Genomic DNA, 288,358 nt, shown 5'->3' with positions numbered 1-288,358 from the left:
TGAAACCTGAATATGTAAAGATCCAGATCAGTAGTAAGGGTGTAAAAGTTATTCAACTTGTTTCATGCAAATATCAGCCTGTCATTGCTTTCTTAATTGAAGTGGCAAAAAGATGTGTCTGACAGCATGCTCCATCTGCACCAAATAGTCCTTTATTCATCCATTTCATCAGATATCTATGCAAATTCCCCTTGGAAGTACTAATTGCCCCAAAAACAACCACCTTCCTGAGAATAGTTTACAAGTTAGTTCCACTGAGTTTCAAAGCCCTTTGCCACTTTATACTGTTATTCCTATTGACATGGACACTGTTTTTGGTAAAGAAAGAAGGAGATATTATCACCCAAGATGAAAGGTGCTGTGTTCCACTGCCCTCAAGGAAACAGACTGGGGTTATTGCGAGACTGAAATACAGCAGTGGTTTGCTGATTACTTCAGCAATGAAGTCATTAAATACATAATAATGGAAAGCCAGCTCGATTTGCCAAAGGGAAATTATGTTTGATTAAAGATTGAATTTTTGATTAGGTAGCAGAGATGGTTGATGAAAGGAATGCAATAGATGTTGTTTACATGGATTTTCAGAAGGCCCACACAAAAGACTGGTTAGCAAAGTTGAAGCAAATGGAATTAAAGGGTCAATAGCAGGTTGGATAAGAAATAAGCTTAAAGGCAGAAAGCAGAGAGGTGTTTCTCTGACTTGAGAATCATGGTTTTCCCCAGAGTTCAGTGCAGGGATCAATGCATTTCTGATTTGTTAATGATTTAGACATGCATGTGCAAAGTAAAATTTACAAATTTGCAGATGACCCACAGCTTGGAAATGACAAGTAATGAGGATAGTGATAGATTGCAAAAGATCATGGATATGCAGGCTGCATCAGCAGACGTAGCAGCTGAAATTTAATTCAGCGAAATGACACACTTTGGTGGAAAGAGCAATAAGCCACAATGGAGCTTAATTGATACAAAGTCAAAGTTGAGTTTATTGTCACATGCACAAGTACATGTATGCACAGGTACATGTGCAATGAAAAATTTGCTTGCAGCAGCATCACAGGCACATAGCATCATACACCAGAAAAACATAAATTAAATATAAATTGTACAGAATTTTTACAAGAAAGAATACAAGTAGAACAAAAAAAAACAAAGTCCATTTTAGTGCTAAGTGACGAAAGTGGTCATAGTGTTGCTAAACTGCAATGATTAAGGTTTTGCCGGTTGGTTCAAGAACTGAATGGTTGAAGGGGAGTAGCTGTTCTTGAACTCAGTGGTGTGAGACTTCAGTCTTCTATATCTCCTGACTAATGGTAGCTGCAAAAAGATGCATGGTCCAGATGGTGGGGCTCTTTGATGATGGATGTTGCCTTCTTGAGGCGGCACCTCCTGTAGATACTACTGATGGTGGGGAGGGATGTGCCCGTGAGGTATTGGGCAGAGTCCACTGCTAAGGTTCTAAAAGGTGTAGTGGACCTGGGTGTACATGTGCACAACTCCTTGAAACTGGCACGATATGTTGAGAGAGTGGTTAGAATAAGATGCTGGGATTTATAAAAGGAAGCATGGAGTATTATGGTCAAAGGTACAGAGGTTATTTTGAACCTGCATAAAACAATGGTCAGGCCACAGCTAGAGTATTCCACTTAATACTGGTCACCAGTTGAGGAACGATGAATGCTGACAAGAGGATGCAGGAAAGGTTGAAAAGGATGACTCCAGTGATGAAAGATTTCGGTTACAACATTAGGCTGGAGAAGTCAGGGTTGCTTCCTTGAGAACAAAGGAGGTTTGATGGAGTGTAGCAGTTAGTGTAACGCTATTACAGCGCCAGCGACCTGTGTTCAATTCCGGCCACTGTCTGTAAGGAGTTTATACATTCTCCCTGTGTCTGCGTGGATTTCCTCCGGGTGCTCCGGTCTCTTCCCACATTCCAAAGGTGTACAGATTAGGAAGTTATGGGCATGCTATGTTGGTGCCGGAAGCGTGGTGGCACTTGCGGGCTGCCCCCAGAACACTATGCAAAAAGATGCATTTCACAGAGTGCTTTGATGTACATGTGACTAATAAAGATATCTCATCTTAGAAGGTATATAAGATCATGGCTGTATTAGTGCGTGTAAATAGAGATCCCTTAAGCAAATGTTTCAAAGGACAGAGAATTTAGACAAAAGATACCAGGTGGATTTGTAGAAAAACTCGTTTACACTGCGTGTGGTTCTGATCTGGAACTAACTTCCTATTGGTGTGGTGGCATAGAGGCAATTAGGGATTTTCAATGGGGAAGTTGATATGAGAATTTGAAAAGAAAATCACAAATTTTGTTATCCGGGCAGTAGGTCCTGTTTTTTTTTAACTGATTACATTTTCAGAGATATAGGAAACAGAAGTGTTGTGCTGCACAATAGAATTCTTAGACCATGTGTTTAAGCTCAGTAAGTCAAGATATTCCACTTAGGTGCACTCTATACTGTCTGCTGCTCTGTTTAGGACATCTAAGTAAACTTTCATTGTAAATATCTATAATATGTCCATTTTTCCAGAGTAGCCTTTAAGTCCTACCAGGGTTAACATGTTTTTTTTTAAGATTATACTGTAATAAAGCAATGGGTCCCAAGCAAATGATGCACTTTGCTGAGTTCGATGGCAGTCAAGGTATAAATGTGATGCACTTAGTCATTTCCAAATTTATATTATTTATCATATCAGTGTATTAGTCGTCATGTGAATTGATAGTATTTTCCATAATTGTCTAAATTATAAAACAATAGGTTCCAATTACAATTTATTTCAAGCTATCTTTTGAAGGAGTGATATTGAGAATCGCTTCCTGAATAAGTCCTCTTGAAGAAGCTTGAATCAAGCATGCAATATTTTGAGAAATTCAATAATTATGTCAACACTTCCAACTGACACTTTTAGAATTAATTGACTCCTGAAAAAATAAAGCCATCTTTGACACATTCACATTCATTACAGGGAAGAAATCTATTCAGCGGAATAAGTGATGCGACAGCTGAGTGACCAGAAAAGGCAATACGAGTTTGATCCAAAACAATAATTTTGGAAGGACACATATCTATATTTATGTAAGAGCCTTTTAGGTCCTTTTATGGATATCGCAAAGTTTTTTATAGCCAATGCAACAGTTTCAAAATGTAATCATTGGTGTAACATTGAAATTTAGCATATATTATTGACATAGCCATAAGATTTGAAAAACTGGAGTGTTACAGATTAACTAGAGAGTTGAGGCACAGTAAGCTTATTAGTTAGCTTATTGAGAAGTGGCAAATATAACATAGCCCATAATAAATGATAAACATTTATCAGCCTCAGATTGGACAGACAGTTGATAGAGTAAAAACCTAATCTCTATAATCTCTCTCTCTCTCTCTCTCTTTCTCTCTCTCAGACAAACACTTGAAATCTTTAGGCAGAAGAGACTGCAGATGCTGGAATCTGGAGCAACAACCAATCTGCTGGAGAAACTCAGAGATGTCAGTGTAAAGAAGAGAAGGAGAGTGATGGGACAGGAGCCTGACGTGATTGGTGGACTGAGGAGGAGCAATAGGTGACGAGCAGGTTGCACCAGGTGGGGAGGAGGTGGGGCAGGGGGTTATGGAGTTGGGATACAGTGACAGAGGTATGATAGATGGAGGCAGTCAAAGAGGAAAGAAAAGAGGCAGATTGAATGAGGTGGGAGGACGGGGGGGGGGGGTTGGGGGGGTGAAGGTTAGAGGCAGCTGATGGAGGATGATAGGCAGAAACACCACGGGCTACCAGTGCAGGAATATGAGAAGTAAAGTAGATGATAATGTGAACCACTAGGGGAGAGGTGAATGGCAGATGGAAACAGAACCAGATTTGGGGGGGGTGTGAGAGGGGAACCTGTGGGTGAACTGTGTGTGTGTAGTGGTGGATGGAACAAGGAGGGGGATGCTGATGGGTGATGGGGGTGTAGGGGGGGGAGTGGGAAAGAGAACAAAAATGGGCAGATCAGAGGAGGTTCGGAAGGAGAGAGAGAGGGTATGGGGAAGGGGGACAAAATACTGGAGTGGAGGGTTACTTAAAACTGGAAAACTCAATGTTCATTCCATTGGATTGTAAACTACCCAGGAGGAATGTGAGGTGTTGTTCCTTTAGTTTGGTTTGTGTCTCAGCCTGGTAATGGAGAAGATTGAGGATGGACAGGTCAGTGTGGGCATAGGAAGGGGAATTGAAATGGCATGAAACTGGGAGGCCGGGATGGCCACTGAGGACAGAGCATTGACGCTCTGCAAACCAGTCGCCCAGTCTATGCTGGGGCTCACCAAATGCAGGAGATAAGGTTGGAGGACGTGCACATGAACCTTTGCTTCACCTGGAGTCTTGAAGACTTTATAAGAGGAGATTGGAGAGGCTGGGTTTATTCTCCCTGAAACATAGAAGGCTGAGGGCTGACCTTATCGAGGTTTATAAAACTATGAAGAGGATAGATGGTCAGAATCTTTTTCTCAGGGCAGGGGAGTCTAGGAAAAGACGGAACAGGTTTAAAGTGAGAGGGGAAAAATTTAAAGGCGATCTGGGGGTGAGCTTTTCACACAAAGGGTGGCGAATGTCTGGAATGAGCTGCCAGAAGTAGCGATAGAAGCCAAGACAATTATAATATTTAAAAGGTGTTTGGATAGGCATTTGGATGGGAAAACATACAGGGATGGATACAGACCTAATACAGGCAAATGATATCAGCATAGGTAGGCATCACAGTTGACATGGACGAGATGGGCTAAAAGGGCCCATTTCGGTGCTGTCAATTCTATGATTTTAGATTCTATGATTCAGATCAGTCTTCATGCATTGTTGACAACAATTGGTTCTTCTCAGTTGTCTTCTTGTGCTAATTAATGCTACAAAAAGCTCTTCTCTTTTCTTAATTTCTCTATCGAGAGACCTCACCCTACTTACCATGTTTTGAAGTGAGCACGATCTTTGTATCTAACAGTAGCGGTTAGCGTAACGCTATTACAGTGCCAGTGATCCGGGTTCAATTCTGGTTGCTGTCTGTAAGGAGTTTGTACGTTCTCCCCGTGAATGCATGGGTTTCCTCCGGGTGCTCTGGTTTCCTCCCACATTCCAAAGACGTAAGGGTTAGGAAGTTGTGGGCATGCTATGTTGACGCTGGAAGCGTGGCGACACTTGTGGCCTGCCCCCAGACCATTCTATGTAAAGATGCAGTTCACTGTGTGTATTGATGTACATGTGACTAATAAAGAAATCTTAATGTAATTAGACCACCCAATCAAATATCCAGTTAAAAATAGACACATCTTCTGGACTCCTCCTTCCCCAGATACCCAACATATGAAATAATCATTATCTTTTGCAAGATGCAAGATTTTTCTCTATAACCCTGCATCTTCACTATTGTTAGAAAATCTATATTATGGTACTTTATTAAAAAGCTTTTTGAAAGTCGATGCAAATAAGTTACAATCCCTTCCTCAATCGTCTCTGTTAATTTGCCTCAGAACTCAACCAAGTTAGTCAATTATGAACCTAAAAGCAAAAATTACAGATGTTGGAAATCCAAAACAATAACAGAAAATGCTGGAACTATGCAGCAGGTCAGGCAGCATTTGTGAAGAAGAAGGAGAACAAAGTTAACATTTCAAGTTGAAAAGCTTTCATCAAAACAATTTATGATTTGCCCTTAATAATTTGTTTCTGGTTTTCATTTAATAACCTCAATTTTCCAAGTGCTAATTTATGTTGTTCCAGATTAATGGCTCTGAAGTTCCCCACCACTGCTGCCAGCCTGGTCAGGCTATAGTTGAGAGTTCATTTCTTTCCTCTCTTTCGGAAAGGTCTGGAAGATATATAAGATCTTCACAATTTCCACTTTTATATCCCTCAACTACCTGAGCTGCATCCACTGCCCCCCATTTTAGTCCATCTTTTTTAACATTCTTGATTGGATCCAAATTCTCCTCTTCTTCCTCTTTTCAGTTCTAATCAAGAGTTATCTCTTTCTGTAGTGCCTGTAATGTTCCATGATCCAAATCAAATAGAATCTGTCTTTTAATCCCAAAGTTCATCACTCATTTCGAATAATGTAATTGTATCCTTGATCAATATAGCCATATCTACTTTTTTTATACTTATCTTTTTGAAATACATTGAAGCCAGGAACATTTAGTGCCCGTTCCTCTGCTTGTTTGCGTGTTACTGTGATCATGTCATATTCCCACATGGTTCTTCGTGTCTGCAGCTCAGCAGCCTTATTGACCAGCCTCCTTGCAATTATGTACTGTTTGTGCCCTCCAAACCCAATTTAATTCATCTAATTCCTCCTATTTCTAACCTCCCCTTTCTCTAATGTGGTTTCACTGTCCCAGGCCCCTGTGCACATTTCTCTCCTCTTATAGCTCAGTTCCATAATTCAATTTGGAAATGATTGATCTTTGAAGAATGAGGGGTCAAAACTATTACTGAAGCCAAAATTACACTAATATAAGCTTGATCTGTAAGTGCTCAAAATAACTCAGAGAAGCCTTCGAAAGGTTTGAGGCTCAACCGTTTTTATTGTTTCTGCATTTCACTGTTTTTGTTCTTAGTTATTCCTCTTGTTAATAACCTTGGAGTAGCTCTTGAGTAAACCAATCCTTTGGTGGTTTATGGTGTCTACTAAAAACTTACTATATTCTACTGACATAAAGCATTATATTTTAGCAATGGTTATGTTCCTAGACTAGGGCAGCACAGTGGCACAACTACTGGAGCTGTTGTCTCAAAGCTCTGGTGATCCAGGTTCAATCCAGACCTCGGGCACTGTCTGTGTGGAATTTGCACACTTTCTTTCTTTCTTTTTCAATCTTTTTATTAGTTTTCAAATTAATACAGATTAATATATAGCATCAATGTTTGTACATGTAATACAAAGAGATCTGGATAATAATCATGGCATAGATAATCATAAAGACCAATAAGATATAAAAAGATCTGTAGATCCAACGATCTCTTAGTAAATGAATATAATGTAAAAGAAAGGAAAGAAAAAGATTTATTATATAAATTAAAAAAAGAAAGAGGAAAAAAACCCAAATCAATAAGAAAAATTGTAAACAATATAAACTAAACAAAAAAAAACAAACAACAAAAAAGAAGAGAAAAAAACTGGGCTAAAATTTCTCAGTAGAAACAGAGCAATATTATGTCATCAACTCCGTTCCTCTAAGTTCGAAAGTTATTAAAAGGGGATCTACATCATGTGAAAATATTGAACAAATGGACTCCAAATATCTTCAAATTTAAGCGAAGGATCGACAGTACCACTCCTAATTTTTTCCAAGTTTAAACATGATATAGTTTGAGGGAACCATTGAAAAGTAGTAGGGGGTATTGGATCCTTCCATTTAAGCAAAATGGATTGTCTGGTCATTAATGTAACAAAAGCAATCATATGGTTAGCAGAAGCAGATAAATGGCCAGACTCTATCCTTGGTAATCTAACAATTGCAGTGATAGGGTGAGGTTGTAAATCAATCTTCAATGCAATTAAAATAATGTTAACAATGTCTTTCCAATATTTTTCCAAAAGAGGACAGGATCAAAACATATGTGTCAAAGAAGCCACATTCGATTTACATCTATCACATATAGGATTTATATGGTTATAAAAACGAGCTAGCTTATCTTTGGACATATGGGTCCTGTGAACTACCTTAAACTGTATCGACGAGTGTCTGGCACACATTGAAGATGTATTAACTAAATGAAGAATTTTCTTCCAAATCTCTGTAGGTAAAGATGTCTGGAGTTCACTTTCCCATTCATTCTTAATTTTGTCCAGTGATTCTGGATATATTTTCATAATTAAATCATAGATTATTGCTATCAAGCCTTTCTGATAAGGATTAAGACCTAAAATTTTTTCCGTAGTTTCAGTTTTGTAAGGTGTCGGAAAAGAGGGTATAGTAGCTTTTAAAAAATTTGTAATCTGCAAATATCGAAAAAAGTGTGATCTAGGCAAATTGTATTTGTTAGACAATTGTTCAAAAGATGAAAAACAGTTATCAATGAGTAGATCACACATTTTCTTTCTGACCCCATAAGTTTCCTCTGGATGCTCCAGTTTCCTCCCGTAGACAAATGGGTTGGTAGGTTAGTTTGCCACTGTAAATTGTTCCTAGTGCATAGCTGAGTGTGGTTGTTGCAGGATCTGGGGAAAGTTGATGGAAATATGGGAAGAATAAAATTGGATGAGTATAAATGGGTGCTTGATGGTGAGCTGAAGAGCCTGTTTTGGTGACTATAAAGCCATGGTAGTGTCGCGGTTAGTGTAAAGCTATTACAGCACCAGCGACCCGGGTTCAGTTCCGGCCGCTGTCTGTAAGGAGTTTGTACGCTCTCCCTGTGTCTGCATGGGTTTCCTCTGGGTGCTCCAGTTTCCTCCCACATTCCATAGACATACGGGTTAGGAAGTTGTGGGCATGCTATGATGGCGCCAGAAACGTGGCAACACCTGTGGGCTGCCCCCAGAGCACTCTACACAAAAGATGCATTTCATTGTGTGTTTCGATGTACATGTGACTAATCATCTTATCTTGTCATAATGACTCTATAACTATGATTCTATAACTATGATTCTATAACTCATAACCCAGAAAGCTAGACTAAAGTCTTGGAGACATGAGTTCCCCATACAGATGGGGAAATTAACTTCATTTAATAGAATGAACCTAGATTACAAAGAGACATCCATGTAATGTAAAGAAACCCATTTGGTTCACTAATGTCCATGGAAATCTATTGTCCATATCTGTCTATGACACCAAACCCACAACCATAATGTTGATTCCTAACATCCTCTGAAATGATCTGCTCAGTTCAGAGGCAATTAAGGATGGACAATAAGTGTTTTTCTTGGCAGAAACAACCAGATCATGTGAGTGAATTAAAAAATGGAATGTTGTGTGTTTGCTTTCTCTTGAGTGACAGCCCTTATAGTAAACATTTATTAAACTAAATATATTTCATTCTTTAAACTAAATTGCCGTAAGATTTATCTGAAAGAACGACCTAGAAGGTAAATTCTCCCCAGAAATTCGTTAGGACCTTCTGGTAGAAAGCACAACTTAATGCATAAAATCATGTAGCAGATATATTAGACTCAGTGAGGCTTGAAATGGCAGGGTTACTACGCTGAAGATGCAAACAAAGTGCAAGTGAACTTCAGAATTTATTGCATTGCTGCACCAATTGCATTCAGTCAGAAAGCTTGACTAAATATAATGTCAGTCGTTACTGCCCTTGCTTTGCCCAGTGATCCATTTTATTCTCTGTGGTGTCAGAGACAATCATAGTCAGGGCAAGTGATCTGGTGCAAACACAACAACCATAACAAACTATAAATTTATACCCTTGCATGTTCAATGTGCCTTACATCACAAGCATTGCAATTCTGGTATTCTACATAAAAAAATCTCTTGCCATGGCAAATATGAATGCTTCATTACATTGAGACTACTATTAAGAAGACCATGCCAAAATACTAATGAAACTGGATTGCACCTAGTATTATTGCATGATTTTTGCTTAACTTTAAAATGGTTAATGTAGCATGTTTGTTCTGCCTGCTAATGCAATGCTCTAAACTTGTGTTTAGGGCCATTATCTTCTGTCTTTATCCATATTGTGCAACTGCTCTATAGAAAATTGTCTCTGTATTGCTCTTTTCAGCTGAGGGATATTCAAAAAATGTTTTTTAAGAACTAAATTGGAAATTTTTCAGTTAGAGGATAAATAATTAAATAATAAATTTGAACAGACTAGCATGTTTCTGGAACAAGCAAGTTACTTATACATTTCATTCCTTTTGTACAGGATGCATCAACATTCATGTTGGCTAACTCAGAGGATTTAAATTTAGGATTTAGATTGTTTCATTCTAGATATTGAACTTTCTTTTAACCAGCTAGATTATTTCTTTCCAATTAAATTTGTCGATAACATTCAAAATTATAAATTGATTAATTTTGCTATTCAAACAAAGATTGCAAAAGTTTCCATAGATCCATCCTAAGTTTTACTTGGGCAAGGGTAGCTCAGGCTTTCCTGTAACTAGTCAACAACTTTGTCGATTGTTAATTTGACTTGCCCACTTAATTGTCAACTGAGTAGCTATTTACCAATCAGACTGAAGGATTGCAAATCCAAATGTTATTTAGGTTAAAATGGTGAATTCAAAATCAAATGGAAGTCTCAATGGAACAAAACAATATTCTGATAAAGAACCCCTCATCGCCAACCCTGTGGAACCACTTCCACACAATGTATACAAACAGCAAAAATCAAGCTGCTGGAGAAACTTGGCTGGTCAGGCGGCATCTGTGGAAGGAAAGGGACAGTTGACATTATGGGTCGAGACCCTTCATCTAGACCAGTATATATGCAGCTTCAATCCAGATACAAACTGGTTAAGGAAGATATAGCCATGTTTTATAGGGATGGAAATTCAAGTCAAATCGTAGTTGCAAGTGCAGCAAAGAAAGTCAAACAGTGGAGCATATCATCAAACAATTCTGCTCTCTCCCCTGATCTTGCCAGGGCATGTGGCCCACTTTCACACAGCTACAACCTGTCGCAAAGCCTGGACATAAGTTGGTACCATGGTCAAAAATGACTGCAGAGGAAGTGTCCTGGACATGGCAGCGGGCAATGCATTGGCCATGACCATATGTAGCATCTGAAGATGTCTGATGTCACACTTGAACCTGAAGAGTAAAACACCCTGCATGCATTGCAGATGAACAATCGGTACAACCTGAAGCAGGCCTGAGAAAAGAAACACCAAAGCTAATTGCTTCAATAAGCAGAAATCCCTTTGGCTTCAAATATAGATTGGATAATAAATAACCTGGGATGTCCAGTCACTGGAGATGTTATCAGTTGATTGTTTGGAATCTTTTGCCATCTGGTGGAAAGGTTCTGCTATCACATGCAGAGTTCAACATGCTTTTGTTTTTAGCTTCAGTCAAATCACATGTTTAATCATGAATCCAATGAATAAAATTGGTAAAAAAAATTGTTTCTTTTGCAATTAAAATTTTACCACAATATTACATATGAGCCCAGAATAAAATAGCACATCAGTTCAAGAAAATTAATCATGAAAATGAGCTTGATAAACCATTTTTCATTGGAAGAGATGTGTGTCAATTTGAGTGAATGGTCACTTATTATTGATGTACTGTATATAAATATATAGATAACATAGATTTACATCTGAAGTTCTGTATCAAAATTTGTTGCTGATATGAAAGCAGGCATTTGGTATGTGTCTATAAAAAGATTCTGTAAGGATGAAGGTGGACCAATGGACTCAGCATTAGCAATTCAATACAAAATAATGGGATAGATTGTCAGCTTAACCCTGGCTGTAAGATCTAACTTCCTAAAGTGGTTTAGATAATTCTCTTATGTGCAAGACTAGATTTTAATGCATAAGGATCATTTTGGGTTTGATACTGAGTTATTGAATACAAGACCAAAGATGTAATGATAGAATTATACAAAATATTTTGTAGGGCACTCTAAGATTGTAATGTGCAACCATGGATACAGAAAGAACATAGATTCAAAGATTTGTGGAGTTATACAGCATGGAAACTGGCCCTTCAGCCCAACTTGTCCACGCCAACCAAAATGCCTATCATTAAAATCATAGAGAGGGTACAGTGCAGATTCAGTCAGATTTTTCCATAAATGAAAAGAACGTGCTTTGACCCATACAGTTTTGAGGAGTATGCCTAAGATTTCAAATGATGGGAAGTTTGATAGAGAGAAGTCACTCTGTTGTAATGAGTAGATCAATGGCCTAAGGTTGTAGATTTAATATCATTGGGAAAGGAGCTGGAGGGAGATGACATGATTCTGTTTTCATTCAAAGACTTGTTGGAATTTGAAGAAGCTGGTTCTATAAATAATCTTAAAAGTTCATTGGAAAAGTCATTGAGAATGTGAAACTTACAGGTTTAAGGACAGAAAGCTGGAGTGAGGGAGTAAGCATGATGACTCTTTCAAAGCACCAATACAGTCAGAACAGGTCAAATGGCCTTTTCCTGAGCTGACAGTTTCCACAATTTTAAGAGAGCAATTGACATTGGAGTAAAGAAACCAGCAGGGAGAGTTAATTGTGGGGTTTTAAAATTGAAATCTTACATAGGGAATGTAGAAATTGTTTTTCATTCAATTGAAAATTCAGGGAAGAGAGACTGTCAATTGTTAGGAGAGAATTACTTTATACATAGAGATTCTCCAACCAGGATCACCTTGACTGGTGCTGCAACTTTACTGCATCTTTTAATAGAAAGGTAGATAAATAATAAAAGCAGAGGGCAATGAAAAAACAATGAGCAGGGAGCAGGGCAGCAGGTTTAGAGTTAGACATTGCAACATAAAAGAAGTATGGGCAAAATGACCCTTCTATGCACTCCTTCCAGTTTTTATTTTTTTACATTGCCAACCTCCAAGAATATATAGAAGTACTTTTTTCTTGAAATTGGGTCCTTTATTGCCCATTTTTCATGTGCAAATTGTGATCAAAAGTTATTAAATCTGAAATAGATCGCATCAGTGATAATTTGACTGAAATTGTGCCATTGATGAAACTGGTCCAGGCATTTCTGTGTGGCAGTCACCTTACTGTAGCTGACATTTTTCTGGCTTGGTCATACACCTAATGTCATCAGAGGTCACCCAGCACATGATTCCTCTACACCTGGCAGAAAATGGAACTTCCGAGTGCTACTATGACCTTTGTTGAACACTCACAGTACAATTAGGAGTATGTTCCATTAATATATTGCAACTGTGCCCATTTGAAGACTCACTCTGCAGATAGTGGGAGGACTCATTGTGTCACTTCAGATTTGACTGCAGGCTGCTCGAAGACTTTCCAAAGTTCACACTGTGCGCTTAAACAGACAGGGGGTGTTTTTTTTTCAATATTTACTTGCTGAGATGCTCATTCTGAGGATGCCTCAGTGGGTACACCATTGGCAGCACTTTGTTGGCATCCTTCCTCGCTGAGATATGGCAGGATCTGAAATAACGCCAGCAGATGCCACCTCAATGTCAACTATCTCTGTTATTTGCCCCAGATGAGGATGAATTTTAACACTGGAGATGTGATCAGAATTAATTATAATGGGAAAAAATCAAATAATACAAATGTCGAAAATCATCACACAGTCTTCTTGTAATAGAGGAAATACAGTGAAGGTTCACCCGACTGATTCCCCTCAGGAGAGGATTGTCCTGTGAGGGGAGATTAAACAGGGATTGCACTCTTCAGTTTAGAAGAATGAGAGGTGATCTCATTGAACCACACAAAAATCTTTCGGGGCTTGACAGTGTTGATGTTTCCCCCAGCTGTGGTGTCAAGAACCAGTGGTCAGAACCTCAAGCTAAAGGTATGGCCATTTCAGAGTGGATGAGAAGACATTTTTTTTCACCTAGAGTAGTGAATCTTTGAAATTCTTTACACTAGATGAAGGCTGCTTCCTTTCTTCATGAGTCCACCCAAATGTTCTTGGTAACCCACAGATCTTCTTTCCCTAGGCCCCAGACTGTTGCCCAAGGACAATTGAAAGAGCAGCCTGGAACTCAGTGGGTCAAGCAGCATCTGTGGAGGCAAAGGAATAGTCATAGATTCATAGAGATACAACCCTGAAACAGGCCCTTCAGTGCACCAAGTCTGCACCAATCGTCAAGCACCCACCAATCCTACCCTGACCTATTTCATCCTCCCCACATTCCCAATTTCCCTCAATTTCTACTGCTCACCTACTCACTAGGGGCAAGCTACAGTATCCAATTAAGCCACCAACCCAGATGTTTTTGCAGAGGAAGCTAGAGGACTTTGCAGAGGAAGTGAGAGGACTAGAATATAAAAGCAAGGATGTAATGCTGAGGTTTTATAGGGCATTGGACAGACCACATCTGGAGTATTGTGAGCAATTTTGGGCCCATATCTAAGGAAGGATGTGCTAGTGTTGGAGATGGTCCAGAGGAGGTTAACGAGAATGATCTCAGGGATGAAAAGTTTAACGCATAAGGAGCATTTGAAGGCTCTGGGCCTGTACTTGCTGGAGTTCAGAAGGATAAGGGGGGATTTCATTGAAATCTACTGAATATTGAAAGGTCTGGATAGAGTGGACATGGAGAGGATGTTTCCAGTAGTGGGAGAGTCTAAGACCAGAGGGCACAGCCTCAGAATAAAAGGATTTCCCTTTAGAATGGAGATGAGGAGGAATTTCTTTAGCTAGAGAGTGGTGAATCTGTGGAATTCATTGCCGCAGACAGCTGTGGAGGCCAAGTCACTGGGTATATTTAAAATGAAGGTTGATAGGTTCTTGATTAGTAAGGTTATCATAGGTTACAGGGAGAAGGTAGGAGAATGGGGTTGAGAGGGAAAAATAAATCAGCCATGATCAAATGACAGAGCAGACTTGATGGGCCAAATGGCTTAATTCTGCTCCTGTACCTTATGGTCTTATAGGAAGCTGGAGCACCTGGAGGAAAGCAATGTAGTCACAGGGAGAATGTGCAAATTCCACACAGACAACACTGGAGGTCAGGATTGAACCCATATCACTGGAGCTGTGAGACAGCAGCTCTACCAGCTATGCCACAGTGCCATCTTGTCTTTACCTGCTGCTTCATCCTGTTCTGGGGAAGGGGAAGCTTGGCCTATCATGTCACTCTGTAAAGTGAAAACGAAAGATAAGTGTACTTGTAAGCCATAGCAAGATAACTTCCTGTTGACGTAGTAGCACAGATGGTAATAAGGATGTTAACTGGTGATCAAATCAGAGGGGATGTAAACATTATCAGAGATAGTACCTGGCAGAATGTGTATCTTGAAGTGGTTTGTGGAGTGCTGACCCCTTTGTCCCTGAGGCATAGGATGTCTCTTCAATATGGGTCAGGTGGTGCATAAGCGATAGTGCAGATGGCCCTCCTATTCCTTAGTGTCTGTTTAAATAGAGATAAAAGGGCACTGAGTAACCTTTTCATTGTCCTACATTTAGAGGCTTAACTTTGTGGTTGGCGGGGAGGAGGGTGCAGGGTGGGAGGTATAGGGAGCTGTCAGTCAGTGGTGGGATGAGGTTGGGGTGTTATAACAAAGGATGAGATGTGTGGGAAATAAGGATGGAGGACACATATGAATTTGCATGTGTGTGTGTGCATGTGTGTGTGTGTGCGTGTGTGTGTATGTGTGAGTGCGGGCATCTGTGTGTGTGGGTGTGCATGTGTATATATGCATGTGTGTGTGTGAGTGCATGCATCTGTGTGTGTGTGTGAGTACGTGTATCTATGTGTGTGTGTGTGTGTGTGTGTGTCTATATGAGTAAGAGCAAGAGTGAAAGAGCGGTCTGCTTGTTAGTCCAGAGCTTGTGTTCAGCCTGTATTCATTGAGACAGCCCCCTGCCAGGTTGGGCCAGGCTGAAATGTTGAAAGCCCTAAGAAGATCACACCAGGATTAACCTTCAACAAACCACATTTTGCAAGGACAGGTTGTCACTGATTTCCCAACAATGGAAGATCTGCCAGTATATTTTTAAAGACAAGATTTTTTTGTGTGTTTTTAACTGATGCTTTGCAGGATGATATCATTAGATTTACAATGAAGTGAAAAGAGGAGGATTAGAGCTTGGGTCACAAAACTAAAAGCTTTGTCATTTAATATTCTTTGATTAATAACAGCCTTGCTATCATCGAGTCAGAGTTATACAGCATGGAAACAGGCCCTTATGCCAAACTCGTCAATGCTGACCAAGTTGCATACCTGAGCTAGTCCCGTTTGCCTGCATTTGGCCCATATCCCTCTGAATCATTCCCATCCATGTACCTGTCCAAATGTCTTTTAAATGTTGTAATTTTACCTGCCTCCACCACCTCCCCTCGCTGCTCAATTGCAAGTTCCTGTCTAATGCCACCAAACTTACCCTTGCCCCAATTTGGACTCTAACTTGTGAACCAGTGCTATTTTTTTCCATAACTATTCTAAAACTAATAGAATTATGATCACTGGTCCCAAAGTGCTCCCCCAATGATACTTCAGTCACTTGCCCTGCCTCATTTCTCAATAGGAGATCCAATGTTGCCCCTCTCTAGTAGAGCCATCTGGTATTGGTATTGGTTTATTATTGTCATTAGTACTGAGGTACAGTGAAAAACTTGTCTTGCATACCAATCGTACAGGTCAATTCATTACACAGCGCAGTTACATTGAGTTAGTACAGAGTGCATTGATGTAGTACAGGTGAAAACAATAACAGTACAGAGTAAAGTGTCACAGCTACATTGAAAGTGCAGTGCAATAAGGTGCAAGGTCACAACAAGGTCGATCGTGAGGTCATAGTCCATCTCATCATATAAGGGAACTGTTCAAAAGTCTTATCACGGTGCGGTAGAAGCTGTCCTTAAGTCTGGTGGTACGTGCCGTCAGGCTCCTGTATCTTCTACCTGATGGAAGAGGAGAGAAGAGAGAATGACCTAGGTGGATGGGGTCTTTGATTATGTTGTCTGCTTCACCAAGACAGTGAGAGGTAAAGACAGAGTCCAAGGAGGGAAGGCTGGTGTCCATGACGGGCTGGGCTGTGTCCACAACTCTCTGCAGCTTCTTGCGGTCCTGGGCAGAGCAGTTGCCATACCAAGCTGTGATGCATCCAGATAGGATGCTTTCTGTGGTGCATCGATAAAAGTTGGTGAGTGTCAAAGGGGACAAACCAAATTTCTTTAGCCTCCTGAGGAAGTAGAGGCACTGGTGAGCTTTCTTGGCCGTGGCATCTATGTGATTTGACCAGGACAGGCTGTTGATGATGTTTACTCCCAGGAACTTGAAGCTTTCAAGCCTCTCAACCTCAGCACCATTGATGTATTGCTTGAGAAAACTTTCCTGGACACACTTAACAAATTCCACTCCATCCAAGCCCTGAGCACTATGGCAGACCCAGTCAATATTAGGAAGTTAAAATCACTTGCTATTACAATCTTATTATTCTTAAAGCTATCTGCAATCTCCCTAGATATTTGTTCCTCTAATTCGCACGGACTATTGGGGTGCCTATAGTACAATCCCATCAAATTGATCACCCACTTCTGATTTCTGAATGCCACCCATTAGCCCTCACTAGCTTCCCCAGGAATATCCTCTCTAAGTACTGCCACGATATTCTCCCTAATCAAAAAAACAACTCCCCCTCCTTTCTTGCCCCACCTCTAAAACACCTGTAGTATTTGTACCTCGGGATATTGAGCTACCAGTCCTGCCCGTCCCTCAACCATATTTCTATAATAGCTATGATATCTCAGTCCCATGTACCTATCAGAGTTCATCTGCCTTACCTGTCAGCCTTCTTGCATTAAAATAGATGCCGTTTAGCCTATATATAATATGCCACTAAATATAATAGTGAAATAAATATAACCTTTGTGTATAGCATCTGGAAGGTACCAGTACAAATTATAGAACAACATATTTACATTAAAGTTTAATTTATGATGGTTTCAACTTTTTTAAACACTAACAGGGATTTATGAATGTAATCCTCAAACACTACATGCATCTTAATAATATTATATACCTGTTTTCTTTCTGGTGACAATGAAGCATGGAATTGGTAAGGCGATTCTCAAAACTGTGCGTAAAGCTGTGGTCATTCAATGATAATTAAAATTAAACTTAATTAAATCCTTTTTTAGAGGTGAAGTAAAGGGTCCTCAGGATGACAACTGATAAAGTAATAGGACAGTATACCAAAAAGGAAGACACTTGGATATATTCACTGTTTTTAATCTTCAAACATCCCAAAGAGCTTTACAGCCAATGATGTACAAGCACTGTTATAATAGAGAACTTTGCACATTGCAAACTCCGATAATCAGCAAACCAGATGCAATGTTCCACACCACATTATCAGTTCTGATCACTACACTATAGAAAGGACGTTGTGGCGCTAGAAAGAGTACAGAAGAGGTTCACCAAGATTTTGTCTGGAATGGAGGGTTTTCGTTACAAGGAGAGATTGAATAGGCTGGATTTGTTCTCACTGGAGTGAAGGAGGCTGAGGGGTAACCTTATAGAGATTTACAGAATTATGAGGGGCATAGGTAGGGTAGGGGAGTCTAAAACTAGCGGACATAGGTTTAAGGTGAGAGGAGTAATATTTAAAGGAGATCTGTGGGGCAGGTTTCTGACATAGAGGGTGGTTGGTATATGGAACAAGCTGTTAGAGAGGATGGTAGAGGCAGATACAATCATAGCAATTAAAAAGCATTTGGACAGATACATGAACAAGAAAGGAATAGAAGGATGTGGGCCAAATACAGAAACAGGATTAATGTAGATAGGCATCTCAGTTGGCATGAATGAGTTGAGCTGAAGGGCCTGTTTCCATGTTGTACCACTCTATGACTCCATAACTCTAATGTAATAACTAAAAGATAATCTCTTTTGGTGGTAGAGGAAAATAAATAAATAAATAATGGGTGAGACACTGAAATAAACTCCCCTGGTCTTTTTCAAACTACTTAAAGGATCTTTTACTTTCATCTTGCAAGATCTTGGGAGTTTAATATCACATTTAGACAAGACAGCAGAATCCACTCCAGGTCTTCCAAGCTTACCTCCCAGTCCAGGGGAATCCAATCCAGGTCTTCCAAGTCTGTTCACTGGCAATCACTTACCTACCAGTCCAGGTGAATCCGGTCCAGGTCTTCAAAGTCTAGCAAGGAGAAGATACTTACCATCCAGTCCAGGGTAATCCGCTCCAGGTCATACAGGACTGATCCTAAACAATAACTCACCTGGTGGCTCCACTTCAAGAACGAAGAGTCACCGCCGCGCATCTCGGAAATGTGGCAATAGGGCTGGGCTGCAGACGAGGCTGAAGCAATGTGGTTACAAGACCCCCCCCTCCCCAGCATACTACTAGCTAACGTCCAGTCCATTGAGAACAAAGGTGATGAATTAAGGGCAAGACTGACCTACCAAAGAGAACTGAGGGACTGTTGTGTACTATGCCTCACTGAAACGTGGCTCACACCTGCCTCACCTGACTCTGCTATTCAACCTGACGGCTTCTCAATTCATCAAATGGACCGTACAGAGTCCTCAGGCAAAGTTAAAGGCGGAGGGATCTGCTTCTTAATCAATAACTCGTGGTGCTCAGACGTGATGGTCCTGGTGAGCTCCTGCTCACCCAGCCTGGAATATCTAACAGTGAATTGTCGACCATTCTATCTGCCAAGGGAGTTCACTTCAGCTATCCTGATGGCGGTCTACATCCCACCACAGACGGACATGAAGCCTGCACTCAATGAGCTATACTCCGTGGTCAACAACCTTGAGACAGGATACCCTGAGGCCCTCTTCATCGTCGCAGGGGACTTCAATCAGGCCAACCTCAAGAGTATGTTACCAAAATACTATCAGCACATCTCCTGCCCCACCAGGGGCGCCAACACCCTTGACAACTGCTGTACAACCATCAAAGATGCCTTCCGAGCCACCCCTCATCCTCACTTTGGGAAATCAGACCACCAGGCTGTGCTCCTTCTCCCTGCATACAAACAGAAACTGAAACGGGAGGATCCGGTAGGGAGAGTTGTGCAGTGCTGGTCTGAGGAAGCAGATGAGCTCCTACGTGACCGCTTTGAGACAGTGGACTGGTCCATGTTCAAAGACTCAGCTGCCAGCCTTGATGAGTATATCACCACCATCACAGACTTTATCAGCAAGTGTGTGGAGGACTGTGTACCAAAGAAGACAATACGGGTGTTCCCAAACAGGAAACCATGGATGAACTGGGAGATCCACTCCCTACTGAAGGCGAGGACTGCTGCACACAAATCTGGTGATCTTGATCTGTACAAGAAATCGAGGTCTAACCTTTGAAAAGCTATCAGGGTTGCCAAGAGGCAATACCAACTCAAAACAGAATCCCTGACCAGCCGCCAGTTATGGCAGGGCTTACATGCCTTAACAGGCTACAAGACAAAGTCGGGCTGCATAGCTAACAACAGCACATCCCTTCCTGATGTACTTAACACATTCTATGCGCATTTTGAACAAAGGGGAAGTGGATTGTCACCATCCACCCTGACAGCCACCAGCGCAGCTGAACCTGTGATCACAGTGGAGGACGTAAGATCAGTCTTCCGGAGAGTCAACACAAGGAAAGCACTTGGCCCAGATGGTGTCCTGGGCCGCGTGCTCAGATCTTGTGCTGACCAGCTGGCAGAAGTATTTGCGGACATATTCAACCTCTCCCTGCTTCAATCTCAGGTTCCCTCCTGTTTTAAGGGACCACTATCATCCCGGTACCAAAGAAAAGCAAGGTAACATGCCTCAATGACTACCAACCAGTGGCTCTGACATCCACCATCATGAAGTGCTTTGAGAGGTTGGTCATGGCACGCATCAACTCCACCCTACCAGACAACCTGGACCCATTGAAATTCGCCTATCAGTGAAACAGGTCTACAGTGGATGCCATCTCCCTGGTTCTACACTCAGCTCTGGAGCATCTGGACAGTAAAGACACCTATGTTAGATTATTGTTTATTGACTACAGCTCTGCCTTCAATACAATAATTCCAAGCAAGCTTGTCACCAAACTCCGAGACCTAGGACTCAACACCTCCCTCTGTAACTGGATCCTTGACTTTCTAACAAACAGACCGCAATCAGTGAGGATAGGCAGCAATACCTCCGGCACAATTATTCTCAACACTGGTGCCCCACAAGACTGCGTCCTCAGCCCTCTACTCTACTGCCTATGCACTCACGACTGGGTGGTCAGATTCTGCTCTAACTCCATCTTCAAGTTTGCAGATGATACCTCCGTTGTAGGCCGTATCTCCAACAGCGATGAGTCGGAGTACAGGAAGGAGATAGAGAGCTTGGTGGAATGGTGTCATGACAACAACCTTTCCCTCAATGTCAACAAAACTAAAGAGCTGGTCATTGACTTCAGGAAAGGGGGCAGTGTACATGCACCTGTCTACATCAATGGTGCTGAGGTCGAGAGGGTTGAGAGCTTCAAGTTCCTGGGAGTGAACTTCACGAACAGCCTGTCCTGGTCAAATCCCGTGGATGCCACAGCCAAGAAAGCTCACCAGCACCTCTGCTTCCTCAGGAGGCTAAAGAAATTTGGTTTGTCCCCTTTGACTCTCACCAACTTTTACCGATGCACCACAGAAAGCATTCTATCTGGATGTAACATGGCTTGGTACGGCAACTGCTCTGCCCAGGACCACAAGAAGCTGCAGAGAGTTGTGGACACAGCCCAGTGCATCACAGACACCAGCCTTCCCTCCTTGGACTCTGTCTTTACCTCTCGTTGTCTTGGTGTAGCAGACAGCATAATCAAAGACCCCACCCACCCAGGACATTCTCTCTTCTCTCCTCTTCCTTCGAGTAGAAGATACAGGTGCCTGAGAGCACGGACCACCAGACTTAAGGACAGCTTCTACCCCACTGTGATAAGATTATTGAACAGTTCCCTTATACAATGAGATGGACTATGACCTCATGATCTACCTTGTTGTGACCTTGCACCTTATTGCACTGCACTTTCTCTGTAGCTGTGACACTTTACTCTGTACTGTTACTGTTTTTACCTGTACTACATCAACACACTTTGATTAACTCAATGTAACTGCACTGTGTAATGAATTGACCCGTACGATCTGTTTGTAAGACAAGCTTTTCACTGTACCTCGGTACAAGTGACAATAATAAACCAATACCAATACCTATACATTTGAAAAATGACACTTCTAACAATGCACTGAAATGTCAGCCTCAGATTCTCGTGTTCAAGTGTCAGATATTGAACTTAAGCCCATAGCTTTCTGGCTCAGATACAAGAAACTGAGTCACAGATGACAGGATTAAACTGGATTTGGAACTGGAAGGTAAGGTGTCTTCTGATAATATTCTAAGTAGGACTGACATAAGCTATCTCAAGCTTCCTACACTGTTCGATCAAAAAAAAAATTTGATTGTATGAGAAAATACACAGGTACCCTCAACTTTTTCAGTATATCTCCATTCTAAATATAAACCCCCTTACTTAGTGTAAATATTTATTCAATGTAGAGAAGTTATTCTTTGCCCTATTCATTGTTGTATTTGTTTCTCAGGCATGTACTAGTTGACTTATTGCACTAAAAGCTAATTGTATTCTTACGAGCAATTGATTTTTTTATTCACCTGTAATGATTCAGCCATTCAATGAAACGTGATTCTAATAAAGCCTTTGCTGCACTCAGAGATTGAATGTGATGTTTATACATTAAAACTGCTTCACTGGAACAGAAATAGCGCAATAGAGGCCCAGAATTGCAAGTAGTTATATCAAGTTTGGAATTAAATGAAAATTAATGGTGCTCATCTCCATTTGATGTATGTGTGTTCTGAACTGACATTGACAAACACACCAGCACAATTTTTTTGCTGTAATTTGCGATCCCTTTATATTTCTTAATGGTGTTGCTTATAAACACGTGGTCAGGCAATTTGATTGTTAATTTCCCTGCAAGAAACTCATTGTTTTCAGCTTTTCTCCTCCTGCCAAACCCAATTCTGACTTAACAGAGTTAAACTTACTGAGCGTGAACGTAAATTCAAACTATAGATTCTAACTCTGGTCTCCTGCCTCAAGGCCCAATCACAAACCCGTCACAATCCATTTAGAAAAGAATTGGTGAAGCAGGCTGATTTTTGTGCATATATTTAGCTCTGCCAAGAAAGCATGCAAGAGTTTAGTTTGCAGCAAGAGAGCCAAGAAAACTAGCAGATAAACATTCAGGCCAAGGTAAATTTAACATGTAGAAAAGCCTTTGAAAATTGGGACCTTTTTAAAATCATAATTCTTTAAAACTGCAATTTTTCAGCATGTACTTTCAATGCTACAGTCCTTCTTTCACATGTAGAGCAATGATTGTATACACTAGGGGAATATATCTGAATAATCTGAAACTGAATAAATTAGTTAAATCTGCCTCACCAGACAGTAATCCAATTGAGAGGATTAGATTACAAATAATGAATGTGCACCCAAGCGGACTCCTAAAAGCTGCTGGCAGTCATAATTATAAAATATTTACCTGCTTAATCATCTTTCTATCTTGTCTTCAGGAGTAGGACGGGTCTCAGTTACAATAATCTTTGCTTCACGGAATATGACAGTGGAGTAGGAGGCCATTTATCCTCTCTTGCCAATACCGACTAGTGAATTGGTTCCATTTCTCCACAGACCTCTGCATGTTTCTCCCCATGAAGCATGTATCCAATCATCATTTGAAAGTTATTATTGAATCTATTTTTACCACCTTTTCAGGCTGTGAATTCCAGATCATAAAATATGTTGTGTTTAAACATATCTCTTCCTAGTTCTTAAACCTGTGTCTTTTGGTTACCAACACTCCTGCCATTGCTTCTCTTCACTTACCTATCAACTCTTCACCTACCTATGGCCTCTTAATTAACTCTCCCCTTTGCCTCCTCTGGTTGAAGGAGATCATCGCCAGCTTTTTCATCTTCCCCCAATACACCACAAGGATGCTACCCAATCAATCACTTCTGTAAGCATTGTCACATCTTTGAGAATTGAGCCTGCATCTGTGGAGCGAGAAACAAAGTTAACAGGCTGGATTTTAATCTGGTCCATCGAATTCAAAGTGAGTGGACAAAGTTAAAACCTTGAAGTTGATATTGCACTGGGAAGATAATTCCAACCCGTGCAATTCATTCCAGCCCATTACACTGCCTCTGGGTAACCTCACTGCGAGAGGCAGATTGTCCATTCATTACACTAACTGGTGTTTTAACTGTATTGGAACAGCTAGAAGCACAGCTAGTTCTGCAATGTGCCTTTCAGTACTACAGCCAGGATGATGTCTGGCCTCATTTCCTTTGCTTATCTAGTGTTCTCAGCTGTTTTGTCTTTCACATGAGTTGGCTGAAGACTGGCACCTGCAACGTGCTGATCTTAGGAAGAAGCTGAGGTGGATCATCTATTTGTATACCTGGCTGAACATGGCTGCAAATGCTTTAGTCTCATCTTGAGCATTCTCCTGCTGGGTCTAGCCATCACTGAGGATGGGGTTGTTCTCAGAGCTTTATCCTCCTGTTAGCTGTTTAATTATCCACAGCTTCTAAATGTAGCAGGAGTGGAAAGGATTAATTTGATTAGTTAATTGTGGGTTTACTTAGCTCTGTCTATTCCATGCTGCTTTGTCTCTTTACCACACATATTGTTCTGTGCTGCAACTTCATCAATTGAAACATCACAGTGTTGATCCCCAGGTATGAACACAATGGTAGAATAAGACATATATGGGGCCATGAGGAGACATAGTGTTGTGGTATAGGCTGATAGGCATGACAGTATTAGTAAAACTGACTACCGCACAGTTCCTGTGGAGACAAAGTAAAAGACACCCTCTATTGTGTTACATGGCAGTTCAATCCAATTAAATGAGACAGACTAAGATCAGCTCTAGCAGTTCAAAACTTAGCATCCATGAGGCACTGTGGAATAGATGCATACGTATATGGTGTGGACAAAGTCAAGTAGGTTGACACCTTATGTTGGTTTACTTTACCTACCGCTGACCTGGACTGGAAGCTCTGTCCTTCAGGACTCAGCCAACTTGGTCAGTGGTGGTTCAACCAAGTTACACTTGGTGATGGACGTTGAAGTCCCCCACCCATAGTACATTATGTACCCTTGCTACTTTCAGTGCTTCTTCCAAGTTTTTTTCAGTTTGGAGGCTCACTGATTCATTAGCTGAGTGAGGATGATGGGTGGTAATGAGGAAAACAATTCTTTGCCCATATGTAAAAAAGATGCAATGAGACTTCGTGGGGTCCAAAAGTAATACTGAAGACTCCTAAACTTAGTCCTTCCTGCCTTTATACCAATGTGCTTCCACTTCTCATACCTCTATCCTGCTGGTGGGACAGGACATCCTCAAGTATTGTGGTGAAGGCACATAATCTGCAAGATATGATTCCGTAAATATCACCATGTCAGGCAGTTGCTTGACTAGTCCGTGGATCAGTGCTCCAATCCAGATGCCTATCCCCAACTATTTGTAAGGAGGACTTTGCAATGTTGACTGGGCAGAGAGTGTCAGGTCTGAATTCAGTGCCTAGGTCGGTATCAAGGGTTCTGCCTGGTTTTATCCTTTTTCTGTCTTAATGCAGCAATTGTGATACAACTACATGGCTTTGTGCAGATGGTTCAAATGGGAATTAAGAGTCAGATACCTTGCTACAAGTCTGGGCTCTATGCGCAGATTTATTTCCTTGAAAGACATTAGTGAACCAGATGTGTTTTTAAAACAATGCAAGAGTTTCATGGTCACCATTACAAGACTACTATCTTCATAACTTATTTTTAAATTCCAATTTACTTAAATGAAATTTAAATTCCACAAGCTTTCATGTAAGGATTGGAACTTGCATCTCTGAATTGTGAATTAAGTCTTTGCAGTTATAGCCTTGGAGGTTACAACTGCAATAACTTAACTACATCAACACCACACTATGGACAGCTCTCTGCTGTTGTGAGTGGTCTATTGGTCAGTATCTTGCTAAATTGCCCATTCACCTCTAACTTTCCCTTTGCCAGTGATTGCTCCAGTGAATCAGCATCCGTGTTCAGTTGAGCAGAGCCTGGAGAAGATTGCCCAAGACTCCTGCCACTGACACAGATTATTCACAGTTTACCCTGCCATCATTTTCTGCTCATGTTCACTTGTGAGTCATCAGGCAAAAACCCAATTATCTGTCTGAGTGGATTCACTGAAGTGTGAGTAACTCCGCAGTGCCTTGCTGCACCTCCTGTAATGATGCATCCTCAGAAGGAATGAGGTTCTTTGAAGTATGCATCTCCAGTGACACTTACTGTATGTGAGAAAACCCCGGAAGACAAAAGAAACAGATAGGAATTAGTCATGGTGAAGTCACAATCTTGGCAATCATCCTACTCAGTTTTCTCATTGTTGAATCATTGATAAAATAAAGAGTGCATATACATGTGAGGTCGAGTGTTATCTTCAAATTCCTTGTCTTTCCATCTCCAACTGAGGGAGGCGCTTATACCACATGGTCATGGCATTCTCCTCTGCACATGTGAGCTGAACTCTTTGTGCTCTCATCTTAAATTCTGTCCCTCTTAATTGCTTTTTGCATATTTACAAGGATCAAGAAAGCAGACCTGTGAGTAAAGTTCAGTTGTTCACCTGCTGGGTGGACTGTAAACAGTGGGATTGATTATGGTAGAGGCAGTACATTTCATGAAGAGGAACCACAATGGAAAGACCGATGGAATAGTGAGGATGGACTCAGAAAGGAAAATCCACTTAAGGTTGTATAGAGGTGAGGAGTGAGGTGATGTGTGCACTTGTCAAGAGATAATGTCAAAAGGGAGAGGCATTTAAACTACTGGATGGAGGAGAATCGGAAAATGTGTTCTTTCTTTGCCCTATGTAGAATTAGAGAGGATGCACGCCACGGAAACAGGACTTTCAGCCCAAGCAGTCCATGCTGGTGTTTATGCTTCACTTAAGCCTCCTCCTGTTTTCGCCTATCAAAATCTATCTATTCGTTTCTCCTTTATCTGCTTGTCTAGCCTCTCCATAAAGCTATTCACTTCAGTCACTCTCTGTGCGAGCAAGTTCCATATTTTTACCACTCTGGGTAAAGAAGTTTCTTCTAAATTTCCAATTGGATTTCATGCTGACTATCTTTTAACAATGGACTCTTGTTTGCTCTTCTCTACAAGTGAAAACATTCTCTCCACATCCATTCCTTTTGTAGTTTTAATTGAGTCAAATCTCAGCCTTCTTTTTTCAAGAGTATTAGTCTGTCCTTCCTTTAATTAACAGAGCCTCACATTTACAGTGTAAACCCTGTAAACTTCCTCTGGACTCTCTCCTATGCTGCCTCCATATCCTTTCTCTAGTATGGACATTAAACCTGCATCCAGTACAACAGGGTTGTCATAGTGGGGGACTTCAACTTCCCTGGTATTGATTGGAACGTCTTTAATACAAGAAGCTTAGATGGGGCTGGATTTCTTCAGTGCATCCAAGAGAAGTTCTTGAAACAATATGTGGAGAGTCCAACTGGAGGAGAGCACATACTGGAGCTAGTTTTGGGAAATGTGCCAGGCCAGGTGACAGACCTGATAGTGGGTGAACATTGTGGGAATAGTGACCACAACTCATTATGTTTTAAGATAGTTATGAGTAAGGATAAAATTAGATCTTGCGGAAAGGTACTAAATTGGGGGAGGGAAAATTACAGACGGAATAAGGCAGGAGCCAAGGGTCGTTGATTGGGAGCAACTGCTGTCGGACAAGTCCATGTCTGACATGTGGGAGTTGTTTAAAGACCAGCTGAGCAGAGCTCAGGATTGGCATGTTCTGGTAAGGAGTAAGGGTAAGGTAAAGGAACCTTGGATAATGCAAGAGGTTCTAAATTTAGTCAGGAAGTGAAAGGAAGCATACATAAGGTTTAGGAAGCTAAAATCAGACTGGGCCCTTGTGGAATATAAAGACAGCAGGAAAGTGCTCAAGCAGGCAATTAGGAAGGCCAAAAGGAGCCATGAAATGTCCTTGGTGAGCAGGGTCAAGGAGAATCCCAAGGCATTTTATATGTCCCCTCAAGATAAAGGAAGGAATTTGTGCTTGGAGTCAGAGTAAGGGGCTGAAGTGCTAAATGAGTACTATGCGTCGGTATTTATCAAGGAGAAGGATTTGGAAGATAGTGAAAACAGAGTGGGGCAGGCTAATTTGCTGGGACATTTTGAGATTAAGGAGGAGATAGTGCAGGTCTTCTGAGAAGTATTAAGATAGATAAGTCCCCAGGAACTGATGGCATATATACCAGAATATTGAAAGAAACAAGTGAGGAGATTGCTGGGGCTTGGACAAAGATCTTTGTGTCCTCACTAGCAAAAGGTGAGGTCCCAGAGGCCTACAGAGTAGCAAATGTTGTGCCTTTGTTCAAGAAGGGAAATAGGGATAATCTAGGTAACTATAGGCCACTGAGCCTCACGTCAATGGTCGGGAAGCTATTGGAGAGGATACTTAGGGATAGGATTTATGCACATTTGGAAAGGCATAGCCTACTCAGGGACAGTCAGCATGGCTTTGTGCGAGGCAGGTCATTCCTTCCAAACTTGATTGAGTTTTTTGAGGAGGTGACAAAGGAACTTGATGAGGGTAAGGCAGTGGCCGTTATCTACATGGACTTTAGTAAGGCATTTGATAAGGTCCCTCATGGTAGGTTGATTCAGAAGATAAAGATGTGTGGGATCCAGGGTGAATTGCAAGTTTCGATTCAGAACTGGTTTGCCCAGAGACGACAGAGAGTAGGGGTGGAAGGCTATTATTTTGGCTGGAGGTCTGTGATCATTGGCAAGGATTGGTGCTGGAACCTCTATTGTTTGTGATGTATATCAATGATTCGGATGAAAATGTAGATGGGTGGATTAGTTAGTTTGAGGATGACGCCAACATTGATGGAGTTGTTGACAGTGTGCAGGACTATCAAAGAATACAGTGGGATATAGAACAGTTATAGATATTGCAGAGAAGTGGCAGATGGAGTTTAATCTGGGCAAGTGTAATGTGCTTCACTTTGGGAGACCCCTTAACAGCATTGAAGTACAGAGGGATCTTGGGGTCCAATTCATAGTTCACTGGAAGGGCTACACAAGTGGATAAGGTGGTAAACAAGGCGTATGGCATGGTTGCCTTCACTGGTGGGGGTGTTAGGTATAAGAGTAAGGAAGGCATGGTAGTGTAGCGGTTAGCATAATGCTATTACAGCGCCAGTGACCTGGGTTCAATTCCGGCCACTGTCTGTAAGGAGTTTGTATGTTCTCCCCGTGTCTGTGTGGGTTTCCTACGGGTGCTCCGGTTTCCTCCCATATTCCAAAGACATACGGGTTAGGAAGTTAAGGGTATGCTATGTTAGCGCCGGAAGCGTGGCGACACTTGCAAGCTGCCCTCTGAACACTCTACGCAAAGATGCATTTCACTGTGTGTTTCAATGCATGTGTGACTAATAAAGAAATCTTATCTTATGTGATGCTGCAGCAAAATAAAACTTCAGACAGACCGCATTTGGAGTATTGTGTGTAGTTCTGTTTGCCCCTTTATAGGAAGGATGTGGATTCTGTGGAGAGGGTGTAGACGAGGTTTATCAGGATGCTGTTTGGATTAGAGAATATGAGCTACAAGGAAAGGTTGGACAAACTTGGGTTGTTCTCCCTCGAGCGTAGAAGGCTGAGGGGAGACCTGATAGAGGTTTTTGAAATTATGAGAGGCATAAATAGGGTAGACAGTCAGAATCTTTTCCCCAGGGTAGAAATGTCAAACACCAAAGGTTAGAGGGGGGAAGTTCAAAGGCCATGTGAGGGGAAAGTTTTTTTACACAGAGAGTGGTAGTTGCCTGGAATGGGTTACCAGGGGTAGTGGTGGAATCAGGCAGTTTGATGGAGTTTAAGCAGCCTTTAGATAGACAGATGAATATGAAGGGAATGGAGGGATATCGATGACACACAGGAAGAGGACATTTAGCATCAAGGTCGGCACAACATCATGGGCCAAGTGGCCTGTCCAGTGCTGTACTGTTCTGTGTTCTATGTACTCCAAGTGTGGTCTAACCAAGGTTCAATGCAGTTTTAGCAAAACTTTCCTGTTTTCCACTTTTGTCAATCTAGTAATATTACCTGCAGCATTATTTGATTTTTTTATGCCCTGGCTAACCTATGGTGCAACTTTTAGTGATTAGTATATTTATATACTGGGACCCTTTTTTCTCAACCTTACCTAGACTCACACTGTCCAAGTAATAATTATTTTTCTGAGCAAAATTTACAACCTCACACTTACCTATGTTAAGCATCATTTGTAAACTACTTGCTCATTCTGCAAGGTTATTAATGTCCAAAACAAGACATTAGTGCAGAAAAAGTCCCCATAATCAGAGACGTCCATAGTGGTGCTGGAGGTAGTCAGTAGTGTTCCATTGCAGAGATAGGATTAGGGTGCAGATTGGTTCAAGAAACTGATGGTTGTAAGAAAGTAACTGTTCCAGAACTTGATGATGTGGGACTTCAGGATTCAGTACCTCCTACCCGATAATAACAGCAGGAAGAGGGCATGACCTGGATGTTGGGGATCCTTGATGATAGATGCTGCTTCTTGAGGCAGCACCTCCTGTAGACATTGTCAGTTGTGGGGTCGGGGGGGTTGGGGGGGGCTGCGCCCATGATGGACCAGGCATGTCCACTGCTCTCTGCAGCCTCTTGCATTCCTGTGCATTTGCTGTACCAGGCCATGAAGCAACCAATCAGGATACTTCCAACAGTGCACCTGTAAAAGTTTGTCTGTGTCTTTGGTGACATGCCAAATCTCCTTAAGCATCTAAGAGAGCCGAGGTGCTGGTGCACTTTCTTTATGATTGTATCTATGTGCTGGAGCCAGGACAGGTCATCTGAGATGTTAACACCCAGGAGTTTAAAGCTGCTGACCATCTCCACCTCTGACCCACCAATGAGAACTAACATGTGGTCTCCTGACTTCCCCTTTCTGAAGTTTAGCTAATCAAAAGCCTGCGTAAGATGTTAACTTGGTTCCTTCACTATACAAAATTCTTATTGGAGACACAAAAGACTGCAGATGCTGGAATCTGGAGCAAGAAACGACTTGCTGGAGGATCTAGTCTGGATGAAGGGTCTCAACACGAAACATCAACTGTCCACTTCCCTCCACAGATGCTATCTGACCCACTGAGTTCCTCCAGCAGCTTGTTTTTTGCACAAAATTCTTATCGTTCAGGCAGGAGAAGGAAGTAAGGATTGATAATTATTTGGTAGAAAAATGGTTCACATCAGATCTCACATCCAAACTCATGTCTGGGACATTTCTGCACAACAACTCTCAGCAGGGAGCAGTTATGATGAGAAAGAACCAATACTTTTACCAAACAGATACTTGAAATTTTGACATAAATGCTCTGGCTGTTCCATTTAATTGGAGGAATCAGGGTAAGGAATACCCAAGAGTAGATGTGCAAGTTCTGTAAGCTTCATACACAATGATAGGCAGGATCTTCGACTGAAAAGCCATAGGTCCACTTAACTGAGCAGAAACTCAGGACTCCCAAGCTTAGGTTGAAACCCAGCCTTGTATCAATCACAGCATATGGAGTCCACTGGGACAACACGGATTCCCAAAGATTACCAGGCACAAGCTGGGAAATCTGTCCACTGAAACTGCATCAGTTCGAACCAGCAGGACAACTGAAATCAATGGGAAGAAGTGCTGCCCATACAATGGTAATTAGCTAATTTCCCCTTTACTGGTCACCACACTGTAGGAAAGATGTGATAGCACTGGAGAAGGTGTAGAGGAGATTTACCAGGATGCAACATGGGATGGAGCATTTCAGTCATGAGGAGAGACTGGAGAAGCTAGGCCTGTTCTCCCTGGAGTGGAGGAGATTAAGGGTGGCATGACTGATAGGGTAGACTGCAGGAAACATTTCCCCATATCAGAGGTGAATAAAACTGGAGGACTTAGATTTAGAGTAAGGAGTAAGAGATCTAGAGGGGATCTGAGGGGGGACCTTTTTCACCCAGAGAGAGGTGAGTATTTGAAATACAATGCCTGAATGAGTGGTGGAAGCAGAGTTGCTGATAACATTTAAGAAGTGTCTAGATGAACACTTGAATCATGAAGTCATAAAGATTATGGGCTATTTGCGGGAAAATGGGATTAATACAGATAGATACCCACTGGTTGGCATGAATGTGATGGGCCAAATGGTCTGTTTCCATGCTGTATGATTCAATGACGGTAGATATGTAATTTAGTTAATATAAATGCACTTAATTGTTTTAAATATGCATATATTAATAGATTCATAGTGTTATACAGCACAAAAATAGCCCCTTCAGCCCAACTCAATCATGCTGACCAATATGCCTATCTAAGTTAATCCCATTTGCCTGTGTTTGTCTCTCTAAACATTTCTTATCCATATACCTGTTCAAATGTCTTTTAAACATTGTAATTGTACCCACCTCTATCACTTCTTCTGGCATCTCGTTCCACATACCCACCACCTTGTGTGTAAAAAGTTGCCCCTCAGGTCCTTTTTAAATCTTTCTCTTCTCACCTTAACCCTATGTCCTCTAGTTTTAGACTCCCCTACTCTGGGAAAAAGAATGTGACCATTCATCCTATCTATGATTTTATATACTTCTATAAGGTCAGCCCTCAGCCTCCTACACTCCAGGGAAAAAGTCCCAGCTTAACCAGCCTCTCCTTATAACTCAAATCCTCCAGTCCCAGCAATATCCTTGTGAATCTTTTCTGCACCCTTTCCAGCTTTAAGACACCTTTCTTATAGCTAGATGGCCAGAACTTCGCACAATACTCCAAGTGTGGTCTCACCAACATCTTGTGCAGTGGTAACATGATGTCCAGACTCTTGTACTTAATGCCCTGACTGATGAAGGATAGCATGCCAAATACCTTCTTCACCAACCTTCCAACCTGTGTTGCCACTTTCAGGGAACGATGTACTTGTACCCCTTGTTCTTTCTGTTCTACAATATTGGCCAATTACTGTGTGAGTCCTGCGCTGGTTTAACTTACCAAATTGCAACACCTCGCAATCGTCTGAGTAAAATTCCATCTACCATTCCTTGGTCCACTTCCTCAGTTGATCTATAGCCTGTTGTAATCTTAGATAAACTTCTTCATTGTCCACTATACCACCAATTTTGGTGTCATTCCCAAACATATTAACCATACCAACTGCACTCTCATCCAAATTGAGATTTAGATGATGAACAGCAGTGGACCCAGCACTGGTCCCTGTGGAACACCACTGATCACAGGCCTCCAACCTGAAAAACAACCCTCCACTCCCAACCTCTGGCTCCTTCCACCAAACCAATTTTGGATCCAGTTGACTAGATCAGCCTGATTGATATGGTATATGGAGGCATATTTTGCCTGACGGGAAAAATGAAGGAAAAGCATGACTTTAAAAAAAGAAAAGCAAAAAATATTAAGGCTAAGTAGTTGCAACAAATGTATATGGAGATGAAATAAAAATCCATTCACTAAAGAGGAATACAAAATTGCTGAATGCAAAAATGTGAATTTTCCAGATTTATGTTAATTAGAATGTGCCGCAGGAAGGAATCTCCATTGTCATGAAAATAAAACACTGCAGATGTTGCAAAAAATGAAATAAAACAGAAAATGCTGGAAATACTCGACAGGTCAGGGAGCATCAATGGAAAGAGAGCTTTGGGTCATAAATGTTTGATGAAAGTCTAATGAAAGGACATCAACCAGGAATTTTTAGGTTGTGTTGATTGAAGAAGGTAATTTGGCCAGGTCACTAGAACACTGAGACCTCAAATTAGGAAACATGGGAAAATTGTATGTTTTCAACTATTTTACCATCTGAATGTTTGAGTTTACATCCTCTGAGAATTATTACCTCAATCCCTACCTCTGCATTGAGAGCATTTTTGCCCCATGTTATGAACCCTAAGAGTTACCCTAGAGTCCAAGGACTTGTGAAGCATCTGCCACTCATCTATTGTGCAAAAGTATTGCAAATTCTGTGTTTGGGTTATTGAGTGGATTGTCAACTAAGTGGCCTGCTAGCCATATGAAAGGTTCCATGGTATAATATTATTATTTAGACTTCCTGCTACCATTATTACAGCTACAAAAACATAAAATCGCCTTTCATTTTTAGCATTGTCTAAGTACATGATAAATAATGTAAAATACTATTAGAATATAATCCTGTGACTGGCTATTTCAACTTTTAGTACCTTAAAGCCATATACAGGCAGTCTTTTTAAAAGTAATGACCATTTACATTCATATAGTACTTTTATCTTTGTATAATCACTCAAGGGATTTCACTGAGCAAAATAGGGGGATATTAAGATAGAAGGAGCTAATTTTTTAAGGCTTATCTTAAAGAAAGAGAGGTAGAACAGAAAATGAAATATAGGAAGGGAATTCCAGAGCCAGCACTTGGGCAACTGATGAGAAACTGTGGAGCAATAGAAACTGTTTGTACACTTGTGTCCAGAATTGGGGGAGCACAGAGATCTCACATGCTCACTTGAATGCTACAGACAAAGAGAGCAGTGACAATGAGACTTGAAAACAAGGATAAGAATTTTTTAAAGTTTTACTAGAGCTGTTGTCAATGTACATCAGTGAGCACAAGGCTAATGAATGCTCATTATTGAGCTCACAGCTCTTGATGCAAGCTGCAATGCGAACTGTAAATTTGTGGATGCACTCAAGTATACAAAAGTTGTAGAGTTTGAGACTAATCATGAGAGCATAGAAATTGTCAGCCAAGAGATAACAGCAAGTAGCTAAGAGTATCAGCAGCGGGGCAAATGCAGATTTCTTCATTTGATTATATTAGAACCAGCATCTTCATTTCAAACAGATAAATGCAAATGAAACCAAAGGAGCAATTTTAACTTTAACTGAAATTAAAACAATAAATGCTCAGCAAGTCAGGCAGCATCTGAAGAGAGAGACACAGAGCTAATATTTCAGGTCAATGACCTTCCATAAGAACTGGGTGAAGTGAAAAACAAGTCAAGTTTTAAGTAGCAGAGACGGTGGCAAGGGGCAGAGAGAACAGAAGGGATAGAATGGAGACCTAGAGAGATTGAATGGTACATGTAGTAGTTGAGGCAGCTGAAGGAGTTTGGTAAAGGCATACACTGGTATCCCACTTCGAAATACTCCACTGGGCGCCAGTTCATTATAGTGCTCCTGATCCTCTAGTCTGAACACTCACAGGTGCACAACCTCCTGTAGTGGCACAAACCACTGCTCTTCTTTGTTGCTGTGAGTTACTGTGCCAGGAATCTTGCTGCTGAGAACCTGGGATGAATGTCTACCCTCCACTGCCGTTCCTGTGACAATGGACCACACCATGGCTTGGTGTGGAGAGGTTGCCTGTGAGAGCTGGTGTTGGACCTGCTGGGGAAAGCAACACAGCCACTCAACATTAAGGTGTGGAGCTCAGGCCTCTGTGCAACTAGCAAACGAATCAAGGATATTATCAAAACGTCCTTGAAAAAAGTGGAATATCCTTATTGAACATTTGACTCCATGCTTCGTGAGCACACAGAACCCAGCACAAGTGTCAGAAAAAAACATTCCACTTCCCATGATACCCGCCGTCCTTCCTCATCAAGCTACTCCTGCCCCACCCATGACAGAATCTACACGTCGCACATGGGCTTCATTAACCACTTCAGGACGCAGAAAGCCGGAGTGGAAGAAAGTCATCCTCAATCTCAAGGAACAGTCTAAGGGGAAGATGTACTCAAGCATTACAGTGTCAAACAGAGTCAAATTGAATGAATTAAATTAATAAATTTATACATTTATACATAATTAATACATAACCACAATAAACATTTTTATGCAAATACAAATAATCACATTAGAACAGTAGACAAATTAATCACTTGGAAGTATCAATAGCAGATATGTTTGTTAAAGTTCTGGCTCCTAATAGCTGAGTCTTAATGCAAAAAATATTAAAGTAATAAACTTTTAAATTGCCTTCCCTTATGACTGATGCTGTCAAAGTAGATATAATGAAGTAAATAAGCTTCATTTAATTAAGCATTTCAGCACTTGGATGTGGATTTCTGACAGAACATTTTGCCTATACAATAATATGAGAAGGGAACGTCTGTCTGGCTGTCGCTAGTTAAAAGGATGCAGTCTTTCAAATATAAACAAATAGAGTCCATTCAATCATCTGTAAGTCTCTTAAATGATGATCTACTTTGAAATATTTATGGCTTTAAATAAATACCATTGATTTAAATAAATACCAACTGTCAGAAATTATATGAAAAAAAGATCTAAAGTGCACTTCTGCAGAAACCATTCTTATATTGAAAGTTCTGAATTACATAATACTGAAAACTGATGAGCATAATATCAATTCTCTCATATACTAGCACAGCCTCATAGAGCTGTCCAAAATCTTAAACAATCTAATACAAAAAACAAAATATTGTAGCCGGTGGAATTTTGAAACACAAGTAAAAAGTCTGGGAATCCTCAGCAGATCAGGCATCATCTGTGAAGTGAGAAATATTGTTTAAATGTGATGACTTTTCTTTGATGGATGAGGGTGGTTCTGGGTTAGGAATTTCCTCAAGGAAGCCAAGTCAGACCCTGATCAGCAACGCTCTGAGCAATGCAGCAGGTTCAGATCGTAAACCAACACAGAAATGTTTTAAGTGCCAGTGAAGGCATGTGCTGAACTGATTGACAAAGTTGTCAAATAGCTTGAAAACTCAAAAACATTCAAGATCATATAAAACCTATTATAAATTAATCATGCTATTTTTTAAACTAATTTTAAAAACTAGAAAACATTTCAAACAGCTAACTCCATTTAAATCAGTTCAATCAGTTAAATAAAATATAAATTACCTGACCTCTTTTTACCACAGTCTTTATTGAAGTAAGTAGAGTTGATGTAAATCAGTGAGTCAAGCAACATCTGTAGAGGCAAAAGCTACAAGTTGATGTTTCACGTTGAGACCCTATGTCAGACCGAGAGGGAAGAGATAGGTGATAGGTAGTACCAGATGGGGTGGGGATGATAGGCAGATGGCACCAGGTGGGGGAGGAGTGGGTCCAAGGCTGGTAAGTGATTGCTGGAACCAGATGGGAAGAGGATGATGGGCAGATGGCACCAGGTGGGGAACTGGGAGGGGAAGGAGATAGGAAAGCCAAACAAAGGGAGAAGAAAACTAGGTGGACAGTGAATATGATAGCATAGATCACAAGAATACAAGAAAACAGCAACACGAATAGACTACCTGGCACTTCAATATGATAGTGGTTAATCTGCCCCACCCCTCAATTCCTCTGTGCCAGAACCCCAGTGCCCCTAGTGCCTCGATCTTTCAAATATAAACCTCCCTCCACTTTAAGTACTTCTAATGAGCTAGTTCCACATCTCTGGGATAGACAATTTCAGAGATTCACAACTAATGAAAGAAAAACATAGAACCCAGAACATAGAACAATACAGCACAGGAACAAGCCCTTTGACCCCACAATGTCTGTGCCGACTATGATGCCAAATTAAACTAATCCCATCTGCCTGCACATGATCCATATCCCTCCATTCCCCGCATGTTCATGTGCCTGTCTAAATGCCTTTTAAATGCCTCTGTCATATCTGCTTCCACCACCATCCCCGGCAACACATTCCGAGCACCTACCACTCTCTATGTAAAAAACTTACTCTGCACATCTCCCTTAAGCTTTCCCCCTCTCACCTTAAAGCTTTTCCCTGTAGTATTTGACATTTCTACCCTAGGAAAAAGATTCTGACTATCTATCCTATCTATGCCTCTCATAATTTCATAAACCTCTATCAGGTTTCGTCTTGGCCACCGACACTGCAGATAATACAATCCAAGTTTGTCCAACCTCTCTTTATAGTGAATACTCTCTAATCCAGGCAGCATCTTGGTGAACCTCTTCTGCACCCTCTCCAAAACCTCCACATCCTTCCTGTAATGGGGTGATCAGAACAAAGCACAGTATTCCAAATATGGTCTAACCAAAGATTAATGCCAACGCAACATGACTTTCTGACTCTTACTCAATACCCCAACTGGTGAAGGCAAGCATGCCATACACCTTCTTTACCACCCTATCTACTTGTGACATTTCAGCCCACCTTGGTTTAAAATGACCCATCTCTTATTTTGAAACTTTATCCCCCCCATTTAAGATTCTCCCAATAGTGAAAACATCTGAAGATCTACCCTGTCATGTCCCATTAGGATCTTATATGTTTCAACAAGATCACCCCTCATTCTTCTAAAGTATGTATGGATTGTTAAATAAATGCCCAATGAGCATAATAAAGTGAACATCTTTGCAACATTATAAAAAACACACAGGATTCCATATTTTCTCTGTAATTAAAATTATTCACTTATTAAAATTGGAATTGGTTCATTATTGTCACATGTACCGAGGTACAGTGAAAAACTTGTCTTGCATACCGTTCATACAAATCAATTCATTACACGGTGCATTGAGGTAGTACAAGGTAAAACAATAACAGAATGCAGAATAACGTGTCACAACTACAGAGAAGGTGCAGTGCAGGTAGACAATATGGTGCAAGGTCATAATAAGGTGGCTTGTGAGGTCAAATGTCCATCTTATCGTAATAGGAAACCATTCAATAGTCTTATAACAGCGGGATAGAAGCTGTCCTTGAGCCTGGTGGTAGGTGCTTTCAGGCTTTTGTATCTTTTGCCGGATGGGAGAGGGGAGAAGAGAGAATGTCCAGGGTGGGCGGGGTCTTTGATTATGCTGGCTGCTTCAACAAGGCAGTGAGAAATGTAGACCGAGTCCATGGAGGGGAGGCTGGTTTCCATGATGTGCTGGGCTGTGTCCACAACTCTCTGCAGTTTCTTGCTGTCATGGGCAGAGCAGTTGCTATACCAAGCCATAACGTAATCATATAGGATGCTTTGTACGGTGCATCAATGAAAATTGGTAAGGGTCAATGGGGACATGCCAAATTTCTTTAGCCTCCCAAGGAAGTAGAGGTGGCCATGGCATCTACGTAGTTGGACCAGGACAGGCTGTTGGTGATGTTCACTCCTAGGAACTCAAAGCTCTCAACCCTCTTAACCTCAGCACCATTTATGTAGACAGGAGCATGTGCACTGCCCCCTTCCTGAAATCAATGACCAGCTCTTTTGCTTTGCTGACATTTAGGGAAAGGTTGTTATCATGACACATTGTCTCTATCTGCTTCCTGTACTCTGACTCATCATTACTTGAGATACGGACCACTACGGTGGGATCATCTGCAAACTTGTAGATGGAGTTAGAGCAGAGTCTGGCCACACAGCATGAGTGTATAGGGCATAGAGTAGGGGGCTGAGGATGCAGCCTTAGGGGGGCACCAGTGTTGAGAATAATCATGGCGGAGGTGTTGCTGCTTATCCTTACTGTTTGTAGTCTGAGTTGCAAAGGGAGGTGTTGAGTCCCAGGCCTCGAAGTTTGGTAATGAGTTTAAGATAAGATAGATGAGATCTTTATTAGTCTCATGTACATCGAAACACACAGTGAAATGCATCTTTTGCGTGGAGTGTTCTGGGAGCAACCCGTCAGTGTTGCCATGCTTCCGGCATCAACATAACATGCCCACAACTTCCTAAACCTTACGTCTTTGGAATGTGGGAGGAAACCGGAGCACCCGGAGGAAACCCACGCAGACACGTGGAGAACGTACAAACTCCTTACAGACAGCAGCTGGAATTGAACCCGGGTTGCTGGCGCTTTAATAGTGTTGTGATAACCACTACTCTATTGTGCCTGCCCTTGGAAGTTTGCTTGGGTTTCTAGTATCAAAGGCGGAGCTGTAGTCAATAAACAATAGTCAAATGTAGGTGCCTTTACTGTCCAGATGCTCCAGAGATGAGTGTAGGGCCAGGGAGATGGCATGTGCCATAGACCTGTTTATATTTCTCTACTTATTTCTAGTCATATTTCTCTATGTTCAGATACAACATATATTAATGTATTATCTATGTGTTACATAGATAATACATTAATATGTTGTATCTGAACATCATTTCTGCAAAATCTCACTGTTGTCACTTTTTTGTGACTGTTTGTCACCTTTTCTTTACAGAGTCATCAGCTGACATTTATGATTGACTTTACCAATGTAAAGTTATCATATGTTGCACTTTTAATTAGCAAACACTTCCTACGTCCCTGAATTACTTCCTTCAGCACCTGGTACCTCAATTTCAAATGGTATGTGACATGTAAGTGAGGCCAGGCTGCCTAAATCAACCAAGCCTGCCTGTTACTGCTCCTAGACAAGCACAACACAGCTGGGAGTAGTACTCAAGACCTCTAAGTATATTTGCTACACTGGAAGTATGAAATTCAACATCCCCAAAATGGGAGTCAAATTGGCAGAGCAGATGTGAAACAGTTTGCTGTCAGAATCAAACTAGTATATGCATCCAATTCTTCAGTTAAAGAAGCAACATCATTTTAAGCTACCCGGTGGTTGACCTGCACAGCTTAACTCCTGTTGGCTGGAATTTCTCCTGGGCAAGGGAGACATCAGTGCATAATTCAAATTAAATATTTAGAGAGTGTATTTGCAAATAAGTTTATAAATTAATTCCAAGTTGTGTTTGAGTTTCTGGAAGGTTTGAACAAGTGAAGTTTTCCCTCTCTCACCATGTGATACTACACTTGGTGCTTTTAGACTTCTGGAGCTTGTGAGAGGGTCTGTGTTGTCGTCAATGTGGTGTGACACCTGAGTAGTGAGAGGTTACCTCCTGCAAAGGAGCTTGATACTGCTTCATTCTTTATTCAGATTGGCCAAGCACGCAGATTTAGCACTGCTATGAATAGGAAGCTACATCTGAGCAACACATAAGTTGTGATGTAATTGCATTAAAACCAATGGCAGAATATGGTGAAAATATGAAAAATAGAGAGGGACATACACATACGCTGGGCAATGTCTATGGATGCATTTTTGCACAGATGACCTGGTTCATAAAAACATAAAATCTCAAGAAATAGAAGCAGAAGCAGGCCATTCAGCCCCTTGTATCTGCTCTGCTGTTCAATAAAGCCATAGCTGACCTCCTACTGAAGCACCACATTCCTGCACTAACCATACATCTCATGATTCCTTTAATATCCAAAGACCTATCAGTCTCTGTGGTTTGGGCTGTTTTCCAGCATTATCTAATTACCATTATGCAGATATTCCCTAGATTTCCCTGAAACCCAGTTCGTGCATGATTTAATAGTGAATTGCAATTGCATCAGTGGGTGACATTATGTGTCATCCAAAAGAGCTGAAAGAGGCAAATAGGCAACTGTTGGGATAGCTGTAAAATGTACTAATACCTGAAATCTGAAAGAAAAAACTGAAAACATGCCAGGAGTGCACAGCAAGTGATTCTGCACCTGAGGGAGAAATATTTCTCATTAGAATTTTTCTAAACAAAAGGCTATCAAGCAGCAGGAAGATACATTGCTTTTAGAATGAGTCTTCATGAATTTGGGATTATCGCAATGAATACATTTACAGGCATGCTTTCAATGCTCTGCCAAATTGGGACATAATCCTGCCACATCCTGATAACTAATCAAAGAAGTCAGATGATTGAATGTTTAAAATTTGCCCTAGGAGATCCCTGTACCTTTCTCTTTTGTCTAAATAGCCGTAAATCTTGTAATGGTGGAAACTGAAGTAGTTTCATTGGGATTTGGATCTCATATCTTTATTCCCCAGCAGAGTCTTTGCTGCAATAATATCGCACTTCGATGTGCATTTTGTAATATGTCTAGTAGGGAAATGGCCATTGATTCTTGGTTGAAGCAATGAATCTCTCAACACTGAAGGTTGGGTTAAATTGATTTTGTTAAGCGAATAAGTCTTTGATACACAATCTTTTTCACTTCCCTTTGTTAATTTTATTGCATTGAAATTACTCCCAGCTCAGTGAGGCTTTAATATTTAAGGGGGGATTTAGCCTGAAAACATGATATCTCTGTGTTTTATCTGTGATATATTTTTCAAATTGTTGTAAATCTTATCTCCCTGCAACTACACGTGAAAAACTACTTAAAGTGTGCATGTACCTTTCAATTATAGAATTAGTGCAAGGTCCCTTGTTCAGCAAAGGCTTTACTTATTGCTTAGACATAGCCTGAATCCAGAGCTGGAACCCAAATTAACAACAGCCTAATGTGGAGTATGATATTCTGAAAGGAACATAAACTCAAACCTATACTAAACTGTTTACTATGATGCCTATTGAGCTGACTAGCTTAACATTTATGAAGAAATGTATTAAATGTCACTAACTGATGCTGAATGTTACTCTTTAGTGGCTGGAAAATGAAATGACAATGGATGTCTATAAGTAGGGAATCTAAATTTGGAGGAATATATTCTTTGTATTAAATGTTTGGTCATTCAGATCATACTCAGATGTATAGCTAGGAAACAAAAACTTTTATGTTTATAGAGCTTCTTGCATGTAATAGTATCACTATAATATAGGAATTGTAGACCCACAAACAATAATAAAGCTTAATGATACCATGCAAGAGGGAAGAAATCGCCTTCTGTAAAATAATGTTATTGGGTACCTTATGTCAAATTAAAGTATCATTTAACACCTTATCCAAAAGATGCAATACCTAGCTTTGCAGTACTCCTTCCAATAGCATAGATTACTTGCTAATATTTCTGGACTGACACCTCAGCCTTCTGACTCAGAAGTGAGGGTGCTAATATTCAACTGCAGTTCTGACAAAGAATAAAATACTTGGAAAGTATACACAATAAAGGTCACTTGCAACCATACAGTTCCATGTATTGGGACCATGTGGCTGAGCAGCAGGTAGAGTTATAGACTCACAGAACAGACATGGGATGAGAAGGGGGAATGTACTTGAAATTCCAGGCCTGTGGTAACATAAATTTGTCTGGGTGGGTGAGGAACTTGAGGTTGAATGTGGATTCATTATCTCTCCATTTTTTAAAGTAGTTAGTGAGATTCCATTTAGACGGTCAGAAGGTACAGAGTACTTCCCCTACCTGAAAGAGCATCCTGACAGAAATGTTGTTGCATCTTGCAACTCAGAACCAGCAAACAGTGAATTTAAAATAGCTTCCAGAATGACCTGCTTCCACAAAGTACAAGTTAAAATCTTTGCTGCCCTCATGAGCTCAACACGAAGGGATCATTGTTAATGGTATAGCAACCTGCCAGGAATTTCAGGGCTCAGGTGTTTTGCTTTGGGTTAGTCTTTCACCATCCTAAATCCTCACAAGCAGCATGGCCTTAAGGCCATTCACATCTGCAATTCACTGCAGATTGCCAAGGTGACATTGACACCTTGATTTCTCTACTCCCCTCACCCACTTCAGCCTATCCCCTTCTTCTCATTGCAAACCTATCCAGACTTTTACAGATGAGGGTAGTGCTGACATGGTCTAGCAGAGTGACTCTATCTTGCAGAAGTCAAACGCCAGCTCTCAGACACATCCTCATACCCTGGACCATGGCCCCATCAACCAACATCAGGCTATTGTCTCCCAGACTATCACAGATCTCACTTCATCAAGAGATCTTCCCTCCACATTCTCCAATCTGGCAGTGCCTCAACCCCTCCTTGCCCACTTCTACCCCCCTACCCAAGATCCACAAACAGGACTGTCCCAGTAGACCTATTGTTTCAGCCAGCTTTGCCCTATTCTTTTCTTTTAACCAAAGAAACCTTTTCTTTTCCCATTTCTTTTTACCATGACTCAGTACAGTCCCTTCCCACTTACATCCATGACATTTCTGATGCCTTCCATCATTTTGACAGTTTCCAGTTCCCTGGTCCCAATCAGCTCATTGTCACCATGGATATTCAATCCCTTTGCACCTCCCATCCCAGGAAGGTTTGAGGGCCCTCCATTTTTTCCTCAAGTAGAGGCCCAACTAGCTCCCTGCCGACCAACACACTCATTCAATTGGTGGAACTTGCCCTTACAATCAACAGCTTCTCCTTTGATTCCACTCACTTTCTCCAGATTAAAGGTGTAGCTATGGGAATTTGTATGGGCCCCAGCTACACCTGTCTTTTTGTTTGATACGTGGAAGAATCCTTCTTCCGTCTAGAACCATTCCCCAAAGTTTTCTTCCAATAAATTGATTGCTACATGGATGCCAAATCCTGCACCCATACAGACCTTGAACATTTTGTCACTCTTGCTGCCAATTTCCACCTTGCTCTCGTATTTACATGGTCCATCTTTGACAGTTCCCTTCCCTTTCTGCATCTCACTGTCTCTCTCTGAGGAGATAGACTAGCTTTTAATTTTATGGCTAACACGAGGGGGCATAATCTTAAGGTGATTGGAGGAAGATATAAGGGGGTGTCAGAGGTAAGTTTTTTACACAGAGTGTGGTGGGTGTGTGGAACGCATTGCCAGCAGAGGTTGTGGGGGCAGATACATTAGGGACATTTAAGAGACTCTTAGATAGACACATGAATGATAGAAAAATGGAGGGCTATGTGGGAGGGAGGGGTTAGATAGATATTAGAACAGGATAAAATGTTGGCAGAACATTGTGTGCCGAAGGGCCTGTACTGTGCTGTAACGTTCTATGTTCTATGTTCTAACATCTTTCAAAAGCCCACAGACTCCCACAGCTACCTTGACTATATATCCACTCACCTTGCCTTCTGTCAGGACATTATTCTTTTCTCCCAGATTCTTTGCCTCTTTCATATTTGTTCTAATGACGAAGCTTCCACTCTGGTTCCTTTCGAATATCTTTCTTCCTGAAATGCGGCTTCCCCTCTGCCATAGTGGATGGAGTTCTCAACTGCGTTTCCTCTATTTCCTGCAACGTCTGATCTATTTCCTTCCTGTTGCATGCCACTTTAATTCTCAATCCGACTCCCATTCTGACCTGTCTGTCCGTGGCCTTCTCCACTGCTATAATGAGGACCGATCTAAACTAGAAGAACAACATCTTATCTTCCGTCCAGGCACTTGGAACTCTCTGGATTGAATGTTGAATTTTCCAACTTCAGGTAAACTGCTAACTCATCTCGACCCATTATCATGTTTATGTCTCTGGAATGGTCAGGACTCATGCTCCTTACCACTTGATCTATCTTAACCTATCTCCATATCAGCTTTTGTCTTACCTGTTATTCCTCCCCTCACTGCCTTGAAAATTGTAAACCCTCCACTCTCTCCCCAGTTCTGAGGAAGGGTTGCTGACCCGAAACATTGACTGGTTTCTCTTTCCATACATGCTGCTTGATTGGCTCAGTTCTTCCAGCATATCCGTTGTTGTTTGGTCTTAAGGCTAAATGTGGAAGAGACAGACAACAAACGATCTGTGGACGAATGTTATAAACCTCAACTTTTAGGACATCTCCACGTAACTTAAAGGAATGACAGAAAAGAGCCGCACGCACAAACTTCCTTTTGGTTAAAAGGACAGGCTCCAGTTTATGGACAGTCTCTTCTCGAATGCACTCCAGGAAAAGAACCAATTATAAATATATCATCGAGACTCCCACCCACATCAGCCCCTCTCCTGTTTTTAATTTGCTCTGCTTATTAACTTGTGAAAATTGATCTATGAAAATCACTGGCTTGCTTGTAACCACCACGTAAGATTCAGTCCCTGCTTGTGGAGAGGCTGATAAGCCAGACTGACATCTCAGCAGCTAGTTAAGTGGTCCCATCTCATTGCCGTCCGGTCTTATAATGTAGGAGTACATCTGACCAGCAAGAAATTTTCAGACACAGATAATCTTCAGGAGTCTTGTTGTGTTCTGAGAAATCCAAAATATTTTATATAGCTTCTCCAAGATAGAGATGTTCTCTGTATTTACTAGATAATTTGCGGGAGACAAACATTTCACTGTCACAGCTAAAAATAGCACAGGCCTGCTGGTTGGAAACACATTGTTGCTAACTGACATTTTCCAGCCCTGATATCTTTTGTCATATGGTAACTATGCAAGGTTTGGTAACACACAGATATTGCAGCCAACCCTGACAGAGTGTTGCAACCGACCTTCCTTCTGTAATAGTATTGATCGCTTTAGCTGGATTTTCCTGACAAGAAAGTATTTGTGTAGCTGTGGAAACTACCTGTGCAAACTGTGAGTTTGTTAGAATCAGAATCAGAATCAGGCTTATTATCACTGACATATGTCATGAAATTCGTTGTTCTGTGGGAGCAGTACAGTGCAAGACATAAAGACATAAAAATTACTGGAAGTTACAAAAATAAATAAATAGTGCAGAAGAGGAATACTGAGGTACTTTTCATGGGTTCATGGACCATTCAGAAATCTGATGGCGGAGGGGAAGAAGCTGTTCCTGAAATGCTGAGTGTGGGTCTTCAGGCTCCTGTACCTCCTCCCCAATGGTAGTAACATGAAGAGGGCATGTCCCGGGTAGTGAGGTTCCTAAATGATGGATGCCTCCTTCTTGAGGCACCGCCTCTTGAAGATGTCCTCGATGGTGGGGAGGGTTGTGCCCATGATGAGACAAGAGCTAAATTGCTATAGTATTTTGAAAGTCGCCAGCAGTAAAAGCAGCCTGAGGAACACCAAATCTTCTTACATTATTTAACTAGTTGATTTTTTAACTAGACAATTAGCTGCAAAGAATAGAGCATAACCTAGAAGTCACCTGTGGCAACTCTGGATCGACCTTTCTTCAGTAAATAAAGAAATTAAGTCAATCCAAACCATATTTTAATAGCCATCCAAAACATTCAGCAAAACGGTTCATTTGAAAGAGCTTTCCAATTCACAACCATTCTAATTTTTGCTCCAAGTTTCTATCCAGCTCCCATTTGAGAGTTCCTGTTTGAATCTACTTCCACCAGCCATTCCAATATCATCTAACAAATCATAGCATGCTTAGAAAAAAATCTCATTTTCCCTCTGTTTTGTACTTGGGTTTAGCTGAAATCTGTGTCCTGTGGATAGTAACTTTCCTACCCATGGAAACAGATTTGTTTTATTTTCTCCATCAAAATCCTTCCTAATTTTAAACATAGCCCCTCAGCCTTCTCTGTTTCAGATGTAAGTGTCAAACTTCCTGTCAATGCACTTCAAGCATCATATTTCCCTCTGACTCACTTTCAGCAAAACCCGAGAGAAGTAGTAAGGATTACAGCCACATTTATTGCACTTCAAATGTCAAAAACACTACAAAGAAAGGCAGTTGATTTCCACTCTGATAACTTACAGGGAATTATAAAGAATATCATTAGTACAGCAGCCTCTTTTCAGCTGTGGATTGTTGTCATAGAGTCATACATTTATCACAGTTATAGAGCACGGAAACAGGCATTTTGGCCCACCAAATTCACACTGACCATCAAGCATCCATTTACACCAATCTTACACTATTCCCACTTTATTCTTTCCATATTTCCATCAACTGCCCCCCCCCCCCCCGATTCTACCACTCAACTACACACTGGGGACAATGCATAGTGGCCAATTAACCTACTAACCCACATGTGTTTGGGATGCAGGGGTGCCCACAGGAAACCCATGCAATCACCAGGAAAACATGAAAACTCCACTCTGACAGCACCAAACATCAGTACTGAACCAGGCTGCTGGAGCTGTGAGGCAGCAGCTGTACTATCTGTGCCACTGTGATGCCTATTTCAGAATCTTTTGAGCAGATGAGAGACGACATAAAATAATTTTGGGAGATACTTATAGTCATCAAAGTGAATGAGGTTAATGTATATGGAAAATAATTTTGACCATCTGATGCACTTAAAGCAAAATTTGCACAGTTAATCACAGAGTAAAACCCCACTTGTTTTCCCTATCAAATCCACCTACCAATGGTGCCCATTTCTCAGCGAGTAAAGAACACTTATAGTTAGTTAGAAAGCTATTTTACTTCCTCATGGCATCTAACCACTAGAGGGAGTGGAAAATGATTCACAAGTAATGATACATAAAGGATTTCCTCATCTCTTCACCCTGCTTGTGGACAAAAATGTGCATATCTAAAACATGGTTTAAAAAATAAAATGTTACATTCAAACTATATACCTAACATTACGTATTTATGAATTCAATCTACTTGGCAGTTTCCTCAATGTGAACAACCTAGTTCAGTTTGTGCTGGAATGTCGCCAGTAGACAGTAATATCTCCTTTCACAGTGAATCTTCCTTCACTACATCAGCTGCAGCAGCAAGTGTGGAAAATTGCCATCATATAACAATAATGAGCTCTGGCACCATGTTGTTTCTTCATCTTCGCTTGTTTGGAGTATTACGTTCTTGTTTCACCAAATCCTAAATGCATTCTAACCCACCTGACCATCAATAGCTCAGCTGCCCTGCAGTTGCTGCAAAATGTGAAAATGACCCCCTTTCATCATTTTCAATCCATTCTTCACAGTCTGAGTTGCCCTTTCTGCCAACTCATTTGAGGCTGATTGGTATGGAGCTATGCTTACACTCTGAACTCCAGGTGTTCTGAGGAATTCAGCATCTTCGATTGCATCCATTAACCATCACAAGCATTACTGTATAGCCAAGATCATTTTCAGCTTTGAAACGATTGCTGAGATTTAAAAGCATCCATAGGAATTGCTTCTATCCACCTAGAGAATTCATTTACTTGATCATTTTTCCCATTACTGGACCTGTAAAACCCATACGTATCCCCATCTGTTTGTTCAACCAGGGCCAAGGACTGAAAGAAGTTTTTTGTGATGGAGCAGGAACTTAATCAATGCCTAAACAGCAAAAAGAACACATTCCCCATTGAGAGATCAGTTACCAAGGGGCATGGACTTGTTAATTGGTAAAAGAGTTAGGAAGGAATTGAAAGTAAGCAAAAATCACTCAGTGAGGATGGGGGTCTGTGACTCACTTCCTGAAAGAGTGGTAGAAACAGAAAACCTCACCACATTTGGAAGGTACATGGGTGGTGTAATCTGCAGGTCAATAGCCCAAAAACTGGGAAGTGGGATTAACCTAGGATACCTTTTTGGCTGGCATGGTCACAATGAGCTGAATGCCCTCTCTCTGTGTTGTAAACCTCTATGATATTATGATAATCTCCTAACTTCACCACAGGAGCTCCACAGGTCTGGCTGGTGATCTGCTACTGGATGAATTACAGTGCATGCCATGCTGTGTTCACCAGCACAACCTCGCATTATGAATGTTTTGGAATCGGCTACTTTTCGAGTGAGAAATCAAAACTGCAGCTATCCAGCAACCCAAAAGCAAATACACACTTTATGAATAGGATGGAAGAAACAGACATCTGGATGGAACTGAGATTAATTGACTGGAGCTAAACACGATTAATCCTTTGTGGCAGATTTGATAACCTGCTCCTAAAACAGGTCTGTAATAATCCAAGAGGGTGGTGACTGGCCAGCCAGAATAATCAGCCTATTGTTATCCTCAGTTTTTAGCATTACCCCTACATGTCACCATCTCACTACTCAGCCACACAAATCGAATTTAAGAAAGAAGCTTTACAGCAGAGGCAGATGGAGCATTCCCCTAATCAGGCTTCAGGATGGAGGAGAGGAGATAAAGTTAATGAGGAGAAGTTAAATACTGTAATCTCTTCCAATATCAATTGCATTTCTTTGATTATTCATCATCATATTTTCCCATTCACCCATCACCTATATGTACAATCCTATGCAATTCATCTCTTTGCTCACTGACCATAGGAGCAGCCAGTCATTTCAAAATTCTCATTCTTACAATGAATTCCCTCTGTGACATCTACCCTCCTGATCTCTGCAGCCTCCTCCTGAAACACTGAAACCTCCAGTTGTGGCCTTTTCTGAATACCTGATCTTTATTACTTCATCACTGCCATGCATGCCATAAGCTATGTTGGTTCTAAGCTCTGAAAGACCCACCTCTTTGCCCCCCCCTCCTTTAAGGATAACAATAAATCTTGCATCCTCACCTCTCCTAACATGTGGCTCTGTGTTAAATTGTGTTTGATAACGCCTCTGTGAAATGTATGTTTGACACTGCATAAATGCAATTTATTGTTGTATCATTGATGCGTTATTCCACTGTAATAATGCAGGGAGCTGTTCTGGTGATATCTACTGCCACCACGGTTGAAGTGAGTAAGATTGATTTAGCAGAGGTCTGAAAAGTGTATAAAAGGTGAGTGTAACTGTCATCATCACTGACATTGCGAAAATGCTCCTATTGTTAGCCTGATGCTCAAAATCATGTTTGGCTCATCACTGCTGCTATATGGCATCTGTAAACCTCAGTAAACAGTAGTGGTCAATTCAATTAATAAAACAATTGCCATCCTTCCGAGTTATAGTTACATCACAAGCCATCCATTTGGAACATAGCAATAAAATATATTATATATTGCTTTATCATTCATTATGCTGAAGGAATTAGTGAAGAAGGTAAAATGAAGTTTGAAAATATATAAAGATTTCCTTTGTGGCTAGAAGCACAATTAGTGCTGATATATTTAAAAATTTATATAGAATCGATATGAAATATGCAAAAATATGGGCATCAGCAAGGTAAAAGTTGGTGTCGTCCTCTTGAGTCTAGATGGGATTGTGGAGGATGTGATATGGGTATTTAAAATCACGAAAGATAAAGTCAGAGAACTGAACAGTTGATCTATACGTTATCCAGTTGTAATCTTAACTCAGGTTTTTCTCTTTCCACTGCTGAATCTGCTGGGCATTTCGTGCCGAGTTGACCTGGTTTTACATGTTCCTTTACTTGTATTCTCTCTCTTTAACCTATTAATCAGATGGCTTCATCAAAATCTCCTAATCAGGGCAACCCTGCCCTCACCCTAACAGAGTTATTCCCTTTGTGCTATTTATCCCTTCCCACCTTTGCGAAATTCATTTTCTCTCTTTCCTAGTTCTGATGAAGTCTCTTCGACCTGAAACATTACCTCTGTTTCTCTTTCCACGAATGCTGCCTGATCTGCTGAGTGTTTCCAGCATTTTCATTTTATTTTAGTTCAGACTTCCAGCATCTGGATTTTTTTGATAATCTTATATAAGGAGAAACTATTCCCATAGGTTGAATGCTAAAGATCTGGGAACATGGAGTGACAATGTTTAGCAAAAGAACCAAGGGTTCCACATGGTGAATGGTTCAGGTCTGGAATACACTCCCAGGGTGGTAATGGAGGGCAATTCGTTTGGAACATTCAAAAGGGAGCTGGATAAGATTCTGAAAAGAAAGAAGTTTCAGGGAACAAGATGGGAGAGTGGGACTAACTGGATTGCTCTTGCATAGAAGGCACAACAGACTGCAGATGCTGGAATCTGCCAACAACTAATCTGCTGGAGGAGCTCTGTGAAACGTCAACAGTTCTTTTCCTCCCACAGATACTGCATGACCTGATTCCTCCAGCAGATTGTCTGTTACTTTTGCAGAGAGTCAATATGGACTCAACAGACCAAATGGACACCTGTACTGTAACTGTTCTGAGATTCTAGTGAATTATCAGAATCAGATTCGGGTTTATTATCACTGACTTATATGTTGTGAAATTTGTTGTTTTGCAGCAGCAGTACAGTGCAAATGCATAAAATCACTACAAATTACAAAATAAGTAAATAGGGGAAACAAAGGAATAACAAAATAGTGTTCATGGGTTCATGGACCATTCAGAAATCTTATTGCAAGGGGAAGAAGCTGTTCCTAAATTGTTGAGTGTGTATCTTCAAACTCCTGTACTTCCTCCCCAATGGAAGTAACGAGAATAGGGCATGTCCCGGATGGTGAGAGTCCTTAGTGATGGATGCCACCTTCTTGAGGCACCTCCTCTTGAAGACGTCTTCAATGGTGGGGAGAGTTGTGCCCATGATGGAGCTGGCTGAGCCTACAACCCTCTGCAGCCTCTTGTGACCCTGTGCATTTGGAGCCTCCATACCAGAATTATGTAGAAGTCTCAGAACGTGGACATCATTTTTGAGTGTGAAAAGTATCTTAAAACCCAGACGGTTTCTGTCATGATCAAGTTCTTTTATGAATCTGACCAAACTCTCCATGCCTGCTTCTAGAATGACTTCTAGGCTTCAGATATTTAATCCAGAGGCTGTTGCATTCCTTCTTAAATAATTAAAATCAGACTTTCCTTAATTTAAGGAACATCAATAAGCCAGGTACACTGAATGGTTAATACCTTCACCAAAATTATAGCTGAATCAAAATAGGCCTGATACGAATACATTCTCTCTACTTTCAACTGAAAAAATTTTCCATCCGTTTGCAGTTTGTTTTCCAGTATCTCTTGGTGACACCATGGCAACAACACTGACATCCTTGTTTCAAGTTGCACTTTTATATCACACTCTTTCATATCATGTTGAATATGCAATGGGGAATCTCAAATCAGAAATATGTTTCTCTACAATCAGTGTTAACTTAAGGTGGGAATCAGGGGTGCAGGGCCAAAAGTGGTTGTGGGCCCCTCAGTATCTGAGTCATTAGATCAGAGTGATTTTAACCCCTGGGGCCTCCTTTACGTGCTCTGTCTCCAAGTCTGACGCTCTGACACCACTACCAGTGTGTGAGAATCATGTTGGTGGGAGGTATCAGACCCATGCCAGGGACCTGATGTGGTGAAAAAAAGGTCTTGGCTTGGGTGGTGTGGGTATGTGTGTGTGTGTGTGGGGGGGGGGGGGGCTGCTGTTACAATCTTGGAGAGGGCAGGTGGCGTGGTAAGCCCAGGGCAGGTGATGTCCAAGGAGCCACTGAAAATAAGAATAAGTACTTAATAGAAATTATAGAGTCACAGAGAGATACAACGCAGAAACAGGTCCTTCAGCCCGCCAAGTCCACCCTGACCATCAACCACCTATTTACACTAATCCTACATTTTTTTTATTCTCCCCACGTTTCAGTTAATTCTACCCAGACTCCACCACCCACCTACACACTAGGGGCAACTTACAGCAGCCAATAAACCTACCAACCTGCACGCCCTTGGGATGTGAGAGGATACCAGCGTCCAAGGAGGAAGCCCACACAGTCACAGAGAAATTGTGCAAACTCTATACGTACAGCACCCAAAGTCAGTATCGAACCCAGGTCTCTCACACCGTGAGGCAGCAGCTCTACCAGCCGTACAACTGTGCTGCCCAATAGTATTTAGAAATTGTAGGGAATACAACAGATGGATCTTCTGTTGACAATGTGCTCACTGGTGTCAATTTCTGATGATGGGTCCAAATTTGTGCAGTTCTTATTCAGACCCACAGTTAAAATGAAGTGCACACAATGAAGGCATCATTGGAGCTGCTTCGGGCAAATGCATTTTTACTGTATGCTTAAAATTTCTTTCCTCCCAATGGCCTTTTTACCTTTTGTAGAAGTTGAATGGATGGTGGTGAAGGAATCATAAAGAAAGAACCTGCATTCGGACACCACTTTCTCACACCCATGGGATGCCCCAGCAGAGTTCAAAATTTAGTGGAGTGTTTTTGAATACCCCTGAAGCAGAAAAGGCAGCAGATGCTCAGAATTTGAAATGCAGTTACTGTTGCTATGAAGGCAAATGTGGGCATAAAATGGAATTATTTTCATCCTACTCACAGTATGACAAACCATCCACCTGATTGCTGCACAGTCTCACAGTGGCTGGCAGAGTAATTTAAAATACAAGAGAGCATTTACAGAACTCCCGTTGCAATATTTCATGAGGGAGTAGGGAAGGAATATGAGGGAATATTTCATGCATAAGGGAGTAGGGTGGCAAATGTTGTTCCTTTGTTTAAGAAAGGGAGTAGGGATAATCCTGGGAATTACAGACCAGTGAGTCTTACTTCAGTGGTGGGCAAATTACCAGAGAAGATTCTTAGAGACAGGATTTATGGGCATTTAGAGAAGCATAGGCTGATTAGGGACAGTCAGCATGGCTTTGTGAGGGGCAGGTTGTGCCTCACGAGCCTAATTGAATTCTTTGAGGATGTGACAAAGCACATTGATGAAGGTAGAGCAATGGATGTGGTGTACATGGATTTTAGTAAGGCGTTTGATAAGGTTCCTCATGGAGGGCTTATTCAGAAAGTCAGGAGGCATGGGATCCAGGCAAACTTGGCTTTGTGGATTCAGAATTGGCTCACCCATAGAAGACAGAGGGTGGTGGTAGATGGAGCATATATCTGGTCGGTGACCAGTGGTGTTCCGCAGGGATCTGTTCTGGGACCCCTGCTATTTGTGATTTTTATAAATGACTTGGATGAGGATGTGGAAGGGTGGGTTAGTAAGTTTGCTGATGATACAAAGGTTGCTGGTGTTGTGGATAGTATAGAAGGTTGTTGTAGATTACAACAGGATATTGATAGAATGCAAAGCTGGGCTGAGAAGTGGCAGATGGAGTTCAACCTGGATAAGTGTGAAGTGAGACACTTCGGGAGATCGAATTCGAAGGCAGAATACAAGGTTAATGGCAGGACTCTTAGCAGTGTGGAGGAACAGAGGGATCTTGGGGTCCATGTCCATAGATCCTCAAGGTTGCCATGCAGGTTGATAGGGTTGTTAAGAAGGCGTATGGAGTGTTAGCCTTTTTAGTCAGGGTATTCAGTTCAAGAGCCACAAGGTAATGTTGCAGCCCTACAGAACTCTGGTTAGACCACACTTGGAGTATTGTGTTCAGTTCTGGTCGCCTCATTATAGGAAGGATGTGGAAGCTTTAGAGAGGGTGCAGAGGAGATTTACCAGGATGTTGCCTGGATTGGAGAGCATGTCTTATGAGGATAGGTTGAGCGAGCTAGGGCTTTTCTCTTTGGAGAGAAGGAGGATGAGAGGTGACTTTATAGAGGTGTACAAGGTGATAAGAGGAATAGATCAAGTGGACAGTCAGAGACTTTTTCACAGGGCGACAATGGCTAACACGTGGGGACATAATTTTAAGGTGACTGGAGGGAGGTATAAGGGGGATGTCAGGGGTAAGTTTTTTACACGGAGAGTGGTGGGTGCGTGGAACACGCTGCCTACAGAGGTTGTGGGGTCAGATACATTAGGGACATTTAAGAGACTCTTAGATAGACACATGAATGATAGAAAAATAGGGGGCTATGTGGGAGGGAAGGGTTCGATAGATCTTAGAGCAGGATAAAATGTTGGCACATCATTGTGGGCCGAAGGGCCTGTACTGTGATGTACTGTTCTATGTTCTATGTTTTCAGCTGGTACAAGATGGAAAAGGCAAAATCCAGAGATGGACTGCCATTGTTCTTATCTTCCAAGTCAGTAAAGAACCAATTGCACTGCTGTACTCTCTCCTATGAGGATTTCTGTTGAGAAGTATGGCCATTCATTTTATTCAGTTACAGGATATGGGAATCACTGGTAAACCCTGCATCTGATATCCTTTCCTAAATAGGCATATCTGTGCCAGTAACCTGACCATGACCTAAGATAAGGCTTGGGTTATAGAAGTGCTTGGAAATATCACTAACCCATTCTACTTTTCTGTTCCAGCCTCTTTCCGTGGTATCATAGAAATTGTCTACAAACACATATAACTGGTGAATGGGTCAGTATTTTCACCTCCTACTCCCCCCCCCCACCACCCTCCACTGAACAGTAAGTATGATGATCAATTTCAGTGCACTGTTGCAAAGCCCAAAATGAATGGGCTTATTTATATTATCTATGTAGTCATCTGGACAACAGATTCCTTCTCTACTTTGGTAATTATAATTTGCTGTTCCCTACCTTTGCTCCAAGAGACCATATCTTAAACTCATTAACTGAATCCATCAGAATGTCTGTTGCTAAGGAAGAGAAACACAGGGCACTTTGCCTGGCTGCTTACAATACTCCATCCTGGCATTGAAAACACACATTTTCATTGCACTGCTCTTATGCAACCAGGCCATTTATTTCATTCTTGACATATTCTGCCTGTTGCATCACATCATATAAGATGTGATTGCACCAGAGAGGGTACAAAAGAGATTTATGAGGAAGTTTCCAGGACTGGGAAATTGCAGCTATGAAGACAGATTGGATAGGTTAGGGTTATTTTCTTTGGAACAGAGGAGAATAGGGAGGTACTTAATAAAGGTGGATTAAATTGTGAGGGGCCCAGATAGAGTAAGTAGGAAGAACCTCTTTCCCTCAGCAAAGGTACAAACAAAAAACCCAGGGCATATATTTAAAGGAATTGGTACCCAGGGGATGGTAGGGATCTGGAACTAATTGCTTGAAACTGTAAGGGAAGAAATCCTCATCACAATTCAAAGCTTATTAATACTAGCCAGAACATTTCAGATTCAATGTAAATTGAAGTTTTGGGTCAGGACCCTTCAAATGGACTAAAAGAGCAGAGGGGAGAAAGGTTAATAAACAGACTGACAGATAAGCAGTGGAAATGCTCAAATGTGAAGTTCACAGAGCAGCATCGAAGTATATTGTTACAGGGAAGTAGGAAGCATATCAAGAAATAGAGTTTAGCAGATAAATAGATTAAATTGCAGCTTAAACTGAGAAAGGAGGCAGATGATAAAATTAAGAGGTACCAATATTAAGGATAATCATGAAAAATATAGAAACTGTAGCAAAGAAATAAACAAGAAGATTGTCAGGGGTTAAAAAGAATATGAAAAAGATTAGCAATTTATCCCATATGTGACAGATGTAAATCGAATGTGGCTTCTTTGACACATATGTTTTGGTCCCGTCCTCTTTTGGAAAAATATTGGAAAGATATTTTTAACATTATTTCAAATGTATTGAAGATTGATTTACAACCTCATCCTATCACTGCAATTTTTGGTTTACCAAGGATAGAATCTGGCCATTTATCTGCCTCCGCTAACCGTATGATTGCCTTTGGTACACTAATGGCCAAACGATCCATTTTGCTTAAATGGAAGGATCCAATACCCCCTACTACTTTTCAATGGTTCTCTCAAACTATATCATGTTTAAACTTGGAAAAAATTAGGAGTGGTACTGTCGATCCTTCGCTTAAATTTGAGGAAGTTTGGAGCCCATTTATTCAATATTTTCACATGATATAGATCCCCTTATAATAACCTTTCAATTTAGAGGAACGGAGTTGATGACATAACATTGCTCTGTTTCTATTGAGAAATTTTAGTCCAGTTTTTTTTCTGTTTTTTTCAATTTTTTTTTTCTTTAGCTTAGTTTGGTTTGATATATTATTTATAATTTTTCTTATTGTTTTGGGTTTTTTCTTTTTTTTATATTTTATAATAAATCTTTTTCTTTTATATTATATTCATTCACTAACAGATCATTAGATCTACAGATTTTTTTATATTCTATTGTTCTTTATGATTATCCACGTCATGATTGTTCTCTTGATCTCTTTGTATTACATGTATAAACATTGATATATTAATCTGGATTAATTTGAAAACTAATAAAAAGATTGAAAAAGAAAGAAAGATTAGCAATTTATCTAGAGGAATTCTAAGGCCTTTTGTAATCAAATAAAAAATATAGTTGCTGAAGAGGGAGCAAGACCACTCAAGATTGATGAAGGATCAGATGTTGCTATCTTACAAAGTGTTTCCTGCATTTTATATTTCTTCTTTTCACATTTACAGCATCTGCAGATTTTTCATAAACCCACTCAGCATAGATGGTTGCATCTAATTGCATGGATCTTATTTGATCCAGATGTTAGATACATATAGTACTGCCATTATTAGACATTATGCTGGCAGCTGGGAGGATGTTCGAACATACTGACAATACTTTCTTTCCCCCAGTTAGAATTCTCTTGGATCTTTCTAGCCAGAAGATGTGGTAGCTCGATGTAGAAACTAGCTGCAAGGAGACTACCTGGCAGAGTGAGTAGACCCAGAGATAACCGGCTGCCCTCAGAGGAGTAATGCTTAAGGAAATTATACTACAGAAGGCATCAAGAGGTATGGGAAGAGAATGGGAATATGGTATCAAGATAAAAGATCAATAATGGTCCTATTCAACAGCAGAGCAGGCTCAAAGGGCTGAATGGACTCCTCTAACCCCTATTCTTTCAATGTTTCTATGTTTGCATGTTTCTCCAAAGAGGCAGTCACAGATTGGTATGGATCTTTCAACAAGATACAGAGTTCCCAAGTGCTGTAATAACTCTAAAAGCCAGTTCCCCACCACATCCTCAAGTGCAACAAGTCTGGCCTTGTTCATGATACCCACATCCCAGGTATGTATTAATGAAAGCCGAGGCAACCAATATATTAGGCAACCAATGCTCACTCTCCAGTGTCCTTCAGTCAATCCACAGATTCACTGATCTGAGGGGAAACACTCAGGTTTCTGCTGTGTGAAGAAACTCAATGACTTCCATCAAAACAAGCCTAGAGAAAACCCTCGACAGATTATAAATAATGGTATTAATTGGAAACATTGGGATAACTCTTTAGCATTGTGATAGCATGGCTAGGTCAGTGCAAGGAGTGAACCGGTCTGGACAATTACTCTTTGATTTGAATGATGAGTGTTGAGGCAAAGAGTTTAAATTTCAATCTTTTGTTAAAAATGGAAGGAGTTTTGGAGGTAATTTTCAAAATCCCAGAATAACTATCAAGCAGTCCTGCTCTTTTCTCACATCTCACTTCTCTGCTTAAGTTGCACTGTACATTGAGTTCTTGGGTCATTGTTTTGGAGATAATAGCATCTTCTTTTACAAAATAATTTAAAATTATGTTTACCCTTAGAAGCAGTGTGTTAGATGGCCTACTTTGCCCAGTTGATGTTTAGCAGCTTAACAGTGGGTGAGGACAAATTATGCTTGAGGATTTGTTTGTCCAGGCTCCCACTTTGTGCAGCTTTTCTGCTTCATGGCAAGCCCTGGCAAGGTATTAAATGCAAATCAGGGCAATAGATTCTCCAGCAAAATTTATAATCTTTAAACTGAGAGAATGGAGTACATCTCCACTGGACCAGCACTTTTATCATCTGGACACCTGAGGACAATAATGAAGAAAGGAGTTGACCAAGAGAGAATGACTGTCACCTTCTACATTTCTGCACCCAAGGTATGAATTCAGAGGAAATGGGAACCTATACTGCCTCTCAGGAATCCCATGCTCATTTTCTGAGCTGTCCTACATTTAATCTTACCAGTCATCCTGCCACAGTACTTACAGTCGTGCAGGAGCTCCCTCACAATAAAGCAGCCAGCCAGCACCATTTCTGCAAACATCCACAAAGAATTATGACTCATCGACTTTAACAGCAGAGTCAATATAAGCATTAGAGAGATTTAGTCACATCCTGAAGGTGGCAAGAGAAGAAAAGGACCATCTGCAATGCCTAAGATGCTACATTACCCAAACTAGTCATGATGAAATGAGGATGCGTTACAGTATCTAGGACCCACAATTATGTCAAGAAGCAGACCATGTTCAGGATCTGGCTGAGGCCAGCTCATGAGTTTTTTCCAGTGCCCACCAATGAAAAGTTATATAACATTGTTAAATGGGCACAGGACAAAGAACCTTTAAACACTGACCACAATAGTTTAGCTACAATTCTAAACAAGCAATAGAAGGATAAGATGAAGTCAATGTCCCATCTTTTATAAAGGCTACCAACACGATATGTTGCAATGTAACTCAGGAACACCCTAGACATGCACTCTAATCAATATGTAGTGAATGGGGGAAGAATGGATTATTCCATGATTAAGCTGGCACCTGGAGCACATGTAAAATTAAATTTATATTTTGGAGTTTATTTCTCCAGGTATTTTCCTTCGGTATAGTGTCAGGATTGGATACTAGAGTGGAGCAAATTAACAGGGTGAACAAAAAATTTTAATAGACAAGGAACTTTAAATGTATGTTTCTTATACTCAACCAAACATGGAGAAATTTCAAAATAAACATCCCTGTACTTGAATTAAATGGTTGGGCCTTGCCAGGGCAATCTTGGGCCTAGATTATCTACTTTGGCAGAATCAGGGCTCACTTCTGGCATGTCTGATGTAGGCACCCACCCATAAATTCCTACCAGCGACACCACAAGTGGATTATGACCTTAAGGATATGATCACACCATGAACATTTAATGAAAAAGGTTTTTCTCTATCAAAATTGAATAGACAGTGGTGTAAATGATTCAAGAATCATTCCTCTGGATCCCTCCCATTTATAAGCAATATCTTTTTATTGTTGTTGAACATGCTGCATGCACCCTCTTGAATACAGGAGGTTACATGATGTGGTAATTAAATTTTAACAACAGGGCAATTTCTGTCACTGTCATCATAACTGAATTTCACACTGGAGATATTTGGGATGAAGTAAACAACAGGACAAACGTTGTTTCCCCTTAACCAATGAAATTAAGGATTGCAAAACAGAGAGGAAGGATTAAAAAAGATGGTGGTCTGCTAATTTTGCCCACCACTGAGTCTTACTTCAGTGGTGGGCAAATTACTGGAGAAGATTCTTAGAGACAGGATTTATGGGCATTTGGAGAAGCATAGGCTGACTAGGGACAGCCAGCATGGCTTTGTGAGGGGCAGGTTGTGCCTCACGAGCCTAATTGAATTCTTTGAGGATGTGACAAAGCACATTGATGAAGGTAGAGCAATGGATGTGGTGTACATGGATTTTAGTAAGGCATTTGATAAGGTTCCTCATAGAAGGCTCATTCAAAAAATCAGGAGGCATGGGATCCAGGGAAACTTGGCTGTGTGGATTCAGAATTGGCTCACCCATAGAAGACAGAGGGTGGTGGCAAATGGAGCGCATTCTGCCTGGAGGTCGATGACCAGTGGTGTTCCGCAGGGATCTGTTCTGGGACCCCTGCTCTTTGTGATTTTTATAAATGACTTGGATGTGGATGTGGAAGGGTGGGTTAGTAAGTATGCTGATGATACAAAGGTTGGTGGTGTTGTGGATAGTGTAGAAGGTTGCTGTAGGTTACAACAGGATATTGATAGAATGCAGAGCTGGGCTGAAAAGTGGCAGATGGAGTTCAACCCAGGTAAGTGTGAAGTGATACACTTCGGGAGATCGAATTCAAAGGCAGAATACAAGGTTGTTAAGAAGGCGTATGGTTTGTTGGCCTTCATTAGTCGGGGTATTGAGTTCAAGAGACACGAGGTGATGTTGCAGCTCTATAGAACTCTGGTTAGACCACACTTGAGGTATTGTGTTCAGTTCTAGTTTCCTCATTACAGGAAGGATGTGGAGGCTTTGGAGCGGGTGCAGAGGAGATTTACCAGGATGTTGCCTGGATTGGAGAGCATGACTTATGAGGATAGGTTGAGTGAGCTAGAGCTTTTCTCTTTGGAGAGAAGGAGGATGAGAGGTGACTTGATAGAGGTGTACAAGATGATAAGAGGCATAGATCGAGTGGACCGTCAAAGACTTTTTCCCAATGCGACAATGGCTAACATGAGGGGACATAATTTTAAGGTGATTGGAGGGAGGTATAAGGGGGATGTCAGGGGTAAGTTTTTTACACAGAGAGTGGTGGGTGAGTGGAACGCACTCCCAGCAGAGGTTGTGGGGGCAGATACATTGGGAACATTTAAGAGACTCTTAGATAGACACATGAATAATAGAGAAATGGAGGGGCTATGTGGGAAGGAAGGGTTAGATGGATCTCAGAGCAGAATAAAATGTCGACACAACGTTGTGGGATGAAGGGCCTGTACTGTGCTGTAATGTTCTATGTAATTATGGTGTCATCAGTAATGTGATGAAGGGTGTCATTGAGAGTGTTATGAAGTGATATCTGTTCAGAAGTAGCATGGTCACTGACTATCAACTTTGAATTCACCAGGAGTTTTTGGTTCTAAAGATTATTATATTCTTGGCTCAAACACTCTGTGACTCAGCAGACAGACAAGCTGAACCCATAGTTGTGATGGGAGTCACTGTTGGCCAAGTAGAACATCAAGAAGCTGTATAAAATTGAAGTAAAGGGAGATAAGGGTTAAGCACTTGACCAGGTGGATTCTTAGTTAGCACAAAGGAAGATGGCTATTGCTTTTGAGACTCAGTCATCTCACCCTCAGCACATTGCTACAAGAGTTCCTCAGAGCAGTTTCCAAGGCCCAATCGCCTTCAGATGCTTCATTTACTAAGTGTCTTCCATTGTAAAGAGAGAAATGGAATGAGTCCAGCTCCAACGAGACCCAAGATGTTCAACACTGTCCAAGACAATGCAACTTGGTTGACGGCCCCGCATTCCCCATACCAAGCATTCACTCCAATCAACATTGGTGCACCAAGTGAGCTGTGTGCACCATCTTCAGAATGCACTGCAGCAACTTGCCAAGTCATCTTTTGTCAGCATACAATCTTTACTACTTGAAGTTCAGAGGAAACATGTGCCTGGATGTGTCAACTCTTTCCAGTCCCCCGCTACATCACACGTAGCACAACAAGGACAGCAGCACTCAAGAAGGTGGTTCACCATTCTGTTCTCAAGGACAATTATGAACTAGAAATATGTACTAGCTTTGCCATTGAATGCACACACCTTATCAATAAAAAAAGTGGCATTGTGTGAATTCAATGCATTACAGATGACCTCCCCCCCCCCCCCCCCCTAATGTTATGACCATTTGGGAATGGAAATTTGCCCTTAAAGAGTTCACAAATCACAGAAAGTCATTACAGGAAATCACAATATGTACTACTTTCTAGGAACTCAAATCCCCTGCCCCTAACCCGGGGGTCAACTTTATCATGTACTGAAAGTAAACATGAAATTAAAAGAGCAAGAAAAAATAAAAAAATCCAATCAGCAACAATTCATAATTCAAATGCATAAGTCTCCATACTTTTCATTTTATATTTTTCTAGGTAGAGAGGTTGAAGAGAATCATTAACAACCATCCCTAAAGGGGTACCATACTTCCTTACAGTGGCCATTTTGGACTATTGAGTCTTTACCAGCTCACAGAGCCAGCCCGTTTTCAACTAATTTTCCCTATAACCCAATTTCCCCACATTCTTATCAATTCTTCCTTACAAACTAGAGACAACTAACATTGGCCCATTAATCTACCAACCTGCACAACTGAGGGAATGGGAGGAAATCAGAGTACACGGAGGAAACCCACACAGTCATAGGAGAATGTGCAAAACATCACATTCAGCACTGAAGTCAAGTCTGAATCTGTGTTGCTGGAGCTATGAGTCTACCAACTATTCACTAAACAGAAGTTAAAAAACAAAAACAAACACAGATACTGGAAATCAGAAATAAAAACCAGAAAATGCTGGAGATACTCATCAGGTTAGACAGCATCTGTGGAGAGAGAAACAAAGTTATCATTTCAAGTCAATGACCCTTCCTCAGTACTGGAGAAATGAGTAAACAACCATGTTGTAAGTTACACAGCTAGGGAGGGGTGGAGAGAACAAAGTGAACATCTGCAATAAGGTGTCGATGACAATGTTGGGGTTAGTCCTTAGTGAGGAGAGTGCTGCTAGTTCAGGGCAGGGTAGGTTATAATAAGAGTAGTGGAAAATTAGTGTCTCCTCGGCTGTTAATGATGAATAGATCTAGAGGAGGGTAAGAAGTCAAAGGCTGGGAGTAGGAGTTCTAGATAATAAGATTAGTGGGCAATTCATTTATAAGTGCAACAACTTCATGATTATCTCAGGAAGATTCGGGGCAAGATGTAATTTTTGTAAAGTTAATGGTGAGGCAAGGCAAATTAACCAGCAATTTAAGCTGATTTACAATTGCTACAAATTGCTGGCATTGTGTTTGATTATTTTGCACTCCATTAAATCTGGGCCTATAAGTAAGCCCTCTGAGGATCAAACATTTTGTTTAGTTTTGGACAATACAGTCACTAGTATCCTGAACAGTCCCACTTCCACTTATATCCTGCCAGTCATATGCCCACCCATTAGATCACGGCAAGTCACAAGTTTGGGTGGTTTCATGGTGGGAGGGTCAGAGGAGCTAAGTGAAGCCCTGAAATATCTTGTGGAGTCCAAAGAAATACTCCCATTTTGCTTGGACATTCTCAGGAAAGTTTTTCCCACCTTTGTTTTTCTACCAGGCTTTACTGATCAGGTTGTCTGTAGTAACCACTCCACTCAGATTGGTGTTAAAATTCCATATCATATCAAAGGACCTTCATCTGCAGATGCTGCTGAGGTACCCATCTAAATTAGGCAATGATCTCGTTCCCCTATAAAAGTGGCCAAGTTAAGATGGAAAACAGGGATCAAATGGGAACAGAACAAATAGCCTTTGCACAACACCCAAACCGATTTCCAGACACATTACTTAGAGAATAGAGTCATAATGTTGTACCACACAGAAAACTGCCCTTGGCCCACTGTGGCCATGCCCAACTATTCTACCAATCTATGTTAATCCTATTTACTTGTATTTGCTCCATAACCTTCTATAGCTTGGCAATTCAAGTGCAAGGTTGGAAAATGCTCAAAACAAGGTTTACTTCTTCGAATATGCTCCTGTTCCACCATTGCAGGCTCAGTGGAAAAGAGCAGAGGAAAACCTGTTACAGATGGAAACAGGATGGTTGCCAGACTTCTAGCGAAGTGTCAGTGATGGAGTGTGAGCAGCTTTGAGGAATTCCAGCAAAAAAAAAGGATATGTAAACCTTCCAGTGATCCTTTTACTTCTGAACCATTTACTTCTCTATTCATCTCTACATTTCACTAGGTAAATGTTCAGACAGGAGGATCACAAAAATGGGTTAGTGTTTTCTCTGGAGACTTCAAGCAAATATGACACATGCCCCACTGCTCAAAAATTTGCTCCCAGTGAGTTTTTTTTGATGGGTAGCTGAACATACCAGCCAGGAATGTCTCAGGTTTGATCCCCAGTTACATAATTTCAGCCTGGACAGTTAATCTCTACAACACATGGTAACCTCGTGCATGTAAACTGACTAAAGAAAAAGATCTTGCATCAATCAATTCATGAGCAGAGATTTAAATTTGACATTTTTTTTGGAGGGACATATCAAATGCATATTATACACACACATACATACACCCACTCACTCTTAACATCCTTAATGAGTATCAGGGAGGAAGTCCCTTGGTACCTCTTTGCTGTATTTAAAAGACGATGTTACACAACAGGTTCCTGCATGCAGGATGGAGATGAATGCACAGACAATTAGTTGTAGTGATGTTAGTTAAGGGATACATATTCAATAGGACTCTCCTGGTCTTTCTCCAATTATGGCACGTGATACTTTGCAACCACCTGAGCAAGCAAATGCCTTCTTCGAAAGTTAGCACTTTGGGCAGAATAGCTCCGGCTCTGCTCTACATTCAGCTATCAGCTTGTATCATGAGCTCAAGTGTTAGCATTGGAAATCGGCCCCACGGCCTTTTGACTCAGTGCAGAGAGTGCTGCACCCGAGCCAAGGCTAATATACCTTGCAGTCACATAGCATGATGTTACTAAGCTAGGATTCCAAATGTCGCTTGTGGCAAGTTAGATTACACGGCGTTGGGTCAGAAAACTGAAAAAAAAGTTTGCATTTTTCTTATTGCAAACAGCATTGGGCTTTTCTCGGACAAATAAAGGAAGGTTATCGGTTTGGTTTGAATTGCAGTGCAATGGTTATTTTTACAAGCATGTCTTCTATTCCGTTAGATATTTTGTGAAGTTCTCAATCGTAATTATATTTGATGCTGTGGTGTTTCGTCAATTGATTACCAGGCTCCGCACCTTATAAATAGTCTGCAATGAAAGGTGACGTATTGATTGGTTTTAAGGGCTGAAAAAAATACTGCAAGTGAGAATAAAATGTCCCTTATTGGAAATAATCCAATTTTACGCAATCGATAAACACCTGCCATAGGAGCACGGACATCTTGCGGGATGAGTACACCGTTGGGGGTGGGGAATATGACTTTTACCATTCAGAAGCAGATATGATCAGAACTGTTGCAACAGGAAAGAAATTACGGTTCTGTGCGATTGAGGAAAACGCGGCGACCCGTCAATACACGGCGTCTAGCTCCCGCACCCACACTTCCCTTCCCTTGGGTTGACAGAGGGCAGGACATCCCATTGAGCTGATGAATTTCATCGATTCAGACGGCTCGGTCCAAAAATATGCCCCGCAAATGAACTTTTAGGACATGCTGTTTGAAGCGGCGTGCCGATTCCAGGCTGCTTGTGTGTATGTTCAACCAGATGTTGAAGGCGCTGGGAAACATCAGTCCAGTGCACTGAAGACCCGGAGTGCTGGCAGAGAGACAGGGAAAGAGGAGGAGGAGGAGGAGGGGACACTTCGCTGGTCTCCCAGTCAAGGGTTGGAGCGGAACACGTTACATTCATTTATTTCAGGCTCGATTCGGCGGCGGGGACAGCGTTTACTCCACTGAGGCGGTGGATGTAAAATGTGCGGGCAAATCGGTCCTTTTAAATGGATGAGCCGCTTTAATGAGCCATTGGATGCGGAGACCTGCCTGGCGTATCCTGCAAGTGTATTGGAGCCATAGCTGCCGTGCCTTCTGAAGTGTGGAATATACGGAAATTATACAACATCTAAAAAGGGGGTTGTGCTTTTCAAAAAAAAAAATTGCCAACACCAGTACTCCGTCAGTCAGACTCTATCATTCACGATCATGCTGTATTTCCAAATGGTTATAATGGCTGGGACCGTCATGTTGGCATATTACTTCGAATACACTGACACTTTCAATGTCCATATCCAGGGATTTTTCTGCCATGACGGAACTTACACCAAGCCCTACCCGGGACCCGATGAAGCCAGTGCCATCCCGCCAGTTCTCCTCTATTCTCTCGTCGCTGGGGTCCCCCCTGTGATGGTAAGTTTGCAACATGTCTTGGAATGGAAGATCGAGGGCGCCGCGGAACATATATATTTAGGTTTCGCCCTGTTCCCTCGCCTCCACTGACCCTCAGCTGTGCTCTCTGTGTGCCGCTCCGTGATATGCAGTTGCTTTTTGTGTTTACGTCAAGTACATGCTGGCTAATTATTGTTCGTCCTGGAGTATAGTCATTGGGCGCCGTTTGGGTAACGAATGAAATCGCCACCACGGTTAACGAAATGTGCTAGTAATTCGCCTAAATCCCCGGGAAACTATCCCAACATTTTTTGCTTTTGCACGGGGTCTCCGACACAGTTAACGCTCGTGGATGAAACAGCCGATGTGTGCGCGGTCCCGAAGGTTAACAACTCGTGATGTCTTCAAGAAGACCGATCAGTTTGCTGAGACTGGTCCCCTTCAGTGAAGCGGGTCTTCCCCGGGAGTTGTGAATGGATGGGGCTGACACGGTCTCGTGTTTCAAATTAAAAGCCAGGGCGCTGACATTAATTCACCGGAGCAGAACTGCAGTGGAACATTAGAGCAAGCCCAGCGCACACTCAGACACCCGGGGGGAGGGGGTGTCATTAAATAAAACGGGCAACCGGGGAGGGAAATGGCAGTGGGGCTCTCTTCGTGAACCTGGCGGAACTCCACACTTATTGCTGCTAACCGGGTGGGGTTTTTTGAATATATTTCGACCTGTCACTTTTAAAGAGTGAGCGGCCAAGGGACGAATTATTGCAGGTAGAGGCGGGGATTGCGAGGTTTCGAGGCGTTGACTTGGTTCATATTCTCCTCACTGGCCCGTACCAGTTCAAATGTAGTGCAGGATCCAGCTAACGAAGCCGCTTTTCGTTACTGCTGCCAGTCATAAACCTCGGGGGATGTAGTATTGTGGGGTAATGTTTGGGTTACAGACGGTGGTGGGAGTGTTGGGAAGCGAGTAAGAGTGGAAAGTGGTCCCCATTGGATCTTGTAAGATGAGTATTATAAATATACACAAAATGCCACAATTATTGACCTAGCTGACAGTAAATCATCTTCTAGTTATCAATTTGAACGAGGTCTAACGGGCAGATGATAAAGGGAGGGAGAAATGCCAACCAAACAACCGATAGATCTGTTTATATCCATTTTTATACACTGAATGAACTGCTTTTTTGGCATAATATATACCTACAATACCTACTTGCACATTTGAAAGGAGGCGAATCATGCTTATTCTGAGAATTGTTAGAAGGTATCTTGTGTATAAATCACAATACAATCTTTTTGCAACCACTTTTATTTAGAGGTCATTTTTATCACATACAGAGATTAATATTAGAGTTACAAAGATATGGCAGAGCAATTTATGTCACATGATATAGTTAAGTTGCAGTATTTAAATTGGTATGAACATGATAAACTTGTAAGATTTGAGGTGATCCTTTATTCTGATAACCTTATGAAAAGGGAAGTGAAAGTTAGTTGCTCTTTTTGAGGAAGACATAATCCTAAATAGATAAATGTATCCTTATTTGGTGAACAGTTTTGGCCAAGACAGAGTCAACTTTCAGGAGTGCAAGAAAATTAATTGACATTATGATTTGGGAACCTAGGAGAATTTCTGCCAAGAACCCATAGGGAATGAAATAAAAGAATTGATTTTTAGATTAAAAATTGAGCCAGTAAAATACTCATGGGCAAGAAATTAGAATGCATTCTATCTGTCTACAGGCAAAACCCAGGCAGAAAAAGAGCAAATTTAACAGTGTACAGCCCATGACCAATCAATCAGTGAGTACATGCTGGTAAATTTGATAGACATTTTTTATATACCTAAGTCCAGGCACCAGCTTATTGCATTTGGGAGTAAGGGGCCTAACCATGGAAATAAGTCATAAATCCCCTTGGGCAGATTCCACCATTCTAATAGATTGTGGATCTGTACCTCCATTCACATTAGTAGCTTTGAACCATATTGCTTTTATGTTTTAAAATTAACAGTAATTGCCTATTGTCTTGAGAATTTCTGTTGACTTTGTCCTTTGGGGAGAGGGTTCCAGATCTCTTCCACCCATTGTGTGTATGCATGTTTATGGATTTCTCTCCTAAATGATCAAGGACAATTTTTAAGACTATGGCTCCTTTTCTGGAATTCAGTCACGTGAGGATATTTGTTTCTCTGTATCTACTTAATTAATTCCTGCTATCATTTTAAATGTTTCAGTTGGATTATCCCTCAAACTTCCAAGTGCAAACTCATGCAATTTTCCCTCATATTTTAACACTTTAAACCCTTTTACAATCATGATAAAGCTACATCGTATCCATTCACAGTGCAATATAATGATTTACCAAGTTCAATGCCCAAAACTAAACAGATGGAGCTAGACAAAGGCACATTATATATGAAATATGCCCAAGGGGATTTATGGCTTACTTCCATGGTTAAGCCCCTTACTCCCAAATGCAATAAACTGGTGCCTGGACTCATGTATATAAAAAATGTCTGTCAAATTTACCAGCATGTACTCACTGATATCATTGTTTGTCCCAGCCTCTTTGAGATAAAGGCTAATACCTTTGTTCTATCATTTGGTGATTTATATGAATGGACAACTAAGCCCTTTCCTTCTCCATGTCTTAGTCTCTCATCATTGAATGGATGGCCTGACTTACCTTTCTCAGCTTCCATAGTACATGACCACACGTTTAATCATAGTGAACTCTATTCTTCATATTTCTCCAAGTCTCTCTGACTTTCTTTGTTCCTTTGCAATTTCAAAACCTCATTCACACAACTTACTGTGGCTCTTAATTTAGTGTTAACAGCAAAATTGAATACACAAATCTCTATCCCTTCATACAAGTAATTAAAATATCTGGTGAGAAATTAATGTCATAACATAGATTCAATGGGAATATTACTTATCATATCCCATCAATAACTGTACCTACATTGATATAGTGCCTCTAACATCGCAAAGAGAAAGTAAGTAAAAGTAAAGCAGCTATCTTGCAGAGCTATGGGGTTAGAATAGATGACAGTGACATTTGGTGTTAATTTTTATATTTCTTGCAATTGCTTTCATGCTCCCTTTTTGCCTGGCTTACTGCTTTTCTTGTATTAGTCTATTTAAAGCCCTGCAATAATTTTCTCTTTACACTTCCTTGTATTTGAGTCGAATGGGTTTTTTTTGTACAGCAAGTTTGAAAGAGCTGGGATACTTCCAGGTCTCCACAGCGTTCATGACCAACCCCACCCCCATCCTGCCATTAGCACTCCAGCCACTGTCCTATTGTGTTGAGTTGCTGTTGACAAGTTAACTAGCTGAAGATCTTCTATTTTGAAATCACACACTGCTTATGGATGATTAATAGGCCATAGAGAGTAACATGCAAATAATGTTAATAATACTCAAGGCTCACTTTCTGGTTTCCTTCAGGCTGCATAGCCTGCTGTATATATGTTGTTAGGAGGAAAGAGGTTCTAAGAACTTTCTCCCATGATTTTTTGGTGTTCTGTTTAGCCTGTCAATTCGTAAAAAGGAAACATTTCTTTCAATAGACCTAAATTAGTCTTGATGGAATGTGATACTGATGGCAATTGGCTGGATTTACACCTGACATCAATAAGGATGGTTGAGATTTTGGCAACCAACCATCTCAGGCAAAGATAGTACTGGTATGGTTCCTCAAGGCAGTGCCTTCGGACTAACCTTCAACTGTTTTATTAATATCCCATCCCCTATCCTAAGTTCAGAAGTGAAGCTGTTCATTGCATAGTGTTCAGCTCAAATAATAAAGCATGCAATGCATACATATAAAAAAAAGACAACATTCAGCCAGAAAGTGGATACTTGCCATCTTCTCACCATACAAATACCCATCAATGGCTGTCTCCAGTAAGATATGGTCAGAATAACCACCCTTGATATTCAATGGCATAACCACATTGCTAACTCAGTAGTGGTTTCAATTGACCAGAAAATCATTTAGATAAGATACTAAATACCTCAGCATCTGTGCAGGTTGGAGAACACCTATTCTACAGAGTGTGGCTCACCTCATGGCTCCTTAAAGCTTTTACAACTCTTGGGCATGTCAAGAGTTAAATGGTATACTTTCTGGTGGACATAGTTCATATTACCTCCTGTCAATTTCTAAGGATGGATTAAACACTGAAGGTAAGTTAGATTTTTAATTATTGACCGTATATGCTAGGGCACTAATCGAGCCAATCCAGCCCAGTTCTCAATCGGAAGTCAATCCTAAAGAAGGTATGCAGATAGTTTATACTTTTTCCCCATACCACCCATTTTTAATCATAAAGATGTGACATAACACCAGTTGTCTGAAGAAAGTAATCCATTCAGAGTTATCCAACTTTTTACATTACTATAATACTATATTACTGGGCCAGTCTCTGCTACAAGCAATAAGAGATCCTATCTCTCTTCATATACTCATATTTTGCTTCTCTCATTACTTTTACCCTCTATTTTGACTATTCCAATGATAATTCCCTCTCCATCTGACTATTTTTCCTAACCAACCACATTGAAATCATGTGGTTGTTTCATTTAAGATTCCTGTTCTCTCAATCCAGGAATTACATGTACACCAGCTGCTTTCAATCCTGCTATTAGGCCTGATCTTCCTCAAGCTGTGAGATTTTACAGAGATATCTTGGGTTTGAAAATCAGCCTCACTCCCTATATATAGAGAGAAGTGCCACTGCCTTTGTCCTTTTCACACACCATGTACAAATTTACTTAAGTTGTTAACCTACTATAGTGCACTCTATCATTTACTGAGCACATGCTTTAATGAGTGCAGTTGCAACAACACTTAAGCAGCTGAATACCAGTTTAGGAAAAGCAGTCCACTTAATTAGTGGCATATTCATTGTTGTGGGACCACATTCACCATATGGACTTTAGTGCCACAAGCAGAAGATCCATCTCCATACTCTCAAGGGCAACTGGTGATGGATAATTTTTGATAGCTTTGTTGGGGATGTGTACAACTAGAGTATGAATGGCCAAATTCATCAACTATTGGTATGATTTTCTTTTTTAGCAATTTCTTTTGACAACCAAAAGAATATGTGATGATAAGTCACAATATTATCAAATTAAAATGAAAATTGTCTTGGTCGGAATGTGATGAATACATTATTGCTAGAGTGATATTCTATCTTCACAGTTCCCAATCAGACTTTAGTGTGTCATTTGAAATGAGCTCTGATGCATTATATTGTTTCCAACTGCTGCATTTTCCCTCATACATGAAGTATTAATCCTTTCACTACTACCATTAGATTCTCCCAGTAGAATAAATATAAGTAATATTTATATCATTTGAACAAGAATCTAGAATATACATTAAATTGAATATTATTTAAAATATGCTCATGGTAAATATTTGTGCTGAATTTTTATTTGCTGGTATTATTCAAGATACTAGTTTATGTAATGTTGATTACAAGATCAATGTTGACTACAAATTACAAGATTCTTAAAAATAGCACAATAAAATTGATGGTATCCCATATGTCATGGGTGAAATCATCCATTTTACACATGATATAGTTTGTTGATTAGGAAAGCTCTTCAGCCATGATCTTAAAATGATTTGCTTCTCAGTATTTTGGTTGTGATTATATTTAAATGCTTAGCATTTAAACTGTTCATGAATTTTATTTAAAAATACTTGTTGAACATTTTTTGAATTATAACTTTTTTTTAACTATTTAAGAAAAAAACATTATATAATGGTAAACATGTTTTGTTTTCCCTGGGTAACAAAAGATTTGTGGTACTTTCTACATTGAGAATGCTTGCCTTTTAATTAGGTAAAGAAAAGCAGCAAGAGAAAATAATTTTTTTTGTAAAATGCCAGAACAGGGTAGCTGTGTTGGTATGCTGATGCTGACTAATCGGTTGCTTGTTACTAGCCAACCAGAAATCTTGTTTGTCAAATGAATTGTAGGTAGTCCCAAATTGTTGCATAATTACTTAACTACATGTAGATAATAAAACTGAAGGTTTTACATAAGCAACATGGAAAGAATATTTATACAAGACCGCTTTATACAAAAGTTGATGCAATTAACAATGTTCTATCCAGCCATTTTAAGAAAGACTGGATTTTCCTATTAGCAAAAAAAAATGCCCTATGATGGCCAGAAGTTGTAATTCCTTCCTATTTAACTCTTTGAGTAACCAGGTCTGTTACTTGCCAATGCCGAAATGTTGTATAAAACTTATTCAGATGAATTGGATTTATGACTAATACTATGGCATTTTAGTAAATATTTTTGTGATGATGTAATCAAATGGCTCAGTCCTAATCCTTATTTATTTCAATATTTTGCAAATGTCAGTCTAAGACCCAGCCTCTAGAGCAGCATTATCATTACAGTATCCCAAAGAGCAGCTGATTTTATTATCAGTTTGAAAAATAAACCATGCCTGACAAATGTTACATTCAAACATAAATGTACAGGCTAAAGATAATGAGTGTTTTATTAGAAAAGGCCCAGCAAATTTTTTTAGCATTTAAATATCCATAAAATTGCATTATATCCATACAATGTTGAGCCAACTTGCATAATAGTGAAGCAGCAGCTGCTGTTATTAGCTATAGTCAAAAAATCTTTTGCAGCATTATTCAGCTGATTGTCATAGTCTTACAAACTGGAGAAGGGGTTGTGATGATAACATTTGGTTCTTGAGCTTATGGATAACAACAAAAGCTGTTATTCATAATGGAAGGAAATGTCCCATTGTACTTCTAAGAGAATGATCAGACAATACTTAGCAAGCTTTCATGCATCTTTTATCCTAGCCCAGGGTTTTTTCCATTTCTGTTGATCAAATGGCACATCTTTTATTTACCTACTACTTTTTAAAAAGTTCACAATGGTATACATTTCCAGTTACATTTTTCAAAGAGAATTTTATATATTCACGTGTGATAAAATGAGTGGCTTTCTGAACAGTGAGGCAACAGGAATTTATGAGAAGCAGAAGTGGAAAGAAGCACTAAGTACTTTATACCAAAGGGAAACCAATAAATATCTAATTAATGAGTTTAATTATTAATATATGAAGAGGTTTTATTTAAGCAAAAAGATGGGACAGCTGAGACCTGTTGTCAAAATTCCTTACCATGTAGAAACTTAAGGAAGCATAATGAGTCCTGAATAAATACATGGGCAGGGGAAGACTTAATTCATTCAAATCTAGCCTAAAATAATAATCCCTGATGCACACTAGGGAGCACAAGGAAAATAGAGCAAAATATATCAATGTGTGGCTAGAGAACTGGCACAAGACTGAAAGTGTCATATTTTTGGAAGATTAGGACCAACTTGAAAATACTCCAATTCTAGAACTAAGGGTCCTTTTCCAGTTGGGCAGACTAAATGAGTTGCAAATCCACAGAACTGGAATCAATGTATGGGAGAGTGTTTAAACTGACTGGCAGAACCTGATTTTAAAAACAAATCAAGTTTGATTAGTTCAGTCAACCTCTTGATAAAGGAGTGGAGAGGAGGAAAGTTGCGTGGTTGATGTGTATATGACTTATCCCTGGATTCCTCCCACTAGGGATAATAGGATGAGACTGGTGAAAAGAGTGAATGTTTCAGGTTCCTCTGGGATTAAGACCAGTTCAAGAAAAGGGGGAGTTTAAATTGGACCAGTCCATTTTAGTGCAAAGTGGTCATAGTGTTGCTAAACTGTAGTGATTTGGGTTTTGGCAGTTGATTCAAGAACTGAATGGTTGAAGGGAAGTAACTGTTCTTGAACCTGGTGGTGTGGGACTTCAGGCTTCTGTCTGATGGTAGCTGCAAAAAGATGGCATGGCCCAGATGGTGGGGATCTTCGATGATAGATACTGCCTTCTTGACGCAGTACCTCCTGTAGATACTACCCATGGTTGGGAGGGATGTGCCTGTATTGAGTAGAATCCACTACTCCCCGCAGCTTCTTGCATTCTTTGCATTCAAGTTGCCATACCAGACCATGATGCAACCAGTCAGGATACTTTCAACAGTACATCTTTAGAAGTTTGTTAGAGTGTTCAGTGACAAGTCAAACCTCCTTAAATTCCTAAGGAAAGCACGCCAGCATCTTTACTTTCTTATGATTGCATCTATGTGCTGGGCCCAGGACAGGTCATCTGATATGCAAATGCCCAGGAATTCAAAGCTGCTGACTCTCCACCGCCAATGTACACTGGCACATGTTCACTCTCCTTCCACTTCCTGAAATACAAAGAGCCCATGTGTGTGGGTGTAGCCATTTGTAACTCACAAGCATGGTAAGTAAATAATGCCATATGGGTCTATGATATAGAGGTAGTATAAGAAATTGTGATCAACAACTATTCAGAATTTAATATTGCAGGCTATCAGGAACAAAGAATGAAGTAGTGAAGTAGGAATATTGATACAAGAAACTATTGAAACACAGCAGAGTGATGATAATAGTTGAGTCTATTATTTAGAAATAAGGGACAGTGGACAAGCTATTACACTACTGGGAATACAATATAGCTGAGCAAATATGTGAAGGAGGTGCAAGGACTGCAGAGTAAAGGCATTCCTCAATTTACAAACATCCTCTTTGTATTCTGGTGCTTTAATGTCTTTGAGGTACATGTCCTTAACTTGCAAATCTATTTTTAACTATATTGAATAGTGCACCACTCTCCACCCATTGGAATACAATGTACCAAAGTATCCATAATGCATTTCACCCAGACCTTCTGGTTTATGAAATTTAGCTCAATGAAAGTTTTCCAGCAATCTATCCCTTTTGTAAATTGAGATTACAACCTAAAATGGACTGAGGTTGTGGATAATGCAAAAGGAAAAGTGGAGAAATCCTTCTTGAAATGTGTACAAGAGAGCGTACTCAGTCATTGTGGATCCAGGGCAATGAAGAAAGAAATGTGCAGGATTTGGTCCTGGAGAATGAAATGGACCAACTTGAAAATTTTTTTTGAAAGAGTATTTATTACTATAATCACCATGTCATCATGGTTAGATTAATTATGGAAAGGGACAAGGTCCAATCATGTTTTCCTTTGGATTCCATGTGTCTTAACCTTCTGGACTAGACTACCATGCGGGATTTGTCAAATGCCTTACTAAAGTCCATGTAGACAATGTCTATCATGTCTTCATCAATTTTCTTGGTTACCTCCTTAAAAAAATTTCACTCAAGTTCATGAGACAGGATTTCCCCTTCATAAAGCCATGCTGACTTTCCCTGGTCAATCTTTGCCTTTCCAAATGTACATAAATCCTATCCCGTCGGACTTTTACCAATAGTTTTCTTAGCACTTGCGTAAGGCTCAATGGCCTGTAGCTACCTCCGCTGCATTAGCTATACTCCAGTCTTCTGGCACCTCACATGGCTAACAAGGATGAAAAAAATCTGTCAGGCCCCCACCTATATGCTCCCTTACCTTCCATAGAAATCTGGGATAGATCTCATCTAGACCAGGGGATTTATCAATCTTTGTGTGTCCCAAGATATCGCACTCCTCCTTCTTAATGCCTGATCTGTTCCAGACTATCCACGTATCCCTCCCTGAACCCACTATCTTCCATGTCCTTCTCTGTAAATGCATTTGAGAAATATTCATTTAGGACCTCTCCTGTGACATCTGGCTTCACACATAGATTACCCTTTTGGTCCCTAGGGGGACCCATCCTCTCCCTGGCTACCTTCTTGCTCCTGATATCTTCCAGAATTTCTTGCTATTCTCCTTAATCTTACTTGCCAGGAATATTTCCTGGCCCCTTTTGGTCCTCCTAATTCTTTCTTAAGTTCTCTCCTACACACTCTGTATTCTTTGAGACTTCAACTCTAGTTGCCTATACTCGCCATATGCTCTTTCTTCAGATCAAAGCCTCAATATCCTTTGTCATTCAAGTTTCCCTAATTGCTCTCTTTGTCCTTCACCCTTACTACAACATATTGGCACTGGATTCTTGCTAACTCTTTTAAAAAGACTTCCAGATGTCAGCTGTTTTATAGGCAAGTATCTGCTCCCAATTTACTTTTGCTATGTCCTCTTTTATGCCATTGAAATCAGCCTTCCGCCCTCCTTTATTCCCCCCCCCCCCCTGCTATTTAGGACCTCATTTTGAGAACCAGCCCTTATCACTTTCTCAACTACCTTGAAACTTAAGGAATTATGGTTGTCGTTCCTAAAGTGTTCTACCACTTGCACAGTTTCACTTACAAAGACAAGGTTGGGTATAGCCCCCTCTCCTGTAGGACTCGACATATTGTCCCAAAAAACTTTCTTGGACTCGCTTATCAAATTCCACCCCATTTAAGCCCTTTATATTAAGGCAATCCCTCCAGAAGTCTTCACTATAGAAGATGAGTTTGCCAATGTAGCAGTAAAGAAAGAGCCTAGACTGAATTTGCATAGGACAAAAATAGATAAATTACTTGGAAATTGGCAGAAGAATCTGCATGAGATTTATCCTAGGTTATTCGGGAAAGTAAGAGTGGAAATTGCATGGACTCTGACCATGACTTTCTAATTGTCCTTGGATTATGTTCTGTTTAGGGCTTCAAAGATCAATCTGTCTAACATCAGTGGTGGGAGATTATTGAAGGTGACATTCTGGGACAAAGTGTTTTGCCACTTGAAAAAGCATGGGCGGATAAATTAAAGTCAGCACAGATCACTTAAAGGCAAATCACGATGGGCAAACTTGTCATGTTGTTTGAAGTAACAGAGAGGAGAAATGAAGGCAGTGTGCCTAACATGTTTATGTGAACCTTAAAACAGAGTTTGATGATGTGATGTAATATAAGCATGTTAGAGAAACAAACTAAACCTACGTTACGGTAAGCAAGGAGTAGAGATGAAATGTTTTTTTCCTGACAGCACTGCTTAAAAGGGTGGAAGAATAAGATTCAGTAGTAAAATTCCAAAGAGGAAAATTTGGATATGCAATTAAAGAAAAGTATTACAGGGCTACACAAGTGGAAGAGATGCTGATATGACTTTTCTTTTACAAACTCACATTACCTCAAAGAGCATTTGGCCAATGACATGCCTCTTAAAATATAAGCACTGTTGTAACATAGAACACAGAGCAGCCAAGTTCTGCAAAATATGCTTTCACAAACATTGAAGGGTCATTCACAAGTGTATTTTAAAATATTACATTTGGAAAGGCAAGAGTTGATCAGAGATGATCAACATGGCCTTGTGCAGGAGAAATCCTGTCTCACTAATTTGATTGAGTATTTTTAGGAGATAACTTAGAAGGATGATGAAGGTTGACGTTGTTGAAAGGTCCCACGTATTAGGCTGATCCAGAAAGTTAAGGTACATGGGATCCAAAATTGGCTTGCTGATGGGAGGCAGAGGGTAGTGGTGGTAAGGTACTTTTCTGATTGGAAGTCTGTGACCAGTGATGTACTGCAGGGATCATTGCTGGGATCCTTGTTGTTTGTAATTGTATGTTAACGACTTGGATGTGCATGTAGGAGATATTACCAGTAAGTTTGTGAATGATACGAAAGTTGCTGGTGTTGTGGATAGTGAGGAAGATTGTCTAAGGCTATAGAAGGATATGGATCAGATGGACTGTTGGCAGACAGAATTTAATCCCTACAAATGTAAGGTGATGCATTTTGGGAAGTCAGACAGGGGTAGGACATGTACAGTGAATGATCGGGCACTAAGGAATATTGATGCTCACAGGGACCTTGGGGCTCTAGTCCATTGTTCCTTGAAAGTGGCAACAATAGGGTGATGAACGCATGTGATATGTTTACCTTCATAGGTCAGGGCATAGAATGTAAAAGCAGGGACATTATGTTGCAACTTTACAAAACACTGGTTAGATCACACTTGGAGTATTAAGATAAGATACCTTTATTAGTCATGTGTACATCGAAACAAACAGTGAAATACACTTTTGCATATTGTGTTCTGGGGGTAGCCCACAAGTGTCGCCACGCTTCCGGTGACAACATAGCATGCCCACAACTTCCTAACCTGTACGTCTTTTTGGAATGTGGGAAGAAACCGGAGCACCCGGAGGAAACCCATGCAGACATGGGGAGAACATACAAACTCCTTACAGTGGTCGGAATTGAACCCAGGTCACTGACGCTGTAGTAGTGTTACGCTAACTGCTACACTACCGTGCCTGCAGTTCTGATCGCCACACTATAGGAAGAATGGGGTTGTACTGGAGATATTGTAGATGAGATTCACCAGGATTTTGTCTGTGTTGGAGGACTTTAGTTAGGGGGTGAGATTGGATAGCCTGGACTTGTTTTTCCTGGAGTGAAGAAGGCTGAGAGGTGACCTGATAGAAGTGTATAAACCTTAAAAGGCATAGACAGGGTAGATAGTTGGAATCTTTTTCCCATAGTATCAAAAGTAAGAATGTGTAGGTTTAAGGAGAGAGGAAACTGTTTTAAAGGGGATATGAGGGGCAAGTTCTTTTTTAACTTGAGGTTCATTCATATCTGGAACTCGCTGCCAGAGGAGGTGGTGGAGACAAATACAATCACTGTTTAAGAAGCATTTAGACAAGTACTCAAGTAGGCATGGCATAGAAGGCCACAGAGCTAGTGCAGGCTAATAGGATTGGTGTAGATGGGCAAAGAGGTCATCAGGGATTTGGTGAACCAAGGGGCCTGTTCCTGTACTGTATGAATCCAATGCAAGTATACCAAGTCGATCAGAAATTCATCCTTAATCGCTGCCTTCACCCATTGCATGCATTGAAAAATGAGCCCTCCTCATCCATCTGTTTTGCTAATGAGATCTTGGGGATGGATCACTTTTTGTCTGGTGCCTCCCCTTTGACTTTGCCACCATGACTGACCTTACGAGGCTGCTGGACATAGTGTCATTGATGCTGCGTAAGCCTCCCCACATCAAAGTTATGATCTGGAGAGAAGATTGATTAATGTAATGTCATGCTTTCCTCCACAAGTCATCACTTTTCATTCTCATGTAGAGGATTCACTTGCACTTTATGTGCACCCAAAATATCCTTGTGGTGATGTAGCAGTACAGATGGTCATGAGGGTGCCTACTGCAGATCAGATTAAAGGGAATGTGACAAACAAAGGAAGCATTGTATTGATCGCATCTGCCTCCTGTATGTGTGTGTCTTGATATGTGTGTTGTTGCTGTCTGGCTACTACAGAGAGAGTCTTTAAGAGCTAACGTCCTTTTGAGATTGCTGCACAGCAAGGTGCCAGCAGCTCCAGTCAATTGAGGCTGGTCCAATAGGGAAAACACAGGCAGAACCCCTTTATCCCACCTTTCTGCATGTAAAACACCATGAGATTGTCTCAAATAGGTTTGGTTTGGTTTATTATTGTCACTTGTACTGAGATACAGTGAAAAACTTGTGTTGCATACCAATTGTACAGGTCAATTCATCACACAGTGCAGTTACATTGGGTTAGTACAGAGTGCATTGATGTAGTACAGGTAAAAACAATAACAATACAGAGTAAAGTGTCACAGCTACAGAGAAAGTGCAGTGCAATAAGGTCCCAGGTCACAAGGTAGATAGTGAGGTCATAGTCCATCTCATTGTGTAAGGGAAGCGTTCAATAGTCTTATCACAGTGGGGTAGAAGCTGTCCTTAAGCCTGGTGGTACGTGCCCTCAGGCTCCTGTATCTTCTACCTGATGGAAGAGGAGAGAAGAGAGAATGTCCCAGGTGGGTGGGATCTTTGATTATGACCAATTAGGGCCTTTGACCAATTTCTCAATTATTTGAGCAAGACCAGTTGAATGCTAGATACAATGATGTTTTAGTACACCAAGTGTAGGTGAGATTCAATTTCTGGGCAATAGATTAATTTTGAAAGCAATGAAACACAAGAGGAACACAATGGAGACTTGTGCGAACACATTTTGTACATCACATTTTTTGATACAGACATGTTAGATGGTGCGAATAATCACAGTAAATTATATTGATTATCCGTGCAGATTATGCACATTAACATTTCAAAATCTAGTGTTTTGTTTTTCCTTGTTCATCTAAAGATGATCCTTCTGTATAATTCCTGTTTCTATTTTATTTTAATTTGTTTATCATTTGAGGTCAATGACTTTATATCTGAATGGTTCTGATGCAATATCAGTGCCCTGAAGCATTAATTTAACTTCTTTATAAATAGATACTGCTGAGAAAATACAGTATTTTTTAAATTCAGAATTCCAGTATCTGCAATATTTTAGTTTTGAGTCATTTTATCAGTGTTTACTGTTTTGTCTGTTACTTCCTCAAACCTCAGATCCTGTAGATTCCACCATTCATTTCATTCACAAATATATTAGACCAAATAATGCTGACTAATAGCTGAGGGCTCTGACACCTTTCAGCCATTCAAACGTCAGCACGTTTCAGACTTCCATATGTGAAATAGAGGTTTGAGGCAAGCTAGAGGTCAGGTACTGATGCTGATTCTATTGAAGGGGACCCTTGAACTCCCAGCAGAAATGAGCTTTCATTATTTATTTAAGATAGCACTCATAATTTTAATTGATTTTTAGTGTATCTTTGTGTTTTGTACCTTAATAAATTTTAAGAACTTATGGAAAAATAACATTTTTAACATATTCTGGGTATTACAGAATGTTTGAGAATGTTGGAGATGTTCTCAAATATTTAAAGGCTCTGGCAGTGCTGGCTTTAAAGGATCCTGGGCAAGGCCCTCCTGGCAGTCAAAGCTGTCCTTTCAGTCTGGCTTAAGAAGTGTTCAGTATTCAGAAGCTTGCATGAGGAGCCATGTAGAACAAGTAGCATGGTCAATGATTTTCAGGCACCAGAAGATCAACCCAGGTATGTTTCTAATATATCAGAATCAGGTTTATTATTACTGACATATGTCGTGAAATGTGTTGTTTTGTGGCAGCAGTACAGTGCAAGACATAAACATTACTATAAGGTACAAAAAAATAGTGCAAAAGAGGAATAGCGAGGCAGTGGTCATGGATTGTTCAGAAATCTGATGGCGGAGGGGAAGAAGCTGTTCCTAAAATGTTGAGTGTGTGTCTTCAGGCTCTTGTACCTCCTCCCCAATGGCAGTAATGAGAAGAGGGCATGCCCTGGATGGTGAGGGTCCTTATTGATGTATGCAATCTTGAGCCACCGTCTCTTGAAGATGTCCTTGATGGTGGGGAGGGTTGTACCTGTGATGGAGCTGGCTGAGTCTACAACCCTTTGCAGTCTTTTGCGATCCTGCTCATTGGAGCCTCCATACCAGGCGGTGATGCAACCAGTCAAAATGCTTTTTAACTATTTTACATTTTTCAATCAATGTGTTTTTAAATGAGTCTGTTTATCAGAGCCACATCACTTTCCATGCCATGGCATTTCATGTATTTACCTAAATACTTAAATGTTGTCAGAGTACCAGCCTTTACCATGCTCTCAGGCAGTGCGTTCCAGATATTATTTACTCTTTGAGTGAAAAGAGATTCTTTCCAAGTCCTTTCTAAATCTCATACTCCTTACATTCCCCTGAGCAGAGGGTGCAGGTGTAAAGGTTTCTCACTATCTTGATGTGGAAACACTCATCAGATCAGGCAGCATCTGTAGAAACAGAAACAGTTAATGTTTCAGGTTAAAGATTCTTCTCAATACCATGAGCATCTTTTTGACTTCTCTATGCAGCAACAGGGAAATCGTATTTGCTTTTATAGCCACATAAGCACCTGTCTATTCCCCTCACTATCAAGTCACTTATTGCCCTTGGACTTCTGCTCCTGCAGTACGCCACCAACCCCCCCCCCCCCCCACCCCAACCTCGACCCTTGCCAGTGCAGCTGAACCACCCACAGTGCCACAATCTTGGCACAGATTGCATTTCTCAGAGGAACATTCACCCCCACCATTTCCCAACACGAAAAAATTGGCATAGATTAAGATGCACTCTGAAGCTTTCCTGATGACCTGCTTGCCTCCCTTCCTCTGCCTGATGGCCACCCCTTCCCTCTCTGGCTGCATCTCCCTAACCCATGGGGTGATCCCCTCTTAAGAACGTGCAAAACTTTCAACCTCATGGATATACTGTAGTGTCACCAGCTGATGCTCAAATTCTGAAACTCAGTACTCAAGCTGGCCAAACTAGAGGCACCTTCGGCAAATGCAGTTATCCTGATTGCAAGGAGCACTAAAAAATTTCCACATGCTGCAGGTTGTTCCATACATACTTGTAATTTTAAAAAATAGCCCCTTGAAATGTAATACAAGTGGAAAGGAATTACCTTTTAAAATAAGCTCCTAATCACCCCCACTTAGTTAATGAATACTAATCATGCAAGGGATCTTAATTCACTCCAAATACTGCTTACCATAATTTAAAATCTTTATCTATGTCTAATGAGTTGCAGTAGTAAAACCAGTAGAAATATCCATCTAATTACCAAGCTGAGCCTGCATGATTTTTCACCTCAGTGGGTCTCTGTGTCCACACTGTATTTGAACTATGTTAAAATATTATTTCTCAACCTCCCATTTTAAACACCCAAACAACTGACTTCATTTGATCTCAGTCTGAAATGTGCGCTCCCCTCGCTGCTGCTGACTGCAGGTCTTGCTGCAGCCTCCCACTCACTTCATGCACCGGTTGTTGTCTCCTGCACTCTTGCAGGATTTGCCTAGTCACTTTGGTGTCCAAAAATCTTTTGCTGTCAGCTTGAATATATCCACAGCCACCAGAGGTAGAATTCCAAAGATTTACACCCCTCTGCATGAAGACATTTCTACTTCATCATCTTAAAAGACTGACCACTTAACCTTGCCCAAGACTTTCCACCCATATGAAACTACCTCCCAGCACCCATCATGTCATTTCCTCTCAGAATCTTGTAATGGTTTTTCTATTTTTTTCTATTGATTTATTTTTCAATATGCAGGTCATTAGCAAGGCCAGCATTTATTGCCTAGGCCTAGTTGCCCTTGAGAAGGTGATGGTGAGTGACTTGGAATTGTTGCAATCTTGGTGAAGGTGCTCTCACAATATTATGTAGGGCATTCCAGGATTTAGATCCAGTGATGAAGAAGGTTCAGCAAAATGTTTCCAAAGAGGATAGTGTGAGACTTAGCAGGGAACCTGCAGGTGTACCAATGCCTTAGCCACACCTTCAAACAGCAGGTTTTATGAGTAAATACCATTTCACATGTCAATGAATTTGGTAGCAGCTTGTGCTAAACCCTGTTATTCTGTGAATTTGAACTGTATCCCGGAGGAACTGTGCTGAGATTACCTGAATTCATTCAGAGTGGATCGTTAGACCCGGCCAAGATGATTTCTAACCAGGCAAGATACATAAATCTCTTTCCAGTGATTGAAGGCAGGATGATTATAAATTTAATTTGAAGAGACTTAGGAAAGGGAGTAAGAGAAGTTGACTCAAGAAAGGCAAGATTTTAATTCCTCCTACCTCTCGTAATGACACAAAGATGCCATTTGGCCCATCATGTCCATGCCTTCCTAGGAGAGCAATCCCATTTGAGCCATTCCTCTTCTTGTTTCCCTGCATGCCTACAACTTGTTCTCCCCTGCAGATGGGCATTAACTCCCCGTTGATTTTTTTTGTTGTTATTGAGCCACATTAAGGGTAAAATTAAGGCAACCAATTAACCTACCAGCACATCTAAGGGATGTGGGAAGAAACCCACATATCGCAGAGAGATGGTGCAAACACCACATCGACAACACGCAAAGTCAGGATTGAACCCGGAATCCTGGACCTGTTTTTTAAGATGAAAGTAAGGCGGGCAGTTTAGCTTGGAACTATTATTCATGTGGAGAATAAGCATTAATTCAGATCTGTTGGTCAAGGCAACTGTTGTAATTTCTATGTCACTTCATGTAATATTCAGTTCCATCCATCAAGTTTTACCCAAAGGTAAACTAACCCAATGCACCACACTGTACAGTCTTCAATTATTTCACATGAATGAAGTGCTTCAAACCATAAACTATGATTTCCAGCAGCAAACACATTTCCAAATTAGATGAAAACAATATCTGATGCTTCAGGAAATGTATATACAAAAGTCCTGCTCAAAGCTAGCAAAATAATTTGTGCCTTTAAATTTTATTACCCTATTTAAATAGAAAAACAAAATATGCATATTATGCATGAATTTGCAAAATTCCCCCAAGATATTTAACAATGTAGGAGATAGCAATGTAAAGTGTATAGCTTTGCATGGTTTTTGAGACTCGTTCTTCTTGTGTACCCTCAATGGACACCACTGGAAAAATAGACCTTTGATAAAATATGATTTGACATTTAGCGATTTGTCTGAAAATTTATGAATATAAAAGTTAAAGGTCTAAGAGGAACAACTAGAGCAATGCTTCAGACTAGGTACCTGAACCCAAGGCATGGCAATGCAAATTAGGTGTTAAAACTGGATACACTATGGCGCAGGGGAGAGTTGTTGAGATCAGGATCTAACAGATGCACAAATTCAACTTCAATAATGAATCAGATCTTCCACTTCAAAGCTAAGCACTTAACTAAGTAGAAGCTTGGGATTCCCAAGCACAGACCTTCCACGATGGTTTATTCCCAATCCCCAGATACTACGCCATGCTGATGCTCTCCTATGAGAGAATAGCTGGGGCAGTAGAGTTCCATGGCTTTCCCTGCATTCAGTCTAGGAGGCAAGTACTGCAGCCCCTTGAAATAGTTAGAGAGATGCAACACAGAAACAGGCCTTTCAACCTAGTAAGTCTGTGCTGGCCATCAGCTATCCATTAACACTAATCCTACGTTAATCCCAATTTTTATTCTCCCCACGTTATCATATTGTCATGAACTAATCTCCAGCCCCACTTCCACACCCCAACACCCCCAATAGTGACCACACGTGGGGCAATTTAAATTGGCCAATCCGCTTGTCTTGGGGGCATGGGAGGAAACCAAGGACCCAGAGGAAACCAAAACCCATGCACTCACGGGGAAAGTATGCAAACTCCACATAGACAGCACCCGAGGTCAGGATTGAACCTGGGTCTTCACTGCCCTGAGGCAGCGGGTCTATTAGCTGCACCACTGATCTCTGGAGGTAACTGCTGTTGATATCAAGGCAACATTTGATAGACTGTGGCCTCAAGCAGCCCTGACTATACTGGAGTCAATGGGAATTGGGCAAAAATCCCTCCACTGGTTGGAATTGTACCTAGCACAAAGGAAAGATGGTTGTGGTGGTTGGAGGTCAATCATCTCAGCCACAGGACATCTCTGCAGGAATTCCTCTGGATAATGTCCTCGGCTTAATCACCTTCAGCTGCTTCATCGAGGCCAGAAATAGGGATGATTACTGATTGCACAATGTTCAGCATCGTTCATGACTCCTCAGATAATGAAGCAACCCACATTCAAATGTAGCAAGATCTGGACAATATCCAGGCCTGGGCTAATAGGTGGCAAAGAATATTTGTGCCACATAAGTGCCAGACATTGATAATATCCAACAAGAGAAAATCCAGCTATCACTCCCTGACATTCAATGGCATTACCATCATTAAAACCCCACGATCAATATCCTGGGGGTTGCCATTGACCACAAACAGAATTGGAGTAACCATGTACATAATGTCGCTACACAAGCAGGTCAGACGCTAGGAATCCTGCAGCCAGTAACTTGCCTCTTAGCTCCCTAAAGCCCACTATCTACGAGGTTCAAGTTAGGAGTGTGACTCTCCACTTACTGGATAAGTGCAGCTTCAACAACGCTTAAGAAGCTCGACACCATACAGGACATAACAGTCCACTTGATGGATACCCCATCCATAACTATTCACTTGCACCACCACTAATACGCAGTAGCAACAAGATGCACTGCAGTAACGTACCAAGACTCCTTAGACAGCACCTTCCAAACCCATGACCTTTACCGGCTAGAAGGACAAGGGCAGCAAAAGCATGGGAATGCCACCACCTAGAAGTTTCCCTCCAAGCCACTCACCTGACTTGGAAATGTATCACGGTTCCTTCATTGCTTGGTCAAATTCCTGCAACTCCCTCACAGTGTTGTGGGTAAACCCACACCTCAAGAACTGCAGTGGTTCAAGAAGGCAGCTCAACGTCACATTCTCAAAGGCAACTATGGACGGGAAATTAAATGCTGGCTCAATCTACGAAGCCCGCATCCCTTGAATGAATAATATTTTTTTTAAAAAAAACAGTGCCACCCTGGGAATCAATGGGCAGAAAGAGTTGCTGGTTGACCTTTAGTTGAGTTTAAATGTATTTAAGTTGTTTAATATTAATATTAAGTGCATTCTTCAGTGATTTATTTTGTAACATTTTTACATCTTATTTTAATTGTTCCTCATCCAGTTTTAATATTTGAGAATGCCTTTGGTTTCCAAAAACATTTAATTTCAGTGACAGCTTTGACACCTGTGAATCTGGGCACAGGTCCTAACCTACTGTCAATGCCCTTTGGAAGCACAGCTGCCCGCTACTAATTAGAACCCATGCACTTCACTGGGTTGCTACGATCAGCTAGGAGCCAGCCTCCCAGTGGAAGATGAATGCCACTGAACTGCTGAAAGGGGAGAGTGAACAAGCAGAAGTTCTGGTCCACGTTAGAACCATAGTACCATAGAACCATACAGCACAAAACAGGCCCTTCGGCCCACCATGTTGTGCCGTCCATCAAACCACCCTCACACTACCTAACCCCTTCCTCCCGCATATCCCCCCATCCCACACTCCTCCATATGCCTATCCAACAAGCTCTTGAACCTGTTCAATGTATCTGCCTGCACCACCACCCCAGGCAGTGCATTCCATGCACCAACCACTCTCTGGGTGAAAAACCTCCCCCTGACATCTCCCCTGAACCTCCCACCCATAACCTTAAAGCCATTGGTGCCCTGGGAAGGAGGCGCTGACTGTCTACTCTATCTATTCCTCTCAGTATTTTATATACCTCTATCATGTCTCCTCTCATCCTCCTCCTTTCCAGTGAATAAAGCCCTAGCACCTTAAGCCTCTCCTCATATTCAATACTCTCTAATCCAGGCAGCATCCTGGTAAATCTCCTCTGCACCCTCTCCAATGCCTCCACATCCTTCCTATAATGAGGTGACCAGAACTGAACACAGTACTCTAAGTGTGGCCTAACTAGAGTTTTGTAAAGCTGCATCATCACCTCGCGGCTCTTAAACTCAATCCCGCGATTTATGAAAGCCAACATCCCATTGGCCTTCTTAACTGCTCTTTCCACCTGTGAGGCAACTTTCAATGAACTGTGAATATGAACCCCCAGATCCCTCTGCTCCTCCACACTGCCAAGTACCTTGCCATTCACCCAGTACTCTGCCCTGGAGTTTGTCCTTCCAAAGTGTATCACCTCACACTTCTCCGGATTGAACTCCAACTTGTCAGCCCAGCTCTGCATCCTATCAATATCCCTCTGTAAGCTCCGACAGCCCTCCACACTATCCACAACACCGCCTATCTTAGTGTTGTCCGCAAACTTACTAACCCAGCCCTCCACCCCCTCATCTAAGTCATCTATAAATATCACAAAAAGTAGACATCCCAGACCCGATCCCTGCGGGACACCACTAGTCACTGCCTTCCAATCCGAGGGCACTCCTTCCACCACAACCCTCTGCTTTCTACATGCAAGCCAATTCCTAATCCACACAGCCAAGCTTCCTTGGATCCCTTGGCCTCTGACCTTCTGAGGAAGCCTACCATGAGGAACCTTATCAAATGCCTTACTAAAATCCATGTAAACCACATCCACCACATTGCCCTCATCAATCTTCCTGGTCACCTCCTCAAAGAACTCTATCAGGCTTGTGAGGCAAGATCTTCCCTTCACAAAGCCATGCTGGCTGTCCCTAATCAGTCCATGATTCTCTAGGTGTTCATAAATCCTATCCCTTAGAATCCTTTCTAACAGCTTACCCACCACAAACGTGAGACTCACCAGTCTATAATTCCCTGGCCTATCCCTATTACCTTTTTTGAACAAGGGGACAACATTCGCAACCCTCCAATCCTCTGGCACCATCCCCGTGGACAACGAGGACTCAAAGATCCTTACCAGATGAGGTTTTGGTACCATATTTTAGTACCAAAAATATGGGTGAAAACGGGATGAGGGCCTGTGAGCAGTTGTTAAGGGACTAGGAAAGAGATTAAGAGGTAGACCTCAAAGATAGTAATCTCGGGACTACTCCCAGTTTCACATCCTGACAAGTGGAGAAATTTGAGGATGGATCAAATGAATACAGTAGGTGGCTGGAAAGACGCTGCAGTATTTTGTCCTTGGGACTATTTCTGGTGCAGGTGATACCAAAGCAAATCGGACACATTACATTTCAGTAGGACTGCACTCCACATCCTCATAAGGGGGGTTTACTGTGCCTTTTAAGGAAAATTTAAGCTAGCTTGGCAGAGATATGAGCACCTTGGAGTGACCAGGAAAAAGAGTAGCAAAGCAAGAAGCAGAAATTGACAAAGCAGCAAGTGATTAAAGAGGTTGAAGTAATAAAAGGGGCTTGTAATATTGACAGAAATAGTAGTAGGTCTGAGGATTGGTAGCATTTTAGAACTGGAAAAGGAGGACCAAGAACAATTTTTTTTAAAAAGGAAAGATAGAAGCCAGTTTACTCTCATGTTCTGTGGCAATGTAAAAAAGATTAGTGAGGACAAATATGGGTTCCTTATAGAAAGACAGGGCAAGTTATAATGGAGAATAGGACAATGGTATTGAAGTAATACTTTCTGTGTGACTTCATGGGGGAAAGAGTCAAAAAAATTTGCCTAGATTTCTAGAGAACGAAGTATCAAGTGGGAATGAGGAACACGTGGAAATTAGTGATGCTATTGAAAAGATCCCACGCAGGAGGTTGATCAACAAGGTTCAAGCACATGGAATTAGGAGGAAGGTAATGGGATGAACAGAAAGTTGGTTAACAGATAGAAAGTAATGAGAGGGAATAAATGGGACTTTCTCAGTGTGTCATTGCTATGAGTAGTAGAATAATCAACAATTTGGTTAATGGGAGCCAATTGTCATAATTCCAAGTTTGCTGATGACACAAAACGAGATGGCTTTGTGAGTAGGGAGGAGGATGTGAAGAGGCTAAGTGAGTGGGTGAGAATATGGCAGTTGGAATGCAATGCAGAAAAAAGTGGGAAGTCATCCACTTTGGTACCCAAAACAGAAAAGCAGAGTATGTTTAATGGTGGGAGATGCCTGTTGAAAGGGGTTTGTGTATTGGTTTATTATTGTCACTGGTACTGAGGTACAGTGGAAAAACTTGTCTTGCATACCGTTAATACAGATCAACTCATTACACAGTACTTTGAGGTAGTACAGGGTAAAAACAATAACAGAATACAGAGTAAAGTGTCACAACTACAGAGGAAGTGCAGTGCAGGTAGACAATAAGATCCAAGGTCATAACAAGGTAGATTGTGAGGTCAAGAGTCCATCTCATCGAATTAGGGAACCATTCAATAGTCTTATCACAGTGGGATAGAAGCTGTCCTTGAGCCTGGTGGTATGTGCCCTCAGGATCCTGTATCTTCTGTCTGATGGGAGAGGGGAGAAGAGAGAATGATCTGGGTGGGCGGGGTCCTTGATTATGCTGGCTGCTTCATCAAGGCAGCGAGAGGTATAGACAGAGTCCATGGAGGGGAGGCTGACTTCTGAGATGTGCTGGGCTGTGTCCACAACTCTCTGCAGTTTCTTGCAGTTGCCATACTTAGCTGTGATGCTTTTTGTGATGCATTGATAAAAGTTGGTGAACGTCAAAAGGGACATGCCAAATTTCTTTAGCCTCCTGAGGAAGTAGAGGTGCTGGTGAGGTTTCTTGACTGTGGCATCTACGTGGTTAGACCAGGACAGACTATTGGTGATGTTCACTCCTAGGAACTTGAAGCTCTCAACCCTCTTGACCTCCTTGTATACAAGTTACTGAAAGGTGCAGCAAGCAATTAACAAGGCAAGTGGTATGTTAGCCCTTATCAGAAGCAGGTAGGAGTACAGGAGTAAAGATCTCTTTCTGCAATTATATAAGGCCTTGGTGAAACCACATCTGGTGTATTGTGAACTGTTTACACCACCTTTCCTTAGAAAAAAGTATATACTTGCTCTGTAGTGAATGCACCAAAGATTTAGCACAGTGGTTCTTGGGATGGCATGTATCAGATTGAGTAGACTATCCTTGTATCATCCAGAGTTTAGAAGAGTGAGAGATGATCTCATTAAAACTTACAAAATGCTTATGGATCTCAACAAGCTGGATGCAGGGAGAATGTTTCCCCCAGCTGAGGAGTCTAGAATATGGGATTGCCATCTCGGACGAATGGGTAGGCCATTAAGGACTGAGATGAGGAAAATTTCTTCATGCGTGTGATAAATCTTTGGAATTGTGTATTCTGGAGTGCTATAGTCACTCAAACATTGAGATCATTCAAAATACAAGTCAATAGATTTCTGAATATTAAGAGAACCAAGGGATATGGAGATAATTCAAGAAGGCGGAGCTGAGGTGGAAGATTATCCATGGAGCACAGAAACGGACCCTTTAACCCAGCTTGTCCATACTGACCACATTGCCAACCTGAGTTAGTCCCATTTGGCCCTTGTCCCTCTAAACCTTGCCTACCCAAGTACCTGTCCAAATGTCTTTTAAGCTCGTTCCACATAGCCACCATCCTCTCTGTGGGAAAACTTGCCCCTCAGGTCCCCTTTAAATTTTTCTCCTTTCACCTTAAATCTATGTCCTCCAGTTTTAGACCCCCTTACCCTTAGGGGGAGTGGGGGGAAGGGAACGACTGACCGTTCACATTATCTATGCCCCTTTTGATTTTGTATGCTAAACACCACTTTCACCATGCTGTCTATTTGATGTATGGTGGACCAGTTTGAAAGACCAGATGGCTACAATTGCTCCTAATTCTTGTATTCTCATCTGAGAAATATCACGGCATAAGGTAAACAACCAGCAATTTTGGAAGGTCAGTGGAAAATCTTCCCGAATGTGATGAACACAATCACACTGGGAAGATGATCGAGGTTGCTTCCCTTGGTGAGTGAATCCAGAACCAGAGGGCACAGTCTCAGGATAGAGGAATTTAAGACACAGATGAGGAGGAATTTCTTCTCCCATGAGGTTATGAATCTTGAAATTCTACTCCAGGAAGCTGTGGATGTGGCATTATTAAATATTCAAGGCTGAGACTACAAGAGAAACCGAGAGTTATTGAGATCAGTCATGAAAATTAGAATTGAGGCCAATGATCAGATCAACTACATTCTTACTAAATGGCAAGGTAGCCTTGAAAGGCTTATGACTTGCTCTTCCTACTGTCTTTTTTAATGTTACACTTGTATTACTCAGAACAAGATGGTTAATGGACAGATTAGACTGACTTAGTTTACACAAAGTGTGGTTGGTGTATAGAAAGCTATGGAGGTTGAAAGTATCAGCGAATGGAAGAGAAAACAATAGGATATTTGGAACAAGGCTCACTGAAGATTATAATGGGTAGACTAGCTTTTTTCTTCATTTTTTTAAAAAAATTGACCTGAAGGAGTCATCCAATCTTTTTGTATTCCTGTTTAGATTGAGTGGGTACTTTTGCAACGATAAGCCAACTGAAACCCAGAAAGTGAAGTGCCTGGGGCTACAAATGGCAAGAACAATCCCACATAACAATGGAAAGATAGTCTTTGGTTTTGTTATATTTATAGTTTTAAAGACTTCAGTGAGTTCACTGGTATTGTTATTATAGTAACAATAAGGATAACTGTTATCACTGGGGGAAAAAGAAGCATATTTGCAAACGACTGTTATGTTAAATAAAACTAGCCCCTAATTCTAATTGAACAGTAGTCTGATAGTGAAACTAAATGCGTATAATGGGTAATATCACTCATGATAAAATTGTCCAGTTGTGAAAGGAAGTCTATAAATATAATAAACAGTAATAAACTCTATAAATGTAACAATGATTGTAAGTTCGGTGGGATCTTTTGAACATAAAAAAATAAGTCTGATCTGTTGCTGTCCAAAATTATTGGCATTCTTAATGTTTTGTAAGCTGCACCTTTGTGGAGCGGAAACGGGAAGTGGTTGATTGCTATTTGCCCAGTATAGATGCTATAAATACTGTGGATTATGATGGATTACAAGGCAAAATACATTGCCCTGGATTTTGTGGTCAGTTGTGAAGGAACACTGCTCTTCATTAACTTAAAGGAAGCCAGTTATACAGGTCCAGTGACCTCTGTGGTGTGGAGTTCCTCATTTCCAGTGTCAGTTGTTGTCAGGAGTTGGTGCTGGCATTAAGTATTACCGTAGGTGCTGGCATTGGTGATCTCATCAAGCTAACTGAGCAATGAAGCTTGTTAAAGAATTCTCACTGATGGCAAGCTGAAAGAGAAAAACAGCCTCAAACAATTTATGAAATAAGCATTGAAACACAAATGTAAGAAAATGCCAGAAATGGAAATGCCATTAGTGCACTTTTCAAAAACAAACAAAAGACCAAACTTTATGTTAAATATCCATTACCTTCTGAAATATTTATCTGAGGGAACTGCAATCCATATATATAAAATTAGTTTGTTAGGTAGTAATTATGTCCCTGTGCACCAATTTTTTAAAATACATATTTTCTTGGTATTTAATGCAAATTGTTCACATATTTCCAGAGCTTTGTTCGGTCTTCTGCTGGAGATGATGTTGGAGAAAAGCTATGAAGTAGTACAGAGCATAGCCTGTACTGGAGCAGGGAGTCATTAACAACCAGCAACCTCTTGATTTTTCTGTTTAACTCTGCCAATATGTACTCCAGAACCCACTCCCAGTTTCCAGTGTAATGGAGGTGAATGCTGACGGTTTTGTCATTTTAATTCCAATATCTGGGCCAAAAAAGATTATCTGCAGAATATTCTGAGAATAAGGAATATTGCATTGGCAAGGTCACCGAGCAAGAGTAGATAAGATTCAGGACAGAAGGTAGCAAATGAAGGAAGAATTGCAGTGAGAAATGAAGCCAGTTTTGGAGGGCACAGAAGGGAAGTCCTAAGTTTGGAATTGTACTATAAAACTGAAAGCTACAAGGTCAGTGAACACTAGTTAACAATTGCAGTGATGCAAAAAGTGTACATTAAATATAGAACTAACTTTCGAGAAACGTGACTCTGTAAACAAAACAATGCTTATATTCTGGTATTCTGTACTGAGCCTTTATTCACACAGCCTTTTTACTAAAGGAGGTACTTAATCATGTCTTGTTTTGATTTACTCCGGTGTTTCATGCATGCAGAAATGTATTGATTCAACTGAAAGGAAAATTAAAAATGGATCTTGATGGAATGGTAAACTCAGAAGTCATAAAGGCAAAACATAAACCAACAGAAGGGGTGATGAACAAAGGAAAATTGTAGATTCAGTTGTGTCCTGGGGATCTTGATTGGGAGTACTGGCTAATACAAAATGATGTAGTGAGTCATTTTGTCCTTGGGTTAACAGGAAACAACGGAATGAAGCAAGTTTGAATTTATGCCAGTTATTCAAATCCTCAGGATACCGTAGAAACTTTTATTACAATATTAGATTCTTTTTCTTGTGGCTCCCAGTCCCCAAACTGCTTCTCTGAAGTCCAGCTTTCTTGCATTCATTTCTCCAGGCACCTTATGTTAATCATCACATTGTTATTACTCCTCCTTCAATTATATGCTTTTCATGGCTCATGTTAAACCATATAGCTGAATTATAGTCATAGAGGATGATTTGTAATCTAATGTACCGGTATCCCAGAGTACTGTAATATCAGTGCTTTGTTATTGGACTAGTCACTGAATGGGCTGATAATGCAAAGAAGTGAGTTCCAATCCCTGAAATTTTATGGCAGTTGAATTTAAATTTAGTAATGGCCTTTCAGTCAGGATTTAATTAAATATCAATAACAATGAAACCACAGGATTTTCATAAAACCTCAATTGGTCATGCAGGCAAATGGAGAGTATTCCATCCACACCAAACTTATTTCGTGTAAATGGAGGGAAACTCAACACTATTGCCAATTCTAGCCTGTCTGTGATTCTAGACCTACAGGAATATGGTTAACTGTCCTCTGATGTAACCCATTTGGTTGCATAGATGAGGAACTGGTCTTTGACAAAGCATAGATCAGCTCAGTCAACCTCTTGTCACCAACATATGAGAAGGTGATAAAATGAAGAGAGCCATACAGACGAGTGAAGCACTGGCCTAAGTCACAGGATCATACCTTTTACTCCTCCATACCAACAGAGGGTATGCCCTGCTTCATAGGTAGGACACCCCCACCATAGTGAAAGTTGTGGAGATATGGCACTGGGAATCTTCAGCATTGAATGCAGATCCCATGAATTCTCATGGTGCCATGTCAAACATGAACGAGGAAATGTGCTGTGGATTTCTACCTGGCCACCCTCACTCAGCTGATAAATTTGCCTTCCTCGTCTCAGCCCTAGCCAAAGCTGTGCCAGTATAGTTGTATGTCGATGCAACATCACAAAATGAAAAGTTACGCCTGTACAAAAAAAAGCTAAACAAATCCAATCCAGCCAATCATAATACCACTCACGAGTACCGACCAGAAAAGTATTGGGCCAGTCACATAAATACTACGGCCACAGGAACAGGCTAAAGCATGGGGTTTCCACTTGAGTAATTGGCCTCCTGATTCCTACAATCTTTCCACCACATACACAAAACAAGTTTGGAATGGATGGAATACTCTCCATTTGCCTGTATAAGAGCAGTGTTACCAACACCTAACAAGCTTAGTGCTATCCAATTATTTTTATTTTAAAAATACAGTTTATTCATAATAAAAAAAGTATACAAAAGAATAAGCACAGTGCAAAACAAATTTTTGCATTCTTACTGTCATATGGTCCAAACATTCAGTAGTATTAACACTTTTTTTTTAAACCAAAACACTATCCAAAATATAGCAGCGCATTTAACTGCCAGTTAACAGTTCAACACCTCCCCAAAGCCTCTTAAACTAAAGGTAACCTCTACGAACCAGAAAGACAAGAATACAGCCAAAGACTATAGGTTCTCCTGGAAGACAAACTCTGACCTGGCCTGAAAGTATACTTTAAGTGTCACTGCATCAGTATTGTAGAACTCTGTCCCTATCACCTCTATGATTAAAACCTTCACCATGAAGGCCACTATGACTTAAGAATGTTGTTCACCATAACCTTCACAAGGACAATTAAGAATAAGTGATAAATGTTGCCCGTGTTAGCAATGCGCATATCTGTAAATGGATCAATGAAAGAAATCCAGGGTTCTGCAAATAAGCCAAGCCTGACACTCAATAAAATGTTTATTGTATTGCTATTGTTTTCGTATGCCAAACTGAGGTAGTAACATTAAATCAACAGCCTGTCACACACAATTTTTCTTTGTAAGGATACAGTTATACAACAACTATGAATATTTCTCAGACTAGGATCCAAATGCTGTTCAGTGAATTTGTTCGTTTTTTTTTTTCTGGATTACAATGGCAGTTTGAAATATTAAGGTTTGTATTAGTGGAGCTGAATAGAATATCTCACTGCTTCCTACTTTTATATTGAAAACGCAGAAGGCTAGTCAACTAAACCAATGCATTGCCAATGTTTTTGCTGCACTTAAACTCTTCCCATCTTCATCTAACCGTAGCAAATTTAATTCTTTATTCCCTTCTTCCTCATATTTTTAACCAATTCCCCTTTAATGTGTCTGGAATTCCTGCTTCAATTAAGCCCTGTGGTAGAAAGTTCAGCACTTTAATTACTCTCTGGATAAAGAAGTTTCTTCCACATTTCCTACTTGATTTTCAATTATCTTGTATTGAAGCACTCAAAATTTTTACACCCTCCCTGTGTCCACTCCAGCAAAATCTTTCATAGTTTTATAAACTTGTTAGGTCACCTCTCAGCCTTCTTCCTTCAAGACAAAAGAGCACCAGGGTCATCTTCCTTTCATGATACCAAAGTGCACAGCTCTGGTATCATTTTTTTAAAATGCTCTATCCAGTAGCTGGACCAAGTGTGGTCTAACCAAGATTCTAGAAACACAGCATAATTTCTCCAAATCCCTCTGAAAATAAACCCAATTGCTTGGTTTGCTTTGACTATGGCCCTGTTGGACTCTACAGCAATCTTAGTGACTCCTGAGTTTGTAATTCCAGGTCACTTTATTTCCCCCCCCCCCAACCCCATCCCATTTAGGTTCCTACTTTCCAATATGTGGCCTACTTCATTATTTTCTTACCAAAATGTAATGTTCACACTTGCACTAATTTCCTGGCAAGTTCCCAGGTATTTCTCCCAGTTAATTTACATCTTTTTGTAATGCATTGCCATCCCTTTTGAGTGATTTGATTATTCCACCCCATCAATTTACAAATTTAGAAACAACAATCTGTGGAGGAACTCAGAGGGTGGAGCAACAACTGTGGGGTGGGGGGGGGGGGAGCGGGGGGAAGAAATCATCAAGACCCTGGTGCTCTTTCCTCCTGATGCAGGGTTTCAACCTGAAACATCAAGAATTCCATCCCCACTTGCCCCACCCCCCCCCACCCCCGATTGCTGCTTGACCTGCTGAGATCCTCTAGCAGATTGTTGCTCCAGATTCCAGAATCTGCAGTCTCTTATGTCTACAACTTTAGAAAGTCGGGTTTTGATTCCTAAATCTAAATTGTAGAACACTGGCCCCAGTGCTGATCCTTGTGAGATACGCTTCCTACATTCTGGTCGGAGATCAATGGATTTTTACATGTGAAGGGATGTTACATTAGTGGAGAGAGGTCGTGCTGGATAGTGGAGCAGTCATCGGAAGCCCGTGCCCTGCTCCTGCTTGTATTTCTTACGTGTTTCATTTCTTCAGCCGCTCTGGATAGCTACCCAAATTCTCTGTTTTCTGTCATGCAGCCAGCTTTACTAACAACAGTGAGAGATGCATTTTGGCACAGTGACCACATAGAGAGAGATTTGCAATTTCAGTCTCTGTGGGATTTATGACAAGCCAATTGTACACATACGTATGACAGGTACACACAACTTAATAGTAAAACTATGTTGTACAGACATCCAACAGATGTATATTCTGGGTTTAAAAATAAAATAAATTACCTAGATGAATCATTGCTGCACTGTCATTGCTGACATGAATAGTCCTGTTTCAGTTGAGCCATAAACTCTTTGATCCTTGGATTTTCCCTTTGTGTATTTCATGCTTCATTAACTGTGCTCATAAAAGGCTTGTAGTTAAACCCTGTTTTCTACACCAGGCTGCAGTTCCTTTTCAAACTGTGATTTCTGCTTTTGATAATACTAAATAAGAATTAGATTTTGGAAGCATGTACTGGGGACACAATAATTAAATTGAGGGATAGTTGGGGGGGGGGGAAGAAAAAATAAGGAAGTGTGACTAATTGGATATTTCTTTGAAGAACTGGCACAGACATGATGGACTGAGTGGCCTCCATGTGCTGAATGATTCTGTGGGGTCTTTCAGTTTCCAACCAATCTGGGTCATGCAGGGAATTAACAAGAATCGTCCAAGCCTAACACATCAAAGCCATTATAAACAGGGATATTACAAATGATAGAATAATTATCCCTTAACTCATCTCATTTTACTATCCACTAATTTTATAATGTGTTTCTTTGCTGCTGGCTATGGTTCCAGGATTGCCAAGTCCACTCTGAATATGGATATTGGGGATCATTTCATTATCTAGGATATTTTACTGATCTCATGTATCATCCAATTGGAAAGCATTCTTAAAACAAAATAGGTGTTTCAGTTAGTCATAATATATATCAGTTTTATCATGAGATGTAGAAATTAATAACTCTAATAAGTTATGGTATGGAAAGTGGGAATAAAAGTTACTGCTAGTTATGATTTCTGAACAATTTTAAAATACTTTTTGCAGTTCAAATTGGCTGCTACATGATGCCACCTGTAAATCCACACTGTCACAAGTACAAATTTGTCAGGTCGTACTTCACAAATTAGAATTTCTGGGGATATATTTAAATAATACAAAATCTTGAGTACTTTGCATTAATGTCTATTTAAATAAATGTAAATCTTTGATCAGATTTAAATTTGTACCATTTGAAATAAAAGGACTTCTATCAATGGAGCTTAATAGCATCTTCCTACTTTTTTGTTGAAAATTTATGACTATTGACTATTAAATTGACTATTCAATTTAACCAATGCATGTCAGCCTTTATGCTGCACGAAAGCTCCTCCCATTCTTCCTCCTCTCACTTTAACAAATTAACCCTTTCTTCCCTTCCACCTCATACTCTTAACAAGCTTCCCATATAATGCATCTGAACTATTTTACTTAAATGAATGCCTTTTCTACACTTTAACCACACTCTGGGTAAACACTGCAGCCACAGTGGACAAAGTGATTATTTTGGTTGGAGGATTTGGCACTAATCCAGCTGGTTGCTTTGCCTGGATGATGCTTTGCCAAGTTTTTAGGTGTTGCTGGATCTTCATTTATCCAGGCAAATGGAGAGCATTTCATTAAACTTGTGCTCTGTTGGTGGTGGGAAGCCTTTGGAGGGTCAGGAAGTGAGTTACTCCACACAGGATACCTAGCCTCTGATGGTCTGTTGTAGCCAAAGTACTCATTATGACTGGATTATTTGAGTTTCTATCATGACACTCTGGATGTTGACAATACCAAAAATGTTCAAAATTCTCATCAGGTTAGGAAATATCTGTGGGGAAAAAGGAAGAGTTAATGTTTCAGCTTAATTACCTTTCAACTCATTCATAAATGGTTGACTTCTTATCCTGTGACTATATCAGCCAGCTTTGGTACTCTCTCAGTAAAGAAAATAGCCTCTCAGCATCTTCCAATTCAACCCCCTCAGAATTTGTTATGTCTCAATGAAATGATTGATCATTTTTCAAAACTTCCATCAATGGACAACCTGAACATCATAGGAATCAATCTAGTGAATTAGCATGGTACCGACACCAAGATGAGTATAAAAGCGAATTAACCTTGTTATTGAAGGTGAAATAAAGAAATCAGTCTTTTCATAAGCCCATTATGGTTTTGAACTTGGCCCTCGGCTTCTGGCAAACAGCACATGAACTAAATTATAGTGATCATTAATGGGCCATAATTCTTAGTCCCGGGTCATCTAGCATTATTTAGTTTTGGCCATGCATGCTTGGGATTTAAAAAAATAGTGAGCATCGCAAATTGCTGAAAGTGGAAGCTGACAATATCACAGTGAAGGAAACTGGATCCCTGAGACTTGAGTGAAAAGGACAAGCAACTCCCTGGCTGCTTTCTTTTTTTAAAAAAAAGTAAAGAGATCTGGATGTACCAGATCTTTAACAAATCAGAATGAATTGTTGCAAAAATAATAATACTATCCACATCAAATAGTCTAAGTTAAAATCTAAATTGAAATCAATGTCCACTAAAGGAGTGGGTCAGGGAGTGTCTGAAGATCATGGGATATTGGGGAAGATTGAGTAGTTAGATCATGAGATTGGAGGAGAGTCAAAGAACAAGCAAGTTGAAGGCAGGATAGAATTGGAGATGATGAAGGGAATCAGGGTAGTTATCAGGAGTGATTAGCCGGGTGTGGAAGGGGGAGAGATGAGATGAACCTGGGAAGGTCAGAAGGCAGGGGAGATTATGAGCAGTGGTGAATGTTTGTAAGTGATAAGTTGTGAATGAAATGGTGGGAATATTTAAAGAGTAGCATAATGAGTCTAAAGAAAACATTTTGCCCCTTGTGGTGCACAAGCAGGGTTATTAATGTGCTTGCCAAGTGGATCCAGATCTATTTGCCCTTCTTAACTTCCAGGTTTCCTAAGGATCTGGAGATTGGCCAATGCGAGTTAAGAATAGAAACTCTATAAAATTAGAAGTATGCAGCCTCCTTAAAAGGTTAGAACAACTGACTCATCTCCCGAGAGCGGATCCATGGCACACCACACTTCCCATCTCCATTTAAAAATCAAAGCAGTGGGTTTGAGATAGATTCATATTCCCAATATTTTTAATTTCCACCTGTCCCTAATATTCCTGTTTTTGATAATTTGCCCTCAAAAGGTTCACTGGGAATTGAGAGACTGGTATTAATGCAACAAGTAAATGCTTCTTCCATGGAGAATGACTTGCCTAAACCATTCAAAGATATTGTAAGTGAATACTCTTGAAGCTGCAAAAGAGTACAAAAATAGATGGAATGATTAAAATTCATCCTCTGTATCCACTATGTGCTCGATGTGGTAGCATATCGGAATTAAACATGGCTTCTAAAATTTCATTCTGTTGTCAATGGAAACTAAACTTCTGAAGCAGAGTTCATTGAACATGCATTGCAAAATTATGCATTTAGTACATACAACAGGATGAGTTTCTAGCTGACTTCCTTTCAACTTGCACAATAGAATTATGGCCTTGAAATATCTAATAGATTAAAGTCCCTTCCTCCATTATTTTAACAAGATGTTAACCTGAGTGTAATAAATGGATTATAGTGGCCAAATCCTTCACTCAATACACACAATGTGGCTACAATCCTTGATAGCACGTATTCACTGATTGATATTTATCCCATTTCAACTATGGATTTAACATCTTTTTATGCCTGCTTGACTTCCCACTTTGCAATGCTTCTAGCCCCAGGCATTGACAGAGTATGACTAGTTGAAGACAAATGTGAATAAAAATGTAGGACAAGATGACTTGTACTGCTCAAGCACTACTTGCACTACTATCTTTACACCATTCTGTTGTTTTGCAATTGTTGCTGTATTTATTGTTGTATATATTATCACCATCTGTAGAGTTTACTCTGTGAGCTTCAGGTGAGCAAAGAATTACTTTGCACCCTGGTGTATATGACAATAAACTAACCTGATCTGTGTGACTGAGAAATGATTTTATTGTGTCTAAGTTACTAACTTTGCAAACTTTTAACAAGCTGATTAAACTTTTACATTTTGAAATCTGCCCTCAAAATACTGTGTGAGGAAGTATTTTTAAAAGAAAACAAAGTTGTCAACTGTTTGAGATAAATATTCATAAAACTATTGATGTTTTTACTTTCATTGGTAATGTTTTGACTGATTTCCCACAAAAGCCTCTTAGACTTTAATGCATCTCTTTACCAAAACTTATAATTAGTCCCTCCTAAAGTATTCATTTATACTTGGCCTTTATTTTGCAATTTTCACATTCATTACTAAGATCAAGTAATTTATTCTTGCACAGTACTAGATCTAAAATAACTCTTCATCAAGTCCTCAACATAATGATCTCAAAATTCATCTTTGACTCCCAGGAATTTATCCTCTGCAATGTTAGTGATAATTTGATTTGCCCAGTCTACATGCAGGTTGAAGTCTGTCATGACTATTGTATTGTACATGCCTCTCAAATTTCCTCATTTATATTGTATCCAATATCATTACATATCAGAGGCCTCCAACAATTCCCAAAAATGTTTCTTCCCTTGCTGCTGTTCAGCTCCACCCATGTTGACTCTAATTCTATATCAAGATCTGCTGAGCTAAAATCAGTTCCAGCTACAGTTAGCAGTGCAAACTCACCTTTTATTTTTGCCTGTCTTTCTTAAATATCAGAAACCCTGAAAATTTGGTTCCCAGTTACTGTATAGCAATTAGATCATGCCTATTTACTAATATGTGTACTGTTCATCATCTTACTGCAGTATCCACTTAGATATAGTGCTCTTAAATCTGGTCTTAACATTTTTTCATACTGACCCTATTTTCTGCCTGCATTTGTTTCTGCTGGAGACCAGACCTGGAGTATTGTGTATTTTGGCCTCCTTGCATAAAGAAGGATAAACTTACTCTGGAGGGAGAGCAATGAAGGTTTACCACGCTGGTTCCTGGGATGGTGTGCATGTCATATGAGCAGAGATTGAGAAAGTTATACCTCTATTCTCAAGAATTTATAAAAATGAGAGAACCTAATTGAGACATACAAAATACTTAGAAGGCTGAGTAGGATTGGGAGGATGTTTCCCTTGGCTAATGAGTCTTAAACCAGGGGTCAGGGTCCAAAAATTAGGACTGAAGTGATGAGGAATTTCTTTACTGCAAGGGTGGTCAATCTTTGTATTTCTCTCCCCCAGAGTACTGTGGAAGGTTAGTCGTTAGTTGCATTCAAAATGGAAATCAATTGGTTTCTGGATATTAAAAGAATACGGGGATATGGGGATAGGGCAGGAAAGTAGTGCTGAAGTAGAAAATTAATGACAATCTTATTGAATGATGGACCAGCTCAAGGGCCAAGTAGTTGAATCCTGCTATTTCTTACCTACTTATTTCTTGCATGTTCGGGTGATGCATTTAAATAACTCCAGCTGTTGTGGTTTGACCTTATCAACAGATTAAGCCAGACACGGTTTTTTGGTTACTGGTATTGCAATATGAGACTAAGAATGCAGTTGTTACTGTCTAAACCTAAAGTGCCCATGAATCAGAATAATGACCTGTGAATGACATCATGGGAAATGTCAATTGCAAATATGGGCAGAGAAATGGCAGAAGGAGTTTAATCTGGGCAAGTGTGAGGTGTTGCACTTTGGGAGATCAAATGTAAAGGGACAGTACAATGTTAATGGCAAAACCCTTAAAGTGTTGATGTACAGAGGGATCTTGGGGTCCAAATTCATAGCTCCCTGAAAGTGGCTGAGCAAGTTGATAGGGTGGTAAAGAAGGCAAATGACACCTTTGCCTTTATTAGTTGAGGCATTGAGTTCAAGAGTCAGGAAGTTGTGTTGCAGCTTTAAAAAAAGTCTGGTTAGGCCGCATCTGCAGCATTGCATTCAGTTCTGGCCCGCCCCATTACAGGAAGGATGTGGAGGCTTTGGAGAGGGTGCAGAAGAAGTTTACCAGGATGCTGCCTGGATTAAAGGATTAGAGGGAATGTGCTATAAGGAGAGGTTGGACAAACTTGGGTTGTTTCCTCTGGAGCAGTGGAGGCTGAGGGAAGACCTGATAAAAGTTTATAATATTGAGAGGCATAGATAGACAGCCAGTATCTTTTTCCCAGGGTCAAGATGTTGAATACTAGAGGGCATGCATTTAAAGTGAGAGGGGGCAAGTTCAAAGGAAATGTGTGGGCACACAGAGTGGTGGGTGCCTGGAATGTGCTGCCAGGGGTGGTATTGGAGGCAAATACAATAGAAGCTTTTAATAAGCTCCTAGGTGCATGAATGTGCAGAGAATGGAGGGATATGGACATTGCATAGGTAGAAGGGATTAGTTAGGTGTTTAATTACTAGTTTAATTGGTTTGGCACAACATTGTGGACTGAAGTGCCTGTTCCTGTGCTGTACAGTTCTATGTTTATGAAACTTCAGTGTTTAGTGCTGCCACACTGTTCTAACACTTCCACAGAAGTGCTGCTGGTGCTGTAAAAATTTATCAGTGATCCTGAGTTAGTCAGAGTTGATAAACAAAGCCTGTATTTATTTTTGATGATGAATCAGGATGTGATCAGGCCAGGCCTCCCTTACTTCATTAGTGCACCTGTCTGGAGGTTTGTACTCTTTATGGATGGTCTTCACATGGTCAATCTGTACCCATCTGCCCACAAATTTGACTTCCGCGAAATGGGCATCAAGGAAATGGAAATCCTCATCTGCAATGTGGGAATCTTGCTGGTTGTGCCTGGTAGTTCAGAACAGAATGGGGGGGCACTGAGCCATTCCCACCCAAGTGTGTCCCTGAATCGCATGTCTTGCTGTGTGTCCAGTAGCTGAGGTGATAGATGCAGCTTCATCAATCACTTGGCTTCATCACTGGTCTTCATGCAGGGAAGAGGGATTTTTTTTAACTTTAAAGCACTTACAAATCAATAAAAATAGTAATATGTTTTAATTTTTTGTTTATTTAAAAAAAATTTGCATCAGTTTTGACAATTATTAATTGAATCTGGATATCAGAAAGATTTAAATTCTGAAAAGAGCATTAGGTTTTGGCAGGAAACAAAGCTGGCCCAAGACTTGCCTTCTCTCAAAGGCTTTCTGAAGGCAGGTGTGCCCGTTGAAGTGTTGCTATTCATGGCGCACATCTCCCAGGCATGGAAAGTCAGTGAGATTGGTCCTCTATGCCCAACCCAAGTATGTGCAAAAGGTTGGAGACCACAGGCAGCAATCCCAGGTGGAGGGCCCAGTTCAGAAAGACTTGTCCCAAGGCATTCCCTCTTTAGACAAGTTGCTCCTCGTTTATGATGACCACTAGTATCTGAACAATGGACCACTATTCATTTACTCTAAATATCACCATTTAATAATAATGACAGCACGAGACCACTTTGACCAAATTTCTGACTAAATTAATTTTGCTGTCTTCAACTACGTATAGGGGACAAAATTACATCAGCTTTTTATTTGTGCAGAAATAAATTAGAATCCATTCTGTCAGTGAAGGATCCATTTTGTATTAAGGTCTTAAGGCTTCAAGCTTGCTCTGTCATTCAGTAAAATCAGCTTGCTACATTATTTGCATAGGCTTGATTCCATCTGCATTCAGAATTCTGGCATGAATATACTCAATCTATGACTGAGCATTGATAGCTTTCTACATTAGAGTATTCCTGAAATTCATAAACATTGAAGTGATGAAATTTCTCCTCAACTCTTCACTGAAGTGTTTGAGAGAGTGTTACACAGAATCCAGCCTTTGTGTCCAGTGGCATCAAGACCTTAGACTGTGGCCTTTCTCCACAAAACCTTTGCAGCAGCTGCATCGAGCTTCAGTGCATCCCTTAGCACGTACTCCTGCAGCCTGCAATGTGCCAGTCAGCAGCATTCACTTATGAATATCTCATTGCACTGAAAGACTAACAAGTTTTGGGCTGACCAGATTGTGTCGTTCACTGAGTTGATGATCTTCCAATCATTGATGTTTGCACTGGGAACAGTCTGTAGATCAGAGAGTCCTTTATTTATGCAGCTGCTCAGGTCAAACATCAACAAGGACCCCTACATCCTTTTCCAGACCATCTTGGCAGAAGGACAGTACACAAAGCAGTGAATGACCATCCTGAGGGGAATATGCATTGGGAGTGAGACTCTAACCACACCGGAAGGGTCTGATGGGGAAGACCCCACTCACTCCGGCCAGGTGAGGTGTTGGTCCTTGGTGAGTTCTAGTGATAAGGCATTCTGCCAAATGGCTTTGACAGTCTACTCAGGGAAAATATCTTTCTCCTCCCCCAGGATATTTCGTGTTCAACACTGCCTGATGGACATGTGCTCAAAAGTCTGTTCCTGCAGAAGCTTTTTACGAAGGACAGGTAGTGCAGTAAGGTCCAACTGAGGAGAATCTTGCATGGCAATGAGGCCAGTTCAGCTTGTTTTACTCATTATAACTTGGAGGAATTAGAAATTCTGCAGCCATCAGAAGGCACATTAAAGCAGGAACCAATGAATGTTCCCAGTGAGGGTCCTCTCCTGCAAAATTTTGTTGTGCAAAAGGTCCAGTGGGGATCTGGTTTGTGCATTGGTGGGGTGGGTTGGTGAAATAGTGTGTGGAAAGAAGTCTTGAGAAGAGCATCTGGAGACTGGCTAAGGAGTGATTGGAAACTCGAATGTCAGGGTCAGGGTATCAGTGGGGGATGAGGATCACCATTGGGTTGGGGTGGATTTGGTGGGCTCAAGGGAGAAGTGCTATGAGGGGCTATACGATTCCCTGAATCCCTGCTGGTGTTGGTCTCCTTTGAGCTCCGCGGAAGCAAGTCTCGCATGCCTTGTGAAGACTGGCTTTTGCAGGAGCGGCTCGTACCATTTACATGGAGAATCCAAAAGAAAACCAGGCACTTTGCAGACTATGCAGCAAGTCCCTTATCACTCTTCATGATGGATTTCCTGGAATATACCTGCATTGTTTAGCTGCACAAATGGGGAACTGTTCAATAAAACCTCTATAACTTGAAACCCAATGAATTCAAGTTTCAGAATTCCACATAGTAACATGTATATAATTGTACTTGAACTATCTCTCTTTGAAGGCCTCCTATTGTTCAATTATTGTTTTGCCTGCTAATTATAGTTTTCAATCCACCTGGGCCGGATCTCTTGTGAAGTTACTGAATTTGCCTTCTTCCAATTAAGTACTTTCAGACTTGATTGCATCTGTCCTTTGCTATACCTATTTTAAGTCTGCTGATATTATGATCACACTTGCCCAAATACCCTCCTGTTAGAATATGTTCCATTTCCCCACTTCATTCCAGATTGCCACACTTTCTTTGCCATACCCACTTCAGTTGGGTCAGAAAGACACATCAGGAAATTTCTCTTCCACATGAATTTCCCCTGATATACACAGTTGCTATTAGTGTCTATATTAAGATTCTCCTTTTCCAAGAGCTGCATATTATTTCCTGGAGTTGTCTGCATTGTGAAAATAAAACAAAATGCAGCTGGCAGCGACTGAACATGCTGCATCTTAAGTGGCTGTACGGGGATGTGATCTGAAGATCAATGCAATGTTTTGGCAGCAAGCCAAGATGAAAGAAGGCTATAACCTCAACTTTTAACTAACAGTTCATATTCAAAATAAGTACTCAGTCTTGATAACCGAAGGGCACCATTTAAATGTAAAGAAGAGGAAGTATTCGTAATGCACGCTGCCCACCTTCAGAAATTGAAAAGCATTTTAGCGCTACGAAGTGGGAGCTTTTTCTGTCATTTGGCCCATTAAGATGCTCATATCCTGAGGGGATGCTAACAAAGTGAAATGCATTGAAAGGACTTGTCTGATGCATGAAGCCCAGTGGATGCTGTTTGGATGAATCAGTGCAACCCACTGGAGATATTCAGTGGTCCTGCAAACAGAAATGCTCACTTGGGTATGGCCTGTTATATCCTTTGCAACTTATCACTATAATAGTACGCAGTGACTTCATCCAGTTGCTTACATTATTGTGGATGGTGACATCTCAATCAAGGGATTAAGTTTTGTTTACATAGAACAGAACAGCCCACAATGTTGTACCTACAGAAAGCTCATATCCCTCCATTTTCCTCTCATTCATGTGCCCATCCAAGCCCCTCTTAAAAGCCTGATTGATAATCCAATCAAGCTGGTAATTGCACAGCAGAGACTTGATGGGCTGAAGAGACTGCTTCCATGCTGTCTGACTCTATATATAAGTATACCAGTGCCAGAGTAGCTCAAAAGACTGTAGGTTCAAGCTCTATCTTGAGCATAATTTAAGCACTAACTCCTCTGCGGTGCTGAAGGTAACCAGGACAGACAAAGGTGCTGGCCTTTCAAATAATCTCTCCACCTGTTGAACAGAGGGACCTAGGAATACGAGTACATGGCTCCCTGAAAGTGGTATCGCAGGTAGACAGGGTGGTGAAGAAGGCTTTTAGCACACCGGCCTTTATCAGTTAGGGCACTGAGTATAGAAGTTGGGATGTTATGTTGTAGTTGTACAAGATGTTAGTGAGTCTGCATTTGGAATATTGTGTTCAGTTTTGGTCACCCTGCTATAGGAAAGATGCCATTAAGCTGAAAAGAGTGCAGAGGAGGTTTATGAAGATGTTGCCGGGACTCAAGGGACTGAGTTATGGAGAGAGGGTGAGCAGGTTGGGACTTTTTTCACCAGAAGGCAGGAAAATGAGGAGTGATCTTATAAAAGGGGTGTATAAAAATTATGAGGGGCATAGATCGGATGAATGCGCACAGTCTTTTTCCCAGGGTTGGGCAATCCAGAACTAGAGGGCATAGGTTTAAGGTGGGAGGGGTGAAATTTAATAGGAATCTGAAGGCAACCTTTTCACCTGGAGAGTGGTCAGTATATGGAATGAGCTGCCAGAGAAAGTGGTTGAGGCAGGTACATTAACAATATTTAAAAAGTATCTGCATAGGAAAGGTTTAGAGGGATGTGGCTCAAAACACATGCAATGGGATTAGTTTATATGAGAATCTTGGTCAGCATGGACCAGTTGGGCCGAAGGGCCTGTTTCCATCTCAACAACTCTATGACCTGAACTATCGACTATCCCTTTGCCTCCACAGATGCTGCTTGACTGTCTGATTTCCTCCGCAGTTTTTTTTTGCTCCAGATTTCAGCATCTATAGTCTTGTGTCTCTATTTTACCATTCCACTGCAAAGTCTCTTCCAAGGAATGCGCACTTTGAAGTTTTCATCTCTTCAGGAGTCTGTGATTTCCTGTCTCACTGCTTCCCCCCTCCATGGTTTCTACCCCCTGCTATTTGACCACGTTCTTGGGTCTCTACCCGAAACATCATCTATCCCTTTGCCTCCACAGAAGCTGGCTTTTGTTTCAAATAATGATTTCCCTTCCTTCTCCATCAACAGGATATTGAAGATCGCACGATACTGTTAGGCTAATATTTCTCTTTCAGCCAGTGTCACATTGACTGGGTGTTAATCATGAAGTTTGTTTGTGGCTGCTTTATCTACCTATACAACATCCATCATGTGAAAAGATTTGTGAAAGTTTAGTGAAGTTTAGATCTGCCAGAGGAGGTAGTGGAAGCAGATACTATTACAACATTTAAAAGGTATTTGTACTTGGATAGGAACAGAGTAGAGGGATACGGACCTAATACGGGCAAATGGGATTAGCCTAGCTAGACATCGTGGTCAGCATGGACAAGCTGAGCTGTAAAGTCCCATTTCTGTACTGTATAATTTCTATGAATCTATGATTATCTAGAACTATAAAAACAGGAGCAGGAAGACTGCACACAATTCTTCAAGATGGCACCAGTACCCAGGATGATTGTGGCTGATCTTCTGTCTTGGCTCCACCTTCTTTCCCTCCTTAATTCCCTCCTCCCTATTCCCAGGATATGAATCAGTCTATTAGCTACTGAATACCTGCAGTCCTCAAGAGGAGAGAACTACACAGCCCTCAGAGTCCAGTTCTCCCTGAATGGTGATGTATAAAAGTTGCTCTCCAAACATTTTCTTCCTCACCTCTCTTCTCTACGCATTCATCTTCTGTTTATATCTCCTCCAGACAGATATAATTTAGCAAGCCCTCACCACCTTCTCTTAGCTAGCACCATCACCATTTGTATCACCCTTTCTCTTGGTCTCACCCTATCACAGATATTCCCTTTGTTCTCTCCATCCCTTCACCTTCTCTGCAATTTACAACATGCTTGTTCTCTAATTTTGCCCAGTTCTGATGGAAGTTCATTGACCAGAAATCTTGTAACTCTCTCTCCACAGATGCTGCTAACCTGTTAAGTATCTCCATCATTTTCTGTTGGCCTTGTAGATCTTATGACTTGTAGGCCTGTACTTCATCAGGTCTGTTCTATTACTATTTTAGGAAGGATCTTCTGGTCATCGTTGTGACCATTCTGCCTGATTCTTGCTTAATGACTTTGGTATACACATTCCAGACTTGGTGGTTCATGGAGTCATACAGCACAGAAACAGGCCCTTTGACCCACTACATCCATGCCAATCTTAACGCCCATCTTTGATGATTCTTTGGCTTTGACCATTTTGAGCCAGTGTGAGACCTCCATTCCAATGATGTGAAAATCAGCTTTTTATTTAATGCATTCTCTTATACATTAGGTGTCACTGGGTTTAGAATTTATGCTTCTAGTATTGAATTTTCTACACCATCTGTCAAATAACCATGAACAGATATTAATAGTTAGTCCCAATGTATGCTCCCGTTGGGTGAAGCTACTTATTCAAAATGAAATTGTTAAAGTTTCCTAAAGATGATGGACAAATAGTGGATGTGGAACAATGCACAACTGTTTTCAAAGAAATAGAATGGATAACATCCCCGTGTTGTAAATTTGTTTTATTCTGTACACCCCTGTCAGAATCAACTGACTATTTCTGGATCCAGTTGTCTATGAAGTGAACTATTTTTAGTTCATTTTCAATCTTAAATCAACTTGCACACTTAATAAATCTTAATTCTTTAATAGCTCTTGTAGTAATTAGGTACCACTGTTGATATTTTCTGTAAACACAACGTATTACAGGCTGTGTATTCAGATGATACATGAGGATATTCCTGACTGCAGACTGGCAGGTAAGTCCTGAGGGAATTTGTTCTTCTCTTGCTCTGAATGTGAACAATGCAACTTCCTGCTCTGTCTTCAAGAATGTAAGAAAAAGAAGCAGGGGTAGACCATTGGTCCCAGCTCCACCATTCAATAAGATCTTGCCCTTGCACCTTATTGTCTGCCTACACTGCACTTTCTCTGTAACTGTAACACTTTATTCTGCACTCGGTTATTGTTTTACCTCAGGACACCGTTGTAATGATCTGTATGAATGGTAGGCAAGACAAGTTTTTCTCTGTACATATGACAATAATAAACCAATTTACCAAATTATCACAATTGATTCTCTTCCCTCACTGCCACTTTCCTGCATGGCCCCATATCCCTTGCTTTCCTTGATAGCTAAAAATGTATTGATCCCCTACCATACCTGGCATTCTCTTCACAATCACAACCTAAATCATGGAGCAGGATGAAGGATAACTTGTAATGTGAGGCTATTTGCCATCTTATCATCACCCAGTGGGATTTTCCACTCCTTTCCATGGATCAACACTGGGCATCCTTTCTCCTCAACATTTGCAAGTGACAACAAGGCTTCAGAGTTCTTGTCATATTTCCATGCCTCTTCATTGTGTTTATAGTTTTTAGTCCTGGAAAGCAAAGTCCTGGCATTCCTCCAGTAAGGAGTGCCTTTTATATGGTCTCCTTCACTTTTAAACCCCACTTACCTTTTTATGTGGTTTCATTCATGACCAAGACCTTACAAGGTTCAGATCTTTCGACCTACATGGAATTCCAGTAGCATCAGGGGCAAGTACAAGTGACTGGCTTGTCACTGAGGACAACACAGCAGAAAGTGCTGCTGCCTCATGGCTCCAGTAACTCAGGTTCAATCCCAACCTCCAGCGCTGCCCGTGTGGAGTTTGCATGTTCTCTCTCCAACCGTGTGGGTTTCCCCGGATGCTCTAGTTTCCTCCCACATCCCAATGACATGCTGTTTAATTGGTTAAGACAATTTACCCCTAATGTTGGTGAATGGTAGGAGAATTGGGGTGGACCACGTGATAAAGAATGGGCTGCAAGGAAATGAGTGGGAGAATGGGATTGGTCTGAGATCAGGCATGGACTCCGTACTGAATGGCCTCCTATGTTGAAAGAAGGTAATTGGTTTATTATTGCCGCATGTACCAAGATACAGTGAAAAGCTTTGTTTTGCATGCCATAATTCCAAACATACTGTAAGTGCATCGAGGTAGTACAAAAGGAAAAACAATAATAGAATGCAGACCCAACAGGGATAGGGTCCCCCTTGTCCTCACATTTCATCCCACCAGCCTACGTATTCAACACATCATTCTCCGCCACTTCCGCTATCTCTAACAGGACCCCACCACCAAGCATATCTTCCTCTCCCCACCCCTTTTCTGCCTTTCGCAGGGACCGCTCTTTCTATGATTCCCTTGTTCACTCCAGCCCCCACCCACCCATCCCACTCCCACCCCAGGAACTTTCCACTGCCCCCACCATAGGTGCAACACCTGCCCCTACATCACCTCCATCCAGAGAACAAAACAGTCCTTTCAGGTGAGACAGAGATTCACCTGCACCTCCCTTAATATCATCTACTGCATTCGGTGCTCCAATTGTGGCCTCCTCTACGTTGGTGAGACCAAACGCAGATTGGGTGACTGTTTCACAGAACACCTGTGCTCTGTCCATAACCGTGACCTGCATCTTTCCCATTGCCAGTCACTTCGACTCCCCTTCCCACACTATCACAGGTATGTCAGTCCTCGGCTTCCTCCACTGCCAGGAGAATTCCAAGCATAAACTGGAGGAACAGCACCTCATTTTCCATCTTGGAACCTTGCAGCCTAACGGCATGAATATTGAATTCTCCCACTTTAAGTAATCCCCACCCCCCTTCCCCCCACCCCCAACCCCCCCCCCCCCCCACCATGCTTCTTTTCTTCCCTTTCCTAGCCTTTTTTTCCTCTTTTCTTATCTTTGACCCATTCCCCGGTGGATCTGCTCTCCCCTCTTCCCCTGTACCTGCCTATCAATATCTCTTACCTGCATCTACCTATCACCACCCTGTACCCACCCCACCTCCCCTCTTTTGTCCACCTATCACTACTCTGCTTTTCCCTCCTATATATTGGGCTTCCCCTTTTCCTATCTTCAGTGCTGAAGAAGGATCGTGACCTGAAACGTTGATTGTCTGCTTTTCTCCACGGCTGCTGTCTGGCCTGCTGAGATCCTTCAGCATCATCATGTTTTTCATCTAGATTACAGCATCTGCAGTCCTTTGTTTCTCTTTCTGCATAATATAGTGTTAACTCAAGAGGTGGACAGGACAGTAACATCCCATGGGCTAGATACTATATGGCCTCTACCATGGGCTGTATCCTGTACACTACTAACAGAGCTGTGGAGAAGATCTGTTTGTGTTGCTGATCTACACATAGGGAGCCTGGATATAGAAATCCCATCCTGTCACATTCTTGCCACAGGGGGAATAACCATCACCAGTATGTGTGAGCACTTGATTATTTTGCAAACTGCATATCGATGAAGTACTGGCAATTTTCCAGTTTTTGCTAATAGTTCTCTTCAGTATTAAGTCATTCAGAATTAGCAGAAAAGATTGTCACATGTACGGGATTTGGATTTCTTAAACTGATAAAGCAATTTTTTTCACAATTAGGAGCTTTCATTAATTGTACAATTTCCTTTTAAAACACCTCAAGAAGATATCAAAACCAGGCTGCCAGCAAAACTCTGGAGGCCAGAAATCAACCATACTTGCAGATTTTAAAATGGAGATTCAGTGAGAAGAATTGATGCCAAAGCTTCTGGGCCCTGAGAATGGGGAATTGCAGTGCCATTAAATACATCACCTCCACAAGGAGAGGACATCATGGGCATTCACAGTTCCCTCTCGCTTCATAGCTTATGCCTTCAACTTATTCCTAAAGTAGCCAGGGAATAATTTGCCTTTAAATAACCGAATAGGTATTCATCAAGACCATCACTCCAATCATTATTTTTACCAAATACCATAGAACATAGAACCATGTGGGAGCATTTTGGTTCCCTGGTTCACCCCCATCACTCATTATTGACTGAAGTTATATCTGAGTATTGGTACTGGTTTATTATTGCAACTTGTACTGAGGTACAATGAAAAACTTATCTTGCATACCGTTCGTACAGATCAATTCGTTACACAGTGCATTGAGGTAGTACAGGGTAAAAACAATAACAGAATACAGAATTAAGTGTCACAGCTACAGGGAAATGCATTCCAGGTAGACAATAAGGTGCAAGTTCATAACAAAGTAGATTGTGAGGTCATGAGTCCATCTCATTATGTAAGGGAACCATTCAATAGTCTTATCACAGTGGGCTAGAAGCTGTCCTTGAGCCTGGTGGTATGTGCCTTCAGGCTCCTGCTTGATGGGAGAGGGGAGAAGAGAGAATGACCCAGGTGGGTGGGGTCTTTGATTATGCTGGCTGCTTCACCAAGGCAGCGAGAGGTATAGACAGAGTCAATGGAGGGGAGACTGGTTTCCATAATGTGCTGGGCTGTGTCCACAACTCTCTGCAGTTTTTTGCGGTTGCAGGCAGAGCAGTTGCCATAACAAGCTGTGATGCATCCAGATAGGACGCTTTCTATGGTGCATCGATAAAAATTGGTGAGTGTCAACGGGGACATGGCAAATTTCTTTAGCCTCCTGAGGAAGTAGAGGTGCTGGTGAGCTTTCTTGGCCATGGCATCTATGTGGTTGGACCAGGACAGGCTATTGGTGATGTTCGCTCCTAGAAACTTGAAGCTCTCAACCCTCTTGACATCAGCACCATTGATGTAGACAGATGCATGTACACTGCGCCCTTTCCTGAAGTCAATGACCTGCTCTTTTGTTTTGCTGACATTGAGGGAAAGGTTTTTGTCATGACACCATGTTACTAAGCTCTCTATCTCCTTCCTGCACTCCGACTCATCGTTATTTGAGATACCGCCTACTACAGCGGTATCATCTGCAAACTTGTAGATGGAGTTAGAGCAGAATCTGGTCAGGCAGTCACGAGTATATAGGGAGTAGAGTAGAGGGCTGAGGACACAGCCTGGTGGGGCACCAGTGTTGAGAATAATCGTGCTGGAGGTGTTGCTGCCTATCCTCACTGATTGCAGTCTGTTGGTCAGAAAGTCAAGGATCCATTTGCAGAGGGAGGTGTTGAGTCCCAGGTCTCGGAGTCTGGTGATGAGATTGCTTGGAATTATAGTACTGAAAGTCGAGCTGTAGTCAATAAACAATGGTCTAATGTAGTTGTCTTTACTATCCAGATGCTTCAGAGATGAGTGTAAGGCCAGGGAGATGGCATCCACTGTAAACCTGTTTCAGCAGTAGGCAAATTGCAGTGGGTCGAGGTTGTCTGGGAGGCTGGGTTTAATGCGTGCCATGACCAACCTCTTGAAGCACTTCTTGATGGTGGATATCAGAGCCACTGGTCAATAGTCTTTAAGGCATGTTACCTTATTTTTCTTAGGTACAGAGATGATAGAGGTCTTCTTAAAACCGGTGGGAACCTCAGATTGAAACAGGGAGAGGTTAAATATGTTGGCAAATACCCCCACCAGCTGATCAGCACAAAATCTGAGCACACAGCCAGGGACACCATCTGAGCCAGATGCTTTCTTTGGATTCACTCACTGGAAGACTGATCTTGCGTCCTCAGTGGTGACCACAGGTTCAGTTGCATTGGAGGCTGTCAGGGCGGGTGGTGACAATCCACTGCCCTTCTGTTCAAAACGTGCATAGAATGCATTAAGCTCATCAGGAAGTGATGCACTGCTGTTGACTAGGCTGCCCAACTCTGTTTTGTAGCCCGTTATAGCATGTAAGTCCTGCCACAACTGATGGCTGGTCTGGGTCTCTATTTTGAACTGGTATTGTCTTTTGGCATTCCTGATAGCTTTACAGAGGTCGTATCTCGATTTCTTGTAAAGGTCAGGGTCACCCGATTGGAATGCAGCAGCCCTTGACTTCAGTAAGGAGTGGATCTCCCGGTTCATCCATGGTTTCCGGTTTAGGAACACCCATATTATCCTCTTTGGTACACAGTCCTCTACACACTTGCTGAAGTATGCTGAAGGATTTGCTTTGCAGAGTACCATTAAAATTTCTGAAATACAGAAGCTCCATATGTAACTGCCATCCTATCATTGTGCTATACGGTCGCTTGATGGTGCATGTTAAATGTTAAGAGGACTGTAAACTTTTATGATAGTTTTTAAAGTGCAAAAAGAACATCACAGTCTTTGCACTCAAATGTGTCCAAACTTTTCCCTTGCAGCACCACAACTGGAAATTTGCACCTCGTAAGGACTATTTGTTGTGTGAAGAAATTCTTCCTGACATTTATTAATGTATGCTCCAGGAATTTGGGCCAATGTTCCAATACTTCCAAGCTGTGTATTTTTGTATAATTTTTATAAGATACTCTTAAAATAAGCTCTTTTTTCCTCTCACTTCACTGCTGAGACCCACCCGATTTGTCTTCTCTTGAAGCTTTTGTTTCAGTATTCCATCTTAGTTCATGCTCGGGGCTATAATTTAGTTTATTTTCTGGAACTTTAACAAGATCTAATTCAATGTTTCTTTCAGCAATTTTGATAACATGAAGTTCGGACACTGCCTACTTTATCTTCCATTATCCAGTCCTGTGCACATATTTCTATTCTATTTTATTTGCCCTTTAACTCACTGATGGATCATATTTCTTTCCTTTCATAGGTTCCTAACTGTTTCCAGAAGCCTGTCACCCTCCTGCACCTTGTTCACCGTGAACAATCTACAAAATGACCAATTAATCTCTTGTGAACAATTTGAATCCAATGTGTTACCATAAATTACTAACAATCAGCCCTGATTCCTAGAGCACTCCACCCAGAAAATTGGTCAATTATTGTCAAATGCACCGAGGTACAGTGAAACACTTTGTTTTGCATGCCATCCATGCAGATCATTTCATTACAATAGTGCATTGAGGTCGTACAAGGGAAAACAATAACAGAATGCAGAATAAAGTGCTGCAGTTACAGAGAAAGTGTAGTGCAGACAGACAATAAGGTACAATGCCATAACAAAGTAAATTGTAAGGTCAAGAGTCCATCGTAGCATACTAGGGGACCGTTCAATAGTCTTATAACAGCGGGATAGATGCTGTCCTTGAACCTGGTGGTACGTGCTTTCAGGCTTTTGTATCTTCTGCCTGATGGGAGGGGGAAGAAGAGAGAATGTCCAGCGTGGGTGGGGTCTTTGATTATGTTGGCTGCTTTATCGAGGCAACGAGAAGTGTAGACAGAGTCCATGGAGGGGAGGCTGGTTTCCGTGATGTGGACAACAGCTCAGCACGACTCTCTGCAGTTTCTTGCTGTCATGGGCAGAGCAGTTGCCATACCAAGCCATGATGCATCCAGATAGGATGCTTTCTATGGTGTATTGATAAAAATTGGTGAAGCTCAGTAATGTGCTGCTTAGATGATCCACTAACTATATTCCCCATCCAGACATCATTCCTCTAACAAGACCCTTTTGCTTCCTTCCTTTTCACAACATTTCTTATTCATTTCAGATTTTATCTTAAATTCTTATGGCTAGAGATTGGATTACGGCCTCTCTTCTTTAGTACATTAAAGTGATACTGTGAACAGCACTTATCTTCTTCTTCGTAGGCAGACCCTTAGGATTGAGGGGCTCTGAAGTGAATGGGGCCAAAGGTAGAAAAGGTAGGCTCTTCCACAGATGAGGCAGGAGTTACCTGAGTGGATGCGAGGACAGGCAGTTTGTGAGGTATGCACTCCATATTCCAACCACACTGGACTACGTTGATTAGACCATCCTTCAAGCATTTTGTTAAAAGAACCCCATTGTGAGCTTTTCCTCCTTGCTGATTGCCACTTGCTGGAGGGTTGTGTCTTTCCCAACCCGATTTTGTAGTTGCCCAGGAGGATCAGCTTGTGACCCTCTGGGATTCTCACCAGGGTTTTTTCAAGGTCAATGTAGAGGTCCTCCTTGGCCTCATTCAAAGTTCCTGGGTTGCAAATATAGGTCTTTGGTGTTCTCTCGGAAGCTGCAGTGACCTGCAATTGTGAGACACTCCACAGATCCGCAGCAGCCGCTTGGAAAGATTCAGTAGCTAAGAAGGTTGAGAGTCAATGTGAGCTTGACCTCCAAGGAAAGAGTAATCCATGAATGGGAGCAGGACCAGAGGTCATCCGGCAGCATTTCGCACACCTCTGCAATGAGATCATGGGTTAGCATAACGCTTTACAGCACCAGTGACCGGAGTTCAATTCCAGCCGCTGTCTGTAAGGAGTTTGTACGTTCTCCCCGTGTCTGCGTGGGTTTCCTCCAGGTGCTCCAGTTTCCTCCCAGTTTCCAAAAGACGTACAGGTTAGAAAATTGTGGGCATGCTATGTTAGCGCCAGAAACGTGGCGACACTTGCGGACTGCTCCCAGAACACGCTACGCAAAAAAGAATGCATTTCACTGTGTGTTTCGATGTACATGTGACTAATAAAGATATCAGAGAGGCCCACATGAGATGTGTTGTCTCTCACTGATGGGCTTGTTTTGGCCACCTGTCCCGAGGTTCCTGAGGGGCCAGACATCACCATAATGACACTTCCAGGAATATATTGTTGCCAATGATGTCACCACTGAGGCATCCAATTATCAGTATTCTGGGCTGCAAATATTGAGCTTGGGTGTTCTCTCTGATGCTACAGTGATCTACAATTGTGAGATACGCACTCAGACCTGCAACTCATCTCTGGAGCATCTGGACAGTAAAGGCACCTACGTTAGGCTATTGTTTATTGACTACAGCTCTGCCTTCAATACTATAATTCCAACCAAACTCATCTCCAGACTCTTTGACCTGGGACTTAGCACCTTCCTCTGCAGCTGGATCGTTGACTTCCTGACCAAGAGACCGCAATCAATTAGGCAGCAACATCTCCGCCACGATAATCCTCAACACTGATGCCCCACAAGGCTGTGTCCTCAGCCCCCTACTTTACTCCCTATACATTCATGACTGCATGGCCAGATTCTGCTCTAATTCCATCTACGAGTTTGAAGATGACATCACCATAACGGGCTAAATCTCAAATAATGATGAATCGGAGTACAGGAAGGAGATAACCTAGTGCCATTGTGCTACAACAACAATCTTTCCCTCAATGTCAGCAAAACAAAAGAGCTGGTCATTGACTACAGAAAGGAAGGGCAGGGCACATGCTATGTTTACATCAAGCATACTGAGGTCAAGAGAGTTGAGATGTCAAGAGAGTTGAGAGGTTCAAGTTCCCAGGAGTGAACATCACCAATAGCCTTTCCTAGTCCAACCATGTAGATGCCATGGCCAAAAAAACATACCAGCGCCTCTACTTCCTCGAGGCTAAAGAAATTTGGCATGTCCCCTTTGAACCTCACCAATATTTACAGATGACCATAGAGAGCATCCTATCCAGATATATCACAGCTTGGTATAGCAAGAAACTGCAGAGAGTTGTGGACACAGCTCAGCACATCACAGACACCAGCCTCCCCTCCATGGACTCTGTCTATACTTCTCACTGCCTCGGTAAAGCAACCAACATAATAAAAGACCCCACCCACCCGGTACATTCCCTCTTCTCCCTCCCCACTCCCATCAGACAGGGGATACAAAAGCCTGAAAGCACGTACCACCAGGCTCAAGGACAGTTTCTATCCTGCTGTTATAAGACCATTGAACAGTCCCCTAGTACAATAAGATGGACTCAACCTCACAATCTACCTCATTATGACTTTGCACCTTATTATCTGCCTGCACTGCACTTTCTCTGTAACTGTAACACTTTATTCTGTATCCTATTATTGTTTTTCCCTTGTTCTACCTCAATGCACTGATGTGATGAAATGATCTGTATGCACAGCATGCAAAACAAAGTTTTTCACTGTACCTTGGTACATGTGACAATAATAAACTAATATACCAGTATCTCAGCAGCTAAATGCTGGAGAAAGTTAGTTTAACCATGCACAGTGTTTGAGCAGACTGCAATCATTTGTGGAGGTGCCCATTCAATTCTTCCAATGTCGACAGTGTCCAAAGCAACAAACTAGTGCAATGTGGTCCAGATTGTATTGTAACTATTCAACCCTGGCTGAAGGTTATGCCCAAAAGCTCTAATTTACATCAGTAAGGGTGGAATAGTGATGACATTAGATGTGTGTCTGATGTGAGGGAAGCAACAGAGGTAATGTGAATAGTGCAAAGAAGGGCCCAGTCCAAATCTCCTCACTGGCATTATTTCACCCAATTTACCAAAGGGTGATTTGTACGTAAAAGAGCCAATCCAATTTCTAGGCATTACTGCTTTAAGCTTTTGGTGAAGATTGGAGTATCTAGGGAGGCAATTAAAGTAAATGTTGTGTGTGAATTTAAAAGTGAGCTGGAAAGGCATTTACTGAGAAAATCAATTGTAGGTTCAGGTAATGAATTAAACTGTGTGCTGTTTTGAACTCTATGCTCTCTTAAAACTCCAGATTCATCACATCATAAGATTTTATTGTTTACGGTAGATGTCACCATACTGAAATATTTAATGAGGTTCTTGTCTCAATCTACACAGAGTGTTATTATAATACAGATAATACTGAAAACTGCTTTTGAGAATTGATTGCATTATTTTACTTGTTTATGGTGCCAGACCAATTAGTCTAAGTTAGATTTGTTATGGATTTAAAATAAGTTTACAATATGAGTTTAATTCCAATCCAGTAACTATAATTCAACATTCTGTTAGTCTAATAAATTCTGTCAGCATTTACAAACCTCATCCACTGCCACTCAGTATCCTGGACTGAATGCCTGGATCTGTCACTTGGATTTGTTAATTTTTTTGAGCATCTTAAATCTCTCTGGAACCACCAGATGGGTGATATCCCCTGAGTTAAGCTGTCTTATTTACTTATGTAAATTAATATTCCTGTGTATTAAACCATAGGACAATACAGCACAATACAGGCCCTTCGGCCCACCATGTTGTGCCGACCTTTAAACCACACCTAAGACTATCTAACCCCTTCGTCCCACATATCCTCCATTTTAAATTCCTCAAAATTTTCTGTGACAGGTGGCTCATCTGACAACATAAAGCCTCTCCAAATCTACAAGATACAGTTCAAAATCACACAAGAATACCAATCACCTGTCTGGATGGGTACACCTACTACAATACTTAAACACTTCTGGAGCAAAACAATCTACTTAATCAGCACCTCATCCACTTACCTCAACATCTAATGCTTCAACACTGGCATATGATGACTGCAGCATACACTATCTTAAAGTTGTATAGCTGCAGTATGCTGAGGTATCTTTTGACAGTGCATTCCAAGCCATCAATGCCCACCACCAAGGTAGATGAGGTCATTAAGTGAAAAGGAACATCATTATCAGCTTCGAGTATTCCTCCAACTCATATCCATTGTGGTCTGGAAATATATCACCACTGTTTCCCTATCCTGGATCCCTACCAAAAGGCCTAAAGGTAAGATCATTCTTGGTATATACACCAAAACAATTAAAGAAGGCAGCTGAGCAGGAATGAACAATATCAATCTCCTGAGAACAAAATAAAGTTGGTATTAAAAGGAATGTTCATCTCAAACTATAATAGATCATCTTTTGAATTTTCAGCATGTTGAAACGTCTCATAGATCTGCTTTTATATTTGAAATGGTGACTTGCTGTCATGTTTCCTTGTGTTCTAATTTACAATATCCTACAATGAGATATAATAAGAATAACCAGTTAATACTTTGTTTCTGCTGATGGAAAATGATGTCTAGTACACCAAGAGAATTTTCTCCCTTTGAATGATGCTGTGGGATCTTCAGAATCCAGCTACCCAGGCAGAAAGAGTATACCAAGAAAAATGTAGCATTTTCACTATTGTTTCAGTGTGTAGGGCAGGTTATTTCTCCAATCCTGTGTAAGATAAGCCAAAGACCTCATGAACCAAAAGAAAGGCCTCTGAAGCCAAGCTGAGTACCCAGGCCAACAGTTGTCTAAATCTGACCTTGCCCATCACTTTAACGTGGTTTGCCATTTGGGTTACTAAATAAGGATCACCCAGACATTAGGAAAGTCTTTCTTTCACTGCTTTGCTAAGTAGATGTCAGATGGGTTCTCCAGTTCTTTAAGTGGAGATTGCCAGGAGAGCTACCAGAGGTCCTTTCCAAGGGTAGTTCACCAACATCACTGATATAAAGTACTTGAAGCTGTTTTTACAATGGTGATCTATGCTATTACCCTTACTGGAGGAAAAAGACTCTCCTTTCTAAAGGAAGCAAAGAAACTTCATGAAAGGGTCATCTAAGATTCTGCATTCTGTTATTGTTTTTCCTTTTCCGCTACCTCTGTACTTGTCTGGAAGTATGGAAAGATCTGTTTGAATGGTATGCAAACAAAAGTTTTCCACTGTATCTCGGTGCATGTGACAATAATAAACCAATTACCAAGACTGCATAATGTGCCAACAAAAACAAAACAAATTAAGCCAGGAGAAATAGTGCAAATATAATCAGTGAGAGGAATTCAATCTAGGGTTCCCGGTTCTGGGTGGATGAATTCCTGAAGTCTTGAATATATAGCCATGTGTCTTCTGCCTGTATGACCTTCTATAGTTTCAGTTTGCAGATGTCATTGTGATCACCTCAAGGTCACAATGTTTTGTTCAAGATGAGTGTCTTCACTTTTTTCCCCCTAAATGTAAACTAATTTTTTTATATATATTCATGTTTGGAATCTGGACAGCTTTGGCATTCATTGCTCTTCCCTAATTGCCCTTAAGATGCTGATGGTGAACCACCTTCTTGAACTGCTGCGGTTCTTCAGGTGAAGGTACTCCCATGTGCTGTAGGGAGTTTCTGGGTTTAGACCCAGTGATGAAGAAGGACCAGTGATATACTTCCAAATCAGGATGGCTTGCCTCTTGGTGGTGGTGTTCCCATATGCCTGCTGCCCTTGTCCTTCATGGTGGTAAAGGTCACAAACTTGGGAGTTGCTGTTGGAATAGCTAAGGCAAGTAACTGCACTGTATTTTGTAGGTAGTGCTAACTGCCGCTACTCTTTAGTGATGGTGAAGGGAATGAATGTCTAGGTTGGTTGAGGAATGCCAATCAAGTGGGCTGCTTTGTTCCGGGTGCAGATGAGTTCAGAAGGGCTGTTGGCACAGCATTCACCCAGCACTTTAATCTCCACGTGGACTGTGTGGAGTCACTTTTACCAATGCTGCCCAGAATGATTGGTGAGTACAAGATCAAATAGGTTTAATCTGTTTTGTTGATTCGCTCACTAAATAGCACAGACTCAGTTTAGTAGCTATGCCCTTCAGGACTCAACAAGGATGTGGTTTTTCTTAGCCACTCGTGGTGATGAACATTGAAAACACCATCCAGAGTATGTTCTGATCCCTTGCTAATTTCAGTACTTCCAATTTTTGATCAACATGGAGGAACACTGATTCATCAGCTGAGAGATGACAGCAGGACAGCAGGTGATAATGGGGAGATTCCCTTTCACATGTCTGATCCCTCCTGCCTTTATGCCACAGTGCCACCACCTCTGGTGTGTCTGTCCTGCGGGTAGGACAAGATGCACCCATGGATTGTGATAGACCTGGGACTCAACACCTCCCTTTGCAGCTGGATTTTTGACTTCCTGACCAACAGACTGCACTCAGTAAAGATAGGCAGCAACACCTCCACCATAATTGTCCTCAACACTGGTGACCTACAAAGTCGTGTCCTCAGCCCCCTACTCTACTCCCTGTACACTCACGACTGCATGTCCAGATTCTGCTTTAACTCCATTTACAAATTTGCAGATGATACCACTGTAGCAGGCCATATCTCAAATAACAATAAGTCAGAGACCAGGAGGGAGATAGTGAGCTTAATGACATGGTGTCGTGACAATAACCTTTCCCTCAATGTCAGTAAAGCAAAAGAGCTGGTCATTGACTTCAGGAAAGGGGCAGTGTACATGCTCCTGTCTACATCAATGGTGCTGAGGTTGAGAGGGTTGAGAGCTTCAAGTTCCTAGGAGTGAACATCACCAATAGCCTCTCCTTGTCCAAACATGACACCACAGCCAAGAAAGCTCACCAGCACCTCTACTTCCTCAGGAGGCTAAAGAAATTTGGCACATCCCCTTTGACCCTCACTAATTTTTATTGAAAGCATCCTATCTGGATGCATCATGGCTTGGTACGGCAACTGCTGTAGCCAAGACTGCAAGAAACTGCAGAGTTGTGGGCATAGCTCAGCACATCATGGAAACTAGTCTCCCCTCCATGGACCCTGTCTACACTTCTCCCTCCCCCAGTAAAGCAGCCAGCATAATCAAAGACCCCACCCACCCCAGATATTCTCTCTTCTCCCTCCTCCCATCGGACAGAAGATACAAAAGCCTAAAAGCACAAATAACCAGGCCGTTATAAGACTATTGAGTGCTTCCCTAATACGTTATGATGGACTCTTGATCTTGCAATCTACCGCATTATGACCTTGCACTTTATTGTCTACCTGCACTGAACTTTCTCTGTAACTGTAACACTTGATTCTGCATTCTGTTATTGTTTTACCTTTGTACTACCTCAATGCACTGTTGTAATGTATTGATCTGTATGAATAGTATGAAAAACAAATTTTTCACTGTACCTTGATACATGTGACAATAATAAACCAATTTACCAAATTAGAGGAGTGCAACATGTTGTCTGCAAAGTATAACTCTGTGAGTACAACTATCTTGAGCTATAGCTTGACTAACCTATGGGACAGCTCTCCCTGTTTAGACACCAGTCCCCAGATGTTTGTGAAGAGGACTTTGCAAGGTCAGCTGGGCTGGGAGCGACTTTGCCAAGTCCAAAATCAGTGTCTAGGTCAATGCAGGTGATCAGTCCAGTTTTATTCCTTCTCTGTTTGACAAAATAGTGGTACTGATGCATATGAGTAGATAGCTAAAGTCCTTCAGAGAGAATTTAAGAGCCAACTGTATGGGGTGGATCTGGAGTCGCACGTAGGTCAGACCAGGTGAGAATGGTGGATCTCCTCCTCTAAAAGGGCTTTGGTGAACCAGATGGATTTTTTTTGACAATCCAGTAGTTTCTCATGGTCATTGTTTCAGAAATTCCAGACGATTAAATGGATTACAATTCCATAGCTGTCTTGGTAGGGTTTGAATGTGGATCTCTGGATTATTCATTCAGACCACTGGATTACTAAACTGGTAATTTAACCAATGTGCCAGCACTTTGTTAATACTTTTGGAACTGATATAACTGCCTTCAGGGAAATTCCTGCATGAAATGAATAGCTAACTAGCTAACTGGATGGTGCAGAATGGAAATTGAGAACTTGGTTTCCTTGGGTCATGAATCAAGTTTATAACACAATTAATTTTCACCTGAGGTGTGGTACCAGCGCCCAGGAGATCAATTATAAATCACCACCTTCTCAAGGGCACTTAAAAATGGACAATAAAAACCTAGAAATAAAAGCAGGAGTGGGTGATGTGTCCCTCAATCCTGCTCCCCTATTTAATGAGATACTGACTGATCCTGTCTACCAATGTTTACCAGTTCTGATACTGCCATCAATCCATCCGTTCAATAAATAAAAATAAATCTTGTGTTGCAGGATACACCAGGAAAATATAATAGCATTTGTAACTTCAATTTAATACAGACCAAAACAAGACACCCGTTTTATATCTTTTATTGCATTAATATGTTTAAAATCATCTTCTCAAACCAAAAGTAGAATCAGAATGGAACCCCAAAGAGGCAGAGGCCATTGGTATTTACCTTTGGACTGGATACCTGCAGTGTACAGGATTTTTTAAATTAACCCCAAGCGTCCTTTGGTTCAAGTCTTTGCAAAACTGGGGGCTCAAGTGTTTCCTGAGCTGGGAGTCCAAAAGTATTATCTCACTCCATTTTCTGCAACAGAATCTCAGAATCGAGATTAAACATATCCATTCTAAATTTCCACTAGAAAATTCACCTGTCAGGTATAGTTGAGGATGTGTGTAGTTATGAACAAGGGACTCCTTTATATAAGACTTCAAAACTTCAAAAAAAAAAGCAGCAGAAAATGGTGAATCATAGCAATAAACACATATCTGGTTAAAGAGTAGATATAATTATGCAGCAGTCTAATCCACCAGCAGACAGATTCTGATGTAATTGCTCTGTGATTAGATTCAATTGGCAATGAATATACAAGTCCCGACAAAAAAAAGTCCAAGGAAACTTGGAGCATATAGGTCATTTATTTAGATGCTAACTAAACCAAATCAAATATGTAATTGATGACAGTGGCATGTGTGTTAGAATTTCCATGTTTTATTTTGCTAATTTTAAAATGCAATAATCTTTTTATTGTTTACAAGATAATCGTGGGAGAAGTGGCTGTGTTTTTACTTCAATCAGCTTCTAAAGAGTTTGGAAATCGCGAGAAGGCAATAATAACTGGAGACTGTTGTTACATCAATCCGCTGGTGCGCAGAACAGTTAGGTTCCTTGGTAAGAGTAATGTTTAAAGTTCTCTGGGAAGAAGCATGCCATTTTCTGAGGCTGGCATTTCTAAATTAGAAATAAAACATATATCTTTGTATTTTGATTGTTGCATTTCTTTCTGTGTTGTGTAAAAGATAATCTTTAAGATGTACAAAAAATATAATTTTCACAAATTAGTAATACTAAACAATAAAATGGGAAAAGCATCTTCATTAATTGTCTGGCTGTGAATTAACTAAAGGTAATGTGTTAAATGTTTCACATATTCTGCTGCAATCAATGAAGGGTTAATTCCAGATCTCTCAATGATGACTATAGTTTTTGAACAGCTTTCTGGCTTGATAGAAAAGACAGGTTGGCTTTTATAGAATTCAGACTACTACAGAGAGCTCGCATTTACTGTATTGCATGGTATTTTTTTACAATGTTCATATTTGTATATTTGGGCTAAAAGAGATAGTGATTGGCTGAAGAGATAATATTGAGTAAATAGTTTTAATTGTTTCTCACTGAAGCAAAATATCAGGTGGGAATCAGTGATAACAATGATTATTGCCAGCTGATAACACAAGGTAGTTTACAAATAGGTGAAAGACATCTTCATGGATTCAACATGAGCCAATTATACAGGTGAAAGCCATTTTATTTCAGAATATTCCTATCATTAATCTACATTGAATACATAGAAGAGTCTCGGCTTGAAACGTTGACTGTTTATCTCCCTCCATGGATGCTGCCTGACCTGCTGAGTTCCTCCAGCACTGTTCGTGTATTGCTTGAGATTCCAGCATCTGCAGAATTTCTTGTGTCTCTTGAATGGTTAATTCTTTGGTCTCTCTCAATCCCAGTTCTATGCTGTATATTGAAAATTGCAATTAATAAATAGCTGCAGCATTCAGTCTGAACATTAAATTAGTGCCAACTTATTTTGAACAATTTGTCTGAAATTCCCTATCCGGCACTTAGTGAGCTGTTAAACCATTTGTTTCAACGAGACTAACTCCTTTGATGAAATACAAAATAAAACATTTCAAATGAAAGTGTTAAGTATTCAAATACTAATATCCAAGGGATGATTTGAAAGTTTTTGTGTTTTTAAATTACCTTAAAAGGTGACTGCATTTTTCTGTATTGTGGATTAGCTTTGTGGAGAATATGCAATTATTTTCTCCTGTTTAAAAAAAAATCCAAACCATTCCCTATTGCATTTATCCTTATCCCTGATCCACAAAAATCCAAATTTACTTGGGTTATAATATGACAGAACTGTAACAGTCTTTAAAACTTAATGATATCAGGAAAGAGCAAAGTGATTTGATACAAAAACAAACTGCTGGAAAACTCAACAGGTAAGGCAGCATCTGTGGAGAGAATTGGACAGTTGATGTTTCGGGCTGAGACCCTTCATCTGGACTCCAGTTTGCTTTTTGCTGCTGATTCTGGCATCTGCATTCTCTTGTATCTCCAAAGTGATTTAATACTTTGAAACAAAACCTTAAAATCAAGTTGTAATGAAAGGCCAGATCAAAAGGTCTAATCAACCTTTAAACTGAGTATATAGTTTGCATTTTGAAACCATGATATGTAGGTGGAGAATATTGCTGATGTAAATATAAGTTCATGCACATTTAAACTAAAAAGGACTTGCAGTTCTATTAAAATACAGTAAAATTTTATTTGAAAACATTGTATATTTGCTGCTTATTATTGCCAAAAGGAATTTCTTTCTGAGGTTGCCCACGTCACCCTATATTGGAATAATAAAAAAATCATTGCACAGTACAATGTTAAAAGGAACTTAAGGTACCCAAAACTCTGGCTTAAGTAACAAATCAAAGAATTTATTTTTACTGTCAGGTGGACCTGACAACTGCTAAGCTCATTAATGATTAATAATGTCACTCTGCATTTTTTTCAATGAATATTGAACACTCTGCAATGGATTTTTACAGCTGTCTCCTTGGTTACTGAATGGGAACTGATAGTCCTCCATAATGAGCATCTCAGCTAAATGAAAATAGCTTTTGGTGTCATAGAATTAGACTATCTGACTCAAATCTAGTCTGTGATCTATATCATGCTCATCAAATCTGAATACACTGTGCTCAAATGTGAACGTAGAGAATCTTGGTGCAACTTCTTAAATCTTGCAAAATTTATCCTCATTCATTCACCAAATCCATTGTAATTCCTTGTGTAGGGATATTCAAATGTAGCCAGTTTTTCCATTTATACAAAGCAACAGCCCCAAATAGTGTCTTTTACCTGACTTCAAACAGTTTCAACATCTTTATTCAGGAGTATTGAATGGATGATCCATGTCCACCTCCTCCTGAGCCCATCATTATTACAGAAGCTTGTGTTCAGACCAAGATACCAAGAAATGGCCAAGTGATTGTACTCTCTATGGGTGACAATGATGTAACTGTTGTAGGCATCAGTTCAGCAAAGTTTTTCCAGCACAATAGCAACACTGGCATCCTGCCGACAAGGTGGAAATCTTTTCACTTGTGTTCTCTCCAAAACAAAAAGGACAAATTTAATCTGGTGAACCACATCCCAAAAACAAACAAAATAAAAAATTACTCTGTATGTAACTGTAGCTTAGCATCTCCCAAAGTGCAGAAGCCTGAATTAAATTGAACTCAGGTTGGTGGGTGTTTATGGGAAGGGGGTAGAATTTAAGTTGGTTGGGGCATTTACGTACTCTCTTCATGCCCCAATATGGTGGACACAATTTTGCCTTGGAAAAATACCTGCTGTTGGCCAGGGAGAGCCACTTTGTAGTTTATCTTCTGATAACCATGGGGAACCTCATCTGATAGTTTAACCACATGACTGAATGTGGGATAAGTGACTTCTCCACTGTACCAAGACCTGATGGGAACAGCAGTTCAAGGAGTACTTGTCCAAGCCCATAAAAAAAACCTTAGGCTCCCCTGGCCTGTATTTTTAATGACCATCAGTATCCACAAGCACTTAACCTGTGCCAGAGTCTGTCCCATTTTATCCCATGTGGCAACATTTAAATTGGGGAATCTGTCAACATCACACTAATAAAGCCAAGCTGTTAGAATTAGCCCAGTGGGTAAGTTATTGGAATCGATCCTCAAGGATGGAGTTATGGAATACCCAGAGGTGCAAGGAAAGATAGGCCCAAGCCAGAATGGTTTTGTGAAGGGAAGATCCTGCCAGACCAAACTATTGGAGTTTTTTGAGGAAATCTCAGGTAGGGTGGATAAGGGAGGGGCTGTGGATGTCATGTATTTAGACTTTCAAAAGGCCTTCAACAAGGTGCTGCACAAGAGGCTGGTTAATAAGATGAGAGCTCATGGGATTTCAGGTAGGATATTGGAATGGGTGGAGCATTGGCTGGTAGGCAGAAAGCAAAGGGTGGGAATAAAGGGATCCTGTTCCAGTTGGCTACTGGTTACTAGTGGTGTTCCGCAGGGGTCGGTGTTGGGGCTGCTTCTTTTTACTTTTGTACATTAATGATTTGAATGATGTAATAAATGGTTTTGTGGCTAAGTTTGCAGATGACACCAAGATAGGTGGAGGAGTAGGGAGTATTGAAGAAATAGGAAGGTTGCAGAGAGACAGTTTAGGAGAATGGGCAAAGAAATGGCAGATGAAATTCAATGTTGAGAAATGTGCCGTTCTACACTTTGGAAAAAGAAATAAATGGGCAGATTATTATCTAGATGGGAAGAAAATTCAAAGTACAGAAGTACAAAGGGACTTGGGGGTACTCGTGCAGGATACCCTAAAGGTTAACCATCAGGTCGGATCGGCAGTAAAGAAAGCGAATGCTATGTTGGCATTCATCTCGAGAGGTATAAAGTATAAAAGTAAGGAAGTGTTGATGAGGCTCCATGGGGCACTGGTGAGGCCTCATTTTTAGTACTGTGCACAGTTTTGGGCCCCTTATCTTAGGAAGGATGTACTGATGTTGGAGAGGGTTCAGAAAAGATTTACGAGGATGATTGCTGGAATGAAAGGGCTTACTTATGATGAGCGTTTGTCGGCTCTTGGACTGTATTCATTGGAGTACAGAAGAATGAGAGGGGACCTCATAGAAACATTTAGAATGTTGAAAGGACTGGACAGAGTAGATGTGGTTAAGCTGTTTTCCCTGGTGGGTGAGTCCAGGACTAGAGGGCACAATCTTAAAATCAGAGGGTACCGGTTTAAAACAGAAATGAGGAGAAATTTCTTTAGCCAGAGGGTAGTGAAATTATGGAATTCTTTGCCACATGCAGCTGTGGAGGCCAAATTACTGGGGGCATTTAAGGAGGAGATTGATAGGTATCTAAGTAGTCAAGGTATCAAGGGATATGGGAATAAGGCCAGAAATTGGAGCTAAATAGGAATAGTATTAGTTTAGCTCATGGAGCAGACTCAATGGGCTAAATGGCCTACTTCTGCTCCTTTGTCTTGTGATCCTGATCTCCAGTCCCAGGTGGGCCAGAGGTTCATTGTGTCACATTCCTGGCCAAGATTTTAAATTGATCTTGTTCCTTCAGAAATTTTTGGAGAATTGCATTTTAGCAATTTATTTATTGTTCAAGAGACATGTCAGTTTATTCCAAGACCTTTCAATAAATGTTCACTTACATTTATCTAATTAATTCCGGCAACCCCTGGTCTTCCCTGGATTGATTCTGACACATTCCAGTCCCACTGTCCAATAGTCCAATTAGTTAATATTGACAGTTCAATCACTCTCCCAAAGGTTGATTCTCTCTTGTAATTTTGAATGATGGTCATGCATTGAAGAATTGACTGACCCTTGACTTGGGTCTATAATCAGTGAGACCAATACCTCTCCCAAATTGTAGATCATTGATTGACAGGAACTGCACTTAGGATGCATTATATAATTTGTCCATACACAATTCACAAAGGCTTCAAATGATATCACCCTAAGATGTGCATCCATTTTTGTTCAAATCCATAACCATCGACTCAGAATTTGGTTTTAGTGTTAAAAGATTAGAAATCTACAAAATTCTCAAAGCATTTCATGGTTGGATGGTGTAAAATCTATGATTATAGAATGGGTGTGAATACATCAAACTTTCAATCTAGAATGCATTCAAGATGGATATGCATCTTCTCGTGGTTTGATTTAATTTGAAATGGATACAACAAAGTGGAAATTGAATTAAAATTTAATTGTCAATATTTCCCTCAGTTCTCTTATGGTTCCATGTTCCCAGTTATCACCATATCCATTCTTTTATTTGCTGTCCCTTCATTTACTCAACAGGTGAAGTATTTGTGCTTGAAACCTTGTTTGCCATTGTCAACAGTGTCACTCTGTGTCACCAGGATGAGACGTTTCTTGGATATCAATGTTAACAAGAAACACACAGTGGTTAATTTTATCCTGGTGCAGTTAGGTGTACAGTTTCATGGAGTACATTCTTCTCATCTCATATTTCATCACTCTAGGGTATAATCCTCCACCATCTTATCTAAGTCAGCATTTTCCATTCATCCATAACTGGAGCACTGCATTCAGGCCAGATTTTATCCTCACCTGGCATCTAGGGTACGCAGAAAGCCTAACTAGCCTAACGGTGTACACATATGTCCAATGTATTATTTCCCCTAGTACCCCAACTATGCTGAGCTAAACCAGTACAGAGCATCTTCCTATTCTGTATCAAACCAGATGGAGTATCAGGGCAGCTTCATGAATAAATTAACAAGTGTCATTTGGAGAAGTGTGCTGTAACAGAGAGCAGTGACAATTTCTGCAGTTTCAGCATTATCATGCATGGTTTAATGACTACATAATAACGCTGAAACTTGGTCCCCATGAATTAGGGAGAAGTATTGAAAATCTACTCTGAACATACATAGAACAGTACAACACAAGAACAGGCCCTTTGGACCACAATGTCCAAATGACCAAACATCTTGTCAATTAAAACCAATCCCACCTGCCTGCATGTGGTCCATATCCCTCCCTTCCCTGCCTGTTCATGTGCCTGTCTAAATGCCTCTTATACATTGTTATCTTATCTGTTTCCACGACTTCCCATGGCAGTTCATTCCAGGCACCCACCACTCTCTCTCTAAAAACAAACTTGCCTCATAAATCGCCCTTTAAACTTTCCCCCTCTTACCTTAAATCTATGCCCTCTAGTATTTGGTATTTCCACCCTGGGAAAAAGACTCTTACTGTCTATCCTATCTATGCCTCCCCTCGGCCTCCGGTGCTCTAGAGAAAACAATCCAAGTTTATCCAACCTCTCCTTATAGCTAACGCTCTCAATTCCAGACAACATCCTGGTGAACCTCTTCTGAACCCTCTCGAAAGCCTCCATATCCTCCCCATAATGGTGTGACCAGTGCTGCACACAATACTCCAAATATGACCAAACTAAGTTTTTTATACAGCTGCAATACGACTTCCCAATTATCATACTCAATGCCCCGACTGATGAAGGCAAGTATGATATACACTTTCTTTACCACCCTATTAACTTGTGTTGCCACTTTTTGAGAGCTATGGACTTGTACCCGAAGATCCCTCTGAATATTAACACTCCTTAGAGTCCTGCTACTTACTGTATGCTTTCCTCATGCATTCGACCTCTCAAAGTGCAACACCTCACACTTCTCTGGATTAAACTCCAAATTAGGTTCTGAGATAGTGAGTGAATCCAAAAGAGCCTCTCACTACCACCTCAGTGCATTTACAAAGCAAAATTAACCATTTAATATTAAAATGAATTCACAATTTTTTCCCTTCTTTATTCACACCTCTAATAAGATAATATTCAAAAAATAAGTAAAAATTCAGAACTAACGAGGGCTTCATTGTTATTCACAACCTGAATGGAAGTATTCACAAAAGGACTTTTCATTTAAAGCTAATTTTCATCCAGCAAATGAAACATAGCTGAGGGTACCAAAAAAATTACCTGAAGCTAATTTAAATCATGTTTGCTGTGGTGATACTTGATTTGAATACCTAATTGAACATAAATAAACATGACTTGTTGTAAACATGAGATCCATACCGTTTGTTTCTGTGTAAAACTGTCCTCTTGGCATCTGCTTTTTTTTTGGAGTTCATCTATTGGGCACTGTTAACATGTTTCCATGGAAATATAAAATCATTTAATTTCTACTGGTTGTTGCTTTGGAGTGAGCTGTGGTTAGATAATGCAGTATTTTGATTGTGACTTGGATAAAATGAGATTTCTTCTGTATTATGTGTGAGATTCATTGTAAAAGTAACATTTTGGCAAAATATACACAGTATATAATTTTGCAAAGCTTGCTGTTAATTCTATACTTCAAAATTCTACATTATTTTTTAGAATGACATTACAAACAAAATCGTATTTTTATCCTCTAATATAGCAACGATAAAAATCGCTCATGGTAACTAAGGGGGGGAATTTTAACCAAACTTGTCTGGTGGGAATCAGCTTAATTAATATCGGGCAGCTTACTTGCACCCAATCACCTTCTTTCCTGAGGTGGCAGGAGTTGACGTTTATTGATTTTAATCTCCTGAGCTAGTGGTCATGCCTAAAGCATGAGGAGACATGGGTCAATGAACGTTTTGTTGTCCACTACTTTACAATCTGGTATGCTCTTGTTACATTCAGAGGGGGTAGCCAGAGGGCAGTGTTGAGGGCAAGGCTGAGCCAAGAGATAGGCGGGGCCAATGGAGGGGCGGTGCTGAGAGAGAGGGTGAACGGCCAGAAGAGCAATGCTGCTGGATGAGCAGTCGAGAGGGGGAAGCTGGGTTGAGTCTTGATGAACTGGCAAATTTGATCGTGTGTTACCTGCCAAGTGACAGAGCTTTTACTGCAGTGAGTTGCCATCCAGTGAAGACCACAGGAGAAGAGGAGTGGGCAGTAGAGATCATTTTAAGGTTTTTTTTTAGTTTCCTGGTAGTAGTAGGAGAGTTGGAACACTGCTACTGGCCCCACACAAATAGCTCAGGCTGAAGGTTCAACCCCTCCCCTCTGTCCTATCCTCACCCTGGCTCCTTTGTGATCTTTGTGGGATGAGCTTGGTGGCCAATCAATGTACAATCTCTGAGCTACATAAATATTGGTATTGGTTTATTATTGTTACTTGTACCAAGGTACAGTGAAAAGCTTGTCTTACAAACCGATTGTACAGGTCAATTCATTACACAGTGCAGTTACATTGAGTTAGTACAGAGTGCATTGAAGTAGTACAGGTAAAAACAATAACAGTATAGAGTAAAGTATCACAGCTACAGAGAAAGTGCAGTGCAATAAGGTGCAAGGTCACAATATATGACAATTCCTGCTGGAAATGGTGTGAAATTGACCACAGAATTCAAATGAGACCTGAGAATTAACATACTCTAACTTCCAGAGCAGTGGATGTGTTGCTACCCTACACTACTTCTTCCAATAAGGCTGGTTCAGAGCTATTTACAGGAAACATTCAGTAGGCCAGGCAGTACCAGTGGATAAAAGAAATAGAGGTGATGTTTCACATTGATGGTCTTTCATCAGAACTGGGAATAGTCAGCAAAAAGGAAAGGTGTATGTTACAGAGAAAGAGAGGGGAGGTGGAGAGAACTGAAGGGTAGGTTCATGGGGAGAATGGGATAGAGCAAGTGATGTGTAGTGTTGGAGCTGGCTAAAAGTGGGCGGTGAGGACTATGAATAATAAAAAGGTATATCTGGAGGAGGTGCAAGTAGGCGGAGATGAATGAAAACCACTAGGAGAAAGAAAAATGTGAGAATCCTGGAAATGTGTGAAAGAAGGCTGAAGATCTGAAATTGTTGAATTCATTGTTGTGCCTGGAAGCGATAATGTGCCTTGTCAGGCAGAGGTATAAGATCCTGCAGGAAGAACAGGGAAGTTCCCTCAATGTACGTGCCAATATTTATACCTCAGCCAACACCTAAAACAGATAACCTGGTAATTCATTTCATTGCTATTTGTGGGTCCTTCATGTGTGGTTTAAAAAAAGCCTGCCACTGTTTTTCCTATAGAAATAGAATGTGTCTGTTGAGCCTGCTGAACTGGGGAAATAGCTTAAAGAATATAACTGTAGATCAGCAGTGGCAGACAGTTAAGGAAATATTTCATAAATATCAATAGAAGTATATTTTAGTGTGGAAGAATTGCTCTAATGAGAAGGATACATATCAGGGCTAAAGAAGTTAAGGATGGTATCAAATTGAAAGATAGAGCATATTGAAGGAAAGAATTGAGTTCTGAACAGGAGTTCCAGACCTGAAACATCTGTTTCTCCTTCCAGAGATGCTGCCTGACTATTGAGTGTTTCCAGCATTTTCTGTTTTTATTTTAGACCAATGGAATGTTGATCTTTATTGCAAGGGGCATAGGATATTAAAGTAGGGAAACTTTAATGCAATTTTAAGGGGTGCAGTTGAGACTTGCCTGCAGTATTGGGTGTAGTTTATGTCTTTGTGTTTAAAGTGCCAGCGATCGGGGTTTGATTCCCGTTGCTGTCTGTAAGGAGTTTGTACGTTCTCCGTGTCTGTGTGGGTTTCCTCCGGGTGCTCCAGTTTCCTCCCACATTCTAAAGATGTACGGGTAGGTTAATTTGGGGTTTAAAATGGGTGGCGCAGACTCATTGGGCCAGAAGGGCCTGTTACCACGCTGTAAATTAAAAGAAAATTAATTTTAAAAAAAAGTTATGCTTGCAATAAAGGCAGTCACTAGATTGTTTGCTGGGGTAAAGGAATTGATGTATTGAAGAAAAAATTGACCAGGTTGGACCTATACACTTTGAAGTTTAGAGGACTGACAGGTGATCTTATTGAAACATAGCAGATTCTAAGGGGGATTGACAAGATGGATGTTAAGAGTGTGTCTCCCCTAGTTGGAGTATCTTGAATGAAGGGGTGTAGGTTTGTGATAAGGGGTCACCAATTTAGATGGAGCTGGGGAGGAATTTCTTCTCTTGGGGGCCATGAATCTTAGGAATTCTCTGCCGCAGGGAGCAGTGTAGGTGGAGTCAATGAAGTTACTCAGAGAGGAGAGTGACAGACATTTAAGCTACCAGGAAGTACAGGGGTATGGACAGTGAGTGAGAAAGTGGTGTTGAGGCCAAGATTGGATCAGTCTTGTTCTTATTGAATGGCAGAGCAGGGTCAAGGGGTTGACTGTCCCGTTCCTGGTCCTGGTTCTTGTATCCCCATGCTCTTATTCAATCAGATCATGGCTGAAATTTAAACAGAAAAACAAAAATGCAGGAAATATTCTTTAGGTCAGGCTGCATCTGTGGGAAGCAGAACTGTCAATATTTCAAGTCGGAGATCCTTCATCAGAACTGAAAAGGAGACAACAAAAGCTTGGAAAGCTGTGGGGAAACCCAGTGTGGGGTGTCTCTGATAGGGTGAAACTGGGGCGACCATGGGGATAGATAAGATAAGATCTTTATTAGTCATATGTACATGGAAACACAGTGAAATGCATCTTTGTGTAGTGTGTTCTGGGGGCAGCCCGCAAGTGTCACAACGCTTCTGGTGCCAACATAGCATGCCCACAACTTCCTAACCCATACGTCTTTGGAATGTGGGAGGAAACCGGAGCACCCAGAGGAAACCCACGCAGTCACGGGGAGAATGTACAAACTCCTTACAGACAGCGGCGGGAATTGAACCTGGGTCGCTGGCACTGTAATAGTGTTACACTAACCGCTACACTACCGTGCCTGCAAGGTTATCTGGCCGGTGAGTGGATGGGAGCAGTCAGAGGGTGAAAACATAGACATAAGAATGTGGAAGTTGCAAAATGCAGAGCAGGAAGACATGTCCGGCAGGTCAGGCTGGGCATGTTGTCTACTCCTAGGGAAAAGAAACGGGGAAGGGGGGATAAAAAAACAAGCTGAGCTAACATCACAGATGAACGACTGATAGAGACCTAGAAATCAAGTTGCCTGAAATTGTAGAATCTAATATGGAGTTAAGAAGGCTGCAACCTACCCAAGTGGAAAATGAGGTGCTGTCCGTTGAGCTTGCCTCTGTCCTCACTGAGACAGGACAGGCGGCCACAGACTGTTAGCTCAGAGTGGGAATGGGATGATGAATCGAAATAGCAAGAAATGGGAAGCTCAGGGTCACACAGGTATTCCACAAAGCAATCACCAAATCTATGTTTGGTTTCTCCCATGTCGAGGAGACCACATGATCTGAATTTGGCCTCAATCTTACTTTCCCACTCGATTTCTGTCCCCCACCACTTTATTCCTTTGTAGTCGAAAAATGTACTTCAGCCTTTATTATATTCAAAGTCTCCTCCTCTTCAGATCTCTAGAATAGAGAATTCCAAAAAGTCATGAATGTCTGAAAGACAAAATTAGTCATCTCTGTCTTATTCCCCAATATCACATTCTGAAACTGTGCCCATTAGTTTACAGTTGTCCCACAAAGAGGAACATCCTCTTAGCATCCATCTTGTCAATCCCCTCAGAATCTCATGTTTCATAAAATCACCTTTTATTTTCCCCAGTGTCCACAACATATGCCTAATCTGCTCAATCATTCCTCATGGGATATCCCTTTTATCCTAGGAATCAAACCAGAGAGCTTTCTCTGCACTTCCAATGCAAATGTATCCCCCTTTATTTAAAGAAACTGTATGTAATATGTCCCATTTCATTCCCCTCTCCACTCCATTCCATTCCCTCTACTATTCTTCACACCAACGTAGATAATCTCTCATTTCCCCACATTGTACTCCATCTGCTAAATTTTTGCCCACTCACTTAACCTATCTATACTAGAAGCCTCTTAAGGAGAGACTGAACCAAATCAAGATATCGGGAGAAGTGAATCAATGGAACCGCATACTTGGGAGAAAAAAATTGTCAGACTGTAATACAAACTGATGATGGGCAATCACCAATTTTCCAGTACCATGGAATGAAAAACTACCTTGCTTTTCACTGTGCATTGTATCCTCCCTGGATCGAACACACCATAAGTACTTTAACTAGTATAGCTATAGATCCCCGTCCCCTAATTCACAGGTGATATCTTTCAGTGAGATGTTCAGTAGTCTCAGGTGGACACATGATCACCTGATACCATCTCAAAGTGGAGAATGGGAATTCACCCTAGTTTTCTGGCCAACATTTATACCTCAAATAACATCACTAGTTTACACCATTTGGTTGTTTGGATGAGACCAGGCTCAGAAGTTCACAGAATCTTTCAACAGTAAATATACAGAGGAATAATGTGTGTGTGTTTTTTTTCCCCATTTCTTTCCAATCATGCTGCTCTCTACAACTTGTAATTCTTATGTTTCTTACAAACCTCTGTCATTGATAATTAATTATGACAGGACAAGCATTATTGTGAACAAAAGAATGCATTTCGTTGAAAACAACAGATGCAACTCTTTCATTCTGACTTTCATTGTTCCACATCTTATATAAAAATTGCTTGGCTAATCAATTTACAATGTAACCATGAAAATAGGTCAAGAGGCACAAATTCATTTGTCCTGTATTTCAACAAATAATCACACCAAGTGTCAGCTGAACTATTCTCTAGCACGTCAAAACTTAAGGCAGTATTCTTCATTGCAAGGACCCATGAGCCAGTGATCATTCCTATTGGCCCCAAGTGTAGCTCTCTGATCAATTGTTTCTATTCCAACTTGTGCACGTGGAGAATCAAGATTCAAATACCACAGATGTTGGAAGTCTGAAATAAAAACAGAAAATATTAGAACGTTTGGCAGATCAGGCAGCATCTGTGGAGAGCGAAAGGGTTAATATTTCAGGCTGAAGACATTTCATCAGAACTGAATTAACAAAGCGTGTTTGACATGAAATTTTAACTGTATTTCCCTTTCCACAGATACTGCCCAACCTGTTGAGTATCTCCAGCATTTTCTGTTTTTATTGTCTGGTTGAAGCTTGACCAGGATTCGGTGATTGGAATGCAGGCAGGATCAGAGTAGCTATGTGGATGGAATGGGGGTGGTGGTGCAAATGGGACATGGCTGGAAAGAGGGCCAAACATGTGAATGGAGTGTAGCCAGGGTCAGGAGCTGGAGAGCAGAGCACGACTGGGAATGTGCAAAGGTGTGCTCAAAGGGAGAGGTGTAAAGGCTGAAGGGAAGATGGGAGGAGGTTAAGGAGTGGGACATAAGGAACAAGAAACCAAGGGAAGGGGTTCAGGAACAGAGAAGACTGTGTGTGAGAGTGAGGAGTCAAGGGGAGAGGAGTGAGATGTGAAGAGGGAATCAATGGACATGTAAGCTATGCCTGAGCACGCATGTGCATGATAGAGAGCACGACGTTTACATGTCGGTGGCTGGAGGCACAATTTTCCTGCTTTATTTTATAAAGGGAATCTCATTTTATTGTACTAGCTATGCAAGCTGCTCTATAAAATTACATCATTAATAAGTAGAAAATAATGTGTTAATTTAGCAGTTAATGTGGCTCTCGCATTGAAGGTTTTTTTTGCCAAATTGGCCCCCGCTTGAAGAACAGTGAAGACCACTGCCTTAAGGCATCCCTATATAAGAGAAGCCAAGAAAACTGTAATCAAATGGGAAAGAGGATATATTTTTTAAAAGATAAACTTTAACAACCTTCTTTAAGTATAATTTTTGGTTTACACTTCTCATGCATGCTAAATCGTATAGATATTAAGGACAAGAGTATTCAACTTGCTTTAAGTATTGTTAAAAATGAAACAGTGTTGTGTAGTTCAGTAAAATCCTGTGCTGAGATATGTGTCACAGTTTGGATAGATTGTAATAATAAAAGGGATGATGATTCAACATAAAAGGATGATAATGAAATGAATAAAGAAACACAAAAAAGGGTCTAGAGGAGCTTGAAATATTACTAGACAGACCATTATCTGAGACTTTTGAATTTACTGTTAGGAAGGTTGTACTGTGTCTAATAGAAAATTGTGATGGTTCTGTTTGAACTTACTTTGGGCTTCATTGGGGACTTGGCCCCCTATGGGTTAGTATGTTGGTGATGATAGATGGGTGAACCAGTTGCAAAAGGGGTCATGTTTGTATGGCAGTAAATTTGGAGAAAATGGAAATCTAAAATAGAATCAGAAGATACTAGAAATACTCAACAGCTAAAGCAGCATATGTGGGGAGCGAAAGTGAGTTAATAAAGTGCACCTTTGATCCGATTTTCATTAACCAAGTTTTTTGAGCTTGTTCGTTCTTATGAGGAAACTGTTCTGCAAAAGTGCTCGAGCATATTTTTAGGTCAATGTAGGAAAAACTTTCCCATGCCTGTGGCAGTGTTGCGCCCTTGCTTGATACACCAGATATAATAAATGGGGAAGTTAAATCTACAACCATGACATTCTTGTCCTTCAACATCTACAAACACAGTTGCACTCAGATCCCTTCCTCACACTCAATTGAATTATACCTCTTTCGCGGCCATTTTCTGTTAGGTCCTCAATTAGAAATTTCAGGCGATACTGTCAAGTTCAGTTTTGTGCCTGTAACTATTATCTTTCACTATTAGTCATAAATTTCCTTAAGCAGAAAAGCCATTGAGCATGTGTGAAGCTCTTCAGTAGGTCAAATTAAACTGTTAGCAACATATTTTGTCACTACATAAATAAGCACATTTCTTTCTGAGAAATACTATTTGCATCTTTGACTGAGAGACACAAATGCAAAGCAGTAGATTGATGAAAATTAACTTCATCCAGAATAACTTTTAAATAGCAAGGATAATTAAGATGAACTTGAGGTGAAAATTGGATTTCATAATTTTATCTGAATTATCTGTTTTGTTTGAAATTTTAGATCAAGAGGATTTCTAATTACTTTTTGCTTTCTTGTTAATAGGGGTTTATGCATTTGGACTTTTTGCTACTGACATTTTTGTAAATGCTGGACAAGTGGTGACAGGAAATCTAGCGCCCCACTTTCTCTCAGTGTGTAAACCCAATTACACAGCCCTGGGATGTCATCATGAATCTGTGCAATTCATCAACAGTGAAGAAGCCTGCACAGGCAACATAGATGCCATAACAAAAGCCAGGAAGACCTTTCCGTCCAAAGAGGCAGCTTTAAGTGTGTAGCAGGCAGTATATTTGGCTGTAAGTACGTTTTTCTTGCATTCTTTTATTCTTCTCACAGCTGCTAACTCTTAAGTAAGTAATTGCAGTTATATTCATCACTTCAAGTGGTCATGAATTGGCCAAAGATGGCTGCATATAGTTCCAAATGTACAGCATAATGAATACCAATGAATGGAAAAAACCATGTAATGAGTTGCACCATGACAATTCTCATAGAATCATAGAATTGTGGAACACAGAAACAGACCCTTTCAACCCACCTTGTCCATGCCAACCATAATGTCCATCTATGTTTAATCCATTTGCCTGCATTAGGTTCATATCTATGCCTTTCCTTTTCCTCTTTAAACATTGTACTGTATCTGCGGCTACCATCTCCTCCCTCTGGGAGCTCGTTCCAGATATTCGCCACCTTCTGTGTGGAAAAACTTACCCTTCAGATTTCCTTTAAACTTCTCCCCTCTCACTTTAAACCTGTGCCCACTAGTTCTCAAACCCCCTGCCCTGGGAAAATGATTCAGACTACTCTGTCTATGCCCCTCATAATTTTATAAGTCTCTTTAAGGTCACCCCTAAACTTCCCACATTCCAGTGAGAACAAATCTAGCCTATCCAATCTCTCCTTATAACTACAACCCTACATTCCAGACAATATTCTGGTAAATCTCTTCTGTACTCTGTCTTTTGCTACCACAACCTTCCTATAGTATGGTGGCCAGAAATGAACACAATACTCTAAGTGTGGTCTAACCAATGTTTTGTACAGTTGCAACATGATGTTGCATCACTTATATTCAATCTCTTGGCCTAGTTCCCTACCCTATCCACCTGTGTTGCCACTTTCAGGAAGCTATGGACTTGTCCCCAAGGTCTCTCAGTACATCAGTGCTCCTAAGGACCCTGCCATTTACTCTGTATGTCCTACCAGACTTGGACTTCCCTAAGTGCATTACCTCACACTTGGCTGGATTAAATTCCATCTGTCACAGGTCGGTCAATCTTTCCAGCTGGTCTATGTCCCACTGTATCCTCAGACAACCTTCTTCAACATGTAGAATCAAAAGGAGATTTTCCCTGTGAGTCAGGTGGCATTTCCTTGACTGTTACTCTTGTCTTACTGCTAAGGTAAGAAACAATGCTAATGACTTGATGACCAACACTGCTGCTTGTGTGTCAGCAATGGTTTATTTGTAGCACACTTCTATTTAGACCGGAAAGTTTGGGGTTCAAGTCCTGCTCCAGAGATTTTCACACAAGGCTTTAGGCTGATCATCCAATGTATTATGAAGTGCTGCCTTTTGGCTAAGAATTTAAGCTAAGGCCCCACCTGCTGTCTCAGCTGCACATGAATGGCCAAGTTGGCATCATTTAGGCGAACGTAAGATTATGTTCAAAACTGAACAGGGTAGTCACTCCTGGAAAACCTGGCCAAAATTAATTCTCTCCGAACATGATTAAAACCAATTATCAGGTTATTATCAAATTGCCCTCTGTGGCAGCTTGCTGTGCGCAAATTGTCCACTATTTTTCGGGTGACTACACTATACTTCAAAAATACCTCCCTGGTTGTAAGATGCTTTGGAAGATCATGAAGAGTCCCATATAAATGCAGGCACTATAATATTAGTGTAGTCATAAGCACAGAATGTGATTCAGACAATTATATTTACAACAAGATGATGATGAGGCACAGAAAATTTACATTCAAAGTAATAAACAAGAATTGTCTCCAAGAAGGAGAGAAGTCAGATAAAGAAGTGGCAAATGTTCAGTTAAATATATTCATATAAAGGTTCACATGTCAATAAATGAATCAAGTGAATTATTTAGAAAAACATACACAATTAACCAATAGATTTAATTATAGGAAACGTTCTGTTCTTAAAGTGTATATGTATACTATCAGAGGCTAACTTTGGGAGGTAGAATCATATGAAAGGTTGTTGTAGAGTTGCACTGGCTCATTCAGAAAAAAACTTAATGATAACAAGCAATAGAGAAACAAACAGGTGAATGAGGGAATATTAAATCGATGCTGAACTCATATGAACATAAGGATTTAAAAACTCCCCCGCGCACCCCCGCCCCCCCAAACCAATCAGACACCAAATGACAAGTCTTGTAGTGGAAGAGAATATGGCTCCCAAATAAGGTGGGTCCCGCTATGATTAATGCCTCATCTAATATTGAGTTTGGGATAACAACATGATAAAGCACAGAAAGAGGTCTTACAGCCCATCATGATTGTGGTGGCTCTTCGAAAGATTTAGTTTCCATCCTCCAGATCGTTCTTCCGAAGCCCTGCAAACCTTTACTCTTCAGATAAATATTCAGTTCCTTTCAGAAGTTTTAGTTGAAATGCAGCCACCACCATTTCAGTTAAGTGTATCGCATTATTCCATACATTGCACATAAACAAAGTCATCTCCCTCTCAATCTTTTTGCCAATTATTCCAAATTCTGTATCCTTTGCTCATGGAAACAGTTTCTCCTTATTCTTCCCTTTAAAAGCACCCACTTAACCCTCACTTGGTCTATTCATGGTGTGGATCCTTGGTCTACTGTTGACTTCCAATGGTTTTCAGGAGATAGTTGCCTCATCTCTCTGGTCTCTGGTATATTGTAGAGTCCTATCAAGTCATATAGCACAGAAATAGGCCCTTCAGCCCATTATGTCCATGTCAGCCATCAAGTGCCAGCACTTGGTCTGTAGCCTTCAATGCATTGGTGATTCAAGCACTCATTTAGAGGCTACTTAAACAATTGTGAGAGTACCTGCTTTCACCACACACTCAGACAGTGTATTCCAGATTCCATCACCTGATTATAAAAGTTCTTCCTTGCATCTCCTCTAAACCTTTTACCCCTTATCTTTGAGACCACTAAGACATCTAATACTTTGTCATTTTCAACACCACTCCTCCTATTACTGAAATGTACGACTACAATGTCCTTAGTGAATGGATGTGAAAAATATTCATTTAAGACCTCATCCACTGGCTCCATTCATAGATTGCCCCTTTGGTCCCTTATGACCTCTACTCCCTGGTTACCCTCTTGCCCTTAATTTACTTTTAAAATGCTTTGGGATTTACATAATTTTGTCTACAAGTCATAATTCATGTCCCCTCTTTGTCCTCCTAATTTCATTTTTAAGTAACCATGCACCATTTTCACTGTTTCTGAAGGATCTCTCCTGTTTTCTGTTATCAATAGCTGCCATTTGCTTCCCTTTTTCCTTTGTCTGTTTCTCGGTATCCCTTTTCCAATTTTAGGTAACCCTTGCCTCTTGTGTTCCTCTCTCTCTATCCTTCCGATCCACCTCCAATCCTCCCATTTTTGTTCCCTTTCCCATATCCCTCCTGCCTGCCACCCCCCCCCCACTCCCCATTCACTCATTTTCATCCCCCTCCCACTCCTGGTTCCATTCATCTACTATCCACATACTTCACCCACCACATCCCGTTCCCCATCTGGTTCCATCTGCCTGTCCTCTTGCTCCTAATGGTTCCCTTTATCGCCTTCCTTGCTTATCAAATTCCAGCACTTGTAGCCTTTGCGTCCTCCTCAGAATTTGTCTACCCTCCTCTCTTTGCATTGTCAGCAAATGTGGCGAGACTACACTTGTTCACTTCATCTAGTTCATTAATATAGATAAACTGTTACGCCTTGCATTGATCCCTGTGGAACCCCACTAGTTATAGTTTGCCAACTGAAAATTATCCATATAGCCCCATTCTCTTCTCTTCATTAGCGAATCCTCTTTCCATGCCCACAACTCCATGAGCGTTTACCTTGTGCAGTAACCTTTTACATGGCATTTGAATAAATACCTTCTAGAAATACAAATATATCTCATGGCTTTATCTTTATACATCCAAAGTTGTCAAATGTAGTTTCCCTTTTATAAAAACATTTTGTTTCAGCTTGATTGTATGACTTTCTGAATATCCAACCACTGCTTCTCAGCATTTTCCCAAAGAGAGATGTCAGGGTAATTGGCCTACAGTTTCCTACTTGCTGCTTCCCTTCTTTCTTGAAAGGACACATTACACACACAGTTTTCCAACCTGTTGGGACCTTTTCAGAATCTATGAACTCTTGGAAGACCATGACCAATAATCCACTACCCCGGCACCACTTCTTTTAAGACCCTAGGATGCCAGCCATTAGTTCTAGGGGACTTGTTAATGTTTAGTCTTTTTAGTTTGCCTGATGCCTTTGCTCGTATGATATTGATCAGTTTGAATTCCTTGCTCCCTTTGCTTCTAGATTTTCATCTATTATTGATTTATTTGGAAATGCATCGTGATTAATGCTTGAAAGGCAGGTGCAAAATATTTGTTCACTTTGACATTTCCTTCCTTCACATTCTTAACTCTTCAGTCTCATTCTCTGAGGAACCAATGCTTACCAAGCTATTCTCTTCCCTTTCCTGCCTTTTTATAGCCGACTCATCTGTTATCTACCTCTTCAGTATTTTTTTTTTCAAACATCATTTACTGGTTTCTGATTTTTTTTTCCTCAATCTCCTGGCCTATCGCTAATTTTTCCAACATAATGTATACTTTCTTTCAATTTGATACCATCCTTAAGTTCCTCAGTCAGCCATGGATGAATCTTCTGAGAGTCTTTGCCTCTGAATGGAATATACCTTGACTGAAAATTATAAAATATCTTTTTAAATACTTGCCACAGTTTATCTACCATTGTACCTTTTAATCTGTTTTCCCAATCCACGAGGGAATTCTGCATTCATACCTTAATCACTGCCTTTATTTAAGACTTTCTTCAGACCAAGATTTTCACTTTCAGACTGAATATAAAGTTCTATTATGTTCTGATCACTTTTCCCCAGATGATGGCTTACATTGAGATAATTAATTAATTCTGATATGGGGACTGAGTGAGGAAATGGATTTGAAACTCAAGACCAAACGCGATCTTATTGAATGGCCTATTTCTGCTATTTTCTATGTTCTTATGAAGATTACAACAGACAGTTCTCAGCAGTACAAGCAACCAGGGATATATTTCTACCATTCTGTATTTTAAGTATTTTTGTTGAAGTACTGTATAGTATTTTCATTTTAACTATTTATGCAACAAATGGCATAAGTAGTCTTTTATCATCTCTGGTTATCAGTTGATCGCCTTGTGTTGAGGACCATGAAATAGACTCTACCTACATATTTTACCTCCTGATTATTCCCATTATTACAACCTCGCTTTTCATGAAAATGACGGGATTAAACAAGACATGCACTTGTACAATCTGCATAGAGTTGACGATGAGCATAAAGGAAGTTTGTCATGGTAGATGTTAAATAAGTTGTAGTTTTCGTTCTATATTTAATGCAACATGTCAGAAATCCATGGTCACATAATCACCTTCACAGTATAATCAGCACCTACATTTAACAAAAATAAAATGTTACTGTAAATCTGAAATAAAAGCATGAATACTGTAAACAAATGCAGGCTGAGCAATGCTTATGGAGAGAGAAATGGAGCTGATGGCCTGGGGAATGCTGTGGTTCCATGCCAAAATGTCAGCATCTACCAAAGCCACCATTATGTAGGACATTGCTGTTTTGGATAGGCGCAGCTTCTCTAAGCAAGTTCATAACAATTGATGTGCAACGATTAGGTACTTCATTATCACATATATCAACAAGAAGCATGGGCAGTGGATTGCTGGAAGCAGTGCATGGCCCAGTCTTTCAAGTCAATCATAGTTCTGATGACCTTTCAGAACCTGACCTACATTCAGTGACCTGACCTTTCTTGCTTCACAGATCTGCCATGTGCAGATTTTTCTCATTCTCTTACAAATGTAAACATGTTTTAAAAAAAACAAGTTAATGTTGTAAAGAGCAGCTGTTTCCTCCATTAAATTTTACTTCCAATTTCTACCAGTGTCTTATTTTGTAAGTCATGGACAGTTGAACTGGGCTTCTTGCATCCCTTGACAAGGAAGAAGGAAAATTAACTTGTAAAGGAAATTGTTCTCATGGCTTTGAATGTTTAACTAAGTTTCTTAATCACTGTAATGTATAAAAAAAATTTAACATTGCAACTTAATTTTCTTTTGTACCTTTTTAGATGTATATCACATGTACTGTGAAGACAACTGGAACAAGACTTGCAAAACCTCTCCTCTGTTTGGGTCTCATGTGTTTGGCATTTCTGACTGGAATAAACAGGGTAGCAGAATATCGAAATCACTGGTCAGATGTTGTGGCAGGATTCATCATAGGAACAGCTGTAGGAGTATTTTTGGTAAGTAAATACTATAACGATAATATAATGTGTCAGGCCAGATAAGATAAAACACTGATCCTCGAGAAAGTTTTCAGATATTCTGCATACATTATTCAAGGCTTCCTATATCAAGGTGTAGACCAATGATACTGTTTTATAACCCATGAAAAATTAAAGAATCTGCAAGTATCAATTTTGCCGAAAAATCTCAATGTTTGTTTATACCATGTGATCCAATTTCATTATAAAAGTAGAAGTAATTGAAAATCAGGGATTGTATGTGCCATGTACAGAGCTTACGATGTTTGTTATGGAGAACCTGGAAATGTACAGTGGTATCGCGTGTATGCCTGGGTGCCACTCTTGAGATTCTCAATGTTGTATGCGCATCCCTCGACAAACATGAGCCATTTATGTAGAAACAGGCTTTTAAAACAGCTGTGAAACTATCTTCTGCATGGCTTAATGGGTTGGCCTGTGCTGGCTCAGGCTGGCACCATGGAACTGCTTTGGGCAGGTACCCTTTAAGGTATATACTTGGTTACTCCCATTTGCCAGACCTATTGCTCCTAGACAACCTTGTGCTACAGATTCTAATCCTCAGCCAAATACTAGGCAACTATTTCTCTATTTGCAACATTTCTGTTTGTTGATTTTCAATAGCTTTACACACTTTTTCCTTGCTCATTCCTTTGCAACAGACTTAAGGATGATAATAACAACAGAATATGAAGTTTCTGAAAGTATGCATTTAGGGGTCAACAGAACATTTTTTTATTCCTATTTTGAGATTTTGGCAAGACCAGCATTTATTACCCATCCCTAAATGCCTTGAACAGAATAACTAGCTTGGCCATTGCTGCAAGAATAACAAAATTTCTCACCTGATATTTCATAGTCATTATTACTTACAGTAGTTTTTTAATTAAGATTTATTAACTGAATTTAAATACCACAGCTGGGATCTGAACTCAGATCTCTGCATTGTCAGTCAGGACCTTGGGGATTACTAGCAAGTTAATTATTGTGCCACCACTGTATCCTGTGACAATTTAAACAGAGACTGTTGCTTAAACTTTTTTGAAGCAGTAAATGTGAAGGTGAAATGTATGGAGCAGAATAGAGAAGATGGAGATCAATGAATGTAATCATTTCATATCAAAAATGACTGACAGTGCACAGGTGATGCTTGGAAACCACCAACTACTGTGAAATATAAAGTGATTCAGTATCACTTAGCTATGTTATGATCTATTTAAAGAATAGATCACATTTGGCTTATTTGGATTTTTTTTTTACATTATTTAGTATTTAGCTTGTGATTTTGTTTATGGATGTAGTGTCTGTAATGGATATTTTGAGAATGAGTATGATGTTAGCTAAACTCATGCTACAGTTGAGGCAGTAAACTACAGGTTAACAAATAAAATTTTATATTGTGATTTTTTTTTGTCAATGCCATAAGCAAGACAAACTAAAAAACTTCATTAATTAAGTTTTATATTCTAGGTTAGAGTGATGTTTCTCTATTTAAATGGTCGATAGTCAATATTCTTTATATATTTCTGACATCCAATTGCTTTAAATGACAATTGAGTTGAATTGTTATGTATATAAAGAGAGGTGAAGTACATAGTGCACAGGTTTCCAATTTATTCCTGAATTGTGACATTTAAAAGTCTGGGTATTTATTCATAATGGTTTTGAGGTGCATTGTACAGCTAACAAAGTAAGTTCAGTCAAAATAAAAATCTGTTTTGAAGAGTAGAAGAAACAGAAATTGCATCAACTTCTCCCAATGGAAGCGGTGTAATTTCTCCAGAGAAAGGCAATGAGTGAAGGATGGTTTCACCCAAATTATCAATGTCAGCATATTCACCTAATTGATTAGCAGAGAAATTCTAAGCACCTCCATTGTGCTTGACTATGGTGGTGTAACTACATGAAGCCTTTACATTTTTGGAGAAAAGGACATTTGAAAATTGAGAGACCTTATATTCATTGTAGAGTTGCAGAAACATTCAAGTGGATGGAGAGAAAGGGAAATAATCAATTGATGGAATGTTGCAATAATTAAAACATTAAGCACTATTCATTTGACTGTTCTGCATCACTAACAGTGCAAAGCTTCATTACTTTTAATAGTACTTTACACAGTTTTATTTTGTTGCCTTGCATTGTGTACCTTTTGGTTAAGTTTATCTTATGGTCCACCTATAGTAAGTTTTAAAATTATATTTTGTTAAATTGGTTAAATGGGTTTATTATTGTCACATGTAACAAGGTAGTGAAAAACTTGTCTTGCATACCAGTCATACAGATCAATTCATTACACGGTGCATTGAGGTAGTACAAGGTAAAATAATAACAGAGTACAGAATAAAGTGTTGCAGTTACAGAGAAAGTGCAGTGCAGGTAGACAATAAGGTGCAAGGCCATAACGAGGTAGATTGTGAGGTCAAGAGTCCATCTCATTGTATAAGGGAACCGTTCAATAGTCTTTAAACAGTGGAATAGAAGCTTGTCCTTGAGCCTGGTTGGTACATGCTTTCAGGTTTTTGTATTTCTGCCCGATGGGAGAGGGGAGAAGACAGAATGTCCGGGCGGATGGGGTCTTTGATTATTCTGGCAACTTTACTGAGTCAGCGAGAAGTATCGACAGAGTCCATGGAGGGAAGGCTGGTTTCCGTGATGTGCTGCGCTGTGTGATGACTCCGGATAGGATGCTTTCTATGGTGCATTGATAAAAATTAGTGAGGGTCAAGGGGACATACCAAACTTTCTTTAGCCTCCTGAGCAAGTTAGGAAAGTGAGTGTTCATCATAAGCCCAATATTTTAATAGCTGTAGCAGGGAAAATAGTAGAGTTTAATCAAGAAACTTATGATGGAAATGAACAGCATTTAGGTGAAGAAATAAACCTAAAATTAGCCAAAGAGACAAATTGTGCTTGACAGCCCTGATAAATTGTTTGAGGGTGTCCAAGATGGGGAAGTTTCAATAGATGTAATTATCTGGACAAGGAAAGTTTATGACAAGGTAACTTGCAGGAGGGCAAAAGATGAACTTGCATCCCTATAGCTCTTTTTACAACCTCAGGACATCCCAAAACACTTTATCGCATGGAGTCAAAGAGAGGACCTAGCACAGAAACAGGCTGTATAGCCCACTGAGTCCACACTGGTCCAAAACCACCCATTCTTATACTAATCTACATTTATCCAATTCTATCACTCACCTAAACACTAGAGGGGATTTGCAGTGGCCAAGTAACCTAGCAACCTGCACATCTTTGGGATGTGAGAGGAAACTGGAGCACCCAAAGGAAACCCACACTGTCACAGGGAGAATGTGCAAACTCCACGCAGACAGTAGGATTGAACTCGATTCTCTGGCACTGTAAGGCAACAGCTCTACTGGCTGCACCACAGTGTCACTTGGTAGCAAACTGAACACTTCTGAAATGTGGGAAGTGGGAAACAGGTACATACCAACTGCAATGTGATAGTAGTCAAACCATGTCTTTTTGGTGATGTTGGCTGAGGAAGAATTGTTATCAAGGACCTATTTCTTCATATGGTGTACAGGCATCACTCCCATCCACCTATGATAATATAGAGGTCTTTGGTCACAACAAAATAATCTTCAGGATTAGATTGAACATAGAATAAAGGGAAAATACTTTAGCAAAATCGGAACCAAGAGTAAATAGAGCCAACTTTCGCTAAATAAAATTAGTGTTAATTAAGGCAAGAGCCTCAAAGTTTAATTAGGGGACTTAGCAGCTTATTTATGGGGAAATCTTCCACTGATTTTTTTTTTTCCACACGAGGTCGTCCATCAGGAGGTCAAAGCTCTTGTCTGTTTCAAGTCATGTTGCTGTTTGAATGAAAAAATCAGGATGCTATGATTGTCAATTTGTGACAGGGCTGATTAGAAATTGTGCTGTGCAATCTGGACCAGTTTTGTTAGTGACACAGCCAAACGAGAAACCAAAAAAGTAGGACTGAAATTATTTTTGTGGTTCCCAGAGGAGCAGATGAACCCCCAATCTGAATTCACCCAGTTACTGCAGGCAACGTTCTCCACTTGATATTGGTGCCTGAATTCATGAGTAAACAATCTGTGAATGACTATTTACATGAATGTTCTATCAATCAAGCTAAAGGTTATTTTTCCTGTAAACAGATTTTTGAAAAATGCTGATTGTTAGCGTTGCGAAACCTAACTCCATGTGCTAATAGTTGCAGACAAGCTGTCACAACAAAGGTCCATTAATCTCACCGTTGGAGTCATTTTTGACCAGAGCAAATTTATCTACACTCCACATCAATAACTTATTTGATTAACTGTCAATTTGTGTGAAGTTAGGATCAGTTGTTTCAGTAAATCCTCCTTCAGGTAAGGAGACCAAAACTGTATCCAGTACTCTGGACATGGTAATAACAAGCCTGTAGAAGTGTAGCAAGACTTCCTTACTTTTGTATCCAATTTTCTTGCAGCAAGGGCCAATATGTCAGTTGGTTTACTAAGTACCCTGCTATGCATGCATATGTACGCTTAGTGATTCACACAAGGACAGTCAAATCTCCCTGAACACCAGCATTTACAAGTTTCTCATATTTAAAAAGTATTTTGTGTATTCTTCTTACCAAAATTTGCTACCCATCTACCTTTTTACCCACTCACCTATCCTATCTATATTCCTTTGCAACCTATTTGCATTCTCCTCACTGCTTACTTTCTATCCAGCTTTGCATCATTAGAAAATTTGGGGACATTACAACTAATGTCCTTATCTAAGTCTTTAACATGGTTTAGTATGGAGATGCAAGTGCCGATCGCTGTGATCATAACCTGTCAACGTGAATATTACGTTCTCCGTTTTCTGTCCATTAATCAATCCTATGTCCATGCAATATCTTATCCCCAATCCCATGGAACCTATTGGTTTATTATTGTCACTTGTTCCGAGAGACAGTGAAAAAGTTGTTTTGCATACCGATTGTACAGATCAATTAATTACACAGTGCAGTTACATTGAGTTAGTACAGAGTGCATTGAGGTAGTGCAGGTAAAAACAAAAACAGTACGAAGTGTCACAGCTACAGAGAAAGTGCAGTGGAGGTAGACAATAAGGTGCAAGGTCACAACAAGGTAGATTATGAGGTCAGAGACCATCTCATCATATAAGGGAACTGCTCAATAGTCTTATCACCATGGGATAGAAGCTGTCCTTATGGTGGTATGTGCCTGATAGGAGAGGGGAGAAGAGAGAATGACCTGGGTGAGTGGGGTCTTTGATTATGCTGGCTGTTTCACCAAGGCAGTGAGAGGTGAAGTCAGAGTCCAAGGAGGGGAGGCTGGTTTCCATGACGCACTGGGCTGTGTCCACAACTCTCTGCGGTTTTTTGCGGTCCTGGGTAGACCAGTTTGCCATATCAAGCTGTAATGCATCCAGATAGGATGCTTTCTATGGTGTATCGATAAAAGTTGGTGAGTGTCAAAGGGGCATACCAAATGTCTTTAACTTCCTGAGAAATTAGAGGCACTGGTGAGCTTTCTTGGCCATGGCATCTACATGATTTGACCAGGACAGGCTATTGGTGATGTTCACTCCCAGGAACTTGAAGCTCTCAACCCTCTCAACCTCAGCACCATTGATGTAGGCAGGTGCATGTACACCGCCCCCTTTCCTGAAGTCAACGACCAGCTCTTTTGTTTTATTGACATTGAGGGAAAGGTTGTTGTTGTGACACCCATGCCACTAAGCTCTCTATCTCCTTCCTGTACCCTGACTCATCATTGTTTGAGATATGGCCTACTATAATGGTATCATCTACAAACTTGTAGATGGAGTTAGAGCAGAATCTGGCTACGCAGTCATGAGTATATAGGGAGTAGAGTAGAGGACTGAGGACACAGCCTTGTGGGGCACCAGTGTTGAGAATAATCGTGCTGGAGGTGTTGCTGCCTATTCTCACTGAATGCAGTCTATTAGTCAGAAAGTCAAGGATCCAGTTACAGAGGGAGGTGTTGAGTCCCAGGTCTCAGAGTTTGGTGATGATTTTGCTTGGAATTATAGTATTGAAGGCAGAGCTGTAATCAATAAAAAATAGTCTAATGTAGGTGTCTTTACCGTCCATATGCTCCAGAGCTGAGTGTAGGGCCAGGGAGATGGCATCTGCTGTCGACCTGTTTCAGTAATAGGCGAATTGCAGTGGGTCAAGATTGTCTGGTAGGCTGGAGTTGATGCATGCCGTGATCAGCCTCTCAAAGCACTTCATGATGGTGGATGTCAGAGCCACTGGTTAGTAGTCATTAAGGCATGTTACCTTGCTTTTCTTTGGTACCGGGATGATAGTGGCCTTCTTAAAACAGGAGGGAACCTGAGATTGAAGCAGGGAAAGATTAAATATGTCTGCAAATACTTCCGCCAGCTGATCAGCACAAGATCTAAGCACACGGCCAGGGACACCATCTGGGCCAGATGCTTTCCTCGTGTTTACTCTCTGGAAGAAACATTACCTTGTGTTACAGCCTTTTATTTGGCATTTAAAAAATATAAGTACACTACTTTCACTAGTTGTCGTTATTGACGCTGCTTGTTATATTCTCAAAGGCTTTCGTAGATTGTTAAACGTGATCTCACTTTCATAAACCATGTTGATTCTGTCATATATCTTATGCTTTTCATACTGCCCTGCTACCATTTCCTTTAATAGTGAACACAGCCCATTCTCAACTACTTGTGTCAGATTTCCTGGGCTTTAGTTCCCTGTTTCTCTTTTCCTCCCTTTTTGAATAACAGTGCTACATTTGCAGTTTTGTAATCTGTTGGAACTGTCCTGGAATCTCAGGCCTCTTGGCAGTCAACAACTTAATTTTTGTCACTGTAGTCACCTCTTTCAGAACATTAGGATGTAAGGCATCAGGTTCAGTGGATTTGTTGGCTTCTAGTCCAATTACTTCCTTTAGTAATTTTTTTTCTTTATTAATGTTAAGTACTTTTAATTCCTCACTCTTATTATCCTGTTAGTTCCATATTATACAGGACAGATAGAAAATCCTTGTTTATTGGATCATCTGTTTGATTTCCCCCATCAAAATTTCTCATTTCCCAGCTTCTAAGGCACCACGCTTTTCTTAATATGTCTCTTCCTTTACAAATATTTGTAGAATCTCTTCCAAACTAGTTTTATACTTATTGTTAATATAGTTTCATACTCACTTTTCTCCCCTCTTTATCAATTTTTTTGGTCATCTCTTGTAATTTTTAAAAGTCCTCCAAATCCTCAGGATTACTCTTCTTCTTTACAACATTATAAGCCTCTTTTAGTCTAATACTGTCCTTAACCTTAGTTAGCAGTGGATTGAATTCTTTTTTTCCGTGGAACCTTTATTTCTTAATGAAATGCAACCTCATTGAGAATTTTCTTCTACTTATTTTAGTTGTATGTTCATTGCTCACCTGTCATCATACATTTTAATCTAATTTCTCAATTTTAGCCATACATTGATGTAATAGGCTTGATTAAGTTTAAGATTCTAGTTCCACAATTAAGAGTCTATCAAACTCAATGTGAAATTCTATCATATTATGATCAATCTTTCCCTTGAGATTAATTATTAATTATTCCTGTCTCATTAGGGCAGGCACAGTAGTGTAGTAGTTAGTGTAATGCCTTACAGCGCCAGCGACCCAGGTTCAAATCCGGCCACTGTCTGTAAGGAGTTTGTACGTTCTCCCTGTGTCTGCGTGGGTTTTCTCCGGGTGCTCCGGTTTCCTCCCACATTCCAAAAGACGTACGGGTTAGGAGGTTGTGGGCATGCTATGTTGGCACCGGAAATGTGGCAACACTTGCAGGATGTCCCCAGAACACTACGCGAAAAGATGTATTTCACTGTGTTTCAATGTACATGTGACTAATAAAGGTATCTTATCTAAAACAAGATTTAAATTAAACTTTTCCCTGACTGGTTCCAACATGTGTTCTATCAAAATGCATTCTGTATTCTCACCCACTATAAAACCCTTCTATTAATTTTTGCATAGACAACATAAATAAACATCCTCCACAATTCTTACATTACCTTGTTACTTCTTGTTTAATACTGTCCAATGGCGTAGTTATTATTACTGCTCCCTTATGCATTATTGTCCTTTGTTTATCTCTGCCCATCCTGATTCTACTTTCTGATCCACTAAGCTTAGTTTACTTCTGTTGACATCGCTTATGTAATCCTATTATTGTGCTGGCCACACTTCCACCTTCTAACTTTCTTTTCCAAACACTTCATACCCTAGAATATTCAAATCATCGGGGAGGAGGTACAGGAGCCTGAAGACCCACACTCAACGATTAGGAACAGCTTCTTCCCCCTCCGCCACCAGATGTCTGAACAGTCCATGAATCCATGGACACTACTTTGTTATTCTTTTTTTTGCACTATTATTTATTTTGTAATTCTATAGTAAATTTTATGTCTTTATACTGCACTGCTGCCACAAAACAACAAATATCATGACATTTCAAATACATTAGGGACATTTAAGAGACTCTTAGATAGCCACATGAATGATCGATAAATGGAGGGCTATGTGGGAGGGAAGGGTTAGATAGATCTTAGAGCAGGATAAAATGTCGGCACGACATTGTGGGCGAAGGGCCTGTACTGTGCTGTGATGGTCTATAAGTCAGTGATAATAAACCTGATTCTGATATTTTGTTTTTAAGTTTGGTCCCCTTGCAACCGTGGAAGCCATTTCTTTCTAATTCTGCCAATGACCTGGATTTATTAAGGGCCAATCTGATAGAATTTTTGATAAGGTTACACTTAGTGTTGATAAGGTAATGCAATATAATGTGGCATAATTAAACTTCCAGAAGATACTTGATAAGGTGACAGGAAATAGGGTTATCAGCATAATTGAGGAACATGGCTAAAAGAGAAATTGATAGTATGGATACAAATGTCACTAAGTAACTGACAACAGAGCATTGTGATGAATGGTTGATTTTTGGACTGAAATAATATTAATGGCATTCGCCAAGGATTAGTGTTAGAGCCATTGCTTTTCTGATCCATATTAGTGACCTGGATTTGGGGATGCATGCCACAATTTCTAAATCGCAGATGATACAAAACTTGGCAATATTGTGAACTGCGAAGAGGGTAGTGTTAAATTACAGCAAGACATAGACAGGCTGGTAGAATGGGCAGACACATGGTACGTGAAGACTAATGCAGAGAACTGTGATATGATGCAAACTGGTCGGGGAAAAAGAGGAAAAACAACATAGAAGGAACCATGGGTATGTGTGCACAAATTATTGAGAATACCAGAACAGGTTGAGAGGGCATTTAATAAAGGATGCACAATTCTAAATTTTGAATAGGGGCATAAAGTATAAAAGCAGGGAAGTTAGGCTGATCCTTTGCAAAACACTGGTCCAACCTCAACTAGAGTATTGTTTTCAGTTCTACTTGCCTCATTATAAAAAGGTTGTGAAGGCATTGGAGAAAAGATTTGCAAGAATGGTTCCTGAGATGAGGAACTACAATCACAAGGATAGATTGGAGAGGCTTAGACTGTTTTCTTTAGGAAGGGAGTGCTGAAGGGAGATGTGATGGAAGATTACAAAATGATGAGGGGCCTGAACAGAGAAGATGCATCCAATTAAGAACATAAGAAATAGGAGCAGGAGTCGGCCATCCGGCCCGTTGAGCCTGCTCCGCCATTCAATAAGATCATGGCTGATCTGGCTGTGGTCTCAGATCCACCTACCTGCCTTTTCCCCATAACCCTTAATTTCTCTACTATGCAAAAATCTATTTAACCGTGTCCTAAATATATTTAATGAGGTAGCCTCTACTGCTTCCCTGGGCAGAGAATTCCACAGATTCACCACTCTCCAGGAAAAGCAGTTTCTCCTCCTCTCTGTCCTAAATCAACTCCCAGAATCTAGAGGCCATGTCACCTAGTTCTAGTCTCACCTACCAGTGGAAACAACTTTCCTGCCTCTATCTTATTATCCCTTTCATAATGTTATATGTTTCTATAGGATCCCCTTTCATTCTTCTGAATTCTAGCAAGTATAGTCCCAGCCGACTCAATCTCTCCTCATAGTCTAACCCCTAGTCCTCGATTCCTCCATCATTGCTTGTGCATGAATTCCAAAAGCTAACCTCATCTCCAGAATCAACCTGTGAACCTCCTCTGTACCGCCAGTAAATCTTTCCTCAAGTAAGGAGACCAGAACTGCATGCAGTACTCCAGGTGCAGCCTCACCAGTACCCTGTACAGTTGCAGCATAACCTCCCTGCTCTTAAATTCAGTCACTTCAGCAATGAAGACCAACATTGCATTTGCCTTCTTGATAACCTGTTGCACCTGAAAACCAACCTTTTGCGATTCATGCACAAGCAATGACGGAGGAGTCACGGACTAGAAGTCACAGATGTAAAATGAAAGCAAACAAATTAAGAGTGAAGTAAAGAAAATCTTTTTTACACAGCATGTAGTTGGAATCTGGAATGTTGCGCCTGTGGATGTGGTAGGGGCATGATCTACCGGGGTGGCTAAGAGATAATTGGATAAATACATGGTGAGCAAAATTTGCTAGTCTAGAGAGAAAGGGCTGAGGCAGGTGGAGCCAATGATCTACTCTGGTAGAGAGCCAGCACAAAAACAGTGGGCTGAATCGCTCTGTGCAGCAACCATTCTATGATTCGGTAATAAATTGAATAACTATGTTATGATTGTTTCTTGCATTGAGATAAATTTCTTCTAATTTTGTCCTTATACAATTTTCTATTGCAATGTTTATAGTTCATATTCCATCTGAACAATACTGAGCTGAAGTTTTCAAGATGCAGACATTTATGACGGATGTGATGTTCTCCCTACCTTCCTCAAACTCTCACATGTTGTAGCGATCACATCACCTGCCTTATCATCCCTAATCAAATCTCGCTTTACATGTTCAATTAATTGAGGTTTCTGTTCAATTGATATTTGGTTTGTTTTAAAATAATTATAAAAGTGACCCCCACGTTACCTGTTGCATTCCTAGAAAGGGGCCCGTATCGCAATCTTTCATAATGCGAAGTTGTGTCGTCTGCACATGCATCATGTAAAAGTGAATTTTATTTCCAGATCTCAAATTCTTGTGTAGCGATTTGTGAATTCTGTGAGAGTAAATTTTTGTTACCCAAATGGCTGTAACCGGAGGGAGGAGAGCGGGTTCACCTGTAGTATCTACTAAAAGTTAATTAGACTATGTTATTTAGATCCACCATTTCATCCATTTATTTTGTAGGCTTAATCAGTTTCAATTTCTGCATTTTTAAAATGCTTTTTGTGATTCACATTCCCAAGAATAAATTTTCCATATTCACTAAATTCTTTAGTTTTTCTTCCAACATTCATCAGGAAAAACATGAAATTTATGATGTTGTGTTGGGATTTCTCTCGGACACTTCTGGGTACACCCGTCCAAATAAAATTACTAATGTTGATCTCCTTCCTTTGCTTTCCAATTGCTTATTATTGACTCATAGCATTTATTTCAGCCTGTAGTCTCTTGTAAGATCTTGTCAAATGATATTTGGTCATCAAGCTTGTCAAGATAGATATCAGAACATTAAGCAATGCTGAATTCTTAAAGGATTCCAGCAAATCTGGTAACACAGTATTTATGAATTAAATTGATGTCTTTATTTGTGTTCTTGAATTTTTTCTTTCATCATAAGTTCCATTGTTCTTCAAATTAACGATCGTCTAATATCTGACATCATATTCCCGGTAAAACATAAGCTGGTTTTCTGTCACCTGGTTCTACTCCTGTGCTTGAAGTACAAATGATTCAGACAAGGCTCCATCTGTTCCATCTTCACTTTCTTTAGGATTTAAGGATCTGTTCCATCTGGACCCTTGTTACCTTGTAATAACAAATTACCTTGTTAATTTTCATGCACTCCAAATTGTGAATGATGATTCCATCTCTGTCAATTTTCCTGGTGACTAAAGTTGCATTTCTTGGCCCACCGTGAATAAAAATATGATTTTTATCATGGATATTACTTTTGTCATGCTCTGCTATTCAAAGGTTTTACTATTTATTTTGGTGCCTTGCCTGTGAAGTATTAGAAGAAAAATATTCTGATCATTTCTTTTGCCAACTTTTAATAAAACAGCTTTTTTTTATATTTTCCAGTCACCTTTTGTTTTGACATTTGATAACTTTTTTTTATTTATTAACAATGTATTGCAGGGCTGTAAAAGACTGTTTGGAAGATTGAATCTTTGCAAACTCTCTTATTCACATTCTCCTATTTCCATTTGCACATTTTAATACTTTTTCTTTCAAATATTCGTTCACTTATTTTCAAAAACTCTTATGGATCCTGGTTCCATTAATACTTCTAGAAGGGTATTACATCTCCTAATAATCCTCTTTGTGTAAAAAGGAAAAAAAAAACTCCTAGGACTAGAAATATATCAATTCAATCCAATCCAATTGAAGGGACTCTCCATGGGGCGGGGGAGGCTCATGGGGCAGGTCATTTATAATTATTTTAAAACAAACTAAATATCAATTAATCAATTAAACATGGGGCAGAACATTGCAGGGAGCTTGCCTATACATACCTCTTGCCTATACATACCTCTGATTCCAGCAATCAGGAGGAAGCATGGAACATCCTTAGATACGGCTGCCTGAAGATATTTGTTTCTGGTATATAATGGCCTGCAAGCCATGATCTTGACCAACAAGCTGTCCCAATCTCAGTGCAGATTGGTCTCAAGCAAGGCTCAGTCATTGCCCCAACACTTTACTCAGTATTTCTCGCTGTGATACTGCCCCTCATCCCCAACAAGCTTTCCACTGGAGTGGAGCTAATCTGCAGAACAGATGGGAAAATGTTTAACCTACACTACCTCTCCTCCAGAACCAAGGACATCGTAGCTCTGTTCTTGACTTGTGATATACCGATCTGTTGGTTGAGAGACCAAGCTGCAGGTTATCATTGACCCTTTCACTGATGCCCACAAGCAAATGGGCACAACTGTCTTCTGGCAAGTTATAGGAGGTGAGGATTGGAATGAGGTTCGATTAATAAGCTCACAGCTGTTTGGGGCAAGGCTCTCATGTTCTACATTGCCTGAGATTCAAGGACTTTCCCTGCAATCTCTTGCTATGCATTGTTAGGGTCAGTATTATGGACTGTGAGGATTGGAGGGGAAGTGTGTTGAGAGTGGATTGGAGGTGTTGGCAGATAATCAGTTGGGAAAATGATTGGAGTGTGGATGTCACTGGGGAGATGATCTGGGGAAGAGGGAAGGGCTTTAGAAGATGATGGAGGGGGAATGCAGGAATGTAATTTAGGGTAGCTGAAGAATGGTCAGTAGGGGTTTGTGGGGGTTATGGTGAAGGATGGGAGATTGAGGAGAGGGTGAGGGCAGCTGAAAAGAAGTTTGGAGAGATCCAAGAGTGTGTAACGATGGGATAGGGAATGGTTGGGGATGGTCACTAAAGCTAAAGGAGGAACTTGCCTTGAGGAAGATGGACTCCCTGAACTTCATGGCAGTGGCTCAGGAAGGTTGGACCCTTTAACATTGTAATTGCTCAACCTTCAGGATTCAAGGCCCATTCTGTTAATGAGCCCATGAGCACGGTTGGGTTTCACACAACTAACATTAATTAAGTATTGCAGGCTGCTTAACATCACCGAGCTATATGGTGGAACTAATTTTGGAAACCATGTAGAATGCAAAATCACTGATATGGACCATGTTTGGCATTAACAACTGGCAGTTACTTTCTCAGCAAAAGAGATTAAATAAGTTAAAACTTTTCCAGTGTACCAATTTTTGCTTAAAGTATATTTCTAATTGGGAAAGAATGCATGTATTTTGAGCTGAAATTAGGTATTCTGAAGCGATTAAGGAGGTGGGCACACATCGTTTCAAGTTCAAGATTCACAGTTTGCTCCATCCAAGCAACATCTCAAGGTTAAGTGTTCGAACCTCCTGTTCTAATTGCATTCATCATATATATTTTGGGTGGCACAGTGGTAACAACAAGTAGAACTGCTGCCTCACAGCTCCAAGGACATGGGTTCAACCCTGAAGAAGCAGCTCTACTTGCTGAGATGCTTTGCCACTCAAAATATCTTCTAGCCTGTGTAGAGTTTGCATGTTCTCCATTTGACTGGATGGAATTCCTCCCACATCCTAAAGATGTGTAGATTGGTAGTTTAGTTGGCCAGTGTAAATTGCCCCTTGTGCATACAGGAGTTGATGGCATTGTGGGGAAAATAGAAATAGGATTAGTGTAAAGCGGTGCTTGATGTCAGCGCAACTTGACTGTTTCTATGCTGTACGACTCTGCTTCTGATTCCTGAGCTGGTTCCCAGTTATGGAGGTGGTGCAATGGTTAATTTGCTAAGCTGGTAACCCAGAAGCCTGGGTTAACGATTGTCTCAGTAGTGATGATTATAGAACTGCAGGTTATCACAAAATGCCTTCAGGGTGGAAACCTACCATACTTGTGTGGTTGAGTCTGAAGTGGGCTTGGGTGACAGTTTCAGGGGCAGGTGAGGATGGTGATAACTACTGGGCTTGCCAATTCCCTTCAGCTACAAGAAAGTTCCAGCAATCAGGAGGAAGCATGGAACATCCTTAGATATGCTGCCTGAAGATATTTGTTTCTGGTACATGATAGCTTGCAAGCCGTGATCTTGACCAACAAGCTGTCCCAATCTCAGTGCAGATTGGTCTCAAGCAAGACTCAGTCATTGCCCCAACACTTTACTCAATATTTCTCGCTGTGATACTGCCCCTCATCCCAACAAGCTTTCCACTGGAGTGGAGCTAATCCGCAGAACAGATGGGAAAATTTTAACCTACACTACCTCTCCTCCAGAACCAAGGTCACCCGAGTTTCTGTCATTGACTTGCGATATACCGATCTGTAGGTTGAGAGACTAAGCTGCAGGTTATCATTGACCCGTTCACTGATGTCCACAAGCAAATGGGCACAACTGTCTTCTGGCAAGTCCTAGGAGGTGAGGATTGGAATGAGCTTTGGTTAATAAGCTCACAGTAACCTTGAGAATTGCTGATGGCTGGGCAGACTGCTCCTTCCCCTGGATCCACTGGAAGATTAAAGTTGGTTCTTGGGTTGCAGCAAACCCACTGAAACCCAAGCCTGCACGTGAAGTCAGCCGGGATTTCAAACAATATACAAGGCCAACCTGGAACCAAACATACTTCACGCATTCTTGGAGGACAGGGCAGAAGCCCTGTAAAATAGGTCTTTTGTACACCACCTTCCCCCCTCAACCTTGTGTTCTACCTGGAAACCAGCTACAATGAAGCCAATTCCAACTACATCTGTATAGTACTTTTAAACTTTCCTGGCCCATTGGTAAACTCTCAACTATGAACACTCTTCTAAATGCCTCAGTGTTAGCCTCCATTTTCTGTCTTCTCTTTATTCTGTTTGTGTATTCATGTCAATGACCTCTGATTTTCTCATTGGCTCTGGGTTTAACTGTAGAACTCAATGAGTGGAAAGGCACTACCGTATGTATCCAATCTCCAAAGGATTGAAATTGCTCTCAACAATAAAAAATGTCATGTACTTCTCATACTTGGCTCACAAAGAGAAGTTAATAGTGGAAAGTTTTAACTCTAACCTGTGTCTATATGCATGTTGATAGTTTAAACCAATGAATTCAAGTACTGCAATTTGTATTATTATCTTTCTTCTCTTATTTTACATGTTAAAAGGTTGCGTGTGTGGTACATAACTTTAAGGAAGACACACTGTAAATGAAAACCTACAGTACCGGCAGTATGACTGATATGTCTTTGATCACCCTACCACGTATGGAAAGTCATTAGGAAAATTAAGTGCAGCACAGGTAAGTTATTAGAATGTGCTTGTTTTCAAATAAAGTAAAACAAGCATTTCTATCTGTTACCTTCTCTGCAATAAGCAAGTTTGCTGTCCAAATAAGAATTGTTTTACGTGTTCTGCTCTTCCAAAATCTATGGGAGTCTTAACCATTTGCAGGTCAGAGAGAGATAAGAAATAGGAGCATAAGTATGCCATGTGTCTCCTGAAGCCTACTCTGCTGATCAATAAAATTGTGACTGACTTGATCATTGACTTTAGCTCCACTTTCCCTTCAGTCCTCTATTACCATTGAATCCACCACCAGCTTTGAATATACCTAATGACATGGCATCCACAGTTCTCTAGGGTAGAGAATTCCAAATATTTACAGTCCTCTTAAAAGAAAAAAATTCCTCCTCATCTCATTCCCACATGAGTGATTCTTTGTCCAGTTGTCCTTCCCTGACTAGCATGAACAGTCTTGCATTAGATGTGGCATCTGTTGTTACTGAAGAAGCTGGAAATGCCTCATCCTTCAAGGGCTTCAGTAATATCAGAGGAAGTTGCTGCCAAAATCTCATGTAGTTCTTGGGATGGAATGGTAACATTACTTTGGAAAAGGACTCTGGCAAAGGATAAAGATTAAGGTTAAAGATTGTTAAAGATTACTAAGTACCATGGAACCAGGAAAGGACCCCAGTTCATCCTCCATTACTGCAATACAAATAGGATCAATACCTTTAGGTCAATAGTTATGAAAGTGGATCTTCATTCACTTTTTTTTAGAGTTAAGGAGAGGCTATTAGAGATCAGAAAGAAGCGGAGGCTTCCATTTAACGTAGCTCTGTTTTGAGTTGATGGGCTCCACTGTACACCTCACCCTCCTGTAATTTTTTCCCCTTCTTCATCACCACCCCACCACCAACTACCTACAACTTACCAGTGCTGTCAGTAAGGCGGGGGGGCATACAATTAGATCCCGTGCCTGAGTGAGCTGATTCTGGACAACTCGCTGCAAATGTTGAGGTTGGCCCCAAGGGACCAATTTGTGTGGTCCTGTTCTGGTGTGTGCAGAATGCATGCCACCCAATCCATGTACAAACCCGCAATACTTTCCCACCTTTCCTTGAGCAAAGAGGAAGAGCTATTCCAGGTAAAATAGAAGACAACAGCTAGAAAGGTTTTGAAAAAGATTCTGTTAAACAATTCCCTTTCCACTGCATTTTGATTATTCTACCAATATTCTTCTCACCTTCTTTACTTCTGCCTTGTATTGACCTGCCCCAATTAAACACTGAAGATGTGAAGATCAATTGCAATAACAAGCACAAAGATTGATTTAACTTTATGTCTACAATTGGTCTCTAAAGTAAAAAGGAAGATGTGCAATTATATAGTAGCATTCACATCCCTTTTATGATGTTCTAAACTATTTTACAACCACAAAAACCATTGGTGAAATAATCTACCACAGCCAATCTACCACAGCAAACTCCAAGATGATCATCACCAGATAATCTCATTTATTTTAGAAACAATGATCTAGAGACACATATTCACCAGAAAACTCATGACATCTCCCTTGCTTTTCTTCAAGAATGATACCGTATGAGCTACTATGCCCAGCTGAGTCAGCATACAAGACTTTGGTTTAAATGTGGCTAGCATGATTCTTGTATAGAGTTGAAATGTCTAATATCAGAGGGCATGCATTTAAGGTGAGAGGGGGGTAAGTTCAAAGGAGATGTGCAGGGCAAGTTTTTTTTTTACACAGAGAGTGGTGGGCGCCTGGAATGTGCTGCCAGGGGTGGTGGTGGAGGCAAATATGATATGGGCGCTTAAGAGGCTCTTAGATAGGCACATGAATGTGCAGGGAATGGAGAGATATGAACATTGTGTAGGAGAAGGGATTAATTTAGTTAAGCATTTAATTGCTCTTTTAATTAGTTTGGAGCAACATCCTGTACTGTACTATTCTATGTTCTGTGTTCTAATATATGACTCAGTTAATAAATGCAGCACAGCCACAAAGATGAATAAAATGTAGCAATGATAGATACATATATTAATGTATAGAGTAGCTCTGATTCCAAATCAGCTGATCATAAACCTATACATTCACACATTTGAAGTGGATATCCTTATAAATGACACCATTAAACCATCAATAAACTCACATTAAAGTCAATGCCCAATTATACAGAAGCCACAATTATGCCTTCTCCTTAAACTGTTGCAATTTTAGTCTGGCAATTCCACAGCAGAACTTCCTATTTGTAAGACAACAGCTTTTTGAATACTTGTGTAACAATGAACAATGACAGCAGCTAGACACCTTCAGAGAATGTTATGGTCAAGTGATATTATTTTGGATCTCATGCAAAGGAGGTAAATTGGCTTCAAATGGAAATTTTTAAAAAGTGTAACATATGTTGCTGTGGTGATGCCCGCACTAGATGATGCGAGTACCCCAGGCACTGATACTCTAGCAGGTACATGGTGGTAGTATGGGCCTTGCATGCACAAATGAAGGCAAGGATGTGATTGCAGAGTAGTCTGAGAAGGTGAGGAAGGAGAGAAGATTAATCAGGAAGATTTAGGGATGGAGAAATGATCACAGAACGAGTGTGTGATTGTGCAGGAGAATCTGAGGGATGACGAGGGTGGTGGTTTGGGTTGAGGAGAGGAACTGAGGAAGAGAGCTGGGGAGGCAATGTGGAGATAGTTGACGTGGAGATGGTTGACATGGAGATGGATGCTGAGAGATGATCAGAGACTGGGCTAAGAAGTTGTTGTGGAAGGGAGACATAGGAGGGCAGTCTGAGGTGCATTTGTTGATAGCTAAGGATGAAAAAGTAAAGACCAATCAAGCTTGAGAAGGATGAACAGTGGAGGTTCCCCACCAAGAGCCCAGATTGTGTTGGGCCTTTGAGTCAAAGCAGAGTTTAACCTTCCTTCAGGAATTACTTAAGTGTTTAAAGACTCACAGACCTTGCATGTGCCATAGAATTCCACATAAGCAACATCAGTGAGGATTAAATACTATTTGATATCAATGCATATGGTCAGATGTCACTGTGCAGTTGTATGCAATACACATGGAGGACCTGAATCAAATGTCTGGAAGTGAGTGTGCATTTAGGTCAGCTTTTTGATAAATTTTATATGTGTGGCACATAAAAAAAAAGTGTGTTATGTGGAAGAAATTCTGACGGTTATGCAATATGTGCAGCTCATCCTCTACAAATATTGGCGACAAGGATGGTGAGGCAGGCAAGCATATCAATAGATGAATGAGTTGGGCTTCAAGCAAGAAAGATTCCGAACAAATCTATTACTTTAAATTCACTTTTCAACATGGGCATTGCAAGTGAGGCATTTGTTGCCTGTACCTGGATGGCCTTCAGAAATGTGGTGGTGGTGTGCCAGAGTGAACTGCTGCAGTTATATCTTTGAAGTGTGCCCATAGTACTGTAACATTACTGAGTTTCTGGATTGTAACTCGCCAACAATGAAGGATGATACTTTTGAAGCTGGAATGAAGTTGGAACTGGGAGCTGATGTCCCTATGCACCTGGTGCCCTGTCCCTTTAAGGTGAACGAGAACAGTGTTTGGGGATGCTGTTGAAATGACTTTGTTGAATTGGGGCAGTGCATCCTATAGCTGATCCGCATGACCTGCTGACGGTGGATGTTTATACCAGTGGATGAGATACTAACCAGTGGGCTGCTTTGCCTTCTCCTTCTGGTTAGTCTGTCCTAACAGCTGCTATCAAACACAAATCTCCAGTCAGTGGCACAATTACATGATGTGTGCATCTAAAAGGTTTCTGCAGTTCCTTAGTTGTGTCAGCAGTGTCTGCTGAGCAACAGTGACATAAAAGCTCCAACAGTACTTGTCTAAAGAATCAACTGTGACAGTATATCATAAAAGATTATGCCCTCATGACAGGAAGACAATTTAACATCCAGCTTTATTGTAGCCTGCAGTTCTTCCTCAGAAGCTCTATATCAAAGACTATCATTTGGATGTTTTTGTTTATCCATACAAAGCACAGAGCCACACAAAGGGAAAGCTTGCATGGGATTTTCTATATATTTTGTGGAAGTAGTAAAATTCTTGTACTGTCTGTATTTCCACTTTTTCTAACAATGTTGAAGGAGACCCTTTGGTCCATTGAGTCTATATTGGCTCTCAGAGCAATCCAACCAGTCCCATTCCCCCACTCATTTCACGGTAACCTAGTTTCTCTCACAGCTCGATCAACTCCCCACTGATTCTTCTACCTCCCACTTAGACTGGGATAGATTTCTTTATTAGTCACATGTACATCGAAACATACAGTGAAATGCATCTTTTGTGTAGAGTGTTCTGAGGGCAGCCTGCAAGTGTCGCCATGCTTTCGGTGCCAACATAACATGCCCACATCTTCCTAACCCGTACGTCTTTGGAATGTGGGAGCAAACCAGAGCACCCAGAGGAAACCCACGCAGACACAGGGAGAACATACAAACTCCTTACAGACACCGGCTCGAATTGAACCCAGGTCACTGGCGTTACGCTAACCGCTACACTACCATGCCTGCCACTACTGTGCCTGGAGTAAGATAGAGTAACCATTTAACCTACCAACCCTGATGTCTTTGGGGCATGGGAGGAAACTGGATCCACGCAGTAACAGGGAAAATGTGTACGCTCCACACAGACAGCACTCAATAAAACATGGGTCACTGTGAGGCAGCAGAACTACCTGATGTGCCTCTGTATTAGGTAGGTAGAAATCACAGAATAATCCAGGATCTCTTGCCTCTGAATCCTGTTAAAGGTAGGAAGAGAAGAAATTACCATTCATCTCTTTGCCCTGAGACAAAACAGGGAAAGATCACAGAGGAGAAATAAACAGCAATTTGAAAAAGTGAAACCTCAAGCAGGCAATGCATAGAGTCAGAGTGATACTAATCATAGAAGAATGGATTAACCTAATAAACAGGTGCACTGGCAGCAGTCAATTCATGTGCTATCCAACAGTGCTCAGTGGTTTCTCTTTATCTCCAGTGCCCTGACAGACTGCAGTAGCTGAACCTACTGGAGAGTGTGTTTCAGTCAGACAGCTGATGCCTGAATGCAAGCATGTTCCTGGATTTACTTTAGAGACTGCTTCACAGGTGCTAGTGGTAGCAATTGTCACTCCCATAGAGCACCTCTACAGCTTTGCCATTTGGAGAACAGAGCTTCTATGTTCACGAAATGGTTGTGCTAACTGCCTCTGGTGCTGATATCTAGCAAGAGGATCTGTCGTTTTACATTTTCCACTCATGCAGAAAAATCCAACTGCTGCACCACAGAGAGATGGAAGAGGGAAAGTGACCTCTGACTTTGGTTATAAAAACACAAAATAGAGAACCATTTTAGGATGATTGGCTTTTGTGTTTTTATTTAGAACAGCAGAAATTTACGTTATAACATTGGAAAGGGGCTTACGTAAGAGGACAAAAACTAACAGGATTTAGAAATGAATGCCTTGACAGAAATTACTGAAAAATTAAAGATACAAAAAGACCACAAGTGCTTGTGAACAATCATATCCACATCACTTGCCTTTGCTGAAGACAAAATGACTGTTGACGTGAAAATGCCATGAGGTATTCTTGCTGTGAAAGTTCCAGTGCTTTGCGAGTGCATAATCTTGGGCTTTTGTTCCTTTTGGTTTTAGACAATTTAATGTCTCCATTAAAATAGCACATGGTAGAGTGCTTTACAAATGAATTCAGCACTCTTCTCTAATATTCCCCAACGGCAACTGACGTACTCTTTTATGTTTTTATTGTTCATTATTTTCAATTAATGACAGATTATTCTTTGACCAGTTGTTTGCACACCTATAACAAATTATGAATAATCAGAATATAAAACGGTGGTTATGTACTGAGTAAATAAGGGTAGAACACTAATGAGTGAATCCTTGGACCATTATTCTGAAGATTTTGATTCCATTGTTCAGTAGTGGAATTAGCTTTCATAAAATATATTAACAATTTCTACAAAATGCAAATATCAAATTTCAGATAAACATGTTAAGTGCACGTTTGTAAACTATCATCATAGTTTTAGATTTATGTGAATATATTGCCAGATCCCTTTATATATGTGTCTTGATAATACAGATACAAGTTTTTTCAAGTTGTCACAAAATAATACTCGGGAATAAATAACCTTTTTTGTACTATAAAATTATACAAGTTTTTAATCAATTAATCCATTCACTTCAAGACTCTCATTCTTGAATAATAATTACTGTACTTGCAAATCCATTCCAGTGATATTAGAAAAGATTGTTCAAGCTAGTTGTAATCACCACAAATTTAAGACTTTGTGACTATCTTTCCATTTTTGATACTGAGTGGATTGCCCAGCCATTGAAAAGCCCACACAATTTTAATTTAATTGAATTTGATGAAATTAAACCCAATGCCTCTTAAAATGAGTGAGCCACATTATCACCCAGGTGATTATCTGAAGTTCATTATTATTTCATGCCAAGTATGTACTCAAGTTCAAGGAAAGAAGCAATTTTCCTCCACCCACGTTGACACCATATTTCCTATCAAAAGGGCAATGAGGCTAATGACGCTCACTGCTATTTTCAGAAGGGCTTTGACAAGGTGCCACATACGAGACTGCTGAAAAAGACAAGTGCCCTTGGTGTTAGAGGCAAGATACTAGCATGGATAGAAGATTGGCTAACTGGCAGAAGTCAGAGTGGGGATAAAAGGGTCTTTTTACAGGATGGCTGTCAGTGACTAATGGAGTTCTGCAGGGGTCAGTGTTGGGACCACAACTTTTCACTTTATATAAATGAGCTGGAAAAGGAACTGATGTCATTGTGGCCAAATTTGCAGGCAATATCAAGGTAGGTGGAGGAACAGGTGGTGTCACAGAGGCAGGGAGTCTGCAGAAGGCCTTAGGCAGGTTGGAAAAAGTGGGCAAAGAAGTGGCAGATAGAATACAGCATAGGGAAGTGTGGGGTTATGCACTTTGGTAGGAAGAATAAAGGTGTAGACAATTTTCTAAATGGGGGAAAAATCCAGAAATCTGAGGTGCAAAGGAACTTGGGAATCCTAGTTCAGGATTCCCTCAAGGTTAACTTGCAGGTTGAGTTGGTAGTAAAGAAGGCAAGTGCAATGTTAGCATTCATTTCGAGACGGCGAGAATATAAAAGTGAGGATGGACTGCTGAGGCATTATAAGGCATTAGTCAGACCGCGTTTAGAATATTGTGAGCAATTTTGAGCCTGTATCTAAGGAAGGATGGGCTGGCCCTGGAGAGGGTCCAGAGGAGGTTCACGAGAATGATCCCAGGAATGAAAGGTTTAACATATGAGATGCGTGTGATATCTTTGGGCCTGTACTCGCTGGAGTTCAGAAGGATGAGGGGGGAATCTCATTGAAACCTACCAGTTACTAAAAGGCTTGAATAGAGTGGATTTGGAGAGGATGTTTCCATTAGGAGGAGAGTCCAGGATCACAGGGCACAGCCTCAGAATTAAGGGAAGTCCCTTTAAAACTGAGATGAGGAGGAATTTCTACAGCCAGAGGGTGGTGAATCTGTAGAATTTGTTGCCACAAAGGGCTGTGGAAGCCAAGTCATTGGGTGTATTTAAGGCAGAAATGTAATAAGTTTAAAAAAAAAATCTGCCATGATTGAATGGCAGAGCAGACTCTATGGGCCAAATGGCCTAATTCTGCTCCTATATCTTATGGTCTAATTATGTGCAAATCAAACAACAACTTTAGTGAAAGAGATTATTGTCAAAACACTGGGGGTCTGCCATTTGCTTCAAAAATGGTACCCTATTGTCTGACTAACCAATGAAATGCATTGAACAGCATGAAGCATCTGGACTTGTGTTACAGATAGGAACTGAACTCGCAACAAGGGTGGATCCTGTCCAATCCCCTTCACCTCTTTTAACCACATGACAGATGCTGATTTGCACTTCCTGGTTTAAATACTGTGCTGATCATGTAAACAGTACCTCTATACCACTGGTAAAGGAGGAGCATATTTTCTTTCCCTATTCACCCTGTCCCCAGCTCCATGTAGAAGGTATTGTGATGTTTGCATCCAGGACTTCCATTGCTGAATCTCATAGAAGGGCAAGGCTAATGTTGAAAGGCAGTTCCTCATTGACTTCATTAATTTCTAGCCTGGAATATTTGTCATTACCATTTTATTCATATGATTGGATACTTGCATTGCCTTGAACAAAATAGGAATTGAGTAACTGTAAGTATTGCCATTAATTCCTATGTAATTAATTTACCAAAAATCATTATGCTATCAGAAATACTGAAAAGCCACAGTGCTCGTTTTGTAAGGATGTCATTTCTCTTTAATACTGTATTAATATAATTATCTGTGTCAGTCATATTTAGCAAATTCCTATAACTTTGGAAGAAAAATTGGCAACAGGCTATAACCTGGCTCCTTTCATAAGCATAAGCGATTAGAATACTTGAATCCTTGCAACTAGGGAATTGTTTTTGTCAATCTAATGTACAAAGAACTGTAAGCAGGCTTTATGCCATAAATTCTACCCAAGTCCACCAACATAATTAAATCAATTTTCAGAAATGGATCATTTCATAGAATAGCTTTCCTTTTGTTCTTGAAAAGAAATACTTGTGATTCTAGGAAAACATTTGTCACACTGAACTTGATGCCAAAGTTATATTTTTGAAGGTATTTTTGTGACTATTTCCAATAATCACTACATTGCTGTGGCAGTAACAATGGGCTGGTTAAAAAAGGGAAGTAGGTTCCAAATATTCCTGGATACAAGGTGTTCAGGAATGATGGGGAAGTGGAACTGCAGTATTGATCAGGGAGAATAGCGCACGGTTGCAGTGAGGATGTCCAAGAACAATTAAGACCAGAATCTATCTGTTCAGAGTTAAGGAACAAAAATGTTGTGATTACACTAGTGGGACAACTCTGGACTGACAAATAGTGAGAAGGATAGGGACGAGCCAATCTGTGGGAAAATTACAGACATGTATAGAAGCCAAAAAGCTTGATAATGGAGACTTCGACTATCCAAAAATAGTCTGGGGGATGCAATGAAATAAGAGGCAAAGTCATGGAGGAGTTTCTAAAATGTATTCATGAAAACTTTCTTGATCAATATATTTCAGGCCCAGTGAGGAAGGTAGTGTTTCTGGTTTGCTTCTGGGAAATGAGACAGGCCAAATGGAACAAGTATCAGTGAGGAAACATCTAGGAAACACTGATTGTGATGTCATAAACTTTGGGATAATTATTGCAAAAAGATATAGATCCCTCCCAAGGTAAAAATACTTGATTGAAGAAGGGTCAATTTCAGTGGGTTGAGAACAGATCTGGCCTGGGTAAATTGGAATCAAAGCTTGGCAGGCAGAACTGTAATTGAACAACTGGAGGCCTTTAATGTGTTTCAGCTACAGCAAGGATGTACAGCAGACGCTTTATAAGGCATTGGTCAGACCACATTTGGAATATTGTGAGCAATTTTGGGCCGCATGTCTAAGGAAGAATGTGCTGGCCCTGGAGAGGGTCCAGAGGAGGATCACAAGGATGATCCCAGGAATGAAAGGTTTAACATATGAGGAGCGTTTGATGTCTTTGGGCCTGTACTCTATGCTCAGGAGAATGAGGGGGGAAATCCTATTGCACAGCCTCAGAATAAAGGGACCTCCCTTTAAAACTGAGATAAGGAGGAATTTCTTCAGCCAGAGGGTGGTGAATTTGTGGAATTCGTTGCTGCAGAGGGCTGTGAAGGCCAAGTCATTGGGTGTATTTAAGGGAGAGTTTGATAGGTTCTTGATTGGTAAGGGGGCTAAGGGTCAGGGGGAGAGGGTGTTTTTTTAAAAAAAAAATCAGCCATGATTGAATGGCAGAACAGTCTTGATGGGCTGAATGGCCTAATTGTGCTCCTATATCTTATGGTCCTATAGTATAGAATATTACCATGAAGGAGGAGGGTAGGGACATTAAAGCCTAAATTCCCTGGATGGCCAAAATAAAACAGAGCAAATGGAAGAAAGAACAATTACAGAAAATTCAGAGGCAAAGCAATAAAAGAAGTAAACACGACAAAGGAGGAGCATGGAAAAAGATGGTAGCAAACATAAAAGGGACTCTAACAGTAATCTAATGGCATGTGAATAGGAAAGGATCCAAAGAGGAGAGATGGGGCTGACCAAAAACCACAAAGGATATTTACTTATGGAGGCAGAGAGCTTGACTGAGATATGAAGTGACAAGAGATTCTGGATAGGATACAAATGGACAGAGTGGGTACGAGAATGGTCAGCAACACTTAAAATGGATAAGCCATCCTAGGTTCTTGATGGAAACAAGGGAAGAAGCTGCAAAAGCCCTGTCCATCATCTTCCCAACATTTATATATTCAGCAGTGGCCCCTGTAGAATGGCAAATTACAAATGTTAGCCCTTTGTTCAAGTAGATATAGGGATAAACCCAATAACTAGAGACCAGGTAGCTTAACCTCAGTGAAAGTTCTAAAAAAAAATGATCAGAGACAGAACAAGCAGACACTTGGATGAGAGAAAGGCAAAGAACATCTAACAGACTTGATAGTTTTCTTTGAAGTAAATGAGGGAAATGTGGTTGAAATAATACAGATGAACTTCCATAAGGCTTTTGATTGGATGTCCATAATGGGTTTGTCACTAAGATTTAAGGCTATGGAATAAATGGGCCTGTAGCAATAATAGATAGAAAATTACATCAGAAACAGTGATATATACTGTTTCTCAGACTGGACAGTACAATGGAGTTCTTTAAAGGCTCCTACTTTCCTTAATATACATTAATGACTTGGAATTCAGTGTACAAGGCACAATTTACATATTTGCAGATGACATAAAACTTGGAAACACAGTGAACTGTGAGGAGGTAGTAATAGACTCCAAAGGTGGGATGGGCAGATAGATGGTAGCTGAACTTAAGTACTCAGAAATATTAGGTGTTACATTCTGATAGGATTAATGATTTAAGCACTATAATCTATAAACATTGCAGGCCAAAAATTGCATCATACTGATGCAAGGTTTCAACCCAAAACTGATTGGCAAAAGTGACTTGAGAAAAGGTTCTTTTACACAGTAAATCAGTAAGTGCGAACTGGATTAGTAAGTGGAAGAAATTTGAAGTCTCTGGGGAGTGAGTAAGGATTTGAGACTAGCTGGATTGCTCTTGCATAGAGCCAGTAAAGACCTAAAAGGCTGAATGGTGTCCTGTGCTGTAATTGATCTGTAGTTCCATGACTTCCTCCTAAGTATTTAAGTGTCAATCAAAAATTGAGGTCATTTGATGGGCTTTCAGTATACCAGACTGAGATTTATAGAGAAATTGACAGATGATAGCGTTACAGGAGCCCAGTGTTAGGAATTTGAATTAAATTGAATTAAATCAACAATGAATTAAGATGATGAATTGCTCTAGTGTACAATCAAAAGATCTCTAGAAATATACAACCTCAAAAAATACTTCACTACTTTATATTTGACCTACTAATATGATCTGAAATCTTGGAACCAATGTTACTTTATGAGAATTAGCCTGGATAATGCAATCATAGGATTTTGGAACCAACCATACCATGCTGACCTTTATGATGTTAAAACCATACTGCTGGTGATTGTAGGGAATGATTAATGTCCCCATAACATTGGTTATCCTGTGTATATTAAACAAATCACCATAAATTTAGACAAAGTATTCAGATGTCAAAGGTTACTGCTAAACCAAAATGAATCATGGTACTTTATGCAGAGCTAATGATTAAATACAGTATGATAATCCTACATGACTTTATAGGAAGGTTCATTGCCACATGGAATTTATTCTTCAACAATGACCTTCAATAATGCTTTCTGTAACATTTGTATTTGGATACCAGCTAGAGTAATATTTGAGCATTTCTGAACTTTGCATCTTTGTCTTCCTGTCTTATTTTGTATCGAGGACTCTGTGTGAGTTGAGATAGAATTAACAAGGCCAATTTTGTTTTCATTTGTTCAACCTTTTTACTTTAAAACAATGAACACTGTGTGGTGAAGTGTTTAAGATGTATATATTTGTTTACTTCTATTTTAATGGCTTACACAAAGGTAAGTTAGAGTTACAATCATTAAAAGGTTCTATAATTCTATAAAGATGATGGTGAATTTGCTGGTTAACTAAATTGGTATGTGTGTTTGAACTGTTCATTTATTGAGAGTTTTAATTCTGAAAATTAACCATTTTTTAAGGTTTTCCAACGCACAATTTTAGTAACGTTGATGACTATCAATTTTTTAATTGACTTATAGTTTAAGCATTGTAACAATATAATTTTTGGTCAACTCCTCCCATTGCCACTTGATTCCTGGGCCTCTGGACATGGAGAGCCCTCTGCTCCTCTCCACAAGAAATCAAATGGTGTGACTGAGAATCAAGGTCCTCATTCCCTTGCCTGCTGTTGGAGCAGCTTGAGTTAACCATTACCTTCCCAAAGTAATGGCTTCTATAAATGGTTGTGTCATTGAACACCTTCCCTTTAAATGTGCAGTTATGACTTCAACTTACATGAAGTGGATTCATCAAGGGATAGGACCTCTTGAAATTACATACTTTGTATGTGCCATGTTGTGTTTAACAACATAACTGACGTTATCTTCACCTTGCAGTCTGGTCACTGTTGTGCATGCAGTACAATCGAATACCTAAGCCACATTCTCCATGCACATTTATTAAGAATGCACAGTGTTGTAACTGTTTGATAAATAACTATGCCAGGTTCTAATGTTGCAGGACATGTAATGAGTTGCTATTAGTTAGACTTACCTTGCACATGTAGGTTCTTATAATAATTTTTTGTGCAGTAGGTTGAATGATAAAAGCAATGAGGAAAACTGGTGCCTGAGGAAATAGTGTGAGAGAACAGGGTAATCAGCTGGATATCTGTTGAAGGATTGTGGAATTTAAGCACAAGGACCAAGAAGGAAGAGCAAATTATAGTGGAAAATTTCAGAATTAAATTAGACATACAGAGAGGAATTGTGTGTATGTGGATTGGGGGAGGGGGTGGAATAGGGATCTAATTAAGAGAGAGAAAAGCATAAAGGAAACAGGGGGGAATAATTTAATATCTGGTATTTTGGAACCTTCAACAACAATTAAAATCTAAAGGAATGAGAACTAGCATTTGCAATAGTTCATTCTCATTGGCAATTAACTTACTCTCATCACATTAATGGATTACTTGTACTTGAAGTAACAAGGCAACTTTCTGTGGTGCCATTAATTGGTATCTGTCAGTCAATACTTTGGCTTCAGGCCATTTAGTCCTTGCCAATTGTGAGACCAACAGCAAATTGCCACTTTAGCAAACCCAATTATGTAGTAGCACAACCCAGACAATGTCTGGATATTGACTTTTAACTGCATGGCTGTTCACTGTTTGATTTTGCTGTACCATTCACACATAAATAACAGGGGATACTGTTACTTTCACTACCATAATGACAGAAAATTTTAGTTCTATTTAATAATCATCAGACTGGCACAGAATATAACATGTTCAGATTGTTAGCAATTTGGGATATGGAAAATGGTAAGAATACTTGTTTACACATTTCAGTGCAGGTTTAAAAGTGATAGGAAAATAGCCTTTTGAGTTCTTCATGCAGTGAAACCAATGTTGTTCAGTCAAATGTAACTGCTACTTGGATCAGAGATTTGTCCCTAGAGAAGACAAAATAAGTCCTGTGATGACATATTTGGTGTCTTATCCTGTTTCTCAGACAAATTTATTGTATTTTAAGTTGCAGTGACCAGACATGGAACCTTGTGATATTCTTTACATTAAAAACAAAGTAAGAGCAAGTTGAAGACAAGGCACCCATGGTACAGCAATAAAAATTGGGGATACACAGGAGACCAGACTGGAGAAGTGCATAGATAATGGTGATGAGTTGAGGGTTTGTGATTGGCTAGGGGGGAGGGGTGGTGTTGGTGGGGGTAAGGAGGTTACCAAGATAAGAAGTTGTTAGGCCATAAATGGATTTTAACATTAGGATGAGCCAATGTGAGTGACTGAGAATGGGTGAACAAGATTTGTTAGGATGTAGGTAGCTGATCTTTGTATGACTTCAAGTGATAGAGGGTGGAATTAGGACTGGGAGTATAAACCAGGAAAATATTGTAATACTCAAGTGCTGAGGGAACAAAGGCTTCAGTATTCGGTAAGATGAGGCATATAGAGCACAACTAACTAGAAACCATGTGCCTAAACCATCTTGAGCACAGCAAGGAAGTTGTAACATCCTCTTCTGAATGATATTTACTTCCAACAATCATTACGGCATTGTCAATGGCCAATAAAAGCACAATGGCACTGAATGTTGACCGTCCAGTGTCTTTTGGGATGTATTGGGTCACATTCAGTGTTAGCCAATTTGTTTTTTTTTTAAACAGGCAAATCAAAGACATCCCAGATCAAATCAAAGAGCCAATGCATTCATTATCTCTATCGGCTGCTTACTAGTAGCACATGGGTCGCTTATTCCTGACCCCCATGCCTGAGCATTGCAATGTGGGAGTCAGGAATGTTGACCTCTCTGCCTTTCCATTCTCCATTCTGCCCCTTGGCTTGTAACTTGGGGGTGGGGGTGGGGGTGGGGGGAGGGGGGACATTTGTATAAAAATTTTCTATGCTAAGTGGAACGGGTACTTATAAATAACAATCAGACATGTCTCGCTGTGTCCAGTAATAACAGCTCAGCTTGTTTCATTTCATTTTTCAGAATCACGTCTTTGCAGAAGTCACATGATCATCAGCTGGGGGTTTGTCCTATTCTTTGGGCATCTTCATATTTACTGTCCAATGATCACATTTGGGATGAAATCCAAGATGCAGTCTCACTTAATAAGACATACACAGAACTGTTATTCCTTCACAAAATTCAAGCGACATTGGTGGTACACAGAACATTTGTAATAAATCAAGCACATGGCACCATTTTAAGGGGCAGAAAGTATATATCTGTCATTTTCTGTATTTGTTTTTCCCTTGCACAGACTAATGTTCTGACTACTTTTGGTTATTGCTAAGTCATGCAACACATAACCTGTTCTAAACTCTAAGGTGCAATTAATGCTTTTTTTAAAAAAAAATTTGCAGGAATCTTTTTGAAAGAAATGCCTATTTTGTATTCATTGTGCTGTAAGAAATAATGAATATTTGTCAAGCAATACCGCATGAAAAGTATTGTGATTTAGAACATTCTCATTATTTTGTCCTTATGTCCAGCAGTAATTTTCTTGATGTTGCAACGTTAAGTGTACACAAGTAACTTAAAGCTGGATGATAATAATAAGGCTTTAATTCTGCAACTGCATTTGGGTTTACTTAAATACAGGATTCAGTATGCAAGATACTGCCTTATTTGACTTTCCATTTTGATAGAAAATATCAGTCTCTCCCTGCCTCAAATATTTAAACATAGGACCGCAAATATAAATCAGATTTTATAGTAAGTAAAATTTTATAAATAATGTAATATAAAATATGTAAAATAAAGATTGTTATGTTATCTGTAACAATTACAAAAGTAACTTGTGGTTTAAATTACATTTTGATTTTAAGAAATTTTGTTGAAATATATCCAACTCCATTGACTGATTAAATATATTTCTGGCATGGTTGTAGCCATTCAATATATAATGATTCAAAGTTAAAGCTTGAGCTCCCCCAATAAGTCAATAGGTACAGAACTGTGCAATGTGCCATTGATTCCAGGTTTGACCCTAGCCCTCACTGAGATAGCAATGTAGGGTGCCACCAGAAGTCTGAAAGGAAGAGGCAAACCAGCAAAACATCCTAACTCCTGCCTGCTAGCCATGGCCCATACAGGACAATATGGACTTTGAGAACAAGGAGGTTTGGGCTCACGTCTGGTGCCTTCACCTCATTAATTTGTCCATTGTCCCCATTGACTACTGACTACCTTAGTAAAGTATAGAAGTTCCAATCATATCAATGGAACTATAACCCAGCATGGAAGAGAAAAAATCAGAATGTGGTTCATCTATTCTTCAATACTGTCCTTTACATCACAGTTTATCTGACTAAGTACAGATTTAAGCTTTATAAAATTATAATTTTAACAAAATACAATAAAAAATACAGAAAGAAGGCAATTACAATGAAATGTAATTAATCAGGATTGGAATAGATTCATACTATGTGTATTCATGTTAGAACTCATTTTAGCTTCATCATCTTCTGTTATTCCTGTATTACGATAGTCAGATCTTTTATTGCAACTTTTTTATTTGCAAATCGTTCATGAGATGGTGATCTTTTAAAGGTTAAACTGGGGGATAGGAACCAGTGAGGACACGAGCATGACAATCAAAGCAGCCCACGCATTAAACAAGGCTTCCTTCCAATAAAATAGCAAGCAAGCCAGGAGTTATTGTGCAGAATAATAAACAAGGAAAAGGTAGTTTTGTAAAAATTTAAATCCCTCTTATATTCTTTGGAAATGCCAGCATTGTGAAGTGTTATACATGTTTCTTGGTTTTAATATTACTGGTACCTGATTCCTAGCATAAGAAATCACTTATAAACACATTATAGAAGTTATATCACTTTTCTTTAAAGGACAGCTGTTAGCAGTTTAATGCATCTTCTTTGTTTTCTGTAAAAACAGAAATAAGGCTTCATTGAGATCTTTGCTCTTCATTCCTTTTGTTCTGTGACCTTCCTTAAAATGGCTACAAATGTAATAGAAATTTAATAATAAAATAAGTCAGCAATGCTGATAATTTACTTATTCATCTAATATGTATATATGGACTAATGTTTAAACATGTAAAACAAATACCTGTGTATCTGGATTGTATATTGATTTTGATCCATTCCCTCGCTCATGGTTTGCAATAATTGAGCTACAGTAATATGGCCTTCAGGTAGTGTCATTTCTGCCATGTTCTGAACTGACTGTACATCTGGTGTATGTGGAGTGCAATGATACATTTTGAAAGAATTATTTTCCTGCAAGATAAAAATGCAATATTTTGATAAATTAAATATAAATCTTCAATATTACCAAGTGTTACAGTACATTCTGCATTCATACACTTCAGCAACAATGTGCATAGCTCCATAGGATCATTACAGCACAGAAGAAGCCCATTCACCCCATCAAGCCCATGCCAGCTCTTTGTAGAGTAATCTATATAGTCCCATTCTGGGGTCTTTCCCCATAGCCCTAATTTTTTTTTTCCTTCAAGTGCCTACCCAATTCCCTTTGATTGATATTTCCAATGTTATGCTGTGGATTAATTTAAATCAACATTTATTTCAACATACATTCAATGGGAATGATATATTTTCCATGTTCCCAAGCTTTTAGAACAGAACAGTTCAGCACAAGAACAGACTCTATGTTATTCAGCCCGCGATGTCTATACAAACCATGATGCCAATCCAAACTAATCCCATCTGTCTACATGTGGTCTCCATCTGTCCGTGTGCCTGTCTAAATGCCTATTAAACATTGCTATCATATCTGCTTCCACCATTTTCCCTGGCAGTACATTCCAGGTACCTATCACTCTCTGAGTAGAAGCCTCACTCTCTGCGTAGAAGCCTACACTGAGTTCAACTAATATAGTTCTATGCTCGACAATCTATACGTGCATACCATTTGTAATATACTATTATTTATTTCTAAAAGGCTATCTTCTTTGGACTTTAAAAAGTTTTAAATTTATCACCCAAGACTAAAATCACAAACATAATACTGAAAAGTAACAAATAATAATCACAATTTCACATCAGTAATTAAAAACATGATGGAAAAATGCTTTATAAACCTTTGATATAAATGAATAAATTGGATTTAAACGTGCATTACTTGCAGGCATTTTGCTTGATTTTGTAACTTTGTTGTCCCCTTATTTCGATGGAGTGATTGTTTGGAAGGATATGGGCGGAAAGCTGGAAGAAGCATTGCTGTAGCCTATTAATAGAAGAAAAAGAAGTGCTACTGTTATAGTAATGTGACACATGATTGTTAAAGCTGGGACACTCAACAATTAGAAGAAAGCCAGCTGTCTGAGCATATATTGTGCAGTAAAAAACATCACACAGTATTCCTTTGTTCTCTTGCTTATGCTGACAAAGAAATGTTCCTGTTTACTCATTTCAAAACGTAAAAATATATGGGAATTTACTATTAAATACACACACCAGGATTCACAAATTAAGATTCTGATCATGACTTTAATCCAACTAGTTATTACAATTCAAATTCTTTGAGTGGAAATTCATCTTTGGTTGCATGTGATAAATGTGCACTAGAGTCGCAGCTGTGTATTGTACTCCAAAAATTTGGAATTTTGGAAACAGAGCACATTGCACAGCCATGAAAATATTGTGAGCTTAGTGTGTGTAATCAAGGAATGATATCTAACCCTTTATAACATATTGGTCAATTTAATTGACCTTGGTGCCCAACTGTGACAATTGATTATATCAGATTTCATTATCAAGCAGAATCTGAGAAATTTTATTGATGTAGTTATAATAGTTATAATATGAATTGATTAATGATACTAAATATATGATAGTTATTTATGTAGCTAAACAATCTATTCTCTCAGAAAAATCCATCTTGGATGCAAAAACAATATAACTTGTTTATCAAATGCAAGATAGAATCTTCAATGTTTGTGCCTTAGAGTAGGACGTTAATGTTCTTATGTACAGTTGGCACTAAGACTTCAAACATGCTTTGAATTGTGGATCATTAAATATCTTCTGCTATGCACTGGAGATAATTAAAGTAGCCTATCCTACTATACAGAATCAACAAATGTTCCAGAACAGAAAAAAGTGTTTCAGCCTATTATACTTGAGCTGGCTTTTTGAAAGACCTAAATAATACAGGCTACCCTAACAGAGGAACAAAAAAAAAAACAAAATTAAGTTAGGCACTTGGTAAGTATCCATCAAAATGATCACATTGCACAAAAAAATTAATAAGAAGTGTTTACCACAGATTTTGCACATCCAAACCCCTGTTGATCCACCTGTGAGATGCATTCTAGTGTTTCCAGGGATGTACCTTTGTCTTCCAGCAGGGTGATTCTAGTCAGTTGATAGTTCTGACGTTTCCCTTGCATTCTTTCTTTGGATAAACTTTGAAAAATGTCACTAGTGTGATTATTTTTGCTACCACTAGGGTATATATTTACACCTTCTCTTGCCATATCAAATGGGCTCTGCAAAGGACACATTGCAAGATATCTCGCTGATAAGCCTGCAAAGTTAGCCAGCTCCTGAGCACTTTTGCTGTTGATTTGCCTGTCCATTGGCCTTGTTGTACGACAGCCATCTTCATATGATTGACCTATAGTACTACATACTGTGGAATCTTCTTCTGTTCTTAATATTCCTGAATCAATATTTCTTTTACACAAGTTTTCTTTAACTTGAAATAGTTCTTCCTTCCAATGAGGTTTCTCTTCACTGCAAATTTCTGAGCATTTGTTTTTATTCTTGATCTTTGAACAGGTGGGTATTTTCCCTTCCGAGTTACATGTAGGAAGTTGGTTTACTGTTGAAGTTTCATTAGCTTTTAAAGGTTGCCTAGAGCACTTGTTGTGACATTGATCGTGGCACTCAGAAATTACTGACCTTGACTCTGTTACTTGCTTCGGATCATTCAATTGATTGTCAGTTAACTGATGGTTTGTCACGGACGGCACATGCTTTCCACATTGATTGCTGGAAGAGGTTGCTTTTTCAATATTACTATTTTGCAGTCCATTCGTATGTTTGGTCACTGGTGTTGCAAGGCTACACTCCCCAGATGATGATTCAGTTGTACTCTCAGAATCAACAGCACATTTGTTCAGATCCTTGACCATAATTTGTTGTGAAGAACATTTACCTTTTTGGTAGCTGAAATGGTCTTCATTCATACAGAACTTTGTTTCTTTACTTGCACCATGTGTAGTATTTAACAAGTGTGATGAAATAATAATTGTGTCCACATCAAGGTCTCTGCATTTGAAGCTTACATCTGCTTGCAGTTGCCAATGACCTGAACAGCAAAGAATTCTTAAATGACAGAGTAATGTTTACTTACATTTAATCAGCGACCTCATAATGGCAAAGTATCTTAAACCAAGGAAAAGTTGATGCCAAACAATATAAGAATTAGGATCAGAAATAGGCCAGTCAGCTCCACCAATCAATATAATCATGGTTAATCCAATTTTTGCCTCAACCACTTTCCTCCACTCTCTCCCCATACCCATCAACTCCCTTTTGGTTCAAACATAAACAGTGTTAGGAGATGCAAGTGAAAACAGAGACTGACAATGCAGAGAGTCAAATGTTGAAGAAAAGGGTTCCAGACTTGGAGATGGAGTCAGCTGAAAGTGGTGTCTGAAGGTGGTGGCCTGAAATGCAGAGCAGCTCATTGTTAAGAGTACCAAAAGAAAAACAAGCCTCAGATCTTCCTTTCAGGCCCAGTGACTATTAACTTCTTTGGCTTCATTTTACACATTGGGTGATATACAGAACTGAAGGAGAAACAGGGATGAATGAGCCAATGGATGCATTTATGAGAAAAATAAAGCAATTATTAATAGATGTGGGTATGTGGGCCCATTTCAGTTTGGCTGAAGGATGAGCAAGACCTTTTGCAAGACAAGATAGGAGCAGAGCATGTTTAAGATGAAATGGATTGAAGCTCAGGAGGAAGCTACAAGGAAAGATATTGGAGAAAGGAGGAAGTCTGAACTCAACAAAAACCTAGGCAAGGGTTGTGAAGGTGATGGGGTCGGGGGTGAGGATGGAGATAATTTGATTCAAAACACAAAATGAGGTCTTTCTTACTAATAAAATTATGTTGGGATTGAAGACCAACTCAAGGTTGAATACTAATACTTGCAAACCATTGTGTTATTGAGTCGTACAACACAGAAACAGGCTCTTTGGCCCAACTGGTCCATGCCCATCCAAGCTAGTCCCATTTGCCTGCATTTGGCCCATATTCCTCCAAACATTTTCTCTCCATGTCTCTATCCAAGAGTCTTTTAAGTGTTGTTATTGTACCTGCCTCAACCATTTCCTCTGGCAACTTGTTCCAGATACACTTCCACCCTCTGCGTAAAGAACTTGCCCCTCAGGTCCCTTTTAAATCTTTCCCCCTCTACCTTAAACCTATACTCTCTAGTTTTTGATTCCCTTTCCTTGGGAAAAAGACCGTGTGCATTCACCCTGTCTATGCCCTTCACGATTTTATACACCTCTATAAGATCACCTGTCAGTCTCCTATGATCCAAGGAATAAAGTCCTAGCCTCCCCAACCACTCCCTATAACTCAAGCCCCCCCAGTCCTGGCAATATTCTCGTAAATGTTCTTTGCACTCTTTCCAGCTTAATGACATCTTTCCCACAACAGGATAACTAAAACTGTACACAATACTCCTGGTGTATCCTCACCAACAACGTGTAGAACTGCAACATAACATCCCAATTCCTAAATTCAATGCCCTGGCTGAAGACAAATGCACCAAATGCCTTCTTCACTACCCTGTCCACCAGGGACGACACTTTCAAGGAACTATGTACTTGTACTCCTAGGTCCCTCTGTTCTGCAACAGTCCCGTTGTTTAGTCTGAGCAAGCAACAAGGAAGAGGATGAAATTATTGATAGAAATAGAACAGGATAATTTTGTTCTTCGCTAGTTCTGAATCATTGTTAACTTGATATCAGTCAAGCTGAATTCCTCATTTACCTTCAACAAAAACCTCTCTTGTGAAAAGTTCTATATTATCATCCCCCACTATATTACTTTAACTTGCCCTTTGGTCACCTGTCCTCTATGGAAAGTGGGAACACCTTGTTAAGGGAACTGTATTACCTCCAGTACCTATCAAACATGTGCTAGTCTTGGCAGTAAGTGTCGTCAGGTGTTCTGACAGGAGGGAATTTGCATCAAAAGCCACTCCTGTCCTTGCCAATAGCCACACAGAAGGCTGATCAGCAAGTGATCAAGATGAGGAATCCTGGCCATTTTCCACTAAGCTAGGTCTCCTACTGACATCCCCTCCTGTACAACTAAACGGGATGAACTGTGAATCAAAACTAGATCCTGCTCAGTCACCATTGTGCACTTACTTATGAAAAAAAATCACTGAGCTCTTGAGGCAAAGAATTACAATTATGAATGACTCCCTGTGGGTTTTGCAAATTACTACTATTCAGAAATATCCTTCTGGCTGTTTTCTGTGATTAGTGAGTTTCACTTGCTGCAGCTGTTTGATTTGTATTTAGAAACGAACAGTCTGGCTCAATTCATTCTCAGGTATCATTTGAAATACCACAGATTTGGTGGAGATTGACTTCCATGTTCCTCGATAGCTTTAATTGTATAATGTTATTTTCATCTTGAAAGACTGAAAATACAAACTATGATTGGGAGGGGGGAGAAATTCTTTAGCGCTTAAAGGTGAGAGAAATTGTGTGTGTGTGTGTGTGTGTGTGTGTGTGTGTGTGTGTGTGTGTGTGACTCATTTCTGCACACTTGCCTCCATTGAAATCATTGCAACTCAATGAGCAGAGGTGAGCACAATATATGGCTGAAATTCATGCTCAAAGCTGAAGGGTCTTCAACCTGAAAATGACTACAAGATGTAGGAGTAGAATTAGGCCATTCAGTCCATCAAGTCTGCTCCACCAGTTAATTGTGGCTGATTTTTTCAACCCCATTGTCCAGCCTTCTCCCCATAATCCTTAACCCCCTTATCAATCAAGAACCTGTCAATCTCTGCCTTAAATAAACCCAGTGACTTGGCCTCCACAGCCCTCTGTGGCAATGAATTTCACAGATTCTGTGAGAGTTTCTCTTTCCACAGATGCCGCTTAACCCACTGAGCTTTTCCAGCTTTTTCTGCTTTTATTCCAGATTCCAAGATCTGCAGTTTTTTGATTATCAGATAACATAGCATACCCAAGGATAGGAAGTAGTTAAGAATTCAGTAAAAATGACTGAAAGATTGATTAAGGGAACAAAAACAGAGTGAGAGTAAATTTGTAAGAAACAAAAGAAGATTGTAAATGCTTCCACGTGAATGTAAATGGAAAAATATTAGTTAAGTGTAGATCCCTTACAGTCAGAAATGTGAGAAATTATAATGAAGAAATGGCAGAGTAATTAAATAAATACTTTGGTTCTGGAAAAGACAAATTACTTCCTGGAAATGCTAAGGAACCAAGAATGTAATGAAAAGGAGAAATTAAAGCAAGTTGGTATTAGTTTTTAAAAAAGTGATATATAAAAAAAATCCTCAGGCCCTGATAATCTGAATCCCAAAGTACTAAATGAGGGAGTCATAGAAATGGTGGATGCATTGGTTGTCATCTTCCAAGATTCTCTGGATTATGGAGCAGTTCCTGAAGAATAGAGGGTGACAAATGTAACCCCACCAATTAAGAATGAAGCAGAGAGAAAATGGGGAACTACAGATTGGTTAACCTAACATCAGTAGTGGGGATTATTGCTAGCATCTAAAAGTACATTCAGAAAATATCAATTTGATCAAAGTCAACATGTGGTTATGAAAAATAAATTGTGTTTGACAAACCTACTGGAGTTTATCGAATCTGTTGCTAGTGGAATAGATAAGGGCCCACTAATGGATGTGGCATACTTGGATTTTCAGAAGGCCTTTAATAACAACCTAAGAGGTTGTATGCAAATCTATAGCACATGGGATTGGGGGGTGACATACAGACATGGACTGAAAGTTGGTTAGCAGGCAGAAAACTGTGTTGGACTCTAGCTATTCTAAATATATACAGTATCAGTGATTTGGAAACCAAATATGATATTTATAAGTTAGCTGATGACATGAAACTGGATAGGATTGAGAGAAGGATGAAAAGAGGCTTTGAGGTGATTAAACAAGTTGAGAGAATGGGCAAATACATGGCAGTTTCAGGATGTCTTAGATAATTATTAAATCAGTCACTCTGGTCTGAAAAGCAGAAAAAGTATTGAATAAATGCTTAGGGAAATTTTGACATCCAAAGATAACTGGGTATTCTTGTACATCAGTCACTGAAACACAGCAAACAAGTGCAGCAAGTGACTAAGGCTCTGAATGGTACATTGGTCTTAATTGCAAGAGAGTCTGAGTACGGGATCAAGGATGCCTTGCTACAATTATACGGGGCCTTGCTGGGTGCTGCTTTGGTGGTCTTATCTAAGAACTGATTTCCCTGCCATTAGAGGGGGTGTGGTAAAAGTTCACCAGACTGATTCCTGGAAAGGTGGGGCTGTCATCAGAGGAGAGGTTGGATCAACTAGGCCTGTATTTATTAGAGTTTAGAAGAATAAGGGAAGTAAATGAAATATATAAAATTCTGACCAGGCTGGATGCATAGAGGACATTTTTCCTGGCTGCAGGGAGAACGTTTTCCCTACCTGCAGAGTGGTTTAGAACCAGAGATCAGTTTCAGGATACAAACATTTAGGATTGAGATGAGGAAAAAGATTCTTCACTCAGAGGATGGTGAACCTGTGGAATTCTCTAACACAGAAGGCTGTGGAGGCCAGGTCACTGATTATATTTAAGAAAGTGATTTTTAGGCAGAAAAAGGCATCAGGGAGCACAGGAGGAGAGCAGGAATATCGCATTGAGTTAGAGGATCTGGCATGGTCGTGTTGAATGGTGGAGCAGGCCAAAAGAGGCTGAATGGCCTATTCCTGCTCCCATTTTTCCATGTTTCTATCTTTCTAAAATCCACAGTGGATTGATTCTCAAATGACTATACGGACACATCTTTCATAATGGTGTACTCACTCCTGTTGCTCATTGATATCAAACATGAGTGGATGGTGAGCTAAAAACAAACTGCTGGAGGAACTCAGCAGGTCAGGCAGCATCTACGGAGGCCAAGGGATGGTCAACATTTCGAGTCGAGACCCTGCATCAACACTAATGCTGCCTGACCTGCTGAGTCCTCCAGCAGATTGTTTCTTGCTCTTGATTACAGCATCTGCAGACTTGTGTATGGATGGTGAGCTATTATTAGTCATTAGACCCTAATTCTAATGATGTTACGTTTAAAAGAAATAACATCTAGGATGAACTTTCCAAGGTCCTCTCCCACTGGCAGGTTCAAGCAAACAGTAGAAAAGCTGTCAATTTTTAAACCACTGACCTTAATCATGGATGATATACACTGCAAGCTGCCTGAAGTAACAGTAGAGTCACAGAATTATACAGTATGGAAACAGGCCCTTTGGCCCAACTCAACTAATGTGCTTTCCTGAACTAGTCCCATTTGGCTGCATTTTTCCCATATCCCTTTAAACCCTTCCTATCCATGAGCATGTCCAAATATCTTTTATACATAAGATTTCTTTATTAGTCACATGTACATTGAAACACACAGTGCGCCTTTTTGCTTAGAGTGTTCTGGGGGCAGCCCGCAAGTGTTGCCACACTTCCGGCGCCGACATAGCATGCCCTCAACTTCCTAACCCTTATGTCTTTGGAACGTGGGAGGAAACCGGAGCACCCAGCGGAAACCCATGCAGACACCGGGAGAACGTACAAACCCCTTACAGACAGCGGCTGGAATTGAACCCAGGTCGCTGGTGTTGTAATAGCGTTACGCTAACTGCTACACTACCATGCCTGCCATTGTAATTGTACCCACCTCTAACACTTCTGCTGGCTGCTCATTCCATATACCAACACCCTCTGTGTGAAAACTCTGCCTCTCAAGTCCCCTCTAAATCTTTCCATTCTCACAGTCAGATATTACATGAAAAAGATGTATGGCATGACCCTTCACTTTTGCCACATCAAATTAGCTCTTCAGTCACATGATTTGGATGTGATTAAGCTAGAAAGGGTGTAGAAAAAATTAATAATTATGTTGGCAGGACTGGCGGGCTTGATTTATTAGGAGAGACTAGATAAGCTGGGACTGTTTACCCTGGAGCAAAGGAGGCTGAGGGGTGACCTTATAGAAGTTTATAAAATCATGAGGGGCATAGATAAGGTCACAAGTCTTTTTCCCGGGGTAGGGAAGTCTAAAACTAGAGGGCATAGGTTTAAGATAAAGTACCATCCATTGTTTAAACTCATACAATGAGTAATCAATAAAAACAAATGTGGTAGAAACTGCTGTACCTCAGCTAAGATCTGTCACTCATTTACATCAGGAAGTGGAGAAGGGCAAATTTAGGTCCTCAGTTTTGCACAAAGCCCATTATCTCCCTCCACCTTTTTATACCAGCTATCTCCCCACTTTCTTTGAGTCCAGATGCAGGGTCTTGACCCAAAACATTGACTGTCCATTTCCCTCCATAGATGCTGCCTGACCCGCTGAGTTCCTCCAGTGTTTTGTGTGTCGCTCCTGAACACATCATGCCAGTGCACGATTCAACAAAGACAACTTACTTGAAATCTTAATCCAGTTTACCACATAGTACACTAATATATGGATGTGCTACAAACATACCAAATGTTTACCAATTAATAAAGTAACAGTAGAAACCCCACTAAAAATTATAACTGAAATTCAACTATTAAACATCATTTCTGCATGAATGTGAATTTATACAGTTTCCCCAAAGATTATTAACTTTAAAAAGTAATTACTTAAACTGACACTTAAATAGACAAGGCATTGAAGGATAGAGTCCTAATGCAGACAAATGGGATTAGTGTAGACAGGCAAAAAGGCTGGCATGGATGTGGTGGACCTGAGGACCCATTTCTGTGCTGTACAACTCTTGTGACTTTCCATGACAGATATGCAAAAAAAACCTCGATCATGAATTTCAGAGGAATGATCCTCATTTTCAATGGATCCTTCATTTTGACATACATAAATACAGTCATGGTAAAAAGATCACAAAAATGTGTGCACTTTTTTAAGGAATCCTTTCCTAATCCATTGTTTCCATAATAGATTGAAAATGAGATAAGGATTATTCTTTTCATAAAGATTTCTTCATTGATCTTACAATTAAATGTGTAATAGAAATTTCATACAGGCAAGATATGGTGGCATGATGAGCAGATTCTAAAGTAATTGCTCAACAAATGAAAGGAAAAAGCACAAGTATTTGTACGTCTCAGAACATTGCACAACTATTAAGGTATTTCTGAAGTATAATGGTCAATAACTCCAGAGCTTAGCTGAATTCTTGAGTTTGTAAATTTCAACTCATCCAATATTGCTGCCTATATTCTGTCCTCTGCCAGGTCCTGCTCACCAATCACTCTTTACTCAGTGATCAGTATTGGCTACTGGTGTTCCAATGCAGCTTGTCTATTTGTTTAGAGTTTTTCTTGGCTACATCTCTAGTGTTCTTTTCAATAGCCGTCCAACCCTTTCTGCTTCCCTGTCCTTACCACCTTTCCTCCCATCAGTGCCACTCTGCCTTAAACCACTTCTCCATATCCATTTCCTTATTGGAGAAACTATATTACATCCACTACCTTAGGCAAGATTTTGCAGACTTCTATTATTTCCTTTGGAGCCCATTTTTGTTTCATTACATTTTGGAAGTACAATGAAGCAAATGTCCTATATAACTGCATGGTTTTTGTAAATAGAGCACACCATGGTGGATCACTTATGCACATTACATTATGTGCTGTACTGCTGCCGTAAAACAACAAATCTCGCATCATCTAAGTCAGAGATATTAAATCTGAATAACTCGCCTTAGTGATTTTAAAGATTAATGTTGGCCAAGAAGCACAAATCATTTGCTTTATTGTAATTGTGTGTTTTTATATAAATTAATACAAACAAAATATGAAAAATGTTTATCTTTAACTATCTTTAATTATCTTTAGTTTAATAAGGAGCTTAGTACAGGTCTGCACTTCCATCAACAACAACCACTCCCTTTATCTTGCCACTATACCATGCAACAATTTCAGCTAAGTCACTTTCTCTGCTTATATCAGAACTGGCCAGTTCTGCTGCAAGGTTATCCATCCGTAATACCTGCTCCATTTTTCTGATTTCTCCAATTTTCTCTGGCACTGCTAGATCTGCTGGGACTTTCTTACATTCTCCTTTTGGTTTCAGTTTTCTGCAACAGCTTTAATCTGTATTTCACAATGTTTATATGACCCAGTGTTTTTCTCTCTCTCTCTCTCTCTCTCTCCAACCAGATGACTTGACAAATCGTGCATCATCATGGCAATCTTGACCTCACACTGTCAGAGATACTTCCTTTATCTCATCCATCCTTCCCCTAGTCTCTGCCACTTAAAACCAACCTGTTCTATTTTTCCTGTTCTGATGAAAGGTCTTCAACCAAAAACAAACTCTGTTTCTCTTACCACAGATGCTGCCCAATCTGCTGAGTATTTCCAGCATTTACTGTTTTTAAGCCTGAAATAATATCTAACTTTTCTGTATCTTGTTTATTTATTTTTCTGGCCAATGCAGGCAAATATGTTCTTTAACTTGGGATCAGCAGAATAAATCAGTTCCCAATACAAAGAACTTATGCTCACAATATGAAAATGATTGGTTGTTCTATTTATTCATGATGCTGCTTTGCTTGCTGTTGGTTCTATTCATCCAGGAATCTTCGAGTTGTGCGTATTATTTTCCACATTGGAACTATATAACCACAGGAAAATGGATCTGCTGTTTTGTAGTTAATCACAGAATTAATCATGTCAGATTTCAAGGAGGCAAACATGCTGGATTGATTGACAGTTGCATACGGAGGCCAGTGTCCAAGCACAGGTGTGCTGTATTTACACTGTAGAATCAGCCTGTGTGCCTTTGCCACCCAGGACTGGAATCCTCCATTCACCTGAATGAGAATTCCCAATCTGGAGATTAGGTAGTAAAAAGTTCAGTTATTTATTTTCCACTTATTTTAAATTCTTAATTATTTGTTTTAACTTTTTTTGATATTTTGAAAGATGTTTCAATAATTTTAAGATTTTTTACTTAAAGCAATTTTGATCAAAGACGTTAAAAAATGTAAAGCCTCATAGATACTGAGGGGAGGTGTGCCTGCTGCCAAAGGCTTCAAGACATTCTGGGGATTGGGGTCTCAGTGGTACACACACTTAGACCCAGCCACCACTGAGGTCCTGCTGTACCTTGTCAGACAGCTGGTGGTTTGGGAAGCCCAAGATGATTGGAGCATTGCATCTGTACAAGGTCAATACTGGCATGGAGGGAGCACAGGGTCAAGTCCAGGTGGCAGACTGTATTGAAAATGAGTTGGCATCCTATTAATCCTTGCCCTGTCCCTGGGATCAGTAATGAAATGGCTGATCCACCAATAATGTTCCTTTATCCAATATGATGTGGATAGCTGGGGTCCAAATGACAGAAACAGCAAATGGCCTGTACAGCTGGATTTTAGCAAATCAAAGCCAAAAGACAATCATTATTGAAAACAAACATTAATCATGATTAAATAGAAAGAGGTATAGTATAAAGTTTCATGTGTAGAACTGAGAAAGAGCAGAAATGAGATTAAGAAAGACAGAATATTGGAAGTAAATAGAATTTTTTTGTTCTTACTATATGGGTTTATTTCATGATAACAAATATTTGTTTTTGTTTCATAGAGTCTAGATTGAAAGATTTTAAAATTGGCTTAGCAATGAATGCAGTTATTTCCCAGGACCCGCCAGCAGTTGAAGACTGAACTGCAAGGAGATTACAATCTGCCTTGCTATTTTACCTGATTAAATAACTCCGCTGGTGATGGTTAGACCTTGGCAATCAATGATTCATAAGACAGGTTTTCAGATTTGGAGTCAAGAACTGATGTAAGATCTTTATGAGATGGTAAAGGAGATTATGCTGAAAGCATGTACAAGATTAACTTTGTCATACATCTAGTTGTTGTGAACCACAGGCAATGCTCATTTTCTTTTACTTATTTTCAGGATCTTGGTATTGCCTAGCATGGTCATACAGCACAGAAACAGGTCCTTCACTCCAACTGGTCCATGTCGATCAAGTTGCCCCATCCAAGATGGTCCCATTTGCCAGTATTTGGTCCATAACCTTCCGAACCTTTCCAATCCATGTACCTATCCAACTGTCTTTTAAAAATTGTTAGAGAAACAAAGGACTGCAGATGCTGGAATCTAGATGAAAAAACACTATGATGCTGGAGGAACTCAGCAGGCCAGGCAGCATCCATGGAGAAAAGCAGGCGATCAACATTTCAGGTCAGGACCCTTCTTCAGGACTGAAGATAGGAAAAGGGGAAGCCCAATATATAGGCGGGAAAAGCAGAGCAGTGATAGGTGGACAAAAGAGCAGAGGTGGGGTGTGTAGTAGGAGAGCACATGGCTGTTACATGACAGTAACAACACTGACCCCTCTGGTCGGAGGACAGCATTGCTCCTCGGAGCGGAAGTGACACCACTGTCAATCAAGGTGTGGCTCCACCCCACCCATCAGGTGTGGGCATAGGGATTGGCCCTGGAGAGCACCTTTGTTCCTGAACCTGCCTGACCATTGACCTGTCTAAATCACCTGGCCAGGCTCCACCCAGCACTATAAAAGAGTGTTGCACTGCCCTGGCCCTTCCTCCTTTGACTGCCCCAGGAGTAGTGAAACCACGCTGCAGAGACCACTGGTAAGAGTCTGCACTACCATGTGGTTTGGGAGTGTCTTAGTCAGATTCCAGGGAGTGTTAGAGCCAATGCTTGTCTAGGTCAAGGTATTCAGGCACTGAAGTATTTATCCCTTGATAAGCTGTACCTTGTTGTGTGTGTGTGTGTGTGTGTGTGTGTGTGTGTGTGTGTGTGTGTGTGTGTGTGTGTGTGTGTGTGTGTGTGTGTGTGTGTGTGTGTGTGTGTGTGTGTATCACATCCTCGTTGTGATTCCCCCTCACATTTGTGGTCTCGTATATGTGTGTGCGTGAGTGTGCATCTGTTCCCATTCATTCTGTCCCCATGTTTGCCTTTGTGATTAAACTACTTTTAAAATCCAAAACCTGTGTCCAGAACCCTCTATCTTTAAGATTCCAAAAGAACCTTTCCACACAACAGGGTGGGCACAAGGTGGTGATAGATAGATGCAAGTAAGAGATGGTGATAGGCATATGTGGGGGAGGAGGGGAGAGCAGATCCACCGGGGGATGGGTCAAAGGTATGGAGAGAAAGGGGGAAAAAAAGTAGAAAAAAAGAGGCTAGGAAAGGGAAGAAGAGAAGAAGCATGGTGAGGGAGGGGGTGGGAATTACTTAAAGTGGGAGAATTCAATGTTCATGCCATTAGGCTGCAAGGTTCCAAGATGGAAAATGAGGTGCTGTTCCTCCAGTTTGCACTTGGAATTCTCCTGGCAGTGGAGGAGGCTGAGGACTGACATATCACTGATGTATGTTTTTCATTTTAAAAGTTGTTATTGTACCTGCCTCAACCACTTCCTCTGGCAGCTCGTTCCATATACAAACCACACTGAGTAAAAAAAAAGTTGCCCAACTTCTTATTAACTCTTTCCCCTCTCACATTAAACCTATGCCTGCTAGTTCTTGATTCCCCAACCCTGGGAGAAAGCCAGAGTGCATTCACCCTATCTATGCCCCTCATGATTTTATACACCTTTATAAGATCATGTCTGTCTCCTACGCTCCAAGGAATAAAGTCCTAGCTTGTCCAACCTCTCCCTAGCTCAGTCCCTCAAGTAAATTTTTTCTGCACTCTTTCCAGTTTAATAACGTCTTTCCTGTAGCAGGGTGACCAAAACAAAACAATATTCCATGTGCGGCCTCACCAGCATCCTTTACAACCACACCATGACCTCCCAACCGTTATACTTAATGCCCTGACTTATGAAGGCCAGCATGCCAAAAGCCTTCTATACCACCCAGTCTACCTGTGACTCCACTTTCAGGGAACCATGTACTTGTACTCCAAGGTCCCTATATTCTCCATCACTCCCCGGGGCCCTGCCAGTCCTGTGGTACTGTGACAGTCCTACCTGAAATTGACTTCCCAAAATCCAACACCTCGCACTTATCCAAATTAAACTCCATTTGCCATTCCTCAGCTGATCGAGATTCCCCTGCAATTTTTGATAACCTTCTTCATTGTCCACTATACCATCTATTTTAGTGTCATCTGCAAACTTACCAACCATGCCTTGTACATTCTTATCCAAATCGTTGATATAGATGACAAACAACAATGGGCCCAGCATCAACCCGAGGCACACCACTAGTCACGGGCCTCTAGTCCAAGAAACAACCTTCCATCATCACCCTCTGCTTTCTACCATCAAGCCAATTGTGTATCCAATTAGTCAGCTGTCCCTGTATTCCATGTGATCTAACCTTCCAGAACAGCCTACCATGTGGAACCTTATCAAAGGCCATACTTAAGTCCATATAAAGCACATATACCACCCTGTCATCATTGACTTTCTTGGTCACGTCATCCAAAAACTCAATCAGGTTTGTAAGACATGATCTCCCATGCACAAAGCCAATGCTGACTACCCTTAATCACCCTGTCTTTCCAGATGTATGTATATCTTACCCCTCAGAATCCTCTCCAGTAACTTATCCACCACAGATGTTAGACTTACTTGTCTATAGTTCCCAGGTTTTTATTTGCTTCTCTTCTTAAATAAAGGCACAACATTCACTACTGTCCAGTCTACCGGTGCCTCACCCATGACTAACAATGATGCAAATATCTCAGCCAGAGATCCTGCAATTTCTTCTGTAATTTCTCCCACAAGGCAAGCATTCAATGCCCATTACTAATTGTCCATGAGAAAGTGGTGATGAGGCACTTTCTAGAACCTCTGCAGTGCTTCTAGTGAAGGCACCACAACAGTGCTGTTGGCGATGGAGTTTCAGGCCTTAGACTCAGCTAAGTTGATGGAACAGCAATATATTTCCAAGTCATGATGGTGTGCAACTCAGAGGGCAAGGTGGTGGCATTTCCATGCATCCGGTGCACTTGTCATTCCAGAAAGTAGAGATTACAGGTTTGGGAGGTCCTATCAGTGTAGTTTGGGTGAGGAGCTGCAGTGCATTTTGTAGATGATACAAACTGTAGCTTCAGTCCATTGGCTTTGGAGGGAATTAATACACACAGTGGTGGTTGGAGTACCAGTTAAGAGGGCTACTTTGTCCTGGATGGAGTCAAGCTTCTTAGGAGTTTTTGAAGCTACATTCATCTGGTAAGTGGAAAGTGCTCCATCGCACTCTGGACGTGCATTGCAGGTGATCAACAGGCAATGAGGTGTAAGGAGATGAGTCACTCACTGCAGGATACTCAGTCTCTGACCTAGTTTTGTGGCCACAACATTTATGTGGCTGGTCTAGTGGAGTTTCCAGTCAATGGAGTCCCCAAGATGTTTATAGTGTTGGACTCTGTTATGTTAATGCCATTGAAGGTTAAGGGTGGGTGGTTAGACTCTCTCATTGAAGGTGGTTATCACCTGACACACCTTCGACATAAACATTACTTGCCACTTAATATCCAGTACTTCAAACCAACATGGGAATTAAAAGACCATTTTAACTAGATTCCAATCAAAAGTTATAATTTTAGTCTTTTAGTTGTCAGATGATTGACTGAAAATGTTATACAATGATGCTAGGAAGCTATAGAAAAATTCAAGCTCCCTGAGCAAATGTAGAGTCATACAGCATGGAAACAGACCCTTCGGCCCAACTTGTCCATGCCCACCAAGATGCCCATCTAAGCCAGACCCATTTGCCTGTGTTTCACACATGTCCGTCCCTCTAAACCTTTCCTATCCATGTACCTGCCCAAATGTCTTTTAAGTGTTGTTATTGTACCTGCTTCAATCACTTCCTCTGGCAGCTCATTCCACATATGTACCACCCTTTGTGTGGAAAAAGTTGCCCCTCAGCTTCCTATTAAATCTGCCCCCTCTCATTTTAACTCTCTGCCTTCGAGTTCTTGATTCCCCAACCCTGGGGAAAAGACTATTTTTTTAGTTCAAGTACTATGACATGAGATTATACTCAAAACACCAAATTCTGACTCACTCTTCACTTTGGTTTAATTTGTATCACCCACTTCTGGTTGAGAAAGTTAAGGATCAGAGTTCCATTATTTATTTCCAGTGATACCATTCAGTTTAGGACGGAAGGAAAGCTGTGTTTTTGGAAGTACCATCCTTGAAATTAAACCCCAAAATCTTCCAATATGCAAAAGGATCAAAATGGGTTAAGCCAATAAGATGACCAAAGTGTAAACCATGTGCACCAGTTGTCATTTTCTGGTGGGAATCTTGTTGCATTCAAATGTCCCATCACAAAAGGAATGGATACATCATTGGTGTTTTTAACAGAAAATGCTGGATATACTCAGATTGCATCTGTGAAGAGAGAGACATAGAGAGTATCAGATTGCTGACTTTCATCAGAACTGAAAATGTAACTTGTGCTTTCAGCAGATGCTGCCTGACCTGCTTAGTATTTCCAGTTTTAAATGAAGATTTTTAGCTTCTGTGGTACTATGATAGCATTTTGTAATCATGTACCAGTGGTACATTTGCAAGCTGCTTCAAGTTCTGGATTCCTGTACTTTGGGGGAAAATTGGCAGGAAAGGGAGGTGGGAGCTGTTGGTGATAGGAGGGGATCACCTCTTGTCAGCGAAAGGAGCAGGTTCAGCCCCTCAAGGAAGCTTCTCTCAGTTGCCAACCTGCCCATCCCCAGGACCGGTGTCCTCTCTTTCCCCACCTCGACACTCCTGTGTTCCCACGTTACATATAATATCACTTCCCATCCTCAATTGCAGACTATCCCTCCCCACACCCCACCGACTCCCCTCATATGTCCTGGTTAGCAGGGAGTGACCAAGGTGCCCAACTTTGGCCTCAAACAAAGATGATATCTCCCAGCCAAGTTTTCCATCTGGCTGACTACAAAAAGCAAATGCAGCTAAAGAAGGGCAATAAGCTGATGATTGTTTAAGTCTATTGGAGCTGGAGTTGTTCTCCTTGGAGCCATGAGGACTGAAAGGTTAAACACAATGGATGAAAAACACGATGATGATGGAGGAACTCAGCAGGCCAGGCAGCATCCATGGAGAAAAGCAAGCAGTCAATGTTTCAAGTCAGGACCCTTCTTCAGGACCTGTTATAAAGCACAGAAACAGGCCCTTTGGCTCACCATGTCCATGCTGAGGATTAAGTACCTATCCATACAAATCCCATTTACCAGCACTTGGTCCATAGCTTTTACTGCCTTTATTGCCCAAGCCTAGTTAGCCTCAGGTGATGTTGATACCCTTCTGAGTGGAAGATGTGACAGAACAGGGAAATAATGTTGCTGGGTAGCTGTGGCCCATCAAGCTGAGAACTCAGCACTGGATGGTGTTGAATTTTCTCAAATGTTACAGATGCAAGCACCCTGGTGAAGGAAAGTGCACACTTGAATTTATAAAGCGTTTTTCACAATGTCAAAACATCCCACAGATACACGAGCAATAGTTGGCTGCATAGCAACCATAGCAACACAAGATTCCAGCACCTCCAAAAAAAAATGCCAGTAGGATCAATGAGTTTTAAATAGCTTGTAATGAACAATAGCATTTTATTTCAGACAATAAGCAGCCTCCATTGTGTGACACTACAGCTAACAAGTGTTTCCTTGGTGCTTATGTAAACTCATTGTGTCAGACAGAGCATGTTTGCAGGCTGTGATTACAGAGAAGCAGAGCTAATACAATCAAGTTTTGTCCAAATGTTGTAGCACAAATGCTATAGAGTTCAGTAAAATGCTATAGTTAAACAGTTTGGTGGTGGGATGGAGTGACATCAGGGACACGTGCCTTGACATGGGTAGGTTGGGTGGAGAGGAGCTGCCCTGCGAGTGCGGTAAGTGGCAGTGGGATCATACTAAAATCAAGTTTTCAAACATGGGGTTGGGATCAAGAGTGGAGACTGCTGGAGGGTGCTAGAAGGATGGATCCCAGTCCAGCAGGGCACTGGGAAGACCAGATTTTTCTGGGAATGCCCACTGATGGTCATTCCCAGACAAATGTGGTCCCAGTTCTCATGCAGTGCTCCAAAAGTACCTGGAGAATGACATTATCCTGTGTGTGACGGAGGCAGAAATCACATTGGGCCACAAAGATAGCAAGCGACTGTAAGTACCTAGTCAAATTTTTGGAGTGACATGAAACAGTCAGCATGAGTTGCACTGCAGAAAAATGAAAAATCAATTTAAAGTGGAAAAAGAAACAAAGATATACTATCAAATATCTGGGCACTGATCCTTTGTTTTGATGGTGTTGGATTGAGGCCAGACAATAAGAATTTTAAACATGGAGATAGGGTCCCTGGCACTTCCCTGAACAAGCAGATAAGGTCTTAATTATATCACTTCTGTAAGGCAGCATCTTTGACAATACAGGCAGCATTGAAATGCCAACCTAAATTGTGCACTCAAGCACAAACTTCAAGCTATTACCACCAAAGAATGCTCCCACTGAACCAGCTACAACCAAGCTGATCAAAACTTATAACTAATGCATTTCCAGGCTCTGTTCATTCACATTATTAACAGTAACACAAAACACTGATTTAAATGTATTGTAAGAAGGTAACTTGGTGGTGGGAACAAAATGGGTGTCATTGGTATTTACTGTGACACAAAAATAAAATAGAAATTTCATTATTTACCATCTTACCTTTATCATCGGTGCCACCTATAACTTCCCAACAAGTAAAAGGAAAATGCATGCTTTCCCATCTGTAAGATAATACAGTACACAAAATAATTGCTGGATAAGGAAATAGAATGCACCTAATGTTTCACCATCATTTAGTTTCCTAGTTACTATAGTGGCCAACCTTAATCCTGCTTACTTTGAAGGAAAATGTAGCCTTAGGCCTTGGGAGTTTCTATACAATTGGTTGCAGCTGAAAATGGAACTAACAAGGCAACATAATTAACTTCATGTGAACTGCTTACTTTGCTAAATCAAGAGGTGCACTTTGCACTGAAATCATTGTGCTGGTGCCAATAAATGGACCATTGGTTAAAGGATGAATGGGTGTTATCTGAAAAGGGTCTTTAAAACTATAGATAGATTGGACAGAATAGATTTGGATAGAATGCTTCTGCTTTTGAGAGAATGCAAAAATAAGAGTTATAAATGCAGGATGGTAAGGAGATGGTTTCTAACTCAGAGAGTGATTAGAATGTGGAACTCAGAATCCCAAGAAAAATTTCAGCCAAAATAGGTTAGATCACAAGGAAAAGGGAATATACCAAAAGGTTAAAATGAGGCAGAGGGAATGGGAATGAACTCAGATGGCATATAAACATGAACACAGGCTACATGGGCTGAATGGCTTCCTTCCCAGCTGTATGTTGTAGGTGATATCGCTATCCTGCCTTCCAGAAGCAGATCAGCAAGAAGTCAAGATTTTACAAAGTCTATTTAAGTTTACTCATACGTACCTTCTAAAATTCCACAAGCCATCTTACCTCAAACAGGCATTTAACTAACTGCTCTGACATTTGAACTCCACGACTGCAAATTGTTTGAATTGTTCCCAAAATCCCTCCAATTTTTAGACCCACTGAGTTATCAGTAAAGACATTTTAAATAATTTTTAAGGAAATTAATTTTCCAGTCAACCTGTTAACCACTTCATGCTTTCATAACATGTTGCCCACACCACTAAGTACTACTCCAGAAAGATGATTATTATTGGTTTATATACCAAGATGCAGTGAAAAGCTTTTGTTTGCGTGCCATCCAGACAGATCACGGCATACATAATTACATTGCGATAGTAAAAATAAAACAGAACATAGAATATAGTATGACTATGACTGTCTTTTTGTATCATATTTGCTGGTGATAGTGGACTTGCTTTGAATTACCATGTACTTACTGAACTATAAACAATACATTACCAATAGATTAAAGACTTTCACTGTTATTCTCAGCGAAATAGACCAGGAGGGGCGCTCACACCCTGTTGGCGATATCCAGGCAAATCAACTTATCAAATGCAATATGCCAACATATCCCCAATAATTAAGCTTTATATTCAATACTTCCATTTCAAATTGAGAAGCAAAATAAATGAATGTCGGCGCTATAAAAAGTCAGCCTATATCCCAAAAGAGTTTGCCAGCCAGAATACTGTGTTTAAACAACCACCCCATCTAATGAGAGTTCAGATCTATCCACCAACTTCCCCGTTACTGCCCACGCCGGCTTTACCTGCCACTTGTTGTCTTCGCATTAACTTGCTGCCGGTTCGCCCTCATTGCCTCCTCTCTTTCCCGGTGCGTTTCCCTGCGGGTGAGATTTCACTGCGGGATTTTCCGTTTGGCAGCGATCAATGTTTCCTGTTTTCTCACCGAATGGTGAATCACAAAAGGTGACGCCGAGAGGTACGTTCCTGCCCTTTCGCTAACCACAAACGCTGATTGACAGGAGCAAGAAGGGATGAGTCCCAACTTCAGGAAGCAGGTTCAGTGTGTTGGAAGCAGGGGCATGCATTTATTTAAATGACAAGTCAAATCAGAGTGATGGGGTATACCTCAATGAGAACATGCACTTGTATTAACCTGGAGCTTTAAGCAGGTTATCAATCCAACTTCCCATTTCTACTGAAATAAAAACATAAAGTTCTGGAACTATCAGGCTGAGAGAAACAGGGTTAACGTTTTGGGTTCACGGCCTCTGACCTGAAGTGGAAGCCGTCATAGTTGGACTTGGTCAAAAGCTGTTCGTTCTTGGCTTGTATTACTCCGATTCTGATTGGTCAGTAACCCGAAACAACACATGGGGACTGACCCTGAAATCTCTCGGGCCACAGGTTCCAGTTGGAATGCAGGGGAACAACACTTCTGGTGATACACACAGAGACTGAGGACGGGAGACCTCAGTTTGCCAAGTCCCTGAAGTCCTGGTAATTCTCACAAATTGCCGGAGAACGGGGATCAAATCCGGACCGTTTCCATATACGCTGAAACCTGTTTTACTCCCACACGTTCTGCTTAACCTTCACACCACTTACAGCGTTTTCGCTCTCTGTTCCTTTTATATTTAATTACTAACAACAGATTTGAAAATATCCAAACTGAATTAAATATGTAAATTAAATTCCAGTTTGCGTTCTTGCACGGATATTATGTGAAAAAATATAAGGAAGGAGCAGTCGAAAGAACTCTGCCCTAGATGTTGACGTGCCCCCAGTCATTGTTTCGAATTTGTATGGATCACCGACCATTTCGCAGGCATGTTTAAACACATATTGGAACTGCTATTGAATGTTTCGTTCCCTCTGTGTGGCCTCACTGAGAGAGGCTCAGGTCATATTGCGCCAGAATTCGAGTTCAAGTTTCATACCATTGCTGGTAAGAATGAAGTAGTCTTAGCAAAGGGAGAGACGTGGCGAATTGCCACAAATTTCTCCACCAGCCTCGCGAAAAAAGGTACTCACTTTTAATTTGCTCGTGGACTGAAAAAAAGTCTAATTTGTAAATAAAACGAATTAAACACGGAGTGGGAATTCGGGTCTTAACATCTTTTCATTAGTAAGATTTAAGTTATTGCAGGGCAGCGTTGAAAGTAAGGCCGGAAAGAAAGTGGTAGAGTCGGTCAGTCCCAAGAGCATTAAACCGGCAACGTTGATGATACAACGGTAGTGGCAAGATATCCAGATGATCTTCAAACCTGCTGCAATATCAGTCAGTTCAGGGGCCTGGAAGACAAAACTAAAATTGTGGATTCTCTTTGAAAGCAGAGGTTTCTAGAATTTTACATTTTAATTTTTTTCTCATTTCTCTGTCCCTCCCCGATTTTACCCTTTCGTTCCCATTATTTCACTTTCTTTAACTAATTTGACTTTAATTCATTCTTCGTCGCAGTGTTTAGAGGTTCTCTGGTGGATCTGTCATTCACTGTGCCCCATTGCCTTGACTCTTCTTGGGCAGTCCCTCCTGCTGGAGAATGGCTTCCCTTGTTAGTTCAGAGGTGGCTAAGGAGGCCAATACAGGAACTGCAGGAGATAACCGACTTGTAAGGGCAGGTGTGTAGTTTGTGTGGTGATGTGTTCCTCCTGCCATTTACTCAGGGCTTCTGAGTTCTCCCAGTGCAAAGCCTTGTTTGTTTCCCAATCCATGGCCTTGTTTCCCAATACCAACCCAAATGCTTCTCAGGAATCGGGGGAATGTTTTTCTTCAGGGATGCTTTGAGCGTGCCTTTGAATCTTTTCCTCTGTCTACCGAGCAATCTTTTCCTATGACTGAGATGTTTCAGGAGTCTAGTGTCAGGCATGCAAACAATAGGGCCTGTCCAACACAGCCAACTGAGTGTAACCAGGGTCTCGATATGGGGGACATTGTCCAGAGCGAGGATATTGACATCCTTCTGGTGAATTTGGAAAAATTTTGCAGGGACAGCGTTGATGATATATTTTTCCAATTCATTCATTGGAAATAATACCTCACAGTTAATGTAACGTTAAGCATTCTTATGGAAATTCACTTATTCACAAAGGATTGCCAACATGTGATCAACTGAAATTTTTAAGACAACAATCAGCAGATATTTTCATTGCAAAAATGTTTTCACATTTTTGGTCAAATATCGGGGGCAATAACTATAATTGATTAGTAAGTCTATTAAGGTATTCAGTAGAGAGATCATAGCACAAAGAATGGCAAGGATTTAGAGAGCGACAAGAGACTGCAGATGTGGAATCTGGAGCAAAAAGCAATCTGCTGGTCTCAATGCAAAATGTTGACTGATTTTCCCCTCCATAGATGCTTCCTGACTCGCCAAGTTCCTCCAGCAGTTTGTTTTTAAGGTAAGGATTTAGAATTCATAACCACAAGAGCTGTTGGAACGGAATACAGGCAGCCCCCAGGTTACAACAACGTTCCATTCCTGAGAATGGTTCATAAGTCAGAAACGGCCGTGATGGGAGAGGGAGCAAGCACAGGAAGAGTGGCCGCCGGCTGCCCTCACTGACTCAATGCATGAGCAAGTCTGTCATTGCTCCCAGTTCTGCTCGGCTTGACCCAGCCCCCAATTGTTGTGGGGGTGGGGGTTGGTGAGAGAAGGCACTTGGAAATGCCCCATTCCTACCAGCAGAAGGTGCCTGCAGCCCCGCAGCAGCTGGCCAATCCTTCCCCATCCATCCCGCTGGTCTCCCAAATGCACGATGTACAGTGTCCATAACTTGGGCATAATAACCTGGGTGGCATGTGGAGTGACTTAGATAAGGGCATGAAGGAGGAAACTTTGGAAACAATTTGGTTCAAGTAGGAGAAAGTCTTGGGAAGTACAAGCAGCCTCACAAGCTGCTGCACTGAATGGCATACTTCTGTGCTATAAATTTCCACGATGCATTTGTTGGGTAAAGGTACCAAGGGATATTGAACAAAGACCATCATCTTCTCCTTTGGGAGACCCTAGAGATCTGAGCGGTGGAAGATGCTGGTGGATAAATTCTTTTAAAATGGCACGGTTGTTGCACACTATCACATGGGCTTGACAGAGTGAAGTCCTGATCAAAGGGCAAGGAGGTCCAAGATGACTGATGACCAGGATCTGCTGACAGATTTAAAACACACACTAACCCATACACACATATAACACAAATGATCTTGTCTGCACTTTTTCCTTAGTTCTCTCCCTCGCAACATCTCATCCTGATCCATTCTTCAGTGTCCACCACCTCTGTCCGCTTTCCTCTAACTGCTGCCCTCAGTCTATCATCTCCCACTCGGCTCCTTTCCTTTGTTTTTAGCACCTTCCCTCTTAACTGCCCTTGGCTCACCCCACTCACCAGATGCTGGTGCTCATTCACTCCAAGAGCACGCTTGCTCACCAGCCACTGCTCTTGTCCTCTTCATAGTTGCTTCCATCCTATCCCACCTCTTGGTCCACAATACCCAAAATAAGTAGCCTGGCCCAGAGCTCTCAGACCTCTCCCACAATACCTTGGGAGAATCTTCAGCCACCTGACCAGCTCTGCACGACATTGGCAGATTGCACGCCTGGTGCTCTGCAAGCGAGTGTGGGTCCTGATACACAATTTCCTGGCTCAAGCAACAAATTCATCCTGTGAGGGTGGAAGCATTTCCTTTGGCCACCACCATTACTCAGCATATACAATAAGCCTGTACTCAGGGGATCTGTCTGTTGAATCATTTTTACATCCATGGGACTTCTGCTGTTTTTAAACTCATTGCGACCCTTTCAAAATAGGTGCATAAAATTGAGAAACAGACCAACCCTGCGTCCTGTTAATGGACGTGCAGGGTCAAAGGGCTGAGAAGCCCCCTTTTCCTATGGAGCAGGTTATTACTTACATTTATGAAGTTCCTTCAATTCATAACTGATTGTTGTATTAAAATGTTGTGGTGTGTCTGGAAGACTGGTGGGATCATCAAAATCTGTCCTGATTAGTAAAGCTCAATTTAAAACTGTTAAAACCAAGTTGCGGCATAAGTTTCTTGCTGTTTCAGGATCTGCTGATGTATTAGAACATAGAACACTACAGCACAGTACAGGCCCTTCTTTGATTTTACCTTCTTAATATATGGGTTTATAATTACCAATGCTTTGGAAATTAAATTCCTAATTTTGACCCTTTTTGTCATGAAAACAATAAATCAGTGGCCCTGACAGAATCTATTTAAGTAATACCATGGTGTTTCAGATTTACTGCTTTGTCTGTCCTCTCATCCAACCAGCGTGCTCACTTATATTAACTCATTTATTCCCTTCCATTTTCACATTTTGCTGGCATTGATATTACAGCCTATGACAACATTTATATATTTTTAATTACATTACAACTCAATGGTTTTGCAACATCTAATATTTCAATGAAATTTCTCTTAAAAACCTAGCAATCAGAAATACTTTTAAACAGCAACATTTATGCCAAATTGGCATTTTTGAATACAAATAGGCTTTTATTCACAATCTTCTGAAACTTTTGAACATCTGGACTTATAGCCTACCTTTATTTCAGGCAACTGCTGACTCACTCACCTAAAATAAGCCTTCAGGATAAATTATGTATAATTACTAACCAATATAATTCATTGCCATCAGTTGATCATGAAAAGCAAATCGACACATAAAAAAGCAAATGAATTGCTCATATAAATTGAGTTTTATATACACAATGATGTGAGAATAAAAGAAAATATTTCTTGCATCACCAAAATGGTGGCTGTTACATACCATAAACATAATTGAAAATTCATCCTTAGTCATGGTGGAATAAAATGTGCCAGATTTGACTGAATGTTGCAAGCCTCAGTACATGCATGAAACTTCCAAGACAACAATAAAAATAAGTTGCCATGGGAACAAAGAACAAAAATCTGCTCCCACATCTGCCATAATGAGTTTGCTAAGGCTTTGGCAACTAATCAAATTCAGCAGAGTTTATGATGATTATTCTTATTAGAAATTACTGTCAAATTTTTGATCCTTATTTAAAAAATGTTTTAATTATATTTGACTTATAACATAAGCTTTCTTTATAGCATCGTCCGGCCATCTCCAGAAGAGGGATAATTTGGCATTAACCGCTGCAACTCTGCATGCCCTATAATTAAGTTGAGAGGATGCTCTGCTTCTCTGAATTACTTCATGTTTTATGACCCCTCCCATCTTTCAAGACCTTTCCTATTTAGCGCCACAATTTCCCAAGCAGGCTTTATGCCTTTGACTTTTCCTTCTTTGACATCCTTTTGCCCACCATTGTCAGCTGTGCTTTTCAGGTATCTGGGTGGCACATTCAGAAAATCCTTTCCTAACCTCCTCTGACTTTCCAGTTTCTATTCCTCCTTTAGTTGTCCCTTTAAAATGTGACTAAATCTTTACCTCTATTTCTTTTCCTTCCATTCATGCTTTTGTAAGGCACTTGCATTTATATTAGACAGCTGGTGAAGCAAGCTGTTTGTGTTCAAGTCAATTATGATTAGGATGTTAAATATCATGCCACAGTTGTATGTCTGAACCTGAGACCAAAATGATTCACAGTGGAAACCATGGGCGATTATAAAAAATACTGCTACTTTGCATTACATCACAATTGGGACAAAAGATAAATTAATCGGCAATAAGCTTTGCAGTAGATTTCACAGTCGATGCACCATAGAAAGCACCCTATCTGGATGCATCATGGCTTGGTATGGCAACTGCTCTGCCCAGGACTGCAAGAAACCGCAGAGAGTTGTGGACACAGCCCAGCGCGTCACAGAAACCAGCCTCCCCTCCTTGGACTCTGTCTTTACCTCTCACTACCTTGGCGAAGCAGCCAGCATAATCAAAGACCCCACCCACCCGGGTCATTCTCTCTTCTCTCCTCTTCCATCAGGTAGAAGAGACAGGAGTCTGAGGGCATGTACCACCAGACTTAAGGACAGCTTCTACCCCACTATGATAAGACTATTGAACGGTTCCCTTATATGATGAGATGGACTCTGACCTCACAATCTACCTTTTTATGACCTTGCACCTTATTGTACTGCACTTTCTCTGCAGCTGTGACACTTTACTCTGTACTGTTACTGTTTTTACCTGTACTACATCAATGCCCTCTGAACTAACTGAATGTAACTGCACTGTGTAATGAATTGACCTATACGATCGGTATGCAAGACAAGTTTTTCACTGTACCTCGGTCCAAGTGACAATAATAAACCAATACCAATCTACACACTGGTACATAATTCTGTATCATTAAAAGGAATTAGAAATCTAAATGGAATGTGTAAACACCTCTCTCCATCACTGTAGAACTGCACTTACCTGTAGACAGGGAACAATTCCATAATGGCTTTTCTTTCCACCCCACATCCTGGAATCTCTCCGTGATCTATGATTGGCTTATTTCTCCTCATCTAAAGTGTCTATAATTGAAAAATTTAAAAAAAACTGCAGATGCTGAAATTCTGAAACAAAAACAGAAATTGAAGGAAAATCTTGGCAGGTCAAAGACAGCATCAGTGGAAAGAGTAACAGTCTGCCAAAGGGCCATGGATCCAAAAGGTTGATTGTTTCTCTTTCCACAGAAGCCGCCTGACCTGCTGAGTTTTTTGGCATTTTCTGTTTTTGTCCGTAGGTGACATCTTTGAAAATGTGTAATCAGGTTTCATATATAATACAGTTTTAACTTTTCACACTCTGTCTCTCACATCAATACCCCCTTTCTGTTGTCAGGTTGCCTCAACTAATATCCATCTTAGATAACCTGCCGTGCAACTTTGGGAAACATTTCAGATAATTAAATCAATCTTAAAACTTCACTAAAAACAGCCAAAGTATTACCCTTCTCTGTGGCAGAGTAACTAATAGCACCAATTAGTTGCTGGACTACATTGGGGTAGCCCAATGATTTAAAATAATTTTTCCTCATGTTTAAAGCCTTCATGGCCTCACCTCTCCTACCACCCCCCACTTCTCCAGACATTGTACCTTCTGAAAAGACCAACCACGACCTAAAATTCCAATTGTCCTTCCTCATTTGTGAGATGCGAGTTATTGTGCTATGCCAACTGATATGACCCAAAATACCTCTGTTCAGTTACCTGGGCCCGAATTTCTGAAAAATGAGGACATCGCAGCAGGCCAGATCCTCAAGTCTCCTCCACCATTTAATGTCATGGCTGATTCCCATGCATCAAGATCAATTTCTTTCTCAATCCCAACTCCTGAAATTCCCAATATGAATATCTCCACTTCTAACTCATCTTTAACATTTTTTAAATCCATTCTTTAACTTGCCCTTCCTATTCTCCTGTTAAATGGCTTAGCGCTTATTTTGTTTCAATTGAACAGAAGATGCACAATTGACTCCTGTCTGAAGGCCTCACCTCTCCTACCACCCGCCACTTCTCCAGACATTGTACCTTCTGAAAAGACCAACCATGACCTAAAATTCCAATCGTTCTTCCTCATTTGTGAGATGTGACAGGACAGGAACCTCCAACCCATTCATCTTAGAAACAATGAGAGCAGACCTTACTGGAATAAGGTAGAAGATGGAATGATAAAGCAATGCTGAGCACCATTTTATGACCATTTAAGACAAGGAAGCATTCATATCATCTGGTTAAAAAAAAGCAAAGAACCAATGTCAGAAGGTCATCACACACAGTGATGAACACATGGAATGCTCTCCTGGATAAAATGTTGGTGATCTAAACTATAGAATTACTCAAGAAGCAACTGAATACCTTGACATGGGATCACAGGTTTGAATTAGAGAATGATCTGGGTGAGACAAAGGCCTCCCTGTGAGTGGAAACATTTCAAAAAGACCAAAAGATCAACCCAAGAAGCATACAACTCTCCCTGGGCCTAATATTAGTTTAAAAGCTGATTTTCTGATTAACACTTTCTGGTTTTCATGTTTTGAAGTAGGAATGGCCACTGATAAATCCATATTCACCAGGCATGTTAGGTGCCACAGCCAGAACTTATATCTTGTTCTGCAATGCACAAATCTCACCATCATGAGGTATTTTCTGCCAAAACACCATTCTGTGAAAATTGTACTTTTTTTTAAATATATAGAAAGTTTTTTTTTTAAGAGCTTGCACAATTTACAAACTATTCTATTCCCAGTACTGGATGCAATTGCTGTGAATGGCCTTTTATTTCCACATAGTGCACGGGTGTGTGGACCTGCCCATCTGGCAATTCAGTCATAGATGGTGTCCCCAAAGTGCAGCAGGAATGTGCAAATAACAAAGAGCATATTCATATTTTAGCACAAGGAATCAATAGCATTCATGAGGCTGGCAAACAATTGCAGAACAACATTAGTCTGGGGAAAAGAGGTTAGATAAAATATTCATTTGGATTCTCTCCAGACTGGCATTGCACAGTAAATCACATCTCACAAATAAAGGGGAAGAACAAGTTGAATTTCAGTATCAGAGTAAGTGAAGTATTATCTTTGTGTACTAAATTTTCTTGGAAGAGATTAACATCTTGTTTTCTTAGGTTCTCAAATCAGGGGAAAATAACTTATGAAACAAGAGGGGCTTTCTTTGGATACAGATTCTATACAATTACAAACCTTGCCCTGCAGTTGGATGTGCAACTGGGTAGAATGCCTGGTAACCAGGGTGACCTGGTGTTGAACCCAGTACCCACAGTCACTTTCATAACCAGAGCAGGCAGAGATATCTGCAGTGATGCAACAAGACTCGATCATTCCATTGCACTAGCAGTATTCACAGCAACACCAGTCCCCCAGGAAAAAGACAGCAGAGGCCAACAGTATCTTTCAAAGTTTTCAGTGAGATCTGAGGAGCAAGTTTTTCCACACAGAGGGTGGTGAATATCAGGAATGAGCTGCCAGAGGAAGTGATAAAGGCAGATACAATTACAACATTTAAAAGTCAATTGGACAGATACTTGGATAAGAAATGTGTGAAGGGACATGGACCTAATGCAGGCAAAAGGTGTAGAGGTATCATGGTCAGCATGGAAATTGGCAGGAAATTGGAAGATTAAATTGGGAACAGATGTTCTCTGGGAAAAGTACAGAAAATATGTGGCAAATATTCAGGGGGTATTTGTGTGGAGTTCTGCATAGACATGTTCGGATGAGACAGGAGAGTCATGAGAGGATACAGGAACCGTGGTGTACAAAGGCTATAATAAATCTAGTCAAAAGGGAAAGAAAGCATACAAAAGGTACAGAGAGCTAGGTAATGTTAGAGATCTGGAAGAGTACAAGGCTAAAAGGAAGGCACTTAAGAAAGAGATTAGGAGAGCCAGAAGGGGACACGAGAAGGCCTTGGCGGGCAGGATTAAGGAAAACCCCAAGGTGTTCTACAAGTATGTGAAGAGTAAGAAGATGAGATGCGAAAGGATAGGGCCTATTAAGTGCAGCAGTGGGAAAGTGTGTATGGATCCAGAAGAAATAGCAGAGGTACTTAATGAATACTTTACGTCAGTATTCACTACGGAAAAGGATCTAGGGGATTGTAGTGGGGACATGCAGCGGCCTGAAAAGCTTGAGCACGTAGATATTAGAAAAGAGGTGGTGCCGAAACTTTTATAAAGCATCAAGTTAGATAAGTCGCCGGGACCGGATAGGATGTACCCCAGGTTGCTGTGGGAGGCGAGGGAGGAGACTGCAGAGCCTCTGACGATGATCTTTGCATCATCGATGGAGACAGGAGAGGTTCTGGAAGATTGGAGGATTGCGGATGTTGTTCCCTTATTCAAGAAAGGGAGTAGGGATAGCCCAGGGAATTATAGACCAGTGAGTCTTACCTCAGTGGTTGGTAAACTGATGGAGAAGATTCTGAGAGACAGAATTTATGAACATTTGGAGAGGTATAACATGATTAGAAATAGTCAGCATGGCTTTGTCAAGGGCAGATCCTGCCTTAGGAGCCTGATTGAATTTTTTGAGGATGTGACTAAGCACTTCGATGAAGGGAGAGTAGATGTAGTATATATGGATTTCAGCAAGGCATTTGATAAGGTACCCCATGCAAGGCTTATGGAGAAGGTGAGGAGACATGGGATCCAAGGGGAGATTGCAGTGTGAACCCAGAACTGGCTGGCCCACAGAAGGCAAAGAGTGGTTGTTGAAGGGTCGCATTCTGAGTGGAGGTCGGTGACCAATGGTGTACCTCAGGGGTCTGTACTGGGACCCTTACTCTTTGTGATTTTTATAAATGACTTGGATGAGGAAGTGGAGGGGTGGGTTAGTAAGTTTGCGGATGACACAAAGGTTGGGGGTGTTGTGGATAGTTTGGAGGGCTGTTAGAGGTTACAGAGGGACATAGATAGGATGCAAAGTTGGGCTGAGAAGTGGCAGATGCAGTTCAACCCAGATAAGTGTGAAGTGGTTCATTTTGGTAGGTCAAATATGTTGGTGGAATATAGTCTTAATGATAGGACTCTTGGCAGTGTGGAGGATCAGACGGATCTTGGGGTCCGAGTCCATAGGATGCTCAAAGCGGCTGTGCAGGTTGACTCTGTGATTAAGGCGACATATGGTGTATTGTCCTTCATCAATCGGCGAATTGAATTTAAGAGTCAAGAGGTATTATTGCAGCCATATAGGTCCCTGGTCAGACCCCACTTGGAGTATCGTGCTCAGTTCTGGTCACCTCACTACAGGAAAGATGTGGAAGCCATAGAGAGGGTACAGAGGAGATTTACAAGGATGCTGCCTGGAATGTGAAACATGCCTTATGAAAGCAGGCTGAGGGAACTCAGCCTTTTCTCCTCGGAGGATGAGGGGTGACCTGATAGAGGCGTATAAGATGATGAGAGGTATTGATCGGGTAGATAGAGGCTTTTCCCCCAGGCTGAAATGGTGGCCACGAGAGGACATAGGTTTAAGGTGCTGGGGAGTAGATATAGAGGAGATGTCAGGGGGCAGTTTTTTTTTTACTCAGAGTGGTGAGTGCATGGAATGGGCTGCTGGAAACAGTGGTGGAGGCAGACACGATAGGGTCTTTCAAGAGACTGTTAGGTAGGTACATGGAGATGAATACAATAGAGGGCTATAGGTAAGCCTAGTAATTTCTAGGGTAGGGACATGTTCGGCACAGCTTTGTAGGCCGAAGGTCCTGAATTGTGCTGTAGTTTTTCTGTTTCTATGGACCAGGTGGGCTGCAAGGACCAGTTTCTGTGCTGCAATTCTACTCTATGAAACAAACGGACATTCCTTTAACATGGAATCAATTTCATATCTGGGTCAGGCTATTTTTAGACCACAAAGAAAAACTTAGTTAATATTACAGATGGATAATCTATGGCAGAAGTGGCCAGTTCTAATACAAGCAGAAAAAGGGAGTTACCTGAGATTGCTGAATGTGATATTGAATCCTGAATTCTGCAATGTTCTCCAAAGAAAAAGGAGATATTGCTCAAGTTTATGTTTGCTCCCATTAGAATAATGGAGGTGACCACAAACAGGTCATTGTGGGATGGAGAATTAATGTAACGAGCTACTGGGTCACACTGTACGCAAGTAACTGATTTGCAGAGTTTTTTTTTCCCCCAGGTCAATGATCCTTCATCAGAACAATCAGTCCTCATGAGGCATTATTAACCTGAAACATTGTTTCTCTCTAGATGCTACCTACACAACATCTCCAACATTAATTTCAGAGTTCTGGTATCTATAGTTCTTTTGCTTATCAGGTATTTGTACAAGCCAAGTACTGAGACATTATGTCCTTCTACAAGAGAAACAAAGGACTGCAAATGCTGGAATCTAGATGAACAACACTATGATGCAGGAGGAACTCAGCAGGCCAGGCAGCACCCATGGAGAAAAGCAGGTGGTCAATGCTTCTTCAGGAAGGGTCCTGATCCAAAATGTTAACCACCTGCTTTTCCCCCCACAGATGCTGCCTGGCCTGCTGGGTTCCTCCAGCATCATAGTGTTTTTCATCTCCTCCTACAAGTTGCAACACGAGTATAATTTTGAAAATTTCCTCAATTATGTTTAATTAGGTCTCTACTTGATCCTTTCATATTGCTGGTGCACTTGAGTTTGAAGTAAAAATTCTGCCATGATATTTTGAGCAGTAGTCTTTATGGAGCAACCCAAGATCTGATCTCTCAAACACATTCAGTGTGAAGTCTTGGACTAGAAATTCGGAAGTACGAGCTTTCCAAATGGCCTATTATTTTTATACTGTGAACATTGTTTTAAATTTATTCTCCGGGGTTCCCCTTCAACACCAAGAACAGAAAATGCAGGAAATACTCAAGAGGTCAGGTAGTCTCTGTGGAGAGAACAAGAGTTAACATTTCAGGTCAATGGCCTATTGTCAGTACTGGAAAAAGTTACAAGTTTTAAGTTACAAAGAGAGGGGAAGAATCAAGAGAGAACATAGGACATGGGGTGGAGATCAGAAGAAATTGAAAGACCACGTGGAGATGGTGGAAGGAGAAAGACAGCAAGAGAAATGTTTGGAGGTGAGGTAAACAGGAGGCAACAAATGAAATCTAGAACATCAGAAGAGAAAATAGAACTGAAAATGTGAGCTACTAGACTGGAATAGCACAATTTGATATTGAGCTCTTAAGGCTGTAATGTGTAATTCTGAAGACTAAGTGCTGTTCCATATACTTATGTTGAGCTCTATTGGCAGGAGTTTTAACATTTCCAAAATCAAGCTGCCTGCACATTCACTAAATGCATGCAATACATTTTAGATCAGATGACTAAGTCATTGAGAGTGGCCACAGGAAAGCAGGAGCATCATGAATATGAAAATTAAGCTCCTGCACTATGCAGCACTTCCATATTAATTCATTAATTATCCACTCGTCATTGATGCCAACACCCAGTAAGAGACTTGTATCTGGTCATCAACCTCTCTGACAGGATGGTTGCCTGTAAGGTGAGATTGTTTACATCAGAAGCCAGCAGCAGTAGTTAGGGAGAGATTGCTGTTGGATGAGTAGTGGTGTGGGGGTGGGAAAGTGAAGAGATAGGAAAAGAGGGGAATTAGCAGATGAGTGGGGATGGGCAAGAGAATGTCAGTGGGAAGGAAGAGGAGCTGGTTATGATGGTACTAGAATATTGTTCAGGGTGAGCATAAAGGATGGGGGAAGCAGCAGACTGATGAGTGTTCGGCTGGTTTACAGGGTTTGTTTCTCAGCCCTGGTGAAAGGGCACTATTTTTCAAGACCACAAACAGTGCTCTAAAGGCATTGGTAGTTCCCACCCTCCTTGCATTCTATCATGTTTCCCCAAACTCTGCAAAACACAGCAGCGAGGAGTTGTTTAAAAAGATGCTCTTGTACTTTGCTGATACTGGGCAAGGCAGTTGAAGTATATTGTTCAGCATCAGGAAAAGTAGAAAGATGCAGCTTTTTTTTGGGGAGAGGAAGACAGAGGCAGTGAAGGAGCAGGGTGTCCTGCATTCGGTGCATGTACAGAAACTATAGTGGATCTGCTTCTCCTAGAAGGTTGTCAGAACTGCCTCAACATAACAATAAAGACCACTTTTCTCCCACTTTAGGCATGAATATTGAGTTCTCCCACCTTAGGTAATCACTGCCCCCGCCCCCCCCCCCCCAACCTTGCTTCTTCTCTTCTTTCCTTTCCTAGCCTCTTTTTTTCTCTACCCTTACCTTTGACCCATCCGCCAGTGGATCTGCTCTTCCCTCCTCCCCCGCACCTGCCTATCACTATCTCTCACCTGTATTACGAACCCGCAACAATAGAAACACTCCGTGTCATGTACAAGTGTTAAAAACTATTTTATTAATAACTACTTATGATAAGAAAAATAAAAGTAAAAATGTTAGAATGTTATAAGTAAAAATGTTAAATCTTAAACATTAACCCCAAAAACTAAACTCTTAGTGTGTGTGTGGCAAATTCCCAAACTCCACATCCAGGAATGGTTCTTAAAGTTCAGTTCAGCAAGCCATAAGGTGAAATGTGATCAAAGGCTTCTTCAACAACCACCGTTGTCTGAAGACAAAATATAGATGTAGAGAGAAAATAGAGAGTAATTACAAAATCTAAATGTTCCACTCTGGAACCCAAATGACACCTGTCTACTCAAACTGTGGCCGTCCACACAAATACCTGTTTCCTTCTACAGGTCAACAACCAAGTGAACTCCACTGCTTAGTTCTGAAGTATCTGCCACCCCGAAAGGCATCCGAGACGTGGCCGTCCACACAAATACCTGTTTCCCTCTACGGGTTAACGACAAAGTGGACTCCACCGGATTACTCCAAAAATCCATACATGGATTGTAGTGACATACAGTTACTGTTTTTCATCCATCGACAGAGACTAGCAGGCTGCTGTCTCTCTCTCCTCTTTCTTCAGACTGACTCCAACTGACTGCTTCAAAAACATCATTACGTCCTTTATCTTCTGTTGATGTAAGCACGCCACACACACACACCACTATGCTCTATCTTAAAGGGACATTCACCAATAGTAACCCAGTTCGTAACACCTGCATTTACTGATCACCACCTTGTGCCCACCCCACCTCTGCTCTTTTGTCCACCTATCACTGCTCTGCTTTTCCCTCCTATATATTGGGCTTCCCCTTTTCCTATCTTCAGTCCTGAACAGAAATGTTGACTGCCTGCTTTTCTCCACAGATGCTGCCTGGCCTGCTGAGTTCCTCCAGCATCATGTTTTTCATTACAATACTGACCACAGACCAGCATCAGGCTAGATGATAGTTCAAAGGCAAAGTTCTGCAAATGCAGAAAATCTGTAAAAAAAAATGCTGGTAAGACTCCACAGGTCAGGCAGAATGTGGATAGAGAAAGAGGCAACATTTCAAGCCTATTAACTTTCAGAATAATCAATTGGACTTTGAGTATGGGCTACATATAGGGGATTTGTCTGATGAAAGATCATTGACCTGGAATTACAATTCTTTCTCCACAGAATCCCAAGTATTTCCAACATTTGTTTTAAACTAGGTCACGTGTTGATCTCAGACTACAAAAAGTAACTTTAATATCAATTTGCAACACCTGACTGTACCAACATAACACATGTCTGGTTGCTGGAACTAGTCTTTGTTGCAATCTATGGCAAATACCTTTTTTTTATAGCAAGAAGACAGAAATCAAACAATACTCCAGGTGTGCCTACAATACAATTAGAATTTCTTTGCCTTAGACCATGCACCCACAAGGGGGCATTATTGAAAGAAACATTTCTTATAAGAACACATCTGCACTTGAAACATAATTTAATGGGAAAAATGGTTTGCATTGTGGAAAAATCAGGATAGAGATGATTATCTAGGAACACAATCCCTTGTAACACGGTACACTGTATTAACTGTGATTCCACATGCTCTAACCTTACTGACTAACCTTCTGTGTGGAAACTTAAGGAAAACCTTACACAAATCTAAATACACCACATCTACAGGTTCCCCATACAGTATCTATCCCATACTCAAAGTCCAATCAATTATTCAAACATGATTTCTCTTCCATAAATCCAGGTTGACTACTCAATTCTACTTTTTCTAAATGCTATCATTACATTCTTAGTTAGATTCCAGCATTAATGCTGGAACTATTCCACTGAAGGCTAGGTAGTGAACTCAGCTTTTTAAAATTAAAAGTTTTGTTGGAGTGACCAGAGAACACACAAAATAATTTTAAAAATTGCTCATAATTCTCAGCAGGTCAGTGTCTTTAGAAAGAAAGTTATTGCTTCATTCAATAAGGTTTTCTTGGAACCTTCCATCTGTTTGGGAGTCAGTGATAGATGACCATAATCTGGAGCACCAAGATACTTTACTTTTAAACGGCCATCTTTGTTTTTTTGTAAGTAAATGCAGTTCCAGTAATTTAACATCAAATCTTCACAAGGAGCAAATAGCTAAATGATTAAACAGGTTGAGAGCAAGGAGAAAAAGTGGCATGAGATTTGCTAAATAAAAATAAGCATAAACCTACCTCTATTTAACAACTGATTTAGAGGACAACATTGCTGCCAGTCTAATATTAGTTTTGTAAAGTTTACATTTAGTGCTCAAACCCAAAAATGAGTCTACAGGTAAGGATCCCACCAACTCAGCTAAGGACACAATACCCCAGAAGTGGTTTCACCAATGCCCTTTAAGTGGCGTCTAACCTCCTTACTTGTATTCAGTTCCATCGCATACTAGCCTTTTGTGAATCATGCTCTGGGACACCTAGGTCTTTCTACATCTGAGTTTTTCCAATCTCTCACTACTTAGACAATACACATATTTTCTTTGCCAAAATGGAGAATTTCCCACATTATACTCTGTGACTGATCACAGTCCACTCTTAACCCAACTATATTACTTGAGAGTTTCCTGATGTCCTCTTCACAATTTACTTTACCTCCTTTTATCATCTAATTTAAAAATCGTTCCTTCAAATCATTTGTCAAAAGATGAGGCCCCAAGCATCAATCTGTGGCACACCACTGGTTATATTTTGCCTAGAAAAAGACCCAATTATGCCCACTGTTTCTTGTGATCATAACTTTAAATCCCAAAGTTCAAGTGAAATCCCCTTTAATCTGTTAGACTCTCTCATTTCCCTTTTGAAGTCAGTACATATAAGTGGCCCAGTCTATGTACAATTTTAAAAACAGAGTGACAAAATATAACAGTGAAATAATTGGGAGCAATGTTTTGACTCCATTATTGTACATCTTTATTTGTCATTTACTATTTCCCTACATTATAAACTATATTCTCAATGTTTACATTTCTGAAAGACGCATTCCACAGAATTAAACACTGCACTTCAATGCAAATCATTAAAATACACTGAGTAATGCACTTTACTTACCTTGTGAATCTTTGAACCCAAATGAACCATTCATGTATCTCACAGGAAAAAGTTAAGTGATGTACACTACTAATTTCATATTTCTACATAAACAAAACCTTGCATTAATTGATGCACAAAGTATCAATTTGACATTGTAGGTTTGCATTTAATATTTTGGAAATCCATTTAAAATATTAAATTTAAATTAAATATCAAAGTTGTTTTGAAGATAATTTTAAAAATCATTTAACTGTCAGCCATAAAAACATTTTGCAATTTAAAATGCCAGTAAGTTTTTGGTGCTTATTTGGGCTGGTATATTTCAACTTAGTACATTTTGTTCTCGCCTATTCCAAAACACTCCAAGAGATTACAGACCAAAATAGTTTCATTTCAAAGAAACAATGGACAAGCATATACATCAAGTCCAAACTTTCATTACAAACTCTGAAGTAATGTTCTTCAAAAGTCTAAATAATACCTTTCTTACCAATGGCTTAATTATGGAGGAGATAATACATTTATCCTCAGATAATGCATATAACCCTTAAAGGCACATTCTGTCACAGATAAAGTGGGGATAAAATACAACAATTTCTTTTAACAAGATCAAATATCTAGCTTCCACAAAAATTATATTTGCATAAAATGTGCACTTTCAAAGTATTATACGTTTGATACAATATACAAAATGAAAATAGAACACTGCAGTTTTTAAATGATATGGTATATAATACCTGTCTTAAAAACATGATCATGAGACAGGAAAATCTAATGTTATCATAAAATAGCATAGTTAAACTTTGATGAATTACAATAGTTAAATCTCATGAGACAAAAGAAAATGATTACTTCTGATTTTAACATGGGATGTTTGTCGTGTTAGGAACCAGATGAACATGCTTGCATGGGGTACCAGCAAGAGGCCAAAACTATTTTAACCCCAGGACATATCACCATATTTGAAATAAAATTGCTGGGTATTGATCGAATAGTCAGTAAGGAATTTTCTGCCTGTATTTTAATTGCTTGCAATGTCAATCTTGCTGCATCCCAGCATGAGTAAAATTGGGCTGTAACAAGATGGCTACAATACTAATTAGAGAACATTACCACATTAAAAAAATTGGGAGCGAAATTGGTCTTTGACATTATTACAAAATAGAGATGTAGATAACAGAAATAGGTAGGGGGAGGTGGGGGAAGAAAAATGGATCAGGTTTAAAATGTCTGCCACTTAGTCCCTGCTTTGGGCTATCAGAGATCAAAATTATCCCATACATAACCCACCAATAGAATAATAATAAACCTCAAAATATAACTTATTGACCTGTTAATTATACTGATACGAAAGCCAGCTACTGGTACCCAAAAATCATCTACTGAAATCCCCAACCAGAGAAAGTATGGAAAAAAATGCATTGTGTGATTGTAATTCTACTAAGACATGATTCACTTAAAGCAGTTAAATTCATTTCAGAAAACATTTTCCATTTTGTGATAATTGATCACAAAAACCATCCATCTGCACAGAGCTAATTTTGCAAAGGCATTAACTGAGCATGACCTGAGGTTTAAGTTTGATAATTTCATTGATCTGCTTAATCTTCGGGCTGCAGAATGTTCAAGTCATCAAAATAATTAAAAATCACAAACTGAGTAACATTCTTGCATTGGAAGGTTAAAAGGATCTAACCAGATCCCAGTATTTTTCTATAAATACACACAGCATTTTTGGTCAGAGAAAGCTGTAAGTGCATGAAACAAAATCCAGCTTTGTTTCTATCCGCTGTTTTTACTATTTTCGTCCATCTTCATCTCAGTCTGTTGCATGGCCAGAAAAGACTCCCATGTAGCTAAACACTAAAAGACAAAACAAAAAATCTTGAGAATTGATAACCACTTAAATACAGCTACTGCTAACCCAAAACAAAAAAAAAATCAAAAAAGCTGGACACACTTTAGGTCCTTCAGAATCTGTGAAGAGATCTGGTAGGCTAACATTTCAAAGAATTATTACCATATCTGAAATGTTATTTTTTTCTTTTCAGACTTGCTGAATCTAACAAGAGTAATCAGTTTTTGAATTGTGAAGTTCAGAGAAAATGGCTTCAAAATAAGGAAAAAAGCTTTTATAGCAAGGTAGCTTTATACACAAAAACTAGTTGATCTCAGAAACAATTACGTATTAAATAATTAGTCTACAGATGTTAAGATAGTCAAGTTGAATGCTTGAACTTCTGAAGAGCAGGGTTAATCTGGCCAACTTTGCTCAAGTAAAGCAGGTCTGCCAACAGAAAACAGAAATTATATCAATGTAATCGAATTTTGATAACATACACATTAAAGTTTACTCAAGATTACTAGTTACTGAAGGCAATTGTTTTCTTCTATAATTTTAGTTGGAGACTAGAGATGATAGATGTGTGCTGTAGGAACAGTACTTGACTAACATTGCACAATTACTATTTTATGGAGTCGTAGGGTCAGATTCGTGCAGTGCAGAAATGGGCCATTCGACCCAAAGTGGCCATGCTGACAATTTTGTCCATCAACACAATTCCCATTATGTCCATATCCTTCAATGCCTTGCCTATTCCAGAGAGGCAGCCTACATGCCTCTTAAGTATATGACTGTATCAGATGCCACCTCCTCCTCTGGCAGTGCTCTCCAGACATCAACCACTCCGTGTAAAATAAATTTTCCCCACAGATCTCTTTTAAAACTCCTTCCTGCCACCTTCAACCTATGCCCTCATTTTCGATATCTGTCCCACAGGAAAAAGATTCTGACCGTCTACCCTGTCTCTCAATATTGTATACTTCCGTCAGGTCAGTCCTTAGCCTCTGACCCCAGGGAAAGCAAGCTCAGCCTATCCAGTCTCTCCCCATATCTAAAAACCTCAAAGTCATGCATCTGGTGAATCTCTGCACTCTCCACAACAACCACACCCTTCCTATAGTATGATGACCAGAGATGCACAAAATACTCTAGGTGTGCCCTTATTACTGTTTTGTAAAGTTGCAACCAAGCAACCCAACCAGTGTTTTGTAAAGTTGCAACCAAACGTTCTAACTTTTGTATTCATGACCTGACCTATGAAGGCAGGTATGCCATATGCCTTATTCACCACTCTAACCAATCTGTGTTGCCACCTTCAGAGAACTATGGACTTAAAATGCAAGTTCTTATGTTCATCAACATTCCTCAGTGCCCTACCATTTACCTTATATGCCCTACCCCCATTTGACTTTGAAAAATAAGTCACCTCGGACTTGTTGGGATTAATCCATCCGCCAATGTTCCACCCAGCTTTCCATCTGAGCTAACATGCTGCTGTAGCCTTGGACAACCTCCCTCACCATCCACAATACCAATTTTTGCATCATCTGCAAACCCACTAATCATACCCCTACATTTGCATCCAAGTCATTAGTGTTTCACAAAGGTCTCAGTACTTATCCATGATACACCACTGGTGACAAATATCCAATGAGAAAAGCCTCAATCTTGATAACTGTTTTTCATCTTTTGAACAATTGTCTAATAAATATAATTTGCCTAGATTATACTTTTTTTTCCATATTTGCAGATTAGAAATTTTTAAAAAACTACTATACCCTCTTTTCCGACACCTTACAAAATTGAAACTACGGAAAAAATTTTAGGTCTTAATCCTTATCAGAAGGGCTTGATAGCAATAATTTATGATTTAATTATGAAAATACGTCTAGAATCATTAGACAAAATTAAGAATGAATCGGAAAGTGAACTCCAGACATCTATACCTGTAGAGACTTGGAAGAAAATTCTTCATTTAGTTAATACATCTTCAATATATGCCAGACACTCGTTGATACAGTTTAAGGTAGTCCACAGGACCCATATGTCCAAAGATAAGTTAGCTCTTTTTTATAACCATATAAATCCTATATGTGATAGACGTAAATCAAATGTGGCTTTGACACATATGTTTTGGTCCTGTCCTCTTTTGGAAAAATATTGGAAAGACATTGTTAACATTATTTCAAACGTATTGAAGATTGCTTTACAACCTCACCCTATCACTGCAATTTTTGGATTACCAAGGATAGAGTCTGGCCATTTATCTGCTTCCACTAACCATATGATTGCTTTTGTTACATTAATGGCCAAATGATCCATTTTGCTTAAATGGAAGGATCTAATACCCCCTACTACTTTTTAATGGTTCTCTCAAACTATATCATGTTTAAACTTGGAAAAAATTAGGAGCGGTACTGTTGATCCTTCGCTTAAATTTGAAGATATTTGGAGTCCATTTATTCAATATTTTCACATGATGTAGATCCCCTTTCAATAACTTTCCAACTTGGAGGAATTTCTACTGAGAAATTTTAGCCCAGTTTTTTTTCTTTTTTTTTGAAATTTTTTTTGTTTAGTTTATATTGTTTACAATTTTTCTTATTGATTTGGGTTTTTCCTAATTTATATAATAAATTTTTCTTTCCTTTCATTTACATTATATTCATTTACTAAGAGATAGCTGGATGTACAGATTTTTTTAAATTTTTTTTGTTCTTTATGATTATCTATGCTATGATTGTTATCCTGATCTTTGTATTACATGTATTAATATTGATGCTATATATCAATCTGTATTAATTTGAAAACTAATAAAAAGATTGAAAAAGAAAGAAAAGCCTCATTCCATCACTACCCTCTGCCTCTTATCACCAAACCAATTTTGGATCCAATTAGCCAGCTCATCTTGGATGCCAGGTGCCTTAACCTTTTGGAACAGCTTACCATATCTATCTTAACATCCAGGTAGACAACACTTATCACCCACCTTCATCAATTGTCTAAGTTACCTCTCCAAAAAACTCAACCGAATCTCAATAAAATCAGTAACTCTCATCTCTCCATATATTTTATCCCTCTTGTTTTCAAAGCAAATTTAACCAATATAAAGATTTTAAAGACAATGGTGCACTAATTTCAGGAAAATGGCAAAGCAACAGAAGTAAGCTTCACCCAATGATCTAGCAAACTTTAAAGGTGAGAACTTCCCACTTTCCAACACCAACTGGTGTTTTACATCATTGTATTGGGAACCCTGGCCTCCAACATCTATATCATCAAGTTGTTGGAAAAGATAATCAAACTGAGTATTCCCACAGGCAACATACACTGAAAAATGAAAAGCACAGTTCCTGACTTTTTAAACATTAGTGTGTTAAATAAAGATTAGAATAAACATGATTACAGTTGAAGTAGAATCATTAAACTAAATGTACTTTACAAAAATAAATAACTCAAATATTTTTAATGTATGAGAAGATTACAGTGCATAAAAAATTAGCTTTAGGAACAGAGATTGTTAATGCAGTAATTATGGTTTATTATTGAAAGCTACCATGACTTCATGCCAAATTTGAAGGATATTTTACAGCAGGTTTGTAAATAGCAAACATTCATTTAAGTTAGTGATTTCTCTTGGACAAGGCTTCAAACAGTGTAGTTTTTTTTTCCCTGTTTTATGATTGCTATTAGGTAAGGTGTTGACTTACTTTATCCCAACTAAGCTGGAGCAAAGGGAAGCAAGAGCAAGATGAGGAGCACCATTATGAAAACTAAATTCACAGCAGAAGGCTACATCTGCCCAGGAAATAACAGGAACAATTTCCAACATATCTGCCTTCTCTAGCTGAAGATCAGTGAAATCTGCCAAATGCTGTAGTCACTACTCCATAGGAAGCCACACCGCCTGAAGACAGAATTGAAAGTGTCAGGCTTCTTCCATGCTGGAGCTGAAAGTACCTAAAATTTGATGTTTTACAATTTGCCTCTGTTGCAATGTAAAGGAGACTGAAGAGAACAAATTGCATCTCATTCTTCGTCGCTACAGAAATGCATGCAGGACAGAATGGTTTGCAGGCTTCCCTAGGGTACAGGATGTCACTGATTACATGCAATGTTTTATACTAAGTGAACATTGCCCAATATTGGAACTGAAAGGGGCTCCACTTTCTCCATGTCCAATGGGTATATGAACACAAGCAGCACAATATGCACACTGTGTTCATCATGGTTGAATACTGACAGCATAAGCTTTGAGGTCAGCATGCACATGATGCAAGCCCCAATTGAAAGTGATTCCTGGTAAGTGATTGCCAAGACTAGTGTGACAGCCGGTAGGAAATGATATCTGAACATGGATTCAGGAACTGTGTGTGATGTCATTAAACATTGTAGCAATGCATCCAGACCCTCAGGTCTGGGCTCCTGGTATTGCCCAGTAGTCATCTGCTTCCACTGCCTTTTCAAAATGTCTGAAGGGCCTCCTCCAGATAATGAATGGGCCTCACTTCCATATCCAATTCTAGATCTCCAGAGCAGTGAAAAAAATTTAACTATTTGTTCTCTCCTATGCTCAGCCATTTTTGTGTCTTTCCCAAGTCAGATTCAGCTCAGAGGCTCAGTTCAGACTGGTTGAGGTAAATGATCTGTTATCATTTTAAACATCACTCCATGAAGAAAAAAAAAACAGATTAAGTAATATACCAATAATATTCACTAATCAAAATTAAAAAGGGTGGCATGTCAAGTTTAAGCTTACTCCAGTAAACAGCCCTTGTTTCAAGTAGGCTAAAAAACTGGTGAAGATAAAGGTGAACTGGCTTCAAATTTCTGTGGGGAAAACTTCGGAACTTAATGAAGCTCATGCTGCCAGGGCAGCCTCAAAAAAAAATACAGTCCACAGTCAATGTTCTAGTCTGTGTATTATTTAATAACCTTAAGCCCAATAAGTGAAGCTTGGTAACAATCCGCTATGGAGAATTGAAAGATTAAAACTTGGCTGTTTTAAGTATATTGACAACCTGATATGCTGGCAGATAATTTTATATCAAGTTAAAAATTATTCTAGGAACTTGTACATGTAATATCAAATTCTAATCATTTCTAGTCATCACCCCTAACATGTGAACTGACCCCAAGTTAGCTTGTGCTGGAACTAGCAGTTACCACTGGTGAAAGTAATACAGAAGAGGAGAGCAGCTGCACAAAACTCTACTCTGTAGGTTTAGTGAAAAGGCATCACTGGTAAATAAATGGCAGATGCTGAATGAATACAAGAAAGGTAACATTAAGTTTATTGTCTATCAAATTGACCATACCTTTTTGAATTTACATTTAAAAATGCAATGGCAATAAGGCTTTTTACTTTGTTGAAAAAAATTCTGTTGACATACATGCAAGTAAATGTGCAACCAGAAATCGACTGAGAATCCTATTTTTGTTTTAATTCAAACTTTTCACGTCTCAGGTTGAATCATAAGAGAGGACATTTTAATCTTATTTATTAGTATAATGCTTAGGATGAGCTTCTTCAATTGTATATTAGATGTAATAGCACCTTTATTAGATCAAGGCAGAAATGCCAGCAACATATGAATAATTCGGTATTGAAGGACAAGTAGTAATTTAAGTATCATTTACAAACATCTTTCATCTAGAAGGCCATACAGATACTAAACAAGGTTATCGGTCCCACATAATGTTTCAAATGACTAAATCAGGGACACTTACATGCATTAGAAGACTTATTTAATGCATCCAGTAGATAATTTTGCAACTTTTCTTACCTCCTCAAAGTAATGAATATTATTTTCAGCCATGTTGCAAAAAGCTGATTTCATGTCACTCCGCATGTTCAAACACCACCTTTTCCAATCTGCTTTCAAATTGCTGTTTGCATATTCTACTTTATCCTCAAGATGGGCAACTTCTGCCTGAAGCTAAAATAAAGTTATTCACATTAAAATGCAATAGCGCTATTTTCATACAATAGCACACCAAAAAAAATTTAAATGTACACATTATTAGAGTAGAATTAAGTCCTTCCACTATCAACTGTCAAGGAAATTACAGCTGAAAGAAACATAGGACAACAAAAATGTACGGATCTAGACAAAATATACAATTTCCAGTCATGTTATAATAACTATTACTCAAAATAATACCTATAACAAAAGAGTTCCAGTGAAGCAATTCAAAACTTAAAATCCAATACCAATTGATGTTTCAGCCTTATGACCACAACTATATCTTAGCAATGCAATAATTAAATCTTCATTATTATAGCCTTACGAAATGATTACAGTTTAAAGTCATTGCATAACTAAGTATCAAGACAAAGTAGTATCTTATTTTTATAATACTTTTCTACTTGGTGTAGAAAATTTGTACAATCAACATTTATTTTGAATGTTTTATTGGGAGCATTTAAAGCATCACAGGTTTTAGCTTTGAAGCACAATCCTTTATTCGCAGAGCAAAGATCAAGTACTGTCCAAGATTTCATCTATTTTGCCACATTCATAGCAAAAGCTTCAACAAACTGGAGTAAATTCTTAAATTCTATCCACCTGTTTGCATTTTATTTGTCTCAGGTAGTGCTGAGTGAAGTTCTACCAGGGTCAAATGTGGGTGGATAGAGGAATAAGGAACCAGCACATTTGCTGTGCCATTGTGCCACCCAATGTGCAGGTTTCCCTATATCCACATCGCAAGCTACATCCTCAAAGATCTCAAATAAACTTGTCAAACTATGTCTTTCATTACACCCATGCTGACAGCTGTATGGTATTATTTCAGAATCAGATAGGCAAACCAAAGAAGAGAGGGGAATACTAACACCTATTTTAGGCCCTCTTCTGACAGTGCACTGCTTGGTAACTTTTCCCAGGTACACTGCAAACACAAGTTGTGAGCATTCCCTCTTCCAGTGAAGCAATCAGAGCAGAAGATTATAGTACTATTCGAGCTGCAATTTTGTAGGCTGGAGAAACCAAATTACATAGCACCAACTGAGTAATCAAGATCTCTCTAGTTTACCTTTTAGGTTCAGATGTTTTCAGAAAATGTAATTGACTCATTTTATTATTAAATAGATCATCACTGTGATGTACAGTCACTGTGCTAAGTAGTTATTTCACCTAAGCAGCAATGGATTTAAAAGAGTCTTTGCGGACATGGAGGTGTGCCTTTTGAGAGACTGATCATTTTAACATCTTAGTAATTCATAGTTAAAATTGCAAACATAAAATTCTAGAAGTGCCCAGTTTGCAAGGTAAAAGGGCATTTCTATCTTCCGTCTGACTAATTTCTACCAGTAGGTGTGTCATTTTGTCAGAGAAATATTTTATTCTAAATTTCAAGCAGACGATCTGAGAAAATAAAAAGCTTCTAATTGCAAATGAGTATTGAAACCATTTTATTTCTCATTGGATAGGAATTACTGCAGTGCATGACATGCGATAGAGAAATTATGACCCATCCCCACTTTTGCACTAACTGCCGCAGTTGCAATGTGGTTATTACATTGGACAGCCCAGCCCAGGCATCTTTTTAGGTTTCTATAACAACATTAAGAACTTAATGCAATTTTGAAATATCTATGGAGCAATCCTGCGCAGCATTTGCTAACTAGTAATTAGTATAAAGTATCTGACCAACAGTTCTAAAATGGAACTGCTGAGGTCAGTTTTTAAAAAGGCTTGCAGATGATTTTTATGGAGTCAAATACAGCATTTAACATTGAGTTCAGTCATTATAAATGTTTCCCCACATTATAACAGTGACTGCAGTTCAAAAAATAACTAGCTGTAAACTGTTTGGTGCTGCTCTGAAGTCACTGTATAAATGCTGGTATCTTTTTACATTTCGAGGTATTGGGCCACAGTTTCCACTGGGTGAAGCACAGGTTCAATTTGTTTCTCTTTCATTGAATGGAAATGGATACATGAATATTTAATCAAGGTTTTTAAATTTGTTAATGCACAAAGAGTCAGCCAAAGGAGATAATGATGTAATACATTTCAAAGTGCCAAACACCAATATTCAAGTAAACAACATGTACAATGAAGAGGTGGAATATCAACAAGTAACTCATCTGCATTTGGTGAGTTCAATCATTCCATCCCATGGGGATACTAAATTCACACCATATGCTTTCCAACTAAAAAAAAGGAAAAAATCTGAGAACAATCACCTATGTTGTCTCCCAGCTATTAATTAAAGCAATGTGTGGCAGAGAGATTCACTTCTGCAACTTCATGTTTGGCAGGAAATCCAACTTTAACAAAAAGGGGAAAAAAGTTATCTAGAGATGTGGCCCTTTTCAAAGGCATGCATGCTGTAATAAATTTATAGACTTTATTTCTCTTATTGAAATCCAATATTTGACATTTTGGTTAGAGTGCCATCTATTGATTGTCTGTAGTAGTTTAAAGTGGTGCTGACTAAAATGTCAATCAGAGAATCCTAAAAGACTAAGTATATTAAGAGCAAAACAGTAACTAGGCAGAGAATAGGTGCCCTTAAGGCTCAACATGATCATCTGTGTGCGGAGCAACAGGAGATGGGAGAGGTCCAAAATGAGTATTTCTCAGTTATTTACCGTGAAGGGAATTCAGGGAAGAGATAGTGAAGCCTTGGAACACATCCACATTACAAAAGAGGTGGTGCTGGCAGCTTTAAAGCACAAAGATGGATAAATGCCTGGGGCCTGACTAAGTATGTCCTAGAGCACAGTGGAAAGCCAGGGAAGAAATTGCCAGGGCGCTGGCAGAGATATACTGTGTCTGTGTGTATCAGCATTAGCCACAGGTGAGGTACCAGAAGACTGCAAGGCAGTTAATGCTATGCCTTTATTTCAGAAGGGGTACAAGAACGAGCCAGGGAACTACAGGCCAGTGAGCCTAACATCAATGGTGGGAAAGTTCCTGGAGGGGACTTTGAGAGACAGGATCTACTTGCATTTGGAAAGGCAAGGACTGATTAGGGATAATCAGCACAGCTTTGTGTGTTTGAAATAATGTCTCAAATTTAACTGAGTTTTTTTTTGAAGATGTGACCAAGAGGATTGATGAGGGCAGTGCATTAGTTGTTGTCAACAGGGACTTTAGCAAGGCCTTTGACAAGGTCCCACATGATAAACTGGTCTGGAAGGTTAGATCACATGGGATCCAGGGTGAGCTAGCCAATTGAATAGAAAATTGGCTTGGTGGTAGTGGAGGGATGTTATTCAGATTGGAGGCCGCAGGGATCGATGCTGGGTCCCCTGTTGTTTGTCATCTATATTAACAATTTGGATGAGAGTGTAGTTGGCATGGTTAGTAAGAATGCAGATTACACCAAAACTGGTGGTATAGAGGACAGGTGAAGATTATTATCTAAGATTACAACAGGATCTAGATCGTCTGGGAAAGTGGGCCAAGGAATGGCAGATGGAATTTAACTTGAACAAGTGCGAAGTGTTGCATTCTGGGAAGTTAAACCAAGGCAGGACTTACAGTAAACAGCAGGGCCTTGGAAAGTATTGTAGAACAGAGAAACCTAGGGATACAAGTACATGAAAGCGACAACACAGGGAGACAGGGTGGTGAAGGCAGCATTTGGCATACTTGTCTTCATCAGTCAGGATAATGAATACAAGAGTTAGGATGTCATGTCACAGCTGTACAAGATGCTGATGAGATTGCACTCGAGTATTGTGGGCAGTTCTGGTCGCTAGGCAGTAGGAAGGATGTCATTAAACTGGAAAGGGTGCAGAAAAGATTCACAAGGATGTTGCCAGGACTGAAGGGCTTGAGTTATAAGGAGAGGCTAGATAGGCTGGGAATATTCCAACCCCCACCTGGAGTGTAGGAGGTTGAGGGGTGACCTTATAGAGGTATATAAAATCATGAGGGGCACAGATAAGGTGGATGGTTGCAGTCTTCTTGCTCCAGGGTAGGGGAGTCTAAAATTAGAGGGCATAGGTTTAAGAGAGGGAAAAGATTTAAAAGTGACCTGAGGGGCAACCTTTTCACGCAGAGGGTGGTCGGTTGTACACTTTGACCAAGAGTAATTCTCTATAGCAAGTACAATGCTGATACTTTACAGTAAAGGAATGTAAGTTAGGTGTAATGCATCTTGCTGTACCTCTTCAATTTCACGGTCAATTTTCTGTTGCTTTTGTTGTTTCATTTCCTCCATGCTCTTACCCAGGAAGGCACCAAATGTAAAGCTTAGATCCGAGTGCTCCAACTGATGAAAGTGGATTTAAATAAACTTTAATCAAAAGATCATATCATGGGACAGATTACAATAATTTACTGACATGCAAATGTACATCATGGATCAAGATTATCCAGCTACTGTATGTGCAGAATATTTCTCAGCTGAAGTAAAAACATTTATTCAGTTGGTCTACATGAAATCAAAATTATGTATTAATGCAAATAATTCAAGCTAATTTCCCAGTCCTAAAACAAAATGACAGAAAATCTGACACTCACCATTTCTCTCTCAGCTTTCCTATTAGCCAAGGCATCAATTCGAGAATCATAATCTGCCTGAATTAGATCCCTTCTCTTCAATACTGACTAGAAAAAAACATGACCGGAAGTCTATTTCGAATTATGAATACCACAAACATTTAACTAGGTTCATAATCTGGTACATAATATATAAGTGCACATTTGAAGTTCAGTGACAATCCACCAAAGGTTAACTATCTGACCTACATAAGTATCCAAGCATTAGCATAATTTAATATCTTGCTGGTGCATCCAGTATCTTCATTACTTTTGGAATCAGCAAAGCTCAGCCGATGTGCTTTGCAAGATTCTTATGATAGTTATATATGCTTTCATTATTAAAATAAAGCTAAAATTGCAAAGTAATGGACGGATGAATGTATCGTAGTTGCAAATTAGATAAAGGAAACAGGCTGCCAAATATAAAGTAATTTTTTTAGAAAGTGGGTTGCAATAAATTATATAGGATATACAACTCAAGGTGGTACAAATAGATTGGAAAAATGCTTTAGCGATATTGTAGATTTAAACATGTGAACTTCACTGATGTAGGCTGGAGTTTAGAGAAACAAATGAAATGAAGTTTACAACCAGTGATCTCTACAAAAGTGAATTTATTCTTACTAGTCAATATTATAAACACATGGAGTGTGCATATTATTTACTGGCCAACATATTAATCTCTCAACCACAGTTCATTTCTATAGAACTGTTACCAAGACTTTAAATTTTTCAAACATTTGATTTATGAATTTGCACTTTAACATTATTGATTCTTTGAGTATGTTGCTTCTATTGCCAAAGCTACATTTTAGTTAAAACAAATATTGTGCTATTTCTGTGCAGTCACTGCACAGAAATATATTGTACTGAAGTCCCACAAATCATTTCACCCAAATTTTACGATTCACAAGTTCTGTTTAAAATGTTTTCTTGGAGTGCATCCTTTTCATAAATCAAGAAATCACAGGAATCACTATATTTCACACACAACTTAAAAATTGTTTAACAAAGCTAAATTTTATTCACATTTCTATCCAGTGCAGATTTAAGGAAAAGAATTGCTTTTTATCATGTTGTAAAAAGTATTAAATTCATTTACCATACTGAAATATTCTTTTAAGTATATTATACAGTGTTCAATGTCGCAACTAATTATTACCCATTAATGCAACTATGCAAAGGCAACATTTGCATGAAAACTTCCATGTAAAGTTTGCTCTCTCATGTTACCATAATTAGGAATCAATACCTACAATCAGCTAATCTTCCTCTAGATGTTTAATAACGAACCAGGACAACCCTGTTTTCTAATAATTTGCACAGATGCACAATTTAAGTATTAGTTAAATTTGTACAGATTAGAACCCATCCATTTCTGCAATTTGCCATTTGCTCTAAAATGTTAAACGTGCTCTAGCTTCAACTTTGACCAAACAAAAAAGTAAACTCACACTGAACTTCTTCACAGCCACAACTTTCCCAGTCAATTTCTGGTATTTAAATTACAAGCTCACCTTCAGAGTTTCAGCAGATAAAACATATTCATGCAAGGCAGGAAGCAGATCCTCTGAGAGGCCCACTGTAAGTCCTTCAGTGGCCTTGCAACAGCTGTCAATGGAACTAGCTATTCCAGTCAGAGGTTCAGCCAGCTCATTTTCAGATCCAGACCACAGAGTATAAACTGGACTATATTCCTTCAAAGCAACTGAATGTTCTTTATATCCCAAGAAAATTAGAAAGTTTTAGTTTAGTTTTGTATTTCATCAGACATGCTTATAATGCACATGCAGAAATAAATATGCATAATCAAAATTACATTGGAATGAAGACTATGAGCAAAAGGCAATTAACTAATAATTCAATTATGATGCTGCAAGAAGCTCAATTATTTTACAACTAAATGTGCCAAGTTGCTATTTGATTGAGGAACCTCTTTTGCCATCTTTCCATACACCTTTGATTATCTGAGCAAGGTTTAAAAACGCGGACAGTCTATTAACATTTCATTGTGAAAATCATTTTTATCTTTAACTCATATTCAAACCATTTCAAGATGGTGTAAGATTGAGTTTTAAATTAAGGGAATGATTATGAAGCAGCCCCCTTTCAGATGGTGACAGATATAATAGAATAAGTTGGGTTGTGATACAATTTTTGAATATCCATAGCTAAAGTTTTTCAGATTTTTATAGCATAATGGGTAAGGGTGAGACTTGAGATTTCTTTTAAGACATTAACATTAAATCAGTGGTTTGTGTGGAATGTCTGGGATTTGACATATTGGTTTGTTCTCACACAGACATACTTTGAAAGAAATCTAACACTTAAATTAAGATTAGATGAAATTATAAAATATCCAGGAGGCCAATAAACACAAGCTTTTTTTTGGGTAATGTTAGATTACAGCAGTGTGAGACAAATGCAATGACTTCAGAAAAACAGCAGACTCAAGACAGAGTAAATTTAATAGGTTAATTTTTTTAATAAAGGGAGGGATATGAATAATAAGGCTGACACTGGCCATCTAACAAAACAGCACTTTTCACAAAACAGTCAAGGAAGTTTCCTTATCCAAATACCTTTCACTTGGGATAACAGTGGCACAGCAAATGGAACTGCTGCTTTACAGCTCCAGAGACTTAGGTTCAACCCTGGCTATGAGAGCTGTGTAGAGCTTGCAAGTTCTCCCATGACTACCTGGGTTTCCTCCACGTGCTCTGCTGTCCTCCCACATCCATAAGACGTGCAGATTGACAGCTTAATTGGCATTTGTAAATTGTGTCTGGTGCATAGGAGAGTAACGTAATTTAGGGGGAGTTAATGGGAATGGGGGAAGAATAAAAGTGGTATTAGTGCAAATGGGAGCTTGGTGGTTGGCAAAGACCATCTGGACTAATCACGCAAAATTTAACACACATGGGAAAATGTTGCCACCAAGATCTACGCAAGTGGTTATTTCCTAATAAGTATTAGCAAGTAAAACTTTTGTGATAAACGAGTACCCTAATTTAATCTCCAAAAGACCAATAAATTGTCATTACTAACCTCTCCATTCCTTTAAAATTCTTTGGTTGATTCTATCCAATCTTCCCATTTTCTGATGGAAAATGTCAACATACTCACACATTGCTGTGAATTCATCAGGCCTATTCTTAACACTCTTAACTGAGCTAGCAACAGCCCGAACTGTTTCTTCCATTTTACTGATGAATGCTGAACCAACTTTCTTATGAGATGCCAGGTCCTGCATTAAAAAAATAATTTCAAGTAGATCAAATAAACCAAAAGGAAATAGTTATATACTACACGCACATGCAGTGTCATTCAATATAGATTTGGTAATGGTGGTAAGGAACTAAATATTGTAATGAAAGCACAGGGACTGAAGAATGTGTACCCAGTTTACCTTGGCATTACTCGTAAAAGAATATGCAAAAGTCATCCAAAGGTGAAGGCACAATCTTGTTAACAAACCAGCAGTCCCCCAGTGAGGAGATGATGTAACCAACTTTAGGTCTACTGCTGATCACTAGTATGCTGTTCAGCACACACCAAACTGATATCCAGCAAAGCACACCCTGATTTACTCATCCTAAATGGCTCCCAGTTTATTCCCCTCATGCATGGAGAAGGATTGCAAACTTGAAGATGAGTAAAGTCTGCCTCTATTCACTAACCACAGCTCATCAGCTAACATCACAACTTGTGGTTGAGGCTGTCATGCCAGGGCACCAAACTGTTCCTTGACACAGACCCACAGTGCACACCTGCCTGGAGTCAACCTGCCAAGTTATCTCTAGGCCCTTTTTTAACCATCTTCAGAGTGAACAAACCCTGCATGCATGCACCCGGCACCTCTGTGGCCTCTCAGCCAAACTAGTCAGTACTTATGGTGCAGACTTAACCATGATAAATTATGGAGTGCCCACTGATTAAATTGAACACTGACCACTTAAGTTGTACCTAATCACAGGGAATGCCATCACTTGGCTCAGAAAAGATGCAAACAAATAGATGGATGACCTGTACCTTATTTTTTCACACCTGACTTCCACCTTTAATACTTTTTAAACAGAGATCTATTTGGAAATGTATCAACATTCCATCATTGTTGGATTCTAAATCCTGGAAGCCACTACCCAACAGTGGTATGGGTATACCTTCTCCAGGAGTGACTACAGTGGTTTAAGAAGGCAGCTCATCACCATTGTCTAAAGGCAGTCAGGGACAGGCAATAAATGCTGACCTTGCCAGCTATGTCCAGATCTCCAAAAAAACATTAATTTTTTTAGATCTGAACATGGCTGGTAAAATTATTTCAGCTGCCATGCAAATCAGAGACTACAACACAAATTAAAGATCACCACCAAAATGACAGAAAAGATTAATATATTTATGTGGATGACAGTAGAGGAGATAAAATGCTTCATAGAAATAGGCTTAAACTAATGATAATTGGACCATGCTATCTCAATCTTTTCTAGCCATTGTTAATTCATTGGTAGTTCTGAAATAATTAAAATATCTATGCATTTCCTTACTGTTGGAAAGTTATAAGTTATTGCAGCTCATTCTGTTTGCTTGACATTAAACAAGGCAGCCAAAATTAAAAGGTATTCTAGCAACTGTAGTTTTCTCGTACATCCAAGGTTAAATTAACTCAGTGGCATTCCAGGAGATAAGATAATTTCAGCTGCTGGCAGATTAGATGACAAAAAAAAAATTGTATACACCAGACTTTCTAGTATGGAAATCAAACAAAAATGGTGCCGAGGAGGAAACATAGACATTGAAAGTGTCACAAATTTGCCGTGACCTGGGTGAAAGGTGTACATCTCCTGTAATTGCTTAACTGAAGGGGTATGGCACAAGGTTAAAAATGGGTATGAAGGTTCACCAGCAGCTAAATTAAGTTATAAAGAGAATCATTTTAGACCATATCTCAGAGGGAAGAGGAGGCAGAAGAAACCATCCTCAAAGGACAAACATTGCAAAGGTCGGAAGTCCAATAGTGGCCACTGAGCCTCTTGCCAAGCTTCAGAATGCTTTTCAGAACAACTCCACTCAGTCTGCAGAGGTGACCCCGAGTTCCCACTCAAATTCTCCATTTCCACTCTGACCTACCTGTCTTCAGCCACCTACATTGTTCCAACAGTGTACAACACAAGCTCAATAAACATCACTTTCTCTCTGAGAACGTCTTGGGTCTCCCAGGATTCAAAACCGGTTTAACAATTTTAGGTTACCCTCTTGTTTTTCCTCTACAGATATGATTGTAGCTTTGTTTCAATTTGTTTGTTTAATCTTCTGCCTTTAACTGCCAACTTTTGTTTTAAAAGAATAAATTGTCACAACTTTGATTTGCACCCTAACTCAGGGGTATTCTCTGTAACCCTCCCCAGTCTACAACTTAAAATAAGTTTGCTTTCTCACTTTTCCAGTTCTGATAAAGGTTCTTTGATCCAAAATATCTACTCTGTTCTGTTTGAACAGCTGTGTGCTGCCAGCATTCTGTTTCCATTTCTAATGTGTTTGTTTTAATACCAGAAAGGTAATATACAAAATGTTATCCTTGTCTCATGCAATTTCATATGGCCTAACAGTATTGCCTGTTGAGTCCAAATTAAGAATCTTAGTACAGTAGCTAGGGTAGAATTCCATGATATATTTGCAGGATAATAAACTACAATGCAATTCATACTATTTTGACCTTGTAGAAGAACTTTGGCCTTAAAATAATGCATTTTGTTTTTACTTCTTCAGATGGCAATTGAGGCATTTGAAAGGATGCAGAGGAAGGACAAAACTAATTTCACTTAGTACATCTTAGTTATCAAGATAGGTCCAAGATTAAGATCTATGCAATTTTGTGGTCATTTGAAATATTATAAAATACAAAAGCATTGGATGATGACCGTGTAGACTATTTCAACTGTATATGAAGGGGAAGCAGAAGTTATATTTGTGGATCAAGTTAGAGGATAGTTCAGAGTTCTAAAGCATTCCTGTACCCAGAGAGGTATGTACGTGGGAAACAGCATACAGATTGTGCAATGAACAACTCCCAAATGTAAAAGGTGGCGGAAACAATTCCTAGGTGTGGTGAAAATCACCTCAGATGAAAGCTGCATAACGTATCACTAAACAGGACTGTCATGATTTTCTGAACTATTTGAGCAGTCATGGGGATCAGAAGAATTTCCAAGTTTTAAAAGCATTTTACTTCCACTGATTTTCTACGTTGTGCTGTTGGTAGAACTGGACATACTAATAATACAAAAACCATGAACGTTTGAGGGAAAGAGGGGGCTGTCACTTAAGAGAAATTCATGAAACTCCAACAAATCTCAAAAACAGACTAACGATTTTTGGAAACAATTGCATTTGACAAGTAATAATTTAGATATTGTTATATGCCAAAAACACACCATGCAGATGTCTTTAATTGCACATTAAATAATTTATAATGGTTCTCCTTACTAAAATCTATGTCCATGAATAAATCTTAAAACACACAGAATATTTCCTATTTTTGCTACCACAATGTATAAATGTGAATAGATTTTACACATGCCTGAACAGTTAGAAATATTTTGAAGTCCTCATTAAAAGACAGTGTAGGATGGTCAGCAATTCTGTTTAAAAATTTATGTAGTGCCTTCCGGCGCGTTTCTATGAAATCTTCATTAAATCGTTCCACCATCCCTCTTATTGCAAATTTCTCTGGCAATGGCTAAGTAGAAAGAAAATTAAAAATGGTTACCTTAGCATAACAGTACCCAATCACAATAAGTTACTACACTATAAGACTTCTATTTTAACACTTAATTTCACACTAATAGAACCACTTAAAATATCGAGACAACAAACCTTGAGCTAAAAAGCACATTCTGTAAATGATTTTAATTTATGGGAATGATTGCTATCTTAATTATAAAAACATTGGGCTGAAATATTTACCACAGAAAAACTTTAAGATTAGTAATTGAACATTTAATTTGTTCAGGTTTTATAATTTCAGTGATTTGAAATCCAATTTCAAATAGCCTACTGACAATCACTGTCAAGGCACAAATGAATGATGGCCACTTTCACCCATTAAACCATCCCCAGCAAATTCTATACCTTGAAAGTGAGAAGACAAAGTTTTCTTAAAATCTACCTGCCACACATGCCAATAGAATTTAATTTTTTATTTATTATAGCAATCATGACCATGAAATGAGCAAAATCCAAGAATAACCAAAGGGTTATGCTTGATTGAAAGGCATAAAAACTGTAGAATTATACTTTTCATAGTTATGAACTTTTATTTGTGATGGATTCCACCACAGCAAGGAGTGCAAATTACACAACTCAAACAGTGAAGCAACTAGAGCAGAAATAAAGTTCATGCTTCACACAATAAACCGACATGCTAAGCACTTTTTCCAACAACAAACCTGCTGGGCATTTCCATTGATGACAACTGGAGTATTAAGCTGGCAACAAATGATTTCTTTCCACTTCAGAATTCCTGCTTGTATTCAAGTATCACTAAAGATTTCAATGCCAAGAAAATAAGAACAGAGCAAATATGCAAAAAACCATACACCTCTGACATAACACAGAACATGGATTAAATCAGAGGTTAGTTACTTTTAAGGACCATGCTCCAAAAACTGCATATCCAGTCAGTAATTTCTATTGTTCCACATTTCTAACACTGAAGACCACAAAAGCTAAATAGACAATTCTATTACTTGATGGAATACTGACATAATAATCCACAAAATAGTCTCGACTTAATTGCTTATTTGTGCTAAAGAAACATGAAGCAATGGCTTTAGTCCAATTCTGCTGCAGAAATAGCAAAATTAATATAACAACCAAGGCTCCATGTAGTTGTGAGCCACATGGGAAGAAATGCTCTGAGATTTTACATGTATTCAACTACTTAGTGTTTTTTGTTGCCACTTCAGTAACTTGTATGTGTAACATCAATTTGTTTACTGCAATTCCCTCTTTCTCCTGCGTCTACTAATAATTACCTGTAACCATGCTATATGTGTGTTCTCTCTCATCCTTTTCTCCATATAACCATTTTCCCAGCACTGGCGGCAATAGTATAAAATAAAGCAGTCATGGAAAGTAGTGGTACATGACAGATGTAGATCAATGTCAACGCTCATTTTCAAACCTAATACAAGTTTGGGCTAAATCCTGGAGTATAGGGATGTATGCAATTATTGCAATCCACAAGATGAAGCAAGCAAAAATGGGGCCAAGTTATTGATTTTAGAAGGGAGAAAGGCAAATGCGTTATGCGAATTAGATGATATGGTTTACCTTTAAAAGAACAAAAGAGATGTGCATACTTCCACAGTCATCTGCCAAAGAATTTGTACAGAGCAAGGTCTGCATTTTTATGGCTGGATTAATCAGATTTGACACCAGAGATTTGGCTTTGGGACATAACCGTAACAAAGCAGTTCCATTGAAAACTTGGAAGAAATGACCTCAAAGATCTGATTGAAGAAACTTGGTTGTTAAATCATCTGATTGTTCTCGTGTGCAAGTATACTGACACTCAACCAGTAAAAACTGAAAATAAGCCAAACCAACATAATATTAAAGAGGAAATGTTTAGGAAATGTCCAGGAAATGTCCCAGAAGTTGTTTAAATATAGACATTAAATACTGCAGAAAAATTCTCAAAAACGATTCACTTACAGGAAGAATCAAAGTAGAATGAGCTTGTTCAAGTTGGCCTTTTAGCCAAAAGAAATCTTGATAACGTCTACGGACCTCGTACTCACTGGAGTCAAATTCACTGCGTGTAGTCTACAAACAAACAGTATTAAATAATACACAGAACATAAGTATAGGTCATCCTGAAGTAGAGAAAATATAAACATTTTACATTGAAACATAATTGCTGGGTGATATAACTGATATCCCACATTTGCTTTTGTTTTAATAGCTGCACCTATTGCACAGGGACAGTAATGGACACATAGATATCATCACAATGCTTATCAAAATGATTAATACCCAAATAATAATGATAAATCAGGAAACTGCATTAAAACTGGTTTAGCTGTAGAACTGTAATGACTCAAACATTTATAATGGATTCTATTTTGTTCATTTTATTTAAATATGATATAAATGACTGGGTTTCTTGTTAATACAGATGATACAAAATTTACTGATGACACCAAATCAATGGGGCAGATGAAGAATAAAATACGATTTAAGGCTGTGGACCAACCATGTTCAGAACCTTAAGAATGGGAAATAAATGTTATCTGTCTCAGAACATGGGCATATTTTGAGAATAAACAGTAGGACTGACATGAGAAATTTCCTAACTTAGAGGGCAGCAAATGCTTGGTATTCTCTACCTTGGGCAGCTGTGGAAACAGTTGTTCCATTCATTCAAAACGGTGATCAATAAATTTCTGGATGTTAAGGGAATCAAGGAATGTGGTGATAGCGGAAGATCAGCCAAAACCTTCATGAATAGAGAAGGCAGCTTGGATAGCCTATTCCTCCTTATGTTCTTGTGTAGGTTGTGCCAATTAGAGATAACAGGTCAGAGCACCCTTTAAAATCAAAAGTCAATTAAGTATGTGTGTGCGCAATTCATGTTGAATTAAAGTTGCACATTGAAATGTAGTAAGCTTGACATCATGATGTAGTAAGCTTGACATCATGATGTAGAAAGTGACATTTCAATGTGGATAGAAGATCAGCTGGCTAACAGGAAACAAAGTAGACATGAATGAGTTTATTTTCTGGTTGACAAGATATAATGAATGATATGTTCAGGTATTAGCAGAACTGAAGGTATGATTTGCTGATGACAAAGTTTGTAGCCTCCTTATGTCTTCACAACTTATTTTCTGACCAAAGAGCTGATGGATAGGTTAAAAGAATGGGCAAACATCTGGCAACTAGCTGAGGGAAATTGTAAAATTGCCCATTTTGGTAGGAAAATGAAAAGACACTATCCAAATGGTGAGAGATTGCAGAGCCTGGAGATGCAACAGGATTTCTGTCCCTACTGCTTAAATTGTAACAGGTTAGTACACAGGTAAAACAATTAGGTAAGCTAATTATATAATCATTTATTGCTAGAGGAATTGAATACAGATGTATTCAATTATACAAGGCACTGGTGAGATTACTGTACATCTGAAATACTGTATATTAGTCTCCCTAGTTAAGAAAAGGGATACCATCTTTGCTGCATCTACCCTATTAAGGCAAAGATTTTCAATGAGACCTCTTCTAATTCTTCTAAACTAAGGAATACAGAACCAGACTACTCAATCTCTCCTCATGCCACGCTGGGACTGATCTAAAGAATCTTCATTACAGCCCCTCTACTGGGAGTACATCCTTTCTTAATTAAGAGACCAAACTGCACAATACTCCAGGTACGATCACACCAAGGACCCATACAGTTGAAGCAAGACTTCTTTACTCCTGTAGTCAAACCCCCTAACAATCTGACAACCAACATGTGCTTAAGTGCTTTATCTTGCAACTAGATTCACTAGGAGGCCAAGTTCATTTCCTTGTTTTCTTTCTGTAAAACAGCATAATAAATATTTTGAAGTAGGATCTCACACCTGCTTCATTATTAAGAACTCTTACATCAGCAGAACTTTCATTTATCAATCTCATATCACTCAATCCTTTCAACATACAAAAATAATAGCGGTTAGCGCGACGCTATTACAGCGCCAGCGATCGGGGTTCAATTCCCATCCTGTCTGTAAGGAGTTTGTATGTTCTCCCTGTGTCTGCATGGGTTTCCTCTGGGTGTTCCGGTTTCCTCCCACATTGCAAAGACATATGGGTAGGTTAACATGAGTTTAAAATAGGCGACGCGGACTCATTGGGCCAGAAGGGGCTGTTACCATTCTGTATAAATAATGTTTTTAAAATTGTCAACAGCTCAATTTACTTAGGCCTCAAGTAGATAAATGCAAAGATACACCAGCCCTTGGGTGTTTTTTTTTCCCCACATGACAGTTCTAAATTGCTGATCCCTTATTTTGGGCCAAAAGCGAACCCCCACCCCACCCCCAACTCTGGGAAACATCATCCCCAAGTCTATCCTGCAAAGCCCAGTAAGTGTTTTAATGATATGACCAGTCTTCCAAACTCCAGAAAGCTTGCTTAACCAGCCTGCTTAATCTTTCCTCCTAGGACAATTGACCACTTCACTCCATCCTAGTAATTAAACTGGTGAACCTTACTGAACTCCTTTTATCACATATATTCCTCCTAATTCCAGATGCAGGCCCTATATCACTATGTTTTACTACAGCCCTTATATAAGCATCTGATTATAAATTGAGTGGAATATGCCTGGTGACATCTGGGAATTTAACATTTCTTCAACAATCTTTCAATTCAAAATAATCAATATAATCTTTAATTTAATACATGTTGTAATTAAGGTACTCAGCACATTCTTCTTGCAGTCTTAGTTACACCAGTAACTAGCTCATCAGCAAAAAAAAAATCACCTTCAGCACTTCCATTCAGTCCACCATTAAGCAAAGAGTGAAATTTGAACTTTCAACCTATATCTGCAAGTTTGATTAGTCAACTCAAACAGTTTCTTGAACAGCTAAAGTCCACTAAGATACTGCCTCACTTTAAATTCCATTACAGACTGACTCATTACCCCAACATCTAGATTAATACCTACTAGATTACCTCATCTTTATCCAGCAAAAAAACTGAACTATGTGCATTTACCCTCATTCTTTTATAATGTGTTCCCACTTTTGATCAAAATTTCTGGTTGGCATCCCCCACCCCAACTTTTTATTTCATCTAGTTTGCCAACTGTTTTAACATTTCTCTCCTATAAATTTAGAGAATATTAATATTAAAATTCCATTGTTTTACTCAGCCAGCTTGCTCAATTAATTCTTATTGCACAAACAGACTAAGAATAATTTCAATTGCAGAATTTCACTTTACAGACAATGTTCTGGGTTGCTCAGGGTAATGTGGCCATACATTCAAATCAGAGGTTTCTCTCCCCATTTTGATATGCATTAAACTAACAAAATCATTTAGGTAAATTAGTTGCATCTGATTTGACGACTCTTTCCCAGACTTAGATTTCAGCATTTGCATTCCACTGCATCTTCTGTGATTTTCAAACTATTTTAATATGTAAATTTTCAATAGCTTTCATGATTCTCAACTGTTTAATGCAGCTAGTTCATGCAGAATATCTACTTTTGAGATATATTCTGCATGAACCAGCTGCATTAAACAGTTGAGAATCCTGAAAGCAACACGGACACCAGCCTCCCCTCCTTGGACTCTGTCTTTACCTCTCGCTGTCTTGGTGAAGCAGCCAGCATAATCAAAGACCCCACCCACCCGGGTCATTCTCTCCTCTTCCATCAGGTAGAAGATACAGGAGCCTGAAGGCACATACCTCCAGACTTAACGACAGCTTCTACCCCACTGTGATAAGACTATTGAATGGTTCCCTCATACGATGAGATGGACTCTGACCTCACGATTTACCTTGTTGTGACCTTGCACCTTATTGCATTGCACTTTCTCTGTAGCTGTGACACTTTACTCTGTACTGTCACTGTTTTTTACCTGTACTACCTCAATGCACTCTGTACTAACAGAATGTAACTGCACTGTGTAATGAATTGATCTGTACGATCGGTATGCAAGACAAGTTTTTCACTGTACCTTGGTACAGGTGACAATAATAAACCAATACTTACTGGTAGCATATTCCCGATTAACCACACTGTTGACATAAAACACATCTCCCCCTACTCTGTCTCCTCTCCCCCCTTCCCCTTGTGCTCTGCTTCTACTATATATTCCATCCTTCACATTTCATCTGTGCCCTTGGTCCACTTTCAACCATCACATGTCACCTGCAATCCTTGTTCTTTACCTCCACCCTAGCAACAAGTTCTCCATGCAATTTCCTCTCAGATTTCTTCCCTAGGCTTCTGCACAGAGTGACTTATATCCTTGGTAATTTCAACTGGCATCAACTTTCTCCAGGATTTGTTTCCTTCCCAAACCTCAGGCTACATATGAACTCTATCCATGTTCATAGCCACCATCCTGACCTCAGCACTTCAACAGGGCTTGCTGTTTTCAATGGAAGGCAATCTCTAATGATGCTGTTCTTCTATACCATCCATATTCACCTCCCCTCTTCAAATAATTACATTTCTTCTAGTCTGCCTCTGGATCTTAAAACACTGCCCACTACTCTTTCAAATTCCCATTTGGAACAAAGTCAGAAAATGTTGGAAACTGGTTCTGATGAGAGGTCATCTATCTGAAACGTTAACTCTATGTACCTTCCCACAGATGCTGCCTGATCTGCTGAGTATTTCTACCACTTTTTTTTTGCTTTTGTTTCAAATTTCCAACTCCTGCATTATTTTGTTCCCCAATTATTTAGATCTGGCTCATTAATTATGTAGCTTCTGCAACAAATAATCAGCTAAATCACCATCTTTCTAATCTCTCGATGCCCAAAGAACATTAAGCGTTGTTTATGCCATTAAAATCCAGTTGCACCTCGTGCAACAAAGCACATTTTCAGGGATTGTGTTTTAGAAACAGTGGATTAGTTTGTAAATACCTCAGTTTCACTGATTTCTGCAAATCTCAAAGTTTACTGCAACAGCACACCCTGCAGAGAAGCAGGAAACCATCAACAGCAACCTAAGACCTGCATTTAGCTCTGCGACTGCATATGCCACAAGTTGCTGTCAGATTTCTTCCACTATAAAAAGACAAGTACCAATAGCCTCAACATCATTGCAAATTGCAGGAAAAGCTCATAATTCAGGAAAGATACATTAACTTTTGTAAGGAATACTTTTCTTCATAATGAATCATAACGAAATCAGAGACCAAAAGGAGCAGTTTTCATTGACTCAATTAGATAAAATTTAAAGTTGCTATTGTTCTGAATCTTTTAGTTAAAAGGGACCTGATGAATTTAATTTGCAAATTGTAAGTGTGTGTAATGGAGAATTATTTAAATTTCTATAAGTCAAAGACATCTAAGATATTCCACTTGACAAGAAAATTTGAAATAGGACTTTAAATTAGAGTATGCATAAAAGTAATAAACTTGTATCAGATTGTAAACTAAATTTAATTATATAGTTTCTAAGAGGCAAAACTAGATACATTAGTGTATTTAGCTGACTATTCCTACTCCATAGCAAAAAGTATGAGCAAGTACACATTATACAAAAATCTCACCTGAAATTTGGTTAGATGAAGTTACATTTCAAAAGTTGGAAAATAAATTGTTTATTTAACTTTTACATTGAACACCACTAATTTTAATTTTAAAATAAGTATCTAAAAGATGGTGCTATAATTTTGAAATAAAATCCCATATTTTAATACAAATTATCCTTTTACTTAAATCTAAATCAATCTTATGATACTATGTAGCTTAAATTTAGTATATCCTGGCATGAACAGTGGAGAGCCAGGGAATCTAAAACGAATCACCTCTAAATTGCTCAATCTTTTAAAGCTATTTTTATGCGGACATTTGAACAGCTTTATGCAAAGATTTAGTAACATACAGATTTTAAACATACAGTATCTGCAAAAGCTTTGTACTTAACTGGCCTATTATACTGGCAAATAGCCTTCAAATATAGCACCTCAAGGACCAACTTGGGTGATAGCAAAAGCATGATAAAACCCTGACTACAGACAATTAGCTCATGAAAATAGCCCAAAACAAACATTACAAAGGATTGAAATCTGATAGAAGAATTCACATTTGGTATAACACCATGGAATATTGAAACACGAGCTGAGCCTTGATTTTGTCATTATTTATCAGGTATCACCTGTCATTCAACATATTGCTCACAAATTATTTACCTGCACCCTCATTACTTTAGAGCAAAATGTTACCATAAGTAAATTGTCAGCTAACAGAATTCAATACTGGAATCACAAACATGAGTAATTAGTTTATCTTTTACCTTTGTAATAATTCTATAAGTAAAAAAGTTTTCAAGTGCCGTGGCATGATGTTCTGGATCATCAACTGTGATAAAAAGATCTCTGTTGTCTGGTTCATCTTCCAAAGTGAGTTGATTAATCATGGAGGAAGGTGAAGTTGGCATGGAGATATTGAAAGAACTGGCATCAGTGAAAGTAGCATCCTGTTGGAAGACAAATCACAACAGTCATTGCTTTTTCAAAAGCCCCCATTGTCATGAAATAGCATAAGCAGCATTTACATGAACCAAGCCATGTGCAGAAGTGTGTATGATCCAGTCTTATCAAATCTTATTCCTAAACATTCATATAACAATTGCCAAAGCATAGTCTAGGTTGTATTCTGAATTTAGTTTTACAATTTGAAATGTTTCCCTTTTTAGCACTTGTTTACCAAGCTTTTAACACAATATGCTCCATTTAAAAAAAACAAGGTTGTTAAATAAGTCGATGAACAATCTATAAAAGATATTAAGTCTCCTAAAACGTCACTTGCAGTAAAATGACAAACCAGCATTTTATTATGGGGTGGATTTTGCTGCAGATTTCCAAGACCAGAACTAATCCTGCATTCTTTAACTCAGGATATTTCTGACCACAATTTTGTTTTTAAGCATGCAGTGATATCACCAAGAAAAGCAAGCCAATCAATAGGAATAAATAGCAAAAAGGTTTAGGGATGAATTAAATGTAAAAATACGATCCAGAAAAAAAAAAGCTTTAAAAATACATTTTAAAATCTCCTGTAAAATTTGCCAGGAACTTAATTTTCAGTCCCACAATTTTAATATATATGCTGGTAACTATTCTAAATACCTGCGATTCAGTGCAGACAAGTATAACTTTACAAAATTCAAGGTATGCCTGTGAAGAGTTACACAGTGAAATGCCATTATGACAAGACCAATAGCAAAGAGGTAAAACTCAATGATATTGTTTCATGGTGCAAGTTATTACATCACTAACAGTTGACAATGTCTTTATTGTTCAGACATCAAATTCTGCTCCCGAAGGAGCTCATGATAAACTATAACCATCTTACAGTGACACCTCCATCTCAACATTCTTCCAACTATATGATCTCTGCTCCCTTCTACATAGATCTTTCATTCCACTGTGAAAATCATGTACTAAAAAGAATCTGCCCTTTCAAGTATACTTGGAACAAGTGTCCCTCCCTCAACATAACACAATGACTTCTAGTAATTTATAGGAAAGCTGAACACAAACTGTCAGTTATGTCACTACAATAATGACTACATTTCAAGAGTAGTTCAACTGTAAAGTGTCTTGAGATAATTTGGTTAAAAACGTGAAAAGAATTATAAATGCAATATGTTTGCTCCTTCTTCAATCACTTAGAAGCCATAAGATGGAGGAATCCTACCCACATCCTACTAGAATACCAGTTTTACCGACCTCTGCAGAACACTACCATTGGTCAAGGTTTTAACAGTACAAGTCAATTGAATGATTAAATAAAATACATTTTCTTGCAGTATAGTAGTTTTGAAATTCTTGGTTTGTTTTATTACCCATCTTATTCCTAACCCAATTTTTCATTGACTTATTATAACATATGACCAATGCTATACTGGTTCATCCCTGATAAGTTTGCTTTTGCAAGGGCACAAAACTCTTAAGTTTCGATTTCAACATAATTTATATTTGTAATATTAGAAATTTCAGAAAATCACCTCACTAAATATTTGGATGTACATGCATCACTAGCATAGTCGAGAAAAAGATAGACATATGGCAGTTGAGTTTAGGAAGAGTCCACATCAGTGAAAAAAAAATCCAACTTGGTTACCTAAAAGTCTCATGTCTCAAGGAGTCCCAGGTTTTATTCACCCAACATGTACTGAATTGCAGTGAATCTGCGAACTTTCAGAGCTTATAATAAAATAGGAATTCTCAAAGAACGATAAAGCAAACATCAGATTTACCAGTCCTCAACAACATTCTTCTGCTTAAAGTGTGCATCTTGCTGGGATAAATATCTCAACTTATATTACGAGCCAGGTTGCTATTTGGCGAATGTCCCTTTAAGGCACCTGGACAGTAGAGTAGTAGTGTGTGCATGGTGTTATCTACAGAGCAAGAGTGACTGACTGCTGGTCTCTGTATCGATGGATGAAGAACAATAGCTGTGTCTGTCACTACAATCCATGTATGGATTTTTGGAGCAATCAAGTGGAGTCCACTTTGTCGTTAACCTGTACTGGAAAGCAGGTATTTCTGTGGGCAGCCATGTATCGAATGCCTTCAGGGTGGCAGATACTTCGGAACAAAGCAATGGAGATCTTCGGTGATTAAGGTGTTGTCTGGGTTCCATCGTGGAACATGTGGATTTCGTAAATTCTCTTCACATTCTCTCTACATATTCTCTCCAGTCAACAGTGGTTTTGCAAAAGCCTTTGCTCACATTTCACCTTATGACTTGCTAAACTGAACTTTGAGAACTATTCCTAGACTTGGGGTTTGGAAATTTGCCACACACACTTAAGAGTTTAGTTTTGGGGTTAATGTTTAATATCTAACGTCTTTACTTTTCTTATTATTACAAGTAGTTATTAATAAAATAGTTTCTAACACTTATACATGACTCAGTGTTTCTATTGTTGCTGGTATGTAACACTTATAAATGGTTGCATCTGGCAAGTTTCATTACAAAAAGATGGCTCAACACAAGAAAATTCTCATTTCTGAAATCCATGCAGCAAAGTAATATTTTTTTTGATATCATGAATCAACCTTCACAGTTCTCTTTGCAGCACAGAAAATCCAAACATTTCATCATGTCAATAGATAATTCAACAAAACATGGAGTACAGAATTTACCCCTAAAGTCTTATAGCAAGGAAATAGACCCTTTGGCCCACTACATCCATTCTAACCAAGTATTTATCTATACTAATCCCATTTACTGCACTTGGTTCTCAGTCTACTATGTCTTGGCAAATCAACTGCTCATCCAGATGTTTCCTAAATGTTGAGAGAATACCTGCCTTCATCACCCTCTCAGGCAGCACATACCAGATTGCAACCATTCTCTGGTTGAAAAGATTCTCAGATTCCCTCTACACACACTTCACCATAAACCTATGCCCTCTGGTCTTAGACAACTCTACCATGGGGAAAGTCTTTTACGACACATCTTGATCAGGCCACCCCTCAGCCTGCTTTGTTCCAAGGAAAACAAACACAGCCTATCCTGTCTCTCCATATAATTGAAACATCCCATCCCAGGCAGAATCCCTAGTAGGATTATTTCCATACTAGCTCAAAGAACTTCCTGGATATATTATAAAAATTCCACCCAGTCTCATTCTTTCACAATGACTATTAAATATAGAAGTTAAAATTCCCCTACTACTATAAACCTATTTGTTTTGAACCTCTCTGCAAGTTGCCTGCTTCTCCATCGCCTGCTGACTTTGGAGACCTGTATTATAATCCAGGCTAAGCAATCGCTCCCATTTCTAAACTCTATCCACGTGGCCTCATTTGAAGAACCTTCAAAGATATCATCGATCATATTGATTGTATATTGAAAAGATTGTTACATTGATTCTTGGCATTTCTGAATCCAGTGCTTTTGGAATTCTGCAGAGAACCTCTAGAATGTCTTTAGAACCATAGAGAACCAAAGAACACTACAGCACAGAAAACAGGCCATTTGGCCCTTCTAGTCTGTGCCAAAACTTTATTCCGCTTCTTTTGGGGGGGGGGGGGGGGGGGGAATAAGAACTTGTCAGGATAATGTGTGAAAGTAATGCTAATGTTGATTCAGTGCTGCCTGTGTCTCATCAATCAATAATGTAATGCCCTCTCCTCTTTTACATCCCCCAACATTATGCCTGGAACTTCTATACCCTGAAATACTAGGTTGCCAGTCCTCAGGCAAAATGTCTTCAGTTATTTTCAACTATGGATATGCATTTGCATTGTCTGTAACTCCTATTTTAAAGTATGACTTCTGTATCAGTTGTCATCTCTGCAAATATCAAGACATGACTCAAAGCAAAGGCCAAACTTTATCCAACTCAAACTAGAATCCTCAGACAAGCTCCTCACAGTGTGTACCATTTTACAATAGAACATTGTGTGCAAGGGTGGCTCTCAATTTTATCCCCCCCCCCCCCCCCCGAAGTTTTCTGACATGCAAATTACCATTCATTTCTGCTAATGATTTTTTAATCAAATTCTATGTAATACTGTTGCCCAACTCTTGCAGCAGCTATCATTCAAATAATGGGATTGAACCTTTGCAAATTAAGCAGGTAATCCAGGAGGACAAATGAAAGATTTCAGTCATCTGTTCTTGAGGTTAGGAATAAGTAATTTGTACATTACAGAACTTGGCTAGGAAGGCCAAGCACAGGAATCAAGTTGAAGCTCTAAAGCTTTCCACTCTGAATTTCTTGGCAAGCTTATCAGCTTCAAACGCAAGATTTTCTGAGCTATGATTAAACACAGGCAGTACTGAATCAACACTAGCATTACTTTCACACATTCTCCTGTTCAAGTTCTTATTCCCCCCCACCCCCCCCCCAAGACCTTCAAGAGGTTCTTTGCAGAATTCCAAAAACACTAGATTCACAAATGCCAGGAATCAATGTAACAATCTTTTCAATATGCAATCAATATGCTATTCTTTCAAGCTAGTAAAAATATCCACCTTTAAATGCAGCAACAGATCACAGCTTTTTTTTTAAATCTAGGGCAACCAGAAAAGTTAACTGTTTCTTTTACCACAGGTGCTGTCTGACATGCTCAGAGCTTCCAGCATTTCCACTTTTATTTGTTTTTTTTACACTTCCCACCCCCCGCCCAACCATCTTCTTTGAATCTATCCTGGCACCTCTCTGTACTCTAGAAAATAGAGGTCCAGGCTACTTAGTAATTTCACATACAAAGATCTGCCATTCCAGGAACCAATCTGGTGAACCTTTGCTGCACTCCCTCCACATGCATACTTGTTTAAAAGATGAGACCAAAATTGAATGTAAATCACCAGGTATGGTCTCACTGATGTCCTAAACAATTGCAGTAGGGCATTTTCTAATTGTACTCAAATTCTCTTTCAATAAAGGCCCCCTACCATTTTCCTTCCTAACTGCATGCTGCACTACCATTTAAAAAAAATCCAACATTTCTGTTGAAACTCACATTTTCAACACTACTCCATCTGCCATGACACCACCCATTCACTTACTTTGCTTATATAACCGAACTCTTGACAACTCATTATCACTTACAATCCCACTCACTTTCATGTCAACAGCAAATCTGGAAATGTTATATTTGATATAGAATGCATACATTAAGGGCCCAAACACTGATCTCAGTGGTGCCCTACTACTCACAATCTGCCAGCCTGAAGAGCTATTTATTCCCAGTGTTTTGTACCTGTTAACCAATTCACAAACCTTACAAGTATATTACCCCAATTCCATGTGCCCTAAACTTTTCACCAACCTCCTGTGTACATCCTCAAAGTCCAATTGATTAGTCAGAAACCCATGTTGACTCTGCTTAATCAAATTATTTTCTGAGTATTGTGATGGTATATTCTTTTATCAATCAGCATGTTTGTAATTACCAATGCAAGACTAACAGGTAGCCCCCTGTTAAATCTCTCCCTCGTTTCTTAAATTGTGGAGATATATTTGCTACCCTCTAGATAGCAGGGACCATTCCTGAATCCATAGAATTCTATAAAGGTGATAACCAGAGCATCCATTATCGTCACAGCCACATCTTTCAAAACTCTGGGATACAGATAAGAAGCCCTTGCCATTTATCAGTTTTCAGAATCATTAATTCATCTAGTATTTTATTATTATTAAATGCTTTTCTCTTTTCATCTGCTGTGGGCCCTTGCTTCTCCAGTACTTCCCAGAGCTATGTGCGTACTTAATTCCTCAATCATTTCCTTCTTCCTCATTATAAATTCTCCCATCTTTCTCTGTGTCCACACTGCTAGCTGTTTACTTTTTTTGTTAAAAAAACTAATTTTAGAAGCTCTCGCACTTTTTATTAAATGCTTTTCACTACTTATTTTTTAAAAACTGACCCCTTGTTCCAGATTCTCCTGGAACAGGAAATATTCTCTCAACATTCTCCTGTGGAAAACCCTCAGCTCCTTACAGGTTTCAAACAAGCCCTGTCTCACTCATCTAAACTCCAGCAGAAACAAGTATAGCCTGCCTAACTTTCTCCTCATAAGACAACTCACTCATTCTAAATATTAGTCTAAAGGCTTCTATGAACAGCTTCCAATGCATCAACATCCTTCCTTAAATAAAGTGACCAATGCACAGCACTCCACATATGATCACACCAATGCTTTATAACTGAAACACAACCTCCATATTTTTATACTTAATTCCCCTAGCAAGATTCAGTTAGCTTTCCTCATTACATGCTGTACCTGCAGACTAGCCATTTGCAAACTATACACCAAGACACCCTGATGCATCTGCATCTCAGAGCTTTGCTATCTCTCACCACTTAGATAATATGCCAACAACCATATTGATGTCATCCCTTATTAAAGTGCTACCCATTTCATTTTACTTTTGCCTGTCTTTCCTAATTTTTTGTCCCCAGCAGATCCATAGATCCCACTTGCTCCAGAAACAGCACAGTCACATAAATCTAAAGCCTTCCCTCTTGCACCATCTTCCCAGCCACATATTCATGTGCTCCATCCTATGTTCTGTAATTATCTGTACAAGGCTTTGGGAACAATCCTGACATCACAACTTTTAAGGTTATCTTCTTCATTCCCCAAAATCTGCCTGCAAGACCTCATTCTAACTATGATATAGTTAACAATGTGGATAATAACTTCTGGTTCTTCACTCACTCCCTCAAGGATATTATTCAGTGACAACCTTGACCCTGATACTAGGGAGGCAATATACCATCCTGCAGTCATATCTGCAACCAGATGAATGCTTCCTGGAGATGTGGCTACTTAAGAGTCATACAGCATGGAAACAGGCCCTTTGGCCCAACTTGTCAGCACCTTTATGAGCCAGTCCCATTTGCCTGCATTTGGCTCATATTCCTCTAAACATACCTCTCTTATCCACGAACCTGTCCAAATATCTTTTAACCATTGTAAATGTACCCACCTCTACCACTTCCTGTGGCAGGTCATTCCAAATACCAACCTGCCCCTCGGGTCCACTATAAGTTTCGATACAGGGTCTCAATCCGAAACATCGACAATTCTTTACATTCGCTACTTGCTAAGTTCCCCCAATTTTTTTTTCCCCTCCAGGTTCCAGCATCTGCATTCTCATGTCCCACCTTAAATCTTTCCCCTCTCACCTTAAAACTATCCCCTCTAGTTTTAGACTCCCCAACCCTGGGAAACGACTGACCAACCACCTTGTTGGTCACCCTGATGATTTTATAAATCTCCACAAGGTCTCCCCTCAGCCTCCTTCACTCCAGGGAAAAGAGTCCCAGCCTATCCAGTCACTCCATATAATTCAACCCCTCCCGTCCCAGCAACAATCTTGTGAATATTTCCTGCATCCTCTCTAGCTTAAATTATATCTGTCCTATAGTATGATGACCAGAGCTGCACAAAATATTCCAGGTGCGGTCTCAACATGTTGTACAGCTATAATATGACGTCTCAACTTTTGTACTTAATGTCTCATCCAAACACCACTTCCACCACTGTCTTACTGCATAGCTAATTTCAGGCAACTATGTACTTTTACCCCTTAGCCTTTGTTCCACAATACTCCCCAGGGCTGTGTCATAGTATATTTCGTGCCCTGGCTTAACTTCCCAGAATGTTTCACTTATGAGTTAAATTCCATTTGCCATTTTCTAGCCCACTTTCCCAGTTGATCTAGATCTTGTTGTAACCTTAGAAGTTCACCACACCACCAATTTTGGTGTCATCCACAAATTTACTAATTATGCCACCTGTATTTTCATCCAAGTCATTAATATATATAACAAAATTAACCCAGCACTGATCCCTGCAGCACCCCACTAGTCACAGGATTCCAGTCTGAAAAACAACCCCTCACTACCATCCTCTCCTTCCAACGAGCCAACCTTGTATCCAATTAGCTAGCTCACCCCGCATCCCATATGATCTAGCCTTCTGGGCCAGCCTACAATGCAAGACCTTGTCAAAAGCCTTGCTAAAGTCGATGTAAACACGTCGACCACCGTGCCCTCTCCAATTCTCGTGGTCACCTCTTCAAAATAAAACATTTGTGCGACAGTATTTCCCACACACAAAGCCATGCCAACCATCCCTAATCATTCTTTGCTTTTCCAAAAAAAATACATCATGTCACTCAGAATCCCTTCCCTGGAAATGTCCATGACTTTCTACGTGACAGTGGATGCACATTCAACTCAGCTACCCCACCATACTTCACTTTTATCGATAATTTATGAAGTAGAAAAGTCAGAAAATACTCACCAGTTCTTGACAGCTACTCGCATTGCACTAGCATCATTTTTGAAGTGTGATGTCACAATTTTAAACAAATGCTACTGTTGAGTCACTCCTGTTAACACCACTCACCATAACATCACCTCCTCCATCTTACTGAAATTCTCCTACTCATCAATCTCCATACACAGAGTATACTCAGCAGGCTATTGTACTGTAGGAGACCAATTTTATACACCCAAGCACCAGTGAGTCACCTGACTAATTAACTAGTAACCAAAAGCAACATGTTCCAACCCACCCCAACTTGCTTACCAATGCAAAAAAAAGCTGAAAGTTACATCTTAGCTCTGTAGCTTTAAAGACAAATTTACTAGATTTAATACATTTTAAACAAATAAACTCATTCTTTTACTCAAGGGGTGCACTCACTTTAAGGACTGTGCACTCAGATGAACCGCTGTACTCAAATCACTGGTGGTAATTCACAATAGCAATCTCAAAACTAAATCTTGGTTGAGACAACAGTCAAGAATTACTTTCTCAGGACCCTAGATAATAGGATGGGAAAAGTATCCAGGATATTTCATAACAATATTCCAATGACTTTGAACAGGACATTGGTAAGAGGCAGGTTTTCAAAGAGGCTGTTCTGAGGAAAGGTGGAAGCTGCAGAATTTTGAGAGGAAATTCCAAAGTGAGACCCAAACAACTGAGTGACCAGAAACCAATGGTAAGTTCAAGTCTAGGAACTGCATGGACATTTGGAAGGTTGGGGGGTTATAGAGGAAAGGGGACAAAATTGTACAGTTTAAAGACTGTTTTTCCAAAAAAAATTGGGCTTCATTATTTCAAAAGCAATAATAGCTGAAGACTTCCCAGTCTTAACCTACAATAACAGATGACTGAAATCTTATTTGTCCTCCTGACTCACATCTGGATTACATGCTTAATACACGAAGACTCAATCTCACTATTAAGAGATAACTGTCACAACAGTTTAGCAACAGAATTGGATAGAATTTGATTAAAAGTCATTAGCAAATGAATATGACTAACTTGTCAGAGAACTTGGTTAAGGAAAAATTTGAAAATGAAAAAGGATTATAAATATCACATTATGTCAGGGAATTGGATTGAAATCTTGTTTTAAACAGAATGAATTGATGGGTTAAGTAATTTGTTCTGCATTTGTTTTCCATTTTGCAAAAGCAGCTTTAATTTTCTTCACTAACAAAGATGTGCATTGTGGCTGAAAATTAGTGCAAGAACTCAATTTGTAACAGAGACACAATGGCGACCAGAATTTCTTAATCAGTAATGATACTTTCAAGAACCTCAAGGCTTCTGGTTCCATGTAGAGATAGAAGAGTGCTAATATAAGCCTATTTTCTGTGAATGCACTGGAAGGCACGTAAAATTCTAGTTAAAACAAGAAAAATTGCAGGAATGGCCAAGTGGACACCAAGATAGTAAATCAAGAGCTTGGTTGGGCCACATTTGGCCATAATCACAAAATTGGAAAAGGTATCACAATGACTAATCAAATAACAGTTTAATTTTGGTCATACAGAATGATACTTTCCAGTCAGCACCCCAGACTCCATCACCATCTAACTAACTCAACTAACAGGTTAAAAGCCAATAAATTCCCTGGATCCGATGGTTTGCATTCCAGGATTTTAAAGGGGGCACCTGAAGAGATGGTGGATGAGATGATTGTTAGCTAGCAAATTTCCCTGAATTCCAAAATAGTTCCCAAAAGATTGGAAAACTGTAAATGAATGCCACTATTGGAGGTAAATATAAACCTGGAAACTATAGAAGAACTGGCCTAACATGTAATTGGGAAAATGCTGGAAACCATTCCTAAAGGTGTTATAGCTGGAAAGAGCCCAAATACATAGTGTCCTAGTGAGACTGCACCTGGAATGTGTGTACAAATCTGCTCTCCCTAATACATTTGCAATGAAGGAAGTTTAGTGAAAGTTCAAATTCATCACTAATTGTTGGTTTGTCATACAAGGAGAAATTAAGCAGTTTGGGCCTACACACTCAAAGAATAACAGATTACAGAGAAGCACAAAAATTAAAGTAGATATAACAGAGGACTAATTATCCTAATACAAACAGAGTTATAGCAGGACATTTCAAAAATCATGCAATCAAGCAGCATCAAGACGACTTTATGAAAGGGAAACCGTACTTGACACATTTACTAGAATTCTTTGGGGTGATAATAAACAGCATAGATAAAGGGCTACCAGCAGATGTAATGTAATTGGATTTCCAGAAGACATTCCATAAATTGTCACATGATGGGTTACTGTACATAAGGGTGATTGGGGATCATATATTGTCACAGATATTGGCTGACAAAACAGTAAAAGATTGGGATAAATGGGTCATTTTCAGATCAGCAATCACTAACCAGTGGGATGCCACAAGGATCAGCTCTAGGGTCTCAAGTATTTACAGCTTAGATTAATTACTTGGTTTAAAGGGCCATGTAAACTGTTGCCAGATTTGCTGATGTTCAGATAGGTGGGTTAGCTTTTTGTGAGGAACATAAAATAAAAAGGTGCAAAGGAATATAAATAGATTAAGTGAATGGTCAATAAGTTGATAGACTAAGTGTAAAATGAGAGGTTATCCATTTTGGAAGGAAGAATGAAAGTAGAAAATATTTAAATGGTGCAGTACAAAGATAAATGTGGGTCCCAATAAATGAAACAAGAGACTGACATGCAGGCAAAGCAAATATTTAGGCCTTTAATGCAAAGGGAATGAAGCACAAAAATAAGGAAGTTTTGCCACATCTCTTCATGGACCGCGAGACACCACACTTGAATTAGTGCGCAGTGTGGTCTCCATATTTAAAGAATATACTTGCATTGAAGGTAGTACACAGAAGACTTAGCAGGGATGAAGGGGTATGAAGAGAGGTTGAAAAGGGCCTAAATTCAGTTTGAATTATCGAAACATACAAGATTCTCAGGGGTGAATGCAGAGAGAATGAAATTCAATAGTTTCAGAATAAGGTGTCACATATTTATGATAGATGAATGAAAATGTCTTCCCTCAAAGGTTTATGACCCTTTGGAATTCTCTATTAAAAAATGCTGCAAGTGCATAGTCACTGTATATATTCAAGGCACAGATGAACAGACAAATGAACTGCAAGATAGTCAAGAAGTATGGGAAAAGACTGAGAAATTGTTGCTATAATCAAAATTGAATCAACTGCGATCTTATTGAATAGTAGAGCAACTCAAGACAGTGTCCTTTTTCAAAAAAGATGAGTTCTTGTTACCACAGTCAAAAACTAAAATTTAAGTTCAAAGGAATCACAACGAAAATTACACTTGCAGTTAGTTCAAGCACAAAGGAAAATGCCAATCATCTCAAGCCCAGAACAACATTGCAGAAGTTCCTCACAGCATCTGAAACTCAGCTATCTCTGGGTAATTCATCAATACCTTTCCTCTAATACAGATCAAAGTGAGGAAGCTTACTGATGACTGCAGTGGTCAGTTCCATTCAGAATCTCTCATTTAACAAAGCAACCTATGCCAGCATGCTGCAAGACCCTGCCAATATTCAGGTTTAGGCTTATATGTGGCAAACAGCATTCAGTGTCAGGCAATAACTATTAGCAACGAGATAATCTAACCACTTTCCCTTGAGATTCAATGACCCCCATCATCAAAATACAGGGGCCAGAACTAGACCAGTTACATAACTGCAATATTTACAAGAACAAATTAGCGTAAAGGTATTTTGTGGCTAATAACTCACCCCATTCCCCCCATTCCAAGCCTTTCAAGGCAGGTCCAACTATATTCAAGCAGTGCAACACCACCCAGATTAAAGCAGTTCACTTGAACGACAGCCTTTTGTCACCCTATCAAAATATTCACTTCCTCCATTTCTAATGCACTGTGCTGACTGTAGGTACAGTCAAGACCTTGCACTGAACCAACTTGCAAATACTTCTTTGACGACATTTTCCAAACCTACAACTATTACACACTAGGACAAGGGCAAAATACGCAAAAGCACCATTAATTTCATGCACAGATCTGGAAAGCTATTTGCATTCCTTGATTATCACTGAATCAACATTTTGAACATGCTGCAGTGGACGTGTAAAAATTGCACCAGTTCAAAAGTGACTCATCACCTCCCTCATGTAAAATTAAGGATGGCCTCCCATCAATGACCACATTCCATTAAAGAATTAACAAAAGTGCATTTTCAGCTAAATGGTCTGTTGCAAGTGAAAGTACATCAAAAGGTCTGTAGCTACTCCTGGTAGTCTAGTGACACAGATGTTAGTACTGCTGCATCTGCAAAATCACTGAGCGTTCAGGAGCGAGCCATTTAACTGCATCTAATATACCTGCAGTAGTCTTCTTCACTTGGTAAGAATGATTAATTTTTCACTAAAACTCTTTCACTGATGCCCCACAAGGCTGCGTCCTCAGCCCTCTACTCTACTTCCTATATATTCATGACTGCGTGGCCAGATTCTGCTCCAACTCCATCTACAAGTTTGCAGATGATACCACCGTAGTAGGCCGTATCTCAAATAATGATGAGTCGGAGTACAGGAAGGAGACAGAGAACTTAGTGACATGGTGACATGACAACAACCTTTCCCTCAATGTCAGCAAAACAAACAAGCTGGTCACTGACTTCAGGAAAGGGGGCGGTGTACATGCACCTGTCTACATCAATGGTGCTGAGATCGAGAGGGCTGAGAGCTTCAAGTTCCTAGGAGTGAACATCACCAATGACCTGTCCTGGTCCAACCACATAGACGCCGTGGCCAAGAAAGCTCACCAGCACCTCTGCTTCCTTAGGAGGCTAAAGAAACTTGGCATGTCTCCATTGCCACTCACCAAATTTTATCAATGCACTACAGAAATCATCCTATCTAGATGCATCACAGCATGGTATGGCAACTGGTCTGCCCAGAATTGCAAGAAACTGCAGAGTTGTAGACTCAGCCCAGTGCATCACTGAAACCAGCCTCCCCTCCATGGACTCTGTCTATACCTCTCACTGCATTGGTGAAGCAGCCAACATAATCAAAGACCCCACCCACTCAAGTCACTCTCTTCTCCCCATTCGCATCAGGCAGAAGATACAGGAGCCTGAGGGCAAATACCACCAGGCTCAAGGACAGCTTTTATCCCACAGTGATAAGACTATTGAACCATTCCCTTATACGATGAGATGGACTCTTGACCTCACAATCTACCTTGTTTGACCTTGCACCTTATTGTCTACCTGCAATGCACTTCCCGGTAGCTGTGACACTTTATTCTGTACTCTATTATTGTTTTTACCCTGTACTACCTCAATGCACTGTGTAATGAATTGATCCATACAAACGGTATAGAAGACAAGTTTTTCACTGTACCTCACTACAAGTGACAATAACAAACCAATACCAATAAGGAATTGTTGCTAATGATAATTAACACTCTCAGTGCTTAAAGCTGTGTATTGTCATGAGTTCTGGAGAGTGAGGTGGGTGAAGTGCACCAAGTTTGGGTAGGGGAACATTAAGATGACCTTAAATCATATGAAGATTAGCTCTAGAAAAGAAGAAAATGGGATTAATAATGGATGGGAGCCCACTGGTTGGCATGTATGTGGTGGGCAAATGGCCTATTTCCATGCTGAATGATTCTGACTCTAAAAGGATTGAGATGGAGAGAAAAGAAGATCTAGAGATATCATAGTGCTACAAAAAGATCAGTAGATCAAGTCTGAACCATGAAATCATTCAGCACAGCAAAATCTGAATACTTGTTTTACAAAGCTAGCAACATAACTCAAAACTAAAAAAAATCAAATGAAAATTAAAACAATCAGGGAAACAACTGGGTTGAACAGCTCTTACAAAGGGCCAGCACTTGTACAATGGTTGAATGGTCACTTTCTGTATAAATTATGTAGAAAATAAACATCTACAGCTTGACTCAAAAGTTGTATAAATTAAATAGAGTAAAAAAAAAATCACTGCTGGGAAATAAATTAAAAAGAGAAATACAGGGAAAAAGGAGAAGTTACTCTTAAGGGATACACCAAAACTTGAGAGTTAAAAGGAAACAACAGCAGTGATTAAAAAAACCTCAGATAAAAGCAGCAAACTGCTGAGTGCCACATTTCACATCTCTGCACAATCAATTCCAGCTTTGTAAATTTTGGAGCAAGCAGTTATTTAATGGACTTTAAAGCTGAAGTGGACACAGTAAGATTTGCTGTTACATTGAACAGCAGGAACTTTTCCCTTACTTATCTGCTTTTGATTTTCTCCTGCTCTCCCTAATAGGTCAGTTTGCCTTGGCAACAATTTTATCGATGAATCAGACCTTCACACTTTCTAGCTCCCTTCCAAACTATAAATAATTTATACTGATATTTAGACTTGGGTGAGTGCTGCACTGTTGGATGTACCATATACTGGATAAAATGCAAATCCAAGCTCAAAATGAAACATTACTGTCTGTATCTTAACCTCAGCAAATTCCACTCAAGGTGCAATTCTACACTTAATGGTCAATGTTGGTTCCTGATCTGGAAGGTTAAACTTGTTTTCAGCTACCTTACTGGCTTCACATCTCTGAAACATTCTCCAGCCATACAACCCTCTGAAATTATTCTCCAACTCTGCTTCTTGCATACCCTCAACTTGCATTGCTCTACCGATAGGTTTGTTTTCACCTGTTTCTCCCAACACTGCCTCCTCAAACCTACCTCTCTTACCAAGCTCCCTTGTCTCCTTGCTCAAGGATTCTGTGAAACATTTGGGAAACTTAACCATGCAAAAAGATTTAAGGTAGTTTGTTCTTTTCCCCCTCTACATTTTGGAGTTTTCAACCTGGTGATGTATTATAATGTTACTAGTTGTCTGACAATTCTAGTATTGATTCCAGCCAGGAACGTGTTCCATACAGCACAATTAAAATTTCAGTTCAAAGAAACTGCAAATGCAGTTTGCTCACGATTAAAATCTCAATGTGAGCATTAAGAAGGGGCCATCTACAATTGTACAATCATAACATTTACAATACAGAAGGCAGCCACTCTCACCAGTGTCAGAGGCGGTCAAAAAAATAAGCTATCCAAACTAATCCTTCCTTCCTGCACTTCATCTGCAGCCCTCCAAGTTTTGTACCATCAAATTCACATCCAAACAATTAAGAACACAAGTAGTACATTGGTTACTAAAGGATTTGAGAACAGGAATATAAAAGGATTGTCCAAATCTGTAGAGTCCTGATGAGACCGTACCTGGAATGTGTGCACAGATCTGATCTCTCTAACTCAGGATATACCTGCGATAAAGGAAGTGCAGCAAAAGTTCACCATATTAATTTCTAATGGCAGGTTTGTCACACAAGGAGACATCAAGCAAAACGGGCCTACACTTTCTAGTTTAGAAGAATGAGAGATTGTAGAGACGCACAAAAACTATAGGGTAGATATAACAGGAGTCTTAATGTAAAGTGGGAAGATAAGTGCTTTCGGCTGAGGAGATGGAGATTCGAAAATGTACCCTGGATAATTTTCTAGAGAAATATATTTATGTCCAATGAGGAAAGAAGCATGACTGGATCTGATTTCAAGGAACATTGGGTCAAGTGGTCCAAATTCTAAAAGAGAACATTTAAGAAATAGTGATCGCAACATAATATTCAGAAGCAGAAAATGCTGGAAACGCTTAGCATATCACACTGCATTTCCGCAAATAAAGAGAATTATGAGTGACACAAAGAAAAACTTTTTTTTAATGCAGCCTGGTTGGAACCTGCACGTGTCTGAATATGTGGAGGAGGCAGCTTCTATTGTAGCCACCAAGAGGGGATTGGACAACTACAGGATGAAGAAAACTTCGCAAATATATGGAGAAAAGGCTTGGGGAAGTGAGTGGATGGTGGAACTAATGAGTTGCACAGGAAGACAGAAGGTATAGACACAATGAGCTGAACAGTCAGCCTCTGTGCTGTCATTGAGGTGATCTCATAAAATTCTTAAAATATTTTCATGTTTCAATAAGGATAGTTTCAGGGTTGATGCTTCCCCTGGTTGAGGAGTTTAGAACCAGAGGTCACAATACAGAGTCGACCAATTATAGTAGTGTCAAGATGAAACTTCTTCACTTGGAGAATCATGAATCTCTGGTGTGTGAGGAGTCTCAGTATTTTCAAGAGAGATCAATAAATTTTTGGATATCAAAGGAATCAAGGCACTCATTAGAGTAGTATGATCTTGTTAACAGCACCTGCTTGTATGTTATATTCTTGACTTATAGTGGCATGCAAAAGTTTGGGCACCCCGGTCAAAATTTCTGTTGTGAATAGCTAAGCAAGTAAAAGATGACCTGATTTCCAAAAGGTATAAAGTTAAAGATGACACATTTCTTTAATATTTTAAGCAAGGTTACTTTTCTATTTCCATCTTTTACAGTTTCAAAATAACAAAAAAGGAAAAGGGCCCAAAACAAAAGTTTAGGCACCCTGCATGGTCAGTACTTAGTAACACCCCCTTTGGCAAGTAGCACAGCTTGTCAATGCTTTCTGCAGCCAACTAAGGGTCTTTCAATTCTTGTTTGGGGGATTTTCACCCATTCTTCCTTGCAAAAGGCTTCTAGTACTGAGAGATTCTTGGGCTGTCTTGCATGCACTGCTCTTTTGATGTCTATCCACAGATTTTGATGATGTTTAGGTCTGGGGACTGAGGGCCATGGCAAAACCTTCAGTTTGTGCCTCTTGAGGTAGTCCATTGTGGATTTTGAGGTGTGTTTAGGATCGTTATCCTGTTGTAGAAGCCATACTCTTTTCATCTTCAGCTGTTTTACAGACTGTGTGATGTTTGCTTCCAGAATTTGCTGGTATTTAATTGAATTCATTCTTCCCTCTAGCAGTGAAATGTCCCCCATGCCACTGGCTGCAACACAAGCCCAAAGCATTAACAACTGGAGAGGTGTTCTTTTCATGAAATTCTGCACCCTTTTTTCTCCAAACATACCTTTACTCATTGCAGCCAAAAAGTTCTATATTAACTTCATCAGTTCATAGGACTTGTTTCCAAAATGCATCAGGCTTGGTTAGATGTTCCTTTGCAAACTTCTGACACTGAATTTTGTGGTGTGGTCGCAGGAAAGGTTTTCTTCTGATGACTCTTCCAGGATTCGTGCAGGTGTCGCTGCACAGTAGAACAGTGCACCACCACTCCAGAGTCTGCTAAATCTTCCTGAAGGTCTTTTGCAGTCAAATGGGGGTTTTGATTTGCCTTTCTAGCAATCCTACGAGCAGTTCTATTGTAACGTTTTCTTGGTCTTTCAGACCTCAACTTGACCTCCACTGTTCCTGTTAACTGCCATTTCTTAATTACATTACGAACTGAGGAAACAGCTACCTGAAAACGCTTTGTTACCTTCTTATAGCCTTCCCCTGCTTTGTGGGCATCATTTATTTTAATTTTCAGAGTGCTAGGCAGCTGCTTAGAGGAGCCCATGGTTGCTGATTGTTGGGACAAGGTTTGAGGAGTCAGGGTATTTATAAAACTTTGAAATTTGCATCACCTGGCCTTTCCTAACAATGATTGTGAACAAGCCATAGCCCTAACAAGAAGGTCTGAGACCTTAGTAAAAGTTATGAGAGCTCAAATCTCTTGGGATGCCCAAACTTTTGCATGGCATTCCTTTCCTTTTTTCACTCTAAAATTGTACAAAACAGAAATAATACACTAATCTTGCTTAAAATGTTGAAAAGAATGTTTCATCTTTAACTTTCTAACTTTGGAGATCAGTTCATCTTCTACTCACTTAACTACTCATAGTAACAGAAATTTTGACCGGGGTGCCCAAACTTTTGCATGCCACTGTAAATAGAGTACAAGCGGAGGATCTAACTGGGCCTCTCAATTTTGTACATTTAAGTTTTCCCTCAGCCACATGTTTGAAAAATAAAGATTACCCAATCTTTCCTTGTGTTTACAATTTTCCAATACTGCAGTATCCTCAAAATTCCCTCAGCAACTAGTGCAAACACATTTTTTGTGGACCATGATGACCCGAACTCCGGAGTCCAAACATTTAAGGATCACAGCAAGGTGAACATTACATCCACTGGTCAGTGATGAGCCCAAGCTTATGGTATATGAAAAAGGGGAATTTAGCTAATGAACTTTTGCAGATAAATTATCTGCCAAAGATGTAAGGAGTGAATTGTTTGAAATAAATATAGAGGGTAGTTTTAATAAATATAGTGAGAATTGGGTGGCTGCTATACAGAATTAAAAGCCTGATGACCCAATTGAGCCTGAAGGGACATGACCATGTTCTGGTCAGGCCTCGCATGAAAAAAAATAAGAATTCAGACTTGGGCCAGATTTGCTCAGTACATCACTCTGCTGAAATGACCATAATGGAACAAGTATCTTTACTCTGCCTGCAATACTAGATTAAATGTACACATGCTCTGTGCTCAGGATGGGATTCTCTAGCCTAAAACAAATAATTATCATCAGATTGAATTTGAGAAAAATTATAAGTCCTCTTGCTCAGGGCAAGTTCAGATTGCTTGTGGTTGGGTCGGATTTCAGCTTACTACTTGAACAGATGGCTATACAGAGTACAGAATAATCAGTCAACTAACCATTTTTGTTACATGCAAAATTAAACTTTTATTGCAGCTTTGACATAACACTGGGATTGCAGTGTGAAGCCACATCCTCCAGTATATATCCTATATCATTTAAGATAGAATTGAATTAAGAATGAAGTTAAATCTTCTGTGACATGAAAACTTACTTATACCAGCAAAATAGAATCATGGTTACACACAGCAATTCTCCAACTTTAGGTAATTTACTTTCTTTCTGTATCAGACTAGTCATTTTTGCTTGTCATCTTTTTGACTTATTTTATTTGTATTGTCTGGCTTGCTGGTCATGTCCCTCAGACTTGTCATTAATAACATATTACGCAGACAAAAGTTTAATATGCTTTTGTAACTGCACCAATTAACCCTCTTGGAGATATTCCCTTTGTTCTACCCATCCCTCCCCACCCTCTCTCCTACTGAAAACTAATTTTCTCTTTCTCAGTTCTAGGCATTAATTGTTTTTCTTTTCACAGACCTGATTAGTGTTTCCAACATTTTGTTTCAAAAAGAGCAAAATCAGCTATGTTAAATTCTCAACATAAACATCAATTTGGTAAAAGGTAGTACAAGATGAAAACATTGTGTATAATGCACCAAATCGTTACTCCAAATATCAGGTTTGCTTAACTTGTTTTCAAAATCAACAATGAAATTAAATCAAACATTTTCCACACCCTGCCATCACACCCTCACTTGAAATAGCTAAAATATTTTGCAACATTTCTTTTGAAGTACAAGTCACCTAACCTGCCAACTTCACCAGAGGCAGGCAGACAGACCATATAGGAATTCAGGACAATCTTCCACACCCCGACAACCACACCCTCCCTTTAAACAGCTAAAAAATCTCACAACATTTCTTTTAAACAAGTACAACCAGGTCACCAAACCTGTAAACTTGACCAGATGCAGACTGACCATATAGAAATTGAGTACAATTCCCTTAATTTCCCTGCAATTCCCCTGTTCCCTCTCAAAACTTTTGAATCAAAGCAATCCCTAGAATAGCATCCATGTAGACACAAATTCACCCCATGCACTTTTTACAAGCAATCAGTAAAAGTGTGAAATTTGCCCCAGACATGGGCACAAAACACAGGCCATCAGATTGCAAAGGCATTTAAATTCAGTGCAGTCAACAGAATTAAATGCTAGGCGTTGTACCTAATGAACTGTGCCCCCAGAAATAATTTCTACATCCAACTCTTTCCAAAGTTGTGATAAATGTACTGAAACACTAAGTCTTTCTCCGCAGATGTTGCTTGAATTTCTGCACATATCATAGAACAGTACAGCACAGGCCTTTTGGCCCACAATGTCATGCCAAATTAAGCTAATGACACCTAATCCCTTCTACCTGCACATGGTCCATATCCCTCCATTCTCTGCATATGCATGTGCCTGAGAGCCTCTCAAAAGCCCCTATTATATCTGCCACCACCAGTACCCCGGCAGCATATTCCAGGCATCCACCACTGTGTAAATAAAAATTGCCCCACACATCTCCTTTGAACTTTCCCCCTCTCACCCTAAATGCATCATGCCCTCTAATATTGGACATTTCGATCCTGGGTAAAAGATACCAGCTGCCTACTCTATGCCTCTCAGAATGTTATATCCCAGAAGTGTTTTATTTTAATTTGACATTTCAAATATTCATAAGTATTTTCCACCAGCTCCCACCTTCATGTTCAACTGCACCCTAAAAGTGTAACCGAAAATCGGAAGAAACTGATGAACTCGGCGAAATTATCGGTTACATAAACAGCAATAACAACACGGTATTAATAACGTTTCTACAACCGAGCTGAAGCCATAACTCATGTTTTCCCTCTCCCCAGAAATCTGCCCGACCTCTGAGTATTTCCAACACTTTGCTTTCATTTCGGATGTCCAAAGACTGAAGATACTAGAAAAAGAAACAATACAAATAGTACAACAAACAATCTGCTGGAGGAGTTCTGCGGGTCGACGTGTGTGTGTGTGTGTGTGTGTGTGTGTGTGTGTGTGTGTGTGGGGGGGGGGGGGGGGGGGGGAGGAGAAAGAGAAGGGGGTAAGAAACTGTTTCGGATTGAATTCTTGCATCGAGACCCTGGGTTTCAACCCGAAAGGTCGACAATTCCTTAACACCCCCCCCCCCACCCCGTCACAGAAACTGCCCGACCCGCTGAGTTCCTCCACCAGATTGTTTGTTGCTGCCGATTCTGGCATCCGCAGTCCCTTGCGTCTCTAAACACAAATAGTGCCACCAATACTAATAAAAGCAATAAAAGTAATGTTAACAACCGAGATACGAATCAAAGTTGCAGTCACTAACAATCGCAGCAGCGGCGACACAGCGCCTCCCACAAGGAGCAAACTTTGCTCCCTCCTGGGGAAGTTGTAGCAGGATGGCCCCCGGTGCAGCGACCTGGATTGAGGGCACCGGCCGCCAGCAGGGCGGTCAGCCGGAGCCCCGCCGTGGGGCAGAGGTTCTTCTTCCCCCCCACCCCCCCCGCCGCCGCCGCCGCCGCCGCCGCCGCCGCCGGAGGGTGAGGGAACGGCCCCCGAACCCCCACCCTCCTACCTCACACCCACCTTACTGAACACCTCCAGGTCGTCGTCGTCCTCCTCCTCGTCGTCGGCGAAGCCCAGCACGTCCTTGGAGAGCGGGTGGGGGGCCGACCGAGGGACTCTGGCGGCCGCCGTGCTGCCTTCCATTGTCCCCGACGCTGACAGCGAGGGAGGGCGGCGACGGCGCCGACCCAACTCCCGCCCAGGCTCTGCCCACCTGCGCAGGCGCGGGAAATCACCGGCGCCAAACCGGAAGCGGCGTCGTGCCCACAAAAGGGGGCGCTGCTGAAGGTGGGGAGCGGACGACCTGGCGGGGCTGATACTAATGCGCATGCGCGCCTCTCATGCCCCAGCACGCAGGCATCTCTTCTGCCCTGAGCCCAGATGTGAGCTGAGATATGTTGGATGCCTTTGTCATTTGTTGCAGACGAACAACTGCAATCACAGTGCATGCTGCATAAAAAAATAAAAAAAACTCAGATTGCATGAATCAGCAACATGCTATTTAAATAGTAGCTGTTGGAAACCAAATGTCAAAAGTAAATAAAATGGCAGTTGTTAGAAACAAAATCTAAAAGATGAATAAAATGTTATAAACTTCATTTCACTCACTCACATGCAATTAGAGTTATAGAGTTATACAGCGTGGAAACAGACCCTTTGGCCCAACTCATCCATGCCGACTAAGGTGCCTTTATTAGTTAGTCCCATTTGCCTGCATTTGGCCCATATCCCTCAAAGCAACCTTTCCTATCCATGAATCTGTCCAAATGTCTTTTAACTGTTGTAATTGTACCCTGCTGCGATGAAAATAAAATCTGGAAAAGGCAGCCTTATTGTAAGTGGAACTGAATGCAATGCAATCATCAGTGAACACCTCCATTTCCTGTGTTAAAAGTAAGGCCTCAGGACTGGAGTTAATATATTGGCATGAATAGGGGATTGGCTAACTAACAGAAAACAGGAATTGAGATAAATGGGTCATATTTGGATCAGCCATCAGTAACCAGTGGGGTGTGACAGGAATCAGTGTTGGGGCCTCAAACTATTTGCGGTCTATAATAACAAACTGGATAGTGTACTGCAGGTTATCCACTTTTGGAAGAAGAATGAAAAAATAAATTATTATTTAAATTGAGTGAGACTACAAAATGTTGTGGTAAAAAGAAATCTGGGGGTTTTAGTGTATGAAAGGTTTGTATACATGTACAGCAAGTAAGCAGAAATTCAAATGGAATGTTTGCCTTCATTGTAGTAGCAAAAGTAGGGAAGGTTTGATGCAATTTTACAGGGCACTGCTCAGACTACACCTGGAGTACTGTATACAGTTTTGGTTTCCATATTTATGGAAGGATATACTTGCATTGGAGATAGTTGAGGAAAAGTTCAGTATCCTGATTTCTGAAGAGGTTGACGTATGAAGAGAGATCGAGCAAGTTGGGGCAATTCTCATTGGAGTTCAGGAGAAAGAGAGGCAATCTTATTGAAACGTAATATTCTGATGGGAATTGACAGGGTGGATACAGAGATGATGTTTCCCCAAGTTAGATCTAAGTGGCATACTTTCAGAATAAGGGGTCATTCATTTAGGTGGACATGAGGAGGAATTTCTTCTCTCAGAGGATTGTGACTCTGGAATATTCAACCCAGAGAACTGAGAGGTACAATCATTGAATTGTGAGGTGATGTTGCAGCTCTATAGAACTCTGGTACGACCACACTTGGAGTATTGTATCAGTTCTGGTCACCTCATTATAGGAAGGATGTGGAAGCTTTAGAGAGGTGCAGAGGAGATTTACCAGGATGTTGCCTGGATTAGAGAGCATGTCTTATGAGGATAGGTTGAGTGAGCTAGGGCTTTTCTCTTTGGAGAGAAGGAGGATGAGAGGTGACTTGATAGAGGTGTACAAGATGATAAGAGGCATAGATTGAACAGTCAGAGACTTTTTCCCAAGGCGACAATGACTAACACAAGGGGACATAATTTTATGGTGATTGGAGGAAGGTATAAGGGGAATGTCAGGGGTAAGTTTTTTACACAGAGAGTAGTGGGTGCATGGAATGCACTGCCAGCAGAGGTTGTGGGGGAAAATACATCAGGGACATTTAAGATACTCTTAGATAGACACATGAATGATAGAGAAGTGGGGAGCTATGTGGGAAGGAAAGGTTAGATAGATCTTAGTGCAGGATAAAATGTCGGCACAACATTGTGGGCCGAAGGGCCTGTATTGTGCTATGTTCTATGAATATATTCAGTATAAAGATTGACAGGTATTTGAACTACAAGGGAATAAAGGGCACGGGATGAGAGCTGGACGTTGATGTTGAGGCTCGGATCAAGTAATATCTTGCTGAGTGGTAGAGGTCTATTGGCCTATTCCTGCTCCTGTATTTTTATGTTCCTGTACCTCTCAAGGTGAGTACGTGTTTGGTTTCCCTGCATAAAAAAGTGAGAGACTTCTAACATGTTCCTTCTCATAGGTGGTTAAAAGATAGAACACAAATAGAGATCAAGTTGTTTGATCTGCAAGAAATAAAATGGAAGTCATTTCAAATTCTTGAAATAAGGATTATACTTTTAGAGTTAAGAAGAAGGTTTTTAAAGGGCTACAATTAACCAAACACCACCCACTTCACTTATTTCAAAACAGTTATTGAAATTTTACTAAAGAATAGTAAAACTGAGATTATATACAGTTTATATAATTTATATACAGTTAGTTACATAATAAAGATAATCTTTGAAAGTAGTGGTTTGTCTATAAGAATTTAGGGGCACTGTAAGTGGACATTGCAATAACTAATTCAGTTCAATCTCAATTTGTCAGTCTTGGATTAATCTACATTTGAGTCATCGAGCAATACAGCACAGATAAGGCCCTTCAGCTCAATAAGTCCATGCTGACCATGGTGCCCACCCATTTAGTCCCAATTTCCTGCATTCAGCCCATATTCCTCTAAGCCCCTCCCCAAGGGCTTCTTAAATCATACTATTGCATCTGCCTCAACCACTTCTTCTGGCAGATCGTTCCATATACTCACCACCCTCTGTGTGAAAAAGTTGCCCCTCAGGTCCCTTTTAAATCTTTCCCCTTTCACTCAAAATCTATGCCCCCTAGTTTTGGACTCCCCTACCCTGGGGAAAACAGTATTACCATCCATCTTATCTATGCCTCTCATAATTTTAAACATTTTATAAGGTTGCCTCTCATCCTCCTACGTTCCAAGGAATGAAGACATAGGACCCCTAGTCCTGGCAACATCCCTGTAAACCTTTTCTTTGCTCTTTCCATTTGAATCACGTCTTTCCTATAACAGGGTGACCAAATCTGTACACAGTACTTCAAGTGCAGCCTCACCAATGACTTATACAACTGCAACATAATTCAAAATTATATACAAAATTTCATGGAAAGTAACACAGTAGGTGTGTGTCCTAAAATGTGTGTCAGGACCAAGAGAAGTAAGTGAAGCAAAAACTAGCTCCCTCCTTTTCACTGAGTTTCAAAATGTCAAGCTATAAACTTAAGATGCAACAGTTTAATAGGGGACATTCATAAGTATTAATGCTAACAATTGTTCCTGCCTACCCAAAAAGAATCAGTGTCATAATCGTATGTGAATATTGGAAGATGGGATTATATCTGTATGCCAATAAACTTATTTATAACATATGCATGACTTTATTGTAATCGAATCAGTCATGGTTTCATTTTTTTAATGTCACTAGTTAACTTCAATTTCCTTTGATGTTTCCTAAACGTTTGCACTTAAAAAGTTATACATTTAATGGCATATCTTAATGGCAAATGTAAATACATTAAATATTTTAACAGGATATAATAAAAGAATGCTTTTAAGGTGCCTTCAAATATCCCAAGATAAATGTCATCCATTTCCTCCATATCATCCTCTATCCACTAGATGTTGCTGTTGTATAGGTTTGCTTTACTGAACGTCTGCTTTTCAATATATGCCCTAACTGTGATTCTTCAAGATGAACCAATGAAAAACAATTAATAACATGTTTTAATAAAATTTCCACATACTTATTTTTGAAACTGTAATCACATAAGTAAAGAATATGTTATTGAAACTTGTTGCATTATTAATATAAAATATTTGTTCAGTTGGATTCAGTTAGAATAAGACATCTCATTTGTATGTTCACCTAAGAAAAAGATGAACAACAAAGCAATTTTCAAAAGTTGTGAAGGCTCGCTAATGATAATACATTTACAGAGGTATATAATGTATTTACCAACTGACCATAATTAAATAATTAAGATAAATTTGGGAAAAATAATTGAATGAAATTCTACAGATAAAAAAATCAGTTTTGCCACCATATTTAAAGATTTCACAAACATAAAACAACAATTCTCTCTGAAAAGACAAAACTAATAAAATATATGTCTGCATACTATAATAACACTTAGATTAGCATTCAGTGATGACACTGTCAAGATAAAAATTATCCCAGGAATCTAATGCTAATTCTGCAGATGTGTGTTGATTTTTTATTTGGTAATCTGTATGAATTCCTAATTTATATTCTGTCAATTATAAAATAAATAATTTGACCAACATAATGTGAATATAATATCAAACTATACATATCATAAAGAAATAAAGAAATCAAAAGAAGCAATCACATTTATTGAGCTGCTTTCTTTTTTTCTCTATTCCAAGATTGTTTATAATTTAATAATAATATTTGAGAATTTAAATAAAATTCAAATTTATGGCAAGTTTTCTCTGGCATTATATAAATAATTATTCAGTGAAATTTGTCTACAACAATAGCCACAGGGACTAATTTCAAATAGCCCTTTAAAATGCTGAAATGTGATTTATTGCTTTATTGTTAGGATTAAATTTGGAAGCTAAGCTAGAGACATGTGAAATAACACGGGAAAATAATTTTTCTGCTAGTGATATCTTTACATAACTCAAATATGAAGTTGAAATATGTGTTCCACATGAAATAGAGATACTGGGGTTAAGATTCATCTTACGCAGTAGCCGAACACAAGTGATGGCCTAAAAACTGTGATACAAACCAAACAGTGCTCTCTGTGGTCACTGCATGGCCTGGCACTGACTATTTCACTCATGGGCTGTTGACATTGGGTCCTACCAATTTTTTATTACACATTCACATCTCAGGGCCTTCAGGATTGAGGGGAAAGAGGGTCAGGGGTCAGAGGTTTGATTGGGGCATTCAGAGGAGAGAAGAAGGGGGTTTGGCCATCAAAGAATCAAGACCTGAGATGGTGGAAGTAAATGCAGATTGAGTTCTCTGTTGGGAAGTACAGAGATGGTTAGCTAGGTGTCAAGGGTTGGAGCTCTGATGGGGCCAATGATGATTGGAGATTCAAGGGCAAGGGGGATTAGGGAGGGAGATGGATTGGAACAAGTGCAGGAGATGGGCGAATGTGGCTGTTAACTCTGAGGAAACTGAATATTGAACAATGTGTATAATTTTTGACCAGTATGATATAGCCTGCATTGCCAAGCTTCCTCTCCCTAAGACCATATGCTTTTGACTGGAGAATGACATCAAGAATAAAGGCCATTACTTATTTAACTCCTTCCATGTCTGCATTAGATTAGCGAGCAACAAGGTTATGCATTTAAGTCTTCCTTTGGAGATGAGCACAAAACTGAAGCTGACAGACCAATACTGCACTGAATAAATGATATACTGTGGGATTGCCACCATTCAGATGAAGTATCTAGAATGCAATTGAACATCAAAGATATTGTGGTAGTATTCAAAGACAAACAGAAAATACCCTTGTGTCCTGGGCAAAATACATTTCCCAATGGAAAGGTATTACCTGTTCTTTATCACATTGTGTTTGTGGAAGCTTGCTATGTACAAATTAAGTGCTCTGGTTCCTACGTTAGAGACTACACCTTAAAAGCATGAAATTGACTGTAAGGTGCTTTGGGAAACCCCAAGATTGTGAATGCACCTTTTAAATGCAAATCTTCATTTTTTGCTTACACTGTCTTCTTGTGAAAACATAACAACAACAAGAAGGTGATCTTCACTCAAATTTTCAGAGCATCAACACTGAATGAAGCACTTGGAATCGCACCTCAGAAAACCTCTGCAAGAAACATGATGATGCTGTGGTGATATTGAGCTGACTGTTGGAGCTCTGAGGGGACTTGGTGTATTATTGCCGGTATGTTAACAACGATGCAGCACACTGATCTTTAGATGAACACAAGTGAATCACAATGCAGTCAGAAGTCCAGACTCACCATCTGTCCTAACCCCAACTTGACCCTACTCCCAATAAGATGGGTAAGAAACTTTTCCCTTGCTTAAACAGAGTTGTGAGTTGGGGCTGGGTTGTAGCATGTGTAGTGGCAGTTTCTGGGGATGATTACCAGCCTGATGATGACAGGCACCACAATTTTGAACATGGGGCAGGCACAGATATCATCTTTCTATATAATACTTTTAATAAACAAAGTCTCTGGAGGCAACCCAACATAGAACATATATATTCTAATTAGCTTCATGAACAAACACCAAAAATATTCATTAAAGCCATAACATGAAAATAGAAATAAATAAATGATTCCATCAAAAAAACAGATGAGTTAGATAATCAAATGACTCTGTATTTTATCTTTTTGCTTTTGTAAAATAACATACCTGATTTTTACATGCCTATACTCTTTTAACATCGGAAACTAATTATATCTATCTAGATTTAAATTATTTTTGTTATCATCTTTAACTGTTAATTATTTCTGTCAATTCCACACTATTCCCATAAAGTTACAAAAAAACAAAGATAATTTACCTATCTTCTATTTCCTTTTGGTCTGTTCGATATACTCTCAGAAAATCCAAGCTAAAGGGAATCTTATTGGGTAAGAACTTCTACTGGCCTGATAAAAAAGTAAATACTTGTCCCAAAGGAAAACAATGACTTATTTATATCTGAGGGGTTTAGGCATCAATGGTTTGAGATCCTTGCCTGCTCATGGCTAATTCTCTCCAAATTTTGGGTACAGGTTTTGATGGTTAGACCCGATTAGAACTATTCAATTGCAAATAACCTTTTCAACAACAGCCTCCCAATCCAGTCGTGAATTGTCTTCTAGGTTTATCATATCCACAGCTGAGTGAAAAGGAATCTAAGCTCTGAGTGATGGGGGCTAGCCTTCAAGGTTTCTTGAATGAGCTCGGTTGATTCATTAATCTGCACAGATGCCTAGTTTGAATGTCACAGTACCAAGTTTGCCCAGGAGAACCAAACTGATTCCAAGCTATCATCACCAGGCATTAAATATTGAAGTGAAATAACCTAAAGAGGCATCAATTGCCTCCACTCCAAGGAGGGTTATTCATGAGTTGGAGTTGAGTCTTTTTGCATTTGACTGGATAATTCCACCAGTTCCCTAAAGGTAGGGTGTCCAAAATGGACAGAGCAACGTAGCCGCATTGTTCACACTGGTTGCATTCCAATAGTTCCCAGGGAAAATCCAATAGCACACTTGTTCCTAAGCCTTGGCTAATGCCTGTAGACAGTTGATTTGTGTCGACTTAAACTCTTGCTATGCTGACAGAAAATTCCAGAAACTTTTTTGAGCACCATATTGATCAGCTCAGCTAAGCATAAATGTACAAGAATATTGCCAACATCCTCCCTGCCACAGACTGTGACCCATTGAATTGCAGTTCCATGTAGAATATTTAGAGCTTCAATAGCAGTGCTATCCGAACTGTGAGCTAATTAAGACGTGCAGTAAGTCTGGGAATTTTACTGTGAAATCTTAAACACAGTTGCTGGGCAAGGCCTTCAAACTGCTGTGCTTTCCAAGCTGAACAGTTGGGGCTGCACTACATACTCACTTTGTTTCATCATCAGCAGTCAGTCAAGTAAGTGGACTGTGCAAAACTGTGATCAGGGGTGCTAAATAATGTCTGCAATAGTGTTGTTTTTCATACTGGATACTATAACTTGCATCTGTCTTCTCTTTTTTTCAGGGAAGATGAGATAGTGCATGTTAGATTGAGTTTTCTTTTACAAACAGTACAAGGATAAATGGAATAAAATTTTCTAATGAGAAAGATAGATAATAGACTATCATTAGTTTTTGTTAAACTGACATAATAAATAAATGGGAATTATAATTCTGGGCAACACCCAGTTAAAAAATAGCTTCCTTAATCTAACTCCTATTGTAGTTTGTAGCACGTACACCCAGCACTTGATCTTCTAGTTTCTATGACTATCTCGAGAAGGAGAGATTGCAATGTGTCATTCACTGTCACTGTCTGCCTCTCCAGAGGAAGAGAGAGTAAAACAAAGACTGCCCTTTTGATCCCTCCCACAACTCTGTCTGTCAAGGTTTAGTTTGCCAAACTGCCAATCAAAGTCAACAACTTGAATTGATGTGATCCTAATGGTAGCTGTGCGGCTGTTTTAGCCAAGCCTCTGCCACATACAATGAGTAAAATGGACACGAACAGCTATGGAATGAACTCAATAATTCCCACTGTCTCAAAACTGATATTGCGTACACCAGCTAACAGCCTTCTATGGGGGTTTCCACCAAGCAAAACAAAAACAATGCTCTAAATGGCTTCTGAATTTCTGGGACTTAAAACTATTTGGCAAGCTGAATCTTACCTTACAGCACTATAAGTTTTAAAAAAATCCCTTCCAGGCCATTAAAGAAAGTGGTCCAAAATGTTACATAAAAGCCATCATTCCAAGTCTCAAAATTTTCTCACCAGCCACATGATGGACATTTAACTTTAATGCTATGTAAGGACAAACCTTAACTGGGTGAGTCACAGTGCAGAGTAGTTGAATATCCAACTTATTCTCATTATGTTTTCAAGAACCTTTATAATCCTGTTTAAAACAGGCAGTTGAAATAAATGGCAACTAGTACAGGTATTTTTTTACATCAGCATAAAGAAAACAGAAAGATTTCATGCTGGTGATCTTTCATCAGAATTTTCATCAATACTGATGAGAAGTCATTGAATTTAAAAGTTGGCAATGAACAAAATGCTAGAGGAACTCAGTGGGTCAGGTAGCATCTGTGGAGGGAAATGGACAGTCGACATTTTGGGTCAAAGCCCTTCATCTGGACCTACATTACTCTCTTCATGGATCCAGACTTCCAAGTACTTCCAGCACTTTCTGATTTTACGCAGATAAAAGGGTGGAAATTCATCCTCAGTTGCCTATCTCACACACACAATATACTGCAACTTCATTTTAACTAACAACATTTGGTTCCAATGACTTGAATTTGGGAAGAAAACACTTGGAGAAACAGGCACTAGTATATCCCAAAAACTCAGAAGAATTTTATTGATGAAATGCAGATGTATCTCATAGAGATGCAGCATCAATCATTTAATACAACCAATTTTATGGACCTTGGTACAACATTTGAGAACATATTCCATGAAAATATTCCATAGATCTAGATAATGACTGCCAAAAATCCTAGGGGTCTGGACAAACAATCTGCTTAGCCAAATTAACTAACTTGGAAACAGGGAGATCACAAAAAGAATGACACGTTTTGACCAAAAGCATTTCTATCTAATTCAAAATTTTAATTGCAGAACTATGCCAATTTAGAGGTCTTTTTAGACCATGATTCAGTGTCATTTGGGGTTACCATAATCACAAAAGTCAAATTAGTTAAGGTTTTATTCAATGTAGTATGGAAATACATAACCTTGGGGTAAAAAGCAAACAATTCAGCAACAGTGGTTTAAAATCCTTTGCAAGTTAATGCAATACTTGAAACCTTTGCATGCTCAGAATTTGAAACAGGTCAGATCTGTAATGGCTCTGCAGTTATTTGAACTGCTGTTCACAATATATTAGATGGATATGTTGATCAATTTATATAAACATTTATTTTGTGACAAGTATAACCTCTAACGAAAAAAAATCAGTGATTATTCAAATTAAATAATATTGTACATGAGCAATAGTAGTTGTGATACAGAAAAGAAAACAAACAATCTGTTCTACAGCATTTCCCTTTACATTTCCATTCTTTACACACTAACACACAAACACGGAATATCTGATTCTGCCATGCATCCTCAGCATCACACATTTTGCACATTGGATACCCCTTAATCAGCATCCAGGGTTGAACGGAAGCAAATCTGTGGGATTTCCAATACAGCCACCTCCTATGGTACCATTGCCGAGTAGCTTTCTGCAGAGAGGGTAAAATTGAACTGCCAGGTCACTAGTGAGATAGTAAAAAAGAATACTTTAATGTTAATATTCTTTAACTGATTTAGAACACACTACATTAAAACATTTCATTTACAAGTTATCTTTATCATTGTATTTTAATAAACTGTTCCTCAGGAGTTGCTTTTTACCACAGATTTGGAAATAATATTTACTGTTAATAATTTTGATTTGTTTTACTCTTGGATAATAAAATAGTTTATGTCTATATTTCTGAGGAAGGTTAATTATATCAGCTGGTGTTTCTCTTGAGTCAGTACGTCACTTGCTAAACAGCTTCTTTAGACACGTCCTATGCATAGTTAGCTGCTTGCATAAGAATCAAAGATAAATGTGGCATTGAGAGGTTCCTATAGATATAAATCTTGAATAAGAGTGACACAGGTATTGCAAATGAACTTAAAATTTAATCTCTCTGCTGGCCAGAAGTGCGCCAAAAGAATTGAATGGGATGATATTTGATGATAACTATTTTTTTAAAGTAGCCAAACTTTTCTAGATACTTCAAGGATTATCTGTCCTATTTACTCCATCCAATACCACTCTCATGCATGCTACATTTATTTTGTGAACCTCCCAAATTTAGAATTAATTCTAGATTTGCTCATATATCTGCTGATGCTTTCTGCTGATCATTCAGTGCTGCCTTAACTTGTTATGCCCCAAGATTACAGCATCTTGTAAGCATATGATAGATTCAAATTAACTTATTTGAGTTTTGCTTAAAAGGTGCATGGAAGCTAAGTGATTGGGCAGAAATTCAAGCGCTAAGAAGAGACAGGAACAAAGAAACACAGAGGGAAGCAAAGAGAAACAGAGTTAATATTCAATTTCTATCAACACGGCACGGTATCGTAGCGGTTAGCGCAACGCTATTACAACACCAGCGATCGGGGTTCAATTCCCGTCGCTGTCTGTAAGGAGCTTGTACGTTCTCCCGTGTCTGCGTGGGTTTCTGCCGGGTGCTCCGGTTTCCTCCCACATTCTAAAAAAGACGTATGGGTAGGTTAATTTGGGTTTAAAATGGGCGGCGTGGACTCGTTGGGCCGGAAGGGCCTGTTACCACGCTGTAAATAAAATTCTAAAAGAATTTAAATTTAAAATTTTTTTTTTAAATTTCAAAAATTAAAAAAAAATAACACTTTATTTGGTCATGAGAGGATCAATGGAACAATCATAATCAGTTTGATTCTGGCCACACACAAATATAAATGTTTGTGATTATTGAGTTTTTTTTCCCTTACATCTAATACCTGCATTTGGAACATGAATTGACACAGTTAGGGGCAGTTATGTGCTGACCTCAAATTGATGGAAATGTGTACATAATAAAAGTCAAGGCTTTCAAATAACCACAATTCAAACTCACATTTTATATGTGCGAGCCGTACTAGGTTAAATATTGCTTGAATTCTGTCAGCATGCAGACAATCTTATATTACTAGTGTGCAAGCTGAAGGCCTTGTCTAGCCTGATCAGTCATTATGGCAATTGCTAGAGGCTCTTGTGCTGAGATAAATAATAATGGTGATAACAGACAGTCCAGTCCAGTGTCTGTTCCTGATTTAAAGAGTGTCAAAATCATGACATGTACTACAGATGCTAGGGGGGCTACGCATAGAGTGTGGATTCATTTAATAAACCTAGAGCCAATTTGCTCATCCCTTTCATTAAATCATCCAATCATTCTGCGACATAGCTGGCAAAATTGCAAATTGTGGTGAACTTGTGCAGTGTTGAACATGAACATTGTAGTCTGATGGAAAGAAACAGGGAACACCTTATATCGAAATGCTACATCTCTGACAGAATCAATTAAATAAGTCAGCTTCAGGACTAGAAGAGTTATATATTTACTAGAAAAATTAGTTTCCCCTACTAAGAGAGAAAGGTAAACCACAGGGGATACAGATTTGCTTCTGTTGAAATCATACAACAAAATAGTGATGCAGAAGGGACCTACCCCATTTGGTCTGCTGTCTTTCACACAAGAAATTTCTACATACTCTTTGTGCAATGATATGTGTTTTTAAATATACCAAGCACACTGTTTTTTTGTAACATCAAGTGATAAGAGTAATTTCAGATAAAACAGCCAAATGTAGCCTGTTTCAAAAGTATTCAAGCCTGCATCTCTTAGAAGAAAACTGCCAGATCAAAACACTGCTGGAAGGCATTGTGTAGTTCAGGAAGCAGTAAATGGGAGGATGCATGGAGCACCCTATTTATCAGATGCTGTCCTGGGCCTTTTTGTGAAAGTGGTAAACTCTAGCTTAAATCCTGCAAGCTCATGGGGCCAGGAAACCATCTAGAACCCAACGGAACATTAGTGGGAGCAGATGGCCAGGGAATTCACACTGTGCGTAGTTGCATAAATGCAACCCAATTTGATAGGATAAGAGTCAAATGAGTGTTGCAAATGGAGCTAAGCCACCACTGTGTATGCTGCATTGTTTAAACACAGGAAAACTACATGGGCCGCACACATGCAATGTGTGTTTCAGCCTTGCAACAAACAAGAGGTAAGCATTCATGTACCAATTTTAAATCATGATTGAGGTAACACAAATGGGGATTCATAGAACTTAATTAAAAAAACATGCAGTAAGCAATCACATCCCGGGGCTGAGGAATCTAAACTATCTTGAAATACTAGTTCTACTTGTCTCTGTAACTACAACTAACTTCCTAAGTGTTGCTCCAGAGTTACGTTGTGAATATTCATGCAAGGACAGGAACTACATGATTCATGATTTATATAATCAGATCAGATTAATTTATTGTCATAAACACCAGGATGCAATGAAATTCCTTGGTCGTGTGAAGCTCCCAGAGTAAACAGCATACGTGGTTACAATAAATACAACAATAAATACAGTGCAAAACAGCAGAATGGTGCAATCTGAAGAAGTGCAAAAGGAAATGCTGAAGTGACAATAACAGAATAACCGAGAGAGGAAGAATTATGAGTCTGAGAATGTGGTGGCAACACCGGAAAGGGGATGTGAAAGAGGTGGTTGGTTCAAAAGTCTGATAGCAGTGGGGAAGAAGCTGCTCTTGAGTCTGGGCATCTGTACTTTCAAGCACCTGTACCTTTTCCCAGAAAGTAGAAGAGAGAAAAGGGAATGGATAGGGTGGTAGTCATCCTTGACGATACTGTTAGCCTTCCAGAAGCAACGCACTGTGAAGATGGACTGCATGGAAGCAAGTGATGAGCCTGTGATGGACTGGGCAGTGCTTACCACTCTCTGCAGGCTCCGTTGGTATAGGGCAGAGCAGACGCCATACTCGGCTGGGATGCAACCCGTCAGGATACTTTCTATAGCACATCTGCAGAAGTTTAAGAGAATCCTCATGTTCAAGCTGAATCTTCACAGATGCCTAAGAAAGCACATATGCAATGTACACATACATATATCATACGTTATATCTATGTATGCATAACATTTAAGTTTTAAACAAATTTATTTAGGGTATCGAATCATAAGTATTGAAAGTGGCATTATTTACAGCAGGAAGCCCAGATGTCAAATATTTTTGTTAATATATTTAATTAAAAGTTTTGTTTTTTTGCATTCCTATATTGAAAAATGGCATTGCAAGGAATTTATATTTTTCCACTCCACAGTTGAGATGGAATTCAAGACCTTTTGCCACTGCACATGCAGTGCAGCTGGTGAAGTTTCCTACAGAACTATTACTAACCACATGCATTCAAGTTATTTACTGTGCCTCTGTAATAAAATCTAATGCAGGTATGCTGATGACATAATGATAAAAAGTGTAGTTTCTGAAATAATAGGAATAAAATAATAAAGGCTATGTCAATATACTAATCTCTTAAGGACCTCTTGCAAATCTGAAAAGAATTAACGCTAGTATAGATTTATGTATGACTGAAATAAAAATTCTCTTCTACATGCTTGAAAGATTTTCCCTTCTCCTACTTTGCATCAATTCAAAATTGACATAATAACCTCAACCTTTTGGTATTGATACATCTACCTAGAATTGAGTTCATCTTGTTAAACTGTCTCAAATTCAATTGTTAGTATACAACTGCAAATCACTTAGTTTCTGGAAACATAAATCACTATCACCCACAAGCCCAAATAATTTTCCCATCTGTTTAGATCACCAGTGAGAGTTTAAGCAGAGAATAAATGCAGCATCTAACGGTGAGGTGGTCTCTGATGGAAATCCTTTCCTTTACACAACCATGCAAGCAAAAAATATCCAAACAAAACACTCAAAATCTCTCAAAGTATATCAACGATAACATACAGTATGAAACAAAGAATCAGTAAATAATTTGGTGTGTGTATTATTGCATTTTTGGGTCATATCGTAGGAAGATTGAGTAATGGTCTCATCTAAATACAAAATCAATGAGGATTTATCGAAAAATATATATAAAAAGAATGTCATCACAAGCAAATAATTTTCTGGACCTGAATGAACAGGGTTTTGAAGTTACATTGCCACAAGAATGAAGATCCAGTATTGCTTTCAACAAACTTAAATTTCAGATATTCATGTAACTTTAATTTTTTTAAATGACTAAATTGGTATTGGTATTGGCTTATTGGTGTATACAGACATGAAAAGATTAGCTGAGAGTTTAAAATGTTTATTGGAACTATTGAAGTGGACAGTTATGTTTTTACATTTTGATAAACAATTTAAGAATAATTGATAGGAATAATTTCAGATAAACTGGAAAATGCTGGAGACATTCATCAGGTCAGATAGCATCTTTAGAAAGAGAAGCAGAGTTAACACTTCAGGTGAAGACTTTTCATCAGAAAACACAAAGGGTCTCTGGCTTGAAACATTAACTCTGTTTTTTTCTTCACAGATATGGCCTGGCACGTTGAGTGCTTTTAGCATTTTCTGTTTTTGTTTCAGATTTCCAGCATCTGCATTTTTTATATATTTTCAAACGTGTTAGCCATCAAAGTTTAACAGTTTTTGATTAGCTCTCCCCTGTTCTTGGTTCTCAATGAGATGGGCCCCTGGGAGTTTGGACTGTAGATGTTCTTGACAGCATTGAATCCACACATGTAATGGTTATCAGCAAGATGCTGGGACTGCCACGTTCAATCCAGCAACCATCTGTTCTTAATTAGCTTTTGTTACCTCCTCTGCATGACTCAAGAGCTCTATCTGGGTTTGAGGATGACTTGATTCCACTCCAGTTCTTGGGTTCTGAGGAGTCTGATTAGGCTGATGTGATACTGACAGAGTCCAGGCAGAAGATGATGCTGCAAGTAGATAATTTGGGCCTTAGTACATTCTTTCTGCTGTTTACACTGAGCTTCAGTGTATTCATGATGAATGGACTCAAAATGTCAACCTGTTCCACCAATTCAAGCAGACTTGGGCCAGGAATTCTCTCATTAATGGGGAAGTTACTTATTTTCATGGACGCTTTGATAACATCCTTGCATCATTCCTATGTCCATCTAGTAATCTCTTGCATTGATGGGACTCAGAATAGAGTGTCTGTTTGGGGAGTCTATTGTCAGGCATGCAAATAATGTGGCCAGTCTATTAGAACCAACTGAGTGTAATTAGGACCTCAGTGCTAAGAATATTGACTGGGGAGAGGCACTCATGTTGGTTCAATTATCCTGGCTGTGGAATTGTAGGATTTGGTGCTCTTCATGGCCACCAGGAGAAGATGGTTGAGGATAGTCTTGGCAATGACTTTTCCTGAAGCAGACAACAGGGCGACCCCTCTGTGGTTATCACAGTTAGAAGTCTCCTTTCTTGAATATAATCACAATTAAGTCATTTGTGAGAATTTCTGCATGCCCTCATCTTTCCAGACAAGAGAAATGAGGTTATGAATTTATGACTGAAGTTCCTCTCCACCAACTTTTAGAAATTCAGCAGGAATATCATCTGATTCTGATCTTTTTATTGCTCAGTTTTCAACCTCCTTTTGGTCTAGAATGATGGAGAAACTGGACTAGATGTTTTGCTGTGGGATGGAATTAAGGACATTCAAATCAATGGCAGTTTCATTTAAGTGCTCTTTCTGACAGTTTCCTTTTTTGTTCTTAGTTAGCTCTTCTCTGTTCTCAGTGAGCTGGGCTCTTGGGTGTTTAGACTGTAGATGTTTGTGACAGCATTAGAGAATCTGAGCATAATGCTGAACTTCCCACATTGATTTCATCAACCATTGGTTCATGAGCTCAGTCTTTAAGTGGCTACAAAGTTGTTATTTTTCCTCAAGGTGTGGTTGTTTTCCAAGAGCACCTTGTACTTGCAGTTAATTAGGTCCTGAATCTCCAGGTCATTCTCATCAAACCTGCCCTACTTCTTGGTAGAAAAGTGGGCTATCTCTTCACAGGTGCTAATTATGGAGGACTTCAGGGCAGCCAGGTACTGTGAACACTCTAGCTGGTTGGGAGTTGTCAGATTGCCTGTGAGGTGTTGTCTGAGAAGGAAGGTTTCTTGAGAACTTCAACATTAATTTTCTTGTGGTGGCATTTCGGTTGCCGCTGTTACTTTGGTTCCAGGCTCAATGGAGATAACAGTGTGAAGTAGACTGTAGTCCACAGTCGTCTGTACCTGTCAATGCATTGGTAATGGGGCCATCCTTATGGTCTCTTGTTCATTATCTAACAGGTGTCAGGGCCCGAATTGTGGTTGTTGCCAGGAGGTCTTGTGCTTGTTTTTCTGACGAGCAAGTTGTTGGTTGTGACAAGACCATGCTCCAAGCATTGTGTCAGGATGAGAACTGCCTTTTGTTTAACTTTCCCCACCCACTCCTTACCAATAACACCGCTCCAGAGAATTGCAACCTTTTCAATCATGATATTGAAGTCACCCAGAAGGATCAGTTTGTTTCCCTCTGGCATGAAAGCCAGGATTTTTTTTCACATTTAGAGTAGAAGTCCCCCTTGGCCTCCTCCTTAACTTCCAGGGTTGATGAATATGCACTGAGTGCTGGTCTATGTTAGGGTGAGCTTCAGCTCATGAATACGAGGTTTATAAAATAATGCAAGGCATAGGTAGAGTAGACAGCCAGTATCTTTTCCCAGGATTGAAGTGTCTAGTATTAGAGGGCATGTATTTAAGGTGAGAGGGGGAAAGTAGAAATGAGATGTGCGAGGTAGGTTTTTACTCAGAGAGTGGTGGGGCCTGGATTGCACTGCCAGGGGTGCTGGTAGAGGCAGATAGCATCGAGACTCTTGGATAGGCACATGAATATGTAGAGAAGGGAGGGATATGGTCAATGAGGTGGGGGGAGGGGAGAGGGATTAGATTAATTAGGAGCAATTGGCTTAATTAGTTCAGCACAACATCGTGGGCCAAAGGGCCTGTCCTGTGCTGTACTGTTCTATGTTCTATGAGGTGACTGAACCAGTGGGTCTCACAGTGCATGCCCAGTATAAACTGTTGCATGCTGCATGGTAAATGGCAATGCTAAGGCCTCATTTTTCATATGGAAAATCTGGACACCATGATCCATTTTATACCTATGAGCTGAATATGTATTAAAGTAATTTTGCCAGCCTCTAAATGCAGGAATTTGCTGTAACATGAATTTCAAACTCTTCATCATATAGCCTTACTCTGTTGTATCTATGGAATATATGCCCTGTCTTCCTGCAAGCATTCTCTGCTTTCCCAGTTTTGGTCCACAGTGCATTGTCTTTTCCCTATCTTTTTTCCTGTTTCTTGTTCAGGACCCACAATGGCCTCATAGAGAAAGTAGTTGTTTCCCCTACATGAAAATAAAATCTTGCATTTACACTTGCACCCCTCGTGATCCCAGGACATCCTAAGACTCATTACAATGATGTACCTTTGACTGTTGGCAGCCAATTTACATACACTAAGGAGTCCTGCATATAAAAACAATGATGGTAATTTGTCTTGTGGGTTGATTGAGGATGAACACAGGCTAGGACATGATGAGAAATCCTTTTCCTTCCTTGGATAATGGAACAAATTAAGTTTAAACAAAGAGGTAAATTTAGCTTTGTTAACCATCTCATTCCAAAGGCAGCACCTGTAGAAGTACTGCACAGAAATGTTAACTCAGATTTTCTGCTCGAGCCTCTGAACATTAACCCACATCTAATTCAGAGGTAAAGGGTGTGGCTGGTGCTATGTAAGTACAAGTTGTTATTTCAATAGCATTTATGCCCAATGGTTTTTACATTACTCTTCATCTTCATTGCAGCCTTAGGCTTATGTTTAATGCATTAAGGGTTCAGCCGAAATTTAAAAATGGGAAAACCTAAACAAATTAACTGGGCAAAATATCTTTACAAGATAATTTCATTAGATGTTTTAGAAGAACAGCACAATTGCTTATTCTGTTGAAGAACACATCAGCTCTGAAGATAAATAATTTTGAAACAAAGCTGGACATGAAATAGAAACAGAACTGAACAACAAAGGATCACTTGACTGATAATTTATACATTCCAGGATATATTCTGCATAACCATTAAACATCAAACCAGCTTAAGCAGATGTGACATTGAGTTGCTTGTAAAACATCAATTTTAGGACTACATTCAAAGAGGTTTTAAGAAGGGCAAACTATTTGAGACATCTCTGTTCTGGAAAAGTAACGTAAGTGCCAATTATGATAAAACATCTCTGTCTTTTTTGGTTAAAATCTCACTCAGTCAGCAGTATCCCCTTGGATCAAAACTATTGCCTACCTTATTTGAAAGGATATCATGCATTTAAATATTTATTGGTTTTACTGTATGATTCTCACTGAGCAAGAGAAAATATTTATTGGAGCTTGTGGAGAGGTAAGTAAGGAAATTAAATTTTTGCATTTAGCACAAACTGGGGATATGCAAACCTCTGATGGTAGTGAAATTCTTCCAGATGAAAAAAAATGGTGACAAAATAATAAGCTGGTGTAGAAAACAAGCAGTCCTTGAATCCCCCTGACAGAAAGTGAAACTGGGAGCTGAAATGTAACATTAATTAAAATTTCACATATTAATTTTTTATGAAAAAATAAAATTTACTTGAACCCATAAAACATCTTAAAGAAGTTAAAAGTATTAAAGCTAAACAAAATAATGTCAGAAAAGTGCCCCAGCCTCCTAAATCATTGAAAACACTGGGATTTTGGATCCTGTTCCAGGTCTGGCCTGTCACAGGATGTGAGTGGCGATCCACTGTGTATTGCTGGAGAATCCATCTGAGACTGGGTCCTGAATCTGTCTGTGAGTCACAAGATCACAAGACAAAGGAACAGAAGTAGGCCATTCGGCCCATCGAGTCTGCTCCATGAGCTAAACTAAAACTATTCCTATCTCGCCCCAATTTCCGGTCTTATCCCCATATCCCTTGATACCTTGACTACTTAGATACCTATCAATCTCCTCCTTAAACGCCCCCAATGATTGGGCCTCCACAGCTGTATGTGGCAAAGAATTCCATAATTTCACTACCCTCTGGCTAAAGAAATTTCTCCTCATTTCTATTTTAAACCGGTACCCTCTAACTCTAAGATTGTGCCCTCTAGTCCTGGACTCACCCACCAAGGGAAACAGCTTAACCACATCTACTCTGTCCAGTCCTTTCAACATTCTAAATGTTTCTATGAGGTCCCCTCTCATTCTTCTGTACTCCAGTGAGTACAGTCCAAGAGCCGACAAACGCTCATCATAAGTAAGCCCTTTCATTCCGGGAATCATCCTCGTACATCTCTTCTGAACCCTCTCCAACATCAGTACATCCTTCCTAAGATATGGGGCCCAAAACTGCACGCAGTATTCCAAATGAGGCCTCACCAGTGCTCCATAGAGCCTCATCAACACTTCCCCACTTTTATACACTATACCTCTCGAAATGAATGCCAACATAGCATTCGCTTTCTTTACTGCTGATCCGACCTAGTGGTTAACCAGGGTATCCTGCACGAGTACCCCCAAGTCCCTCTGTACTTCTGTACTTTGAATTTTCTCCCCATCTAGATAATAAATTGCCTGTTTATTTCTTTTTCCAAAGTGTACAACAGCACATTTCTCAACATTGAATCTCATCTACCATTTCTTTGCCCA

At 39.9% G+C, this 288,358-nt stretch overlaps 3 protein-coding genes across 3 annotated transcripts; 1 reads left to right on the top strand and 2 right to left on the bottom strand.

Moving 5' to 3' along the window:
• The first annotated feature begins 66,000 nt into the window (after positions 1-66,000).
• LOC127568201 (phospholipid phosphatase-related protein type 5-like) lies at positions 66,001-178,549 on the top strand. The gene is given in 6 exon segments (XM_052011678.1): positions 66,001-66,537; positions 126,194-126,326; positions 141,156-141,409; positions 147,497-147,673; positions 163,457-163,590; positions 178,416-178,549. Coding segments are annotated over 5 exon segments (810 nt in total). The 5' UTR covers positions 66,001-66,333; the 3' UTR covers positions 163,499-163,590; positions 178,416-178,549.
• A 1,744-nt stretch (positions 178,550-180,293) lies between these two features.
• LOC127568200 (uncharacterized) lies at positions 180,294-202,133 on the bottom strand. The gene is made up of 6 exons (XM_052011677.1): positions 201,895-202,133; positions 200,344-200,405; positions 182,677-183,728; positions 181,536-181,640; positions 180,501-180,670; positions 180,294-180,390 (listed from the first exon to the last, which is right to left on the bottom strand). Exons 1-6 carry the CDS (start codon positions 201,939-201,941, stop codon positions 180,294-180,296), a joined length of 1,533 nt encoding a protein of 510 aa, XP_051867637.1. The 5' UTR covers positions 201,942-202,133.
• A 16,685-nt stretch (positions 202,134-218,818) lies between these two features.
• Positions 218,819-268,380, bottom strand: snx7 (sorting nexin 7). The gene is made up of 10 exons (XM_052011676.1): positions 268,057-268,380; positions 246,333-246,515; positions 240,019-240,129; positions 237,881-238,039; positions 234,352-234,550; positions 232,821-233,020; positions 231,283-231,369; positions 230,927-231,031; positions 226,585-226,737; positions 218,819-220,818 (listed from the first exon to the last, which is right to left on the bottom strand). The coding sequence occupies exons 1-10, from the start codon at positions 268,363-268,365 to the stop codon at positions 220,738-220,740; spliced, it is 1,587 nt and encodes a 528-aa protein (XP_051867636.1). The 5' UTR covers positions 268,366-268,380; the 3' UTR covers positions 218,819-220,737.
• Between the last annotated feature and the right edge of the window lie 19,978 nt (positions 268,381-288,358).

The sequence above is a fragment of the Pristis pectinata genome, chromosome 3 (genome assembly GCF_009764475.1).
Source record: "Pristis pectinata isolate sPriPec2 chromosome 3, sPriPec2.1.pri, whole genome shotgun sequence".
In the NCBI taxonomy this organism is placed as follows: Eukaryota; Metazoa; Chordata; class Chondrichthyes; order Rhinopristiformes; family Pristidae; genus Pristis; species Pristis pectinata.
This window is presented reverse-complemented; position numbering and strand designations above follow the sequence as displayed.

What these genes read in the sequence shown, in the direction of transcription:
- LOC127568200 (XM_052011677.1), bottom strand. Translation starts at nt 201,941, where the DNA reads ATGAGGGCGAACCGGCAGCAAGTTAATGCGAAGACAACAAGTGGCAG. An exon ending in GCGAAGACAACAAGTGGCAG is followed by an intron (nt 200,406 to 201,894) that starts GTAAAGCCGGCG and finishes ATTATCTTACAG; the next exon opens with ATGGGAAAGCATGCATTTTC. An exon ending in TTGGATGTGCAAAATCTGTG is followed by an intron (nt 181,641 to 182,676) that starts GTAAACACTTCT and finishes TTCTATTAATAG; the next exon opens with GCTACAGCAATGCTTCTTCC.
- snx7 (XM_052011676.1), bottom strand. Translation starts at nt 268,365, where the DNA reads ATGCGCATTAGTATCAGCCCCGCCAGGTCGTCCGCTCCCCACCTTCAG. An exon ending in AAATATTTCTAACTGTTCAG is followed by an intron (nt 234,551 to 237,880) that starts GCATGTGTAAAA and finishes TTTTTAATGCAG; the next exon opens with GACCTGGCATCTCATAAGAA. An exon ending in AATTTTAAAGGAATGGAGAG is followed by an intron (nt 233,021 to 234,351) that starts GTTAGTAATGAC and finishes TGGGATATAAAG; the next exon opens with AACATTCAGTTGCTTTGAAG.